Below are 286,875 nucleotides of genomic sequence, written 5' to 3'. Positions count from 1 at the left end.
TGAGGTGACTGGCTCTGTGGATGTAGGGAAGGCGGTGGATGTGATATACCTTGACTTTAGCAAAGCTTTTGATACTGTCTCTCACAGTATTCTTATCAGCAAGTTACAGAAGTATGGGTTGGATGAATGGACTATAAAATGGATAGAGAACTGGCTAGAGCATAGGGCTCAACAAGTAGTGATCAATGGCTCCATGTCTAGCTGGCAACCAGTCACAAGCGGAGTGCCCCAGGGGTCAGTCCTGGGGCCGGTTTTGTTCAACATCTTTATTAATGATCTGGAGGATGGGGTAGATTGCACCCTCAGCAAGTTTGCGGACGACACAAAGCTGGGGGGAGTGGTAGATACCATGCAAGGTAGGGATAGGATATAGAGTGACCTAAACAAACTGGAGGATTGGGCCAAAAGAAATCTAATGAGGTTCAACAAAGAAAAGTGCAGAGTCCTCCACTTAGGAAGGAAGAATCCCATGCACAGCTATAGACTGGGGACCGATGAGCTGGGCAGCAGCTCTGCAGAAAAGGACCTGGGGGTAACAGTGGATAAAAAGCTGGATATGAGTCAGCAGTGTGCCCTGGTTGTCAAGAAGGCTAATAGCATATTGGGCTGCATTAGGAGGGGCATTGCCAGCAGGTCACGGGAAGTGATTATTCCCCTCTATTCGGCGTTGGTGAGGCCGCATTTAGAATATTGTGTCCAGTTTTGGGCCCCCCACTACAAAAAGGATGTGGAGAAGTTGGAGAGAGTCCAGCGGAGGGCAACAAAAATGATTAGGGGGCTGGAGCACAGGACTTATGAGGAGAGGCTGAGGGAACTGGGCTTGTTTAGTCTGCAAAAGAGAAGAATGAGGGGGGATTTGATAGCAGCCTTTAACTACCTGAAAGGGGGTTCCAGGGAGGATGGGGCTAGGCTGTTCTCAGTGGTGGCAGATGACAGAACAAGGAGCAACGGTCTCAAGTTGCGGGGGGAGGTCTAGGTTGGACATTAGGAAAAAGTTTTTCACTAGGAGGGTGGTGAAACACTGGAATGGGTTACCTAGGGAGGTGGTGGAATCTCCATCCTTAGAGGTTTTTAAGCTGAGGCTTGACAAAGCCCTGGCTGGGATGATATAGCTGAGGTTAGTCCTGCTTTGAACAGGGGGTTGGACTAGATGACCTCCTGAGGTCCCTTCCAACTCTAATATTCTATGATTCTATGAATTCCACAGAAAAATGTCCAAGTGACAGCCACTCCAAACTCCTGATGGTATTATCCATTTGGGATCTAATAAGATACTTCTACATGATCTAATTATGGTTTCTGTTAAAGTTAAATATAATTTGTCTAAGTTTATGTACCATTACAAAATGTATGTTTCGACCACCCTAATTCTTTACAATGGCTACAAGAACAGTTAAAGTTACTAGTGCACCAATATAATGTCCGCACCCACGTAGTAAAAAGACAAAAGCGAGGCATCCTAGGTGACATTGGAGGAATATTTGGAAGCTCAAATTCCATGATAAACTCGCTTAATGCCAATGTGGATAGATCTTACAATGCCTGGGTTAAAAGCCAGACTACCCAGGCCTTAAAATATACCAATGCTGGCTTATTATACTCTTTCACAGCTATTGATGCAGCCATGGATGGATTCTATACAGGAATTGAGAAATCCTCCAATATCATAATCAATATGACTATATCCCAATCTAAGGAACGTGCTTGTGATATGCTAGCTCGTGATTTGTTCAATATGTTAAGGGAAGATATGTTAGATATATGCCTTAGTTTCCCCCACTCCCATACCCTCTCCTCCTCTGCCCTTGCAAACTTGACAGATATATTTGCTCAGTTAATTGTTGCCTGCCCCCTGAGGCCTCTTCCACCCCCTTTTGATTTTCTTCTTACATACCCTTTTGTTATCTCCACCCATATTTTTCCTTCCTCTTTTTTCTAACACTGTCTATCAAATAGAACTTTCTGGCTTTATGTCTCCCTCCCTCAGTGGCGGCATGCAAATAACTTTGGACTGTTGTACAGAAACTGCTGACTATTGTTACTATCCTTCCTCTCCCGGATGCTGAGACTGCTGTTCAAGTGTCTGCCATGCAGTGGTGTTTTATCACCACTGCATCAACTACGGTCCACTACAGTGTCCAACCAACTCCTTCATGTATCTACAGATTACAGACTCCTTCACTCTGGGTGACATTCATTTGCCCGGTGTTAAACCAAGAAGGGGGAAATTTTACTTTGGCTCTGAAAACCCCTTCTCTGGTGGTGTGAGTTTGGAACCCCACCCGTTTCTGTCACTGGGGTGGAATAAAGGGGTTGATCCCAAATGATTTGTTTGTTAAATCATCAAAGGGATTTATTGAAAATCCTCTAAAGTCAAACAAAAATAAATCTACAACAGGATCCACAGGGGACATAAACCCAAATTAACTAATAGTAATGTTATGATTTATCTTCATCTTCTAAGACGCTGGACCCCGTCAGGAATGAAGGCACCCCAGGCGTGTTGTCCTCCACAAGTTCAATGATCTTGGCCTCTCAGGAACACTGGACAGCTTTCCCTTCCTCTTCTTAGGTCCCTCGTTGTCTCCGGAACAATAAATTTAACACATGCGCATACGACTGTCACTCAGATGGACAGCAACAGCCCTTGGGGTTGCTTTTTCTTATATACTCTCTTTCCAGTTAGATCCAACCAACCAGATAACAGGGATTTTCCCACTCTAGATGCCTTTGCACACGACCCCAAGCTGTGCACTCGTCACTACCTCTGCAGGTTTCCCGCCTTTCTAGCTATTACTAGGCAGAATAAAGCTCTTGGCATCCTGCCAGGCATCCTGAGATGTCCGCCCTGGGCATTAACACATTAGTCCATACAGCTTTTAAAATGCAATAAGTAATTAACCCAAACATTCAATTTTTAAAACTTTTAGCCTACACTGGCCGCATCTTCACTGGAATGACACCACTTCCTTAGTGGTATAGCGATCTATATCTGGACAATACCCCTGTCCAAGTAGCAAAGGATCTGCTAGCTAAAGTGGTCCTTGTGCTGCCTCTGTGTCTGCCACTGTTCATAAGAACACTGCTAAAGGCCGCATGAAGGTCCAACTCTCCACTCAAATTGTAACCTTCTTGGAAGATTCAACTTCCGGCCCATCCTATATCTTCATCACCTGGTGGACCATCCTGTAAATAGCTGACGCTGCTACTTCTATTCTTGTCATTTTCAACTTTACTTTTGCCCCCACTCCCTGTTTTCCTCCCCCCTCCATAACACCTTCCCCATATAATCCCAAAATAGATATCTAAATAATTGATCATATCTCATTTATGGGTTCGATTTGTCAAACAGGAGGGAACTGTAAGGCTTGAGGTTGTTTTCAGCTAACAAGTTGTAAATCAAATCTCATGTAAATGGCTAATGAGCATACCTGATCCTCAAGGACAATGGCTAGTGTAAACATCCGATGGCTCAGAAAACCAGATGTCCTCTTAGTGATTCTAATTCCAATGAGAACAGCACATTTGCTTTTAGAATTTCTGTCTCATCTGCCACCTACGTTTAAGGACCCGCCCCTTCTTCCTCCACCCTAACCCTCACCCCAAATGTAGCCCTAGCATCCTTGATTTAAATAGAGTGATTAAAGTGTCTCTGCATGTATATAATGACCATTATCACTGTTGTTCTCTCCAGATGGGACAATATCTGTATTTGTAAGTGAACAGATAAGGAATTTAAAATGTACTATGTGATCAATAAGAAAGGGTATATAATTGACCACTGTAACATCATGAAATTGAAGCTGATTTATCAGACTTCCTGGTATTGTGAATAAACCTCTTCAGTATTGTCTGTGCTGCCTGATTATTGGAGAAAGAATCCTTAATGCTTTACAACAGTTTATTACAGCTTTCACTGCCACTTCTTTTAAATATTCTGTGTGGGCATTTCCCGATGTTTCCATTGTTTCTGAAAGATATGCAACCCCATCTTCTGTTGTCACACAGGCACATATTACTGGATCATTGTGTACATTGCTCTACCCATCAAGGTTTAAACTGGCAAATTTCCCATCAGTATTTCTTGCACACTGTTCAAGTTCCTTCTCATACACTGTATCTAGCAACCCTCCACCAATGTCTGCTCTACCAGGTGGAGTGTAGCCTGGTTGTAAGGACTCAGCCATGTCAATGAAATTGTTTATTGTTTATTGTTAACAATGCGGAAAGGAGAATTTGTGGCACAAATGAACCAACCAATCTTTTCATCTATGATGTCTTATTGGTATTTGCTGGTCCTTACTACAAACCCATCCATGCTGGTGGTTTTACTGGATGATTGAAATCTTTTGCTTGCTACTGATACTTTATTGTCTGGAATACATTTAGTTGCAGCCCTGCTGCTAAAAGTACCAAGAGATGATTCTGAAGTTGCAGATACAGTCACAGTCAAAGTCTCTTATGCTTAAATGGAATCCTGAAACAAAATTCAAAAATGATTTGGAATAGTCATTCTTCTCAGTTCTTCTCACTCCATTATTCAATTAATCATTTACCTTTTTTCAGCAAAGATGCAGATCCGATTCCAAATTACCAAAAAATCTAAAAGACTGACTGCACTTAGAGTGCACTTAATTTTGGAGTAAGCCCCATAGAACTCACTGGCACTTCTGTTTTTTGAGAAAACAAGTATAGGATGGGGTTCCCTTGGGAAAGCTGAGTTATGCTGAAGTAAAATAGGGAATAGACTTATGGCATCACCATTATGGTCTGTGGCCATGATGTTCCAAAATAAGGGGCATGTATTATGTAATATAAAATAAGAAAATGACACCCAGTGGCAACTGGCAACTCTTGATTTCTTTTACTGCAGCTTCCTGTACTGTATACTTGGGTGATAAATTCTAAACCTAGATAACTAATTAAACAAGCCATAAGGATTAGCTAAGCTAAACTTTTTTTCTAGCAACATGCAACATAGCAAACAGCTTGTGTGGTTTAACAACTAAATTCCCTTACACTAAAAGGCACAGAGAGTCTTGAAGAATGATGCATTGCAAAGTGAATTATTTAAGTTACTAACCAGTTGATCCACATTGTTCTTCAGACGTATCCACATCTTCCTCCACATCATTTTCTCCCAATAAGTAGTTTTCATTATGATTTTTCAATCTTGCAACTAGGCCCTGCATCTCCTTCTTGCACTGCTTACACTTGACATGTTTTTCTTTTTAACCAGGGAAGGAATTTCTTCAAAATATTCCCATATAGGGTCTCTCTTATTCCCAGAAGCCATGACAGTTTTTCTGTGGCAAAAGTGTGGGGGAATATAGGAAACTGTGTGTGTACTGAATAATAGCTTCCCTTTTTCTTTCCAGTCCACTCCACTGTTCTTTTCTACTCTGCCTCCATCCTTTGTCTCTCTGTCTTTAAGACAGTGTCTTAACTAACTCCTCTGCCTTGCTGGGCCCAGCTCCACCACCACATAAGCACAGAACAACAACAATCCTATCCAGCCTGTGTTTTTCTTTGTACATGTGACTTTAGTCTGCTGAGAAACAGAAACTGAAAGCCCAGAACTTTCAAGAAGTAAGAGCTGGTAGTTAGGCTGGACAGACTAGAGCCATTAATTCATTTTTATGAGACTAAGTGTCAGTTTAGCATGTTTATGATGAGATTTAATTGTAACTTATTTTTAAACGAGAGAGAAATTTAGTATTTTATTGATTTAAAAAAAATCTGATTTAAAAAAAAAAATTCAATTTAAATAAAAAGTCCAAATATTTTTATTTAAAAAAAAATTGATTATCCACCCTGCACCTGACACTTTCATTCAGCAGTTTCCATGGAGAGCTGTTTTGTTCTATTCCTCAGTGTGGTTTTGTGCACACCCCTTTGATATGTCTACCAGGGAAAGCTGATCTTCTTAGGCACTACTGAAGTGAGTATATGTCCCTGCTTTCCTAGGGCAATCCAGGTTTTCCATCTGACGTCCCAGTGTCCTTGGAGCTTCTTTTGAAAACCTGACCTTCCGCATCCCAAATGGGAAATGCTGGTGGCCGAGTTCATTTGAAAACCTGGTCCTTTGCCTCCTTTCTCTACATGAGCCATTTCTTTGCCCCCATTGCTGCTGCTGTTAACTATTATTGGTCATTTGTGAGCCTTAGTGATCCAGCACTGCTATTGCCTGAGCCCTGTATGAGAACCACTGTATAGATGGCTGTAAAATATCCCTTGCCCCATTCTCCCTGCCTTTGATTCATGGTGTTGAACTATTATGGCTCCCTTTGACAAGCATCATCCGACTGGTGTTTTCCTGTAATCCATTATGTAATTCATAATTCCCCAGACTTTAGCAAGATGAATGCTCTCCCTTCAACAAATGAAACTTATTGTGACCCTCTGCTCCTGCAACGCCAGCATGTGTTACTAAAGGCCCACCTAAAATGAGTCATCAACCAGAGTAGATTGTGTAGATCTTCATAATATACTTGTCCTCCTTTCCCGTATGCTTTGACTGGCAGGGAAATAGTTAACAACATTGGCACTTAAAGTATCATCATTGGCCTCTGAGGTAGCACCTATTGAAAAGAATGGAGCAATTCCCACCTTGAAGCTATTGTTTCAGACTCTCTGCAAACTCAGGCAGCTATTACTGCATTGGTTACACTCAGATCATGTTTTCAAGATTTGCTTCACAACCCTAACAGCTGGAGACATAGGCCCACATCCTCAAAGCTATTTAGACCCCTAACTGCCATGGATTGCAATTGAGTTAGGCACCTGAATACCTTTGAGGATCTGGGCCTTACTTTCTTAAAGTGGCAGTTTAGATTCTGGAGAACTATTGAAAGGTCTGCCCACTCCCTCTCCCCCAGGCACCCATACTCTCCCTCTGTTCCTGAGGGGTGTGGACAACACCCACTTTGGACTACATTAATATCTTCTATTCAAAGAGAATGGCACTATTTGAAATTTTTAAAATTTGGCCTCTCTCGTTACTATTTAAACGGCCTCTATTGATTTCTTCTTGGGGACTTGCTCTATTCAAGCAATTGTCTGTGAGATGTAATTGACATCAGTCACTATTCATGAGTGTACAGTGCTTTATTTCTTCTTCAGGGCCTGAGGCAGGTTTTTGCTCCACTAGGTAATAGCTGTTTTTGTCTCCCAGGGAGGATGCTTCTGTATTGAAATATTAGCCAGAGCCATGCTGTCCAAAAAATAGGAGCCTAACTTAGTGTTGCCAACTCTTGTGATATTATTGCAAGTCTCATGATATTTACTTGGCAGTTTTCTCTCAAAGCCCTTCCTGCTGGAGTCACGTGAATAGGTGAGAATCTCAGCTTTTATTAAAAACAGGAAGTTTCTGGTCCTCCCACAGTGGAGCAAAGCTTCAAACATGTCCAGGCTGTACTGCAAAGGCTCAAAAACCTCACATAAAGAGAGCCCATCTCTCTTGTTTTTAAATTCTTCATGATGTTTAAGCCAATCGCATGATTGAAAGGGGGCCTGGCCCATGGTGTGTAAGCATGTGGGGTTAGTGCTACTGCTAGGCATACAAGGCTGTATGTTACCCTGTGGGTCAGTGTTTACAGGATCAAGGCTTAGTTTAAAAGATGCAACCACCCCCAAAGTTCAGGTAAGCATGAGTGAGGCTGTAGGATCAGGCCCAAGGGGGTCTCACTTTTACCACTATTTAGTGAAAATCTTGTCCCCCAACTCTATATTTGAAGTGATTTTTATGTGCTCACTAGGGACCTGATCCAAGCCCAGTGAAAACACCCAGGAACTTCACTGAACTTTGCCTCAGACCCTCTCTCTTTAATAAAATGATACATTAGAAACTTTATTTATTAAGGTTGGGATTTTCAGAGCTGTACAAGCTTTCTGTAGTGATCACAGCATGTGGCTGTGTAGGGTTGGGGGCCTGGGCATCCATGCTGGTGACCCCATTTTCTTCCTCATTGTCTGTGCATTATTTGCTGGAGTTTGTTTCTGCTAGACATCTCCTGAGCAAGCTACTGATTAAAAAAAAAGGGGGGGGGGGAATCAAAACTTGTCAAAAAACAACCCAGGATACAGGAGTGTCACCCGTGGCTGATAAAAGGGCTGAGATACAGGTTCTTCTAGGAATGGCCAGTAGCAGTTTCTCTCACTTCTGTGCCAGACCGCCGCAACTTCCCATTCAGCTTTGCAAAGAACGGAAACCCCCTGAGCTGCTGCCTGACCAAAGACTACAAGAGCGATAGCCCTGGGCAGGAGGATTGGAAAGGATTAATTGCACAAGTAGATGGGCTGCTGGTTTCATTTTCATTCTGTGCTGTGCCACTCTTCTCAATGAATCATCAGACTCCAAATGAGTTCACAGAAAACTCCACCCCTAAGTATCTTCCTGCAGAAATTGCAGCTGGATTTCTGCTCTCACCTTGCCTCGGAAAGCACAAGCTGCAATTGTCAGGGCCGGGGCACGGAGCCCACCATCCGAGCAGGCTGTTAATTGACAGGTGAGTGCAGCATCCCCCAGTGCGTGCAGAGTGGGTACCACCCTCCCGTGCCTGGGTAGCGGGGCCAGACCTACCACTAGGGTCCAAGGAGGAGATGCAATCTCCCTCTTTGTTCTAGGCTCAGCAAACCCTGTCTTCCCCTGTCCCCTTCTAACCCTTCCTTCCTGGCTGAAAGCTGAAGGGATTTAAAGCCGATGTTGTGCTGTACTGACACTGGTGAGAAGGTTTAGAATAAAACAGCCCGAGCATTAAAAGAGTGAGTCAGAGTTGTTTCTGGGGCATCAGAGGCTGGGGAAACACTGTTGCTCCATTCCTGGGTCCTTAAAGAGACTTTGGGGAGAAAAACTGGCTGCTGGAGTGAGTTTCACCATCATGGCTATCATTGCCACTGTCTCCTGGGCCTTCTTCATCCTGATTTTTTTTTTTTTTTTTAATATAAAAAAAAAAAACACCCCCCCCCCCCCCCACACACACACACACACACACACACACACACAGGACCAGAGAAGGGAGCCAAATGCTATCACCATCTCTACTGGCTCTGGCTGAATCCTGAACACCCCAGGAGATGTGTGACTGTCTTTTCCTTCCCCACCTTGTCTTTTCTCTTGCCTAGCTCTCACCTTCTGTCTAATAAGAGTCTGGCTTAGCTGGCCAAGACTATATTTTGCAACACTGCATTTAACTGCTTTTTTGACTCCCAGGCTTACAGTAATGCCCTAAAGAACTAATGAAACTATGCCGTGCCTGTATTCTTTCAGCAGCGTGGTTGAGAAAGTCAAACACTGGAGACAGACATTTTTGATCTTTTCTGTTCCCTTTGTGTGTCTTTGTTTTGTCTTTTAGAAAACAGGATTAGATTTTAACAATGACTGCTCTAGCCCTTCAGCTAACTTTTTCCTCTCTTCCTCCCAGCCCCAAAAGTTACTATTTTTAACAACATCTAAAAGACAGTCAAACAAGGGGATTTTTCCTCCTTTAAAAAAAAAACAAAAAACTTCAGTAAAACAAAAAGCCCCCCAAACTGTAGTTAAAATGAAGTCTTATTTGATACTTCACATTTCAAATGCTTTCACTGTTGTTCCTTTTCTGTATTTCTAATAAAAGGTTAAAGGAATTTTTTTTAGTGGTGTATTTGCAACAATACTAAGCAAGCTAAAGCAGCAGTAAAATTATGGTTTGGGGCATTATTTTTGTATTTCTGAGCTATTTGTAACACCTAAAGGCAGGCAAAATTTGCAGACATTTAGTCTAGCAGATTTTGCTTGCCTGTTTTATTACCGGCAGTTGTAAGAATAATAGGACTATACACTTGGGTAAAAATACCATCAGGGTTTTCTCCAAATAAGCAAATCTAACAATTAGTGCATGAGTTTTTCCATGAGTTGTATAAAACATGCAGCTTTAAATGGATAAGCAGCAGCAAAAAAAGTTTCCTCCTCTTTACCCTTTCTAAGGGCACAGACAAAACAATAACGAACACTGGTTTTGTTTTTAGACATCTTACAAACATAACAGCAGCAGCTTGGGCTTTGTTTTAGCTACAACTGAAGTAAGTTTAAGTATAAGGAGGGTCTGAATGAGCAGGAACAGATTGTTTGCATAGTCATACCTACTCTGCCGAGGTATGTAGCACAATGGAGCTGCTTTGCCCAAATGATCACTTTTGGCTGGTGTTGGGTTACAAATCACTTCCAAATTGAGAACACGGTAATGAAATGTTGTCCTTATTGTATGAGCAAAGCAGCAGCAGCAGCAAATAGTGCACTGCAGTGGTGCACTGTAACCAGAGATAGTTGCTTGATGCCCTTCCCGGGGTGAAAGATGAACCCTGTGAACACACCTCTGAACTCTGACTCTTCACTAACCAAGGCCAGCCAACCATGAGGGCAGTGCAATAGAGACCAAGGGAAGTGATGTGTTAAGGGATATTCGTTCATGGGACTTCCTCACCACAAGGTGGGAAACTGAGGCAAAGGACACTACCCAACCTGTTGTGAAATTGGGTTTGCTTATGTAAATACTAAAATTGGTGAACTTGAGTGCCTTGTATCAAATGAGGACATTGATATAATAGGCATCACAGAAACTTGGTGGAATGAGGATAATGAATGGGACACTAATACCAGTGTACAAAAATATATCGAAAGGACAGAAGGGTTACATAAGATTTTAGCTTTATTAACATCTAAAAAGTTTAACTGTATTTTTATAACATCTAATCAAATAAAATATGTAAATCCCAATTTTAGAATAAAAAAATTTGCAAACCTCAAAATACAACCAAATTTTAGTTTTAAACCTATTGAAAAATTAACTAATTTGTTTATAATGGTGGTTTTGAGAACAAACAAATGTCCGATCCTAGTGGGACCTGGTTAATAAAAAGGGGGATTACACTGTAATTGGGCCTACAAATTTAACTTATTGTGAGCTCAACTGTAAATTCATAAAAAAAAAATCACAATAACCTATAATAAATGTAAATGGGAGAAGTTGCACAAGGAACTCAAAAAAAAACTAAACCAGTCCAAACCAAAAGGCTACCTTAGCTTTAGGTCTTTATCATCCTAAGCCTAAAAGAGTCCTAACCAGACTGGACAAAAAAACCCAAGCCAAGTGACATTGCCCCTCTACTGCATCTGGATGACTCCTGACCACCACTTGGGATGTGACACTTTTTCCCTGCTCCTCCCCTCCAATGTCTCCTTTTCCCTTCCCCACCTTTCCTTCAGTTTAAGGAGAGTCTGGCTTAGATAGCCAAATTTGTATATTTTGCAACATTGCTGTAAGCCTCTGAGCAAGAAAAGGCAGCTAAATGCAATGTCCTACATAGCCCAATGCTGGTACAAGTTCGCCAGGTCCCAAAGTAGCTAATAAAACTGCCTGTGTTTCTCCAGCAGTAAAATTGCAAGTAAAAACCAACCCCAGAGACGCAGAAGCTGCATTTTAAATTTTTGCTTTTCTTTTCTGTCCCCTTCATGTGTCTTTGTCTTATCTCCTACAAAATGGGAGTGGACTTCAACAGCAACCGCAACAGTTACTGCCCATTTCAACTAACTTCTTCTTTCACACACTCCAAAATCAGTTATAACATACCATCTAAAAGACTGTCAAACAGGAATTTTTCCTTCTAAAAATATCTCTCCAGCTAACACTCACACACTTAAAATAAGTACGCCTTAAAGCATTTGAAATGTAAAGCATTAATTGTCAACCCTGAATAAGCTGGGCTGCTTCCTTTTGTACTGAAGCAGGAGCTGGAGCATGTCCAGTACAGTCAAAGGGGTTTCTGAAGCAGTTGACTTTACATGTGTTATGCTAGTTTAAAAAAGAATTAATAAATTTAAAACAATTAACCTCTTTTGTAAAAGCAAAAGCATTAATGGTTTACTTTGCTTGCTTATTTTAAATTTTAATAAATGCTTTGTTTTGGGTTTTTTCCCCTTTATTTTAGGGTTTGTAGTTTTTATAAACGACTTTAATATAAAAGAATTTTTTTAAATGAAAAGTTGGAAAAAATAGTGTTTTAAATCCCTAAAGCAATTGTCTCGGGAGTGGGTAGGTCCACCCTGTCACAAACACCAAATTTTTTTGTAATTTTTGTTTTAAAAAAAAAAGAAAATCAATCCCAGAGACAGAAGCTGCATTTTCAACCTTCGCTGTTCTTTTCTGTCCCCTTTGTGTCTTTGTCTTGTTTTCTCTTCTAGGAAATGGGACTGGACAGCAACAATGAGACTCTAGCCCATCTCAGCTAACTTCTTCTCTTCCTTCTAAAATCTCTCTCCAGCTAAAGAGAAAAGAAAACAGTTGCTGAAATAAGTTTTACTTACTACTATATATTTAAAATGCTTTACCTGTTTTTAATTCTTTTCTGTATTTTTAATAAAAGGTTAGCAGGATTTGGAATGATGTTTGCCACGATACTAAGCAAGCGAATGTCTCTGCATACCAAACCTTGCTTAACACTGTTTAATGTTAAACAGTGACGGAGTGATATTAACCCCTTTGGCCCACATAGTTCATCTAAATTAATCAACAGGTCTCATCAAATGCTTTGGCATTTGGTCTTTTCAGAGACCCCCTAACTCAGAGGGGATCAATCGAGGCTGCTACTTCTCCCATGGTATCCTGAGAGTTGGTTCATGCAGATTGAAAAGGAATCCAAAGTTCAAGATCCTGGTCTGACCCCTTCAGTGCTGCCTGCCTGGGAACAGTATTGAGTGCAACGCTGCAGTGTTTTGTGGCAGCTGTTTACTGCCTGCTGATGTTTAAGGCTGACGATAGAGGTTCTCATTAATTTGTTTCTCAGTAAATCTCTCTATGTGTACAGGGAATCTCAGACTGGCACAAAGCTAACTTGGTATCTTCAGGCCACCTCTACTGCCAGCCTTGGGTGCATGTCTGGGGCAATAGGTGTCCCTCTGTCCTGGGATTCCCCAGCTGTGAGAATGGTCCCTGGGTAACATTGGCAGCCAGCACAACTTAGAGCAGCCCTGGGACTGCTCTAAATTATGCCTTGGGACTAGACCAGTCTTAGCAGCTGCAGGATCAGGGAACTGCAAAGATGGCTTAAAGGCACCTTTGTGCCAACCCCTCTTCCCCAAATGACACCAAGCACCAAAAGGCTAGTCCTGAGGATCTAGCCCAGAGTCTCATGAAAGGGCCAGCCAGTTGTGAATTCTCTAAAGCCATAACAAGCTCCCTATGGTAACAGGGTCACTTGGCCTTAAAGAGCTCCTGGAACAGGAAAGAGAGGCCCCCTCAGAAAGCTTTGAGGTTAGATTTTCAAAGGTTGCTGCTTGCATTTTAAGGGCCATTTTTGAGTCCTTGTGGAGAAGATGACTAGCCACCCCACCAAATCAATGCACGTAGGCCAAATTCCAGCCCTTTGTGGGAAGCCTGCGTGACAGAGCTTTGCACGGGGAACCAACAAGTAGTGTGGGTAGGACACCGTTGGGATGGAGGGCACCTGCCTATCCAGGCCAGGCTGGATGAGCAGTCACCTCTTGCTGCAGCTACCCTCTCCCCCGCCCTCCCGGATTTGGGGCCATTGGATCTGCTCTGTGTGCAGCCTGATTACCCATGCCCCTGTTGCTTCACCAGCTTGCTTACATGCCCCCATGCTCAGTCCCTTGGAAAGAGCCATTGCAGAGTAGTGCCCTACAGCATGCAGGGCTAAACCACCCCAGAGGTGGCTGCATTTCAGTGGTCAATGAATACATTGTGTAGGTTTTTGAAGTGCTTTGGGATTCTTCATGATGCTCTAGAAATGCAGATCTTTATTGTGCAGGTCACTTTGCCTTATCCCCAGGTGCTTTTTAACAATGTCTGTGACTGTTCTCTGTGCTGCTGTTTTTATTAGTGTTTAAAATGTTTGGGTGTGTCTGTTTGCGGCAGATGTCTCATGAAATGGAAAGACCCAACATCCAAACACACCCGATCATCCCCAAACCTCGGGAGAAAAGGGCTCACTATATGACCTGCATCTTCATAGCTATCTGCATCTTTGTCCTGTATCTCCTGGAGCAGTCCTGGCACCATGCTGCAGAGTACATCACCGTCCATTTCATGGCCCTGCAGATTGGAGCACTGCTCAGAGGGGTTTGCAACTTCATGGAAGAGATCTGGCACGTGGAATCCAGGTGACTGAGTTTACAGCCCTCTGTTCTTGAAAGCAATGTTCAGGTTGACACTTCTAAATGTTCCATAAAAGAAAAAAAGAGAACTAATCCCTGTGACGAAGGTGGGTGAATGCAGGTGCATGGTTCCTACTAGCTATACAGGAGCTGTAGAGGAATCCAAAGATGCACAGGCTTTGCAATCTGGTCTCTGTGGTGGTTTCCCATCCACCCCATGCTCCTGTCTGTCGATGTCCCTCAGGTTTCCCTACTCAGTCCCTACCTCTTCTCTCTCCCTCTCTCTAGTCTCTTGTCCCTTTACTATTGGGAGCAACTCTGCAGATTGCCCATTACCCACAATGTCCAAGCAGGAAGATGCATGAATATTAAGTCACAACTGAGGATTGTGTCGCACCCCCACACACCCATTAAAGCCCACGGGGTCTATGCGGGAGGACGTTCTCTGAGAGGGTTCTCTCACATTGTCCTGGGTAAGGTATGGGTTTGCTTCCTCCCCAACACAGGTTCACATCCAAACGCACCAGATCTCAAATGTCCCTGGGTTGCCATGTCACCCCAGTGGAGCCAGGCTGCTTGGGTTGAGGTAAACCCCAGAGACCCCCCTTAAAGGGAAGGGTCCCCCCAGTGCAAAGCCACACTGGGGCTGTGTTGCCTTCCCACTAAATTCTACAGGGCTGGTGGGGGAGACGATGTGCATCCCCCTGGTGGTTATTTCCCCAGTGTGGGCCCACTTGCTCCCTGCTGGCTGAGTCCCACCCGTGTGGACAGCACTTTATAGGGGCCCCTGGGTGGGAGTCTCCCCCTTTGCAGGGCAGGGGTGCGCTGGGCCTAGACACCCCTCTGCACGCAGATCTGCAGGGTGGGGACTGACAGCACTGCTCTGCCTTCGTATCTCTCTTTTCCTTAGATACCGCAGCAGCCGCTGGAGGGTGGTGAAAGCCTGCCTGAGCCCGAGCCTGTACCGACAACCCCTCTTGCTGGTGGTCTGTGTCTGTAGCTACATGGCACTGTTCCGTGAGACCTGGCTGCCGCGCTTCCTCAACCTGACCCTCATCTGCCTTTGCCAGCTCCTCAACTTTGCCTTTGGGCTTCAGGTAAGGGCAGGACACCCCAATCCCCCACATCCTGGCACTGCGCCCCTCTGCTCCCCAGAGACTCTCCAGGGATCCTGGCAGGCGTAGGCCAGGTTGTGGGGCATTCTACCCCCGCTAGAGGATAGGCCACTTGCAGCACTTTATGAGTCCTCTAGCTCTGGGGTGTCTCAACCCAGGGATTGGGACCCAAAATTGGGTGGCCAGAATGTTTCAAAGGGTGGGGTGGCAGCTCCTGTCTCATGGGCCTGGCTGGTCTCACCTCTTGGCTCCAGGCACTGTCACCTCTGGGGTCCCAGCGCCGCACAGGTTTGACCCAGCCGACAGGAGACCGGGTGGGCCAAATTTGAGCAAGTGGCACTGCAAGCCCAGGAGTCAGGTCACAACTGCACTCGCACCGATTTGATCTAGTCAGGGGAGTGGGGGGGGCAAACCTGAGCGGCGCTGCAACCCCAGAGGTTGCAACGCGTAAAGCGGAGAGCTGAGCCCCGCCAACCCCACAGTACAGGAGCTGCAGGAGCTGCCACTGTGGGGTAAGTGCCAAGCAGGACTCAACCCCCCCCGACCGAAACCACAGCATAGCCTCCACCCCCAGACTGTTTACTGGGTTGTGACAGGCCACAAACATTTCCAAATGGGTCCTGAGCCAGAAAAGGTTGAGAACCACTGCTCTAACGACACCCTTTGAACTATGCAGCCTGGCTTCTTTACTTCACATCATGGACTCATGCGTGAAGGTCCCGAAATCCACACAAGTGGTGACCCATCCCGAGGTGTTTCATTGCATCTGCACACGGGAATTGTACCAACTGAATCTAATCAGTTTCTCAGTCAGTTTTGTGAAATCATGGGGAGCTCTTGGGGGGTCACTCTGAAGTGGCTTTCAGCGCGGCTTATCTCAATCTAGCTTCATTCACTGGTCTAGGTTTACTTGGTCCTGCCTCAGCGCAGGGGGCTGGATTTCATGATCTCTCAAGTCCCTTCCAGCCCAACATTTCTATGATTCTAAGACTGAACTTCGCCATGTTCGCTGTGGCTGATGCACACTGTCTTGTCTGCACATGCTGCTCTTTTTCCAACTGAACCGTTTTAGAAGCAACGATGCAGCAAAACTCCTTTCGTTAGTGCAACCCATTAATATTTGATATCGTCATCCTGATACTGCCATCCACCTTGGCAGGGAAGCTAGCTAGCTACCTGCATTCTGACTGGCTCTTAATGAGCATTACCACCCCAGGGTTCCCGTGCCATCCCCGGCAACGGCAAAACTCCCACTGGCATTTGAGCGCTAGCATTTTTACACCTGTTACTCAAACGAATTCTTGGGAGGAGGTGTATATTTAGCTCCTGTTTCCAAAGGGTTAATTAATGGGCATATTGTAGGCTTACAAAGATGCCCTCTGTTCTCGATACCACCAGTGTAAATCCAGACTATTTCCAATGGCTTCCTTAGGGTTACTCTGAATTGACACTCCAGATTCAAGGATTAGAAAACACGCCTTATAGTGATAAACTCCAGAAAGCTCAATCTATTTATCTTAGCAAAGAAAAGGTTGACTGGTGACTAGATTATACACTATAAATATTTAATAAATACAAATATCTTCAATCTAGCAGAGAAAGCTATAACACGATCACTAGCTGGGGGCAGAGACGGCCCATGTCTGTCAATAGTGAGGGGCAGAGTGAGGGCAGCTGGCTTCAGCAGTGTTACTGAGCATGTTCAGTCTGTGTGAGCATGCTCAGTACAAGCCAAGTAGCAAATCTGGGGGAGCACTTGACCCCACATCCCCCCACGCGTTGCCTCTAGCTGGAAGTTGAAGGTAGACAAATTCAGACTTGAAATAAGGCATCAGTTTATAATGGTGAGAGTAATTAACCACTGGAACAATTTACCCAGGGTTGTGATGGATTCTCCATCACTGACAAATTTAAATCAAGATTTGATGTTTTCCCAAAAGATCTGCTCTAGGAATTATTTGGGGGCAGTGCTTTGGCCCGTGTTAGACAGAAAGTCAGATTAAATTATCACAATGGTCCCTTCTGGCTGTGGAATCTACAACACCACTAGAACTCAGAGCAGAGTTTGGCCCTTGGTGAGAAATAGAGACCTTTACATAAATTTTGGAACTGAAAAGGTATTTTTGTGTGGAAGAAGGAGCAAGGGTGCCTAAGGGATTTGAACACCTAATCTTTATAATACGATTCTCAAATTGTCACCTGCCTGTGTATCACTCTGAAGCTTAGAATGTCTGTTGAGTCAGTGTGAAGCAATGGAAACAGCTACACACATGGTTGAGAGCTCTTGTTTAAAGTATCACCAGGTTCAATCATCACTGGGATTCACCATTGATTACCATCCAAGTTTTAGGTTCTCAGCCATTTTGACTTTTCAGATTTCACCCCTGCACCAGCAAGGCATGTATCTATGCTGTGCCAAGAGTCCAAGACCATTGTGATATCAGAGGTAACTCAGCCAATCAACACCCTTATTCTATAGCTAATTTGCATGCAACAGTTTCATTGGTTGTGGAGGCAGACAGTACAGATGATGGCTCATGTGGCCCAGCTGCCACAACCATGTGACAGCCTGGGCTTCCAGCCACTGGACCACATTGAAATTATCAGGCCCTTGGGTGGCTTCGAGCATCTCAAGCAGGCCACTTGCAGTCTGGACTTCTGGACTGTGCCACTGAAGCCTTAGGCCTCTTAGGGTGTATAACAGTCATGGAAGTTACACATGTGTGTGATCAGAATTGGGCCTGCACTTTGATCTGGGATAAGACACTTAACCCAGCTAGGCCTTAGTTTCCTCATCTGTTAAGGCAAGATGATGATGATTGGCCTGCCTGGTAGGGTTGCTGCAGGAGTTGACTAGGGTTGGGTTTGTAAAACTCTCTGAGACTCTCTAGTCCACTTGCAGATGCTATAGAACTGCAGTGGATGGCTCATGCAGGGGAAATCACGTATTCAGAGAGACAGTGGGAGACATGGACAGTCGCCAGTGGGCTGGGAGGAAATCCTCTTAGCAGCGGGATGGTTTAGTTATGGCACGTCTTCTTTCAATCCACAGAGTCCCTCCGCAGTGGAAATGTCTGAAATCTGTGAAAAGAACAACCGCAACGTAGCACATGGACTAGCCTGGTCTTACTATGTTGGGTATTTAAAGTTAGTTTTGCCGTGTAAGTTGTCATTTCCCTGTTTATCCAGGAAAAAAAAATACTTTGTAATAAAAATCCTCCTTTGAACACGTTAAGGAGGAACCAAATAGCAAATCTGCTACCATCATTTCATTCACTGCTCTATGTCCTGTTCCTCTAAGGCCTTAAAGACTCGATCAGGGACTTCAACAGAGCCAATAACAATTTGCTGAAGTGCAAGGAGACCTGGAAATTGCACATCCTGATCCCACTGAGCTGTGAGATACACGATGACCTGAAGAAGGCTGACAGCAACATCCAGTACTGGAAGGATCTCCCGGCACTGCAGCTGGACCGGGCTGGCACTAAACGGAGAATCTACAAACACAGCGTCTATGAAATTTTGGGTGAAGATAAAAAGGTACATATATCATCATGCTTCTCTAGCTGATGAGCCACAGGAGAAAGTATGTGAGCAGAGATGGGCCTAGGGTGACCAGATGTCCTGATTTTATAGGGACAGTCCCGATATTCAGGGCTTTTGTATATGGGCACCTATTACCCCTCACCCACTGTCCTGCTTTTTCACACTTGCTATCTGGTCCCCTAGATGGGCTTCGGACATGCAGTTTGGATCCAAACTCCGCCAAGGGCTGGGAAAATCAGGTCCAGGATTTTGGCATGGGCCCATCTCTAGCAATGAGAAGTTGATAGCTTATAGGTGGCCGCGGTCCCAAATACTACTGGAGAGCCTTCAAAGGGTCAGTTCAGAACAGCAGCCAGCAGTTTGGATGAAGAGAAGCACATGCATTTGCACAGCCGTGGGATTCAAGCAAGGCCTCTCCTTGCAGCCACAAACCTCTGCAGGAAAATCCCACTTTACTCAGCTAGATGTAAACCCTCTATGCAGCAATATTTCTGTCTGGTCATGTCGGCACTAAATCCAACTACACCCAGGAGCAGCATAGCCCCTATTATATTGGCAGCAGTGACAGCCTTGGGCATATATCCCCATGCAGCAGGATAAGGCCTCCCTGTTCCAGCCTCCCCCCACCCTCCAAATACACACACTGCCAGCTTGATCCCCGCCCCTGATCCCCTCTCCCTGTTCCCATCTGTCTCTGGCATTGTCAGGCTGTGGCAGACACTGAAGTGCCTGATCCCCTTGCTTGCTGGGAAAGCAGAGTGCTGGCTGCACCAGTCCAGCTGGCCGGCATAGAGGCAGACCCACCCCATGCTCGTGAGCAGAAAGAGAAAGCAGCTGGGGAGAGTCTCTTGGTTGCGCAGAGGCAGCAGGGTCAGGGTTCAGTGGGGAGGGAGCTGAGGTGGTCTTTGCATGGGCAAATTTGGCCCCCAAAAGCCTAGGTCTGACCCTGCTTGGCAGAGCTCTGGCAGTTGCTTTCCTGTGCATAGGATGGAGACCCACAGGACTCTGCCAGCAGTGCTGGGATTCTCGGGGACACCTGCATGGGGACCAGCTCTCTCCAAGGAAGGATCCCTTAGCCATGGTCCCAGGACTGCTGGGGCAATGCCTGTGTTTCTCTCTCTCCCATCCCTCTAGCTGAATTACTGTATTGTGGAGTATGCCACCCCGCTGCAGTCCCTCTACGCAATGTCCCAGGATGAAAGCGCCGCCTTCAGCCGGGACGATCGTGTGGAGCAAGCCCAGCTTTTCTGCAGGACCCTGGGGGAGATCTTACAGAGCTCCAAGGAGTGCGCAGGCTGCTACCGGCTCATTGTGTACGAGGGTGAGACATGGGGGGGACTCACAAAGGGAGGAGAAGCACTGGGGTCCCCTCCATCTGCTGATTCTCACACCCAGCAGCTCACTGCAGCCTCTGGCGCACGCCTGGCACTGCATCAGCACTATACCATCCTCTCACGGGTGCTCTCTGATGCTCACTGGTCTGGGTAAGAGGAGCTCATGAGTCCCTGGGTCACTGATGCACCCCGGCCTGTTGGGCACGTCAGCCCTTTAATGCACATGGGCTCCTGCAGCACGGGTGGCTGGCTCCTCTCACGCCACAGCCTGTTGGGCCACGGGACGTTTCTGTAGGGCACTTGGGGACCTTTCATGGGCAAGGCCCCCTGATTAACAGGGTCTCTGATGCCCCTCCAGGACCTCTAAGTCAGGGGGATCTCCAGACACAGCCACTGTCCCTCAGAGGTGACTGATGCTGTGGGGTAGAAAAACCCCTATTTAGCCAGTTTTATTTAGCCTGTTTTGCCCTCTGCCTGTTTCTCCTGCATTTGCATTTTACTGGCGCTGGATGACAAAACGCCAGCAGGATTTCATAAAACTCCGCTGCGAGGGGAACATTTTTCATCTGGCTCAAAATTTTTAAGTGAAATATTTTGGGCTTTTTAGTTTTACTTGGGGGGGGGGGGGAGGGGGAACACAACCACTCTCTCTCACTCTTTTACCTTTTTCCACTGGAGAAAGGGAGGGAAAAGTTTTAAAAGTGTGTGAGTGGGTTCTCCCCCCTACTTTCTCTCACTTTTAAAAAATATTTCCCCCCCCACATTTTCCATTGGGGGAAAAGTTTAAAATTGGGGTGGGATAGAAGTGGTTCCCACCAAAATGAAAATGTAGCGCTGAACACACACATACACCCACCTCTGCTAGCTGACGTTGTAGCATCTAGCTGAGGCCCAGCCGCCACTAGAGGAGCAAGAGGGCCCCAGTGCGTGGGTGTGGGATGGATGGGGAACAACAGACTCCTCTTGCTGACGGCAGGGTTGCCAGTTTTGGATGGACGGATTCCTGGAGGTTTCATCACATGACATAATCTTTAATTAAAGATTAATCTTTGATTATTGGACAATCGGCAGCCTTAGCTGAAGGTTTAGAGACTTCGCTTGTTAGAGGCTCAGCTCTCCTTGGATTCCAGCCCACTGAAGCAGGCAGGGTTTGTTTTTCTGTTATATTTTCCAGAATCGGGAGACAGTGACAGCCATTTCCTGTCAAAGGAGATCCTAGGGCACATCAGACAGCAGCACCTGGAGGAATACACCGTGTGTGAGGGGAATCAGCAATCCACTACCTTCCTCTCGACGGAGCCTGACATCCTGATCAGTGACTCGGAACTACCCAGGAGTCTGCAGAGTAACGGCTTCTGAAATGTGAGGGTGGGATTGTCAGGTTCCTCCCTGCTCAAGCACAAAAAGAGAGAGAGCCAAGACAGTGCAACATTCAGGCTTCATTCCTTCCTCCCCAAGTACTGTTCTCTCTCATCATTCACATCCTGAAAGTTGAGTTGTCTACGTTCCTAGACTTAATTATGCTAGAGCACCGCCTACTGGGAAGCTATTGATAGTAACATCCCATTGGTCACATTTATTTGAGCTAGCAAAATTAAACATGATCCCCATAAGCTGCTACTTGTTTAACATTCTATCATCTCCCCATAACATATGTATTCTCACAGATTAACTTCAACTTGTTCTTTGTTTTTACATTAACTAACTCTTAACTTGCTTGACAGCTACTGGATTTGGGAGAGTTGTTCTTTCATGCCTTAGTATTGTCGTGCGTATACCTTGGAAGTGGATTGATGTTGGCGCATGTGCTGGTTGTGTTGTGTTTTGAGAGTCTGTTCTGATATCTATCAGTCGCTCATCATTCTATGTTCCTTCCACGTCCCGCTGATCAAGTCTCAGGACAGTGCATATTTCCCCATCCTTCACATCCACTGTCTTGTCTTGGGTACCTAGTGGGAAACTATTTGATGTTTTGGTGAACAGCTGCTCATCCACTGCTTCGTTATTTAATTGTTCAGTGTGTGTAGCTTGCTTCCAAGTGCAGGATTTGTCCTGAGGAAGTAGTTTGATCTCAGCAGGGTCTTCTGGTTGTACTTTTGGGAGGTCTTTAGCTTGTTGATCACAGCAGGCTTTGGCTTTTTCACATCTCTCTTCCTTTTGGTCTGTCACTCCCTCCATCTCTGCTGGTGTAATGGGTACGAAAGTATGTGTTCATCTTGACATCAGATGTTGTACCAGGCTGCTATTAAGGCCCGTCTGTGGGCATGTTTCTCCATTGAGGAACAGTTTGCCATATATTTTCTCTGATTTTTTTCAGCTTTCCTTAATAGAATCAAAGCAATTTTAACTGCCAAATTCTGCATTGCCTTTGACTGGTTGTGGTATGGTGGTGATATGATGTGACAGAATTCCCATTCCCAGGTAAACTGCTCAGCCTGGATACATTTCCTTGGTGCTCTGGTTGTAATTTACATGGTGTCTGTGGTATTATGATCATGTCATCATATAATTTTAATTTGACTTTTATAGATGTGAGTTTGTTCACTAGCTTTGCACATCTGTAGCTCGCAGTAGAGTTAGTGGGACTCTGAGCTTTCTTATCCAAGATGCTGCGTCTTTCACCCCTATGTGACATTCCCCAGGGTACAATCTGGACCGATGAACAGCTATGTCTCCTCAGTTCTCCAACCTGCGGTGCCTTTTACACTGCTGCACTATGAGAGCTACCACTCCTGGTTTGCCTGCACACCGCCTCCAGCATGTAAATACCCCCAGCTATCCTGTATGAGTGTTCTAAACAGCCAGCACCCAGGAATTACATTACAGAGCAACACCAGCAAATTATCCCCAGAAATGTGCGTCTTGTACTGCCCAATATCTTCCTGGACAATATAAGCTCAGAGAAAGTCCGTCATTTCATTAGTAGAGAATGATATGTACAAGTCTTGTTATCCCAAATGGAGTTCCCAAACACTTCAATCCAAACACACTGATCTAGATAAAACAAGTTTATTAGCCACAGAAATAAAGATTTTAAGTGAGTACAAGTAATGAGGCATAAAAGTCAGAATTGGTTACAAAGAAATACAAGATAAAACACAACCTAATACCTAACTTAACAAGCTATGTGAATTCAAAGCAAAAGTCTTTCTCACCACGTATTCTAGCTGTTTTACTGGCTGAATCTTCAAGCCAGGATCTCCCCTGAGTCCAATGATGCTTCCTTTGTCTTTCAAGTGTTGTCGATGCCGTGAGATGAAGGGAGAGATTATTTGTGTCCTCTATTCCCACTTCTTATAGTTATTTTTTTCTTTGAAAATCATCTCTAGCTGAGGTTCAGGAGGCAGAAAGTCTGAACAAGAGCCACCAGCTTTTCCATTGCCAAGATGTAAATTTCTCACTCATACCCTTCTTACTGCCAAAAAATGGCTGCTTAACCAGGTGATAGTCCATTTAATTATGTTGTCACCAGGCTGAAGTATTGTCTAGCCTTTTGTCTCTGGGGAACTGGTTTGAAGCTGTTTCCCCAGACTTGGAAAATGTCTTATACAGTAGAATTTTATAACTTTACATACAACATATATTTTATCAGGACAATAATGATCAGCAAATTATGTGTTTTCAAATGATGCCTCAAATACTTTGTACGAAATTTATCACAGTCTTGCAAAAAGGGTGAACATATGGGTATACACCGTCACACCCTATTACTAATCTATCACAAATTAGTTACCCTTTTAAGATTTGATCCTCGTGTGAATCAGCTATTTTGCACAGTTCAGCAATATACTGATTTATTGTTTCACCAGATTCTCGAGGACACTTGTTAACAAGATAGTTTTTGTGTCTGACACTTTTTATGGGTTGAAAATGCTCTTGGAGCCTTTTTAGCATTTTACTTGGGTGCTCCCAGTCTGCTGCCAGGGTCCTTGTTGGAGTTGATCTCTGGTAAGCTTATTAGCATGCATGTACATTCTTATGGTTTTGAATAGTTTTTCTCTTTCATGCTTTTACCTTTAGAACAAATGTACTTGCTTACAAAAGAGTTGGTTGGCAACTTAACTGCGGCAATTACGCCGTTTTCGGCCTCTGATGAGAAGCAAAGCCGGCCTGCTGAGGCATCTGCCTTCTGGGGGGCTCACAGTGTAGGCAGGGAATTGTGCAGCCTGGAAATAGCCTGGTCAAGAGGGACAGAGACCTGTGGATCTCTGCCCAGGAGAGTGACAGCTGGGAAGCCAACAGTGGATGATGCCCTTGCAGGACCATCGAAGGGGAACACTGGTGCAGTTGCCCTGACCTGTGACAGGAATCAAATGGAGAGTGAATGCAGGAGTGCCGCTACTCCTCCTCCCTGCCAAGAGTTGATCATCCTGCTTCCACAGACACCTAACCCCTGCAGGCTCAAGGAGCAGGGGATGGGTCCAGGGCACTGGCCTGGCAACTTGAATAGCCATTAAGTGGCTCCATATTCTTGCTCACAACTGGTCATCTCAGCTCCCTGCCCCAGCCTGAACCCTAGCTATTCCAGAGGCTGCTGGGTCCACACCTCTGTACCTGCCCTGCTGGCTGCCTTTCTCAGTATTCTCAGGGCACTTGGTGACAGATGGCTCCCTACAAACTGGGTGAAGGTCAGGAGGGCTCCTCCTGCAGGCATAGGGGGAACTGAGGCAGGGGCAGCAGCAGGGCTGGCCCTGAGCTGGCTCCCAACAGCTCAGCAAGCCAGATCTCCATGGCATGGCAGTAAAAGAGAAGTGGCTACCCTCACCTCACCTCCATGTCCCCCTCAGTTCACCCTCGACTGCACCCCTTCTCGCACTTGTTTGCTCAGCTTTCCATTGATCAGAAACCAGCCTCCAGACCCGCAGGGGGAGAAGACGCAAAGCCCTGAAAGAGGCCCCAGTGGGGCTGCTCCCATGATGTCTGCATGAGTCTGAAGGCAGCCTGGCAGGCTGGCTCGGAAATGGGGAAAGGCCCGTTCATCACAATTCTGTAGCCTAGGGAGGGCGATTTCCACAGCCACATCGTTAATGATTTCACTGCTGAGCACGGGTGTCAGAAAGGAGCGGGATGGGGCTGGACCAGAGAGTGGCACCCTCTGCTGGGAGCAGCAGTTTGATCTGGTGTGGCAGGTGGGCCGGTGGGGGGGAGGGGTCACTGCTTTGTTCTTTTCCCCCTTTGGACCCAGGAGCCAACCAGCCAGAAGGGAGGAGCACAGCCAAGGGGGCACCTGAGCCCCACTAAGGGGGAGCCCATCCTGCAGCACGCCACAGGGCATTGAGGTGAAGCAAAACCCAAAGAGTCTAGCAAGCAGCTGGAGACACCGGGCAAGAGGTGAAGGAGCAGCCAGCTGCAAGGGCCTTGCCAGCAGTGAGGGAAAGAAGCTGGGGAGGCCTAGGGCTCTCCCCTTGATCCCTTTCCCCCATTCTCATCTGCCCTGGCTGCATTTGTTGGCCCAGCAGATCAGCCAAGGACCGAGGAGGCCTTGGAGCCTACCCTCCATTGCTGCTGGCCAGGTTATGTAGCTGGAAAGACTCTCTGGGCTGTCAGTCCAGCCCCTTTCAGCAGCTCTGGGGAAGAGCCAAACACAAAGGCACTTTTGTGGGGCTGGGTCACATTAAGAGCACAGAGCCACAGAGCTGAGGGACGGTGGGAAGGTCCTGGGTGCAGAGGAAGAAGCAGTTTGTGATCTGGGGCCTTTGACCTGGTGGGTGAGTTCCAGCAGGCGTCCTGCACCTGGTGATTGTAACCAAGGCTGGGCTGGGGCCATCCAACCCCCTGTGTATGAAATGGATGAGGACAGCACCTCCTGGCATGGCTTTCGCTGCTGTCTCCCCTACGGGGAACAAACCCACTCCAGAAATCCAGCCCCTGCAGCCAGGATGACAGTGTCCCAGCAGAGATGGAGAGGATCTGTCAAGGCCTTGTCTCACCAGGCTCCCAGCCTTGCCTTTGGGAGGCTCCCATGGTCCAGCAGAGCTCACCATGTTGTGAGACAGCAGCAAAGAAACACAAAGTCACCTTCCAACATGACCAAGGAGCTTTATTGGGAAAAGGCCAACTGTATTACTCCTACAGCTATTCTCTGGGCCTGCTTCACTGCTGAGCTTTTGCCTCCAACCATCCTTGGTTCCCCATTTGTCTGGCTTCCTGCTACACCCATCCATCATGGCATCCTCCATCACCAGGCCTAGAACCCTAGCCCTACAGGTCTAGAAGCACAGACCTCTGCTACTTGAGCCAAGGGTGATCTTGTCAAGTGATCACCCTCCGCCCCCCCCTTTGTTCAATGCCCATCTTGAGTGGCCCAGCTGGGCGCACAGAAGGGAGTGAAGGGCTAAGAATCCACATGCACCTAAGGCTCCAGAGCAGTCCTGTGGAGGTGAGTCTAGCCCTGTGGGGCAGCTCACTAGTGACTGGCCCCTTTAAGTGAAGTGGGTCCAGCACCCCTGCACCAGCCCAGGTGTGCCTCAGGTTGATCTGACTGAGGGGGTGGGTGGCGTGAGAGGAACCCAGCTCTGATTGGAGGGGAGGCCGGGGGGAGGGTGGGGGTCAGTGCTGGGAAGCTGACGCGGGCTCAGAGACCAGCGGAGGGGTTAGCCTGCTGATCTTCCCAAGGCAGAGGTGGAGAGGCCCAGGAAAGCCTCCTGTTTCGAGGATGGTGAGGCAGAAGATGCCAGAGGTGAGGGCTGAGGTATGTTCCTGGACTGTGTCTGGACTGTGTCTGGGGTCTGTGTCTGGGGTCTGGTCCAAGGGCACTGCACAGCGGAGGAATGGACAATGGTGGGGACTCTCCAGGCCTCCTTGCACTATGTGCGTGGCCTTGGGGAGCGGGTAATAGCAGAGCCAAGGGCACTCAGGATGGAGTCTTTAAGAAGCCTGAGGGGGGGAAACTGAAGTGGCAACCCCGGGGTTATTGTGCTCAGCCACAAGATGGTACTGAGAGGTGAGGTGACAGAGCAGGATCTGCCCGAAGAGCACACTTCTGTGCACAACTGTCCCCCACTGTCCCTCTTGTGCAAAAGGGGGGGGGGCAACAGGCCCCACTGATTTCGGTGAGAATTAATCCCAGTGAAGAGATGACGACCGGGGCCTTCTCCCTCGTCTCTTGCTCACTCTGCACTTCTGTTTTAGAGACAGGTCTTTGTGTTTGCACCTCCGCACCCCTGACGTTCCGGGTGGCTGACTCGGGAGGGGATTCGGATGCATCTCCCAGCTGCATGCGTCCCTTCCTCCATGCTGCTTTAGGGCTAACCATGCCCAACCTCTGCCCTTGTTACGTTCAGCACTTCCATCTCAATGCCAGTGTTCCCCTTTCCACTGCCGAGGAAATAGCCTCAGCGCGAGGGCTTACCCTGACGCTCCTAAAGAGCCATGGCTCCTTTCCTGTTTTGCTGCCAACAAGAAAGCTCTCAGATCAGGTGGTCATTTCTGGCCCAGCTGCTCCGCGAATCAGAGTGGCAAAAGGCCCATCCTGAATATCTCCAGCTGCTGTCTGGCTTTGCGGCAGCCATAGCCAGGGTTTCACATCAGAGCCATGCAAGCTAGGAGCGGGAGGGGAGGGGGCACAGCGAAATGTTGCCTGTTATCCCATTGCTGGGGCAGATAATGGATTCTCCAAAGGCCTCTTTCTTCACAGAAAAGACAGGCTGGGTGGGGGCAATGCAAGCAACCTGTTCTGGTGCCTTAACCGTTCCCTGTGGGGAGCCCATCTCCGGGCAGGTGTCCATGGCCCATTCATTCGTTGGCCCCTCTGCTGTGACACTAACCAGGGGAGTGGGTCAAGCAGCGAGGGGCATTTTAGTGATGGAGACCTGCCTGCCGGGAACTGGGCTGAGATCCACTGACTCATGTCACCCAATGGCCCAGGAGATGACAATGGCATGTCACCCCTAGAGGGAGGGGAAGGAGAGGGGAGAAACCTGGAAGCCCCTGGAGGATCCTGGCATCCCTGAAGCAAATGCTGTGTGAGCAAAACAATGAACACTCAGTGTAAGTGGAAACTTCCTTAATATGGAAAGTGATGCCGGCTTGCACAATTTACCTTTCAGCTCATGCCAAGGGGCCGCTCAAGTGCCTGGTGCAGGCCTGACCTGAAACCAGGGAGGCTCAGAGACTACTTCCCCATGGGTCACTCCTGGACCGCCCTGAGGTAAACATCGGCCAGGCAAGGAATTAAGGAAATACCAAGGCAGTCCAGCACGGGCTTAGCTGCCAGTAGAGCCTGTACACAGGATCCAGCCTTTGCCGAGAACGTTTAGTGGCTGTGTGAGGGATGGCGGGTGAGGAAGGGACTGGATTCAACAATTCAACTAGATTGCCAAGGGCAGCAAAATCTCCATGGCAGCAGTGCTGGGTGGTGCTCAATGGTGTCTGGAGCAGGAAGCCTGTGTTCTTCTCCTGACTGCCACAGTGGGATTTTGGGTGAGTGTCTGCACAACTCTATGCCTCAGTTTCCCCAAGTTAGCGAGAGGCTAGTACAGGGCACTAATGCGGCAGGTCAGCAACTGCCCTTAAGGGTGGAGCGATGCTAAACTGCAGGGGCTGGGCTGGGCTGGGCTGGGAGGAGCAGGGATAAGTTCGCAGGGGGTCACAAACATTTTCTTGGAGCTCTCTTTGTGTTTCTGCTGCGTTTCGCGCTGACCACGTGGCAGATCCACATGGTTTTGGCCCCGCGATGGCAGTTCCAGTGCAGTTCAAGATTTCAGATCAGGCCCTTCCACCGGGCCCAGCTTTACTCCCAGTCGGCTTCATTATAAATGGGTTGCTCTGCTCAGCTTAGTGCCATTGTTCCAGTCAGTTCTAGTCTGCTGCTGCCCACATGAGCGCTGGCCTATGAAACGGGCAGTCACGTACTCGACAGTGCTGCTGTAAAGTGCTTCGTGTGTGCTAAGCATCAGTAACGTGTATCATGCAGGCAGATGCAGTGATCAGCTACCTGCCTGGCTCTGCCCTTCTCATGTCCAATGCAGCTCTTGGGAACAGGCGTTGCGTGGTCCCTCCAGGGTGCACATCTGAAAGAACTGAAGGGTGTTTCAAATGCACATTGCGACAGCCACAGAAATCTATTTATTTTAAGGTGCTTTTAGCCTCAAGAGAATGCCCCCTTCCCGGGATATACATCACACTACTGGTGCTTCTGAGCCGCTGGTGATCATGAGGCAATAACACCACAGTGTTCGAATACTGGTGAGTCTTTGGCAAATCCTAAACTCCAAACATCGCTAGTCTTCGACAGAATCTCTGGCAACTGTCTGAACAGAGCTGGCCTCTGGTCCCGCCATGTGCCATTTCACAGGTAGGTGATCTCTATGACATTAGGCTCTGCATTCCCGCAGGGCAGTTGGTGCTTACAGGAGCACTGGGTGCTCGGCGCAGTGGCAGCATTGCTGCATAGTTCTCCCTGGTAGTTCTGAGTAGGCTGCATGCTGCTTTTCCTTTTGGAGCCTAGTTTCTTCCAATCTGTTAGGTGCACCCCACTCTCCAGATCCTGTGGCATGGGCTCGTGCTGTAGCGTGATCTGCAGGATGCGCAGCTGCGGCCCATAGCGCACCAGCACGATGATGAGAACAGCCAAGAGGACAAAAAAGACCACGATGACCGTGATCACGGGAAGGGCGTCAGCCTTCTTTGTCACCCCCCGGACGACAGAGCCCGGAATGAATCCAGCTAAGTCCTGAGGCTCGTGTTGCCTCAGCTGGCTGCTTGGGGTGGAGATGTTCATTGCTGAGCCACAGGAAGGAAAGACGCTCACCTGCGGAGAAGTAAAGCAGATTGGACATAATGAGTCATGGGAACGGTTCTAATCTGTTCCTGCCCAGATATCATTTGGCCAAGCAAAGTGAGAACCGATCTGCAACTCAGTGGCATTTCTCTGTTTGGATGTAACCCGGTAACTTTTGAATGGTACAGCTAATCAATTCCAAAATTTCAGGGGATGTTCTAGGGGTCACTAAGCAGAACCCTGTTGATTTGGATGAACACTGAAAAAGTCTGATTGCCCCTAACATCACCATTTAGTCACTCTGGATACAAGGGTGAGGCAGTGCCCTCCAGGGCCCTCAGTTCTGGTCCTGAACTGTTGTGTGACACCCAACTCTTGTCCTCCTGATCCCTTGCACTTGTGGATCCCTGGCCCCACAGAGACCTCTCCATGGTATCCAGAACAGAGGGACCATGTTGGAGGGCGCAGGATGAGTAAACCGATAATCCTGAATTACCTGCAGCTATCTGCACAGTAAATGGCCATGCAGCACCTGAGCGATGCCGAAATGGTGCACTCTGAAACATGCTGCATCCTGGTTCCTCTGTGATACGGGTAGGAATCGTCATGGATTATCAAGAGCCCTCGAGCCCTCACTGTGGGAAGAACAGAGGTGCTCTATGACCCATGCAGTTTGCTCTCTCATACCCTGCAGAAACTATATTGATAAACCTCACTGACAGCAAAACTAGAGCAGTGCAGCAGATGTGCCATTATTATCTGCAGACACCAATTGCCAGCAGATTATCCAAAGACACTGATGATTTAAATGCCTGGTACAAGGCTGCCGGCTCACCATTCGGTGAGGGGAGAGGGAGCTGGTTGTTGTGTGTGGAGTTGAAACATACAAGGATGCTCAAGCTAGCAAATAATTTTTTCATTTCATTTGCCCTGATTCTGTCTGTGGGGTAGAGCCGGCTCGCTGGTAACCTGCAGCTGTCTGCCTGCACAGGGGAGATGCAGGTAGCTTCCTGCAGGGTCTAAACAACATAGTCACCACCTCTCCTAACCGCTTCGGAGCAGTGTGCACTGCCCTCCGGGCCTGCTGCACAGCTGGGACCAGAGCCATGGCCAGGCCCCAGTCCAAGTGACTATGAGCCCTGAGAATAGCCAGCACCATCCAGTGTGCTGGCCAGCCCAAGGACTAGCACCGCTTGAAGTGCTGGGTCTAGATCCCAGGGGTGAGTGATTAGCAGCTCAGGGAAAACCAGAAGCTAGCCCAGTATCTGGTCACTAATTTCAGAGATTCCTAGACAAGGAGGAACCCTTGTGATTATCTAGTCCAGCCTCCTGTGTAGCACAGGCCAGGGAATTTGCCCAAAATAATTCCTAGAGCAGAGCTTTTAGAAAAACATCTTGATTTTTAAAATCGTCAGCACTGGAGAATCTACCACAACCCTTGGTAAGTTGTTCCAATAGCTAATTACCTGCCCTGTGAAAAACATACACCTTATTTCCAGTCTGAATTTGTCTAGCTTCAACTTCCACTCATTGAATCATGTTAGACCGTTCTCTGCTAGCCCAAGAGCTCATTACCAAATATTTGTTCCCCGTGTAAATGGAGTAAACACAACACCCAGCAGTGAACCCTGAGGGAGTTTGGGGAAGGAGTCAGTAGGGGAAAGGGAAGTTAAAGGATGGGCTCTGACTCAGCAACACGCTTTAAGCACCAGTTTAATGTCAAGCACATGTAGTCCAACTGAAGTTAGTGTGAAGTGAACGGGGCTGCTCTTGTGCTTAAAGTTAAGCATGCGCTTACATGCGTTGCAGAGTAGGGATGGGGCGGAGCTTGTGTGAGTTGCTGTAAAGAATCCATTGAAGCCCCCCCACTGCCACTTGTATATCTCACGCAAAGCGCAAGTCACCAAAGCACACGATCAGGGGAACCGAGCTGTGAAGCCAGGCTGCAGCAGGCAACCTGTCTTTATCAAGTGGTTCTTCTGAGCCACCTGGCTCTGTCTCCCACGCTACCACATCCCACCTCTGCGTTAATTTCAGGCGATGTAAATTTACATTTGAGCAAATAACTTACTCTGCAAGTAGAGTACCAACCGCAAAATTCTCAGCTTCCTTCCTCTAAACCCCATCCCTGTTCTATCAAATTCCCAGTCGGGGGAATCTCGTGGGCAGTCCAGTCTCTTCCCAATGCACCAGGATTTGTGTGCAATTTGTGCCCAGCACACAGAAAATCACAGAGAAAATGTGCCATATAAATGAATGTGAGCAGGGAGGTTGTGAGCTGAGGGGGGAGGAAGTGACTCAGTGACAGGGAAGGAGGGGGGGTTTGAAGAGAAAAGGAAGCAAAAATAAAAGAGTACCCTGCTGCTCCAGAGAGGCACAGGTAATACCTTAGCTTCCCAGTCTCCATGGGAGTCCAATTCATCTCCGGGGAGAAGCCCTGAGCAGGACAGAACTTGGTAGAAATGTCTCCCGGTAGGTCAGACAGGGACTGAAAGTGCTTTATTGGAACTGGGCTCACCCAAGAAACTGCCACATCATTACACATACACACACCCATTCACAGGGGAAAGAGGAAATGCCTCCTCACACATGCGTCTGCTGGACTTGTGCCATGCCACATCACACTTATGTACACACAGGAAGTAGAGAGAAGCACTCCATCACCCAGGGAAATGCCACATTATTACGCTCTGTCACACATACACACACACACACAAAGTATTTCTCTCACCATGCTACTCTCACTCACATGCCAGAGTTTTATCCCTTCACCCAGGAAAACACCACCTCCTTACAGCTACACATGTGCACACACACACACACACACACAGACACTTGTCTCCTTCACCCAAGCTCCACTCTCCCCTGGAAAAAGTCCTCCCTCTCCCTAATTTTTATACTTTTCCTTAAAAGTTACTGGGTTTTTAAAGAAACCAAGTACAAAGATAACCCAGACTTCTGTGCACCATGATCCTTGCCAGTCTGTCCAAGCAAACTCATCAGAGTCACCCGAGACATTGTAAAAAGAGCCCCTCTAGGTGAGCTTATGGTGAGCTGGAGGGGGCGCGTCGGTGATCTCATCCCGAGTGGGTACTTCCTTGTGTGGGTATTCCCTCTCAGTACATTGCTGTGGGAAGCCATTTAGGAGCGTGTGAAGCATGGTGTCCTTTCCCTGCTTGTTTCCAGCAGTGCCCACAAGGGGCATGGCTCTAGACAAACAAAAAAGGAGGCGCCATCCCTGCCACAAAGTGTTTACATTCCAGATTAACACTATTCCCTTGCAGTAAATGTTTTATCAGTGAAAAACACCTGTCTGTATGTGTAAGTGGGGGAATGGTCCTGCTATTGTGGGGAACTTTCATACACTGCCTCGGTGGAGTTGGCTAGCAAAAGATCTGAGTCCTTTCCCCTACTCCTTTTACCCAGAGGCCTGCCTGACCTCGAGGGCTCCCCTCCCACTCTCCTGTGTGGCAGGGTCTCTGTAACCCCAGCAAAGTTGGGCCCAGGATTCCTGGGAGGCTCGACCCCCAAGCTTGTCGTGGTCACTTAGGGCAGGGGCTGGGGTGTTCCCACTCTGGGGGGCTCTCTCCCCACTGGACGCTTCCCTGGCCCACTGATCACTGCACACAGTTCAAAGCAGATACAATTTATTAAACAACAATCAATTAAAAAATAAAGAGAAGAGGAGAAATGTTAAAGGACAACACCTAAGGCCGTCCCTGGCCCAGGGCACCACACCCAGTGTCTGGGATGTAAGGAATGTTCACAGTCTGTGTCACACACATCGCAGGCCTCCTGCCTGGCTGCACAGCAGGGATGGAAAGAGTCAGGCACATGCTCTGGCAGTGGCACATGCCCCCAGGCTCTAGGGAACAGGGCCCTTCTCCCCAGTGTCTGCCCCCCCGGTGTCTGGGTCATGATCCCCTCTGAGGCCTCTTGGCAGGTGGCGTCTCCCTGCAGCTGGGCCCTGCCTAGGGTCCCCCTCGCTCTTCCCAGCTGCTCACCTCACCCGGCTCCAGACAGATCCAGCCCCAGCTCCAGCCCCACTCTGCATCAGTGCAGCGTGGCTTGGCTCTGCTCAGCTCTTTGGGACGCTCCTCGGGCCCCTCTGGTTCTGCTGCTGAGGGTCAGCTCAGCTCAGCTTGGCTCTCTGAGCTTCTTCTCTGGCCTCCACACCAGCTCCAAACAGCTCCATCTCCATCCCCAGCCCCAGCCTCAGCCCCAGCTCCGCTCCGCTCAGCTCCCTGGCCTGGGCTTCTTCTCTTATCTCCCAGCCACTGGCTGCTTTGTCCTTAGCTTGGTCCCACTCTCTGCCCAAGCAGGCAGCTCAGCTCACATGGAGGACAGGACCCCCTGCTCTCCTGGCTGCCTCATTGCCTGCCCGCCCTGTCAATCAGGCTGACCTGAGTTGGCATCTCCCCACTGGCCCTGGGGGCTGTCTGTTTCAGGGTCCTGCTTCTTCAAGAGATGCCAACCAAAAAACCCACTCAGTTTCAGTAAGGGGTTAATAGACCCCTAACATATGTAAAGAGATCAACAGTGGCCTTGATAGTCTAGCAAGAGTATGTACTGTTATAACAGTGATGACGTGGATTTAGTCCATTCAGGGCTTATTTTGAACCCGCATGTGATTTCTGTAGGGGAGAAAGACTTGGGGCTGTGGTAATTTCTGATATACCCCTCTATGAAATGACACCCTCTCCTATAAGAGCTCAGAAGAGTTTTATGATAGAGACAATTGCATTTGCTGTAGGCACATGATCTGTGCTGCACCATCCCTTCTCTTCTTTCCCCACTCGTCTGCACATGCCCATGAATCTAATCTCCACTCTCTGAATGGTCACTGGACCCCACCTCGCTCCCACTGAAATTGATGGAAGCTTGGCAGGACGCAGCCAGTGTGATGGCAGAAGTAACTACGGCAGGTGTCGTGCAGTGCAGATTATTTTAACAATTCACTAGCATCCTGCAGGTCTCTTGGCATTACTCTGCATTATAACTGGCTCTACAACCCAATCCTGGCCTGGACTGTTTGTACTAAAATCTAACGTTTTATTCCACACAACATGATGGCTGCACTTCTCTGTCTTAGGTACTTATCTGGCCCCACTATTGCAGTATCTGAGTGCCTCAAAACCACTCTGTGAGGTGGGCCAGGGCGATTATCCCCATTGCACAGATGGGGAAGTGAAGCACAGAGCGGCTAAGTGACTGGCCAAAGGTCACACAGAAGCCTGGTGGAGCAGGGAATGGAACCCAGAGCTTCCAAGTCCCACATTAGTGCCCCAACTGCTGGCCCAGTTTTCTCTCTTCACACAGACCAGCAAGTGTGATTCCACTGACACCTGCCTCTTCCAGAGGGGGTCGTAAGTACAGGAGTTTGCTGCATGACCTCCAACTGGGTACTTAACAACCAGTCAGTAACAGCCCCTCCAGGGAAGGCGTGCCCTCTGACTCCAGTTCCACTGGGGTTTTCCCTTCCATGGAAAGTGATGTGCTAACTAGGCCAATAATCGTCTGCTCCCCTGTCTTACCGCAATGATCAGAGTAAAACTGTTCTTACCTTGAGGGTTGCTTTCAATGGAGTGAGCTCAGGTGAATGTTGGCTCCGTACCTCATCTGCATGGAGAGGACAGGGCTGGAAATGTCTCTCTCCCTTTCCAGCCCAAGAGGCTGAATGCAGAGATTTAGCTGGGCTGCAGGCTGCTGTGACCAGGAATTTGTACTCATTTCAGAACGCAGTAAAGCCTTAATCTAGAGATTAATCTCCCAGTGTCACATCTGTGCAGAAAGCGCTGTAATGGATCATTTGCAAAGGCTATTCTGGGGATCTAGCTTCTCTCTCTGCTTCCCTGCTGGGGGGTGGGAGGTGCTTGTTTGTTTGGACAGCTTTAAAGTGGGCCATTGAAAATGTAATGAACCAGAACTCACAGGACAGCTACACCGAAAGCACCATGTAGCCCCTGTGTGGTAGAGCCACGTTCCCACTGAAACCTTCTTAATGGCACAGAAACCAGGCACCTGGCACGTGCCAACAGACTCAGGGCGTTACTGCAGTTCTTACAGCAATGGCAGAGAACACCACACAGGGAGCCGGGGGTATCCCAGGTGTGGAGACTTCCCAACACTTTAGCAAACGCAGCTGGAAACCAAGGGACAGATAATAAAAGCAATGGGCCAGATTGGACCCTGGAGTCAGTGGGAGCGACTCCATTGACTTCGCTCAGAGCTTTGCCTGTTTTCACCAGGGTTCAGGTTGACCTGTCACACCTATAAAGATCAAAGAAGGAAAATGTGGCTCCCGAGCCAGAGAGCAGAGTCCCAACATCCGGGGTGCTGGGATTCAGGGGTTGGCATGGACGTGGTCCAGGTGTGTGCAGCAGATCTGGATTCAGCTGCCGGCCTCTGTCCCAACCCCACTGCAAGGCACAGGGAGTCTATCCAGGGAGTTGGCTAGCGCCTCCCCCTAAAATGAACCCCAGGAGCTGCTGGAGGGAAAGAAACCCACCTCCCCCAAACAAGCCATCTCCTAGGAAATGACTGGCCTTCACAGAGGTGTGTGTAGAGGTGGGGAAGACCCTGCCCACAGTGCCCACCGTCCCCTGCATAGAACGCTGAGTTAGCTAGCCAGACACACCCATCTCCCTGCTGCGGTGGGGCAGAGGGCAGCAGAGCTGCCTGGCAAGACATGACTGGAACTCTGCCAACTTCAACAAAGCCTTCCTGGCTTCAGCTCTGCTCACACTCCCCAGGTGCTGCCACAAGCCCGCCTCAGGCTCTGGAACGTGGAGGCCTGCTGCCACCCAGCACAACTGCGGCAGAGACCCCAAGGGGTACAGGTGTGTTCCCCACCCTGGGACTGGGGCAGACACCTCTCTGTGCTGCTCCTGAGCAATGCCAAAACACAGACTGTGCCTCCAGGCAGGGACGAGAGCCTGGGAGGTCTGTGATGCTGGTGGGTGAGGGTGGACAGTGCCACAGGGGCACCAGAGAGTGATGGGCAGAGCCCTGCAGGAGAAGGCACCTGCTCAGATGAGCCCTAAGTCTTGCTGGGGCAAGGCTTCTGCTCAGGCAGAGTGCAGGGAGCCGGAGCTGGCAAGGGAGGCACCTTCCCTGGCAGCAGAGCTACCTAGGGGCTCAGGAGTGGAGCTGGGCCAGGTGGCCTACAACGCAGTGGAGAGCGGCGGAGAGTAGCACCCCTGCATGCTGCAGTCCTGGAGTTTGTGTGAGCTTCATGGAGCTGAAGCTGCAAGCACCAGCCCAGACCCTAAATGTGCACTGTCCAGGAGCTCCGTATTGGGCATGCCTCAGTCCTGCAGGGATCCTCAGCTTAGGCTCTCGAATAAGAGGCCTCAGGCCACAGCCAGGCTGAGAAATGCCAGCGAGCGCTGCATTTCCCAGGGTCTGCTGGCAGGAAGTGCAGGGATACGGGACCATTACAGACAAAAGGCCCCAGGCCTGGCATCGCCTGACTGCAGGATCAGGACCAAAGAACAAACCAACCAAAACAAACCCCTTTTTCCCCACACCTCGAAAATGCCCAGTCTGGGCTAGTTCTTTCTGAATCCAAACCAGTTCAGCCACCTGTAAGTTCCATGGGGTCTTCTGATCTGAGTCGGATTCATAGCGGTCAGAGCTCTTTGCACGCACTGGACAGGACCCAGTGCTCCCCAGTTCTGCAGCTGAACCTTCCACCCCTCGTCACAGAGCTCGGCTCCAGAATTTATTATTTCATTTTTAAAAAATTATGTTTCTAGCCCTTCTGGCAATGAAGTAACTCTTCCAAATGTGGCCTGGGTGTCACGTGCTGCCGCATGAGCTGCCTGGGCATGCAGACAGCCTGCAACAATAGCTCTGAGCAGCGCAGACGCCTCCCATTCAACTCAAGATGTTAACCCTGGAACATAAGGATGGCGTTAAAATGTTAACATTGGTAATGATTGCACTGTACATTATGACAGCAGGAACGTCCAGCTGATGTTCTTAGCCAGTAAACAGCCTCCCAAACCTTCCTGGGTGCCAAAATCTCCAACTGTTCCTTACCCAGCTGCTAAAGCCTTCTGTTTCCCCACTGACAACTTCTAGCATAAGGTTGAATGTTATCAGTACAAACATCTACCGCATGTTGAAAATACCCTGAACAAATGACATCAGAATCTCTGCACTGAGTGCGCTATTCCCATTCCCATTTAACTCTGCAGGAGCCCTCTAGTTTGGTGTTGCACACAGCCGGGGACCTTGCTGCAGGGTTCAGGCTCAGCTGGCTGCAGGGCTCTCACTGGCCTGGCCCAGCACTAAAGAGTGAAATGGCTGCTAGGTGCCAACTCCTCCTTTCCATAGTAGGTGCTGGCGGGGTGCAGGGGGAGCTTGGGGGAAGAAGTGGGGTGTGGGCGGGGCCACAATCAGGGCTGGGCCTGATCTCCAGCCAGTGCCATCCCGCGCTGATCAATTTATGGATGGTGAAGTGCCAGCCTGCTCTCTACCGATCAGCTGATGGGAGGGGTGTGGGCACCGACATCAGCTGATGGGCAGTGAAACGCCACCTCGAGGGGGGGGGGGGGGAAGAGGCAGGGTGTGGGCAGGGCCACAGTTAGGGCTGGCCCTGAACTCTGACCAGCCAGAGGGAATCCAGCCCAGTTAGCACACTCCACTGGACCAACCCTGACAAAGGATGGGAGTAGGAGCACAGGCTGCCAAGGCGGTGGGCAGCCTGGGCCCTCTGCAGGGATACAGAGAAATCTGGATCGCTTGGTAAACTAGGCACAAGCAAACAGTATGTGTTTTAATATGGCTCAATGTCAGTGAATGCATCAAGGACCAAAGAATGCAGGCCGTGCTTACAGGACGGGGGCCTCTAGCCTGGGAAGCAGTGACTCTGAAAAGCATTTGGACACCTTGGCGGATAATTAGCCAAACACAAGCTCCCAGTGGGACACGGTGGCCGAAAGGGCTGATGTGATCCTGGGATATATAAACGGGATTCTCCAGTGGGAGCAGAGGTTATTTTACTTCGGCATTTGGCACTGGTGCCATTGCTGCTGGAATCCTGGGTCCAGTTCTGGTACCCACAGTTCAAGAAGAATGTTGATATATTGGCGAGAGTTCAGAGAAGAACCACAAGAACAATGAATAGATTAGAAAACCTGCCTGCTAAGGATAGACTCAAGGAGCTCAATCTACTCATTTTAACAAAGAGAAGGTGAAGGGATATCTTGATTACAGTTTATAAGTATCTATGTGGAGAACAAATATTGAATGGTGGGCTCTTCAATAAAGCAGTGAAAGTTATAACACCATCCCAGGGTGTGCAGTTGAAACTAGACAAATTCAGACCAGGAGTGAGGCACAAATTTTTAACAGTGGCAGTAATTGGAATGATACACCAAGGGGAGTGGTGGATCTCCATCAGTGACTATTTTTAAATCAAGATTGGATGTTTGTCTGAAAGAGGCATCCAAGGAATTATTTTGGGAATGTTCTCTGGCCTGTGTCATACAGTCCTTTCTGGCCTTGGAATATCCCTGCGTCCAGCAGCTCCAATAAGGGGAACCCCACTTGCAAACCCCCTGCTAGACAATTTGATGGCATCCTTCAGGTGGGGGGATTTTCTCCTCCAAACCTCTCCCAGAACAGCCTTTACCCAGGAGGGGGGCTCTCACCCATGATGGACACTTTTCCATAGAGTTATCCTTTGAGAGAGGCAGGAGAAGTAACTTGCTCAAGGTAACCATAAGAGGCAGGATTAGAACACAGGCACTCCCGGTTCTCTTAGCCAGGTGCACAGCCCACTAGGTCACACCTCCGAAGTGCTGGGGTTGCCAGATGACAAATAAATACCATAAAGAAGGTATTGCTGCCCAAAGCAAGCCAGACCCATTGTATACATTTTATTGCTGTTCACCTCCAGTCTGAGAAGAGAGTTCCCTGACAAAAATGCTGCCAAGTTTTTCTCTGCATTCGGTAAACCATGTCTCATATCCTTTTAAACCATAATGGGCAAAAACACAGTTCCATGGCGTGAGCTCTCCTGTGAATTCAGTCTATTTCCTTCTATTATTTAACAGGAAGTTCCAAAAGAATCAACCCAAGCCAGATTTCTCCTCACCTCACTTTCATTCACAGTATGGCCAGAGCAGGCTGGGCAGGCACAAGACACCGAGAAGATGCTGGCCCTGAACATCCATCTGCTCTTGGGAGTATTTAGCAGCATTCATTTTATAGGTAAGGTGATTAAATCACACTGCAAACGGGAGGAGAGGCAGATTTTAGAAAGAAGCTGACTCCCATTTAGTGTCCAGATTTTCAAATGTTCCCTGCCCTCAAGAGGTCTAATTGAAAATCTGAGAATTGTTTTCGGTGCCTATATTGGAAGATCAGCTCTTTAGAAAATCTGACCTCATTAGCACGTCTAACATTTATTTCAGATGGATCATACTGGCATAAAAGAACATGTATCATGTGAGAACAAAGGGGCTATTCATGTTACACTAAGGTGTTTTTTAGAAATTGATACACACTTTGGTATAGAAACAGGGTTGCTAGAAGTACTGCATTTTTAAATGTGCAAGATATGATTGTCCTGTAAAGTATTTTGCCACTTGATTGATTTATTATTCATTTCTTGTAGATGTAAATATAAATAATGTAAGGCAGTGGACAAGACACTGAAATAAGAACATGAATCACCATCCTTATCCAATTAAAGTTCTGTCAGCAGATCGAGATATTTAATATTTCTGCTTTTAACTGTTCTTTAATACATGATGTTTGATGTGGGGCAGGGCAAGTGTTAATTCCATAATCAGCGATTAATGTTTTGAAGTATGGCCTACTGCTTTTTCCTTTGTTGTAGTCAAGCAGGGCGTGCATTGTATCGACAGAGTGTGGAGTAGCTGTGTTTCTGCGTTTAAATGCAGGCAGCGGAAGGGACTGCAAAGTTACTTACTGCTGTTTCTATAATGAAGGCTGCTAAAAAATAACTCTTCCTGCATTTTTGGGATGAAAGGTTTTATTTTATAACGAAACCATATGAAAAGTTGTCCATGCGGTAGAGCCATTGTGATGGTAACAATAGGATTTACAGAATGCAGATCAGACAGTAAAGAATAAATCTATGCATATCATGCACAGTAATGCTATTGACTCTTTCGTTACTAACTGCTCATTTATCATGTAATTCTCTGGAGCAAGAGCATATGTATTTGAAATTGTATCCAAATAATTACTGGATCAAATTCATCCCTGATGTAACACCACTGGCTTCAGTGGAGAAAGGAATTTTGCCCAGTATTGAGATGAGTGATTTAGTGGAATTAGATGGGTTCCTTAGTGTGCTATTAAGCTTTTTAGCAGTTTTGGACAATTGGCCTCTCAGCCCCAATGCTAGCTTTTCCACAAAAACATCTCCTGTGGCTTGACAGACCTGCTATGTCACCCAGCTCTCCAGCTACCTTTTGGACTACTTGGCTGGTATTTAAACTCAAATCCAGCCACTTGTTCACTTCTCTCCAGAAGGCCTGTATGCTTGGGCTAGCCCCATTGACTTAGCCACCATTTGAACGTCTCTCATTGTGAGTCAGTCTGGCCTAGTGGGTAGGGCACTAGATGAAGTTAGGACACCTAGATTCTATGTCTATGAGTTTACGTAAATCTCTGTGTCTGTTTCCCTTTCCATCCTCTGTCTGTTTACATTGTAAACTCATTTTAAGTTTGTAGGGTTTATTGTTGGATTCAATTAAGGCCTCTTGTCAGCAGCTGACCATTTAATATGTTGGCATATTTTGTCTCACCTTATTATTCTTCCATTGACACAACAGCTCAGAACCTAGCTCTTCTAGCTTGTCAGTTTTAATTTCAGAGCAAATTCACACAGATGTGTCCGTTGCGTTTTATTTCAGTTCCTTGGAGCTGGTGAAAGGCTTTCTATAAGACAGTTGTATGAGGCTTAGTGAAAAACGCAGAGGACTGATAGCAGTGCTGCTTGTAATCAGATGTGCATCAGCTTGAAGGAGCAGCTCAGATCTGCTTTTGAAACGAAGATGATGCAGAATGGCTGTATGTACAAGTACAAGAAGGAGGGAAATACCATGGAAAGAGAGGATGTGCTTAGCATGTCACAAGAGTATATAATTAAAAGTCCTGGGAAGACATGGAAGAAGATCAGGAAAAAATTCCTAGCAGTGAAATGTATTAAGAGAAATCGTGACCCCATTGCTTGGGTCATTGCAAACTAGGCTGGACAATCTGTGGGACATCCTGAGCTGGCCATAGGCGTAGTGTGTGTGTGGGGGAGAGTAGGGGCGGAGAGTAGGGGAGTTATAGCTAGTAGTAGGCTACATCTACACTGTGAGCTAGGGGTCTGGTTCTCCTACTCTTGTACACAGACATACTTGTGCTAGCTTGACGAGTATAAAGTATAATGAGTGCTTGAGTAATGAGCATGGGTACATATAGTAGTGTAGCCACAGTAGCAAGTGCCCCGCCCGCGCGTGTGTGTGAGAGAGGGTTTGAGTCACATGAGAGTGAGGAGACGTGTGATGTTATCAGTCTTATCTGTATGCGTGACCTCTAGATACTGTAAGTGGCCGTTGAAGGGATGGGGGTTGCATTGCCTTGTGGTGGGTCCATGGGGGGCTTGCCTTGGGATAGGGGCTGCCAGTTTTTTTGCATTTCCAAGGTGGTAACTCTAGCAGCTACATGCTATTTATACCCACGCTGGCGTGATGAGAGCTCGTGCGAGTATGTCTGTGTACACACCAGGGGAATCACAGCCCAGCTCATAATGTGAACGTAGCTGTCGTCTCCCAGTGGCAGGTGCCTTAGCTCACTGCACTGCCAAGTTCAGATTCCAGCTCTTGCTCTACAAAGCTGCTGCAGAGGCCTTCTCTGCCTCCCCAGGTGGTAGCTCCCTGGGTTATTCCCTGGCCACTGTCATGTCCCACAAGCCTCGAAACTGGGTCCACCGGAGCAGCCATGCTGCAACCCTCCCCTTGGCAGCCTGCTGACAACTGCTGATCCAGGAGGACCCATGAAACCCAGTTTGAGGCTTTGCCCCTGACGCCCCATTGGGAGAGTCCCAGGGCAGCCAATTGGCCCACTGGCCCTATTTAAGTCAGCAACGGGAACAGGAAGCTGTGTGAACAACTGGCATCCACCCTGCTCTGGGCTGCTGTGTGCCTCCTGCTCCTGCAGCTCCCCTGGCCTGATTTCCTGGCATCCTGACCTGGCTTGGCTCTGGACCTCTGACTTGTGGGTCTGATCTATGGTTTGTCTCCTGCCTCTGACTCCCTGATATCCTGACCTGGCCTGACTCTAGTTACCGACTTGTAGTTCTGCTCTCCAGTCTGTCTCCAGCTTCTGACCTCCCAGGATTCTGACCCAGCTGACTTCTGACTGTGGACTCTGGCTCTGACCACTATGTCTGGCTGCCCATGACCCAACCCTGACAGCCACCCACTTTAATCATCCCAGCAAGATCCTCCTCCTATACGCCTTGACCAAAAAAGCCAGGCTGGTCTAAAAGGGGCTTGTGTTGGAGGAAGGCAGAGGGTGCAAAACAGGAGGGTGCCAGTAGACCCACATTCCAAAAAGGTTTGCTCACTAAGCAGATCTTCCTGAACTATTCTAGCTTGTGCCCACGCATCGTTACATTACATGCATCAAGTGACTTTCCAGGGAGCTGCAACGACCTGCAGGGTGTGCATCCAGGAATCCTGTCACGTCACAGTAGCTGAGTCAGCAGCAGGACTCCTGAGGGGAAATAGTGCCAGTAACCAAACACTCAGCGTGTCTCTGCTTTGAAAGTGGATCTTTGCTATAACCCCAGGCCCAGGGCTGGGAGAGGGCAAGGGCTGGGAGATAAGCAAGAGGCATCAATGCTGAGGCTTAGCCTCAGGACCAGGTGGTCCAACAACTAAGATTTGCTGGCTGTAAACCATGCAAGAGACTGGCTGGGACAAGCTGAGCTCGGCTGCTGCTCTCTTGGTGAGAGGAACTCCCCTTTTTGGCTCGCTTGGTAGAGCTGCTACGTATGGATGAGGAAGCTCTTGGCTAGAGGCTTGCCTGCAGTAACATGCAGGGTATGCCCTAAGGGCAGTTCTGGACACAGCACGGAGGACTTGACGAAGGGGTTAAACCCAGTTTAGTGTCTGAGCACCACATGCCTGTGGTGGTGTTCATGGTCCAGGAAGACATGGGGACATTCAGGGACAGGATCCGAGAACTCAAGAGCAGCAGAGATCTCTTAGATCTCATCTAAACCAACCAACTCCCCTCCAGTGCAGGGTTGTTTCTTCTAACATTATGGTGCTTAGACCAAGGGAGAGCACACGGCCTTTCTAGGTCCATCTGCATCTCTGTCTAGCTTCTCTAGCCTAAAAAGTCTGCAGGTGTTTGGAACACCAGACTGCGTTTTGGGGCAGCTGTGAGATGACCACACTTTTCAAGCACTTGGGGCCCCTGGCCTCTAGCCTTATAGCTGTGGCTATTTCCCAGCCACATGGCTAGTTGGAGGATTTTCTGCACTGCTGAGCTCCTGCATGTAGGAGTATGCTCCCATCATTCCACTGACGAGGTGGTAAATGGTTTATTTTGGAATTAAACCCAGCCATGTGGGGCAGTCAAGTGACTGGGATGCCCTGTGCCAGTAGCCGTGAAGGAACAGGCATGTTTCAGTGTCACAGCACAAATTCTCACCCGAGCTTCCCCAGCGTCTGGAGGCATGCAGGAGGGGTGGCTGACCCAGGCCTATCTTGACAAGAAACAAGTGTGGCCTGCAAAGCCCTGTGATTCTATCAGTGCACGTGCGCTACAGGTATGGACTGGGGCACCCAGCGGGTTGCTACAGGCATGGCGTCCATAGGCACAAAGGTCTTCAAGCGACAAGAGACATCTTAGATCACCATCTTTGGATTGTGTGACCATAAAGCTATGACAGACCCGGGAACTGAAATGGTTTCCCACAGTACCTGTCAGGGGGTGTATGGACCCATCCTACCACAGGCACTAAAGGGTTAACAGGCAGGTTAGCTGGCTAACTGCTGGGTCAGCAACAGCTGGGGGATAAGAGGCTGCAGCTCAGCGGAGAAGGGAGGCTGCTGGAGCCCCAGGTGTACAGAGAGGTGCTTCCCTCAGCAGCAGCCTGGCAGGAGGTCAGACCCCTTCCCCCACCCCCAGGGAGACATAGAGTCTGCAAAGGGCAGCAAGGGATTGTGGGGAACTGGTCCCAGCTACTTAATATAGTGCCCTGGGGCTGGAACCCAGAGGGGGACTGTGCTCCCTTGTCAGCCCCCAGCAAAGGGGACAGTAAAACCCAGAGGAGCAAAGGGGTCAGGACTCTGCAGAGGCTTGAGATTACTGACCTTTCATTAGCATCATTGGGCTCCTAGTGTTTCAGACTCCTAATTGCTCTGGAACCAGAGACTATAAATGACCCGGCTGCAGTCATAAAAATAATCTCCTCTGGCACAGAACCAAATGACTGTTGGTGGGGGTGGGGGAAACTGAGGCAGGGTCATTGTGATGATGTGCACTGTGGTGAGAGGGTGCTGGCTAGCAGAGGTGCCTTCAAGCAGTACATGAAAGGCTTGGCTTGAATCTTGGGGCTAAAGAGGTGGGTCAGACTTTATCTGAGTCACCTGTGCACTGCCACTGGGTTTCCCACGGCCAGCTCATTCACAGCACTCACCAGGCAGTCAAAGAAGCAGGAAGCAAGGCGGCATGGCAGCTGTGCCTGACCAGCCAGCATGAACAGCAGAGGCAGTGTGTGCCCCACTCCAGCAGCAGCTGCACCATGAGCCTGGGAAAGGTGATGGTCAATCCTTTGTGTCCATGCTGTGGAACAGGAAGCTAATAACCTGGCTGACTGAACTGCTGCTGTTGCCTGCCACCCCCCCACACACATTTGCTGTGGTCCCTCGCATAGGGATTAAGCACAAGTACTTTCCTTACTGCAGGTATGAAACCCAAAAGGGGTGGGAAGGAAGGGAAGACCAGACCCCCACACCTGTTGTAGACTGCACTGCACCTTCCTAAGGGGTGGCCCAGTGGCTGTGCTCTCCAGGAGCAGCCAGCTGGGGCATTTTGCCTGCTGGGGGCATGACTGCCTAGCCTCCAGTGTGGGCCCGAACTGGCTCCCCAGCCATATGCCCGCTGGGGGAAGGGAATACCAGTGCTTCGGAAGAGACGAATCCAAACTCCGATCTGAAGGGACTGATCACAGCCCCATGGCTTGCCCCTTTCTCTGTAATGGACTGAACCCAAGCCTGGATCTGTGCCCCTGACCTCAGGGAATCTGGGATCTTGATCCAAACTTTGCACCTCGGGCATGATCTGGATGATGAAACCATATGAGCTGTGCTGGGTTTGAGCAAGCTCTGCTTGGACAGGCTGGGACTGTGAGACCCTGAGAGGCTGCTCTCAGTTGGAAGCTGGTGAAGGTGTTTACACAAACCCCCAGGGAGTGAAATGGAGGAGTTCAGACAGGCCTGCTTCATCAGGTACTTTCCCTTCCTCCTACAGCTTTGGGCCAGAAAGGACAGGGTGCTCAAGAAACGAAAGGGAAAGTTGGAGTTACAAAAATTCACCCCCTCACCACCTCCCTGCCCACGCCCAACCACTAAAGCATGGAGTAGAAGTTAATGCAGAGCCAGGCAGAATAAAATAAGAGAGAACCAAAGTCAAGTCTCCAGGAGAGAGCACAAAATAGCTGGCCCTGTTGCCAGCAGACTCCTTTGAAATTTAAAAGTGCAGTACAAAGAGAAAGATTTGTACAAAATAATGAGTAGCTGGAAGCCTGTACTGTTGCACAGGTGTAGCATCTGGGCCAAGTCTCTTTCATACAACCAATGAAACTGTGGCATGCAATTTAGCTGTAGAGTAGAGGTGGCAATTGGTTGAGTTACCTCTGATATCACAATGGACTAGGACTGTTGGCACAGCAGAGATACATGCTTTACTGTCTCCGTACCCCGCATGGGTGTAATTCATAAAGTCAAAATGGCTGAGAACTTAAAAACTGGACAGTACTTGACTATGAAATCCCAGTGATGATTGAACATGGGATGAGGCTATTCTGAACATAGAGCTCTCAGCCATGTGTGTAGCTGGTTCCATTGCTTCACGCTGACTCAACAGACAGTCCAGGCTGCAGAGCAACACACAGACGGGGGACAATCCTGGAATCTTATTAGATAGAAGCACACCATTTTCAGAGTGAACAGTGTCAGAGCCCTGCAAAATAGCCCTGTTAATGGACAATGGTTGGGTTAGACAATAGTCATCAGCTAGCTGGGCTGTGAGCCTACTGTGTGTTTCTGGTCCCAGCCTGAACAGAAGGCTTTTCTCAGCCTATTTTGTGCAAGCATGGCAAGCTCCTTCCAGGCCATGCCCAGACAGATAGACCCAAGCAGCTAGACAGCGGAAGAGGCCAGACTGAGAGCACCGCTGCCATGGGAACCCAGAGCAAACACACTGCTTTCCAAACAGACCTACTGCTTAGGACACTGGAACCACTAGCAGGGCGAAGGGGATCAACAGTCTGTTTTGCTTGGACAGCTGACAACGTTGAGGAATGTTGGCATTGGCCAGACAAATGCAGGAGCGGGTATCCTAGGCCCAGACTTGAGGAGGGCGCGGGAGGGAAGCATATGCCCCTCCTTCATTTCCAGCTGTTTGACTCAATGGAACTTAAAACCTCCGGTGATGGAGATTCCACTTTCCCTAGGTAAGATGTGCCAATGCTTAACTATCCTGACAATTAGAAGATTTTCCTAATGTCTAACCAAAATCTCCCTTGCTGCAATTTAAGCCCATCACTTGTCCTGTCCTGCATGGATAAGGAGAACAACTTATTATCCCCTTCTTTATGACAACTGTTACATAGTTGAAGACTGTTATGTCCCCCCATCAGTCTTCTCTTCTCCAGACTGAACAACCCAATTTTTTCAACCTTCCCTTATAGGTCATGTTTTCTAGACCTTTAATCATTTGTGTTGCTCTCCTATGGACTTTCTCCAATTTGTCCGCATCTTTCCCAGAATGTAGTGCCCAAAATGGACACAGTATTCCACGTGAGGCCTTATCAGTGCTGAGTAAAGGGAAGAATTACTTCTCGTGTCTTGCCTACAACACTCCTGCTAATACATCCAGAATGATGTTCACTTTTTTTTGCAACACTATTACATTGTTGATTCCTATTTAGTTTGTGATCTGCTGTAATCCCCAGATCCTCTTCTGCAGTACTCCTTCCTAAGCAGTCATTTCCCATATTGTATTTGTGCAATTGATTATTCCTTCCTAAGTGGAGTACTTTGCAGAATTACATCCTATTTTTTCAGATCATTTCTCCAGTTTGTCAAGATCATTTTAAATTCTAACCCTGTCCTCCAAAATGTTTGTAGCCCCTCCCAGCTTAGTATCAGCCACAAATGTTATAAGTGCACTCTCTGTGCTATTATCCAAATCACTGATGAAGATATTGACTAGAATCAGATCTAGGACTTATCTCTGCAGGATCCCATCATATGAAATATGCCATTCCAGCTTGAACATAAACCATTGATAACTACTCTCTGAGTACAGTTGTTCAACCAGCTGTGCACCCATTTTACGGACACCTCCTAGCTAGCAAAATTGGGCCCAGATCTTCACTAGTTTTTATATTACTAGTGTAATATAAATAATCAAGGATAATAAACACAAAAGCTACGGGCATGATGCTGAAGGATAGACATATCTACATACATTAAGTAGAGATGAATAAATAGTGTCACACATTCAGGGTTAACTGCACCTTTGACACCCCCAACCCCACCAATCTTCCTCGAGGTCACTGACAAAGTTTTTAGGCTTTCTAGTTGTCACTCTCCCTCCAGACTTGAGGTTTAGGCTTGCAGCCCCTCTGCACATCATTGTGATTTTCCCCGCAGGTCTGACGGGGATTCAGCACCTGGGGTTAATCTTTCTCCAGGGGCTACAACAGGGGCTACCAGTTACCAGCCAGCCTTCACAAAGCTAAATATGTTGATTCTTAGGATGAAGGCATTACAGAGAACACCTATAAAAAAACAACCAAGGTTCCTATACGCATGCTTAAATCTTACCAGCGGTCACCCAGCCATCAGTCTTTTCTGCAAGGATTGGGTTGCCCCTTGGCCAGAAGGTCCTGGTCCATTTGCTGGGTCAGAAAGAAGTCCCTGAATCAATTTAAATTCAGGCTATTTATAGAAAAAGCTCTTTCATTGTCTGCTGGTCTCTGAAACCCCAGTATGAACAAGTCTGTGCAAGCTCCCCCATCTAGCTGTACCTCTCTGGAGCTGTTTACAGCCTGAATGATTCCCCTTAATCAGTCCCTACTGTGTTTAGTGCCTAGAGGAGGTGTGGTAACTTTTCTCCCTTCCCCCAGAGTTGTATACAATCGTTGGCACACAATGCTATATAAATCATTCATAAACTTAAAACAATATGGTCCCCAAAGATACTGCATATGACTGCACTATCTGTCACAGCTAGTAACTACAAAAATTATATACAGGATTCTGTCCATCACATTAAATTTTACCTATCAGAATATCCACCTGCAGCTTCAATGAGCTATAGGATTTTCCATCATTCCCATCATACACTGTTCTTTACTGTTGCTGTGCGCTGTTTAACAGCTGCTGTGTTTCACTGAAGGAATGGCTGCATATCAGCCTTGGGTGCTGAGCACTTCTGAAAATTGGGTCACTTATTAAGTGGCTAAATATGAATTTAGGAGCCTAAATTTAAGCTTGTAGTTAGGAAAACCTTGGCTAAAGTGCTTTGAAAGACTGAGATGAAAGGTCAAAGTATTTGATGATGATAATTAACAATCCAATCTCTCTCTGGAAGCGTGTATTCTGTACATCATAAAAACAAAGGGGGCCTGGATCTTGGGGCACAGGGCAGATATAAGGTTACATAGCCCTGTACTTACTATTTACAGAACAGAGCAGGGATGGAATGTGGGAGTTCTCTGCACATCTGGAAAGGAAGGATTTCACCCCACCCCCAAACAGGCAAGAGTCGGGCGAGGAGAGAGGCTACTTATGTGATTCCAGTGGCATAACACCCGGCATGTGTGCTGCTAGGACACAAGGTGTTATGCAGCCCTATTCTCCACCCCTCCCGAGTCAGTGGGATGGATTTCTGTCTCAAACCCCATATACTTCACCCTCATAAAGCCCAGTTCCTGAGTCTTTGTATGAGTGATGTGAATTTCCCCCCATGAGGAATCCAGCAACCTGTTAGCACATGTCACTGAGCAAGGTCCTTCTAGGGCCTGAGTCAAAGCCCAGTGAAGTGAACGGAAAGATCAGGCCCCTGGTGCAGAAGAAGAATCTGAACCGCAGCTGTTGATTAAGTTCCTGTCCCAGACTGCAACCCTTAAAGATGTCACGTGCCTCTCTTTTTGCTGTAGCAATAGAAAATAGGTCTGAGAGCAAAAGTTCTTGAAATGTCTGAAATTTGAAAAATAAAAAGCAACTGGGAATTTCTTAAAACCCACCAAATTATTGTTTGAAATGTCTCTCTCTCTCTCTCTCTAAAATAAGGTTAAAGAAGAAATACCACAAAAGGATCCAGAATTTTTCCTGCCCAGCCACCCTCTGGGGGAAAAATCACATAGTTGTCTTTGAGTAAGGGAGGTGAAATGTACCTATAGTCCTATAGAGAGCCTGGATCCGCTTTATCAAGACTTTCCCATTACAGCCAGGCCATAAAGCAGTATTTACCATCATGAATCACTCAGCAGCCTCCCAGCCCCCACCTGAAACTGCACAATCTAACCGTAAGTCACTCCAGGCTCAAGAAAAGGTTATTTGGCAGCATTTAATTTGGCAAGTCATTTGAATTGCTCTGATGTTTATTGTAATTGCAGCCGGATTGCAGGTGTCCTGCCTATTACTATTACTTATTTGTACTTCAGTAGCACCTACGAGTTGTTTTTGGGGGTTGGGACAGCGGTGTGATTCATAGGCGTTCTGCAGACACATACAATCAATTCTTTTACAAGCGGAGCTGCTCTGCCCCGCCCACCCCCAACATACACCACTGACATTGTTTGTCAGCATCATTCCCTTCCCCTCCCCATCACCCCCCCCCACACCCACACACACACACACAAGGATTCCCCGCTTGGCAAGTCTGAAAGCAGTGGCATTTCCTTTATACACACCCTTTGTGTCTCCACTCCTGCTCCAACGTTTTGGCTGGCTTTCATTTCTTCCCCTACTGTGTGGTTAGTTCTCTCTCTTAAGGTACAGTTTACTCAAGATGGAAATTAAACCTTCCAGACTGGAGTAGACATAGCCAGAGTTGTGACTTGATTACAGTGTATAAGCACCTTCCCCGGGAGAGACCACTGGGTACTAAAGGGCTCTTTAACGTATGGGAGAAAGGCAGAACAAGCAGTGTTGGGAAGTTAAAGCCAAATTCAAATTAGAAATGAAGCACATGTTTTTAACATGAGGGTGATTAACCGTTGGAACAAACTACCAAGAAAAGTGGCGGATCCTCCATCTTGAAAACTTCTCATCAAGACTGGCTGCCTTGCTGGAAGAGATGCTTGACTCAGATGTAAGCTATTAGGCTCAATGCAGGAGTACCTGGGTGAAAGTCTCTGGTCTGTGATATACAGGAGGTCCAACTAGACGATCTAATGGTCCCTTCTGGCCTTAAACTCTATTAATATCTGCCTTCCCCTGGCAGACCACTCCCTCGTCATGACTGCCCGTCTAAGTGTATGGTACTTCCATCAGGTAATAGGGCTGATCACACAGGTCAGCTGACAGCTCAGTCTCATTGATGACTGCAGAATACCAGATTCCCCAAGGTCTTGGGTAAGGCTCAAGTCTTCATTAAACCGAGTATTCAGATAACAGGCCAGGCAACTCAAAGTTTCAGTCCAAGGAGCCCCTGAGCTTTGTAGGATTCGAGATCTGTGAAGCGAAGATGCAGAATAGGCTGGCGGCTTCAGGGAGCTTAGGAACTCCATGCAAGCAGAGCTTCAGCCAACGTAACTCCCATGGACTTAGCTGACCTTTCTTTAACCGGAGCTAGTACGTCGGCGCTGCACTGTACTAAAGCACTAGCAGCAATGCAACATTACCCTCACTAGGATCCAGTGATTGGGGTGGCCAAAGCAATCACCATCACCTTCCCCTTCCCTTTATTCACCAGGAAGCATCTTCCTCCTCTTCCCTTCCCCCACCTCCTCGTTCCCTCATGTCCTGTTTCCGGGGTTAACTGTTTTAAGGCTTCTATTCAGTTGGGCTGATAACTGACTACATCAATTGCCAACTCTGAAGCCAATTCTTTAAACGTACATTAAGCAGTAGCTAAGCTGTTTGGAAGTTACTGAGCATAAACAATAGCTATTGTAGACATTTCAGGTGCTTGGAGTGACACGCAGGCTCTAAAAAATATGGCTTCATCTAAAAAAGCAAATGCAATGTTATATGCAGTTAGTCCTCTAGGCAGGGTGACAGGATGATGCCCTCTATGTTTGGAAAAGTGATAGGTTGGGGAAAGGAGAGCTATTTGTTTTTGGGAAACTTCTATGGAACATTTGCAGTGGAGTATTGTTCAGGATATTTACAAACCCTGATGGTTAGGGCATTAATACCGCATCGCTGCTTGTGAAGAAGAGCGAAAGGGGTTGGAGTACAGCAGCTGTTGTCAATGCAGACTAACTTCCATAGAGATTGATGCAAATTGTTTCGGTTGCTTTGTAGCCACAGAGTGGAAAAGCAGTGGAGCATTTTCCAGGGCAGGGTATTTATTGGGACAAAGGTTAGCTGGAAAGAAACCTATGGCTTAATATTTATTCATTGAATTGTATGCGCCGTTAAGCTCCTCATCTGACTGGGATACTTTTAAAATGACTTTGGAAAAAACCCCTGGCTGAGAGACTTCCATCTGAAAAATATGCACTGAGCATAAGCTCCCGGGGGGCACAAGCACGATCCAATGGCCAGAAGTTGAAGCTAGACAAATTCAGACTGGAGACACGGTGGTAAATTTCGAACAGCGAGGGTAATTAACGACTGGAACAACTTACCAAGGGTCATGGTAGTTTCTCCATCACTGACAACTTTTGAATCAAGAGTGTATGTTTTTCTCAAAGATCTGCTCTGGTTCAACTAGGAATCAGTTCAGGCAAGTTCTCTGGCCTGTGCTCTACAGATCAGACTAGATGGTCCCTTCTGGCCTTGGAATCTACGAAAGCCCCAGAAGCATGGGTTCAAGATCAGGGTGTGATTTCCTGTCCACACCCACACAAGGGAGTACCAGTGTGCAAGGCTTCCATTGCTCCCTTGATTGGGCTACTCATGGGAGATCAGGCTCTGCTGGGCCCTGCCCCCTTCCCATGCAGGTGGGCAAGGGGAAAGCTGGTGGGGAAGGTGTGTGGCCAGAGCTTTGATTCCACCTCCACCCCTAGTCCCAGCGGCTGGCCAGAGAGTTGTGCTGCTTCCTCTTCCTCCATTCATTATACAAACCTCTGCATGAGCATCGAGTTTTCCAGACAAATACGTGCATCCCAACCCCTCTAACTGTATGATCTAAGTATAGGCAGAACCTGGCATGTGATAACAAGTGCATGTGGGTATGTAAGTGTGCATTTAAGGACAGGGGAAGAGAAGGCAATGAAAAGAACAATAAGATCAGGACACTCCTTTATTTTGCATGAATATTAATGGGGATTGTTTGGGTTTTGTTGTTACAGACTAAAACAGCTATCTATGATTAACTTTTCCAACACACTCAAAGATCATGTCCGCACAGACACGCACATAAATTGAGCATCACTACAAATGTTGCAATAATCCAAAGGAATTAATGACAATTGAAGTTAATAATTTGCCACTTAAAACAGTTTATACCTTGTTTTATTTATAAATTGCATGGTAAATGTCCATTGCAACATACCCAAAACACAGTAACACTTAGCTCTGACAGCATTTTCTATTCATACATTCCAATGCATTTTACAAAAGCAAGTCAGCATCATTATCCCTATTTTGCAGCTGGGCAAACTGAGGCACAGGTAAGTGAAGTGAGCAGTCTAAAGTCACCCAGAAAGTCAGTGGCAGGAAAGAACCTGGTTTTCCTGATTCTCCATCTGAGGCCCTGTGCCTCAGCCAGGCTGAAACACATTTTGACTTGCCTCATTAGGCAGACAATATATCACCAAGTGGGAGAAGTGGAATAGATCTTCTGGGACATCTGATCTCCCCTGTGTCCAGCATTATAGCAGGTTCATCCCTTATATGAAGACCAGAGTTTTCTTTAATGCATAAACCTAATAAGAAAAATGGCCCTTTGTGTAACTCCCCACGTGTCAGAGGCCCAGGACATGGGCTCTGCTTCATCTTTTTAAGCTTTTTATTTAAGCAAAATCAAAGATGTTATATAGGAAAGTGTTGTAAGGTCGACCCTTGTCCTACCCAGATGTTTCACTTTCATCCTGTGTTAATCTGCACCTGTTTTCTAGGAACCCAATGGGCTTTCAGACTCATAGCTCAACTTATTCCCAAGTACGGTTTCCTCTCTTTTAATCGGAGTTTCCCTTTACTCCTGTGTAATCGTAATACCTGGCTGGCTTGTGAATGAATGAGCAGCAGAGTGAAAGAACTGTGGGCTTGATTCTGTTCTGAGTTACACACACCAGTGTGGAACAGGTGCTGCACTGATATTGGTGGCGTTATCGCTGAGCAAAACCTGTGTCAATTAGAGAAGAATCAGGGCAGGTATGATTAACACTGCAATTCAGGCAAAATCTATGGGCCTGATTCTGTTCTCTCTCACACCAGTTTTAAGCCAGTGTAACACACGGACTCCTGATTCCCACCAGTGTCAGTGGGCTCAGAATCCTACACAGAAAGCTTTGTAAACACGGAAGGCAGATTATCAAAGTGACACTTTTGCCAACAGAACAGGACAGAAACAGAAACGGTGAAGTCCACACTGCAAATACACACACACTTCCACAATACACAGGACAACACACACATTCTTCATCCAGCTCTCCTGCCAAGACACAGGCCTAGCCATGGCAACACATATTATACATGCAGCCACACATTATAGCATGGAGAGAAATGTTACATTCATGCACACGTGACAAGATTCCAGCATTTCAATCGCTGGATCTGAGGGTGATTGGTAATGGAACATGGGCTCTTTCCTCTTCAGCTCACAGTTTCAGTCTCTCTTCCCAAGGCATTAGCAATCAAAAGTCATGGTCATCCGCAAGCCATTCACTGGCCTGTCTGAAAGGGATTGGGTGGTCTTAATTATTAAGTGGTGACAATGGGTCCAATTTTCAGAAGCACCAAATCCAATTTTTAAATAGAATTTAGGCAATTAGGGCCAGATTTTACAGGTATTTAGGTCTGGTCCTAAGTGCCTAAATCTAATTGATTTAGGCTCCTAAATCTTTTAGATACTTTTGAAAATTTTACCCAATGCGCCCAGCACTGTAAAAAGCTCAAAAATGAAGTTGGCCCCAGTATCACCAACTTAAACTTTCAAAAATCACAAGCCAGACCCTTCCAAAATCATGAGATTCGTTTCAAAATCATGAGATTGTAAAATAAATGTATTTGGGGTTCTTTTATTTGCCTTCTGAGCCTTTAGGGTACATTCAGGTCTTACTTTCAAGCATCATCCTCAACCATGAGGGCTAGAAACTTTTTTTTCCAAACGAAAGCTGAGATTCTCATGTAATCACAGGTTGCCAGGAGCCAGAGCTTGAATAAAACAGCAAACACCTAATGGACAGATACGAAGAGGCCAGGCACACTGGGAAATCCAGGGAAGGGAATCATGTTAAAATTGTTTAGTTAATTATTATTATTAGTTTTGAACTCGCATCTTGTGGGCATTGTGGACGGTTCGTTCTTAGTGACCAGACATCCGCATCACTAAATCCTGCATTCAGTCCATGTTCTCAGAGCTCTTACAATTCACCCGGCTCTAACCAGCTAGAACAATGTCAGTAATGTGGTCAGCAGAGAGACACAAGAACAATGTGTCAGCTGCTCATTTGTCGGGCTGCTCTCTGGCTTTCAGCCACATGAGCTGTGTGGGAGGAGAGGCCCAACATTTTCATTCTATAACCATGTTTTAGATTCCCCAAGGTGCTTACCCTTTGTAGGTGGCAGGGGAATTATGCACATTAGCTGGAAGCCTGAAAAATGCTACTGTTGTAAAGGATCATTATCATGCCTTCTGTATCTTTCCTTCTCTTTTACATGTGCGTGCGTGCATGCGTGTGTGCATGTACACGAGTGCTTGATAACACTGGCATACGCTCTTATACGCATGATAACAGCAACACTAGGATACATTCTGGGCTTGCATAGATATAAGCAAGGACAGAACCTGTGTCATGATATGGCTGATTCAACCTCTGTGCTCTCTCCTAATGTTGCAAAGCAGTTTTCACCGCAGTATTGAAGCTCTGACCTGGTACAATGGGTGCAAATTCTCTGTGGCCTGGGCCAGTTTTCGGTTATATTACATGCAATGATATTGCTGTGCATGGAATTGATTGGAGCTGGAGGATCCTAAGGATGGCTTCCCCTACAGCTTTTAGAGAGATATGTGACTACTCCCTCCTTCTTCTACTTCTCTGGCGGGAGGTGAGGTTGTGCATAGAGAAAAGGGAAGGGGAGGTAGGACTCCTGGGTTCCAGTCCTACCTCTGCCACTGATCTAATGGGTATTTTAATGGTGAGCAAGACATTCCAGCTGTAGATCGTTCCCTGCGGGGATGAGGCTCTGGTGGTGCAAAGCAGCTGTAACCTCAGTTCCATCCAGAGGGACAGTGCTTGTGAAGAAGAGGGCATGGCTTGGGTGAGTAGGGGATGTGATGCTCTGCTGCCTCCCATCAATGAGCCCCAGCTGCAGAAACCCCTAGGGAGCTTCCCTGGGAACTAGACTGGCTCCCCCAGCAGAAACCCAGAGGGTGGGGATGAGAATAAGGGGTGAAGTCCTCCATCAAATATTCCTGGCTGCAGCAGCTTCTCTAAACCTGGTCCACAGAAGGCCCTGCAGGCTCCTAGGTTGCTCTTTGCTTATAGACGCGGGGCTTTCCCACCTACACAGAGCCAGGCACCTGGGGGTGGATTTGTATAGACCTGCTGCAAATGGAGCCAGAATGGCCTGATGGGCTCTACAAAAAGAACCCCCCTCCTTGCCAGGCTCAAGGAAAACACCAGCCTTTTGTTCTCTTGATAAGCTGCCTTTCTCTATTTCAGATGCTGAGAGCATAACTGCACCTTCTATGGCAGGACACACAGCAGGTAAAAAACAAATCGTCCTAGGATCTCAGCCCCTCTGTATATGTGTCTCTTAGAACTGACATGTTTAGGGAACAGCTGGGATTATGCCTTAGGGTAAAATTTACCTCTGCTGTAGGGGCAATGTAAGGTCCCCCATGTAGTGAACTGTGATGATTCTGCTGTCCAAGGGGCAGGCACGTGGGGATGGATTGCATTCCCCCATGCCTGTGGTGCAGCTGGGATCTGCGTCAACTCCACCACACCCAGCATGTAGGGCGTTTCGGGAGGGATGAAGGCATAGATATTGTGATCCTGACTGGAGATGTGGAGCATCTGTGAAAGAGCTACATTGCTTGAGCTGCTCCCAGACCCAGGTTGGGATGGGATCCATCCCCAGTCCCTTACATACCGCCTACTTATGCTGCCTTTGTGCTGGGCCATGGGAGGCATTGCAGTGAAGAATCTGGCCCTCAGTTTGCAGAGCAGGGGCCTCTCTTTCAGGAGAGGGCAGCACCCAGCAGCTCCCATTGTGATAGCCAACATGCGAGCGCTTCAGAAACCCTGGCCCTGGCTGTAGGTAATAGGCTCACCTGAAAATCAGGCACTAAAGACCCAGATCCTCAGCAGTGTTTAGGTACCTGACTTCCATGGAAACCAATGGGAGTTAGGCACCTAAATACTTCTAAAACCCCAGCTCTTAGGCCTAGATCCTCAGAAGTATTTAGACGCCTAGAGGTGCAGATAGGCACCTAGCAGAACAAAGTTGGTTGTTTTTCCCCATTAAAATGGACACTTTTGAAAGTGCGGACCTTTAAAAACCTCCATGCACAAAAACCCTGACCTTTTAGCCAGTTAATCGGCAAGGACAAGGAACAGGAAGCTGGAGTTCTAAGGAGCTGCAAGGCAGGTTTGAAATGAGCTTTGTGCAGTAATGTAGGAGGAATTGGGGATGCAGCAATGTGGGTGTTGGCTGTGCTGTGCATAAGGAAGTTTGCAAGGCCATTGGCTCTCTCAGCAGAGGTGCAATCAGCTTTCCCACTACATCTCTCCAAATTCCCCTCCCCTCCCTAGATGTTATCTCCCTGTTTATGATCAGAGATGTTGTATCTGGAAACCAGTGTTTTGGGAAACTTTACAGAGCCCTGAAGCTGCCTGGCTCTGGACTAATTCCTGTTGTTCCTTGTTTTGAGCATTCTGTACATTTGAAAGCTGCTGTCACTTATCCAAACCTCATTGAGTTAGGAGCAGTGGCTGCAAACTTGGACTCAGTATTGCCAACCCCATGCATTCAGAAATCATGGGTTAGGCCCCCAAAATCATGAGTGGCTTAAAAATCATGAGATTTGGAACAAAAATTATAATAATAATAATAACAGTAAAATTCTGAAATGTTTTTTATCTGACCTTGGATTTCTGAGCTTTTAGGGTGTACTCAGATTTTCTCTGTAACCATGAGGACTATAAACTTACTTTTTTTTAAAACGGAAGCTGAGACCCTGCCCTAATCCCCGGATTTCAGGAGCTGAGGGTTGAAGGCAAACACCAAATAGCACAAGACTTGTGGTAAGATCGTGAGAGTTGGCAGTACTGGTTAGGTGTTGGAAATGGTGCTTCTCACACTTCCAGGATGGTGCTATCAAATGGGAAGGACAAGATGGTCAAGGAAAAGGAATTGGAATGATCAGAATCCACTGTCTCCAGCTCCCTGCCCACCCCCAGGCCTTAAAACACAGTGTGAGGGTTAAAGTTGAGCCAGGCAGAACCGGTTCTGGTAGGTGAGGGGCTCACTGGGGCAAAGATGCTGCCACTCCAGATAATCTTGGGGGAGTAGAGCCCTCTCTGATACTCCCTACCCCGACACTCCATCCACCACAGCAAGTTTTTGAGGGTGCACTGCAATTAGACATGCATGGCTGGCTCGGACTTGGGCTAAGGGGCTGTTTAACTGTGGTGTGGATGTTCCAGCTCGGGCTGGAGCCTGGGTTCTAGGACCCCATGAGGGGAGAGGATCCCGAGCTAGGGCTGCAGCCTGAGCCCAGAAGTCTAGACCACAATTAAACAGCCCCGCAGCCTGAGCCCCAGTCAGCTTGCCCAGGCCAGACAAGGGTCTGTAATTACAGCGGAGACACACCCTTAGTCTTCCCCTACAGTTCACTCTGCAGGAGCTAACCCAGCCCCAAGGTTGCAGTGGGCTTCCCAGAGCTGAGCCAGGGGCCAGGAACCACAGAGAGCTGTTCAGGGGGTGGGGAGCTCTTTGGGAGCCAGGTGCTAATGCAGCCCTCAGAGCACAGCGCTCCCACCATAAATCCTTGGCACACCAGCGGGGACAATGTTCAAAGAGCTTTGCAGCAGTGGACACAAGCAGCAGTGTGAAAGGTGCAGCTGTGCTGGGCACCCTTTCCTCCCCTCTCCCCCACCACATCCCCAGGCCCTGAGACAGGTGCTTGTCTTCCAGGGAGCAGCCTCTATGTGCTGTTTAAGGCGGGTTTTCTTCTCTTCCTTCATATTCTCTGCAGGAATATGGACACTTGTTCTCTTGCAGAGATGGGCCTGACCTGGATCTGTGCACTCCCAGTCTCTGGAGTGGGAGTTGCTCTTGGGATTCCCATTCAGGCCAAGTTCTGTTCTTCATGGCTCCCGGGAGAACAGATTTGCATGAAAGGTTTCTGCACTCGCAGAGTAGAATCCCATTCTCTGCTCTGCATGGCAGATCTCAGCTCCTCTGTCCTTGCTTGCATGGAACTCCTCAGGCTCCCTGATTATGATCCTGTGACCCGCATGCCAGTTCCTGGTTTATCATTTGTTTGTCCCCTCTAATTCATTTGAGCCCTGGATTTAGTGGCTCCTCCCCTTAGGCTAGGGGAAGGGCCTTGAGATGCGGGTGGGCTTGTGCCCACCCACTTTCCTGGAACTCAATAGGAGGAACTCTGGGAGGGTGGATCTGACAACAAAATGTTGGCCTTTCTGTTTGTTCTGGCCAGTCTAATCAGGGGACGGGATGCTTCCTGGCTGGCCGCTGGGGAAAAAGAGCTTAACCGGAGCTTAGCTTCTCCCTGCCTTTGGAACACTGCTTAGGAAAAGCTCTAAAACTTGGGGAAGGAGGGATTGCCAATGGGAAGGTAGGTTCCTCCCCCAAAGGCAGAGGGCTGGGTTTGATCATAGTCAGGGGGAATTTGATATTACTCACTTTTGCTTGTGTTAGCTACTTTTCAATTCCCCTTAAGAACACTCTCTCAGGAGGACAAGCTCTTGCTTGACTGTCTCCATGTTTTCTTTCTAATTAGTCACTTCACCATCATACAGGTGGGCAATGTGATTGCTACAGCCCCCCCAAAAAAAGGCTTGGGAATTAGATTTCAGTAGTGTTAAGGGCACCCATCACTGTCAGAACTGGTCAAGGACACACAAATAGTGGAAATACTTTCCTTCCCCTGCCTTCACAGGGCTCTACTAGGAAGTGGTGCTGTTTTTCATATGCTTATTCCTGTTCCATGAGGTTTATATTTTAATGTATTACTGAAAAGAAAGGTCCTGAGAAGTTGCCATTGGAAAACAATTGCCATTTTGTGCAACTAGGGATCAAGGTAATGCTGGTATCTGTTCTGCAGTCCAGTCTGGAGAAGAAAACTTTGGAAGGAGACAGGGACAGATTTGTAAAGTGCCATGTGGGATGCCTAGATGCTTTTGAAAACTCCATTAAGCACCAGTCTGCATCTTTAGGTTCCTAAATATCTTTAAGTATCTGACCCATAGTGCTCAATAGCATTAAGGCCTCAGTTTAACAAAGCACTTTACATGTGCTTTAACTATCGCCTCTCCTCTACACAATAGTTCATGGCCTTTCTCCACCAACACTGAGCACTGTGCAGTAGATTATTATTGCCCGATGACGACCATTTACAACGCATGAAGGAGAAGCACAATGAGAGACTCACAGAAAACAATTACCATAAAATGAAGCATTGTTTTACCCTCTTCTTGTGGCCCCCACAATTAGGAACCTGACTGATTATATTGATGTGTTTATATGTACTTGTGGGCTTTGTTCTTTGAGGATGAAATTCACTCTAGGGCAGAGCCTGGCACAAGACCTAGGCACCACTTATGTGCCCAGGTCTTGTGCCAGACCTCTGCCCTAGGGCGAATATCAGCCTGAATGAATACACATCAGCAATTTTAGACTAAATACAATTAATAAAGAATAAAAATAATATACATTCCAAGGCCAGCAGGGACCATTTTGACCATCTAGTCTGATCTCCTGTCTGACGCAGGCCAGAGAACTGCCCCTAAATAATTCCCAGAGCAGATCCTTTAGAAAAACTTATAATCTTGATTTAAACATTGTCCATGATGGAGAATCCACCACGACCCCAGGTAAATTGTTCCAATGGTTATTTACTCTTGCTGTTACATTTTTACGCCTTATTACATATATATATATAGAGAGAGAGAGAGCGCCTTAAATAATACAGTCAACAAGTTTCCCACTCAAAACAAGCAACTCGTTACCTCTCATTATCTGCTGCTTTTGGGAAGTGGTAGTAAGTGTCTTCTGAAGCCTGACCTGACAGAGGATGGGAGGCAGGAAGGGAGACCCAATCCAAATGATTAGCAAGGAAATCCTGAGAAGTAGGGTAGCTTTACTCTCTAGTCCTGACTCTGCACAAACTGTCGTTTCAGAGACTCCAGCCATGCCACGAATCACAGCCAGAGTCACAGCAGGTACAGTCAGTGCTTCGATCCAGTTACAACATCTATTGCTATCTGGTGCTGGATTGAGACTAAATGGGGCCCAACAGATACAGAGTAACCTGAGGGTCCCCTGCCTCCTGAAGTGTCTCTGTCCTTCCGATGGGACTCTGCATTTCCTATCTCATTCTGACTGCTGTGCATCACAGCCCTGCCTCCCTCAGGTCTCCGAGATCAGAGAAAAGAGCAGACCCCCTAAGGGGGACATGAAGCATGACCCCAATTTGGCTTCTCCTCTCCTGGTCTGTCTGCCCAGGAGCAATAAGCGGGAAGCTTGGCTTGGTGGCCTGCAGAGGGGAAGACCACAGCCCTTGGCTTCAGAGCTAGTTTCTGCTAGCTGGGAGCAGAGTCAGCCAGGAGAAGCTATGAAGCAGGGAGGAGGCCTACAAGTGGCTGTATGGTAGCCCTCCTGGCTCCCTGCCTTGCCAATGCTCCCCATTCCCCTCAGTCCCTGGGGCAGACATCTGTGCTCTCTGGCAGTGGGCCCTCTCCCAGTCCAGGGTCTTCACCTGCCCCTAGCCATGTCAGCCTGTCTCAGGTCTGGTGATGGATGAAGTCCTCTTCGTTGCTGCTTTCTCCTCACCACATCAATCTCTCAACCCAATGCTGCGGGGAGGCCACCTTCCCATCCGCCCGTCTCAGCCTCTCTGGGGCCCAGCAGGATGACACCTGCTGCTGGGGTGTGAGAGATCTAACCCCACCACTTTTCTCCTGTTTCAGGTATCATTTCAACACCATCACCAGTCCCTGCAGGCCAGAACCACAGCGCAGGTAAAGTCAGGCAAAGGGGAAGAGCCTGAGGGACACTATGGACTGGTAGCCCATGTGGCACTGGATGCCAGCAGAGCCCGCAGAGCAGTGGTGAAGGGAGCATCCTGGCTGGCTTGTCTGGTAACTGGCCTGTGTTAGGCAATTGCGTAGCCTGTTGTGCAGCTTTTGCTGGGCAGCCAAGCAAAAACAGAAGCCATTTAGCAGGCATGGTTTCTCAGGTGGATCTTCATTAGGGAGGCAGTAAGGGAGGCTGTGTGCTGTGGCCTGGGTTTCCAATTGAGCGCCTAGCTTTGGTGCAGGTCTTGCTTTCATTGCTTACCTTCTCCTCCCCCAGGATGTAGTCATTTTCTCCACCTGTGGTTTCATTGTATGTATTGACTGTGAGTTCTTCGGGGCAGGGACTGCGTGCGTGCCAGAGGGACACAGTGCCCAAAGGTGCCTGTCCCTGATATCTGGCCTGGACCTCTATGTGATACTGCAATAGAAATAACGATAGCAATGACCTCCTTCATTAGAAGAGGCTTCCTTGCACCACGCTGACTTTAAAAAAATGAAGGTCTAGATACACACACGTCACATTTTCATTCAAACAAGTGATTAACATATTGTGGTGCTTGACACTCACTAGCCAATCTTCACAACACCCTTGGGCTGTCATCTCCATTTTACTGTGAGGAACAATGGAGCAGTGACTTAGTGTGAGAGCTGGGACTAAACCCAGCTCTCCCATCTCCCAGTCCCAGGTTTAATCCATTAGCCCTTGCAGATACTGCTGGTGGAGAGTTCCTGTGTCTATTTCCAGGGAAGCAGCTATCAAATCACAGAAGCAGAATGATGGAAAGGACTGAAACAATGGATTTTAAAACAAAAAGTGCTCCCTTACCTTATTTTTCTTCTCTGCCTGTTGGTTCCACTGAAACTGGCTCAAGGAGCCTGCTGGAGGTGGCTAGAAGCAAAGAGACAGGAGACAGACTGTCAACAGAAAACTACAAGTTTGTTCGCAAATATACTAAACCAATATAGTGAGCGAGTCTGAATTCTTCCTATTTTGGGTCCACATGTTTCCTGTCAGGGTAGATTCCTCTGGAAATGTACAGCACATTTTGTTTGAAAAAATCTTTTAAAAACATAATTTCCCTCAAAACAAGTGAACACAACATGATCCTGAATCAATCCCCTAGCTCTGAACATCCCTGATATCTGAGACAGCTTGAATCTGAAACCAGATCTTAACTTCACAACTGGCTCCTATTTCTACAATGGGCCAGACTATAATAATATAGCCCTTATACAACACTGCATCTTTAGCTCTCAAAGTGCTTTACAGAGAAGGTCAGTATCATTATTGCCATTTTACAGATGGGGAAACTGAGGAACAGAGAAGGAAGTGACTTGTCCAAGATCACACAGAAGGCCATTGACCAAGATGGGAATGGAACTCAGGTCTCCTGACCTCTACTTCAGTGTCTTATCCACTAGGTCACATTACCTAAAAACTCTCAAACTCTGAGAAAGTTTTACTTCAGATTTTAGAGCTAGTGGGCTTTTCAAAAGCACCACATGACTTAGGAGCACTGAAAATCAAAATGTGTGTTCCTAAGTTACTAAGACCTGGTCTATGCTCAAAAGCTGCACCAACAAAATTCTACTTTGTTCGGTAGACACAGGTGTGTATCTGCTCAACTGTGCGTTTACTCTCCTGTCTGTCTCCTACCAAAATAACCCTTCATTCTTGTGAAATAGCCATTTCCCTTTTCAGTGGTCAGTATCCTAACCTATCTGGTCTACAGTATCCTAACCAGTGTAGACCAGGCCCCAATCTGCTATGCTGTATTTTGAACCCATTGCCCCTTGTCCTGCCCTCTGTGGCAAGAGAGAACAACTTTTCTCCCTCTTTTTTTATGGTAGCCTTTCAAGTATTTGAAGACTGCTATCATGTATCCCTTAATCTCCTCTTTTCCAGACTAAATATACCCTGTTCCTTCAGCCTTTGCTCCTATGGCTTGCATTCCATCCGTTTGATCATCTTTGTCACTTGCTTCTGGACCCTTTCCAGTTTCGCTACATCCTTCCTGTACATTAGTGACCAAAAATGGACACAGTACTTCAGCTGAGGCCTAACCAGCACAGAGGAGAGTGCTGAGTCTTTAGTTTAACGTCTCAAACAGGGTCTCAGGCAAGCTAATGCGTGCCACAGATGGCTTATTGGCAAGCAATCTGGTTTTTGGCGTGGGGATGAGGAAGAGACAGTGCTTAATTTGTAATGAAAGCTGTGCTGGGGCTCAAGCAATTAGGTGCTGGAGCTCAAACAATTTTTTTTACTTTCATAATTGAAACAGCAAGCCCAGATGTGCCGGGGCTATGAACTGCCAAGCCTAGAGGTGCGGGGGCTCAACCTTGGCACAAATTAAGCACTGGGAAGAGAGTTTGTGGTTACATTTGGGTTGGGGGAAAAAATCATTTGAGAGAATGCAGTAACAACTGCAGGGTTTTTTCCAGCTTGCAATGTTATCTTGTGAGCTAAATCTTGCGGGAAGGTTTTAGTGAAAGTGGCAATTTCCACAAGGAGATTTAAAAAACAAATTGCAGCCTCCCTATAGATGATTCGTCTGCGCTGACATTCATTGTCTGGTGCATCTTCAGAGCATGTTCTCCCACACTGGAGCTTTCAGGGTCTGCTAATTTCTTCACAACCTTGGCATTTAGCATGGTGGGGTGGGGGCTGTGGCACTGCAAATAGTCAAGAAACGCTTTGGTGTGGAGGGTTGTGGCTGCTGGGCTGCTGAAGGGGTGGAATTTTCAAAAGCACCTCAATTGACTTATGATCACGGGGCCCCTGGAAGGTCAACGGGACTTGTGCTCTTAGTCACATACACTTATGAAAATCCCCCAAGGCGTTTTATTTGTAAGCTGTCACACAGCCAGCATTAAATTTGAGCCTTCTGATCAGTCAGTAGCGCAAACATCCTTGGCAAACAGCCTAGGTGAGTTTCTGATCAGTCACATGGGAATATTTAATTCCCTGCCTCCCCGTGGTTTCTGTCGAACTTTGAAGCATGAAACCGGGGGTAGGTATGGGTACAACCACAGTAGGGGGTTTTGTTTGGTGGGGAAGGTGCTAAGCCCAAAAACAAAGCCCTTTTTCACTGGTGCCATTGTAGTTAGGGAAAACCAACATTTCCCTCCATGTTGTTCTATATATTGACAAGTCTCATGTCCTGTTTTCTTTGTCCAGATCCAGGGTCCAGGAAAGTTGGGAGCCCCACACTTTCACCAGTTCCAGGTGCTGTGTCCACTTACATAACAACTTTTAATTTAAACAAGAATTCATTGAAATTGAACTATTTTGTTTACACAGTTCAGCTGCTCTAAATGTAGTCCTAACTTGAAATTCTTCTATCTGCAACAGCTGGAATAAATTGGGGTGTCATCCCAGCAGTCAACAGACCTGGTAACAAAATCCAACCAATACACCCTGACTGGACTATGTCTGAATGTGAAAAGAATGACCTAACTTTGAGAGTAAAATGCCCCCTGTAATGTCTTGGAAATATCCTTCCTATGCTTCTGACATAGGGCCTAATCCTGCAGTCTCTTCTGAGCAAGACTCCTGTAGACTTCAATGAGAGTTTCTCCTGAGTAAAGGCTCAACCCAGTTCCCACGGAAGTCAGTAGAAAGATTCCAATTAACTTCAGTGGGAGTTGGACTGAGCCATAAATCCTGACTGCAGGATTTGGACTCAAGACAATGGGAACAACCAAAATTCCCATTATGGGTTACGGCTGTAAATTAGTTCTATTGATGTAGATGTCTGTGCTCAGTAAAGCTAATTGTTCTTTAGGTTATCACAGAGTTCAGCATTAATTTGAATCCTACTTTATGTAAAAGCTCAATGCAACTTCAACTATGGAGTCACATAGTTTCCATAATTCTGGGCTTTTGGTGTTGTGGGCTCTAGCATGTCCCAAATACTAAGTACCCAAGCCAGGCTCAGCAGGCAGAGTAGCAAAGAAAGTCCTATAAGTCAGTTGTCTAGTTGTCAGTTCGTACAGGCAACCCGGCCGGCTCCGGATGTCCCCGTGGTATAAATTGTGCCGCCGAAATTTGTGCAACGGCGGGCAAGATTCGGCAGAGAGCACTGCTCCCCCTTTTTTTTTCTCGAGCACCACTTGGGTCTGGACTAGCGATACTTGACGTGATCCGACTGGTACTGGGGAAAAAAGGGTTGAGAGCCGCTGAACTAGAAGATGCAGTATTTCTGCACAAGGCAAACAACTTGATGTCTAACAGAACCATTGCACAACAACATCTACCATCTGTATAATCCCACTACCTCCAGCATGGTTCTATTCTGGGAGGCAGCTATTGAAGGCTGGTTGAAAACTTCTGTCGAAAGGAGGTTTGGGGCGGCGGGGGGGTGCTGTTGGAAAACAGGTTTTGTTTACTTTGAAATTTTCCATAGGTCAGTTGGCATAAAATTTTTTGCTTTTCCATAGTGACCTAAATATTTCCATTCAAACTGACATTTTATTTCAACTGAAAATGTCAACATTTTTCATTTCAGCACTTCCAAATGGAAGTTTTTCAGAATTTTTCATTTCGTGAAAATGTTTGATACTTCGCTTTTTTGTCCCAACTTGGACAAAAACAAATGTTGAAATATTAGAATGTTCCACAGGACAAAAATTCCATTTTCTGACCAGCTCCATTGGTTTCCACTTGGAAAATTTGTTTGAGCTCCAGTTTAGAAGCCCAAAGACGGTCCTAGAACTCTTTGTGCTACATATCCTGGATTTTACATTGCTGTGTCTCAAAGCCATTGCCATAAGCAGAGGCAGAGAGCTGTGCCAGGAGCTAAACAGCATGTCTGATAGAATTATTGATAATTCCCATATACGCTCTGAAAAGCCTGAAAACACAACAGAAGTTTCACTTCCTTGGGATGAACTGTTCAGGCATGAAGGGAGGTTGACTGAGCTAGGCAGGAAAGCTGGTCCTCTGAGACACATGCTAGTTTTGTGACTAAAGCACACAAATGGGAATCAGGAAGTGGTTCTTGCCGCAGATATCATACCATAAATACCTCAGCCTCTCTTTGTCAACTGTAAAATGGGGCTAATGCTTCCAGGGAGGTTGTGAGCATTCAATCATTCATATAGATCTTTTGATGAAAGGAAGCACAGAAGTGCAAAATATGGTCCTGTTCTCACTGAGGCTAACGGGAATTTTGCCATTGATTTCGCTGGGAGCAGCTCAGTCTCTCTTGTTCTCTTTAGTAAGGCTAAACACTCTTTGGGGGAATGGAGGCACCTTGTTAATGTGGCCTTGGAATTGCATTCTGCCCAGATTCTGAGTGAAAGTCTTTAGATAAAACTACCTTTTCCACAGGCACTTCAAAACCAGTGACCTCTACAAAAGCCTTCTCTAACCAGAGCACAGGACCTGCACCTTCCCTCCCAGACCCTGCCCTGAATGAGGAGAAATCAGCCCTGACGATGGCAGCGTTTGGTAAGAGTGTGTCTTTTGATGATGTGGAGACTGAGCTCGGTGATGCAGTTGGTTTCCACAGAGCTGCCACCTTTGGAGACCTAGGTCCAAAGCCTGTGTCACCTGGAGGAGCAGATCAGCTGGCTCAGTAGCTTTCCTTCTCAGTGTGTGTGATCCAGGAGATTTAGAGTGCAAGAAAAACAACCAAAATGGCTTTACATAACCAGGAAACAACCTGGGTAAAACCCCAGCCCTGTGGTGTTCTACCTGCCTCAGGCTGCTTCCTTCTTCTTTGCATAGCAAGGGGCTGCATTTAGAGCAGCCTCTCTTCTCTCTGAGAGCCTGATTGGATCAGTCCTAGACTTGTTAATTTACCCTGTACACACGTGATTTAACTCCCTGTTTGCTGGAAACGAGGTAGGTCCTCTGTGCTTGTCACAGCCTGCCTTATGCCACATGCAGAGATGGGGCAAAGAGGCGCTGAAGCTCACCCCCAAAAAATAGTGTTAATGATCATGATCCACTTTAAGACACTTTTCATCAGGCCTCCCTCTGATCCCCAAATAAAAGTGTCCAGTGACAAGTGAAAATGAATTTGGTGGCCTCCACTGACCCATACCAGGGGAAGAGCAAAAATCATCTGTTCCTTTATAGTGAATTGTAGGAAATCCTGGCTCATGAGTGGCTGAAAAGTCATGTGATGATTCAGTACATTTCTATTGTTTATGTCCACAGAGGTGAGAAATATGTCTGGAGCACTATTAACCAATCAGGTCTTGTATGCAAATGAACACATTGTGATTTGCCACATACAATTGTTGTTTATCTCTCAGTCAGCTAGATGTCATATTCAAATGTATGTTTGGTGATTGGCTTATCGGAGGTGAAGGACTGATTATTCAGGGTCTCTAAATTTTGTCTCCCCTTTACAATATCCATTTAGAAGATACCTACTAAAGAGACTTCCAAATAGTCTCAACCAGAACTATTGGGCCACATTCATTGACTTCAACCCTGGTAGAATTATACCAGGAATAAACTCGGCTTTTTGAGTTAGTTAAATTTTCACTGGAAGTCAAGATGTTTTGTCCTTTGAGGAAAATACCAGCTAAGACAAAAGAGTGAGAGGTTTCTTATTCTAGTCAATATTACCTCTCTAGTCAATACATTTTGATGCTCATTACAACAGAAATAAAAATCTGCTTAATATTTTCCCTTAAGAACACAATCCAAGTCCCATAGACATCAACAGAGCTAACTGATTGACTTCAGTCGGATTTAGACTGGTCCCCAAAGATAAAGCCATTACATATCATTGACTAATGACTCTTTTCTCCATTGCTCAGGTGTCATCAGCTTCATAGTCATTCTGGTAGTTGTTGTTATCTTCCTGGTCTGCGTGGTCAGTTTGAGATTCAAGTGTAACCGTTCCAAAGATGCAGAAGGTATTTGTACATGCTTGTTTGGTTACAGTCATTCCAGCAGTGCTATAGCGGGATTGTGTCTAAAGCAAAATGGCATTTCTGGTCTACATCCCTATTTTCAGTCACAGATGACTTCAGAACTGGGCCCATGTAATTTTGGTATAAAAATTCTTTGCAGGCTTAAACTTTCTATGTTTGATCTCATCCTGGGATTATTCCTTTCCCTATCTCCCCTCACCCCCCACAAATTAGCAAACTGAGTAGAGGGGGAGATGAATGATTTTAAGATGCTTTTATTAAAAATGTTATTGTCTTTTAAAACCAAATGTAGTGCAGTGGAGAGTAGTCATTTTTGCCTATGTAAATAAAATAATCCAGTGTGATCATATACTGAAAGACCAAGGGCAGAGATAATTTTGCTGGAGCTGCCTCTATTCAATTTGCAGATTTTCCTAAATTTAAACCCCTCGCTCCACATTGCATTTTAACACAGATTTTTGCACTGAATGTGTGGTGAGATTTCCTGGTGAAGCCTATTTCCAGCTCAAGTACTTTCCACTAGAGGGCAAACCAGCTCTATAAACTGACATGACACTTGAAGTTTGCCAAAAGGCTTAAAAGAAACAAGCAATGTAAACCTCAGCACCGTATTCAGCTCACTCAGCTTTGTACAGCCAGGTTGGAGACATTTTCTCTAATCAGGACTACAATACCCAGCAGAGGCTTTAAATTCCATTGATTGCCATTTACGATACTACCAGGAACATTCTAAATAAATCTCGCTTTGCTCATTGATGGAATTTTTTTTTTTCACGCAGCACCAACTTTTTGTTTTTTAAACAGATAAACAGAAACCAGAATCCATGGTATCTGAAAGGTAAGGCTGCTGGGCAATCACGGCTTTCTTCATGGACCATTACGAAGGAGCAGGATTATTATCATTTATTCATATTGCTGTAGTACCTTCAAGCCCCAGGCATGGACTAGGACTGATCTCCTCCTTTTCAAAACTCATTCTGGCAAGGAGAGGGAAATGTTTAGTGTACCTGGGGTGCAGGGGAATGTCATGAGATTTCTTTGGGATAGGTAAAAGTGACACTGAGCTTGATCTTGCCACCAATGGAGTTAATGGGAAAAACTGGATCTCTAGCCATGTATCTGGGTACCTAATTTCAGAGGTGCATTGAAGTCAGTGGTGGCACAGCACCTTCAGAAAATCAGCCTACTTAGACTTAGGTACCTAACTATGTACTTAGATGCCTAAATTTAGGCCCCCAAATTTGAAACTGTCTTCAGTGAGACAGGAGAGAGACAGTTTATGACGCACACTCCATTACCACAGCATTTGAGCACCTCTCACTCTTTAGTGTATTTATTTCCACTTTATAGATAAGAGACTGAAGGGCTAAAGGTCTTGCCCAAGGTCACACAGAGTAGAGCAGGGAATTAGGTCTCCTCAGTCATAGGCTAGTGCACTAACCATGGGATCACCCTTCTCTAAACTGTCTGACAATCAAATATGAATCAACAGAGTAAAGGTAAAGGACACCTCTGCCTGACTCACTTTTTTCACACTCCTCCATAACAGACTATAGTAATACCTCCAAAGGCTGCTGCTACGTTAAAACAATATGTTCCAGGGGCTTCTTTGTACAACAGAACCATTACATGGTGATTGTCAAAGCCCTGGAGGCTGAACTCTGTGCAGCCCCAGAATGGACACAGCATGAGCAACAGTCAGTGCAAGACTCCCCATGCCTAGCAATGTGTTTCAACCATGATCTGAAGGACCATATAGTGAACTGGTAATTCAGGATCTCTACCCATTGTGTCCTTGGCCTCTTCACAGAGTCTGCCAAAAAACGGTGCTGATTGTGTTGACAGTTTTGTTACATGAACATTTATCTACTTAGGAATTGGTCTGAAACCACAACTCCTTTCCTAGAAACACCAGATGAGAAGAACTTTCATTTATACCAGTAGAGATGGGTCCAAACCAGAACAATAATTCCAAGTTCAGATCCAAATTCCATAGCACAGTCCTCTCACTAATCCAATTTGGATCAATTAATCCAGAAGCCAACTACCCATAACCATGGGGAGTGCCGGATCCAGATTTGAATTCTATAGCTTGGGCTTCTCTCTCTTAATGGATTGGAAATGAACCAGCAACCAAGTGAGGGAAAGCTCCACAATCTAGTCCTGGTCTACTGAGCCATACTTCTCCCTAGCCTTGTGTGATTGTGATGAGAATCCTCTCCTCTTATGACAGCTGCTCTAATTTTCCAAAGACAGTAATTGGCCTGCACCTTCTCTTGTTTGGCAGTTGCTCTGCTGCTACAGCCAAGAAGAACAGCATCACTTTGATCTCCATGAAGAACTTAAGCACGAACAACAGTATGAGTTACCCCGCTTCAGAAAAGGTTTTTCTTTCTAGCCTCGCATTTTATAGAATTGCTTAGGGTTTCTTTTCTCTCCTTGGGGAGAAAATCCCCTTGCGATATTCCCCTTGCTTTCTGAGTCTGCTGGAAAGGTGGTAATAAACAGGTTCAGGCAAACTTCCGAAGGTCTGAATTGGTTCAGATTTGGGATGGGAGAATTGTGGTGCTTATCCAAAGCTTACCTGAATTATCTGATCTTTGAAAACCCTTTGGAATGTACTGTCCGTCTTTGTGTGTACGAGTGAGGGAGACATTGCCATCTAGAGACCAGCTGACAACAGGCTGGATAGGGACTACCACTATGGGCTAAAGAAACTCTTCTTTAGCTCAAGTGGTAAAGACCTGTGATTAAGAGATCAGGGACCAATGTTCTCTTCCTCCCAGCTCCTGCTGTATGTATGATGCATTGTAATTGGTACTGGTGTTTGAACTACATGGTTTCATTAACATTATCTCCCTCCCCAATAGCTGGTCCATCACCTTCCTAGGGGTTACTATTTTACACCTCATCAAGCATTTTGATTTGGGATTGTTGGAGGGATGAGAGTTCAAATGGCTCTCTCACGGTTAGTTCCTGGGGACACTTTGCTTGATTTCTTTTGCGTGCCAAGCAAGCTGGCTGATGCATCATTTTGGTTCTTTTGTAGGTGTTATGAAGACTGTGATATGACAGAAGCCATGAAGAAACACTACTAGCTAATCAGCACTGACTTTCTATTGTGCCCAGAGGAGGCATTTCCTTTATAAATTATGACATCCTTTCCAATCAATACATATACTCTAAAATCAAGCACAGTAACCCCAGCTGGGTTATAAGAGTTTTCTCCAGCTGAAGCCAGCCTCTCACAATGTTTGGTGTTCTAACTATATTTTTGATAAGCACACACATTTTCAGTGTGTTCTGGCAGCTCCTAGAGGGAGGAGAGCCAAACAACCTACAACTTCACCAATGACACAAATCGTTTCCTTAATGACCCTTTGGAGTCCATGCCAAACAATCATTGGCTTGTCCCATTGCTGATCACAAAAGAGTTCAGCTTTGCCCTGAAAGGCAAGATCCAAAACCCCCTGAAACAAACAGACTCCCATTAACTTCAGCAGGCATGAATCAGGCCTGAAGTCAGTGGGACTTCAGCAAATGCTTAAGTGCTTTGCTGAATCGAGATATAATTGCTGAACATCCCTCTCTGTGCCTCAGTTTTCCCATCTGAAGCAGGCATGATATTTACCTACCTCCCAAGAGTGTTGGGAGGCTACATTAATTAATGCGTGGAAAGCAGTTGGAGATCCATGAATAAAAGCTGCTGGAGAAGTGCAAAGTATTTTTATTATCATTACTACTAACTAAACTTCAGCCAGGCAGATCAGCATGTTCCTTCATGTTCCTTCCTCCATCCAACAGTATGCTCCCTTCAGGGAATATCTACAACCCTTAGTTGATGGCAACTGTGATATGATGCTTCCAACAGGTCTGTGCTGTGATTCCTTCTGAATGGGGACAGCAAGTAGAAGTGCAGTGAGCTGCTTCTCTTCTATTGCAGCAATGTCTGTCAGATAAAATGGTTCAATCACTTGGAATAACAGAAGTAAAATCGTTTTAACACAATGCAGCTATTTCTTTTCTGCCAGTCTTTGGTTCCTTTAGTCAAACTAAGCTCCAATGAGCCACCATGCATAAAGCTATGTCTGCACTTAAAATGCTACAGTGTAACCCTTCAGTGTAGACATTCATGACAACAACCCCCTGTAGTTAATCCACCTCCAGGAGAGGCAATAGCTAGATCAACAGAAGAATTTTCCCATCCTAGTGCTTTCTACAGTGGGGTTAGGTCAGCTCAACCAAGTCACTCAGGGGTGTGGATTTTTCACACCCTCGAGCAACATAGCTTGGTCAACCTAACTTTTCAGTGTAGACCAGCACTAAGGCAGAGACACCCTGGCACATAAGCACTGTACACTGGTGGCCCTGGGACAAAATCAGCCACACCCAGGTCCATTTTAGCCCTTTCTTCGGGACTCTGTTTATTCTTCAGTACACAAAAGAAAATGTGGAACAATGACACAAGCAACAGTCCTGTTCCTGACTGAGACTGGCCTCCAGTAGCTAAAGGGTCTAATCTCCCCCAACTTTGGAGGTCTGCTCGCCCCTCAGGGCCTTCTGCTGCAGCCACCAGAAAGTGTACACTCAACTTGCTCCTTCACAGAATTGGGGACCTCATTTATATCCTGCAGCTGGGAATCAGACCCAGACATCAGCTGCTGTCTAGCTGGGTCAGCTGATCCCCAGCTCCTGCCTGCCAGGCTTCCCTCCAGAACAGGACAAGGTGTTCCCTGGCCCAAAAAAGAACAAACTGCCCTGTTACAGCCCCTATACAACACTTAACAGGAAACTTCAATAGAAATTCTCTGCCTAGGCAGAGAAGGTTGTGCTCATCACCATGATGTCTGAGTACTGTAACCTCAAGCTTAACCCGTTTGCCAACCTGTCTGTGGCCAGACCACCTCCAGGGTTCTGAACTTTCAAAGAGCTGACCCTTCCACACTGCAGCCACTCGGTACCAGCACTAGGTCATCAGAAAGGTGTCCTGGATCAGTACAGGCCCTCCTTTGTTACGGCATTCCAGTCTCACTGCCTCTGGGCCGAGCCCTCTACATATCACCTTCTTTCCACTCCTCCCTCTCCCCCCCCCCAGAGAGAGCTGCTCTCGTCAGCGCAAGAGATTTGTGCCAGTTTCCCAAACCCAGGTGTGGTGGTGCTTTCACCCTGGGCTAGTTAGCTTGGCCAGGCTAAAGACTAAAGTGTAGTGAGGCTTTCACTTGGGCTGACCACCACCCAACTTTGCAAGGGGGATGCAGGCTAAACCACTCAAGTGCTGATAGTTCTCCCATTCATTCCCACAATTCTCCCCAGGTGCCCAGAAGGACAGACAAGTTCTCCCACAATCTACTGGAAAAGAATCATAGAGCAGCTCATTTTCCTGCAGCACAAAGAACCATGTGCTGTGCCCCCAGCAAGTCTTACTACACATGTAGTAAACTGCAGACGAGTGAGGATGCAATAGCTTAAGTATGGCTTGGCAGTGTGGTTGTTCACACCCAGGCTAGGCTAACCCAGGTGGCCAGATCCGGATGCCAACCACTCAAGTTAAATCTGCAGTGAAGACACACCTAGCTAGCTGAGATTCCCAAGGCCACCTAGAGAACCCATCTGGACCCTCAGTTTCCATTTGATTGTAATGGAAATTCCAAATCCTTAGGTAGCTTTGAAAATCTCAGTCACTATATTTTGCAATGTAACATCCTAAATCATTAATTCCAAGATTTATAACTGTACATTCCTCTCTGCTCAGCCCACTCATGACTCGCTCTAACTTGCTCCATAGCCTGAAGGAACAGACTTTTAAAAATGCCTTATTTAACATGCTGCACAACATGCAGATATTGACTTCCCTTGAGGTGAACATCAAGATGTATTGACCTTTAAGATAAACACTGATGGTGGTGAAAGAAAAATAAATCTCACTTTCACTGACAGAGTCAATATATATATTGTTACATATACTCCATCGCACCAATCAATCAGGCACAATCATTTAATTTCATAGGGTGATTTAAGGATGTATTCAGGGGATTGCAGGATTGAAACAGGCTCATGGCAATTACTGACCTGCAGCTAGGTTTTACAGAAGATAATAAAGTGTATGGAATAATAAATACAACATTTTCACAAGTAACTATTGATTGAGTTTCTAAATATCATTTTTATCATTTAAATGTGTGTGAAAGGTGGACTGAAAAGGATGTTTTTAAAATAATCTGCCAAAGGCTTCTGTAAAATTACAGAAGGGAAAAATGTATAGATTAGAGCTGACTGGAAAACAGAATTTCTGTCCCACTGAAAATTCCGTCTGTCTCACTCTGAACCAGTCTTCCTCTCTGAACAGACACCAGTCTGTTGTGAGTGGACCCAAGGGCTGGATTCCATGTGCTCCTAATCTAATTGGGTCTGGGCAGAGCGGGGTCATTATTCCTAGCTCTGGATCACTCCGGCACATTCTCAGGTGCAGACCCCATGTCTGCCACCCTTTGTTGGGATGCAGATTCTGCTGCCCACCTGCCTTAGATCCTATCTCTGTAGTTCACCTTAAAAATTAAATGTACAAAAATAGAGTAAAAATAGTTGCAATGTTGACTAATCTAAGGAGGGTCAAATTCTAAGACTTCTCCTTCTAGCCCGTAAACCATGTGCACCTCTGAAAAACTGTCACTTCATCCTAACTGTCCCTAGGATCCTACGGCCCCTTCTCTCTCTATCTCTAAACTCATTGGACACACAGTCTACAACTGATGAACTCACACCCTCTTCCCCAACTCTGTCTTGGATCCCTTCCAATCTGTCTCCTGACATCTCCACTTTACGGAAACTACTCTCAGTAGGGTCTCTAATAACCTCTTTATGGCCACATCTCAGGCTCTATCCTCTGTTTTCACCTTCACCAGTGCTCTGCTCTCCGCTGCTGCTTTTGACATGGTCATTTATTCCCTTCTTGGCATCCTACCCTCAATGGACTTTCAAGATGCTGTTTTCTCCTCCTACCTCTTTGACTTGTCTTTCAGCATATTTTCAGCTTCCTATATACTCCCCTAATACTATTTGGTCATGTAACTAAGCAGTACAGTTGCTCAAACAAAAGTGTGGAATGAGACAATGCAGGTTGTGAGGGAAGATGGTCCCTAGGGGAGTCTCTGTCTCAGGAAGTGGTCCACAATCGGAACAAGTTTGACAATCACAGAATTGGACTATCCAGCCTGCAGGAACTGATGGGGCCATCAGACTGCAACCGGGGCTGTTACTGCAAACTCCTCTCCGGGCTCATTAACACTCACTTAGTTCCCTTCAGGCTGTACAAAATGCAGCTGCCAAAATGATCTTCCTAATATGTCAATCTCTTTGGATCTCATCACTTTTCCACTACATCAGAATCAAGCAAATTGTTGCTTGCCCCTCTCCACTTATCGGGCCTTGTTTCTTATTGTGATGCTCCCCACCTCCTTCACTCTGCCAGTGATAACAGCTTTGTTGCCCTGTTTAGTTGAATCTCCCACAACTTTCTCTGCATTTTCTTCCACACCATCCCTACATACGGAATGTCCTTCCCAAGCTGATACACCAGGACACTATCCTTTCACAAGTTGGCCTCATATCTGGGTTTAAGCTGGCTGGTACTGTTTCTGGATGGTTTACCCCTGTCCAGGACTGATATAAAACCAGACGTGGTTTTGTCCAGTATCATGCCCAGGGGACACCATTTTGCAGAGCATGCAGCTCTGCCCCATCAGCATGCCATGTGCTAGGTCATGCAGGCTGGGGGAGGGTGTTCTCCTCCATGCAGCATGACTCCACACGCACCATGTGTGAGAGGTCGCACTGGTGGGGGTGGGATCATGCCAGTCAGGACAACCAAGGGAATATCCTTTATTCAGGGGAGACATCAGTGGCCACCCTACCCTTTCATCATTTAGATCCTTCAAGATCCACTTTTGCCATGAAGACAGTTTATGCACCTCCCTACCCCAAAAGCAAACAGCTCTACCAATATGTTCCAGCCATTGTCCTGACCACTGCGCTTGTCACCTGTAACTCCTCTGCCCGCCCTTTGTCTTTCAGGACAAGCTATTTAGACAAAGGACTGCGGCTTTCTAGGCCTTGTTTGGCAAGCACCCTGCACATTGCGGGCACATTGCACACTGCATATTGGTGCTGCCTCTGAGCCCAGCCCTACAAGACTAAACCACAGGGCCCAGTGCCTAGCGCGCCATGGGCCACTCCCGAATAACCAGCAGGAGGCCACCCTGTTGAGTTGCCCCAAAGGCCGCAGGCCCGTCTCAGTGCTCCCAACACCGTGGGCCAGCCTCTGGGCTGACGCATTCGCCCGCAGGACCCTGGGAGCCTGAGGCAGGGAAGGACAGGCGCTGTACCACAGCAGGCTAGCTGTCACCCCGCCGTCACAGACCTCTGGCAGCTCGTTTTCAACGTCTCCATGATGTCACTCTACGTTTCCGTGACGTAGATGCCTCTTGCGAGGACGTAATCGCGTGTTTCCATGACAGCACTAGCGCTCATGAGGAGAGCGGAGTAGGCACATGAGACCTTTTTCCTCAGGCAGCACCCCCACCTAACGCGGGCGCCTCATGCCCGCCCTGCCCCCAGCCGCAGGGGGGCCCTGATAATGTAGTTCAGCGGCAGGACTACAGTACCCAGGGGTCCCGCGCCACGCGTGCTGTCTCCGGGACGCAGAACGCCGCGTCCTCCTCCCTCTCCCCCGCCCGCCCTCCGAACAACATGGCGGGGCTGGGCAGCGGGGAGCGCTGGGCCGAAGGTAGCGAGCGCCGCGGCTCATGGGCGGGGATCCCGCCGGATGCGGGGCTTGGCAGTGACCGAGGGAGCTCGGGGGACGGGACTGGGCAGGGGAGGGGGCCCTGTGGGGGCTGGCCCCAGCTGGGCAGGGGGAGAGAGGCATTGTGGGGGCGGGGCTGGGGGAGGCACTGTGGAGAGGGGGAGGCGCTGGGAGTTGCGCAGGCCAGGGTGCCAGGGTTTGGGGAAGAGGTTCCTGTGGGTGGCACTGATGGTACATTACTCTGGGGGCTGGGCAGGGATTTGGGAGGGGGGCACTGTCGAGGCTGGGCAGGGGAGGGGGAAGTGGGAGTTGGGCAGGGATTGGGGAGGGAGGTTACTGTGGGGGTTGAGGAAAGGCCTATGGCTTGCATTGCATTTTTCTCTGCATACCATTTTGTGCACTTTAGCTCTGAAGCTGTAGTTTCCAGGCCATGCAGCATTTATATTCTGCATTATTAGTGATTTGCAATGTGTATTTGACTCTTGCCTTATGGATATAGCTGGTGAACTTTCTCCTTTGTTGTCTCTATTACTTTCTCTGTGTAATGTGTTTCTCGGCTATACCCCGCACACACAAAAAAGATCTCCATTAAAGATAATGGTTATCTGTGATGAAAGATGCATTTTTTTCTTACATGGATTTTTGTCTGTGAAAAGATGTTTTCATTTGAATGAATGTTAGAATTATTATTTATGCAGGCTGTTATCATGACACTGATTTAATCATAAAATACTTAAATAAATTTAAAGGCCGAATGGTAGCTATACAGTTGCTCTAAGCATGCCTAAAAAGCCTAAGTAATAAGCGATGTACTACATGCAAACAGTAAAAAAAAAAAAAATTATAAGCATTTGATCAAGATATTTACAAATGGGCTAGGACCAGGGATGCCTAGGCCCCTATTGGGCAGGGGCAATGTGTTCAGGCAGGTATTAGCAATGAACCCTTTAAAACTTTACTTTTTTAATACCCTTTAACAAACAAGTGAGATCCTTGCCAATTGCTAACTTCAGTGAAAAACCAATTTGAGACAGTTCACCCTTATTTCAAATCTTAAGCCAGATAAAGTTTCCAACCTCCTTTCTCCCTAAGGCCTTTCCTCACTGTCTCTTCCCCTCCTCCTTGATGACTACAGCTTTTCCTTTGAACCTGAGTTCATGTAGGTCCTAATTTTTGAGAATACTGATAAGTGGGGTGGGAAGGTCCATGATGGCTATTTTTAAGACAGTTTCTCTTTGTCTTATTTAAAACCATCTGCAGTTACTATTATTGGTCAGAGGCCATCTTTTTTTAAATCTTTCCTTATTTCATTAGTTATTATTTGAACCAGACATCCTCCCTCCTTCATTCCTTCTGGCCTTATGGCTTATTATTTTCAAGACCTTTCTTTTACTTGCTAGTTAGGGCCTTTCTTTACAACACATATTTCTTTAACCAAACTTATGCTAACTTTAATTCTCTAATTTTATATTTATTCAACAATGAAACATGCAGTGATGTGTCACTGCATTTTGGTAATACAGAACATTTATAACGGAGATGTGTTGCTTTGCAGCATTAATTGACGCGCTCAGAAGAAATGCATGCCCAACAGAGGAAAACAGTGAGAGTTCTGACTTCTGTGCTTGTGGAAACTGTATGAGAGTAAAGAAGGAGAAAAAGTGTGACAATGAGAGGGGTCAGGCATGCTCTGGAGAAGCTAGTATGACTTACACAGAGGAACAGTTGTATGGGGTACGAAGGTAAACAAACTATTTTCAGTAGCCTCTACATTAAATTGCATTGGCGGAGGGAAAGTCTAATGTAAGTGATCTTTTGCAGTTGACATTTGGTTACTAAAGTGCTGTAGTTCTGAGCATTTAATGTGCACTTGTGGTCTGATTGAATGGTTTTTATGGGAGGTGTGGGTGCTCTGCACCTTTTGAAAATTGGGCCATTCTACTATAGGTAACTGAGTGGTGCAAAATCTGCAATATCAACTATATTTTGAACCTTAATTTAAATTTCCTTGAGGTGTTATGAGTTTGTCACAAATAATAAACAAGTATGTCTATTATGAATATCTGTATTTAGTATCTAGTTAGTTTAAAATATGGAGCCATCGTAATCACAGGAGCGATATGCTTTATAATAGGTGATTAACAAAAGTTGCGGCACATGAACTGTTCCAGAGGGGTAGCTGTGTTAGTCTGTATACAGCAAAAACAACGAGAGTTCTGTGGCACTTTAAAGACTACATGAACAGAAGCTGATTTCCAAATGTTAATCACTTTGCCTTTCTAAATTTAACTGTGAATGTTTACAAAAAATACTGCAAGCAATTCATCCATTTTGTAATCTAATGAGTTTGCAAAAGATCATTTTAAAACAGCTGATTTTGTTTTTAAGTTACAGGAGCACAAAAATTTCCTTTTTAGATTGTTAGGTTTTAAACTTTATACGGTAAAACCAATTTTAATTATTGTTTTGTGGGGAGGAGACCTACCTCTAGCTGAGACTTGAAATTCTAAATTTCAGCCCAAGCTTACTTTTCCAGCTGAAACAGACTCCCTGAAAAGAAGGATTTGAGGAAAATAAGCGTAATTGTGTGTTTAAACTTAGGCTTTGTTCCTCTGCATGAGCAAGATCTCTGTACCTGTTGATTTTAGTGGGGCTCTGTGTGTATGCAGGTGTCCACAAGGGGCAATGCTTCACAGGAGTGAGGCTCTGCTCATGAAAATGATGAGGCATGGCTGAGGCAAGTTCATTCAGGTACTGTTCACCCTCCTGCCCCCTGCATTGTCAGTGCATCTCAGTTTTAACACTGCTATCCCTGAGCTGCTTGAGAGGATACTGAGGAAAGATGGTTCATTGGTTAGAGCACTAGTCTGAGTTGTGGGAGTTCTGGGTTCAGGTCCTGCTCTGCCACAAAAATCCTTTGTAACCCTGGGCCAAGTCACTTAGTCTTTCTGTGCCTCAGTTCCCAATCTGTAAAATGGGAATAATAGTGCTTCCCTACCTCATAGAGGTATTGTGAGCATAAGTACCTTAAAGATTGTGAGGTACTCAGATATTATAGGGATGTGGGCTGTATAAGTATCTGACATAGGTAGACAAACATTGTGGAGTGCACAAATAGAGGTGTCAATGGGGGACCCACCAAGCTCCTTTTCACTTGTTGATCAATGTCAGGATTTTAAATCTAGTCATCTCAGGTAAAAGTAACTTCTACTGCAAATGATACACATGCCTGGTATTTTGTCCTATATGAAATGAACCTGGTGGTGTCCAGTTCCTAATGGACAGGTGTTCAGGTTACGAAGTTATGTGCATGGTACAAATGGGTACACTTATGGCTTTCTCACCAGGGTAGGCAAGAGATTGATGAACATGGAGACTAAATTACACACCAGCCCGTTAGATGGGCACCTTTCAATTGAAGGTTGAGCTGAGTTGGTGGGGAAGCTTGCATTACCTCTGCCTGTGTTGTAACTGCTTCGTGGCTAAACAGAGGACTTCTGTTTCTAGGGTGCACAGCCTGGCACCTTTCATCAGCATTTATTTTTTGTAAGTGAATTTTAAGTGATACACATGACCACCACCCTGAGACAATGGTGTGCTTCCTCATGCAACATACAATCTATCTCTGCTGCTACTTTTTCCTTACTTTAAGTGCTGTCCATTTAGTATCTTGTAAAATTTTCTCTCAGCTGTATTGAAGGTAGGCATGCAGATAGGAAACAAATGACCAATTTTGTCTTTTTTCAGAATAAAGAAGTGTAGCAATTATTATGAAATTCTGGGAGTTGGGAGAGATGCCAATGAGGAGGATTTGAAGAAAGCTTACCGAAAACTAGCTCTTAAATTTCACCCTGACAAGAACTATGCTCCTGGAGCAACAGAAGCTTTTAAAGGTATCTGAGATGAAGTATGGTTTATTTTAACAAGAATCTCCCAACAGGGCTTGCTTCAGACTATGGCAGTGCTCCCTAGCTGAAGACTTTATAGAAACATATGCAGCTAGTAAGTTTCATAGGCAATGGCTGGGTGCATACAGTTCTCTTCATAAAATCCCACAGCTGCTTGACCAAGAGTTGTTTGCTAGGAGGAGTTTCAAAGTACAGACCTCTGTGAGAAGTAAGACGATAGTAAAATGAAAAGACATCCTAAATCCCTTTGAAGTTTCATAGTTGTGTTTAAGCAATATTGTTTATAATGAATTGCCCTTGTCCATTTGATCAACAGATTCCCTGGATGTCTTGTCACCCATTGTTCTGTATGCTAAATGTAACATTATGAGTTAAAAATTATGAAAACATTGAAAGTTTTTGTGTGTTGTTCTGATTCTCTGAATTGTATACTAAGGTTATATTATCTGTATCAACAGCCTTAGTATCTAAAGACTAAAATCTGTTTTACATTCTACTTATTATCTCCCAGCTATGGGCATGACTGTCTTAACACAGAACTTGGCAAAACTTTGCTTTCAATTAGCCAGTGTTAAGATAGAAAAGACATGAAGTTGCAAAGTTGTTTTTTTGGGGGGGGAAAAGGCGGGCAACTGGGGGTTGGTTTTCAGTGTAAATTTGCCTGTGAAAAATTTACTTCCAACAGCATTAGGGTGGTACAAAAATTATTAATTTTTAAAATCCAAACTTCAATGTTCTTTACCTACATTAATATTTAGACAGTCTCAATGTTAGGAAAAGCTATATGAGCACAACTTTAAAGACAAAGGTGTTACATACTTGGGTTTGTTGCTGCAGCTGTTTGACCGTAAGAGATTAATATCTGAAGATGTTAGTGTGTTCTGGGAGACATGATGGCTGAAAGGTTTGGTAATAAAACATGGGGTTTTTCATTTTTGGGGCACTCATCACCAGCTGACTAGCTGTATGTTGGCCAGCATGAAACAATTCTCATATTTCAGGTCCTGGTAGGCACCCGTGTGTATTAGTTTGTACCATTATTTTCAGTCTCAGTGAAGTGGCTACAGATTGAATAGGCATGGCCATGGACACCAAACTGCCCTATTAGTAGCTCTTTCAGGTCAGAGTTAAGTCGTGTGTAGAGAGGAAACTGCCAGTGATGTACTTATTCTATGAATAGAGGTTTTCATTCTCCAGAGCTATCTCAATGCCAAATATCATCTGGCTAATAGATTGCCTTTGGCCTTAAAAAGCAATTTGGGCAATTTTAGTAAGTGGAAGCTTTCCGTATGAGGGCAATTATTGTAAATTCCTTGATCCTTATTTGAGAATTCATTCTCCAAATGTTGTGATTGAGCCCTATTCTTGATAGAGGCTCCCAGGTGACTGGTGGAACTCCCCTAGCTCAAAACTGTGCCTTGAATGGATTTGCCAGCAAGTGGCATTTGTAAGATAATGGCCATCCCTCACCTCACCCTAAGTTCCTTTCTTTCCACTGGTGCATGAAGAGATCACTCTAACCCTGCTGCCATTCTCCCCAACCCCTCTGTGGCATTCTGTACACACAATTGCACTTGTTTAACTAAGGCCTTGTCTTCACTAGGGAATAGATGTATTTTCATATTTTCAACCCATGCTAAGATGACTTGTAACACAGGTTTAGTGAAGACAAGGCAGTTGTAACCTTTCAACTGACTGAGGTAAACCCTTGGAGGAGCCTCGTGTTTATCTTGACGAGCTGGTAGGATTGCAACACGAGTTAGCTTAACACAAGTTAAAAGTACATACCTTACAGGAAGGAAGCAGTGTAATGTAATTAACCGTATGGTGTGTGGACATGCGCTCTGTTTAAAGCCTACCATGTCACTAATTGGTTTCAGACTTGGTAAAAAGCTGTATTGCCACTCAGCCCTTTGACAGATTTCCAGAATGGTTTCTTCCCCAGTTTTCTAAGTGTTTTAACCGTTCCATATGCTATAGGAGATGTTTTAACTTCCTACATCTATCCCAGATGAGTGAGCACCATTCATCAGTGCTAATACCAGTGTTCACAAGAATAACTGAAAGGAGCACTCACTTTGCTTTAAGAGTGACACCTCCAATGGACATCCAATTCCTCTGGCTAGATGGTTGGATGTTGTTCTTTGTCCAGCAGAAAATGAGCCTCCTATCAAATTGTTGCTACTCATCTTATAAAATTCAGCTGATGAAAGGCATATTGACGTGAAAAGATGGCATGACACATGTGTAATGTTGCTCTCTCTTATCCTGCAGCAATAAGCAATGCTTTTGCCGTTCTGAGCAACCCTGAAAAACGATTACGATATGATCAATTTGGGGATGAACAAGAGACTTTCTGCACTCCTCGGGCAAAGAACTATGATTATTACAGGGAATTTGAAGCAGACATCACACCAGAAGAAATATTCAACATGTTTTTTGGTGGGCAATTCCCTACAGGTAGTGTTCTGTCTATTGTGTCTTTGAAGTGTGAAGAGTTGGAAAGTTGGCTTTATTTGATACTGCTGAAGAACCTAGCTATGTTTTTCAGGACAGTAAAACTCTATCATTAAAGTGTCAGTTGCTGTTACTCTCTTTAGATCCGGCAAAACTCCGGAGATACACAGTTTTAAATTGAGTTTGACGACTTCAGATTTTCAGATTGCAAAAAACCTATCCTAGCCTTTCTTTCTTCATGGGTGCTACTACCACAGCATTCCCACACGGTTCAGTAAGCCGTTTGTGCTACTGCTGCTCTGTTGTGGCCAGCTAGTACACTCCCAACCCCTGCCTATGGGCTCTAGGGATGAGAACATCACTAACACAGCAAGGGCTGAGACAGATTGAATTCCTTTTGGGCCTTCTTTTTAACTCCAACTTTAGCTGGCAAAAGTGTCTTTTCTCTCTCCCCATTGCCTGAAGCCAGAAATGGTTTGGAGGTGGGAAGAAAGTGCTTATCTGCAGGGATCAAGAGTGTGCTTGCCAACCGCATCAGCTAGTGCTGCTGTCACAGTCAGCTCACTGGAGTATATGCAGCTGTGCCATGACAGCTGCTGTCAGCGCTCCAGGTACAGTACAGTATTGCATAGATCCATAACCATAGATACATATGAGAGAAAAGCTCTGTACATTTGGCTTGTCTACAGCAGAAATAAAGAATGAACGTTCGTAGCTCTGCCTTCAGATTTGCTGGCATCACCACATATCTTTAACGTAATTGGGCATAGGATACATTATACTTAGAGCTTGGGGAGGGGCTAGCTACCCGAGTACATACCTAGGGTTTTGGATGTGAGCATACTTAGGGCAGCTAGTCCCTTGTGCCTCTGCAGCTTCACTTCTTTTTAGCACCCTGACTTGATTAGAGCTGACGTCGGTGTGTGTCAAGCTGGAATTTACACCTCCTGCTCAAAGTGTGGACGTACCCATAGATTCAAGACTTGCAGCAATGCTTTATGCATATCTGAATCCAAAGTTTTTTGACTTAAAATAACTAAAAATGGAGATTCCCAAATGAGTAGTGAAATACACATGCAGACTTGGGTTAAAAATAATACATTTTAAAGATGCACTGGGTAAAAAGTGTTTCTTCCTGCTGAGATTGGAGTTCAGGGATCTCTTGATGACACAGTATTTAGCACTTGCACCTTCAGTGTCATAAAACATTAACACAGTAATCAATAACACCTAAAGCGGAGAAGGGAGCTTCATTACTTACACGGATTTTAATTGATGATTTAATATAGCATAGTTGATCTAAAAGCCTCTCCAAGTACTCTACACAGATTACCAGCATATTTACAAACTCTGGGCCAAATCCAGCATGATGCAAACTGGTGTAACTCCCATTGACTTTGCTGGAAGCTTACACCAGTGACTTTATCCACTACTGAAATATAGCCACGTCTGGCACGTGACAACTATTCAAGAGCGCATAGTAGTTTAGGACAGGAAGTAGAACAGCATTTAAAACTGCAGGAGGAATTTAGGTGTTAGCGATGCCAACTATAACAGGTGAAACAGAGTACTGAACTCAGCTCTTGACAGTTAAGTAAGCGAGGGTGTTACAGCTTTTGTGCAAAAGAAAAATAAAGATGCACAGGGATTTTTATTACAACTCCCTGTTAAAACGATCTATGATTTTTAGAACATTTTTTTCTTCCTATTCCCAATACGACTAAACATCTTCTTGCAATTCTTTTACAAAGCTGAAATTTTGTACATTTTTGTCTACTTCCAAGCTTAAACGAAGCTTAAAACCATTTTGGTGTTAAAACTAAATCATAACTGCCTCCAAAAAAACTTTTGAGATGAACTTTCTATACTTTTTACAAGCTCCAAAGATTATATTTCTCTTTAATTGAGGAAAACCTATTCATCTGTTGTGGTGCACATTTACAAACCCCATGTGCACCAAAACGGTTTGAAGCTGCAGCATAGTTTCATGATGCATGACTGTCTTGCTAGGCTTTTGGGGAGTGAGAGTTGAAAACCTTTGGAGATCAGCAAAACTCATTTGCATAACCAAAGTTCTACACCTGACTTTTTCTTATGCTGGTAGGGCATTCTGTGTGAGGGCCCTGGGATTCTGGAACTACTATTTGGGGTCCAGGGCACCTGCCCATGGCTAAAAGCCCCTCCTCCAGCCTAAGGGGAGGAGCTAGTGAGTCTGGGACTCAACTGATTATGGGGGACAATGAATGAAAAAACAGGAACGGGCGTGAAGGTCAAAGGGCTAAACAAAGGGAACCTGAAGGGGAACACTGAGCAGAGATTCTGGGACTTGCTCTCTCCATTCGTTTTGAAATATTCTGAACTTGATGACCTTCTGTGCATATGCCCCCCCCCCCCCCCAAAAAAAAAAAAAAAAAAAAAGCCACTGATTTAATTGGGTTTTGGAGAAGGGGAAGGTATGGACCCAGAGGCATTAGTGGTGGAAAGGAACACTTTTGTTCCTTTCCATTTGCTGGCCAACTGAGCCCTGGTGTACAGTTAAAAATTTAGATTGATCCCTGAGTGCCATAGTGAAGCTGACCATGCTTCCAGTGTGACAGGGCGAGGTTGATTGAAGAATTCTTCTGTCAATGTAGTTGCAGCCACTCATGGAAGCAGATTAGTAGCATCAACAGACAGACCTCTTCCATTGATGTAGGAGGTGTCTGTGCTACAGTGCAAAGTGGTATGGTTTTAGCACTGCAGCTGTGCTGCTGTAGTGCTCAGAGTGTAGACCTGCCCTCAGTTAATTTATTACTGTTTGTTTAATACTGCTAGTAGGCTGAGTTTATGGTACCGATGGAGTTGTATTTCTGTGATCATAATTAGGACAAACATTTTGAATTTGTAGCCTCTTCTGCAAAAGAGTTCTGAATTTAAAAGGAAAAAGCATAGCTATTCCAGTATTCATGTGATGTAAAATCCATAGCTTAAAAATTGGAAGAGCTTTTTGAAATAACCATTTTGATCAAAATGGCTTGTGTGTCTTTCTTCCCCCATCTTAGAAGTTCTAAAATAAATCAGCTCCATACTGTGTCTTTCTTTAGCTTACAAGAAAAGAAAGTTCTGAATTGTATTCTTTATCAAGGACCTACTTCTCCTTAATCTCCTCCCTCATTATAAAATCCTTAATGAGGCAATAAAGAGTTCAAAGAAAGAGAACCGAAATGAGTACAGCAGGGAAAATTTAGTAATTAAGAGCACCATAATTTATGGACTGAATGATAAGGCACATATTTAGAGCCTCAGGTTCAATACAAAATAGTCTCTCAAGGAAATGTTAAAACGTCTGTAAAAGTAGGAGTTGCAGTATAAAAACCCTAATGGGTCTATGATTTATTTTAGAAAATTGAGATTGTTTTGCACCAAGTTCCCCCACACACACCCCTCCCCGGTTCCCTTTCTTTTGCCACACCAGTGTCCCAAGATGCTGCATACTGGCTAGCTCCCATGTGGTATTTTGGAATTTCAGTTCTGAGGTGTATTATTTGAAACTTATCATCTGACCTTTCATGACTATGTCTGGTAACTCAGGCCATTTACTATATGGTTGGATAGCCAACTAGAATTTCTGAGGAATAATAGATGCCTGCAATTGAATGAAAATGGCTAGTTCACCTCTTTGGGTTTTTTTAAACAGGAAATATTCATATGTTTTCAAATGTAACACCAGACACCCACTATTATCGGAGACGACACCGAAATGAGAGAGCCTGGACGCAGGACAAAGAGGAGGAAGAAAACAGGCCTCAGGTATCGTGGGAGGGAGCTGTTAGCTCTAAATATTTGTCATGGGTACATTGTGTGCACTTGAAGTTTATACTGGTTTCAGCAGTGTTCCTTATACTTAAAATAGGGAGTGCCCCAAGAACCAGTAATATTTCTGCAGTCAGAATGGCGTTTTTATGTGGGACCACTATACTTGTCTCTTTATTTAATTGCTACTTCCAAAATGTATTTTATTGTGGGGGAATCAGAAAAGAGCTACGGTCTTTCACCAGCTGGTCATCAGTTGAAATGGATCAGAAGTGGCTGAAAGTCATTACCATCTAATGGCAGTTGTGTAGCCTAATGGGAAATAAATTTGTGGGGTGGACAGACAAGTGTTCATATCATATACTATTGCAGTGAGCATCCTTGTTGGTAATTCTGATACAGAGACGAAGATTGAGGTGGGTGGGTAGGGCAGTATAAAAAGAAACCTATGGTGTTATTGTGCGAGCTGTTTGTTTTGGAGTAACAGAAGACTTTGTCCCTAGAGCTGTCACTGTTTCACCTGCATTAAATTCACTTAGTTTGAAAAGCATATTCAAACAAATAAAATAAAATACATATATCTAGTTCCAAAGTATAGTATGTAGTGCTTATTAACCTGTAACATTCTTAAGAGTTTCAGTCATTGGGTAGAAAATAAATCTTAAGTATTTGATGGGATTTGAGAAACAAGTATTGTAAAGTTTAGAAACTGAAGGGAACCTGTAGATGTAAACTGTATCCAGGCAGGGTGTGTTTTGACCTGCATTGCCTCCTGGCAGCACAGTATGCATATACTTTTTGAGAGGATAGTTATTTGACTTATACATGGAATTGTGCATTAAAGAAACTTTGTGAAAATGTGATTTGGAGAAAATATGTATATATTTTTAGAAACTTAAGTTTATTATTTTTCTAATAAAGGTAATTTTGAAATTTAACTAGTTTGAAATTTAAAGGTTACGTTTTTTCTCTAAACTCAAGTGTAGTCTCTGTTCTTGTTGTCTGTTTAGCATCTGATACATTGTCTACCTAGACACCACATCCCGCTTTGTATGAGCGAGTAAGTCTTATTCCCATTTCTAACTTTTATCTACTAACTGTGGTTGTCCTTTTCAGAATACTTACTCTGCATTTATTCAGTTGCTGCCGGTTTTGGTAATCATTGTTGTGTCAGTTATAACTCAGCTGATGGCCACTAATCCACCATACAGCCTGTTCTACAAATCGTAAGTTCAATTTTTAAAAAAAAATTTTTTATCTGGTCCAGATTACTTGGGATGGGGAGGTAGAGGAATGTTGGACTTAGTAGAGAATTCACTAACTTCCCTCTTGCTGTATGCAGAAAGCATTATCACTTGATAATTAAGTGATGGGGATATTTCCCTATATTTATTGTTTGATTTTCCTAGGCACTACCATAATACAAAACAATCAAAGAGCACGGCCCCATTGTGACAGGCCCTATACTGATTATGGAGCAAGATTTAAGGGGAGTTGGAATAAGTAAATGGGAAAGAAACCTAAAGTACTGAATGCTCAACCCAAGAGGGAGGTTCTTTGTTAACCGGGAATAAAATGAGTTTGAAGGTTTAGGCAATTGCCTCTTTTCAGTTTTGTAATTTATAAAGCAACTAATTCTCTGTTTGCAACAAAATTTCCCCCTCATTTTGGGGCACTGTCCCTCGTTATCTTCTCCTTCATTTGGGCCTTGCCAGTGCTGAGAGTTGTTGGTCAGGGGATGATCTGTAGCATGTGTGAGAGAAGGGGCATAGTCACAAAGCGTTCACTTCTGATGAAATCTGGTGTTTGAGGTCTGGGTTTGTCCCCTTTGGCGGCCAGGGATCCTGTTTCAGATTTCAGTGGGGGCACAATTTAGGTCCCTGGCAGCTGTTAGACTGACTTTTACCTTCAAAAAGTCTATTTCAGGAGGATTTTTTGTGGTTATTTCCTATATTGTTGTTAAACAATTTATATAGGATTACTACAACAAAATCACCAACAGAGGACAAACAGGAAAATTTTAAAGCTAAGCAATCTGCGCCTTGGACCCAGTACCAAATAAAAACTAACTTTCAAGCTTATAAAGCAGCAAAGTTTAGAACACACAGGAGACAAATACAGTAAAATATTATTGATCCCACAGCCTTGATGCATCAATCTTTTAGTCTTTACACAAATAGCAGTGCAGTCACACAGCAATTTAACACCTACGGCTGCTTGCCTGACATCTCTGAAGCGACTGATGTAGGATCACCTGTCTTTGATTTTTAAAATACAAAAGCGTGAAAGTCAGTCATAATATCATTCTTTTTAAAACCTTCTTTTCATCTCAGTACCATCTTGGCTTAGTTAGAAGTCTCCAACAAAAAATCAGTCTTCTTAAGGCCTTGATGTAAAACATGTTTTGCGTCCATTTTAAAAATGACAGAAAAACATGAACTTCAATTGCTGTTTGTTTGACAAGATAACAAAAGTGAAGGCTGAATGATAAAATAAATGGGCGTGGAGGGAAGAAAGAAACTTAAAGCTGTGCATTTGCATTGTGATACATTTCTTGGCAAGCTCAGAGTGAGGAGTCAGCAGTCTGACATTCGTCACATACGGGAACACATAACTGTGTGTATTAATTAAAGTACATTTTAGGGGCTACTGAGATAGCATCTAGCCTCCTGGAACAGAGGCGAATTCTGAGATCTAGGGGCTTCTTCAGAGAGAGATCACAAAAACATCACATGAAGGAAGAAAATAGCCCTGTGCCACAAGGCGACTGTCAGGCTTGTTGTGGGTTGTATCCATCCCCACCCCCTTAGCAGAGACAGCCCTCCCTGGCAGCTCACAGGTAACAGGCAGGATACGTTTCACCAGGGCTCCTGTTGTGAGTGGCTTGCTCCCTGTCCACCTGCATGGGGTGGAGTTTCCAGACTTTTCAGTGAAGTTCTGGGGGTTCTGCTGCCTGCCTTTCCCAGTACTCACTCCCCTGTTCTAGCACATTCTCTTCAGCAGGACAGATGCCTGGCAGCCTGGATGCTGCTCAGCATGCAGGAGGGCACACAGCCCACTGGCTGTGCCAGAAGCAGATGGCTCCTGCTCCAAGGTGCTGGCAAGCCCAGGAGCCCACGAGTATGAGCTCTAGTCCTTAGGCTTCCCACAGATGCTGCAGCAGGATGATGAGGCCCAAGGTGAAGCTTCTGTGGAAGGGCTTTGCTTTCAGCCGCTGCATGCTTCCTTTATCTGCAGCTGGAACTGAGGCACTCCATGGGGGGAGGGAGAAATTCTCTCCCTACCCCCCCAAAAAGGGTACCTCTGAGCTTGGGCTCACGTGCTGTATGTTTCCATGGGGTGGTGTTTTTCAGGCTGCCCAAAAACTCTTAGCACTGTTACCACAAGATGTCAGCATGCAGCAAGATACCCCTCAGCAAGTCTTTGGAGTTGTGCTAATCCCAGCCCCCACTGAAACACCCCCGGCGGCTCTCAGAATAGGCAGTCCCTCCTGCTGCCTCCATGCCCTTCAGCCCTGCACGTAGGCACATGTGCTCTTTCTCTTAACCTTATCTTTAGGGATTAAACTCCTAAAATCTGTTTGGTTTTTTTTATTGGAGAGAATAAAAACCCCAGGACTCATGAGAGAGGAAGAAAAGAGGGATTTTAATAAACAAAGAATGAAGTGCCAAACTGAACTATGGAAGCAGGGAGAGGCATGTCAGACGGAGTGTGACCCTCCCTTCTTGACTGCTTGCTCCTCATGCAGGGTGACAATTCTAAAGATGCAAAGAGATAAATGAAGAAAATTAGAAAGAAGAAAGTGGTTTAAGCAAGTGGATGAGGCAGAAAGGCTAGCTCCACACAGCTCCCATGACTGCATGGCCGTTTCAAAACATTAGGAGGTGGAACCAGGATCTCCCCTGCTTAGTCAGAATTCCACAGGAATCTGTAACTTGCCCTGATTTGCCTAAAGAATATTATGTGAGGCAGTGGAAATTTAAGTGGAATGGGCTATATAACTACAGTCACATTGCATCCTCAAATATTTGGCCATCTACCCTGCATACACCCTGAGGACTGCTGTCCTTTCAAGTTTGTCCAGTCATTTCTCACTGATGTTGAGAGGAGGCTGCTGGAAAGTGCAGGAAAACAAACAAACAAAGTGGTGTTTTGGCTTTTTGATATTTGTTCTAATATCTTGAAAATGACTTAATCAAGTTACCCAAAACTCCCCAGAAAAATGCAGTGTCTCATTAATGCATACTGTACTTGAGTATGGGCAGTGTCAGTTCTCAGTCTGCTCCTTTTAGATTTCATTTTAAATCTCTCTAGATATTGTGTCTTTGTGTTTTTTCTAGCCAGTCGTGTTTATTTCATCAGCTCTGTTACAAAGGTGCAAGGTTGATTATGGAACAGGGAGATGTATAATTTCTTTAGTGAATGGTTGGGGGTGCTGTAGTTCTGCAATAGCTGCTCTGAAGAAGTTACAGGTATTTCCTGCTGGGAATATTAGAATGGATGAGCACTTCTCTCTCCTAGCCTTTTTAAACATTCCTTGATATTTCTGAACTCCTCAAAAACACATTTGTCTCTTTGCTGTTGTCACAGGTCTATGGGACATACTGTTCCTAGAGAAACACAAAACCTGCAGGTGCCTTATTATGTTGATAAAAACTTTGAAAATAGTTATAAAGGAGCAGAACTTCGAGAGCTAGAGAAAACTGTTGAAAAGGATTATATAGACTATATCCAGACCAGTTGCTGGAAAGAGAAACAACAAAGTAAGTAATCCTTATTATTTGTAAGTGTGTATGTACACATCACATAAAGTCATAGCATGGCTTTGCTTAAGAAAGTACTTCCATTATAAGCCCTAGTTTACAGGGGTATATAACTTTCTAAACAAATTACCTTTGCACTAGCTTTTGTCACACCTGCTCTCAATGCACTAATGAATTTGTTGTTGAAAGCTTGACACAGTTTGCTTTGGCTAATTTTCAGAGATGAGTGTGTAATGTTTTTCACCAATAGAGACAGTTTTTTCCAGGTGTTTTGTTTTACACTTGGATAACTCAGAGTAGCAATGTTTTAAACATGAAATCCACTGCATTTATTCATCCAATCTTTGACAGATTCAGAAAAATTTTGAAAATGGCTTGCACGTACGATGTTATTCTGTACCAACTTTTAAAGACACAGAGGCAGAACGTATGTGCTTATTCGGATGTGTCACCTTTATTTGAATCTGAGGTCATGTTTTTACCACAGTCCTGTGGCACTAGCTCTTGCTCCCAGCTAACGTGGAAGAGCCATGTGAGGTGCCTTGCGGAGTGGTAGCCACCTTCCTGAAATGTCATCTGGTCCAGGTGCTTTCCCTTGTCACATCTGCTTGATGGCTGTGATGGTCTTATATAAGGTGGGGGTTAGTGCAAGTTCTTCTTTTAATGGGCATTGTGTAAGAGCATTGATTGCTTCTCAGCAGGGTGGATAAAAATCAATGATTTTTTTTTTTTAAATAAAAAAAATCCAATTTTTTAATTTAAATCGGATTTGATTTTTTTTAAATCAATAAAATACTAAATTTCTCTAGTTTAAAAAATAACAGTTACAATTAAATCTCATCATAAACATGCTAAACTGACACTTACAGTCTCATAAAAATGAATTAATGGCTCTAGTCTGTCCAGCCTAACTACCAGCTCTTACTTCTTGAAAGTTCTGGGCTTTCAGTTTCTGTTTTTCAGCAGACTAAAGTGACATGTGCAAAGAAAGACACAGGCTGGATAGGACTTGTTGTTGTTCTGTGCTTATGTGGTTGTGGAGCTGGGCCCAGCAAGGCAGATGAGTTAGTTAAGACACAGTCTTAAAGACAGAGAGACACAGGGCGGAGGCAGAGTAGAAAGGAATAGTGTAGTGGATGGAAAGACAAAGAGAAGACATTATTCAGTACACACACAGCTTCCTCTATTCCCCCACACTTTTGCCACAGAAAAACTGTCATGGCTTCTGGGAATAAGAGAGATCCTATCCGGGAATATTTTGAAGAAATTCCTTCCCTGGTTAAAAAAGGAAAACGTGTCTAGTGTAAGTGATGCAAGAAAGAGATGCAGGGCCTACTTGCAAGAATGAAACATCACAATGAAAACTGCTTATTGGGAGAAAATGATGTGGATGAAGGTGTGGATACGTCTGAAGAACAGTGTGGATCAACTGGTTAGTAACTTAAATAATTCACTTTGTAATACATCATTCTTCAAGACTCTCTCTATGCCTTTTAGTAGAAGTGTGATTTTTAACAAGTAAATTCCCAAGCTGTTTGCTATGTTGGATGTTGCTAGAAAAAAAAGTTTAGCTTAGCTAATCCTTATGGCTTGTTTAATTAGTTATCTAGGTTTAGAATCTATCACCCAAGTATACAGTACAGAAAGCTGCAGTAAAAGAAATCAAGAGTTGCCAGTTGCCACTGGGTGTCATTTTCTTATTTTATATTACATAATACATGCCCCTTATTTTGGAACATCATGGCCACAGACCATAATGGTGATGCCATAAATCTATTCCCTATTTTACTTCAGCATAACTCAGCTTTCCCAAGGGAACCCCATCCTATACTTGTTTTCTCAAAAAACAGAAGTGCCAGTGAGTTGAATGGGGCTTACTCCAAAGTCTTTTAGCTTTTTTGGTAATTTGGAATCGGATCTGCATCCTTGCTGAAAAAAGGGTAAATGATTAACTGAATAATAGAGTGAGAAGAACTGAGAAGAACGACTATTTAAAATCATTTTTGAATTTTGTTTCAGGATTCCAACTGCAACAACTTCAGAGTCATCCGTTGGTACTTTTAGCAGCAGTGCTGCAATTAAACGTATTTCAGACAACAAAATAGTATCAGTATCAGTAGTAAGCAAACAATTTCAATCATCTAATAAAACCACTACCATGGATGGGTTTGTAGTAAGGACCAGCAAATACCAACAAGACGCCATAGATGAAAAGATTGCTCTGTTCATTTATGCCACAAATTCTCATTTTTCATGTTGTTAACAACAAACACTTCATTGACATGCTTGAGTCCTTACAACCAGGCTACACTCCACCTGGTAGAGCAGACACTGGTGGAAGATTGCTAGATACTGTGTATGAGAAGGAACTTGAACAGTGTGCAAGAAATAGTGAGGGGAAATATGCCAGTTTAAGCCTTGATGGGTGGAGCAATGTACACAATGATCCAGTAATATGTGCCTGTGTGACAACAGAAGATGGGGTTGCATATCTTTCAGAAACAATAGATACATCAGCAAATGACCACACAACAGAATATTTAAAAGTGACAGTGAAAGCTGTAATAAACTGTGAACAAAAATTGGACTGTCATGCGCGCAGTCTTATCACAGACAATGCTGCAAACGTGGCAAAGATGAGAAGATACTTAGAAGAAGAAATGGAAGGATGCTCTTTAATAACATAGGGCTGCAGTGCCCATTTAATGCATCTTTTAGCCAAAGTCTGAAGTACGTCTTCTCCAGGAATAAAAGAAAATGTTGTTGAAGTCGCAAAATGCTTCCATAACAACCATTTTGCTTCAGCTTCACTGAAGAGAGCAGGCGGATCTAAACTAATTCTCCCTCAAGATGTTCAATGGAATTCTGTGGTTGACTGTTTTGAACAATTTATTAAGAACTGGCCTATTCTCATAAAATTTTGTGAAGAAAATCATGATAAAATAGATGGAAGTATCTCATCCAAAGTATCTAACATTGGATTAAAGAGGAATGTAGAGCATATGCTCAGTATACCAAAGCCTATATCCATAGCCTTAAACAAACTTCAGAGAAATTGTTGCTGCATTGCTGATGCTATCGAAATTTGGAAGGCACTTCAAGAGACATTGAAGAAATACCTCTCCAGAAAGCTAAACGGTAGGCAATAAAGAAGCGAATGGATCAAGCACTACCTCCACCTCATTTTCTTGCAAACATTCTTGACCCCAGATATAAAAGTAGATGCCTAACTTTTGAAGAAGATGATGCTGCCATGGCATGGGCATCTCAAAATCACTCCTCAGTTATGCGAGTCATAATAAATTTCAGGGCTGGAGTGGAACCATTTAAACAGTACATGTTTACTTATGATGTTTTGAACAAAGTCACTTCCCTGAATTGGTGGAAATCATTAGCCAGGCTCCTTGAAACAGAGTTCCTTCAGTTGCTAGCCCAACTTTTCACAGCAGTAGCTTCCTCTGCAGGTACAGAGAAAATATTTTCATTTTTTGGTATTAGTCACTCAAAGCTAAGAAATCAACTGGGAGTTGAAAAGCAGGAAAACTCGTATTTCTGTTTGTCTGTGAATAAAAATGACAGTGGGATTGGGGAAGATGAGAGCTAGTTGTAGAAGTTTTAAGGACAGCGTACATTTAGTATTGTCTATTTGTTAAAAATTTGAAAATTAAAAAAAAAAAAGTTTTAAGGACAGCCGTCCGCCAGCAACTGAGGAGACTGCTGCAATTGCAAATGTGAAACATTTATGTAACATTTTATATTTTATTAAACTAAATCTTAGTGCTATTGTGTTTGTGTGTGAGATTTAGTTCTTACCAGTCCTAATGTACTGCTGCTGTGTCTGCAGCTTGACACAGGTAATGAGTATTATGTACTATATCCTAAATTAATAAAAATCAAGTTATCTAAAAAATTACACAAAGTATACCCTCCTAGATGTTGTAAAATGCTGTATTGGGTTGCAAATTAACATGTTTTATTCATCAGATTTGTACCATTGTTTAAGAAATATATGAAGTATCCGTGGGAAACTTGATTAAATCAAGATTATCTCTTGATTTAAATCAATCCACCCTGCTTCTCAGAAATGTTGAAAGGGGGTGATTAAGAAGCAAACTGAAATGTTTCATCCATGTTTACACCTGGTGCCATATACAACACAAACGCCAGCAGAAAAGCTTTTGGTGTCTTTGCAGTCTGCTGCCAGTTGTAACTCTGCAGCTTCCTTTTCTCATCACTGTTTTTGTCATTTGCCGAAGTCTAGTCTGAACCATGGTTTTTGCTTAGCGATATGCAGCCTTCTTACCTGCTGAATCCTTGTCCTCTACATAGGGTCGATGGGTACATGCAGTGAGTTCAAGAGCTAACATATTTTAGGTCATTCTCAACAAACTAGTCCTGATGTTTCCTCTTAATGAAGCAGAAAACTTCAGCAGCCATATTATATGTTGTGTCCCCAGAATGTTTCCAGGCTTTCAATATTCACTGAGGTTTCCATAACTGAGGGAAATTCTTCCATGTGTTTCTGTTGGAATTCAGACTGTTTGCCAGTTTTCCAGGCTTGAAATACGAATTTTCTTCACTGGCTTGAGTTGCCATCTGTTTTACTTGAGAGCAATACAGAGGAACATTTGACTTCCCATGAGTCTGTGGGCTGACCAGCAGTTGGTACCTGTCATGACACAAGTGAGCCTGACGTGGCAGGGATCTCATCATTGTACAGTAACATATTTATGTGCCAGTGTTTTGAATAAAGATGCATCTAGATCATATACTTTTTGGCCTGTTGAAACATTGTTGGTGATGACTAGGTTGTATTCAATGTATTTGGAAAGTAGTAGCTGTTAGGCCGTCATGGAGTTGGTAATGCAAACTCTCTCATTGCCCCATGATGCACTGTTACAACCACACCTTGCATTAAAATTGCCTAAAATGATCAGCTTATTGTTACATGGGGCCAACCTGATAGCGTTAGATAGAAGTCCTCCGTAGCCTCAGCTGGATAGATCATTATCTGTGCACATGCGCTGAAGACAGAAGCATAATCACTGTAGGCAAGGCCAGTGCACAGGGGCATAAGTCTGTCACTATCACTCCGTGGCAGTGACTCAAATCTGCAGGCAATCAGAGTGGCTGATAAACCCCACACCAAAGCATCTGCATGCATCCTCAGATTTGCCAATCCATTGAAAAGTGTAATTAGCACCCACTTTGTCTACTTGCAACTCACCAGAAAGTCTGGACTCACGGAGCACAACAGTATCTGTATTGTACTGTGCCAATACTCTACCGAATAAAGTGGTCCTAAACCCGGGTCCGTTGCTCTCTTAAGGAGAGTGTGACTAGTCCAAGTTGCAGAATTTGAGTCTTCCTTATGTTTAGATTGCGGAAAAGATGGCTGATCAGTCACGTGCAACATTTTGACAGGTTTGGGTGGAGCAAGCGTTTATTAGGAATCTTTCTCCAGCCCACTGCCCTTAGCCTAGATAAGGCTTTTCTGATGTGGGAAGGATACAAATGTGGCATTTGCTCCAGCTACAACTAATGATGAAGGATAAGATTTGGTCACAGTTCCGTGACTTTCCAGGACCTCCATGACTTCTGGGGCAGAGCTGTCAGCCCCTGGGCTGCCACCAACCAGCTGAATAGCTGGGCTGCCCGCTGGAGCAGTGGGTCTGGAGCAGCTGCAAGCCCTGTATCTCTGTTTCCCCCTCACAATCCCCGCAGGTGGATATTTTTAGTAAGTCAGTCACAGGTTGTGGCTTCTGTTAATTTTTGTTTATTGCCTGTGACCTGTCCCTGACTTTCACTAAAAATACCCATGACAGAATCTTAAATTTACTGATGACCATCACTCCCGGGCACCCTGTGTGCAGGATTGTGACTAAGGACTTCCAACAGCATCCTTTGCCTGTCCCTGTTGCCATGCCCCCTTACTGCAGATCTTGGATTAAGAGATTGCAGAGTCAGTGTTGCGTTGTTGAATCACCTGTACTGTGATTGGGTTGTGGAGGAAAAGCTCCAGTCCCACTCTCTTCTCCATGCAAGCAGTGTGCCCGTTTGGTACAGAAATTGAAACAGTAAGGCAATCAGCGTGGATGCAGGTTTAGGTTTGGAGTTTTTTCTAGCAAATGTCGTTGACCCCTCATGGTTCTTCCATCTTTCCAGAGTCACTTTTGGAAGGGCAATTGCATGTCCCTATAGGTTGTAATTGGCTGTAGGCTTTTTTGATGGTGACCTACCTTTGCGTGGTCCCATATTGCCTTAAGGCATCTGTGGCATTTTATAAGGCATTGCATATTACTTCAGTTGTATACTGGAATACAGGTTTGAGTCTTTTCCTTTTTATATAAAAAGATTTGGTAAATTGACTTAGTGCTGGTGAAAGGTGCCAGATGGAGAGCCCCGTGCTGAAGACTAAAGTCTCTGTGCACAGAATGTGGTACACCAGAGGCTGTGGCAGTATTAGTGTGTCTCATCTGTCCCACTCTTGTGCTTCATGGGTAGGGGAACATATCAGTCTCCATGCACCTTTCAGTCCTTTGCTTCAGTTAAGTCTATCTTGAGTTCCCAGCTATGTCCAATCCTGTCTATCTCTGGACAGGAAATGGTAGTTTTGGTTTCCAAGCCTGAGGTGTTAGTTGAGTCTGCTTGTCTTGTGCTGATGATCCTGGTTTTATCATTTCTCATACCCTTAAGATCTATAGCTGCTGTTCCATGCACTTTCTTGATTAACCAGCACCGCAGGACCTTCAAGTTTTTAAACCAAGAAGAACAGCATCTTCCTTACATGAACATTCTTCAGCATAAAATTGTTTAATAGATGTACATCTTAAAAATTTGTGCTGCCAGATACTTTCAGATCTGTTCTTGTGAATGGCTTTCAGGACAGTTACATTAAACACGTAACTGCTGATCTCTTTCATGTAATTCTACAAAGGTCTCTTGAGCTAAGAAATGCCAAGCTGGAAAGGGATGCAAGCGCTTCGGAGGCCAGGAGTAGAATTCAAAAGCACCTTAACAAATTAGAGAATTGATCTGAAATCAACAAGATGAAATATATAGTTGCAAAGTACTAGGCTTATGAAGGAAAAATAAGAAAAAGACATCGTTACAACATGGGGAATAACTAGCGAGGTGAAAGTACTGCTGAGTAAGATCTGGGGGTTATAGTGAATTGATTATGAATCAGCAAAGGGATGCAGTTGCAAAAGAGACTAATATGCTGGGTGTATTAACACAAGTGTCATATGTAAGATGGGGGAGGTAATTGTCCCACTTTGCTTGGCACTGGTGAGACCTCAGCTGGAGTACAGTGTCCAGTTCTGGACTTCAGGAAAAATGTGGATAAATTGGAGAGAGGCCAGAGAGGCACAGAAGTGATAAAAGGTTTAGAAAACCTGACCTATGAGGAAAGGTTAAAAACACTTGGCATGTTTAGTCTTGAGAAAGGACTGTGGAGGTAAGGACCTGATAACAGCCTTCATATATGTTAAGGGTTTTTTATAAAGAGGACAGTAATCTGTTGTTCTCCATATCCACTGAAGATAGGACAAAAAGTAATGGACTTAATCTGCAAAAAGGGAGATTTATGTTAGATATTAGAAAAAACGAATACTCTAAGGATAGTTAATCTGGAATAGGATTCCAAGGAAGTTGTAGAATCCCCATCATGGGAGAGTTTTAAGAACAGACTGGACAAATGTTTGTCAGGGATGGTCTAGGTATACTTGGTCCTGCCTCAGTGCAGAGCGGGTGGACTCAATGACTTTTTGGGATCCCTTTCAGCCTTACATTTCTAAGATTCCATGCCCCAGAACATGCAGCAGGGTTTGCAAGTTTAAAAGGGTCTGAGAGTTAGAGGGAGAAGATCCAGCTCTGAACATTGGTTGCAAATAATCTTCCACTCAGTATTTTACACTTGTATGTAAGGTTTCAGTCCAAAGCACTTCATAAGGTGAGGTTGGGGAGGGGATGCCAGCCAATGTATAGTACACTGCACAACGGTGGAGAGAAGGAATGTGCCTGTTGCTGACACAGAATGTGCTGTGTAAACAAGGCTGCAGAATCCAGTAGGGCTATACATATTATGAGATGGCAACAGTTAGTTGCTCCATAGTTAAGGTTAATAGATTTTAAGGCCAGAAGGAACCGATGTAATCATCTAGTCTGACCACCTGCATGACGAAGGCCTTAGGACTTCCTTGAATTAATTTCTGTTTCAAGTTCAATATGCTCTAGTTCAACTACAGCTCTCTCTTAAAATCAAAATTAGATGTTTTTCTAACATGGCCAGTGATGGAGATGTCACCACAGCCCTTGTTAAGTTGTTCCAGTGGTTAAGTACCCCCACGGTTAAAAATGTGTGCCTTGTCTCTAGTCTGAATTTGCCCAGCTTCACCTTCTAGCCATTGGATCTTGTTATGCCTTTGCCTGCTAGATGGAAGAGCCATTTATTATAACATTTCTGTTCCCCATGACTCAGACAGTCATCAAGTCACTCCATAACCTTCTCTTTGATAACCTAAGCTTGTAATAGGAGCCAGATCCTCAGCTAGAGTAAATGGTAGAGATCTATTGACCTCAATGCAGATTTGCAGCAGTTGAGGGTCCAGCACGTTTAAAGCTGAATTTTACACCCTCTCTAAAATCCACATACATAGTTAATTTGAGAGACGTTTCCTAGGACTACTATGCCCAGCAAAGAAAAACATTACAATTTTGCCATTCTGTTAACTAAAGAGCAAAAACATACACTCCCGTAATTAGCCATGGTATACGTTAGAAACACATCTGCAAATGTATTTACAGTGTTTGAGATTAGCAGTAGCCTGAGGATACCACAGTAATTAAAAACTGTTTAAGAATGATTATCATCTGGTCTGGTAAGCCAGTAATGAATACAGCTGCGACTGTGCTAACTTTAGTACAGCCAAGATTGTAAAAATAAACGGTGTTGAATACAAAACAGTAATGGTGAAAAGTTCTCTGGAGACCTTTAATCTTTTGTAACTTTGGTCCATTAATTCCATTTTGTTCAGACGTTTAGCTTCATTTGGGCCATGCATTTTGTTAAATGAGAACTTATTGGTAGTATGTAGTTTGTTTTATGTACTGGAGTTTATTTAGTTGCTGCTGGATATAAAATTATAGGAACAATCATATTGTATTGTCTTTGAGCTGACCGTTGAAAAGTTTTATCTGCTGTCTGCCTACCTCATTACTGGAGACTACAAAGTAGTCGTTCAATAGCCTGTTAGTTCACTAAATTACATGTTCGGCCGGTTGCTATTTTGATGCCTCTTGCTTATTTTAAAAGATTTGATTGCCAGCTGCAGTTACTGTTTCTCCACTTGTGGCTTACTGTTGCACAATATGCTGCGTGTGCTGTGGCTTTTTGTCTTCCTTTAAAACATCTGATATAGGCCAATGCTGAAGGAAGGATACTACAGTACATTTGGATGGACCATTGGTCTGTTGTGGTAGGGCAATTTCCATGTAAGACAGAAGTTAACAAATATCAGAATCAAAGAACACCAAATAAAGGCAACTGAAAATAGAGGATTAAAATATGGGACATTGAAACAACATATTCTATGAATACCATATTATATTCTTTTCCTTTCTAAAGATTAACATGGATATAAACAGATATACGGACAATTCAGCATAAAGAATCAGATCAAGTATAGGAGATTTACATAATGAAATTCATACCAGCAAAGATGTAAACATCCCACAGTAAGAAGTTTTTCCCTATGAGAGAACCCTTAACAAAGAGACTTCATTCATTTCACTAAGCTAGTTGCCTGATAGTCCAGTTGTGCTGAGACCAGTCTGGTGTTGGCTGACACCTGAAAACATGTTCTTATAGAGGTGGTGCCTACACCAAAATTACATGTCTGTCAAATGCATGTTGTACTAAGTGGATGGTATTTTGGTCTTAGGGAATGGAGAAATGGGTTCCTGATTCAAAATAAAAATCCTTGATGCTTGTCTGGCTATAGAGTCATTCAGTATACAGAGAACAAAGTCCTATACTCACAACTCATTCAAAACTCCCATAGATTTCAATGGGACAGAGTAGAGACCTCAAGATTTGTCCCCTTGCAAGGTTCTTTCCATACTAATGTGTTATCTGACTGCTGTGTCAAAGTTCTTCAAACAAATTGAATGTCATCAGGTAGCTCATGCAGCTGGAAACTTCAACCTGTTTAGAAATCCATGTCTGCCATTCTCTATAGGTACATTTAACTCTGTTTTCAGTTGGTAAATTCCTTAAGGAGAAAGTTACAGTAGTGAGACCTCCTAGCTCATCAGTAAGACTAAAGATATTTTTTCAGTAAACCCAAAGGATTTTTAGCAGTGTGGTTGCTCCCTTGTTCATTTCAATAGCAATATTCAACAGACAAGTGCACTTGATGTGACTGCATTGTTAATGTATTTCTAAAGTGCCTTTCGGACAAGCATCTGGTTAAACTACTTAAACTTCCTGTAAACCAATACAAATGGTTTTAATCTATTTTTGTAATTCCAGCTTGACAAACCACCTGACAGAATGTCGAATTTTGAGAAACAAATCATTTTCCAAATAGTTTGAAAGTACTAAGTGTGAGATATTGTATATTTGAGATATGATTGAACTGGGTAAGAGGATCACGATGTACAAATATTCCCAGGCTCTGGCAATTCTCTTGGCAGCCCCATTTTGCATTATTCAGAATTGGCTGCAAGATCTGCATCAGTTAGTTTGATCATTTAGTACCCAATAGGCTAAGCAAGAACTGCAGAGGTGTCAGGGTGTCTAATAGAGAATAGAAAAGGAGGTCCTTTGCTGCACTTTTCCCATTACCTGTCACTTGAGTACCGCTGATGCAACCCCAGTATGTTCCCTTCATTTATTTGTATCACTCTTATTCACATCACTGAGCATTAACACACATTGAGATGAGATGTAATTCACATGTAAATGTTACTGTCTTCTAAGCCAGTTACTTTTTCACACAGTACAAGTTGTCTCCAAGTAACCTTTAGCTGCAGACCACCAGCTTAAATAAATGTTTTTTAAAAAACCTACCTACTGATTCCTTAGATTATAAAAACACAGGATTTTTCAAATCGTATTTCCTTTTCACTATGCTGTTTACATTTTGTATTTCTCTTTGTGAACAATGAAAATAGACAATCAGTTTCATATTTGACCTCTACTCAGTTTCATTTTCTCACAAGTATAAGGTTGCAGTGTTTGGGTTATAAACACTGCAGGAGACGTTTATTTAATATGTTTAAAATTTTAAATAACAATGGAAATATTTGTTTTTACTTTCCTAAATGCCTAGCCCAATTGGGGCGGACAGTGTCTCTAAAGATAACTGCTAAAAAGCCCGTGTTATAGGATTTTATTCACCTTATAAAATGTATCAAAAGGAAAATGAAGCGTTAAAAATAATTGTATACATCAGGATCACTAGCTTTGTTCTAATGTTATCTTTTTCTTCTTTCAGAATCTGACTTGTCAAATTTGGCTAGATTATACAGAGACGAGAGATTAAAACAGAAAGCGGAGTCACTGAAACTTGAGCACTGTGAAAAGCTCTCTAATCTTATTGGAATGCATCAAGGGGGTTGACCAGTCCAGACAAATCCTGGGTTATTTATTGCTGTTTTAACTTGTTTCTATTTTCCTTTGTATTTATTTAGGGGAAAAAAAAAAAAAAAAGAGCCTAATGTAGAGAGTCTTAATAATTGATAACTTTGTAATATGCACAGAATTGGGCAACCATGAGCCATAGAGCCAGTATTTACTCTAATATACTGTATATTCTGTTTGGTTCCAAGGACCAATGGTATTCAATGTAAATTAACTCCCTAAAATGTAGCTTAGTTTGGCATCAGTCTTCATTTTTGATATAGCTCTTCTGATACCTGAGCAACAGATAGGTACTTTTCCTTGCTTCCCAGGAAAGTATACATAATATCCCATACACTCTGTATTTTATTTGGACATAAACCACACTCCGTCATTCAATCAATGTTTTCAGTGATATGCTGGCATTCCCATACTCATCTGAAGTTGATGTCCTTGCATCCAAAATGGCTTGTGAAAAAAAATTGAGAGTACTTAGTTCAGGTACTCATCAAGGCCCTGTTTCAGCTAAGTAGCTAAGCATGTACGTAGGTCTCATTGAAGTCAATGAGATTTAAGCATTGTGCTTAAGTGCTTTGCTGAACTGAGATACAAACCTGTACTATTCTTTTATCATCAGATAAATTAAATAATGTAAGTAACCCAGATTACAAGTGGGAACTTGGAAATTGTTTATTCCTGCAATAGTGTATCTCAGTTATTAACCTTCTTTGTTGTGCAAATGGGATGCATTCCTGGAGCCTCTGCTCTTGCCCCATTATCCCATTTCTCTCTCATGGAAAACTTGAAATTATAACATTCATTGTGAAAATTACAGCTATTCTTTAGCTGAATTTGAAGGATACCAGTGGACCTAATTAAGCAAAAGTGCATCCCATTTCTTGTGCAATGAGAGGGAGAAGCTTTTCCACAGCTAACTAAGAGAACCAGCTCAAACTTGGAAAGTTATATGGTAATCAGAAACTTACAAGAGATGATCATTTGTTTTAGATTTACAGTAGGAAAAAAATCTTAGGTGGATTCTTATGTCTGCCACGCTACTGGAGAAAGAAAGTGCACTCAGATACATTTTATTCATGTATTCTATTCAGTAGCACAGTATTTTTATTTTTTAAGCTTATTGTCTAGTTTGATTTTTATCTCCAAGCCTTCTCTTTCTGCTTGCTCCAACAGAGATTCTGCATACAGTTTTTTGGTACAGTTCTTATTTAACACATTCTTGCTTTGATGTTGAATTGTCATGCATGTTTCACTCTAGAGATTGGATTTTTTTTCTTTGTAATACTAATTTATTACTCTTCTGTTTTATAATTGTCCTTTATAAAATCTGACATTTAATGGAAGGCAGTGAATGAGATATATTCATAAGCAGCAGAGAACAAAATGTTACTACAAATAATCATCATTAAGTTACTGGGTGTATTTCTCTAGTGCAGGGCTGTCCCCGTGCGCTGCACTGCCATTATAATCTAGTTCATCTGGCCTAGGAACTGTAAGATGAACCTCCAGTGGACTAGATCTGATGTAGAGGCTCTTATGCCACACAACTGCTGCCTGTGTTGCAGAGAAAAGAGGGAATGGCCCAGATGCTTCTGCAACATGTCAATCCTCAATTGCATTTTGGCCCCCTGTACTATTGCAGTCTGGTCTAAATTAGAGCCTCCTTTTAGCTGCTCTAACAGTACAAAGAGACCCACCTTCATGCAGCTGCAGGAGGATTGGGACTCTTCAGAGGTGGACTTTAAACTCCTTGTGTGCACACACTTAACAGGAGTCTGCAGCATAGCTGCACCCCAGGCTCTGGCCTGTTGTATTTAATTTTTTATTTGATTTGATTTAGCAGCCGAAGGGATAGGCACTCATCATACTTTTCTCTTCTTCAAATGTCTACAAAATTTGTTGAACAGACTGTTCTAAAGGATGAAGTCTTCTCTTTTTCCACAGGCCAGGTACATTGCAGGTAGTGAGAGTGCAGGCTTCTCCATGCTGCCCTTCTCATGCGTTCAGCCCAGATCTAGTTGCGGTAGTGATTCTTATGTGTTGACATCTCTACCCTAAGAACTAATCCTATACTCCACCCACTTTTAAACCTCACGATAAGTGGTGCAGGTAGCCACGGTTGGCATTTTTAAAAAAAATCTAGGCGATCACATACAAAACACTACCTTAGAATAACGTTAAGGTTGCAAAGTTATGGGCTCAAAAGTTAAGAAATGGCAGAATTAAGGTTGCCCAGGCAACTTTGATGCATCCTCTGTTATGATTTGATTAAGGATACGATTAATTATGGAAGTCATAGATTCCATGACATTACTAGACCTCTATGATTTCTTCGGCTTCAACTGTCAGTGCCGACTGGCAGGGCTGGAGCCTCGCCCTGTGGCTTCAGATGGGGATATGCGGCCAAGGCTGGAGCCGGGGCTGTGCATCCCTGCCTTGGGGTTTCGGCTCGGGCTATCAGTCCCCCTGTCCCTCGCATAGTGGGGCTCTAGCTGTCAATCTCTCTGCGGTCCCCACACACACACATGCAGTGGGGCTCTGACTGTCATTCCACCCTCTCCCCTCCCCAGGTTATTTTTAGTAAAAGTCACAGACAGGTCATGGCTCCCATTAATTTTTGGTTTTTGCCCACGACTTGTTCATGACTTTTACTAAAAATAACCATGACACCATCTTAACTTTAATTATGATGCAGTTTATAATTACATGATGAGATACTATTTTTTTTCCACGGGATTCCTGCCTCATTTAGTGTGCAGGATGGACATTGCCGAGGGAAAATGAATCAGGGTTGGGTAGCTAGAGACTGTTGTCTGTAGGACCATTTTTTGCAGAAATTGGAAGTTGTGTAGGGAATGAGACAGGATTACAGTAAGAGAGAGACTAGTTTGATGGTTAAGGAAGCTGAATGCTGCATTTTAAAAGTTTGGATTCTGGCCCTGCCTCTGCATAGAGTTTCTGTGTGATGCTGAGCAAGTCACTTAAACTGAACTTTTGTCACAGGTGGTCACTAGTTTGTTCATCACCTTTTGGATGCCTGATTTGAGACACCTAGAGTCTGATTTGCAGAAATGCTGATCTGAAGTCAATGGGAGCTGTGTTTTTGAACATATAAAGTGCTATAAAATGCTAAATTTTCTGAAAAATCAGACCGTAGGCACTTAAGGTCAGTGAACATTTTTGATAGGAATCTCTCTGCCTCAGCTCCCCATCTGTGAAATGGGAATAATACCCCCTTTTCTTTCAGGGTGTTGTGAAGAGAGATTAATTAATGTTTGTGATACACTCAAATACATGATGAGTTCTGTAGAAAACCCACAAGGAAATTAATTCTGTATTTGGTGCAGGGTTTGGATGATGTGCAGTAAATAAAAATGGAAGCCACAGATTGAACAATGGAGGATAAAACAAAATAGCGAATAGCTATTTATTCAGAGAGCACTATCCATCCTGTGCACTGAATGAGGCAGGGGTCCTGCAGGGAAAAAAATAGCATGCCATCATATAATTAAAGATTGTATCATATTGCACGCTCACAAGATTACTGACAACATTTCACAGGCAGCCTTAATTCTGCTATTTCCTAATCTGAGTGCTGTACTTGACTTTGTTTATAAAGTTTTTTTAATATAGCATTATGTATGTAATTTGATATATGCCACAATAGATTTTATGTGAATAGCTGGTCAGTGTTTACACCGATTTTAGTATCCTTCAGTTATTTCTAACTTACGCTCCAAGTGCTATCAAAAATGTAGTGGAATGAGTGGTAGGAAAATTAAATGATATGATATGGCTAGACATATAATATGTACTGTATATAATTTATATAATACCAACATAATATTTTGCACTTACAATATATTGCACCTTTCATCCAAAGATCTTAAAGTGTTTTATAGAGGCAGGACATGATCTACAAGAAGCACAATAATAATTTTAGGAGACGTCTCTGGGACTAAAGAAGAGACCATGATTAAGTGGAAAATGAGACTGAAAAGTAAATAGATGTTTTAAAAAGCAGTAAGATGTTCTGTATGCAGAATCATGGCCAGTGATACTGAAAATTAATCCTTCTCACAGACTACTTCAGTGCCCGAATTCTAATTTATGTGAGTAAAGACAATTAGCAACATAAAATGTCTTGTGCTAATGTTTGTCACTACTTCTTGTTTTGCTAGGAAATAGATAAAATAGATCATATCTAGTCAAATATTTCTCAGAGTATCAGTAACTCTTAAAATTAACTGCTCTTTTTAACCAGAAAGCATTTACCAAATTGTGATAGACTTCTATTTCCTGGTCTCCAATTTAGAAAATGTTCCGGAGCAGCAAGTAGAGCATGTTCATTTTGATTTAGACTACTAATGTTCCTGCCATGATATAAATAGAGTGGTGTAAGGATATTTATTACTTTTAAGAGGGTGTTTGAAGCTTTGTAAGACTCCTGTGCTGTTCCTGTGAGAATTCCAATACATTTGTGAATAGCATTATATTTTTAGAAATGAATGATTTGACAGTCTAAATTATGTACATGCTGTGGTGAAAAGAGACGTGATTGTAGAGTTTGGGGCTTTATGTGAAATTGATTATGTGTAATGATTTCTACAAAGACTTGTAATGAAAAATGAATTAATGTCCCACTGGTGGCCATAAGTTTGTTGTGAAGGTCAAACACTCTTGGCTTCTTAAGCATCTAGGATGAGGAGGGGTGGGCAGGGCAGAGTTGCCCCTTGAAAAGCATTCACTTTCCTACAATCAGAGAAAGCAAAGCAGTTTCTGAAGGCTGTCCTTAGATATTCTTAAATAGCTTACCGTTTCAGACCAAGCCGTTATGCTGTCTTCCTGTCCATGACCCACTTGGAATTGCCACCCAACCTAAGGTACAAACTCTCTCCTGGGATGTACTTGCACAAATGTCATTTAAGCCAATGGCAGTTGCATACCTGTATCCAAAGGGAGAATCTGGCCCTATGCTTTGGAAACATCGCTGTATCGTGTGATCCTCTCTGATGCACTGGATTTTGGTAGGAGCAGCCCACGAGAACCAGTTTTGCACTTTGCTCTGTTGCAAATTGCAGTCATGTTAGAACATACAGGTTTATAGTCTGGGTTAACTATTTTCTTGAATATTTGTCAAGCTAAAGAGATGCTCACTTTGTGGGTAAATATAGCTGGTAGTGTAAACTAAAGATTTGCATTTCCTGATGATATTATACATTTTTTACTTAAGCATGCATGACACATCAAAAGATATAGCATTTATTTTGTTGGTTTCCAATGTTAATGGAAAGTACAACCTTAGTATTCTTATTTATGTAACTTATTTCAGCAGGAGATGTAAAGTATTTATTTTCTGAATGTATATTCCATTTACCTTAAGTAAATCCACATTGGTCATACTGTAATAGTGTATCAGTCCATTGAACCTTGATTGTACAGTTCCAGTTTATATAAATTGTATATTTGTGTATATTCCCTCTCAGTATTGTTACATTAGATGATTAGAAAATAAGCTGTTCTGTCCTTACTATAGTAAGAATTCTGGAAAAATCTGTTCCGTCTTGATCAGTGGGTCTGAATAATAAGCTCAGTTCTTGAAAACATAGTTTTGTTTTGACTTGTGCACTCTTAACCAGGAGATAAAGCTTTTTGTATTAAATACACTGGAGCCACACTGTTCATCTTGGAATGTTGATCACAGCTATCAGTGTACTCTCTGAAGCTCTCCTTTGGATTATAAGATTTAACAAGGCTAGATCTAAAGTTAGTGCCATCAAAATTTATCAGTGGGAAATAGTAGATGAAGCTACCATGCCACCAGATTTGTGGTTATGGCTCTGCTAGAGTCAGACCCAAAAAAGAGGTGCTAAGGCCAAGCCTAAAATTGGATTTGGGTAGCAAACAGCTGAATCAGCGCTTAATGTGTTTCTGTCCTCTATCCCTGTGTCTCACAGGAGTTTGTGAGGTGCAGCAACAGACAAACCAATTGTACTGCTTAGCTGTGGCCAAGGCTTATCTGCACTTTCATAGATTCCAAGTCCGGAAGAACCATTGTGATTATCTAATCGGACCTCCTGAGTAAACCAATAATGCAAACCATAGAATTTCCCCAAAATAATTCCTAGAGCAAATCTTTAGAAAAATAACCAATCCACTCTTGAGTTAAAAATTGCCAGTGATGGAGAATCTGTGACGCTTGTAAGTTGTTCCTGTGTAATCAAAGAAGCTGGTTTCATGTCTAAATTGGATTAGAGTAGGTTTTTCAAAATGGTTGACCAACATGAAGTTAAAAGCCAAAGTCACCTTCCTATTATATTAGGATGGAAAATGCCCTCCCGAAAAACAAATCCACCATACCATGGGAAATCAGGGTGACTGGTAGCAGCCTGTGTGCTCCTTTAGAGAAGCCAACTAGCAGACTGGGAGAGAGGCCAAGTTAACAATTACTCCTCTCAAGCCATGGAAATCTTGGTGATTGTGAGGGGGTAATTTATATAATAAGTGGAGATGGCCGGAACGCAGTGTTTCCAGTTCATTGGGGATTCCAGTATTTACGACTTGTTCTAATTTAGAACAAAAGCAAATTTACCTAATGAAATATGAAAGTGACATTCTTGTCCATTTTACTTAATAGCGCTGCAGCAAGAAGCCTGCCAGTGCTGGGAGCCCCAGCTGGAGCTGGGCCTCTTGGGGCTGGTAGGCTCCCTGCTCTGGCTGGAGCTCTAGGGGGATTGGCAGGCTCTGTGACAGGCATCCTAGAGATGGCTCCCATAGAGCTGCTGCCTCCAGGTGGGGACCCACGGGCTGCCACATTCCCATCCATGATATGGGAAGCCTGCCAGGTCTCTGGAGGCTGGTGGGTGCCCTGTCCAAGCTGTGAACCCCATAAGGCTGGCAGCTTTCCAGTGAAAACCTGCATGTGTTAAGGCAGAAGTTTTTTGTGACTATTTAATAGATTCAGTGAAACATTTTGATACAACAAATCAGCATTTAGTTTGTTGGGAAATGTCTGACCCACTCTAATGGTGAGTTAACCATTTTCAGCTAGGAAAATACTCCCAGGAGAAAATCCAGCCTTTCTGTAAAGGTGGTTGAGATGTTCCTCGAAGATTTGGAAAGGGAACATTTCACAGTTAACTGTGACACAGTAAACTGTTAACATTAGCAGAATCAAGCACATCAACTGGAAACCATGGCATAGTGATCTAAGCCTCACATTAGATCCTCAACCCATGCAGCCAGATGCTTAAGTCCCAAAGGACTGACTTGTCCCTTAAGCCTTCCAATATTGACAAATTTAGTCGTATGGAGGTCACTCTATGGGGGAAGCTTTCATAACTTGCCTTTTCACTGAATTCCACCTGCTCTCTTTCCCATTACACATTGTCAGAGTAGCTGACTGCTCCAGGTTCCTTAACAAAATTGCCTACTCCCTGTCATGTGAAGTGCCCTGGCGGACTGCTGATCTGTACCCAGTACTTCATAGTATAATGCTTTGGCATCAAAGGTCATAAATGTAAACCATTTGCTTTTAATACTTGTGTTAATCAACAGCTGATACAGGTTATCCTTTGTGTACAGCCAAGCTATAAATCAAAAATATATTTATCAGTAAATCAATGCCAGTGCAACTACATTTTGCATAGAACTTGGACTCGTTCCCAGTGGGTCACTAAGGAAGAAAGGGGGAGAATGATTCTCTGCATAAACAGACACCATACAACTTCATTTTCTCAACAGAATCAGTGAGATTAATTCAGGTGGGGGGTGTGGATGGGTTTTGGGGAAAATATGGGAGAGAAACATGCTTTAAGCAGAATGACAGCTGTTTAGAAGATGAGACCTACATTCTGTAGTTGGCTCCTTATTGCTGTAGGATTGTCATTGTTTTCCAACCGCCCTTAACATATCTTTCCAGAGTTACACGAGTGTTCCCTAGCTCTTTTCCTATATTTTCTGCTCAGACCTGTACAGTAGTTAGAACATCTGTACCCCAGTCAGTGCTAGTGCTGGTCCTTCAGCAGCACTGGGAAAATTGCCGAAGCCTTTAAAGCCCCTGCATGTGATCTCATCTATTGCTATGGTTTCAGCTGTCATCTATACAGCCCCAAAGAGCTTATGATAACCTTTTATCCTCCATTCAGTTCTGCAGCTGACCTGTCTGATGTCTCCAGTCAGCTCCAGGGATCTGAGGTGCCTTTTGCTTTAGGTGTAAGGCCAGTGTAGCTGCACTGAATTTACTGACAGGTGTAAATGAGTTTTTGGCCCACCAGGCTAGGGTTGACTCTTTCTTCCCAGGTACCTCCTCAAAGTGTCAATAATCCCACAAACTGTCTGCCTACCAGGGATGCTGATTTCCCTGGCATGCAGGCCCCTGCCAGCCCCATCCTGCAGCCAACACAGTGCTGGCCTCCCTGGCTTGGCCTCCCTTGCCTATCCCCAGGGCTACATCTCACCCAGCCCATCCTGCAGCAGGCCTTTCACTGCCTTGTCCACATTACCCCCAGCTGTAAGCATGCCCTCCCCAGCAGCAAGTTCCCAGTGCTGCTCCACTGGACAGAGACTCTCCCCTGCCCGTCTTAGCCACAAGCGCCCAGGTCCCATACCAAGGCTGGGGGCACCTAGTGTCACTCAGCCTCCTCTCTAACTCTTCCTTCCCCTGTCTCCCATCTCCCCTCATCCTCTCCCCACCTTTGTTTTTCACTCTGTGGGGATGTCTACATTGCAATGAGACACCCAGGGCTAGCCTGTACCCATGACTCAGGCCGAGGGGCTGTTTGACTGCACTGGAGATTTTCAGACTCAGGCTGCAGCCCAACCTTTGGGGCACTCCCATCTCACAGAGTCCCAGAGATCTGCCCTGCAATTAAACAGCCCCTTCCGCCGAGCCCCGCGAGCCCGAGTCGGCTGGCACAGGCCAGTCACGTTCTTTCCTGCCTAATGTAGACATGCCCTCGAAGCCCCCAAGCGGCTCCTTTAAGGAGTGGGCGTGTCCCCCCGCCCGGTTGCTAGTGGGCGGTGCCTCGCTGTCTCCGTTGCTAGGGGGCCCGTGAGGGAGCTGGGTTTTGATTGGCTGGGAGGGACGCGGCAGCCATTTCCAACGGCGCGGCGCCCGGCCCGGTGGGAGCGCGGAGATGGCTGCGGAGCCGGAGTGGGGGCGGCAGGATACCGAGGCTCTGGCCTTCGGGCAGCTGCGGGACCTCGTCGCGACCCAGGAGGCGCTGATAGACCGGCTGCGGCTCCGGGTGCGGGCCCTAGCGCAGAGCCCGGGCGGGGGCGGGGGCGGGAAGCAGAGAGACGCGATGATGCGGACGGTCGGGTGCTCCGGGGAGGGGCGGGGCTTCGGATATAGATAGGCGGGGACTATGGCCTGTAGGTGGGACCATTGGGAGCTCCTCCCCCCCCTCAGTGCGTCGTGACTCCTCTTTGTCTTTCTCCCCGGGTTTGGGGTGTGAGACAAAGGGTGCGTGCACTATTGCCCCTGTCGACCCCTCCCCACCAGGCCTCTCTGGCTTTTGCACAAGAGCAGGTGGTTGTGTTGCACATATCAGGGCTGTTTGCTGGAGTACCCCCTTTTCCCAAGTTCTGTTTGTGTTCAGCCTGGTGAATTCCTCGAGACGCCCCTGTCCCCGCAGGGTCATTGTACCACACTTGGATGTCATGGCCGTGATTTTCAAAAACATGAGTGATTTGGGTGTGCCTGCCATTGGGTGCCCAAGTTGTGACACTTAAAAAGAGCCTGGTGATCAGAAAGTGCTGAGCATTTGCCCTTGGAAAGTCAGGCCTCTTTAAAAGGCGTGAAGTTGAGCATCCAGAATCACTAGTCACTCTTGGTAGTTTGCCCTACATGTGTTGCTGCTCTATCTGGTCTGTATATCCACCATGCATGTAGCTGATTTATTGAACTTCAAATTCCTTTTGTAGATAGCAATACAGGAAGAGAATTTCATACCTAAGGAGGATTATGAGGCTGTTGTGCAGAAGTTGGAGGTAAATAACTTCTTGGGGGCAGGGACTGCATTGTCATACATTTTGAACAGCGCCTGGCACCATGGGACCTTAGTCCTGGTGGAAGCCTCAATGAATAATGTAGCGATTTCCATTTCTATTGGAAACTAGGCTAAACAGATTGAAATTACCCCCACCTAATCAAAGTTAGGAGAGCTGCATTTGGACTCAAGGGTAGTCTTGAGTCAGCTTAACAGTTCTAAAAAAATTTCTCTGAGTACTGCATTAATTAGACTCCAAAGAGAATGAAACTTATGGAAAGGGGTATTAATTGCCAGTAGACTAGATTCCATAGGGCTACATGTGGCACAAACAGACTAAAAAGATTCTCTTAGTACCACTAACGTGTCTTCTCTGGGTGTGTAGTCTCTCCACTATCACCACCCCTTTTTGAGTCTTCGTGTGTAGCTATTTTGTTTCAGTGGTGCTGTTCTAGAAACTCATGCTTGAGCCATATGTGGCAAGCTATCTAAAGAACCAGGTCTGTACCCTGGAGCTTGCTTAGATGTTTGGCATATTTAGGTTAGATATGAGGAAAAACTTTCTAACTATAGGGTACTTAAGCTCTGGAACAGGCTTCCAAGGGAGGTTGTGGAATCCCCATCACTGGAGGATTTTTAAGAACAGGTTGGACAGACACCTGTCAGGGCTGGCCTAGGTTTACTTAGTCCTGTCTCAGCACATGGGGCTGGACTTGATGACCTCTCAAGATCCTTTCCAGCCCTACATTTCTATGATTCTGTGATTTATACTCTGGGTTCATCTGGGGCTGGCAGAGAACATAGGGATTCTGTGTGTATTCTAGAAAGAAAAGGAGGAGCACTCAAAGACCAAAATCCTGCTTGCCAAGGAAGCTGAGAAGCTGCAGTTTGCTCTTGGGGAGATCGAGGTTTTGTCCAAGCAGCTTGAAAGAGAGAAACAAGTATTTGAAAAAGCGTAAGTTTGGTTTGTGGTGGGGGTTAGGATTTGTGTTTAATATTTGAAAACAGGCAGCAAGTATTTTATCTCATTAGTAGCCAGGCTGGGTATGACAGCATTGTACTTAAATAGGACTCAGTTCTCAGGTGGGAGCAAACTGTGTTAACCCGAGTTTAATAGAATCAGAGATCAAAAAAAAGTTAAGCACATAATAAAATGCTTTGCTGAATCAGAGCCAAAAGCTGTTAGCAACCATCTTTTGCTCTATTTGTACAGCACCTAGCACAATGGGGCCTTGGTCAATGACTGGGGCTCTTGGCCATTACAATAATGCAAGTAATAAAATCAGCTTCATCACAGCAAACTCCCTTGTTGACTATATTTAACTATATATTTAAATTCAGTTGATTTAAATGGGACTTTAAGCATGTGTTTAATTTTAAGTTCATGCTTAAATGCTTTGCTGAATCTGGACCCAAATCCAAAAATCTGAGGAATGTAGGGCTTGGAAGATAAGGTACTTTAGGTTGCCTCTAAAAATATTGCTTTGGCTTTTTTAATCCCCACTGTGATGGGAGAAATTCAGCAGTGTTTTTTAAAGGGCATTTCCACCTAAGGCCTGTCAGATCGTTTTGAAGCAGTTGTGCCTTTGCCTGGGTTTATAGGCCTGCCCAAGTGGGTCAAATAGCAGGATCAGGCCTTAAGTATGTAGCCCCGGTCAGTGTCATTTGGATTCCTGAGTAGCTGCCATGTAAATGCACATCAGGTAATGAGATGTCCAAATGCCACCAAGGCTGAGATTATTAGAGCTGCCTAAGGGGGTTGTATGGCCAAGGGGGGGTCCAAAAGGAAGATCAGCCCTTGTAAATAGGAAGGTTCTTCATCATTTGAAATTACGCTGACACTCATGTCACTTGCCTTCATTTTTGTTGCTTCCATTATAGACTTTCCAACATTAAGAGCAAAGCACTAAAAGAATCCACCAAAAAAGACAGGCTAATAAGCAAATGCAATGGTAAGTTTGCCAGAGGCTAAAGTCTGTTATGAATTGTTCTACTGGCTTAAAAATAAAAGGCCAGTAACAAGGATTTACTTTAATTAGGAAGTTTGATGTGACTTAACGTTGTTCTCCTGCCAAAAGTCTGCTAGGCATGTAAAGGGGAGTGAGACAGCCACACACCACCCCCCACATGGTCTCTCTCGACCATAGATCCAGATGCAAGGGATGGGAAAACAGGCTCCATGCAGCCACTACTCCCAGGCACCTTTGAGTAAGAGGGCAGGGAGTTGGTGGAGCCATGGTTCCGCTTTCCTAAAAGTATATCAGCCAGTGGAGCTGAGCTGGTGCAGAAGGGAAGGAAACTGCAGCTGGGGAAGGGCTGCTGCAGTTTCCGTCCTTCCCTGGAGCAGGGGGGGAAATCGTGCTTCTCAGTCTTTGAGCAAAGTATTGGAGTGGCCCTGCTTGACTGCTAAGCAGAGCTGGCTTTCTCTGCAAGCAGATGGCATGTTTTAAATATCTCCCTGCTTCTTTTTTGTCAGGTTTTCCTCCCAAATCCGGTTATGGTGCTCCCCAGGCATTATGCTGAAATCCCAGGCCAGGCAACCAGAGTCATGCATGGCCTAGTCCAGGGCTTGAGCAGTAAAACACTGAACAGGGCAATGCTTTGTTCCACTCAGTCTCTTCCCCCCCATCTGTAAGGAAAGCAACTTCCTGTTTAGCTTCAGGAAGTATGATCTGACAGGGGGCAGTTGGACCTAGCTCTGCCACAGATATAGCATGTGATCAGGGACAAGTTACTCCAGGCCTGATCCTGTGAGGTGCGGGGCATCTCCTGGGAGATGCCCAGTGCCTTCACCTGAAGTCAGTGGAAGCAGAGAGTATTCAGGGGGTGCTCAGTATTTCACATGATTAGCCCTTTAACCTCTCTGTATCTCAGCATCTCTCCCTGTACTATATTGCTAATGACACATACCTGCCTCACGGGGGTGTTATGAAGCTTACAGACCTCTGTGCAGATCCTGAAACCTTCAGATGGAAGGTGCTAGACACAGGAACCTTTATTTTTTGTGTATTTCTGTTTAACAAGCTGCCCCTCTCACTGCAACTGCCCAGTTTCAATTTCGTTTTAGACAGTGGTGTTTATTACCAGGTGCACAATAACGTGCAAACCAATCCAGAACTGACTCCAGCTCCGAGGACCCAAATATTACAAGTGTAGTGAAGGTCACTGTTGTCAGCATTTCAGCTGCACCTGCTGAGAGCTAATCTCCATTTTGGGGTATATTTGAACAGTTTCCGCATGTTTTCTGTATCAGTGTTTGTAAGGTGATACTATAAGAAATTCTTAAAACAAAGGCCCCCCAAAAAATCCAGCTTCAGTCTGTGCTCAGTGTTGATAACAGAAAGGGAGGAGAAGGGCAACTAATCTTAGCTGCATCCCAAATGAGTTTTAAGCCGCAACTCTCCATCCGCTTTTTTCTTTGGTAGAAATAGAGAGCCATATTATGAAACAGGAAGATATTCTCAACGATAAAGAGAATGAAATTAAGGAGCTGCAGCAGTTCATCACCAAGCAGAAGCAAACACTCAAGTAGGTATTACCACCTTACATCGTTATCGGCCTCAGGCTGCAGCCTGTGGGAGTTTGACACTGACCTCCGTGGGAATATATTGTATTTGTTTCCATGTTTTAAGGATCTACCCACCTGGCTCTCTATCAGCCTTTGATGTCACTTCAAAAGTAACCCAGTTAAATTCACTTCCACTAAACAAAGCCTCTACACAGACCCTCTGCCCCTGTCAGTCCCCTTTACCCCAAGCCCATCGGTAAAGTAGTAGGCCTCGCAGCATGCCCCTAAGGTCAGTAGGGCAGTGCTGTTGAGAGCAAGTGGGGAAGGAAGCAGGAGCAAAAGCTGAGGGCTCCTCACAGACAACATCCTGCCACCAGCTTGTAAAGTGAGAAGGATCTAGCTCAAGTGCCTCTGCTGATTGCAGCCAGGGCAGCATGGCACAGGAGCCAGGACATCTCACGCAGGCGGATGCCAGGGGCTGGGGATGGCATCTGCATTATGAAACCCGTTCATCAGCCCCATCACTAGCCGTCTCAGTAGAACAGCCAGCTCCTGAGTTGTCCATGGAGACTTCCCCTCTGGACTGTCCATCCAGATCAGGGGGTAGGCACGTTGATCAGGGGGGACTTGCATGCTGTGCTCGGGCTGTACCTGCTCTGTGGATAAATGGAGGAAGAACCCTCTCCACAGCTTCCAGCCTTGCACCTTCCATCTGCATGAAATTCACTTTGGGGAAAAAATGATACATTCTTCGTAAGGTACATCTACAGTGCAGGGTCCGTGCTGGCGTCTCCCCCTTGTGTAGACGCAGCCTACATCAACAGACAGGGTTTCTGTTGTGTAGGAACACCACCTTCCCAAGTGATGTTGGCTACATCAACAGAAACCCTCTTTCATCAACACAACTGTGTCTACCCTGGGGTTTGTCAGCACAGCTGTGTTGACCAGGGGGTTGGGTTTTTCACACCCCTGACCAACTTAGCCATGCAGACATAACTTCTAAATGTGGACCAGGCCTGAGCCGCTTCTTGACCGAGCAGCGAGTCTGCCCTACACCTTTCACACCTACCAGCCTGATGCTGGTGCCAGGAGTGTTACGTTGCCAATGGCAAGATGTGAAATCAATGACAGCCTGGTTTGCTAATACATCTAGCTAGAGAGTGCTACCAGCTGGGCAGCCTTTAGCTCTGGTCCATAGAGCCTCCTTGTTAATGTGGCCACTTCTTTATTCATTATTATGAAGATCCCTGATTAACCTGCACAGGAGCCGCCAGGAGAATTGGTGATAAATTAGCAGAGTGACGCTTGCCATTGCACCTCTCTGATGATGCACCTATCTATTTTTTTGCAGGACTCAAGTGTCAGACTTAAAAATACAGAAACAACAGGAAAGTTACATAGCGCAAGTGCTGGAAAAGAAACAGAAGAAGGGGTTTAAGTGACTGCATTAGACATTACAGTACAGTCCCTGTATCCCCTCGGTACGCGGCCAATGTAAGGATTGTAGTGCTTGCGGTTACTGTGGTGGCCAACAAGGCCAAGATCATTATCCTTTCCCTTCTTCAGAAGGAATGCTGTTCATGTTAGAGCCGCCTATAGATTCAGAAACCCATCTCCCAAGACCATCTCACATACGTTCCCTAGAACAGGGGTTTTCAACCCGTGTGGCGTGATGCCTCAATGGGTCGCAGGAAGGTTCTAGGTGGGTCTCCAAATCCAGGGCCACGTTAACCCATCAGTGGGCCCTGGCTGAGACAAACATAATTCCCAGACTGGGGAAGAGGGGAGGTCCCGGGTGGGGTTAAGGAGGGGGTGGGAAAGCGAGTCCACCTTGCACTTGTCCTTCATTGGTGGCTTCTGTCCTAGCGGGCTGGGCCCAGCTCCCCATTCCAGGCATGGCAACCTGGCACGTGGGGTTGCAAGGCCACATGCTCAGAAGTGGCTTGACTGCCCCTCTGTCATGACAGAGTGACCCGGCCAAACCTGAGTTGCAGATACAGACTTAGGCCATTGAAAGATGTGGTTTAATGCAATGGTCTTTCGCCGCTGGAGCCTTGTTTTGAAGCCAGGTGCAAGTGAACTTAATTAGAGGACTTCACCTGTCCCCTGAGCATGTGCATGTCTCACAAAGTCACCCCCTCAGCTGTGTCTCTGCTCAGAGCGGGTCCTCCGTGGGATCACTGCTGCTGTGTGCTGAGGGCTTATATGAAAATGCTCCCATTATATAACCATGTGCTGCCCCTTCCTAGCCAGAGCTATTTGTGTCTCCCACAACTTCCCCTGTCTGTCCCCTCACACCCACCAAAGCAATGGAAGGGACAGTCTCACAGAGCTTTGTAAGGACTGTTGGACCCCGGAAGGGTGACGGGGCGCATGTACAGACTAAACGATTTCAAATAAATCGTTTTATACCAAATACATGAAGATCAGCTTCCCATTTACTAACCTGCTGTGGTCTGAGCTCAGTCCTCTGTTTCCCTTGCCAGCTGCTGTCTTAAACCTGGCATTTCTGCACCAAACCTTTCTCAAGGGGGTGAATGGGACTCCTCATTGGTTCAAGAACTGGAGGTAAATTTGCTTCGTGGCCCATTGAATTCAATGGGGACTCTCAGTACTGCGTTCCTGCTCCTAGACTTGTGGCAATGGGGAGGCAGGATGTGACTAGACTCTGACACACACACACACACACACACCCCCAATGGGGAGACACCCAAAGTTCCCTTCTAAGATGGACAGATGCTGAAGGGGCGGCTGTTACTTTAAAACAGCCTGTGGTGTGCTGGACTGGATTCTGCACCTATTTGGTGCAAATTGCTTGGCTAAATTGCTTGGCCAGGGGTGCATAGCGCTCTGGGTGATCCTCTCCCTGCGCTGCTCCTGAAGCACGGTTCCTGGCAGCCCCCTGACTCCGTTGCCCCATCCCAGCCTCCCAGCCGTTTCTGCATCACACTCGAGCCCAGTGATGTACAGGATGATGCACCTTCCACTCCCTAAGCTCCTGCCCCTTGCTGCACCTTTTGTCCCCTCTCCTCCTCATGCTTTCCATTTGCTGCACTGCAGCCTGGAGCTCTCTCCTTTTCCTCCTCGCTCTCCTTGAAATCCAGCTCTCCAAGTTTCCCTCCCTCTCTGTTGCCTGAGCCTTGTCTTGTGGTTACTTAAGGCTCCACAGTCCCCATGGAAGCCAGCAGAGCAGGGAGGCTGCATTAGGAGCAGCCGAGGAAAGGAGCAGCAGGCTGCACAGGATAGCAGTGTGGCCAAGTCTGAGGGGCCCCTACATGGCTTTATTTGGGGTGGCTGGGGGAGGAAAAATGGGGAGAACAGAGAGCAGCGGGGGTGGGGAGAGGGAGCAGAGGTAGTGGGGTGGGTGTGATGAGACGGGTAAAGCAGGAGAAGAGCAGCATGAGGCAAGGACAAACCACCCTGCAGGAGCCTGCTGTCCTGCCAGTCACAGCCAGGGGGTGCTGCCCAGGAGCACAGTGATGCCTGCCTGGAGTGTGCTGATGGGACGGGCAGGGGAGCATCAAACACCCAGAAAACCAAGAGGCTCCACACGTGGACAGGTGCCTCTCTTCCCCTTCCCTCTACTGCCTTAGTCATGGGCAGGGATCTCGTTTGCTTCCCTCCTCTGCTCCACTGCAGCGTTCTTGGACGATTTGGAGCTGGAGGGATGGCACGTCTGTGCCGCTGCTGACGTACCAGATGGGTCTACACTGGAATCCTGCTAGCTCAAGAAAGAAGAAACCCGGGGTCCCCCAGCGGTGATTACTGAAGAGCCCGGAGCGCTGTGCCATGTGGACATCCAGTAGTTGGCAACATGATCAATGGAGGGAAGCTGACATTTGACTTCTGTTTTTCTGTAGGGTGATAGTTCCCGAGCAGTCTCATTCCCCAGGGGAAAGCAAGTTTGGCCGTCAGCTGTAAGTGTGAATCTCCCACTGCAGAAGCAGCTTCTGGGTGCATCCCCATATAAATCTGGCATGATTGCTGTGCGCTAGGCTAACTGAGATCAGGGTCCAGCTCCACGGGCATTGCACATGTAGCCAAGGGTAACAAATCAGATTGTGGTTGCATTTCACACAAACACACTTCGCTACAGCCCCTTCTTTACACACGTGACTTCAGTGGCGTTACTCCAGATTTACCCTAAGCATTCTTGAGGGACAAAGCACTTTCTTAGGGCAGTTCCCGCTCACCCTGCCTCCTGCTCCAGCCTGATCAGTATAAGCGCATGACTAACCAGCCAGGGAGATTTGTTATTATACCATGGCCTTGCCTTGCTGATCCCATCTCAAACAGGACTATGGCACAAGGCATGGTCTATACCTAAAACTTAGAGCCCCTTAGCTGCATTACTCAGAGCTGTGAAAAAGCTTGTAGCTGGTGCAATGTAGTTAGGTGGAGCTAACCCCCACTGTTGATGCAGTAGGTTGACAGAAGAATTCTTCCATTGACCTAGCTGCCATCTCGCCGAGAGGTAGGTTAACTATACTCATGGAAAAACCCTTCTGTCCATGTAGGATTGTCTCTGCTATGGTGCGACAGCCCTGTAGTTGTGTTGCTGTAGTGTAGACGTTCCCTAAATTGCTTCGCTGCAGTTTCTGCCAGAGCTCAGACTTATAAATAAATCCTGAGACTGATCAACTTTTGGTCTGGGCCAAATTCAGCAGTTCATCACATCTGAACCCTAATAAATGGAAGCAAAATTGGCCCCAAACACTGGAAAGCAGAGTGGTCATTTGAGGGTCAGGTCCGATCCTGCGTTCCTTTGCACACGTGCAGCATGGAAATGGGAGATGCTGAGTGTTCAAGGCATGCAGGCACGATCCTGCCAGATTGTGGTTGCATTTCACACAAACACACTTCGCTACAGCCCCTTCTTTACACACGTGACTTCAGTGGCGTTACTCCAGATTTACCCTAAGAGCAGATGAATGGCACCCTCGTTCTCTGACAAGCTCTGTGTAAAGGGCCCTACTGTAAGATTTTGTTAACACTACAGCATGAGTCTAACACGCACCAGGCATGCTGCAGAGTTCACAACAAAGCTTCATGGCTACATGGGTGATTCAGTACATAGCGCGCTTCCCTCCGAGTATGTCTACACTGCAGTGGAAGCCCAGGGTTAGTGGGACTTGAGTCAGCTGTCCCACATTAGGGAACCCTGAGTGGCTACACTGTATTTGAAACCCACATTCTTTTTTAACCCATGGCCAAACCTGGGACTCTGGTGTCCAGACTGCAGAGCGCAGACCTGAGTCAAAGTAGTCATATCCCAGAGTCCCTAGCGTTCCTCCTCCCACCCCCTCTCAGAAATGTGGCCCTTCTAGCCTTAAGCCCGTGCTGCACTGTTACTACCTGCACGTTACAGGTAGTTTGAAGCAGCTCACTTTGCAAAAGGCTTGATGGCTTTGCGCTCCATTGCAAATCCTGGAGGCTCTCTGACAGTGTGCTTGCAGATCAGTGACCAAAAGAGAAAGGGTTAATGCTGACTTGAGCAGCTGTCATTCACAAATGGGGTGGGGGAGCTTATCTTTTCAATAGAGTGCATTGCAGATTGTTGGGCTAGAGAGAACTGAGGAAGTTGTCCCATGGCTTCGTGGGATACTTCCAGCCGACGCCCGGGAATCGAGTCAAGCGGGGAAGCTGCATCTACACTGCAAAGCAATAGGGCTCAGAGTCTGGGTCCTGACTTAATTTATATTGCAATGTAGACATACCCATAGTCACCAATGCACCAGCAGATGGTACAGAGCACTGTGTTGCTTTCCTTCAGAAGCAATAGAAACCCAAAAGCCTGGTCCCTTGTTCTCGTTGCAATCCTGTGTCACTCTGGCTTGGATACACAGGTCGTTGCTGTGCAACAAACCAGGGTGTGACTCTGCAGCACACCAGCTTGCCATGCAGTATCAGCTTGCGAGGACACAGCTCCAGCACGCTGAAAGTGCCAATATGTGTGTTGGCTTACACCACTTTACAAGTCACAGTAAGCCAAAGCCGCACTCCGGGCCTTTCAGTGCACTGTAGCAGTGTCTGCACGGGCTGTTACTGCATGGTGCGCTGGAGCCTCACACCCCAGCTTGCCGCACAGTAACATACTGTGTAGATCAGCCCTTTGTGGCCTGATTCAGAAAAGGATGTAGGCTCACATCCTCAAAGGTCTTTGGGCACCTAAATACCTTTGAGGCTCTTGGCCTTAAGTTTTAAGCATATGCCTATGTGCTGTCCTGAAGTGGGGTCTGTGTGAACAGTGTCCTGAACAAATTTCCACTCAATTAATTCCGTCTGCTACCTGAATTTTTGCACTTTCAGTTGGAGACAGTAGGTCAAATCTGAAACTATGCCGAGGCACGAATGTCAAGGGAGCAATGCAATGGCCAAGGTTCCGGCCCAACTCCTTACATTGCTTTGAGATGTTGTGGGTGCTGTTACATAGTTGCTGCATCGCACTCTAGAGGGGGACTTCACATCAGTGGCATGTGTGGCCCTGCCCTACTGCTTAGGAGTCTTTGCTGAAACGCCCAAGCAAAAGGAACATTGATGACTATTTAATGCATCAGCCAGCGCTCACAGATGGTCAGCTGTGCTGAACTTGCACATATAATTAGGGAAGAAGAACCCGACCCAGTTATAGCCAGTCTAACACAGAGGGGATGAGGCTTCAGCTGGCAACAGAGATCTTCACCGGCAAGTATTTTGTGTTCCTCTGGCATCAGAGCAGAACAAAAGTGGCTTGTGATGAGAAGGGGCAGATTCTAAAATGCTCTGGCATTGAGTTCAGAAATCAAATGCTGGGCTCAAGGGTTTAGCGCTGAGCCAGCTGGAGATTTTTGGTTTAACAGGCTGTACGTCCCAAGCCCAAATCTGTCCCACTCCTACTTTCATTCTTCCCCTGCCCTGGCTACGTGATGTTATTCATCCTGGAGAGGCAAACAGGAACTGACCCAAGCAATCATTTTGCCTTGAAAGCTTGCAAGAGCTGTGCTGCCTCAGCCTTTAACTCCTTTAGGGCTATTTATAAAAGGTCACATTCAGCAGCACTTCTGGCTTTTGTGTTCCTTGTTCTCCCAACCCTGATGATGGTGACATGAAATCACCCTTTGGACCAAACGAGACTACTTCACAATGGCACTGTCTGGTGAGCTCAAGGTAACACAGATTCACAAGTGCTCGGTCACTCCAAAGGCCATAGCACAGGGCTGCTGGGCAATAATATGATTCAGCTTACATTTAAATAGCCCATGTGGGCACCAAGCATCTCAAAGTATTTTGCTGACTACCTTCTAGGAGCGAGGACTAGCTGCACCCACCACTGAAATGCAGCCACTCTGGGGAAAATCTCAGCAGCTGACCCTACAAAGCGATGTGTGCAGCTGAACTTCCCACACACAGGCAGAGCCCCAGAAGCCATGCAACCCTCAGCAGGATCAGGCCCACTTCTTTAGATACTTGTTTAGCTTATCTCATATGTGTCCCGCTCAGCACCCAGCTGCCCGGGCACCGGTTTTAACACAACACTTATTTGGCAAGATGTCAAGTCCTGAGAGCTCCCTGGAACACAACAGTGACTCAGCACACTCCAGACCCCCTCGGCCCAGCGTGAGGACACAGATGCAGCATCGAGCTTGCTCTGGGGTTGGGGTTTTCCTGATGCTGGCTTGGCCTCCTTCTCAGAGCTCTTGTGCAGCTTATTACTAGATGTTTGCAAAGGCTGTGAGATCCTAGGATGAGAGGCACTAGAACACCCTGTTACTCGACTCTGGCAGAAACCTAAGAAAACAGCTGTGCAGTGCACTCAGTCAGGGCTGCCATTGTAAGTAAGGTGTTTTCTTTACTAGGATGCAGCAGAGATAAATAGGATTTAGGCCTGTGGTTTTCCCTCCAAGCTTGTCTCTTATTTCGACTCCAAGGGCAACATGGCTCTGTTTATGCTTAGCTGGCTGCCCCAGGCTGCCTCCTGAACAGATGATCTTTAAAGGGCCGAGCTGCATGGACAGATGCTGTGATCAACTCATTTAATCGTATGTGTGTCCTTGTGTAGCACAGCCCCTGCTGGTTTATGGCCTTTCATAGCCTCTCTCTTCGGCTTAGTTGCTCCCTCTGTTTCCCTGGTCACACTTGGTATATCTGCTCCTTCCCCCCCACTCAAGAAATGAGCCAGGGATTTGTGAGTTTGTTCCATTCTGTGTGTCTGTTGGCTGGAGCCTGGGTTTAAAGATCTCGCTCTGTCTCTCTCATGTTTAGAGCCTCTGCAGCTTTTGGATAAAGTCGGGTGGTGATATGGGCTCACACACCCTTATAGCCTTGTGCCCTCCAAAGCCAGAAGGCGTCCAGCAGATCTTCCGCTGGGCTATTTTGTGAGTGGAGACTGAAGGCCAATCAGCGTATGTGTTTATTGTTTCTGTCAGGTTTACTGTGGGCTAGATTGTGCCTTCAGGCTGAGACCTGAGCAAAGGAGATTCATAAATTAGATCCTGCCCCCTCCCCCGCAACAGCCTAGGGAGGCCCTGTGCTGCAGAGACACTCTTCTGCGGCACAATTCCCTTCCCAGTTCCTCTCATGCCCTGGACAGGCTGCAGCTTACTTCCTCCATTATGTCTGCCCAGCCACGCAGGGCAATGGTTGGGAGCATCTCCTCACCCACTTCCTCACCAGGAAGGATTGCAGAGAATAAGGGCTACATACCACACACCAGGATCAACTGAGCTGTCTGGCATGTGCTTACATGGCTATTGTCACCATAGTCTCAGAACCCTGGAACCAATATCCAGATAGGCTGAGCAGACAGGAGGTGCTGTACTCCTCTGCTAGGCTGAATAAGACAAGAACACAATGCTGCGCTGTAATTTAGCTTTATTAACCTACTTTCATTATACATCATGGGCCCAACCCAGTGCAGGCCTTCAGTGCATTGATCGGGCCCACTCTTTATCTAGTCTAAAAAAATTGATGCAAATATTTGGATGTAAAAAAAACAATGGGATGAAAAATACCCAAAGAACAGTGTCCATAACAATCTTGTCGTTTTAGCTTATTGTCCTTTCTTGTAGAGTTTCATAGAGGAAAATCACCGTTCTATAGGGATTGTCATATCGTGCTATGGAATTTAATAGGGAATTCTAGCCCTGCTACATAATTCTTCAGGCTGGTTAAAAAAAAAAAACTATAGAAAGGACCTTATCCTCTATTAAGCTCTGGAGGTTCTAGAGTCCTTTCTATAGAAATGTCTCATTTTCTGCCTATTAAAATCCATCAGACATTCCCATGAGGAGCAGTTGCCCCAAATGTATGCCTGTATGGGTATCCAAATCACTCAGGTGTCTGAAAATCCTTTTCTACAACCATATATAACAGTTCACTGCAGCTAGCATGTCTGTCGGGCTCCAGAAATGTCTATGGCAAAGGAATTGCCTGCAGGAGGCAACTCCTCCAATAAGAGTTTGCTGAGTATTTAGCTCTGGTTCTGAAGATCCTGCTGCAAATTGATGAGCTCCATCAACTCCTATTGACTTCAGCACCCTGGAGGGTCAGGCCCCGAAGGCTGCACCTAAAATAACCCAGTGGCTAAGCAAAGCAAATGCACTGCAGTTTGTTTGGACACAGAAGAGTTAATCACCCTGAGAGTTATTTCCAGTCATGTCTTTTTTTAATTGCTAAGATTTATATTTAGCCCCTTGTGTGAATCCAGCTGACCCAGAATATCAAGTTGCTTCTGGATCTGGCACATCTTTGATGCATCAGCACCTGCCGCTGTTATTTTGCTGATCTATATTTAAAAACAAACAAACAAACCAGACCATAATCTCCAATAAGACCAATCTAGTGCATCTGATTTTATTAGCTATGAAGTGTGACACTTCTACATAGTCTCATTTATGTTCAGATGCAGAGTCATGTGCTTTGAACCCAATAAAGAAACTCCTGCTTCACTCAACTTTTTCTAAACATGGATGAGCTCGGCGCTGTCAGTTCCAAAGGCTACTTTGGTTTCAAGCTCTGAAGAGGAAGAATTCATTCTTGGCATTGACACAAGTTTGGCACCACTCTGGGAATGGTGTGGCTGGATCCCTCCGCTGTGAAATGACTGTCTAAGTCAGTGTCAGATGTACTCTTAACAGTCTCAGCTTTATTCCACTATGGAGACGATGTTCAGGGAACTGGATAACTCCTCTGGCATTTGGACACTGTGAAATGCTCATAAGAACACAACATGTTACTTGCCACAGAACCCTGAGTACTTCCAAAGGTAATTTTAACCTTCTTAATTTAGCAGTCACTTGTGAATAGGTTTTTGTCCTGGGACGATGGGGGAAAGGAATCGCTGATATGAGGGCTGCAGAAAAGCCACATTCAGTAAATGATCCTGGCGCAACTTATTTTAAATGTGGATTACCTTCTGTCAGTGCTCAGGCAAAATAAGCCGGAGCCCGATAAGTTTAAAAAAGAGAAGGGTCCCAGCAGGGAGTTTTCTGCAAGGGCCCTCAACTTTAGAACTTGCTCCAAAAGTGTCCACATCTGTTGCCCCTTGCATGCTGCAAAACACATCTATTTGCCTGGCTTTTGGGGAGAGGCGAGGGTCGGGAGCAGTGGTGGTCTCAGAGCCTGCTTTTTGTCAGGTCATTGCTGTGTGGGAGCAAGATGAAACTAAAAGAGCTGTAGACAGTGATAAGACTTGTATTTGTAAATATTGTCAACTTGGGCACCCAGAGCTACAAAAGGGCAGTTGCTCTGTTATCCTTCAGCTCTGAGAGAAAGAGAAATAAATACAACTCAAAGTGACTCTCCTGTTTAGAGAGGGGTCTGAACCACAGCATTTAGCACTGGATCCAGATCCAAATGGCCTCAAGGTCCAGCATTGTTCGGATCTTGGCTTTGAGTCCAGCTTTTATCTTGTTTTCAGCAATCTAAGGGCCAAATCCTGTGCTTCTTTCCTAGTGCCTGATCCTCTTCCCATTGCAAACAATGGGCGTTTTTCCTGACTACAGAACTAGTGGCCTTAATCCTGCTGCCCTTGAAATCAATGGCAAACCATACCCTGGCCTGCAGTGGGAGCATCACAGATTGATGGAGGATTTGATTATTAATCCACAGAGAGGAACGGGCACTGCCCTCTTTGGAACTGCTGAATATTGTTTCACAGAAACATTTATTCATTTAAAAAAATTATTTTGCCCCAAATTTGCCAGTTTTTCACTGAGAAACCCAGAAATTGAAAAAAAATTTTCTGGGCTTTGGTAGAGATGTTTTCATTTTTGTTTTAGAAAACTGAACATGTTTTCCTGAAAACTGTGTATCAACAAACGACACATTTGGGGAAGCGAGGATTCTGGTTTTGGTTGAAAAACCAACAAAACTTTCACTGGTTTAAAAAAAAAATTTGTTTGGAATGAAAAATTTTCAAAATTCCCCATGAAACATAATTGTTATTTTTGTTAGGCTCTGAATGAGAGGTGTTTTATCTCAAATATACAGAATGCCCCGGCACAGAGCCAGCATACCCATTGCTACACAGTATAGTGGGGGATGGGAGACAGAGCCCTGGCCCCGCCTCCTCTCCAGTTGTCCCCGCCCCTTGGGGCTCTGGCCTGCATGCTCAGGGACTGTAATTTTGCCTGGCCCTCACTTGGAATCTCCTTGGAACCCGCCTTCCATGCAGATGCTGTAAGACCCAGGAAGGGTCTGGGCCTGAGCAGTCAGGGGAGGTCATGGGTATGAACTAATCCAGAGATATTGAGTAAATATCGCCTTTCCAAAAGAAACATTCCCTCTCTGTACAATCGAGAGATAGCTGCATTTTGTGGGCTGATGCTCTAGTCACTGAGCCAGTGGTCCTGGTAGGCCAGATCGCCAAGAATCTGTCATTAAAAAACTTTATCAAGGCCCTCCCCAAGGAGCTGGTTCTGAAATGTGTTTGTAAAGGGATCTGTCGCATTCCCCGCACTGGGCCTGTTCCTGCTTATCTCTGTAAATCCTGCTTCTGGGTTTGATCCTAAAAAGCCCTCCTCAGACGAGTAAGCCTTACACACGCAGCTCCAGTCACTCCAAAGGGCCTGCCTGCATGAGAAACCGCTACTCACCCAAGTAAGGTTTGGCAGAATGAGGCCAGATCTCTGCATCACTGAGCTGTATAAATACATCCTTATTAATCCATAATAATCATTCACAGTGAAATTGCTTTCTTCACTGTCTATGCAGTTTTGGGTGCAATCCCACAATGATAGTAGCAAAATAAATATGAACTTGGGAACCCCGGGGCTATAGGTCAGCGTTAGGACATGCCTATGAAGGCGCTGACTCTCAGAAAAATTAGCTTGCCTGGATGAAGATGAAAAAGCTTGGCTAATGGCACTGCTTGCATTTGAGAATGTCCTTTCCCCTACTGGGTATATTTTTGAAAGGCATACCCCAAAGAAATCAGCCTGTTGATCAGTGAAAGTGCTTCTCTGTGATTAACCATCGTTAGGGTTAGAATTATAGTCACTTTTTTTCCAAAGCAGCTTGTGCATTTAGAGGCCTAAATCTCATTAAAAGTCAATAGAACTTTGGCTCTTAACGCCCAGATCCTCAATGGTTTTAGGCACCTAAACCCCTTTAAAAATCTGGGCCTAGGTTCCGAAATCCTCTGGAAAGGGGGGTGGTAGATTTTCCATCACTGGAAAGCTTTAGATCAAGACCGGATGTTTTTCTAAAAGCTGTGTGGTACGTTCATGGCATGCACACTGACAAGTTAGATAAAAAAATATAAGTTCTCTTGCTGGAAGCTGGTGACATAACAAAACTTTATTTCTTAGAATTCAGAATGAGTGCACTCAAGAACCCAAAAACCGAGAGAGAGAAAGCAGGCTGCTCTGTAAGGCGGACAAAGGCACAGCTCACCCCACCTTTCTTTGAGCTGAAATGTTCTGTATTGATGCTGATTGTACACTGTGATGCGTCCTTACTGAGCCTCCTAATCTGCAAGCAGGACTAGGAAGCCCTACACAGTCTTAAAGTGATAGCTTGCAATTCCAGCACAGACCTCAATACATCGAAATGTGCTGTATAGTAGCCACTGGATTTGAAGCAGGAATTAATTCAGGGAAGTCCTATGGCCTGTGTTATGCAGGAGGTCAGACTAGATGCTCACAATGGTCCCTTCTGGCTTTAAAATCTAGGTATGAATCTAAATCACCTCAGTGCTTTGGAAAATTTCACCCTACAGTGATAATCCATGGCAAAGTGCTGCCCCAAAGGGCTGAGTTTTTATTTTTTGTCTAAAAAAGTTTTAATAATTTATTTGAAAAAATACAACTGGAAATGATCCTGCTTTAAGGGGCTTGTGTTGTTACAGAATGAATTTTGAGGCTAAGTTTTTCAGAATTGTCTAGGAGGCTGAGAGATGCCTGATTCCTGTTAATTTTAATGGGAATCCGACATCCAAAGCCTGTAGGCCTGAGTATCAAATACGCATAATAAAGGGGACCTTTTTATGAACACTTGTTAGTAACATAAAAAACCTGGTCATGTTGAGTCTTGAGAAAAGAAGACTGAGGGGGAACCTGGTAACAGTCTTCAAGTATGCTAACGGCTGTTATAAAGAGGGCTGCAATCTATTGTTCTCCATGTCCACTGAAGGTAGGACAAGAAGTAATGAGCTTATTCTGCAGCAAGGGAGCGTTAAGTTAGATATTAGGAAGAGGGTAGTTATGCTCTGGAACAGGTGTCCAGTGGAGGTTGTGAAATCCCCCTCATTGGAGGTTTTTAGGAACAGGTTGGACAAACATCTGTCAGGGATGGCCTAGGTTTACTTGGTCCTGCCTCAGCACAGGGAGCTGGACGACATGACCTCTCAAGATCCCATCCAGCCCTACATTTCGCCGATACTATTATCTTTATCTCTGTATTATTCATGGCTGTGTAGTATTGTTCTCAGCGTACTGGCTGCTTTGACCAGGGACGCCCCTGAAGCACCCCACATTAAAGGGCCCATCTAGGCAGAGACCTATTTGATTGTGGAGAAGGTGCCATGTCCTCCCGCAGCACTTCCGAGCTCAGCAGTCAGTGCATAAGAACAATGCTGGTATTTTGCTGAGTCTCACAGCTACTTCTCAGAGCAGAGTTGATAGCTGATTGCATTTCAAAACTGCTTCCTGAATACATACTGTTGAGCAGAGCTTTTCATGCAGTTGCATTGCTTAACAACAAAAATAAATCCTGACATCTTGGCTCGGCAAGTTATTGTCGGTTGTGCTGCTAGGATGTGATATCTGTTTGTTTCTCTTTTCCTAGGCTGGCGACCTATAACATGCACGTGATCAGGGTTTTGCTCTTTATTGTGACTGGATTAAATGGTAGGGATGGAAATTGAGCCCCTGAGAAGATCAGGTTCTTGAGTCCCAGGGGAAATCGCACCAGCTCCAACAAATATAAAGAGGATCCTGAGTTGTGTTGTTTCAAATGGACCCCTCTGAACCTAGCATGTGCTTCAGGGAATAAAAAATGATCCCCTTAGTGAAAAGAAATTCCGTCCAGTTTCGTAGGCCAGGGCAGCCCCCTGAGCCTGGTGGATTAAGTGGGGAGGAAATCTTCTGTGACTCTGAAAGCAAACAAGCTGCTTCAGAAAAGAACAGCCATGCACCCAGCCATTTCAAAGGGGACCTCCTAAAGGACACATCAGACTCCTCTGGTTCTTCTTACCACACTGCTTTGTGCTCAGAGGCGGATGAGAGTTTTAAGGACTGCCTGGAGTCTTTTGAAAATGAAGGAGCTGTTCTGTTCACCCAGCTGCCTGACAGTGACCCAGCTTATGAAACCGATCTGCATCACAAGAACAAACCAGCACCGGGGAGCCTTTCTGAACGGAGCCCGGCTGGCATGAAAGGTTTCTGGAGTAGCGCTTCCGAGGACACAGCAGAACAGCTACATGGGATGCCAAGGGGTTTTGACAATGCCACATGTGAGCTGCCTGATCAAAACAGCAAAGACAATGGTGAGACTTGTGCTGCCGCCTCTCTGGCCATAATTCAGTCAGCTTCAAATGGAAGCCAGGCTTCAAGGGGGGATTTAACAGCCACAGCTGAGAGGCCGTTTAGCCAGCAGGCAGGCTGGGAGTGTGCCACAAGCAATCAAGTCTGCAGATACGGAGGCTACCTCAGTGCCAAGGAGAAGCAACAGGTTCAGATGTCAATCACAGCTAAGAATAGCTCTGCTCCAGGGTACAGCAGCAGGATGGGGCTAGCCACAAGAGAGGTGCAGCCTGGAGACGGTGGGTCTAAATATTTGGATCATCCTTTACGATTCAATGCACCAAAGCCCAGGGAGATGTTCCTCAAAGCACGCAAGACGAAGGGCAGCAGAGCTCCTGTAATTAGCCAGGCAGCCTGCCCCCAGTATTGCGCGGAGAACTCCAATGTTGGGAGTGACTCAGAAGAGGCTGATAATGAAGTTCGGAAGCTCACTGCTCTGTCGTTCCGGAGCCTCTCGTGTCCTCATGGTGGCTCCCTAGATATGTACAGTTCCAGCAACGGGACATTGTCTAGCTCGTCCAATTCCTTGTCAGAGGACAGTAATGGAACGAACAGGTGGCCAACACGTAATGATCTGAGAAAAGCAGAGGTGGTCAGCCAGGCAAAGAGCAGCATACAATTCCCAGCTGACCGCCAAGTCCCAGGAAAAGATCCGCCCAGTCACTCATTCGGGCAGGAGCAGTTCGAGTGTGTTGATGTTGTGCTGGAGAGCGATGGCAAAAAGGGCCAGTCCAAAAAGAGGACTGTGCCCAAGCGTCAGATCCAGCTCAAGCAGAGGGACAGGAAGGAGATGAGTTTCTTTGCAGAAGGGGATTGTGCTGCCCATCAGCCCTTTGCAGCAGCCAGGAACAACCCTGGCCCAAAGGGCAGGACCATCAACAATGAATTCAGAATAAACTACAAGCAGTTTATGAGAACAGCATCATTAGACGACCCACGCAGCAAAACCAGGATGGCCTCCTGCCTGGTGAAAAATGTGCTAGCCAAGAAAATGCAGTATGAGCAAAGGATCAAAATGGAGCAAAAAGCAATGCAGGGCAGCTCAACCTCGTCTGCACCATCCTCCGTACATACAGACCCTCTGGGGGATTTTATGGAAGGGAAGTCGAGTTCTCTGTCCAAGTCCGACTGCAGCTGTTCAGCAGACGATCCGCAGAGTCACTCAGCGAGTGGAAGGTCTGAGTCTGTAGCAATGAGCCAAGAGAGTACCGATGCCATGCGGCCTGCCAAGGGAGTAGTGCTGAACGAGCAGCAAAGGGAAAATGTCTGCAAGCTGAAAAAGACATTCAACGAGCTGAATGAAAGAATGAAGCATCAAGAAGCCACCCAGTCCAAGCCACTCCCCATCTTGGCAGATGGTGTGAACGGGGATTCAAGCGACAGCAGGAAGCAGGTTGCCAGAGAGAGGAAAGAATACCAGAGCGCTCATGCCCTGTTTGAATCCAAGCAGGCGGACGTGAAAGGCTTTGGTGTTGCCCCAACATTTTCCAAAGCACAAAAGCCGTGGCCCAGTTTGAAGCAGCGAGCAATCAGGCAGAACGAGCACACACTGTGGAAAGAGGAAAAGGTCCCCTTCAAGCCAAAAAGCCTGGTGGGGCCCAGGGATTCATCCAGGAACATCTTCACGTCCACAACACGGGAGATGAAACTGATTCCACAGAGCAAACACGAGCAGCAGAAGAAGATGTTGAGTGTCTCTAGGCACCTGACTCCGGCTGGAGGCTGTGAGGAGAAGAGGCCGGCAGCAGTGCAGCATTCATCTCTCATTTTGCCCACTTCTTGCAGATCACAGAGTGATGGGAAAACCAGCCTCCCTGAAGCATCGCATCCTCAGGGGGCCAAGAAGACAGAGAGTAATGGGAAGGGGAGAATGCATCATCCCAGAGATGTCAGAAAATTAGTTAAGAACACCTACAGCTTGTGCTTTAAATCTTCAGACCGTTTCAATATAGACCAAGAAACCAACACAGCGGATAGTTTAAGCCTATCAACAAAGGAGTCCCCTGCAACTTCCCCTCTGTTTATACACTGCACCTCCTTGTGTCGCAAAGATGATGGACAAATGATGACCCATTCGCATGGAAAAAATCAGGAGCAGCAGCTGAACTTAGATGTGTCAGCACTTTCCAGCCCAGGCCAGAGAGCAAGTGATCCACAATACAGTGTCATTTTAAACCCCATCACTAACTCCCCTGTGGAAGGACCTGTAAGTCTTACCAAAAGCAAATGCACTGAAGTGGGTGAGTCTCCAATGCACATCACTCAAATTCAATCCAAGAAGAAGGTTGTGGTTGAGAATGCAGAACCCCAGCTAAAACCTGAAAATAAACTGATGCAGTATGAGAGAAGTGAGTTAAATGTAACACCATCTTCCAACGCCTCAAGGAAAGTACCTCAGATAGAATCCCAGCTTAACATCAAAGTCAACAGTTCTTTTTCCAAGCACCCTCACAAAACACAAACTGACTACTGCCCTGCTCCAGCTTATTCAGCTTTGGATAGAAGGGCTACGAAAGACTCATCAACACAAGCTAAGTGCAACTCACTAGACAAGAATAACGCTGTTCTGTTTCCCTCTTCAGCATCTCCTAAGGACATCAAGAAACACAACGACATCAATCGCATCACAGCCATTCCAGGTCACTTTCTGGAGGCTTACACAAACAAGGAGCCTGACTGGCCATTTCTGGAGCATTTATCCACTGAGATCATCTCGTTGACACCCCGTGACGGTAATGATGTTTCAGTCAGTCCAAAAGACGAAAACAAGGTCTCTGAACCTGGACCAGCCAAGGAAGCCTATGGACATCTACAGCTCATAAGGCCAACTGTGACAAGTACCCAAAAATCCCATACAAACGCACCAGCAAACACATATTTTGTTAACAGTTCATCTCAGCAGAAGGCCACAAATAAAATGTTTGATGCTCCCCAGCCATCGGAAAGCCAGGTGCTTGTGCCAGCAAACTGCATGTCTCCCAAGGGTGCCAATCACAATGGCCCCTTGGGGGCAAAGGAATACACTGAAGGACCCAGATTAGCGGGAGCTCCTTCTGCTGCACCATCACCCCTGTCCGGAAAGCTCCAAGAGCAGAGGGAGAATTGGGATCACTGGACCAAACAGCAGGTGGCAAACGAGCAATATTTCACAGCCACCCATGCTGAGAATGCAAACTATTTAACCATTCCTGGGAAAGCCCAGAAATCCGAAGCAGCGCCTAAGCCCTTGGTGCCGTCTCACCTTGACCACGCTTCGGTCGGTTCCTGTGCGTTCTTCCAGCCAGGCGGGGAAGCACCCGGGAGCGCAATGAGCAGTGAGCTTCCTCCATCACAAACCACTGACCATGCTGTGCACGACCACCCGAGCCACAGACAGCGCCATCGCAGAGTCGACGACTCGCCCAGTTTTCGAAGGAGGAGCAACGGAGTTTCGCCATGCAGTAGAAGTGCCTCTAGCCCCACCAGGTCTTTTGCTCCCCATCTCCAGGCTCACAGGAAAATGCTCGTTGACCCAGACAGTGGGAAATGCTACTACATGGAACCTCCCAGGCAGCCTCAGCTGAAGACGCTCTATGACCCAGAGACAGGCCAGTACATTGAAGTGCTGATACCACCAGTCCCCATGGCATCACATAGTGGGCTTTACCCATCGCCTTTCAACCCATTGCTCACAAATCCAGGGGTTTATGGACCATCCTACATGCCCTATCCAGGATTTCCAGGGTTTCCTCCTCTTCCAGTGGCCATGCCATCAGTCCACCCCGATCTGCTAAATCAACAGCTTAATCAAGAAAATAAAAATGTTAATGAAACCTTCAGCCATGGTCCAAAAAGTGAAGCTCCACCAGCTACCCAAGTCACTGACAGCAACTACCTGGAGAGTTTATATTATATTCCTACTGGGATGAATTCAAGTCCTAGCCCTAATCAGTCTTTATTCTCTCCAGCGACAAGTGCCAGTCCTTCCGTGCCAGAGAAAGGGTCTTTGTTCCGGATGTGAACGTGCAGCACAACGAGGGGTAAATGATGGGTTTCCTGAATGAATGTATATTGAATATTTATTTCTGATCATTTGTACATGAAAACAAGTCAAGCCTACACCAGTCCCCAAGAGGTGGTATAAAAGGAGAGATCCACTGCCTGCCCCCTCTGGTTACACTTTGCTCCCCTTAGCCAGATGTTTGGGCTTCCGAAGCAAATAAGAGGTAACGGTGCACCAAGACGGCACAGTGCACGTCACTTTCTGTTCATCTCACTGGTTTCTAATGAGAATGAAGAATGCTATTTTCGGACTCATTAAATGTAACCAGCCCTGACAATCCTGGGGCTCATGAAGTCAGTGGGAGTTTTGCTATTGATTTCAGAGGGACCAAGATTCATTCATAACTGCTGATCTGTTTCTTGATGCACAGAGTAAACTTCTATAGTGCTGGGCCTGATCCTAGGGGATGCTGTTCACCAGCAAGCAGAGTTATGTGTTAGCACTAAGTGGATCAGGATCGGGCCCTCTGTCAGGTAATAGTAATTTTATTTTTGTTTTTGCTTAGTCTGTGTTGGTAGGACACTGTCAAGGAGCAAACCCCCTCTCTCACTTTGAAAGACAAAATTTCCACTATTCAGCATTACAGAAATTGCCCGCAGAACCTAAGTTTTATTTGTAAAGCTCGCTGTTCCACGGGCTACATGGATTAAGGCTGGAATGTATACCGCCTCCCCGCTTATTTTGTGTGAAGGGAAGGGCGTCCTGCATTACAGTCTACAGTCACTGGATGTGGAAGTTGGCTGTGGAATTATTTCAGGGAAGCTCTCTACCCTGCATCATGCCAGAGGGCAGACAGGCGGGTCACAGTGGCCCATCCAGCCTTGGAATCTATGAAAGCTGTTATGGAAGGTGTCAAAATATTTTCAGTATTAGCAACAAGGGTCAATAAGCATTTTTAAAAATAAGTTCTCAGAACCATGGGAAATCTTAGCTATTTCCATCTGCTTTGGGGGGCTGGCTGAGTGAAATGGACACACTGCAGAGGGACGGTACCAGACCTAAGCACCACATAATTCCTGCTTAAGCTCTTAAGGCTCTTACCTGGACACTGCAGATGTTTGCCATGTGGGCTTGGCTTTGTCTTTTCTTGCAATGAATTGTGCTTGTTTTGATGTTGTATTTTTTCCAGCATCATTTTTTCCTTTGGGTTCTTTGGCCTACGCACTCTCGGGGTCTGACTATACTGCGATAAGAGGGAGTAGTTGCAGCTCAAGTAGACAGATCTGAGCTAGCTACCTCTGCTGCTAGAGCAGTGAAGCCACGGAAGTACGGGCTAACCCTGCAAGTAATTACTCCGGGTTCTGGGCTACATTAAATGATCACAACTCAAGCTGCACTCATACCCCATGACTGCAGTGTAGACGTACCACCAGACATTGGCTCAGAGCCTCAGCTGGCGTAAATCAGTCTGGCACCCCTGAAATCATATGGGGCTATGCCTCTTTACCTGAGCAGAGATTCTGGCCCAAAAAACCGAGTGAGAAATAATTAAGGAATCTGGAGATTTTTGTCCTTTGCCGTCTAGTAAAAAAATGACAGCATGTCCTCCAAAGCACTTTTGTTAATAATGATTAGTATAATGTATTTATTTATTTGCATTGTGGTAGCATTGAGGAGCGCCAGTCATGGCCCAGAGCCCCATTGCATTAGGCACTGTACAAACCCGGAACAAAAAGACAGACTCTGCTCCAAAGAGCTTCCAATCTGAACATCAAACAAAAGACAACAGGTGGAGACAGACAGATAGGGGAGCACAAGGAAGTAATAAGATGATATTGAGGAGCGTGGTAGGCAGCAGTTTTTGCACCTTAGCGCTCAGCAAATGCTCAGTGTTGGAAAGCAAGCCCCAGGTGTGGAAAGGAAGTGAGCAATAGAAAAAGTGAGAAGTGAGAATTCTTCCAGTGTAACGATCAGAGCTGCTCCAGGTAAGCTGGGTATGGAAACTGTATTTGCATGTGTTCTAAACCTGACTTAGTGACAAGGGGAGTTACACACCTTCCCACTCTTAAGATCCAGGCAGTTCGCTGGGGAATAAAGCACATAACATGCTCCAGCTTGGTGCTAGACTGCTAGACCCAGCCCACAGGGTCTGATCCTGCAGCCTTCATCTGCATGAGCGGCCTTTCCTCCTACCAGCATCCCGCTGATGTCAGTGGCATTGCTTGGATGCAGAACTACGTGTCTGAGCACGCCTCCCAGGATCAGGCCCCAGGGGTGTTTGGGTTCCATAGTCCAGGGCGGTAGTGTAGAGTTCTTGCTGTTTTGCAAACAGCTCCCAGGTCATGGGCTGGTTCGCTGGTTCCCAGCTGTTCCTGCTAGGAAGCATCTAGAAGAGGCTGGAAACAAGGAAGAACCAGCCCAGCTGCCTCTCCTAGGAGACACTGCCCTGCAAGAGGAGAAGAAACAGGCGTTGCCTTCTAAGGGACCAGATTAATCACCCAGGGGAGAGGACGATCTGGGGGTGCAAGAAGTGAGGCAGACCAGCAGTGTGTGGTGGGGAGACCCACATGGCTGGGTGGCATGTTCAGGGGAGAGGGGAGCAGAAGCAATGGGTGGGGGGAGGTGGAATGAAAGCAAAGGGCGACTGAGTTAAATTGGAGATTTGCCTCTCTGAGGCCGGAGTGTGGGATAGGCCCCGTGTGGGGTTTAATGAAATCTCTGTCTAACAGCTCAACATTGCTGGGCTAATTAGAGCTTCTAGCACTAGTGCACCAGAGTAGCTTGGGCATCCTGGATGGGCAGGAGCCAGAGCGTGTAGCTCCAGCCATACTAGATTCCTTGGAATTGGTGTCTGGTCAGGTTGAATAGTGAGTGAAAAATGCAAAGGGGTCATTGATAGTGGGTGCTTAAAGGTGAACTGCAAATCAAGCATGAAACCTGAGCTAAGCAGCAAATTCTATTCCTTACGCCCCTGTCCTCAGGGAAAGCAGCAGAGTCATGTAAACAGAGCAACAGAGTCCTGGTGTCCTCTCTCTGCTACTGATTTGCTAAGTGATCTTGGGCAAGTCACTCAGACTTGGCATGCCTCAGTTTCCCCTCTGAGGCTAATGATTCGGACTCATCTTTGTAATGTGCTTTGAGATTTGCTGATTAAATGTATTTTGTAAGCATGATGATTATTTATCACTCTGCTGTGGGAGGCATTCTGCAGAGAAATAGCACCCACCACAGTGCGGCCCTGCTGGCTAGATGCTACTGCAGGACAAATTCATAATAAGAGCTAACCCATTATCAATGCTTTCTTGCCCTCTTGGAAATCCTCTCGATACTTCCTGCTTCTCTGATGCTATTCCAGGATGCGTCTTTTGGCGACATCACAAATACCATGGATTGCCCAGGTTGCAATGTGACTTCTGGTATTTGTGATGTCACATCCTGGAATCTCGTCAGAACTAATGGAATTTCATGCCAGTGGGGGGGAGAGAATCATATAAAAGATAACTTACACTGTATTTCTCTGCTGAATGCCCGTCGTGGCCTGGCGAGACGTGGGAATGAGTATCTCTATGGAAATCTATAGTAGGAAAGCGATATATATGAGACCTTTGTAGGTATCACATATAGCACATTTCTGTGCCAACTGCAGAGCTTTTAGGAAAGTTCACTACAGATGAGCCCAGCTCAACAACCCTCTCCAGTCTTATAAACCACTGAAACTTTTCATCCCTTTTCTGTTTATCATGGATAGCAGCCAAGGAAAAGTTTAATCAGCCTTCTCAATTGCGTCCATCCTGGAACGCCTGAGCTGCTGGCTCCATGGCAAGCTGACCTGTTCAGAGCAAAGGTCAACATATCGAGCAAGCTGTAATCCCTCCTCTCTAAACCATACCATGCTAGAGCAAGCCATAGGTCCAAGAGTGCCCGAAATCCAATAAAGGAAGCACCTCTTCCCTCCCATAATGTCCTTTGTTCAGTGCCGGATAGGGAGAGAAATGTCCTTCCTGACCACATCAGTGATCAGCAGCAGCCCTGAAGTATGAGATTTTACTACTTAAGATGCTTTCAAATATTTTCTTTTTTCTCTTAAACCAGGGAAATTAAAATACAACAATTATGTTAAATACAACGGCAAAATCTGGGATCTGAAATCCACGCAAGCTTGGAGAGACGCCCACAGGCATCATTCCACCATCCTCATGTGCTGCAGGAGGGTCTGTGACCACATAACAATCAGGCAGGCTCTTCATTAGATATATAGGGTGGGATTTTCAAATGCACTCAGCTTTGATTGGCCTAACTCTGCTCTCCACTCAAGCCAGTGGCAAAACTCCCATTGATTTCAAAGGGAGCAGGGTTAGGCCAATGTGGAGAGCTTTTGAAAATTTCTCCCCCGCCTCCCCCCCCCTTACTTGACAAATGTAGGTGAAATATCTGGAGTTATAGAAATGGGCCAGACACTGAGGGCCACAACTTGCTCTCAGTTACGGTATGTTAGCCTGGAGTGGAGCCACTGCAGGATCCAAATTGCAGGACATTATCAGCTTATAACAAAGAAAATGTGTAACAGATTCATCACCTGGAAAGAAAAAAACTCCAAAGGCCTTTCTTCAAAGGCAAACATGAGTTCATATGCTGAAGCCCACCGGCTGGAGGCCCTGCTTGTGCAGTCAGATCTGCTAGCATTGCAGGAGAGAGGGACGTAAATTAGGGTTACATGAGCCCAAACATCAAGACTCTGAACAGGTGCACTGGCCTGTGCTGCTGAGTCTGATTGCAGGATCAGGCTCTTGCTGTGCACATGGCGTGGTCTATCTGTGGACTCTTAATAAATGCAAGAGCCGATCATTTGTCTTCTGTTGCTAATCTGGTGTTGTTTTTTAAACGTGATCAAGTGCAGCGCTGCACAAAAGCATCGCAAATGACATTTGACTGTATAGAAATGATCTGTTTTTTTCAGCTATGAAATGCCAGACCCTCTTCTCTCCAGAGAATATGCTGGAAATATAGACTCAGATGAATCATGGACCTGCTAAAAAATACCTTATTGTCTCCCTTTGATTTGTCTTTGTCAATCACATGTTCTGGGAAAATCCTCTATACACTTGAGAAGATGAAGACGCTGAACAAAATAGCTAGTTTGAATACTCGCACTTTGTTTGATTTGCTTTGTAGCTCAAAGGTTGTACAATGAGACAGCACTGAACTGCACCATCACACTGGACACTGACGTACTGGCTAAAGGAAACTTTCTATAACATGGATAAATCAAATACATTTTTAAAGGGCAATAAAAGTGGTGATAAAATATGAAACAATGCTATTAATAACGTGTGTGAAATTGCAGCCTTATAGGGGTGAGGGATGTTGGTGCAGATTCCTGATAGGTTCGACTTCAATTCGATTCTTCTACCCAGTTCAGTCCCGTTCACTGCAGCACGGATCCAAAGCACAGGGACATCAATGGAAAGCTTCCTGTGGATTTCAACAGGCCCTGGGCACTTTGATAGTCAACCTGCTACCCCAGTTCAGCCTCTGTCCGGGCCCTGTAAGGGGCTGGTCCTGGCAGCTATCTATTGGAGGAACCCCAGTTAAAGTTAAGGCACCTCCATTTGCAGGACTGGACCATGACAGAAAACATCATTAAGAGATGCTTTGGGTAGGCAAAATATACAGGCTCAGGCTCTTCTTGTGATGAGAGCTTTGCTCCTTCTTCTTTTATTGTTCCTTTGCCTTTCTGTAGGGCTGCACAAACAGAAATGACATAAGGCCCACAACAACCCTGGGAGGTAATTAAGTGGCATATTTTTCTCATTTTGCGGATGTGGAAACTGAGGCACAGAGCTATGCAGGCCCTGATTCTGCACTGAGAGCTGTGCGGGAGGTAACCCAGGTTTAAGCAAAAATATAATCCAGCCACGAGCAAACAGCAGCAACTGCCAGCAATGGTGCTAGCTGTGACAGTGCTTTGCTTGGCCAGTATATTCTATGCTATATAGGTTCTAATACCATGTTCAGCAGGAGATCTATGTACTGAGACCTACCAACTCATTTCACATAGGCCACTGACCTGTCACCTTCTATTCACCAGCAGCCTGCTCCATTCGTGCACCTTTGAGCCAGGCTGAGCTTTCCTTTGTATATCTGAGCCAGCTGTAGAGCCAAGCCCTGTAGCCATCCTAAGTGGGTGCCACTGGGGGCCGCAGGGAGAGAAAGTGGAGGGAATGCAGGGAAGAACAATAAAGTAATGGGGGCAGATTGACCAAGAGAGATTAAAGCATCTCAGTGTGGACAGCTTGGGTAAGTGGCAGCTAAGAGCTGGAGCCTGAGAACTTTTTGCAAGCCCTTGAAGTGTATAAACATCAAGGGGGGCTGTGGAATTATTTAGGGGGTGCCAGAGGGCAGACCTCGGGGTCAGGGGATGGAGTTAAGCTGAAAACATTTCTAGGGACTAGTGAATGAGAAAGAGGAATAAACTCCCCCAGGGAAGGGGTGGAAACCTGAGGGCTTGGGACATGTAAAGCTAGATTGGACAGGAGGCTAGCTAATGCGCTCAATCCTGCGCCCCTAGGACTTCCAGCTGTTACACCTCCATGCATCTGTGTGTTTATATTGAGCAGAACCGTGGACATGAGCGACCCCAAAACACCATGAATGCCGCAAGACTGGGAAAGGGTAAAACAGCGGAAAGCGGAGGCACCAAAGTGCTGCAGGGGTTTGCACCAGGGACTTTACCAGCAGGGTTTTCCTTTGGGTAAAAAAACAACCACAAAGCTGGTCGTGCAGAGGGTTACGCTGCCTTGGTGAAGAGTCGGTGACTTCTCATTGGCCCAAAGGATTTGCTTATTGCTGACCAGCTGCTTCCTTTCAGCACATTCTTTCTCTCTGCCTTCTTAGTACCTTTCTGAGAGGGGCTCTCCAGCCAGGGGAAATGAAGTCACTGCTGGCTGCGTTCTTGGTGCTAACTCTTTTTGACCTAGGAGAAGCAGACGATGGAAAGCATTCTTCCTGCAGCAGCCCCCTTGGGGACCCAGGCCGTGTCTCGGAGACAGCCTTCTCTGCCTCGTCCCCCCGCTTCAGCGCTGAAGAAGCCTATTCTGCCCACATGCCCGAGCACCTTCGCTGCGATGCCTGCAGAGCGATAGCCTTCCAGGTGAGTTCCCGCATCTCAAGCATTAGGGCACCAGGCCTCAGAGGCCTAGGACAAAGGCCCAGGCAGAGCAGCATTGAAATCTGAAGCAAATCAGTGGATCACAGAAACGAGGTTATGCTTGAGGATCCAGTGAGTGCAGTTACACTGTAATTTCTCATACAGTGGCTGAAGCTGCACTGGAGCAATGATTCTGCAGTTATAGTGTGGTTATGCTTTCAATACATGTAGATACCATTAACAGGCAGTTTAACTCCATGACTGAATGACCTGTGGTTACCCTTTAGGGTCACTCTTAACATATGACACTACAACAACTGCGAAACGGTACTTTTGGGTACAGCTACCTCACCTGAAACCCTTTATCCAGAAGGTGAAGTATCTGGGTTACCCTCTGTCATGACACTGTAACAGCTGGGTAATTACGGTTGGTGTCTTATAATGTATAAGCAACAGGAGAGATGGACGTGACCCACACAAGTCTCTATTTTATTATTATTATTATGGTGGTGATTGTTGTTATGACATAGCAGCCCCAGTCATGGACCAGGACCCCAAAGAGGACACAAAGACAGTCCCTTCCCTTGCAGGATCCTCATGCAGGGATTTCCCATGTTGCCCAGCTGGTTTTGCTGCTGGTATTTCCACCTGGCCGACAGGGAAATTTGTGGCACAGACGGACTGCCTATGCCTCCCACCTTCCTGCCAGCCAGAGGAGCACGGGCTTCTTGGGTGTCCTGTGGAGGGACTCCCTAAGGCTCAAGTATGGGTTAGATAAGGCACCCACATACCCAGATTCCCCTGGTTTCTGCTCCCTTCCACCAAAGTAAGCGCAGAGTAACCCAGAAATCAAGGACTCAATCCTGCAATTGGATCCTCTAGCACTGGCCCCGCTGGGTTTTTCCCCATTCCTCTAGTATAAATTCCACATCTGATGCAAGTGACTTTTAATATGTGACCCAGATTTAATGGCGTTTTATTTATTTTTTATGGTTGATGTTGTGGACTGGGTACAAATTGCCGTGTGTGGCTGTAAACCACTTATGCATCCCAAACCGCTTTGCTGTAATAATCTTCTGGGTCAGCAGGGCACTTTGAGGCCAGATTTTGAGAGCCGGGCCACCAACACAATTTTGCACCCACTGTTATTTGTAGGCACAGTTTATGTTGTAGACCTCTTAATTATCTCAGCACCTTCAGGGACTTTCCCATCCAAATGACATACCCTGTGCTCAGAAAAATTCACTGCAAATCAGCTCCTTAAAGTGCAGCTCTGTTCTGCAAAGTAACTGCAAAAACGCATTCCATGGTGAAAGGTTCCAGAGGGGTAGCCGTGTTAGTCTGTATACAGCAAAAACAACGAGAGTCCTGTAGCATTTTAAAGCCTAACAAATTCCTGCGGGCATAAGCTTTCGTGGGCTGCAACCTACTTCATCAGATGCAAAAACGCAGCTTCTTATTCAGCAGATCTGTTCCTCCTGGGTGTCAGCGCTGAGTTTTTACCATCACGTCACCTGGACTTGCTGTGAGCAGGGTTAGGCAATGCAGCAGTTAAAACGCCAGCACCTTGTCTACACTAGGGCTGCAGTGGAGTTAGCGATGGGGGGAAGAAATACTAGGGGGGAAAGGCTAGAGTAGACAAGCAGAGTCCTGCTGCATTCTTGGGCATGTTGGGCTGCTCCAAAGTCCACTGACATCCAGGGGAGTCTTTCCACTAACTTCAATTCCCTTTGGATGAGGTAGGATTGGATGTGTCAGTCCTAACAATGACACAGCCCCTTCCATCCAAAGCTCTCCACGTGCTTTCGAAGGGTGACTGAATTAAGCTGAAAGCTAGATGGCAGAGCTCCCACTGACCCGTCCTGAGTGTAAGCATAGGGTCTTCCCTGGCTCCTGGCAGTCCTGCTGTCCTCCGACGGCTGATCTTCTTAGCAAAGCAGCATCTCCATGTTAAACTCTGAGGCAGGAGCAACTGCTGGGGGCTTTGCAACCCTGTATTTCAGGCAGCCATGCTGTGTTGCAGGAGAGCCCAGAACTAAACGCAGGAGAACACAGCTCCCAAGGGGATGCCAAGGCAAGGGGTTCCTAGCTTGTTGATCCAGCATAGTCAGGTGCGGAAGTTAAATCTACATTAGAGGATGTCCCTTGTGTATTAGAGATGGAGAGAGGGGGGCAGGAGGCTGCCGTTAACAGCTGGCTCGCAGCCGTCCCAAAGTGGCATCTGTTTTCCCGCCAAAGGGTAAAAATGGATTTATGCAAATCACCCCAACCAGAAGCCTGCAGGTGCAGAGCGTCCCGGGAGAAAATCCCCTTAAAAACAACCGAACAGCTGCTTTCGATAGCCTTCGCTGGGCTCAGTCCGCAGGGCTCCACATCACCACCTACCCTGTGCATGTCTGCCTACGGTCCCTTCTGGCTGAGATCTCACAGCTCTTTCCTCCCAAGGAATTCAGTCTTGTAACCCCCTCAGGCAGTGTTTCTCAATCTTGATAGCAGGGACCGTCGTGCTGCCTTCCTAAACTGTGTCAGGGAGCACTCAAGGACCGATACCAGTCCATGACCAGTCGTTGAGAAACACTGCCCTTTGGTATTGCTGCCCCATTTCACAGATGGGGACACTGGAGGGTTAGGTGACTTGGCCAAGTTCAGGCAGCAAGTCAGTGGCAGAGTTGGACAGAGACCCCCCCAGGAGTCCCATCACTGATCAGCTGCTCTGTCTCTGCCCAGCACTCACGCTCATTCCTTTCTGCTACTGAGCTAATGAATGTGTTTCTTTTACTGCAACCAGGACACAACACAACACACTGCCTGGATGCAATGCTTAGACCATCTCTAGAGACAATTGCGTTGGGAACACTGTAGTGATCTAGCTCAGGTCCTCAGAGGTATTCAGGCACTTAACACCCTTTGAAGTTCATGGGAATTAGGCGCCTAATTAGCTTTGAGGATCTGAGCCCTAGTGCCTATGCCTGGCCCCCAGTGTGTGCATTGTGTGCTGGACTGACAGTCCTCTAGATAAAGCACCGCTAACAGCAGCGCAGGCTTCCTTGAATGCCCTGCCTCCCCAAATGTGCTTCAGTCCTGGCCTGGAGGAACCCGCCCTAAGGGTGAGCAGGGGGTGCAGGCTCCTTGTTCTAGAGGAGACAGCCAACAAGGAAGCCAGTCATGGCTGTAAGTGCCATGAGTTACAGGGCTGGTTACCGAGAGCTAGCCTGAGACCACCGAACTCATTACATATCTGCACCAAACAGTTGCAGATGGTCATTAAAGACCTGGGGGCTTCGTGGGGGCTGCACATGGGCACTGAAACAGGTCTTCTCCATGCTCATTGGCAGCAACCTCCGCCCCCCACCCCCTCAACTAGCTATTTTTTGGCTCTTGTGCCAGGCTTTATGGCTTCGCTATGTTTCCATCCGACGCTCCCATCACTTCCCAGGGCCGCAGACTCTATATTGATTCTACCCCACTGGCCTGGAGTGCAGCAGGCTGGGCCGAGGTTTCCAATGGCAGCTTCTGCGGGGTCTTTTTAAGCACCCTTCCGGACTTTCTCTGTCTCTGCCAATCCCAGAAAGCAGGTTGCGTGAGGAGTGGGTTTGTTTGAGTCGTGAGTTTCTTTCTGCACCCTTTGGCCCAGATTCTCCAAAAAGCTCAGCGTGTTGGCTCTTGAAAATCAGTCCCTAGTTCAGGTGCTGAGCTTTGGAGAACCTCGCTTCGACCGTGAGTGCTGAGCTCTTCAATACCTACCCCTTCGACTTGGCTGGATAACACGGGGCTCATAAAAATTAGAGCTGGAGGTGCCTTAGTAGATCACCGAATGCAGGTTCTTGTTTTCCTATCTCTTCTCAGCTCTCTCTCCTCTATTATTTTCTTCTCCATCAGCCCCCGCCCACAACCCTCCCTCCTAGTCTCTTTCAGCTGCAATCCTGCAGGGCCAGCACCTGTTTCATTCTCTGTTGGCCTCAGATGTTGCTCCAAACGTTTGCTAACAGGTGGCCTGCCTGCCCCTGCCTGCCCACTGCGGTTGAGCCTTACTGGTATGTGAAGGGAGGGTGCAAACTTATTTTAGCTTCTGGTCTAAAAGAAAGGAAACTCCTGGCAGTGTTCGAGGACCACGCTGCAGACAGACTCCTAGCCCCCCTCATGTGCAAAGTGGGCTGGAGGCGTCGCCCCACAGCAGTCTCTCAGCCTGTGCAACCATCTCTCACATGCCTGCTGCGCCCCGTGTGGGTCTGGACCGAGGGGAGGCATGGTGTGCCCCATTTTTGGGCAGATTATTTAATGAGCTGATTTGCATATTTGAAAAAACTGCCCATCTAACTGTCAGTGTGTGGGCAACATGCCCTGGTCCCAGCAGCAGTAGGGGGCCATGCACGGAGATGCTCAAACCTTGGCAGTAGAGGAGTGTGTTCTAGAGAGCGCCTGGGGCGCGAGGGAGATAGGTGGATGCTGGCGGGTGCCTGAGGGGGAACCAGGAGCAGTGCTGTGCCCCGCTCCCCTTTGGTCCCTATCCCCCGACCCACCCCCAGCAACTGCTTCCCCATTTGGATCCAGCAGGGGATGCAGCATGAGGTGAGAGAAAGAGGCCTTCTGGCAGCCTGTGATGGCACCCCTGGTGGACACCATCTGCAATTGCAGGTCAGGACTGCATGATGGTTGGCAGCTTTGCTAGTGGGTGTGCTCTGCTCCAATGTGCTCTGCTCCCTGCCAGTCCAGTGGGGCTCCTGCCTTCCCCACGCCCTAATCCCCCCAGCCAGCAGGCAGGCAGTCCAGGGCAGAGCCAGAGCTGCCTGGATAGGAGTCCTAGCTGCAGTCTCCTGCCTACCCAGCTGGGGACAGATGAGACCAGCTGGCTGAGCCCAGCAGCTGTTAGGCAGCCAGCACAGGGAAGAAGGAGCCAGACAAAATGACCCCTCATGTAGGGGCAGGCTGGGTGGGGCTTTCTAGCTAGCATCGGTATGGCTGCATCAGAGCAGGTCTGAGTGCCTCCCGGGTACCAGGGACTCATCCTGTGTGCATGGAAGGGGAAGGGACAGAGCATTCCACGGCCTGGAGAGTCAGTGACTTGCTCTAGCAGAGCCAAGCCTGAACCACGAACCCCACACCAAGGGCTGGAAAGGGGGCAGGCATAGAGGCATGACACAGGAACCGGAGGTCATTTATCACCAGTTTACACTAGCAGAATAATTTAAAGGAGCCACATCAGTACGGAGAATTGGGCCCTATGTGTGTGATTTAAGTGTGAGGCACACTGGCTAGCCACCATAAAAGCCCGCTGGCTCATTTGTGTGTGCACTGTCACAGCTGCAAAGATGTAGAGCTCGGCGTTTCCCTTCCCCAAAAATCGAGGGGCTAGATGTGTGTTCGGACAGGCGGTTGTGGGCGTCCCCTAGCTGTGCCCTGTTAACCTCACCACCACGCTTCCTGGAACAGTGCTCCCTTCTGAATGTTACTTCAACCTCAGCTTCCACATACACCATGGCGATTGCTCTCTGTCTTGTATTAAAGATGCAGGAATACCTGGCAAAAGCCGAATCCAAACGGTCGTCCGCTAAAGCGCCGGCTGCTCTCCTGAGTGAGTCTGAATACGTGGATACGCTGGAGAACAGCTGCTCACAGAGCTGGGAAAAGTGAGTCAGCGCAAGCTTTGGTCCAAGCCCCTTGTACGCGCATGGTGTCCGGTATCTCTGCCCAGTGCAGCATGTCCTGCCCTCCTCATCAGCCCCCAGAAAGGAAATGAGCAGCAAAACTAAACTCAGAGATGCCTGTGGTCATTTCCAGAAAGACGGCTGCTCTGATGCATCACAGGGGATTGGAAAGGGTAATGGGCTCCCTACAGGGACTCAGTCTTCAGCAGTCCAAGGGAGAGCTCAGAATAACTCGGGGGAGGTCACATGCAGACAGCACAGATGACCAAGGCAGGACTCGGATTAGAGGGATTTCTTTAGATTGGGATTCTTGTGCTCCGAGCCCAAAGTGAAGGGTGATGGGGGGGAACAGCCTTTGGGGACAGCCACTGGCTCTGGGGCCACTCTTTGTACAGTACCATGATCCTGCAAGGTGCTTAGCACCTTCAGCGCCTGATGCACTCTGAGATCAGGCCTGATGCACTCTGAGCTGCATCGTTCAGCCTCAGGTCTCTCTGTGCAGGGAGCGGCTCCCTCCACGTTCACTCCACGGTCCCGGCCTTTCTTAGTGGAACAGGTGGCAGTTACCAGGCGGCTGAACTGGGTCCCAGCACTGAGCACCCAGACCAGGCAGCGGAGGCTGTCGGTGCCATTTGGTCAGACTGGATTGCAGCGGGTTGGGAGCGGGGCTCTGCTGGCCCCTCAGCCTGGACAGCTGACTAGTGACCAAAACAACTGTGCAGGCCTGTGGTTGCTTCTCAGCGTCTTAGCCCAGCCCATCAGACCGGTGAGCCAGGCTGCCAGCCTCCCGTCCAGCCCCTCCCCAACTGAGACCCCTGCGTGAGCCGGTTCCTTTGGGGGTGCTGCCGCCCCAGAGACAGACCAGGGAACTGACACTGGCTTTCTTGAGTCCTAGGCAGTGTCCTGACCACTGGGCCTTCCTTCCTCTCCAAGGGGGTGTGTCTGGGCTCTGCTGTCACGTAGACCAGGTCCAAATACGAGCCGTCAGGAAGCCAGGCATTGCACAGCCTGTGGAGGAGGGGGAGGGGGGGGCGATTTCTTCTGCCCGTTATGACGCAGCTAGCCCTGCTCCTGGGAACTGGGCCGGGGCCCTTGAATGACCACAGAGCTTGTGACCTCATTTGATCACCTCCAGCCACAGGATGAGCAGCTCCATTGACTCAATCTATTCAAGGGGCTGGGCATCCGTGGCTGCACACAAGAGTCATTTGCCTCCTTCTCAACTTCGTCCGTCTCCCCAGCAGGGGCCAGGCCATGGGGCAGGGTAGGCCCCGTGTGCTGTTTGAGAGCTGCAGGTCTTGCAGCGTGAGCAGGATCTGGTTATAATCCTCTAAATCCCTCCCCTGTTACTGCAGCTCTTGCCTGGGCCAAAAGGCGGTGGGGGGAGCCTTGGCGAAAGGCTAGTCTCCTGTCTGCCATCTGGCAGGCCAGGTCTCAGACAAGGACCCAGGAGTCGGGGAGCCCATAGCACGCCAGCCCCTGAGCGGCACCGTCTGAAAGCTAGCTCCACAGCAGCTGGGCCTAGGGCCCTCCGTCCTGTTCTGCCCGCTCCCTGCACAGCGGCGCGAGGAGGAGACAGTGTCAGGAGCTCTCCTTCCCTGCACCCCTGAGCAATGCAGGCCCGGCTGCTGCCTCTCTCCCCTGCCAGTGCAAGATGTCCAGCAGGAGGTGGGGGGGGGGGGGGCTGCACCCCCCGGGCATGGACTGAGGAGCATGCTGCACTGCAGTGCCCCCAAGGTGTGTCTCCAGTATGCACTCCCCATCCTGGTTGACGGCCCCAGCTCTACCTGGGGCCTCCAACTACGCTCCCTCTGGCTCACTTGCGGGTGCTGGGTCCGAGCTCTGCCCTCCGAGAGGGGCCCGTTGTGTGACAGTCAGCCCTGCAGCATGCTGATGCTCAAAGCACTGGGATCCAGGGCTGTGATTCAGGCCCACATGGGCTATAGAGCTGCCCGTCTCCACAGCTCCCAAGTTCTCAGATCTGGGCTGTGGGCGCCAGTCCAGCCTGGCACTTAGCCAAGGTTCAGAAGCAAGCCAGACTCCTGGAGGGTGTTTTATTTAGCTGCAGGCGAATCCCCAAGGCTCAGTGGCATGTGACAACAGGGACATAAAAAAGGGGGTTAATAGGTTCCTGCTCACTAGGTTTCCCAGGTAACCAGAGGAAAGGCCTGGGCTGCCCTGCCCTCGCCAGCCCCAACCACCCACTGCTTGGCCTCCCGCTTCCCTTCCCCAGAGGGCTTGGAAGAGCAGCTGCTTCCTTGCAGCTTTTGAAAGGCACAGCCCCACCGCCCCCAGACTCGTGTGTCATGTCGCCATCGCCGGCCCGTCACTATCGTGCTCTCTCTTCTCTCGCCAGCTATGGAGTGAAAGAAGTGGGGGGAGTGAAAAGCTTCACAGGGCCTGGCCTGAAGAGCCAAGAGACCATGACTGTGATGATGACGGGCGGACCATGGCCAGCGAGGTAAGCCCAGCCACAGAGCCAGGCAAAGCAGAGTGGGGGGCTGGGGAGAATGTTAATGGAGGAGCTGGCTTGGGGGGTCGCAGCAAACACCGAGGGCAGATCCCGCCGTCTGGAAGCCAACTAGCTGTTTTTCTGGGTGCTAAATGTCTTGCCAGTGACAAACTAGGCTCTGTTAACGGCGCCCTCCACAGGAAATAGAAATGGGGCTTGCACAGGCCCTTGGGGCTCTCACTCCCAGGCAGGGACCAGCCTGAGCCCTCATTGCCTGCCGAGCAGTAAAGGGGAGAGGGCAGCTGCTCAGCGCGCTCCCCATGCCTGGCTCCCTGGCTCCCAGCTTGCGCTGCCCAGTGGCACTGCGACGTGAGTAATGTTTGCAGAGGTACCCAAAGACCAGATTTGAAAAAGATTTTGGCACCTAACTCCCAGTGGCAGTTAGGTGCCTAACTACAATTTAACAATCTGGACTGGAGTCCCATTTTCCACAGCATAACATTGTCAGCCCTCTGCTGAGCAGTAGATTTTGGAGCCGTGCGTGATGGAGGAGAAATCCGTGACACTGGATATTTTTGTAGTGTTACTTGTTCATTACAAGCTATATGCCAGTCCAGGAATAGAGGTGCTAACACACAGCACCCAGGCAATCCCCTCTTTCAGAAATCTCAGCCACAATGCCCCTGGAGCAATGCTAGCTAGAGAGATTAAGGCAGAGAGCAAACCTACTAGCTGTTTGCAACAGCTCCCCGCAAAGAAACTAGATCACAGACTAAAAATACAGCATAGCTTCCAACTCCATGCATGGCTCACACACTGAGACAAACAACTTGTTGGACTGTGTGTGACAGCGCCATCTGGTGGCACCTGCCGTAACAATAACCTGAATTCCTGTTTCCATTTCTCTTGTCTTTGTAGGTTGTATAAATTGTGCCAGAGCTACTTGGGCGAATTTGGGGAAGAGCAGATCTATGAGGCGTATCGACGCCAGCCGGCTGCCTTGGCAGCATTTCTGTGCTCTGGAGAGCAGAGAGCCTGTACAAGACTTAGCGACACCAAGGGCAGAAGCCTAAACAAAATGAAGGCTCTGCAAAGTGAGCTGTAGCTCTGCTCCTGTTCAGCCAAGAATTGCCACGAAGGTCTAAGCTGACAGGGGTGTGTGCCGTCAGCCAAGCTATTGCCTAGAGGACCTCTGCCAAGGCAGATTGGCCATCAAAGGTGACCAATGTGATGTTTCTGGGCTTTCCCCCAAAAACAAATGCTTCCAGGTTCTTTTACTTCATTGTTATTGCTTAAAATAGATCAATCCCCGTAGTCCAGCAGGGCTGACAGGCAACCCAGTAATAACAAACCAACATGTACATCCAGGCAACCCAATAATAACAAACCAACATGTACATCCGGGCAACCCAGTAATAACAAACCAACATGTACATTCGGGCAACCCAGTAATAACAAACCCACATTTACATCTGGGCAACTCTATCATAACAAACTAATATTTACATCCAGGCAGCCCAGTAATAACAAACCAACATGTAAATCCGTGCAACCTCATCATAACAAAATGATATGTACAGTCAGGCAGCTTTTTAGAATAAAATGATGTTCTTGGTCCAGCAATTATGAGCAACCCTAAAATAAACCAACACGCCATACAACCAACAAGACATAACCACACACACCACATACTAATCCAATGCCAAATGTACATAGCGGTAGATCCTCAATGTAAATTATCATAGCTTCAGTGAAGTCTGTTGGAGCTGGGCTGAAATCAATGTCACTCTGACAATTTTTCCCTATTGAGGATCTGCCCACTAGATCTAATATAAGCTCAGTATATTGAAATAGTTACATCCATCCTGATTTTTAGAAGCCGCGACTACTTAAGGCTCCAATTGACTTCCTTTCCCACATTGAGTCATGGGAAATCTATAGGTTTGCCGTTGGATTCCTCAGGCTCCTATCTGTACGTTCTATAATTAATACATTTTACTAAATAGATGGGTATAAATCAATGGCCCATAGTTTTCCACTGTATCTCACATATTTAACTCATTCTCAGATAATTTCAGTGATCATCAGCCCTATGGCACCCATGATGCAAATATATTTTTCAGGTGGTTTGAAAAACCTCTTTCTAGTCTGTTCCCTCGTGTGGGCTAATGCCCATTGCCTGGCAGTGCTAAGGTGTTTCCTACTCCAGCCTACCTCAGCACAAGGGCAGTGATGGCTTAAGTCAGTGTTGAAACTGTCTGTCTTTGTTTAGGTGGAGGGGTTTTCAGTGCATTTGGGGGCCTTTTACTCACTGTATGATCAATTATTTTCCCCTGGCTATTCTTCCCCTCTTATGTCTATCTAATTTCAAACTGCCTGTCTTTTGCTCAACACCTGTAGGCTCAACAGGTGATCCTGATGACCTATCTTCCTAGTACGTAGGGGCATCTTGACCCTTTTCCATCTAACATGGTTCACTTATTCCTGCACAGGGGGATTTTTCTGACAGCGAGAGTCATTCCTTTGTGAATGTTTCCGATTATTATCTGCTTCCTATTGTGTATCACAGTTCTGCAGTCTGATGAGCAATCTGTGCATTTAATAAATTGTTCCAATCCTGTTCTAGGTTTCTGATTTCCACTGTTAATTTCCAGCTGGCCCAGTGTCCGGGCTGAATGTTGCTGTTATTTCAGGGGATGATTTGTTTTATAAAACATTATGGCCTGAAGTTTCAGAGGGGCTCAGGTCTAGAGCTGGTCAGAAAACTGGCTTATTTTGCCACAGAAAAATTCAACGAAAATTAAAGACCTAAACAAGCCTAGTTCCCTCAGCCTCTCCTCATAAGTCTTGTGCTCCAGCCCCCTAATCATTTTTGTTGCCCTCCGCTGGACTCTCTCCAACTTCTCCACATCCTTTTTGTAGTGGGGTGCCCAAAACTGGACACAATACTCCAAATGCGGCCTCACCAATGCCGAATAGAGGGGAATAATCACTTCCCGCAATCTGCTGGCAATGCTCCTGTTAATGCAGCCCAATATGCTATTAGCCGTCTTGGCAACCAGGGCACACTGCTGACTCATATCCAGCTTCCTATCCACTGTTACCCCCAGGTCCTTTTCTGCAGAACTGCTGCCTAGCTCATCGGTCCCCAGTCTGTAACTGTGCATGGGATTCTTCCGTCCTAAGTGCAGGATTCTACACTTGTCCTTGTTGAACCTCATCAGATTTCTTTTGGCCCAATCCTCCAGTTTGTTTAGGTCCTTCTGTATCCTATCCCTACCTTCCAGGGTATCTACCACTCCCCCCAGCTTAGTGTCATCTGCAAACTTGCTGAGGGTGCAATCTACCCCATCCTCCAGATCATTAATGAAGATGTTGAACAAAACCGGCCCCAGGACCGCCCCTCAGGGCATTCCGCTTGTGACTGGCTGCCAGCTAGACATGGAGCCATTGATCACTACTCATTGAGCCCTATGCTCTAGCCAGTTCTCTATCCATTTTATAGTCCATTCATCCAACCCATACTTCTTTAACTTGCTGATAAGAATACTGTGAGGGACAGTATCAAAAACTTTGAAAATTTGAAAATGTTGACTTTACATTGAAAAACCAAAACATTTTGGCTGAAAAGCAAAAGTGTTTGTTTTTCCGGTTTTCAGTGAAAACTCAAAATATCCCATGGAAAACAGACAATTTTGGGGAAATATTTTATTTAGCTGAAAACTCAATTTTCTGTCAAAAACCTTCTGAGATTGAAAAATTTTGATCAGCCCTACTCAGCACTCACAAATGGGCCGGGCTTGGTTAAGAGCTCGGAATGGTGGGAGCTGAGCCCTCTGGGAGATCTGGCTGAACTTGTGGAGGGCCGAGCATGCTCTGCAACAGTGCCCCTCAGCTCTGATTGCTGTCAGTGGGGGCTGAAGACACTCAGCACCTGGCTGGATCCATCCCTGCTAGTGAGTATTCAGGCATTTGTGGAAATGCTCACAAGTGCTGAAAGGTTTCCAGGCTGAGCACAAGCACGTGCTCACCTGGAAATTCACACTGTAAAGCGCATTCATTGTTTGTTGTTCTTTCATGTAACAACTTTTAATGACTCCACAATTTACAGCTGATTAAAATGGTTCACTCTTCCAATCAGGAAATAGGAACGTCATGTGACTTTAAGTGACTAACTATGTACCCAAACAATGAGAATGTTTCACAATCGATTTACAGTCTGAAAATTATTCATCTGAACACAGTCACTGGAAGAAAATCTCAATTGATTCATATGCCAGTCTCTAACCAAGAAAGGGTCTGATGTTGTGACACATACTATACGTAATGAATGGTGCAACCAGTTCATGAAATGAGGTGGTTTGCAGATCCTTTCTCAGGATCATCATCCCCTGACGTTTTTTTTTTACATTACATTTTTTACATTTAAGACCCATTATCAAAACCAAAAGAAAAAGTGCAACATTTTCCAAAGTACCTATGTCACTTCGGAGTCTGAGACCAAATAAAGTCAAAGGGAATTAGGCACTGTTTCAAATGGGATTTAGGTTCCTAAGTCACCTAGTCACTTTTGAAAATTTGACCCAAGTTCTTTGGTGAATGACAGCTGACATCAAATTGAAAATGGGAGCCCGAGCCTGATCTCCCTTATATTAGTGTAACTACTTTACAATGGAGTTGCTCCTATTTTGCACCAGTATAAATGAGAGGAAAATAAGGTCTTAGGACTTTGTCTACATGGGAAGGTTTTGAAGTATAACCTAAGGTGTGATGTTAAACCATTTTAATTCTACCAGGACAACTTTCTATGTGGACACTCATACCAGAACACAGAGGGTTGGCTATACTGGTATAACTATAACAGTGTATCTGGTACAACTTGCCCATGTAGCCAAGGCGTTAGTTATCAAGTCAAGTTCACAGCTACTCCATTCAAGTACAATCTTACTGTGTCGCGTAGGGCTGAATACTCAAGGAGATAGGTCTCTAACCACCTCTGAAGGTCTAGGGTTGACTCGTCTTCCCAGCACACAGCCCAAGCAGTGCTGGGCAAGGCAGGTGGGGAAGCATTGCCTGGTGTAGGGTCACCTTGCATTGGGTCACGCTACCACTGAGGGTGGCCTCAGGGGCAAGGTCCAGCAGCGATCATATGGCAGCACAGCACAAAGGCTGTGAAAGCAGAGCAGGGAGCAAGCCAAAAGCACTGGGCCTCCACAGGAATGGCATTGGCCTCTGATACTTTCCAAAGGACTGTGAAGGATTTAGGGCCGTTTACAGGATTAGGGGGCCAAAACCACAGCTGGAGCCTTGTTCTTCCCAGCCCCTTAGGGAATGATTCGGAGCAACTTTGATAGTTTTGTGGCCCCTCACTGGATTCTCCCCCATGTAGGAGATAATATGGTCACTGAAATTTAGAGCTAGAGAAGATATCTTGGGTCACCAAGTCTATCCCTGCCAGGACAGGATTGTGCTTCAGAGCATGGCTACACACAGCCTTTGTAGCACTACAACTTGATGCCTCTTGTGTGGTTGTAGTTACACTGCTGCTTATAGTTACAGCAGTACAAAATCTGGTGTAGACTAGCCTTTATGGGGTCATTCACAAGTGCTTTGCCCAGGCCACTTCCCAACCACTTCCTTGCAGTGCTTCCCATGGGGATTCTCTCATTCCAGCTGGGATTCCCATCTGAGGAGCCCAGCCCATTTTTGTCCTGACTCCCACATTTGCCATCCTTCTGGATGCACCAACAGAGAGGTTTCCACTTTGTGCTGCCTATTAACGGTTACTAATTCCACTCCTTGTGTGATGGTTGTCCACTCCACACCAGGCAGAGCAGGTTAAATTAGGCTAATTAACCTGATAGCCTGCACCTTGAGGAGAGCCAGAGAGTGAAAGGCTGATTGATAATGGAGCCCAGCTGAGAAGGAACAGGTGGGGCTGGTATAAAGCCAGGAAGCTGAGAGCAGAAAGGGGCTGCAAGAGAAGTAGTCTGCAATCACCCCCTGGGAGAAGGGAATTTGGGCTGGTAAACCCAGAGGTAGCCATAAGATGTAGGAAGGAGTCCAGAGCAATATCAACAAGATGAGGGAGAAAGCAGACCACAATTGCTAGACATAGGGTTCCTGGATTGGAACCTGGAGTAGAGGGTGGGCCTGGGTCAGCCAGACCAGCCATTGGGGAAGTGGCGCAGACTGGGCAGTGGAGCAGAAGACTACCTGGGACAGTCATCCAATAGGACTTTTTTATTCCAGAAGGGGAACTATAGTGACCTGACTGGAGAGCTAAGCCATGTAGAGAAAGCACCCTGAGTCACAGAGAGAGAGAGAGAGAGAGAGGTGGCAGGATGTGTGAATGAGTGGCAGAAGGGGGTGTTGGACCTGAAAGGAGCTGATCCCCAGAGCAGCCAGAAGGAGGTGCCACAGTAATGAGTGGCACCTGTGATATCTTGTACTTTCCTATAGTCCTGGCTCCTATCATTTGCTGGGATTTGAAAAACATTAGCTCTCCCATTCATCAGCAACATTCTTTAGGATCTAATGTTGCAGTTAATGCTTAATTTCATAGCAACCTTTGTAACTAATGGGCTACTAGGGAGAATCTGTGTGAATCATGGACATGGTTAGAGAGATTCCAACAACAGCACAAGCACTGGGGCTGCTGACGCCTTCCTTCCCACCTCCCGCCATCCCTGATCTTTAGATGGCAAAAGACACTGGATGGACAGCCCTGGCAACCAACGACACTGGTTCTTCACAGCACAAGGGCAGCATGGGCTTCCTCCATGTTCCCAGCCATTGTGTTTCACCTCTGGCCTGGAGACACCCCTCAAGTGTGAAAGGGGAATTTGGTCTGCATGGCCCATTCAGTCCTTGGCCTGTAGTGGTGGTAGATGGTTAGCTATTGGGACCTGGATCAGCGCCACCAAGCAGCAGGAGGAGGAGGCTGACTTTCTGCTGCAGAGGTCCAGGAACAGATCAGAACCAGCCTTACCAGGCCATGCCTTTAAGGGTGTGTCGCTCTGGGAGGGGTGTGTGAGCCTGGCACCCAGGGAAATGGGCTGGCCCCCTTTTCTCTGGGCCCAAGCTGGTGAGGTGAGAGCTTCATGTGGAACATAAACTGGGTGAATCTCAGCTAATGTTTCCCATCCATCCCCAAGTTTTGTTGGGATCGTTATGTAAAGCGAGGCCGAGAGGGAGAGGCTGTCCTGGGAAGGAAGAGGCTGCAGTGTTGGAAGATACAGGCCAGTTTTACACTAGAAATGTTTGCCCAAACAGTGTTGGCAGTTGGGAGGTGATGGTAATTTTTACAGCAAAAACAACAAGAGTTCTGTAGCACTTTAAAGACTAACACATTTAATTTCAGCAGGCATAAGCTTTCGTGGGCTTCAGCTCACTTCCTCAGATGCAGTTGGTAGAAATAATACAGCAAATATTGGCAACTTATATATATGTATATGTTGCTTCCTATATACGTTGCCAATATTTGCTGTATTATTTCTACCAACTGCATCTGAGGAAGTGAGCTGAAGCCCACGAAAGCTTATGCCTGCTGAAATTAAATGTGTTAGTCTTTAAAGTGCTACAGAACTCCCGTTGTTTTGCTGTATACAGACTAACACGGCTACCCCTCTGGTAATTTTTATGACATTTCTGCATGGTCCAAGCCAAGACATTTGGATTGGAACCCAGATCCAGATCTGACTTGTCCCCAAAGTTTGGTGCTGTTCTCTGTCCAGTGGAGAATCTGTTTGTAAAACAGCCAGGGTGGCTCAGACCTGATATGCCCATGACAGGCCTGTCTATGTAACATCTAGCCCTGAAACAAGCATGATACTGAATGAGGTGTGCATTTGGGACTACTCATGGCTGTAGCTTTGCCTGTGCAAGAGGTCTTCCTTAATGAGAAAGGGGTAGGAGAATCTGAGCCCTCTGTGCCTCAGTTTCTCTGTCTATAAAATGAGGGTGTAAGTGTCTCAGTTCATTGATGTCTGTAGCGTGCTGTGTGCCCTGTGAGGGAAACACAAAGTTCTGTTATTTAAGGAGCATAAACATCTTTCCTCCTTACTAAGGAGGAATCAGACTGCTGGTCTCATGTCTCTCACCCTGCAAATATCCCACTGTCCAGAGTAGATCAGACACAAGGCCTCTAAACATTCACAACAATGGCACAGCTCTGATCTCATCAGCACAGACCTCCTGTGGGTTATCAGCAGGGATAGATAAAAGTAATCAGTGTTGCTCTGTGACCTCAGCCAGTCCTCAAGGGGAAAGGTAGCTGGAGCAGTAGACTGGGAACAGGTCTGTGTAAGGCCATTCACGCCTGCATTGTTCTCATGGCATGGCACTCTCCTCTCCCACACCAATATCCTGCAGTGGCAGCTCCCACCCTGCACAGGGGGATCTTTGGCCACTGCTGCTGCTTGGTTCTGAGAAGCAACAATACATGTCAGCTTTGCCTCCCATTCTAAAGACATCCCCCACCTCTCCGCACTGGCTGTAAAGGCATCACAGTGTCTGTATAGGGCACCAAGATCCAGATTTGAACCCAGTCACCTGCTAGGTTCTAAAATGTCGAGGTACCTTTTATTATTTTTCTTTCAACCTGTCCAGGATCCAGCCTCCATAACAGGATGTGTCATGGAACAGCCTCTTAGCAAGAGATGTCCAGTCCATTCAGCACACGGCATATGTTTAGGGGAGTTCAGACAGAATTTGGAAAAACCTGATAGGTCTGAAACAAACCCCAGATCCAAACACCCACTGCATTTTGGAATGGCACATCTGGACATCTACTTCCAAACCAAAACAATCTGCCTAATGTACATATGAATGTACACCACACTTAGAACCATGGTATCTGAGACCCCATCAGAGAGTCCAAGAGCTGCTGTAGAAACATTGGCTCAGCTGGGTGGCACTTCCTATCAGACTTGATTAGCTGATTAGTGCAGTCTATAATTCACTCCGTTTATGAACTAGTCAGTTACACTATAACTCAGCTCTCCAATGGCTTCACAAAAGAGCTGAGAAAAACTGCTATGTGTTAGGAAAGGCTGATCTTTCCCCATGCGATGCCACGCATAATTAATGGAGTTAATATATTATCTTTAAAAACACAGCTCTCATTTCTTTCACAATCAGCGGCCAATAACTGTGGTTATAGATTGACTCCATGAACAATGTCTGGTGTATTGACTAAAGTCCTCTCCACGACCATAAAAAGGCGTCACTCTACAAAGTCCTCTTGTCCCTTGGAGATCCCAGTGCCACTCTGCAGGAGAATGGGGAACAGTTCGGAAGATTTGTCTCAAACCAAGGTGAACATGTTGTTTGCTATTACCGTATTTTTCACTCCCTCCCCTTCCCTCTCCCCAAATGCATCAATTTCCTTGCTTACGTGTTTGATGTAACTATCTGAGAAGTGGGGGCAGGCTATCTGTGTTGGTTGTTACAAGGGGAGGGGAGAATAGCAGCAATTACAGGTTCTTTCCAGACGTTAAAGGCAACTTATTTGCTCATTCTTGGAAACCAGATTTCACAAAGTGCTTCACTTTGGATTGCCTGATTAAACAGGAGTCCTCCCATGACTGCATCTGGCTTAGAAGCAAAGTGGAAGCAATTCGGCCCACAGTGGGGGGGGGAGGGGTGTGACTCCACCGTGCCACTCAGGAATGAAACACATGACATCAAATAGTGACTTAATAGAACGAATGCGGTTCAAGTGATGCCCTTTTGTCGCTGTTGTTTCCCCTCCTTGGTTATCTCCTGCCTCACCATGGGCAGCTCTGCCCTTTAACATGGCACAGGAAACCCTGGCCGCTCCACTAGGTGTTTGTGCAGCTTCTGTGACTCAGCAAAAGGCTTGGGACTCAGATCAGGCAGATTCTTCAGTCAGGTCCCAGCAGAGAAGAGTGTCCAAGATCTGGGCCCCAGAGGGTAAGAATCACAGATGGAGAAATGGGATCTGAGAAACTGAGGGCTTGTGGGTTTTTTCTCAAGTAAATTTGCAAGGAACTTGGCTTTCTCTTGTGAGGGCTGCTGTAACATAGGGACATGCTCTTTACGGCTGAGCACGTGCAGCTGCCACTGAAGAGATTGGGTTTGAAGTGCAGTAAGCACACCACAGCAGGCTCAGCCCCTTGCAGGATTGGACCCATACTGCAGGAGATTTAGTGTGACTCTTTTACAATGCGATGTAGCATTTAGTCAAGAGCCACCTTCCACCATAGGTGCTGAAGTGGTTTCCATCATATTCAGGGCTTACAGTTTGGTTCAATGGCTCTCAGCATCGCCACTATACCCTTTGTTCCAGTGCCCTGCGTGGGGGCGAGCAGTGTGAAAACACTAGTGTATTCTATAGCTATGATCCCAAACCTGTTCGTGTTACCAGTGAGGGGAGAGTGGTCTGAGCACCAAGAACTCCTGGCTGCTAATCTCAGCTCTGACACCAACGTAGCTGGTGATTTTGAGCAAGTCAGTTACCCACTCTCTGCCTCAGATTTCCTAGCTGTAAAGGAGGGGTGATGGTCACTGCTGTCTCAGCGGGTGTGCTGAGGTTTAATTAGCTAGTGTTGTCTCTGAATGTGCTATGCAAGTGGTGATGATGATGTTGAATCCATTCATTTATTTATATAGCTCTGTAAGTGCCATTTGATTGCTCTGTACTGTACCTTTGTGTCTCTATGGCCTGACCTACACACAGACTGGTACAGCTATTACAGTTAGGGAGTGTGACTTTTCACTGATATAGTTAGCCCGGTACCACCCCTAGCGTGGATGCACTTATAACAGTATAAAGGTGCCTCATACCAGTATTGCTCATTCCCCTTCCTGTAAGGGGACTGGTATAAGCACATGTATATTGGTTTAATTGCATCCACACTGGGCTATTGTACCCCTTTAACTACACCATTATAATACCATGTTAGACCCATATAGTTCAAGCGGTACAACTTTGATAAAACCTGATCGACTCAGCTTCAAGGTTAGCAGCCGTTGTGTGAGCAGAGCTGCTGCAGCATATCACGGAGGAGACACACACACTGTGCTCTCATTGAGATGTTCCGTTTGTTCTGTCTCTCATTGCTGCTCCCTGTAATGTCAATCAAAGCCACTCAGACTGGAAGGTGGTGGTCGCTCTTTGCGTGGGGAACACAGACCGATTCTTCGCTCTTCTCCAGTGCTGTGGTGTGCCTTTCTGGGTTTCCAAAACAAACAAGCTGCTTTCAGCTACAGCCACCAGCAGGGTGGAGAGTGGCATTTTTTCAGTCAGTGCGGGTTGTTCTACACTATGATCTTTTATTTTTCGGGTGATGGTGCTCCAGCCACCATGTTCCCATGGAGCAGTTTCTCAAAGCAGTGACTTACTTTGTCTTCCATGTCCCTCGGGGAAATGCAGAATGGAAATGCAGCTTCTGCCTGGCACGAGGGGGCCCCCGAAATCATCACCGAGAATTCATACAGAATGGAGCCAGCGAGTGAGGACAAGGTGAGACCAGCGCTCTCCTTGGATGCCAGACAGCGGAGACTGCTATAGCTGAGGGGTGGGTTCACTGTTCCATGAGGGACTCAGCTGAGCCCTGAGTGAGGGGCAGCGTGACTCGTGTCTGCACTGCCCAAAGACCAGGCTGGGATTCAGGGAATCACAAACTGGCTCCTTTGGCTCCATGGAAGAGGTGACCTGTTCCAGCCCTTTACTTGTCGCACATTACTGCTAGCTCAGCTGTGCTAGCTGGCATGCTGTGGGGATGCCGAGGCTCCACCCACCCCTTCCTCACCCAGCTGGGTGCAAGGGAGGGCAGGGGCCCCACAATCGCTGCCAACCGCGGTGCAGGCAGCCATCACAGGGGAGGAAGGGGGCACTGCAGGCGTATTGAGCACGTCACAGTCTGCCTCTAAAAAAGTGACGCTTCTTGTTTTTAAAGCTCATTGTCGGTTTGTTCCACCCCATCTCCCTGTCTCTCTGTGTTCCCCCCATACCCCCGGCTCATGTAGCAGCTGGCCTGTCTCAGCACCCCACCACTGTTAGGGCCAGATCCAAAACCCCTTGCAGCAATGGAAAAACTCTCCTGGAGTGCACCAAGCTTGGTGTGAGAGCCTTCTCCTCTGCAGCCACTGTTCTCTGCAGCAGCCCTCCTGCATCCTGCTGACTCGCAGGGTATTTCTGATCTCCCTGGAGAGCCTGTCCCTTTCCCCTGCCTCCCCTCTCTGAAATACAAACACTAAGGACATTGCAAAAAGTGGCAGATTTACCACAGTTCTTTTTTTTTTTTTGCTGTTGTTCTGTGACTTTCCCAAAGTTAGGGAAGTTTTGCAAAGGATGGAGTTAAAAAGGGCAGGAAGGGATGGGGGCAAAATAACCCCACATGTTGTCATTCTACTTCACTCAATGGCAAAATGGGGGGAAGGAATAACAATGTGACCTTTTCACAGGTAAAGAAACTTCACTTTTTGAAAAACTGAATCGACACACAAAGATGTTGCTTAATTTCACTGTGAAATTTTCCTGTGAAAGATGGTAAAAAAAATGATCAAAAGAGTTCAAATGGAATTTTTCACCTAGGGATGGGGAGGGAGGTGAGGATAGATATTTTGACCAGCTCCAATTGTGAGAGGATAAAATCACTGGAACTGGCAACACTAGAGAAATGTCCTGGGCCTCCAGGAGCACTGGATCTGGGCTGTGATGCCAGAGGTTTTGAAATAGCAAAGGAGCTTTTCTCTGGATCTTGGCAACTGTTCCTGGGCCTTCCGGGGATTAGAGTCTAAGGCCAAAAGGGACCATTCTGCTCTCCTGTACGGCAAAGCTTCCAGAGAACCCAGGCAGTGAGTCTTGCATCTAGCCCACCATTTCTGGTTGAGCTGTAGCATCTCATTTAGAACCAAGTCCAGCCTAGATTGACAGACTTCAAGTGCTCAGCACCATGTCCCTAGCTCAAGTGAGCCAATGGTTGATTACCCTGACTTAAACATCAGCCCCTTATTGCTAGTTTGTACTTGTCCAGTGTCAGCTTCCAACCATTGGATCTGTTATGCCTTGTTCTGCCCTCTGCTGTCAGAAATCTCTTCCGCACGTAGGTACTTGTAGACCATGATCAACTCACCCCTTAATTGTCTCTTGGCTAAATGCAATAGACTGAGCTTCTTTAGCCTTTCATTATAAGGCAGGCTTTGCAGACACCACATCATTCTTGTGGCCCTTTTCTGAACCCTTTCCAATTTCTCCACATCCTTTTTGACATTTGAACAGCTGAACTGGACCCTGTATCCAGATACAGGTTCCCTAATGCCATGTACAAAGGTAACAGCACCTCCTTATTCCTGCTTGATACTGCCCTGCTCACACATCCTAGCATCATGTTCACCCGTTTAGCTACAGAATTGCACTGAGTGCTCTGGTTCAGTTGCTCCTAAAGTCCTCTTCAGCATCACTGCTTTCCAGGGTACCAGTCCTCTTTCTAAGTGTGACCCGCCTTCTTTGTCCTTGGCATTTGACTGCATCAAAAGGCTTGTTGTTCCAATGAGCCCAGCTTACCAAGCGATCCAGGGCGGGTCTGGATAACTGACCTGTCCATCTCTCCACCCGTTTGCATGTCATCAGCCCATCTTACCAGCCCCAACTTTATCCATCCTTCCGGAGCACTGAGAAAGATGTTGAATAACGTTGGGCTGAGACCAGATCCACAAGGGACCCCACTAGAAACAGAATGTTGCAGGGGGTTTAGGGATCGCTGGCCTCTCCCTTCTATGGCAAAAACCCTTAAGCAGAAAGGCCCTGATCAATAATCAGGAGAGCAGTTCTTCCCTCTGGATTGCACCAAACCCTTGTGCACAGCGTTCCTCGGGAGAGGAGACACCCAGCCGCTAGCCTCCCCAAGACACCCCCAGCGAGGCCTTTGCCCCTGGCATGTGACAGTCAGACAACGAGCATGTGCTTTGCCCAGTGGTACCCTAGAGCCTTAGGAAATGGTTGGCAAAGGGCCAGCAGCTGTAGAAACTCCCAGATAGCGCAGGGGGTAACACTGGGTCAGAGCCAGGCCCAGATGACAGATTCTGGGTCCTGATCACTATGGAAATTGAGGGGCCCCGACCATCTTCCTTCAACTACAATTCCGCTCCAACTGCCTGCCCCAAATTCCCCTCCCACCCCACATATACCCCAGCGAATCTTCCACCGACCCCCACACATCCCAGCAGCCTTGACCTACATCCTGCTCACTGCAGGCCCCAACATCCGCACACTCGCCCCAGCCCCTCACCCACCGCCCCGGGGACTTTCTTGGCCACCGGCATCCCCCCAGTGGCTCAGCACCCCGCTCCCATCCCAAGCTAAGGCAACTCCCTCCTTGCCCGGCTCCCCTCGCACGCCTTACCCTCGCACAGCCCTGCACTCTCCGGTTTGGCCCGGCCACCCCACCTCCTCTCACCCTGACGGAGGGGCGCCCGAGCCAGACTGGAGAGTGTGGTGCTGTGACCTGGGGTTTGGTCTGGGGGTGTTTCCGGTGGGTGGGGCCTGCTTGGGCCAGTGCATGCTGGGTAATCTGGGCCTGTGCTGAGCACTGGCCCTGGGAAGGTGTGGCTAGTGGGAATGGCAGCACAGTGGAGCCTGAGGCTTCAGGGAGCTGGAGAGCCCGGTTCTGGGTCTGAGAGGTGACACCCAGGACCGCGGGAAGCTGTTCAGTCGGCCCCGGGGTGGGTTTACACGAGTGGGGAGCGAACAGGTTACTTTGTCCCTCCATCCTCCCCCATGCTGGAGCCAGGCAGAATTGAACTGGAGAACGCAGCCCCTTCGCCTGCTAGCGCCCCTCACCGTCTGGAAGGGGCAGGAGGGGGGGGCAGTGTGGGAGTGCCCCTCTCTCCCCCCGGCTGGGGGCATGGAGTGGGGTGAACGCTGCACTGGTGGCAGAGCTGTTGCTCCGGTATGGGCTCCCAACCAGGCCCGTGTGAGCCAGCCAGGTTCCCGGTTGGGGCTCCAACTCCTTCCAGCAGCCCGAGTTGGGGCTCTCAGGACAGATTGGACGCGTATGTTACTCCAAGGCAGCCAGGGTATGTGTCTCAAATGTCCCTGCCCCAAGCAATCGCTTCAGAGACCAAGTTCTGAGGGAGCCAGGAAATGCGGTCGCATTTTATCTCTGTCAAGCTTCTCAGCCCAGCCTCCAACCTCTGCTCTGACCCTGCCGGTGCTGAAATCAGCCTTTCTCCATTCTAGTGCCAAGCCACAGGCACAGGGAGGGAGCAGAAAGAATTTGACATGATCTATAAGATTGAAGACGTGCCCCCATGGTACCTCTGCATTCTGCTCGGCTTTCAGGTAAGGAAGGAGGAGAGATCAGCAGGCACCGCCCTGCTCCCAGCACCCCTGTTATGTTCATGACACAGACACAGAGAAGTTAAGGTATTCTATGGTTTTTAATCTGTCTGGAGGGTAGCAGTGTAACACCACTTTATGTCTTATAATCCGGACCCTTACCAACACAAAGAACCAAAACCAGAGAGAGAAAAAACAGGCTGCTCCCTAAAACAGGCACAAGTCACCATCTGGTGCAAACTGACTGAGGCGTACATGCTTCCCTACAGCACCCTCTAGCCTGCAAGCAGGACCAGGCCACTACTGAACACTTAAAATGATTGCTGTACAATTTTAATACAGCTTTCCCTGTGTCACATGCCCTTGCATGTGACTCTGCATTTCGGTCTCATTAGCTACAGCAAGAGCAAATCACCAACACTCAGAGGTCCAGCACAAGGCAGTGGCACCACTGAACTCCCAATAAAGTGGGACTTAAGCGGGGCATTGGGATTTAAGCAGTGCCACTACCTTGTGCAGAGGCGAACTTAACTCTCCCTGGGAATGGAGGTGAGACTCTGCCCTGTTCTCAGATCCACCTGATGACCCTAACCAAGGACTCCTTCCCCTTCCCTGCTCCAGCACTATCTGACCTGTTTCAGCGGGACGATCGCTGTCCCATTCCTCCTGGCAGAGTCCCTGTGTGTGGGAAAGGACCAATACACGGTCAGCCAGCTCATCGGCACCATCTTCACCTGCGTTGGGGTCACCACACTGATCCAGACCACGCTGGGGATCAGGTAGGTTGCACCCTCCGGCAGTTGTTCCCCAAGCTTCCTTTTCTTGCCTGCTCCCTGTTGAGATGTTGTACAAGAAACTCTGTGCACGTGGTAGAGAAATGGGCGATTGCAAGTGAGGCTTTTTCTTCTTGCTCATCCAGACTCCCTCTGTTTCAAGCAAGCGCGCTTGCCTTTCTGGTTCCTGCTAAATCCATCCTCGCCCTAGAGAAATGGAAATGTCCCCCAGAAGGTAACTGAAGCGTTGTTACTCCCAGGTCAGTGGCTTCTCCAAGTGCAGCCCTTGTAAATAAGGGCACAATGGGGTCATAGAGTTTAAGGCCAGAAAGGGGCCACCAGATCATCCAACCTGACCTCCTGCATATCAGGCCAACTTCCCCCCTCCCCCACAGCCCTGCACACTAATCCCAATGACCAACATGAGACCAAGACATTACAGCCCACAGGAGATGAAACTAGCATGGACCATGCACACAAAACAGGAGGGACCAAGGAGCACCAGTACCTGTGGCCCCTGCAGTGGAACCGATTCAGGGAGAAATACCCAGAGGATCCTGGTCAGTGACCTGTCCCCCACACTGCAAAGGAAGGTGAAAACTCCCCATGGTCATGGCCAATCTGACCTGAGGGGAAATCCCATCCCGACCCCAGCGATCAGTTAGACCCTGAGCCTGTGAGCAAGAACCACCAGCCAAGCGCCTGAGCGAGACTGCTCAGTGCCACCACCGAGCTCTGCCCCACCCGGTCTGCCCACTAGTCCACAGTCCTCTCCTCAATGGCTGACACGCAGTTCTCAAGAGGCAGCATGGTCTAGTGGGTAGGACACCAGCCCAGGAGACCTCAGCTCTGTTCCCTGCTGTGTGACCTTGAGCCAGTCCCTTCCTCTCGCTTTGCCTCTGTTTCCACTCCCCCACTTGTCTATTTAGAGCATATCTACACAACGAATGAAAGTGTGATTCCGGCTGGAGTGGGCAATGGGGGCACAGGCTGCAGTGCGGGCTAGCCACCCCAGTACAAACCCACCAGGGATCCTGGGTATGCACCTGGGTTGCTGCTCCGTGCCACTGCGTCTCCATGGCTATTGTTGCTAGTGCTGGGTAGCTGCAAGCTCGCCCAGATACGCCTACCTGTGCTCTAATCCCCCCTTCACCTGCAGGGTAGACATATCCTTTGCCCGACAGCGCTTTGGGCCAGGGATTGACCGTGGGTACATAGTGCCTAGCACAACGGGGTCTCTAGGCGCTACAGTCATCCAGCTAACGAATGCTCTGCTGCAGCCTTTCCAAGGGGCCACCTGGAGCCTGGTTTTCAGCAAGGAGTGCCTGGGGCCTGGCCCGACTCAGCACCCTTCATCTTCCAGACAGTTTCCAAACCTAGGTCTCATTCCCCCCTGCATAACCCGCTGGATTTCAAGGGAGCTACACCAATGTAAACAGGACTAGTGGATCAGGCCCGTTAGCTAACGAGCCTGCCCTGAGCCCCTAGGGGCAGGGCATGGAGTGCTGTCATCCCAGCCTGTCTAACATCCTCGTTTTGTGTCTTAGAGGAGATCTACGGCAATTGGACGTTACCACTGAACACGTCTCACGTATGGCACCCAAGGATGAGAGAAGTAAGCTGTCATCTGTGCGCTGCCAGGGGAATATGCGATTCAGGGGCAAGGCCAGCCCTGGGGACATGTCTCACCAGGGAATAGGAGAGAAGAATCCACCCAGATAAACACCCAGCTTGCTTACATCTCAGCCACATTAGGGCCATGCAGCTTCATGCTTACGGCCTCATCAGTGGGGTAGTGTTAGCACTGCAGCCTCCTCTCCTGGGTGAGATTCAGCCCTCTGCAGGGGGCCTGTGCAAAGTATAGGCACCACTTCCATCCCATGCATTTCCTCCTGCTTCTGCACGCATGTCCAGCCAAGGCGCACAAGCCGAGTGCCCTCCAGGTGACTCTAGCCACAGTTGGGTGCATTTGACTGGCCACTGGGAAATACCTTCCAACATATGCCAGGCCAGTGCTCAGAAATGCCCATAGCACCATAGTTGTGAATGGTGCTGGTGCTGTTTCAGTGCAGAGCAATGGACAGGAAACAGTGCTTATTACTTAGGACACTGGCCTAGGATGTGGGAGACCAGTGCTGAATTCCCTGCTCCACTGTGTGCTGCCTGTGTGACGCTGGACAAGTCACTCAGTCTGTCTGCCTCAGTTCCCAGCTGTGCAATGAGGCTAGTGTTGCCCTAGCCCACGGGACTGTGGTGAGAATAAATACATTGAAGGTTTGGGAACCGCTTTGAGAACTACTGATGGAAAAGGCTATGTCAGAACAAGGTATTATTATTAACAAAGGTTGATCTGATAGATGAAGAGATTCATAAGTGACACCATCCTCCCTCAGCCTGGGCAGCTTCCATGTGCAAAAGAAACCAGTGTTGGATGGGCTATAACCCCCCTGGTTCCAGGGCATAAGCCAGCCTCGAACTATGGAGAGCAAGGAGGAATTTGCCCTTGGGGTAGGTTTCCCAAAACAGCCCACTATAGGACTCCCTGGGAGCAGCTGATGCTGGCCCCAGCTGGAGACAGGATCCTGGATTAGATAGACACCTGGTCTGATCCCATGTAGCAATGCCTGCGTTTGTTGGAAGGCAGACATCAGACAGCGCTGCCTGCTGGGAAGTAGGTTAAAACCCTGAAAATGTAGCTCACCGCTGGGCTGCCTGGCCAGGGCGGAGAGTTTCAGAGTTGCTGGGTTTTATAACGTGTAAAATGTGGTTGTTCTCTGGTGCTTTAACCTTCTAACAGAACAAGATAACTGATTTTACAGCAGCTATGAGAGTTCTGGTTCTCCCCCTGCACTCAAACAGGAGAGGCATTGTCAGTGGCCTCCCAACCATCATCAGCCTGGAACAGCTGGGGGCTCCTGGGATTATTCAGTAGTTGGCTTTATTTTACCCCAGACACGTTTTATGTATTTTTAGTCGTTTCCTCTGCTTATAAACAGGATGCAGCCATTTGGAATTGCTCATGCATGATATTGAGTGTTCCCTTAAGCTGCTCAACCCAACCGTCTCTGACTTGTGAAGAGCAAGAGATGGACAGATGGATGGATGGATATATAATGATTGGATGGATGGATGGATATATATATATAATGACTAGTTGGATGGACAGATGGATGGATAGCTGAATATATATATATATATATATATATATATAGTTGGATGGACGGATAGACAGATGGACATATAATGACTGGATGGATATATATATATAACGTCTAGTTGGATGGATGGATATATAATGACTAGATGGATGGATGGATGGATATTCCCCTTTCCCACCCCCACACAAGGATCTTCCATGGTTTATTTCTTCCCCTCCCTCAGTGATGGATATTTCCCCACCAGAACATCACTCCCTGTGGACAAGGGCTCCACCCTTCTCTCTCTAGACCCTATAGATGATGGCCAAGGTGCTCCCTGCCCATGTGCAGTAGAATGTGCTGCCTCCACAGCCCCAGGGATGAGGCCCGGGCTCAGAAGCCAAGGTCAGAGTAATGCCAATGCTATTAGGCCTCCAGACTCACCCTCATCTGTGGCACCTGCATGGGCAGAGGAGCCTGGTGGCACATGACAACTCTGTGCGGACCATGTTTGACATCTCTACACCTCATGTGCTTTTCCCCCCTTTTGCGCCATAGATCCAAGGGGCGATCATCGTGTCCAGCCTGGTGGAAGTGGTGATCGGGCTTGTGGGGCTGCCAGGAGCACTGCTCAGCTACATTGGACCTCTCACCGTCACTCCCACCGTCTCCTTGATAGGACTTTCAGTCTTCCAAGCTGCGGGGGACCGCGCAGGATCGCACTGGGGCATTGCAGCACTGTATGCTCCCAGCTTATCATACAGCAGAAGGCATAGAGACCAGCCACTAACAGAGTGACATGCAGCTAGCACTTAGTGTCACTCTCATGGGGACACCTGCTGCAGGGGTGCATATGTGGAGGCAAAATCTGGCCCTTAAGCTCGAAAGTTACCCCCAGCTCAAGGTTAAATGCCATCCCCAGACGTATTTTCTGATTGCAGTGTGCTTTGTCCTATAGACCCGAGCCTGCTCTAACTGAAGCCAATGGGAGTTTTGCCTACGTTTGCACCTTTGATATGGCAAACGGATAGTGCCACCCCTTGTAACTTACAGAAGTTGGTTTTTCGTAATCAAGATCACTTGATAATGAGTATTCAGGACAAAAGTGAGGTAAAGGTTGAGGGGGAAGAATAGGTGGCTTTTGTCACTGCTTTGCTGAGATTTTAATAGGATGAAAGGTTCACGATCTGTCTGATAACTAATCTGTCTATGTGTCTGTCTCTCTTAGAAGCATATAGGGTTCCAGTCACCACAGTATTCAAGTACCAGAGCTGATTGAAAATACCATGGGAAATTCCAATATTTTAACCTGCGTTTTTGTCCCAAATTAAGATAAAAAATTTAAATATCAAAAATTTTGGCAGAGCAAAATGTTTTGAAAAATAGAATTTTCTTTGTGGAGTGAAAAGTTCCAAAAATTTTTTATTTGGAAATGTCAGAATGTTTTGGATCAGTTCAACATGAATCTGTGTGTTCCTGAGCTGCAGCAGTGCCTCATGGGAGTTGTAGTTCAGGTGCCTCATTCCCCCATTTGCCTCTATGCGCCAGGGTCCCTGGCCAGACTTCATCTCCTATGATGCATCATGGTCATGGGACTCCCAAGATGCACGAGGCAGTTCAGGATGAAGGGAAACCTATGATGCATTATGGGGGATGTAGTCCAGCTAGGAAATCAGGCCAGTAGAAGAAAACGAGGGGCACGAGGCACCCAAATTACAATTCCCATGAGGCCTTGCAGCAGCTCAGGCAAACACATATTGAACTGATGTGAAACATAACACTTTCATTCAGCTCAACAAACCAAAATGGTTTGATTCAGCTGGACTTGATCTAAAACAAAATGTTTTGATTTGATTTTCCAAGTGGAAAATGCAAAAAATGCAGTAAAATTGAAGTTTTCCCATGGAAAATCTTGATTGTACAGTGACTGCATTTTCCTTGGAAAAACCATTTTGACAGAAAATTCCTGACTAGCTCTATTCAGCCCCCAATACATTGGGCTGTTCTAGCCCATCTGCTGAATAGTGGCTTACTCCAGACAATCACATGTAGGTGAGGCAAACACATCACCGGGATTATCCCTCACCATTAATTTATGACACATCTTCTCAGAAAACAAAAGCAACTGTTAACTCAGCAGACACAAAAGGATGAGTGAAGAAATTGGCCACTGGTAACCGCAGGCATGTATGCCACACCGGCATGGACTGTATGTTCTCATTCTCATACACCAGGTCGGTTCTTCTGATTTCTGCATAGCCTAAAGGAGACTGGTTTGCATGGACTGGCCCATAACTGGTTAAAACCATTTGGGTTCAAATACATTATAATTATTTATGGTAGTTCCCAGGAGCTCCAATCATGGACCAAGCTCCTGCTGCGCTAGGTGCTGTACAAATGCAGAAAACAAAAGGTGGCCCTCAAGAAGTTCCCCTTCTGCATTTCCTAGGGATGTCCTAATGGCTCTTTTTCTCTTTTCAATAGATCAATTTTTCTGATTGTTTTATTTGCCCAGTATCTACGGAATGTAACCTTTCGACTGCCTGGGTACAAATGGGGGCAAGGATGTACTGTGTTTAGGCTACAGATCTTCAAAATGTTCCCGGTACGGACAATCTCTCACACAGCTCAGATGTCTGGGACAGCTAAATATCCAAGGGTTTCAGACCTGTGAAAGACACTTCTATGAACTACCTAGTCCTGTTAGCACTTGCAGCTGGGCTGGAAATACAGACAGCATGGCCGTGACTCTGCCATTTTAGCACTAAGTGCTGGCCAGAACCTAGAAAGCAGAAATACTTGGAAATGTGAAATAAATGGGGAAAAGAGAGGAGTTAATTGAACTTTTCCAGATTTCAAAATACTGTCGTGGCTGGGTGAGTGTGCGGGTGTCACCACTGCCCTCTAGGGTATGGACTGGGTACTATTCCACTGTGTGGCATGGTCCTGCTACAGCTAGGGGCTGAAAGAGATCCTTCTTCAGGGCCTGACTTGTGGGGTTGGATACACTAAGTTCTCTCCCTGCTGCTGCCCTGCCATTCTCAGTGGTCCCACAGCACAGGGGTCGCTGTGCCCCCCAGGTGGGCACTGAGTTCTTAGCGTAGATTGTGGGCGGGGAGGGAGGGGGGCGGTTGGATTCTGTGGTGGGCAGTTCTTGCTGTACTTGGAGCAGTTCTCCCATCTGGTTTCCTGGGGGGGGGTTGCTGCTCTGTGTGCCTCGGAAGCAGTAATGTTACGTGTGCCTCTGATTTTCATCCCCAGATCATCCTGGCCATCATGGTGGTGTGGATGCTGTGCTATATTTTAACTCTGACAGATGTTTTCCCACGCGACGCTGAGGCGTATGGCTACAAGGCCAGGACTGATGCCAGGGGGGAAATCATGTCAATTGCACCCTGGTTCCGCCTACCATATCCTTGTGAGTAAACGGCAGAGTCTTTCGTGACTGTCTGTCCAATCACGAGGGAGCAGGAAGGGTCTGTGCATCAGTGTACACGTTTCTGTGCGATGCACAAGTCGGGTTTGCGTCCCGTCAGTGCACTTGCCAGCCCAGTTTGCAGGACACTTTTGCATGCCTCCGCAGGCCAGGCAAGGAACTAGGGCTTCTTGCTCCTGCTCAGTATAGTAAACTGAGCTGCAGGATTCATCCCGCTTGCTCTGCTACCCATACTGGAGCTTAAACTGAGTATCTATCTATTTATTGGTATGTATGTTGGGGGAGGGATCTAGGGTCTTGCAGCTTTCCCCACTGTCCCACACTTGTGTCTGAACTACCCAGGTCACCAGGGCCAAGGCCATGTCCGTGGTGGGCTTTGTGAGAAGCGTTGTGGGATGAGCAGCCTGTGCCTGGCACTTTGAGCTGGGCAGGGTGTGTGCCGGAGCCCATACGAGTACAGCTCCGCAATTGGCCGGGCTTGGGATGCCCAGGGCAGCACACAGACATGCTGGCTCATCCCTCGTTCGGCTTTGCCCCATGCAGGTCAGTGGGGATTGCCCAGTGTGACGCCGGCGGCCGTGCTAGGAATGTTCAGCGCCACCCTGGCTGGCATTATCGAGTCCATCGGGGATTACTACGCCTGTGCCCGGCTGGCAGGGGCACCAGCACCACCCATCCACGCCATTAATAGGTACGGTTTTGAGCAGCTCACCCATCCCTCTGCATCCTGGACATGTTGGGCCAGGAGCCCCAGGGTTTGCTCCACGGAGGACAATGCCTGCTGGGCAGCAGTGGGTGGGAGTCGGTATACCTGGTTCTAGTCTTGTGTGCTGGCCAAGCTTGCAAATGCCCCACGTTTGGCCCCTCAATCACTCTGGCCTGACTTCCTAGGGGCTGAGCACCCAAAGCACTCACGCGTTCAGCTAGAGCAGCAGGTTCAGCACCTTGGCACTGGAGATGCCTGACCACAGCTGCGAGTGCTACCTTTTGGCACCCAAATTTGACAGTGTCAGCCGTCACCAGGCTTAACTCAGCCTCCCCAGGGGGGTAACTGGGACAACGTTCCTCCTCTCCCATGTTTGTTGAGCTATATACACTATGTGGATGCCCTGTGCACGAGCAGGAGAAACTCCCCAGGCTTTGTGCCAGGCCGGTTACAATACGGCTAGGCCTGCCGTGGCTAGCACTGGCCATGGCCCTCTCCACCACAGCATGGCAATCGCTAGCCAGCTGTGGAGGGCAGTGTGTGCCACACCACCTCCCTCACAAGGGAGCAGGAGCAGCTGGCTGGAAATTCTCCCCCCACAGCCCTGCCCCATCTGCACCCCCTCCAGTGCAGGCTGTGTCTGCCACACACAAAGTGCCCCTGAGCGCCCTCACGCATCTCTGCCATCTCCCAACGCTGCACTGAGAGCTGTCGCTGCCACAGGAAATCTCTTGGGTTGGCTTGTCTGTTTCCAGAGGTATTTTTACAGAGGGGATCTCCTGTATCATAGCCGGCTTGCTGGGAACAGGCAATGGCTCCACATCCTCAAGCCCCAACATCGGCGTTTTGGGCATCACAAAGGTACCATCCAGTGATCTTCTTTTGGACATCTCCCCGCTGTGCTGAGTCAGGTGGGATCGCTGCAAAACTCTCGGTACCTGGACAGATCAGCTGGAGCCCAGACAGATACCTGCCTCTTGCCTGGGCTGCAGAGAATAACATTATCTTCCACTGGCTTTCCGGTTATTTTGTGGGTGCAACAGGGGGTGCAGGGTTCAGTCTTCATGGTCTGGGTCTCTGGTTCCATAGACACCATGGCCCAGGTTTTCCCTGATGATGTAGCCCCTCTCTGATGCTGTTCTTCTCTAAACCATGCAATACTTTGCCCTTGGGGTTTCTACAGCCAACACAGAGCTAGCATAAAAGGTCTCTCCAAGGTGATGGACTGGGGAAGCAAGGGATCAGGAGGAGAGATAACAGCGCATAGAAGCTGACACAATTTAGGGCAACTTCAACTTCAGGGCTGCTCTAAATTGTACCCAGGGCGTCCCTGAATTAGGGAGGTGCTGTGGAGGCTTCAGGCCATTTTGTGTGCCCAGTGTAGAAAAGACAGAGCAGGGAATCTGGCCTACTCTTTCTCTCAAAATGCACCAGCCGAGCAGCTCGGATCAGCTGTGAGTTGGTAGCCCTTGATCTGCTGGGTCGGGAGGCAACTGGTGAAGCGTTCTCAGCAGCCAAACCACCGTTCTGGAATTCACGCCCCATCTGGGCCCAACAGAGCCTGAGACCCAGGTTATTGCAGGGTCTATCTGGTCACTTATGCCAGCTCTGGGGCCCTTCCTGTAGACTGTGTTTAAATAAGGTGTGTCCTTTCTGTGTCTGTAATAGCCCCTCTGTGACACTGCTCTGGCAAAGAGAGGGCAGCCTCTTCTGCCCCTGAGACCTGGGGCCCTCCTGGTTCCACTTGCCTCACAGGTAGCGTTGCCTTCTGTCCTTGGGCCCCTGCCAGTAATGCTAGCTATCTATGGTGCTTCTCTGCCCCCGCCTGTATCTGAGCTCCTCCCACTCACCCCCACAACTCCCCTCAGAGGTGAGGGGGTCCCAGAGCATGGGCTGCAGCCCCTGCCCGGAAATCAGCACTGCAGTTAAACAGCCCCACAGCCTGAGCCCCACGAGCCCAAGGCTAGCCGTGAGTTTTTAACTGTAGACACACCCTTGCTTGCCCTGGCTAATTGCCGTTGGATCGAGGTCAGGGCGTCCGGAACACACGAGAATTTTTGTGTCGATTTTACAAAAAACAGAGGCCGTGAAATCAAAAATCTGAGAGAGAACCATGACCAGGGCTGGCTGCCCCCTATGGAAAACATCCTTAGGCCTGCCTTCAGGGTCCAAGGCAGCGATTTAGAGAGCTGCCATCCTCCCGCATGAAGATGAAAAGAGCTAGCAAACCGAGGCTGCTATAATTCATGAGGAGAAAGAGGACACTGGCTAAAAGGGAAGGGAGGTGGTTTGCAGTCAGGGCACAGCCTGGGATTTATCGGGCCCAAGTTCCCTTTCTTGCTCTGTGACAGGCTTTCTGTTACCTTGCACCAGCCCCCTCAGGTCCCCGGCACGGAAATGGGGATAAAACATCCCAGGAACTTGGCAAGGCTAAGACTGGTAAAGTCCTTTGAGGAAAGATGCTGTAGAAGGGCTTGGGCTTGCTGGTGTTACACAGCCATTGAGAGTGCGCCATTAAAACTATAACTAATAGTGCCACGCCCTTAGCGAAAGCTCTGACTCACCAGTCGCCCCCTGTGAAACCAACCATCTCACCTCTTTCATTTCTGACACAGCTTGCCCCACTGAGCAGGGAGTGAGGCGATCTGGGTTCGCAGCCATTGACCTGCTGGCCGACCTTGCGCACAAATCACTTCATTTCACTGTATCTCAGTTTCCCCAACCCCTCTATTGAGTGCTAGCTGTCAGGGACTTGCTGGTTGGCTTCCTGTTGGAGGAGAAATCAGTGCCAGAGTCTGGGTAGATTGTCAGTGCCACGTGCTTGTTTAGATATAACGCTCAGTCCTTGAACGGAGCTCACAGACAGCACCCAGAAAAACCACGTTCAGGAATCTCACCCCAAACTGCAATATCTGGTTCCCAGGGCATAACGCTGCCTCGAGTATTCCCTCTATGTCAGAGAGAGTAAGGCAAACAGCAGCTCTCTTCCTGCTTGCAACAGCTCCCCCAACAGAAACTGCATTGCAAACCTACCACCACCACAGCAGTTCTTCACAGCCTGGGCCCTTGTTTGCATGCTAAGAAAAGGAACTGGTAAAGCTATGGAGATGTCTGCACAGCAGAAAAACCCTGCAGCAGCGAGTCTCAGAGCCTGGGTCTCCAAACTCAGCCTTGCAGGGCTCCCACTACAGTGCTAAAATAGCCTTGTGGCCCTTCCCACTCAGACTGGAGCGCAGGCTCTGAAACACATCCCCACCCTCCCTAGGCTTCATAGTCTGAGCTCCAGGCCTTGTGGGAATGGCTTTGTAGACCGAGTGCTGTAGACCCAGGCTCTGAGACACTGCTGCAGGGTTGACTTTTTTGCTATGTGTCACAAAGGCATCTGGTATCTCCCACCAAAACAATCCTTACCTCCTTTGGAAAGTGTTTGGAGGGCTATGGATGAAGAGTGCTGTATAACAGCTAGGACTTATCAAGCATGGAACGACACTGGCCAATGTGCCTCACCTTGCTGCTGGTTTTTCTCTCCAGGTGGGCAGCAGAAGAGTGGTGCAGTATGGAGCAGGGATCATGCTTGTTTTGGGAACCATCGGCAAATTCACGGCTCTGTTCGCCTCCCTCCCAGACCCTATCCTCGGAGGGATGTTCTGTACATTATTCGGTAGCGTATCTATAAATACAGGGTTATACATTTAATCAGCAGGGTATCAGGCCAAACCTGACATCAACGTGCAATGCTCTTAGCAATCGTTTTCCTCCTATAGTAATGTCAGTTTGATTGGACTAAGAAAGCGACTTGCAGAGTGTCACGCTAGCTGGAGTGGCTCACGACGTGACTGCCGATCTCAGGGCAGACTGTCAGAAAACAGGGCAGCTGCTGGTGGTGTGTGCTAGAATTAGATGTCAACCAACCAGTGACAACTCTGGACTCCTGGATCATTAGACCAGTCTTACCATGGAGTCATAGACTGTTCCCTTAGCCTCTCCAGTTTATTTTGCCACCCAGACAAACTGGACTTTGTGATAAAATGATTGCTTACACCAAAAATCACATCACATTTGGGTTGCTCCCAGTCCCAAGAGATCAGTCAATTACGCCAGATCAACTGTTACTCTAGATCTTACACCAAAGACAATGCTGGTAGCCAATCCTATAGTAAACTAACTAAAGGTTTATTAGCTAAGAAAAGGGAGTGAGAGTTGTCGAGAAGTTGAAGCAGGTAAAATATATGCCCAGGTGAGTCACAATTTGTAATTCCAAATGGTGGCAGTGATGTAATAAATTGCCAGTTTCCCGAAAGTCTTTTTAAGGTACCCAGATTGTCTGTGGGCATCTCTGCTTTGCATCTGGTATGCTTTCCTGTAAGAATCCAAACAGTCCAGAGATCCAGGATCTTTCCTTGAATCCATTCTTATAGCTTCTTCTCACAGAAAACCGACTGACAAGTATCACTACACACATGGGCTTTTCCTTTGATGATGGAGAGTGAAGAATGCATTCGGGGTCTTTGACCTCCGATCATCACACACAATGACCACTTGCTTTGAAATTAGCACTTTTTTTCTGTTAAATTCTCCATTTGCATTCCACACGGCTTCTTTCTCATTTGATGGGTTATTTAGTTACAGGTGTATACACAATGTACATGTTTGCTATTACATTATAACAGGCTACAGATAAGTGAGAACAATGCAAGTAAAATCCCATTAGTTTTCATTAAGTTGAAACACCAACTACACTCTTCTACATTTAACAATCACTTTGATCTACATTAATACACAAGTGAATTGGCCTTGGGCTCTGGCATGAGCTGGCATCTGATCTGACAGAACTTGCTCAAGGCTGAGATTTGCAATGCTGCCTAAAAGATTGGTATGCCCAGTGCCCATCAAAATTGGCTGTGAAAATCTCAGTTTAAACTGCTTGCTTTCCTTTCAAAATCAGTTACAGGGAACAATCTCAAAGATTCAAAATATTTGCAGCTCCATAGCATCACTGGGATAGGAAAGTTACAGATGCACAGATACTGCATTCCAGGATTCAAGTTTTCCTCTAAACATAAGAAACGCTATTATTAGTGAGAGCTATACTTTTATCTGTTGACCCTAAGTGATGGGGCTACCAATGTATTATAACACACTTAGGCCTTGTCCATATTCAAAGTCAAATCAATGTCACTTTAAATCGGTTTCAGAAGTGAATTAGTTAAACCAGTGCATAAAACAGTTAATTCAATTTCAGGCTGGTTTATACTGATTTGGCTTAACTTGGTACAGAATCAACTTAAGCTAACCTGATATTAAACCAGATTTAAATCGAATTAAGAGCTTCCAGACAGGGGTTTGCACTGGTCTGACTTAGCTTCAGATCACACTTTGAAGCGTGAGCTACACTTAAAAGTTAAGTCAACACAGCTTAGTGGGCCAGGGGGTAAAGGAAAAAAATCACACCCCCGACAGACACAGCTGTGCTAATCTAACCCCCAGTGTAAATGCAGTGATGTTGATGGAAGCATTCTTCCATTGCCATAGCTACCATCGTTCAGGCAGGTGGTGTTTCTGCACCAATGAAAAAACCCCTTCTTGTCAATGTAGGTTGTGTCTACACTATGGGTTTATGCCAGCATAGCTACGGGGATGTAACTATGTCGGTATAGTTTCTATAGCGTAGACACACCCTTAGTTAAACCAGTGCAATTTTCAGTACAGACATCGCCTTAGTTAGTGGTACCTCATTTTTTGCCTCTCAATCCCAATGAATCAGTAGGTGGCCACATCAGCCTTGCCCAGAATGCACAGTTCCTGTGTGTCTGTAACAAGACTGAGCTTTCATTTGCAGGCATGATCACGGCTGTTGGCCTGTCCAACCTGCAGTTTGTTGACATGAACTCCTCCCGCAATCTTTTCATTCTGGGATTTGCAATGTTCTTCGGGCTGACATTGCCAAACTACTTGGATTCACGCCCCAACACCATTAACACAGGTATGTCTCGCTGGATGAAAGCCTCCAAACAGGCTTTATGTCCCTTACTAGCACTGCAGTAAATAAATTCCACTGAATTCTTGGCACCTACTAAGATAGGACTGTGGATCTCTTGGCCACTTTGCTAAAGTTTGGCAAAAGAGATGATCAATATTGCAATTCTTAATTATGGTGGGATGACATTGGGAATTGTATGTAGCATCCACAGGAATGTGGGGACATTTGGGGCTTTTGCCATGCTTCAAATTAGATCTAAACCCTAGTTAGATCACTTTTGTTCACAGCTGTTGGCCTCTTCTCCCTCTTGATATGTGCCTATAACTATGCTCAGCATTTCAATGCAGAGGGTGCTGTAAACTTGATTTTCTAGTAAAACAAAATGGGCACTGGGGTCCGAGATAATATATACATTGAGTAACTGGGCCTGAGATGCTCAGATAAGCAGAGTAAAGAGGGAAGGCAGGAAGGTAGATAGATGTCTTTGAATATCAATTGAATTTAATCTGGGCCCACAAACGCCTTAGTCATGATGTGTTGCCTCATGGCATCATTGGGGTTGTTAGGAAACATCCAGTGCTCCTTAAATACACACACTAGTCTTTACAGGTTTTTTCAGACAGACGATAGTAGCACCTAACCTAGTGCTCCGTGTTAAAAGGTGTAACATTCTGCATGTTTTGTAGGTGTTCCTGAAGTGGACCAAATATTAACAGTGCTGTTAACAACAGAAATGTTTGTTGGGGGTGGCATTGCCTTCATATTGGACAACACTATTCCAGGTACAGTCTTTGCAAGCTTTCATGACAAGGCCTTACATGCACTGGTACTGTCAGCGGCATGAGTCACTTGGTACATGGACGGTTGTGTATTGTATGATTTCAGTCCTGGCTGGAGTTATGCGAATTGCTGTTGGTGAACTAGTTTCTGGAAGAATCAAAGATTCAGTGTTGGGGTGTTTTAACTGTAGTTGGAGGTCGAGCAGGGTTTTTATGCATTAAGAAACTCTTTAGGGCAGGGGCTGTCTCTCTTTGAATAGAGTCTAACACAGTGATATTCAGATCTCAGTGATTCAGGAGCCAAATTAGCGATCAACATTACTCAAAAGAGTAGTGTGAATTCATTGTTTCATTTACTCTCTCTCTCTCTCTCTCTCTCTCTCTATATATATATTTATATATTATTCTCACAGCAAAATCATTGATCAAGTATTCTACAATTGGTTAATAACATATTAAAAGCATCCTGATTGATTATTAACAGACTGGCTAATAATTAAATCAGTGTTTTACTATTATGTGCTGCAAAGAGTCACGTAGACACATTAAAGAGCCATGTGCGGCTCGTGAGCTCCAGTCTGAGTATCACAGGCCTAACACAATAGGCCTAGTCTTGTTTGGGGTCTCTGAGTGCTACTGCAGTATAAACATCAAATAATAAGAGAAGCTTTTGGAGAGGAATCTATTGAGTAATTAATTCATTTGATGGGTATAATTGATCAGCCCTTTCTGTCTATCCCATCTCATACAATGACAACGAAGAGTGACTCAGTGAAATTAGAATACCATGTTTATACATAGGAGGAAATACTTATGTAGCACACACTCAACCTGTGGAACTCAGAACTGCAGAAAAACATTGGATCAAACACAATGGGCAGAGTTTTGGGTTGTTTTTTTTTAAAGGGTGGGATAATTTTACAAACACTAGTGACATTGGTAGCACTACAAGCTTGATCCTGCCATATTGCTGCATGCAGATTTCCCCCTAGAACTCATGATAATTTTAAGTGCAGCTCCCTTCCATTGATAGTAAAGTAATCCAATTTCATACTTCAGGTATAAAAGATAGGAGTGGTTTTTTCCCCTCCCTTTGTACAGCATTGAACAACTGTGGTGCATTTTTCTGTCTTCTTGGAAGCAGCAGGCACTGGCCCTTTCAGAGGGCAGGATACTAGCCTATATTAGTCAGTGCTCTGCTCTGCTACGGCATGGTCCTTTCTCCAGACAAGTGTTTGTGTGGAACTTGAGCCACATCCAGTGGCTTATTACTTTGAATGAGTAAGTTATTCAGTTATTTTGCTGTGCTAATGCTCAGGCTCTCTCGCTCTCCCCAGGGACGCAGGAGGAGCGTGGGCTGGTTCAGTGGAAGGCTGGAGCACATGCAGACAGAACCACAGCGGCAAATTTGAAAAGCTATGATTTTCCATTTGGCATGAGCATGGTAAAAAGGATCCAGTGGCTGAAGTACGTGCCAGTTTGCCCTGTTTTCAAGGGATTTAATTCAAGAATGAAACGGAATTGTGACACAATGGAAAACATACAAGATAACACAGGCAATCTGTTCGTATGTACAAAGGTCTAAAAAAGACTCCTGTAATGTGATAGACAAGTCATTCACTGCCAGTTAGGTACGATGTACTGCAGTTCTAGTCCATAGGTTATTGAAGGAAGGCTAGGGCAGGAGAGGTGCGTCAAACTGAAGAGTGGAGAACATGGGGGGCAGAATCAATTGATAGGGGTTCCCCCATAGTTTTGATTCGTGTCCTAATGGAATCTACAAAGGACAATATACCCTAGTTTGAGTCAACCATCTGTGCTGTATATTAGGTCTAAGCTTAGATGCTTACCTTGAGATAGCACCAGCCTCCAGTATTGCACATCAGGCTAGTGTGTGTCATTCTAACAAACTCAAAACTTCAAAGCAGCTGAACCAAAACAGCAGAGTTGGGGCTGGACTGACTTCAAACCACAAACTTCTGCAGTGTCCAGCTCAAACCAATTTAGGGTTAAAGATTTGTTCAAATTTTGCTCAGATTCACTGGAATGCTCATGAAACTAGCCCAAGCTTTATCCAGGTGAACTAGTCATGCTGAGTAATGAACTGCTATCCAGATACACTGAGCTAAAATCATTTCTGGTGTAACTCCATACATTTCAGCAGAATTATACCAGAAATTATTCTAGATCAGCACAGCCAACCTGCCCCATTTAATATGGTCACTATGGCATTTTTGTTGGGATAATGTATTTCACCATTTGATACATTAAAAGATATTCTAAATCACTCATTTTGAGTGTTTTTGTTGGCAGTGGAGAGAACTGCCCCTTATATTTGACTCAATTGTTCTGCAGCATAACTCTGGAAAAGTTGATGTTGGATAGGTCTGCTACATAGATCCATCCTTCCTATTGCCTGCTACATGAGTGTAAACTACCTTGGCCTTTGCCACTTTGCCATTTAATGGACTGTGTTAGGAAATGCAAACAATTAATAGTTAAGATTTGAGAGGTGCTAGTTAAAATTCTTGATCTGTCATGGATGGAGGCCTGTTAACAGCTCTCTGAATCTCTGATCCAATGGGTTGAGGTTCAGCAGAACTTTTCAGTTAGCGCACGGTCTGATGGATAGTGTTAATGTAGTGATGGGCTCCATACTCAGCAGTTCATGAGTCAAGCAGCATTTTTCCATCTTGTGAAGAAAGTTCTGCTAGACAAATGACGCACCATTAACAGCTGAGCACTTCCTAGTTTTCAATAGCTTGCACAAGTATAATTAGATCTTAAATAATGAATTATGCACAAATATGAATAAATAAGCTCATTTTCTGAGATGCATTGGCTCTAGCAGGCTAACAAGTAAACATTTGTGTTTGTGATATGAGAAATTGACTCTGAACACAGAATCAGATCAGTTGAATATTGCCTTCTTACCAAGTCACTTTCCAGAATTGCCTAATGGGAAATTTCTGCCAGCAACCATTACTAAGTCATACCTGTGAACACATCTCCCTATAAAACAGAACACACAAGCACTGCAGTTTGACTGGACTGAATATGGGTATGTTTAATGCAAGAGTGATCCCTCTCTGGATCTTGATGAAGACGTTAACACCAAAATGCAACTTGTGACTGGACATGCAAGTGTGCCAGAGCTCTTTTACTGAGGAATGATAGGATGTTAAAGGGGAGGGTCTCTATCTGACTGACTAGAAACACACCCAGGAAACACCCACCACCCCATCGAACAAAATTGAGTCATTAAGAAGCCTCTCATAGTACATACTTAGTTAGCTTTTTTCTGTTGCCCAAGTCATTTTAAAGATTCTTGGTTGAATCATTACTATGTGACTAGTAGGCTCCTACATATAGTGTATGCAAGTGATAGCATTTTGCCGTCATATGCCTCCATCGTATCACATCTCAGAATGTAATCAAGTCTGGGCTCACTGTGGGTTTGGAGACCCTTCCAAAGATAACTAAGGCTGGAAGAGGTACAGTCAATACAGGAGCACTATTCTGGAGTGAAATCCCCTCCCCCCCTAGCCTGAGAGAGAAAAAACCCTAGTGGTATAGCATTTCATTTTTTGTACTTCTCACTCAACATATTTCATGTTCACCTAACATTTGACCCTGGAAACATTAAGCTCTAATTTTAATCTGTAAAGGAAAAGAAAGAAGGAAAGTGATGAGAACATGAGGGTTTTTGTTGTGTACCTTAAGAAATCAGCTACAGGCCAGACTGGAAGTGTATTAGAAAGGGGAATGGATATTCCTTGGTAATTTAGGAAGGGACATGCCTAGTGGATGGAACCAGCTGTCATTAGCTGTTGGAGAGGGCAGTGGGTGGAGTTTGAGGTTAGCAGGGCCTGCTTTGCTAGAATCTAAACATCTTGAAAATGGGCATGGCCTCTAGTAGTATGGATTTATGCTTGACTATCAAGCTCACCTCTTTTCCCCATAACCTCCAGAGCTGAATCTTCTAGGTGGTGGTTTCTCATTCCAAAAGTAGTAAATATTAAAGCTGCTGATCAACACTGCAAATGGGTGCTTATTCATTACCAAATACCAGTGTATGAATAAATTATTCAACATGCCTAAAATCAGAACAGGAAGCAATTTAATAGATTTGAATGGAAACAATGCTTCTAAAATAAAATATTGACATTGTCAAGAGCACATATAAAGTAGAAGGATAGAAAGGATCTGGATTCATCACAAAAAGTCAGCTTCGCTGGATACTTTAGCATTAAGTGCACCATTAAACAAAGCTACTTGAGTTAGGATCCACTGCTATTCTGCCAATAGATTGACCTTATCCACTGTAGCCATAATGATGATTTAAGTCCCTTTCCAGTGTCTTCCAATAGCTTTTCATTATCAGAAGCAGTCAGGTGCAACTGGTCTTTGACACCCAAAAAATTGCAAGACTCAGATTGTGCCATAAAAGCTTCTGGAAGGCTCAGTTTTAGGAACAGTGCTTCAAATGGTGCCATGAGTTAGGCCCTGTCTACACTATGATTTACAATACTGCAAGCACTGATGGAGTTGAACTGCTGTTAGTAGTAGTGAGAAATGTACCTACAGGAAGATAGTCAAGGAAATGCTAGTAGGAAGAAAGGAGAAGTAAATCGGATACCACTGTCAAGTCATCATTTTGGACTAGCTTGTTACAAAGAATACCACTCATTAAAACCTTAAGCACTATCCTTGCTCGGGTAATTATCACATTTTCTCACATAGACACTCACATTTGGCAGAGTAGGGTGCATATTCAAGAGACAATCACCAAATCAATTCTACTATTATTTATTTTTTTAAATATTTTTGAAAAAATATAATTTTTTTACAATATTTTCAACTTAAACACTATTCACACTGAACACGTATGGCAGCTTAACCTACCCAAATATGAAGTTTAAGAAGCCAAAACTGTTCTAGCTTTATTAAAAGAAAAAAGTTGTTGTGCTGTAGACTATTGTGTAGTGATGATTAAACAAAGCAAGGGAAAAGCACCACTCAAATCACTAACGCTAAAATTTTCTTGGTTAAATCCAGCTATATTAAGGTTGTATGCTAGAAGTTACATAGACAGTGTGCTATGTATCCAAGTTCTTGGAAGAAATTGTGATGAAACTCACATCTCCTTAAATGCAATTAGGAAGTGAAATAAACATTTCTAACATGATGATATACTGTAAATACAGAAAATTTCTTCCAACTGCTTGTTAGTTCAGTAGCTGAGATCTAGGACTCTGTACAGGTCTGTAAAAGTCTGGTATGATAGTTCATTTACACTTCTCAAAAAGAAGGGCATGAAGTAAAGTTTGTCTTGATAAGGGAAAAAATTAACATTAGTAACAATACTGAAATTGAAATGGAAAGTTAGCTAATTTGCATAATGATCAGATAACCTTGCTTTTATTTTTAAGTTAAGGCATTATCAGGTGCAAATTAACACCATTTGACATGTTTTAGTAACAGACCATCCCTAGTCAAATCCCAAATCCTGTTAAAAAGACAGAGTCTGCAAGAGGTTTTCATAAATTTGGTACTTTGTCTCAACTTGACTGGTGCTTCTTACCTCACTGTCTCCTTCACAGAAAGCCAGAGTCCAATTATGTTTTTATTAAACTTTTGACAGCTTTTTACTTAATAACAGTCTCAGCACTTTTATTAAGCATGCAAGACTAACAAAACTTTGGCAATGCATAAGTGTAACACAGTGACGAGAAGAGAGCTTTTACAATTAAATCTTCTAATACTGGCTTCACAGTGTGGAAATTGTGCTACATCCACCAAGAGAGGGCCCAGTCTACTCAGATATTTAGTACTTCACCCCAGGAACAAACTCCTTTGCGTTTGGATTCAGATTACTCTTGACCTGGAGAGAAAGAGATTTCTAGTTTACCAAATCATGATATTTATTACTTTTATCTCACTTTTCCTGACCAAAAAAGGTATTGTTCATAGCCATAGTTTACAAGTTTAAGGTAACAGACAATTTAACGTAAGTTCTTGAACACACTAGATCCAATACAAAGAGGTTTAGAACACTTCACTTGCTCATCACTGCAGGGCTATTAATCCACTATTAATGTCTCTTTCTTTACAACAGCAGCACCTAGAGGCCTCAATCAAATCAGGGCCCATTCTGTTAGGCACTATACAAGTAAGGAGAAAGTCCCTTCCCTAAAAAGCTGTAAATTAAAGCCTGTAAACACCCAAAGCACCAACAGAGCTTTAATTTAGTCAAATCAACCCTGGACAAATGTCATATGGTTTTAAGCCTCGTACATTTGTTTGTAGACACATTCAGTTATGCAAACAAAGACTTGGCTTTAGAAGTTACATTTAAATAGGTAAGCCATTGACTCTGGTTTTTCCTTCAAAGAAGAGTTATGTCTAAATATAATGTTAGCGTGTCAAACTTTGACCCATACTTGGAGTATATATGCCTGCTTATTTCGTAAGTAGCTACCCTGTAACATTTCCATAGATCAAAACTCAGGAGATAACTTCCACATGAGCAATAAGCAGCACCAAAAGAAACTTCATTTTAAAATAAACAATTTTCATCTATTTCCTAACAATAAAGGAAGAGAACAGAAATGGGGATAGCTAAAAGCATGAATTTTATTTAAACTCTTAATTGATTTAAACATTAAATTAGTTATGGCACCAGCATCTTTGTTACCACTTTATATTTTTAGACCAGTTGTATGTTTTGCTATTTTGAGGCACTGGACTGAAAGATATATTAGCCTAGAAATGACATACAATTAACTTTATTTTTTTCCCCAAGGCTTATTGTGAAGTATCAGAATCTTTAACAAGAAATTTCAAGTGCACAAGAACATTTCAACAATATAGTTTAGTGTGTAGTTGATCACTAGCATTGGTGTCAGGCTAGAATCAAGTATATCTATGTCAGATTTTGAGTGAAATCCAACATTATTGAACGTACCCTGTGTTCTTCTATCATGGGTCAATACTATTGCATCCAGGGCAGCTGCTAGAGGGTGTATACTGGATATCAGGGACATTAGGCAACTGTAATAAGTGTCAACTGGTATGTCTCAGCACTGCCATGTACTCCCCTTGCTTCTGCAAATGTCAGTTATAACAACATTTGATATTAGTTGCTTTTGCGAAATTAATTGTTTTGGGTTAACAGGCTCTGGCTGAAACGTGTTTGGGTACTTTTAGTTCCCTTCAACATTGTACATTTAAGAACAGTTCCTATTCTAGGAAGCTAGACATTAAAATACTTCCAAGTACTTGTAAAGGAGTTAGCAAGATTTATACTAGATTTTTGCAAAAGGTTTAGGTTTCCTGGCAGAGATAATCATTCAGATCATCACCGATTTTAAAGTTTTGGGCTGACAAATCAATAACTAATGAAACTAGCTACAGTCGAAGTTTAGAACATTTTGCAAGAAATTACCCATAAATATATCTCAAGCTAGCTGAGCTGTATTATTTCAGTCCTAAAGCTCTACTTCCAACATGCCAGATTCTGTGATAATGTATCAGACTGTGTGTGAAGAGCTGCTGAATTAAGCCACTGTGGTCACTGCTGCTGGTTTGCACACCACAGCAAAAATCTTTGACCTTTTGCCTTTCATTTAGTGCAGAGTGATTTCTGCCAAGTAGCGTTCACACCCTCACACCACTTGTATTTGTGGCATGGATTATGCAAAACACCCATACAATTCTATGGACAATCCCACAGAACTTAAGCCATTATCACATTTCATACCATTTTTGGTGTGATAACAGTATTGTATCCAATAGTTTAATATTTTCTCCCACATTTACATGCAACCCCCTGCTTGCTCAGAGCAGTGCTCTGTCCCCCTCTAGTGGTGGCTAAGCCCTCCAGAGATGGATGACTGCTACAGCCTTGGCTAAGAGACTGTCTTTTAGTTCGTGCAGTAGAAGCTAATTTAGCTCCAGATGTCCCAGGTTTGACCCCCGCTGCTGATGCCCCTATGTGGGTCAGTGTTACAAATGGAGGCTGGTCCAGGATATAAACTGGGAAGTGTCTGAAGCTCAGGGCATGTTTCCTCAGCTAGAAGAAATATGTAACCCATGCTATCTTGGTGTGGTGCTGTCCCCCTCTAGTGACACCTGGCCCAGCTAGAGATTGATGAGTCTGCAAAAGCCTTGGTTAAGAACCACAGCTCTGAGCTCATACAGTAGAGGCTCGTACACTAAGCTTCAGGGCCCCCAGGTTCAATCCTGCCCACCGATGAGCATGGTTTGTCGGTGTTATGATATTCCAAAGTCAACCCAAATCAATCACAGACTTACTGTTTTTCAGGGGCCCTGCCATAGGCAGAGAAGACCCAATCCACACAGGGGCATCAGCAGTGGGGATCAAACCTGGGACCTCTGGAGCTAAATGCATGAGCTTCTACTGCATGAGCTAAAACAGTGTTTCTCAATCTTTTTGATACCAGGGACTATCTTGCTGTTTTCTGTTATCTTCCTAAATTGGGTCAGGGGGATCTCAGGGACCCATACTTGTCCACGGACTGGTCGTTGAGAAACACTAGGCTAAGAGACACATCTCTTAGCCAAGGCTGTAGCAGGTTCCTCAATCTCTATGGTCTAGCTACTAGAGGGAGACAGAGCACCACTGGAAGCAAGCAGGGGGCTACCTACATATCAGGCTAAAGAGACTTCTGGGTTATGTATGGGATCTTAGCCGGAGAGTCTTTACATTACTGATAATTGACTGTTGCTGGTGGTTGTTTTTATTAGCCATTTTAATGACCTGTTAAGGCATGTAGAGTCTTTTGGAAGATGAGGTTTTTTGTTTTTATTTCAAATACAAAGTTAAATAAAAACAAGCTGAGAGGAAACATACCACCAGATCCTCCAGTGATGAGCTGTCACTGATAACGAGGTCATTAAACTGGTCCTGGATTTGATCCATTGTTTGTGGGAGGTCTCGAGCTGGAATAAACCACTCATGTTCTTCCTCCTCTTCCAGCATTTCCTGGAAACAACGCTCAATAAATTCTTCTTCCCACAACTCCTCTTCAATCTAAAGTTAGAAAGGTGAAAAAAGTGTTCTGATGGGTACAGTGTCTCTACAGCAGATCTTCACTGCAGAGTTAACTCCGCACTCAGGCGTGTGAGCAGCCACACTGCAAAGCCCTGCCTGAGTTACTGTGCCCTCAATGGTTCTGCACTCCCCCATGTGTGTAAGAAAGATTTCCGGAAACATATCGTAAGAACATAAAAACAGCCATACTGAGTCAGACCAATGGTCCATCTAGCCCAGTATCCTGTCTTCCAATAGTAGTCAATGCCAAGTGCTTCAGAGGGAATGAGCAGAACAGAATCAGCAAGTGATCCATCCCGTCATCCACTGACATATTCTGGCAGTCAGAGGCTAGGGACCCCCAGGGCATGGTGTTGCATCCCTGACCATCTTGGTTAACAGCCACTAATTCTTCTTTAAACCACATTATAGTTTTGGCATTCACAACATCCCCTGGCAACGAGTTCCACACATTGATTGTGCGGTGTGAAAAAGTTCTTCCTTTTGTTTTAATCCTGCTGCCTGTTAATTTCACTGGGTGGTCCCTGGTTTATATGAAGGAGTTAACACTTCCTTATTCACTTTCTCCCCACCTTTATCCATCAGATCCCTGCTTGTCTTTTCCAAGCTGAAGAGCCCCAGACTTTTGAATCTCTCCTCATATTAAAGCTGCTCCACATCCTTAGTCATTTTTTTGCCCTTGTCTGTACCTTTTTCAATTCTAATACATCTTTTTTGAGATGGGGTGACCAGAACTGCATGCAATATTCAAGATGTGGGCATACTATGGATTTATATACTGGCATTATGCTATTTACAGTTTTATCATCTATTCCTTTCCTAATGGTTCATAACACTTAGCTCTTTTTTTTTTACTACTGCTGCATATTGAGGGATGTTTTCAGAGAAGTATCCACAATGACTCCAAGGTCTTTCTTGAGAGATAACAGTTAATTTATGCGCCATCATTTTGTATGTATAGTTGGGATTAGGTTTTCCAATGTGCATTACTCTGTACTTATCAATATTGAATTTAACCTGCCCTTTTGTTGCCCAGTCACCCAGTTTTGTGAGATCCCTTTGTAACTCCTCACAGTCTGCTTTGACCTTATCGAATAATTTTGTTATTTGCAAATTTTGCATCACACTGTTCACCCCCCTTTTTCAGATCATTTATGAACATGTTGGACTGTACTAGTCCCAGCACAGATCCCTGGAGGATACCACTATTTACATCTCCTCATTCTGAAAACTGGCCATTTATTCCTACCCGTGGTTTCCTGTCTTTTAACCATTCACTGATCTACGAGAGGACCTTCCCTCTTATCCCATGACTGCTTAAAATATATGCTGATAGCTCACAATTCCTCTTGCATACCCAGAAGGACAGACAAGTTCTCCCACAACTCACTGGAAAAGAATCAGAGCACTCAGCTTACTGCAGCAAGGCACAGGAAGGCTATCAGCACTTGCATAGTTTAGCTTGTGTCCTCACTACAAGATGGGCAGGTTACCAGCCAGAATGAAAGCAGAATCTGAGCTCTAACCCACAACCCCAGCCACACCAGCTAGCATGGGTTGAAAGCACCACTGAATTCAGATGAGAAGTTAGTGAGTGAATGTAAAGGGGCTGGGGAAACACCTGAATAAGAATCTGAACTAATACTGCAATGAAGACACACCCTTCCAAGTTTCTCTCAGTAGGATGATTACATATTGATTAAAAAAAGCAGATAGCAAAACTGACCAACGAGATTACTGAAGCTCTTGCCAGAAACTGTTATAGTGTACTGTCTCAGTGCAGTTGCTCCCTTCGCTGTGGATTAAGTTTCCATCCAGTGTAAATCCAGCAAAAAAACCTCACATGACTCTTATCCTAGGCATGTTTGCCACGCAGCAAAGACATGATCTTCTGAAGCACAGTTATCTATGCAATGGGGAATTGAGAGAAAAGGAGCATTTTGCATAGCTGTCCAATAATCCTGAACAAAAGTATTGCTGACAAGCTCTCTAGCGAGTTCTAGCTGATAGCAGCATAACTGTGAAGCGGGATCCAGTGAGAATGAAAAGCAGTGAAATGAAGACTGGCACCCCATGTCTGCCATGCGTACACAGGGAACAAAAGTGATCCAGAGAACAGATTAATATTAGAAAATGTTCAAGCTTCCTCTGAACAAAAGTCTTCCTACCAATCCTCCACTTACAGTTTATTCCAATAGACACTGCTATGATGCAAGTGTGTCAACAGCAAGGAATGCTGGAATGGAAATTGAATTACATACCAAAAAAAGCTACACTAAACCGGTGTTATTTAGATAGCAAAATCAAGCCCCCAAAAGTTAGGAAATGCCAGAATTAAGGTTGCCCATGCCACCTTAATTCAGCCTCCTTGTTCATATTCATTATGATACAGAGTTCTGTCACATGAACACATTGTTACATAGGCCCCCTGCCTCATTCAGTACACAGAATACACAGTGCTAAGGGAAGGAGGCAGTTGCTTATTAAGAACATAACGGCCATACTGGGTCAGACTAATGGTCCATCTAGCCCAGTATCCTGTCTTCTGACCGTGGCCAATGCAAGGTGTTTCTGAGGGAATGAACAGAACAGGCAATCATCAAGTGATCCATCCCATCAGCCATTCCTAGATTCCAGCAAACAGCAATCACTGCCCATCTTGGCTAATAGCCACTGATGGACCTATCCTCTATGAACTTATCTAGTTCGTTTTTGAACCCCATTATAGTTTTGGCCTTCACAACATCCTCTGGCAATGCCCTGTACCAATACCACACTCGGTACTGAAGCAGAGAGGGTTTGTTCGGAGGCCGGTCGGAGTGCCGCCTCCATTAGTAAGGCTTCCAAACAGATCTCTGTCCTTTTGAGTCTGAGGCCTGAAAGCCTTACAAATCTTACACTTGTCCTTGCGGTGAGCTTCCCCCAGGCACTTTAGGCAACTATCATAGGGGTCGCTCAACGGAAAGGCCTTCCTGCAGAAGGCACATGGCTTGAAGTCCAGTGACCTCCCGGTTCCTGGCAAAATCCCAGCCAGGACTATCCTAAATTGACTAACTACACTATTAAAAACACTTAAAGCCTAATCTACCTAACTAAGTTAAACAAAACAAACAATTAGGGTCAGAACAAAAGGGAATGAGCACTTGCAATTGCAAGTCAAGGCTGTTCCAGCAACCATCACAGGCGGAAAGAAGGAACTGAGGAGGCGTAGGGCCGGCAGCACCTCATATACCATGGCATGTACGCAGCGTTCCAGGGGGCACTGGAGCCAGCCCAACAGGTTCTGCTAAAGGGAAAAAAGTTCCGATAACCGTACACGAGGGTGCACACACACCTACAATGGAATGGACATGAGCAAGCACTCGAAGAAGAGTAAATAACACTTCCTTATTTACTTTCTCCATACCAGTCATGATTTTATACACCTCTTAGTCATCTCTTTGCCAAGCTGAAAATTCCCAATCTTATTAATTTCTCCTAATATGGAAGCTGTTCCATAACCCTAATCATTTTTGCTGCTCTTTTCTGTACCTTCTCCAATTCCAATGTATCTTTTTTGAGATGAGGCGATCACATGCATGCAGTATTCAAGATGAAGACGTACCATGGATTAATAAAGAGGCAATATGATATTTTTTGTCTTATCTATCCCCTTTCCTAATGATTCCCAACATTATTTCTTTTTATCCTCATCATCCACTGTGTGGACCTCCCTTATTTACAGCTCACATTTTAGACCCTGCAGCGAACAATGAAATATTCATTTCGTCAGTTGTTTCTAGGATGCTGATCAGCAGGGCTGATCTACACTGAAAAGTCAGGTTGACCCAGCTACATTGCTCAGGGGTGTGAAAAATCCCTGGTGTAGAGAGCACTGGAAGAATTCTTCTGTTGACCCATCGACCTAGCTACTGCCTCTTGGGGATGTGGATTAACACCACAGCCACAGGAGAACCCCTCCTGTTGCTGTAATGAGTGTCTACACTGAAGCGCTGCAGCTGTGCCGCTGTAGCATTTGAAGTGTAGACAATACCTTCATCCCTCCCACATAATGAGTTTATCTCCACATCTTCCTGTGAGGTAACAGTTCTATTTTACAGGGAGGGAAGCTCAGAAAAAAGGTTTGCCTGAGTCAGTGGCAAGCCAGGATTAGAACACAAGACCTCTGTAATCCACCTGCACTCATTGTCCAGACCACACTGCAGTACCACAAGAAGTGCTTGGTGTACACAGCTTCCACTGATATCATTTGCAAATATTCAGTACTTCAAGAGTAAGGCTCCAGGTATCTCAAGGTGGGCACCTCAACACACACAATTAATGGCCACTTGATGAAATTTTGGTTTAAGCAAGTCACTCAGCATCACACTGAAAGTCTGTAGCAAAGCCAAGAAGAGAACAGAATTCTGTGGCATTCACTTGCCTCAACTGCACGACCATACTCCCCTCCTCTCGTCCTCTGCCTGGTTTTCTCAACATTTTTCAACTTCTAGAGAAAAGGAGGCAGGGATCCCACAAATGGCTGCATTCACTATACAACTTTGATTCATTCTCTGAGCATCATCCATCCTGTGCATTGAATAAGACAAAGGGGCCACCTCCAAGAAAAAAGTTGTCTAATTACATGATCACATGCTATCATAATGTATATGCACAAAGGGCAGAATTTAGACTGCACAGGCAACCTAAATGCTGGTGTTTCCTAACTTTTGAGTGCAACTTTGCAACCTAAATAACATTCTTTTGATAGTTTTTTTATGGCATTTCCTAGGTTTCTCCAAAAGGAAAAAGGCATAATCAATTTCTATTATATGCAATTATAACAACTGCACCATCAGTAGGGTTTAAATCCTGTACCCTCAGCACTGCAACACAGATTGCTACCACTTGAACTACAGGACTAGCTACACCCCCACAGGCAGCAAGGGAAGAGTGGGGGGTGGTTATGGACTGAGAAAGGAAAGAAGTGATGTGGTGGAAGGGTTGTTCCAGGGGATCCGGGCACAGCTGCCATCCCCCCACCACCTGTCCCCACGCAGCAGCTCCAGATTCCCAATGCTGGTCTTGAGTCAGGATGCTCGTATTTAATTATTTTGACAGCCAAATATTGTTTACAGTGCAAGTGAGAAGAAAATGGTGATTGTTGTAAATTTATAACACAACTAAGTGTGAATGACATTTTATGGTGCAGAGTAAAAGGCACTATTCTAAATCCAGGAATTTACTCCAAAGTACTAGAATGGTGCACTTTTGGCATTTTTTTCACCTGGTTATATCTTAAAAACACAGTAACCTGGCCTAATGAGATTAACACCTCCACAAGGGATCTCAGGGGAAGGTCTTCCCTCCCACAGTTCTTCCCTGTAAACGACACTGTGCAAGAGAGCTTTATACGTAGCATACTTCCATGTAATTCTATGCTACGAAATAAAACTATTTCTACAGTGTTTTTCATCCAATCATTGAAAGATCGGCAATTACTTATTTTACTGGTTGGGAAAACTGAATCACTGACTGTGACGTAGTAACATCAGCAACCCAGTGGCAGAATCAAGACTAGAACCCAGGTCTGCAGACTCCTAGTCTGTACTCCAGTCACTAGACCATGCTGTCTGCTCTGTGAGCTAGAAAAACATATGGAGCACACCCCAAGTTTTGAAAACTGTAAAGCAACTTACCTGCCTGTTAAACTCCTCTTCATTTTCCATCCACATATACTCAGCGAATGGATTGTCGTCTTCGTGCGAGTGACCATTAATAATCACATCTTCGTTGCTGATGCTTGGGCTAGTACTGCTGCGACTTGGATCTTTCATGGTTGAGCCTTTGATTTTAAGTCTGAAAATTAATTGCAATAATCAAAGACTTAAATTTGGCATCTGTATAAATCCCATTCAGTAACCATTAGTAAATACTGGACCTGTATTTATAGACTCCATAGTTACCAAGAGAAAAATCACATGTGGCTGTGTAGCTTGTAAATGACTACTATCCCACGGACATCTTCTGCTAGCTAAGCAAAACCACCATTATGGCAAAATGTGGAAGAGCCCTAACAGAAGCTCAATTTACATTGTAAACTCAGCTCTGTGTACATTCAAGAACAGTTCTCCTTGTAATTCCCTCACTAAGCCCCACCAAAACACTGAGAGACCTGGTCTATACCTAAAACTTAGGTCAACCTCACTACATCACTCAGGGGTGTGAAAAGTTCAGATAAGTGAATTCAGGTCAGTTAAGCCAACCTAAGCTCCAGTATAGACACTGCTAGGTCAATGGAAGAATTATTCCTTTGATCTAGCTATTGCCTCTCAAGGGAATGGGTTTTCTACAGTGACGGAAACCCCCCCCCCCCCCCCCCCGTCACTGTTGTATGCATCTACACTACAGCAGAGTAGATACAGCACCTGCCAACATACACACACACGATTTTGAAAGCAAGGGTTTTTTTTGGTCGATATGAACACAATTGGGAAAGTTTTCAAAAGTGAGTTTTCAACATTCCTTTAAAACCCCTTTTCTGAATTAAGCTCGACAGAACGACTCTCTATACTAGTGCAGATGAGGTAAGTAACATTTCAGGAGATTGGTTTCTTTTGAGGAGATTGGGGCAGTGTGGCGGTGGTCTAAAAAGTGAGACTTGTAACACGAAATCATTGCAACCTCAACTACAGCACACCACATGTACATGGACGCACTCAGATTGTTATTTCATTGCTTAGATACCCTGGGAAAGTTCAGAGAGACTGCAGTCACTGTGTTTTATTTTGGTTCTCTCATTGCAGTCAGTTAGAGCTGGTCTACACTTGAAATGCTATAGCGGTGCAACTGCACCAGTGTAGACACTATCTACGCCAATGGGAGGCATTCTACCATCAGCATAGGTAATCTATCTCCCCGAGGTGGTAGGTAGGTTGACGGAAAAATTCTTCCATTGACTTATCGCTGTCTACGCTATACTAATCAGGGGTGTGTGGATTTTTCACACCCGAGTGAGGTAGTTAAGCCATCTTAATTTTCCTAATGTAAACCAAGCCTTTGATGTGCAATTCTGTAATTGTCCCATTAACAAAAAACCTACTGACTAAGCAATTTCATGTAAGAGAACATATTTAGGTTAACTGAAAGACAATACAAGCTTGTCTTGGATCCCAAATCACTATCAGTATGCTTAGCTTTAATATATTTGTATAAATTCTAGAGTCAATTTTTCTTTTGGAGATTTGAGGTCAGGATTCTTCATTAGCCCTGCAGTGCATTAGGCAATCATGATAACATGCACAGTTCTTGAGTTCAGGACTCTGTTAAGTAGTTAGTGAAAAAATCCAAATATTTTGTTATAAAAGGGCATTTGTAATTTAAACCTAGATTTATGACAAATCCCACATAATTTTAGTCTTTACCCATTTAACAACATGTAGGTAGGTTCAAGAGTAGCCAATATCATGACCCTTTTACAAGACTGGCAGGCCACAAAGAACAAACAGATATACACAGTTCTGAATCTATTCCAAGTTGCAAACAGAATGGTTATTCGGACCTATTCAGTCTATTTTGTTTAAGATTTCTCTGGAATTTATCAGTTTATTACAAAAATTAAAATGGGTGAAAATGGCACCAAAAGCAACAATGAAAAGTAAGAGACCTGAAAATAAAAGTGGCTTAATGCTTACGTTTATTTCTGAACTGTACATTAACAATGCATACATATACACATGTGCATGCATACCTTCCACTACATTGCCTTGCTCTGACAGCCTCACATTTACACTTAGTCTAACTTATTAACACACATCTACCTAATGTGATGTATTGGATTTTCTTAACATATAATTATAATTGGTACTTTAACCTAAAATCTGGGTGAAAAAAAATCAGTAAAAACTGAATAACTTTTGTAAAACAGGAATTTTTAAGTATAAAAAAGGGTCAGTAAAAACTGAAAACAAAGAACTTTATAGCCCCCAACTGAAAGACCAATATTTTGGTCTATGCTGCATTTAAACCTACTACTAGTCTTGGGAATCTTGACTCTTGACTCCAAAACACCATGTTTACTTTGGAATCTAATCACCTCCAGCATTTTATGGTGTTCCTCTTGCCATTTGCTATAATCAAAGGGAGTTGTGTTCATATACAGAATTCCTTCTTGACAGCCCAATTTCTCCTCCTACTGGATGTTGTAGTGAGGTCATTGATACTACAACATCACAATCATTTGTGTGTGATATTAGTTCAAAACAAGACTGTGACTTTGCAGATCTCTTTACTGAGACTATGTAAAAGTGGATCAGACAGAAAGTGAACAAAACAACCGTTATCAAACCTGATGGGGATACAGAGATACTGTCAAAGTAATTTTGAATAAATAATTTGCTGTATCCCAGGATGAGAGATTTAAAAGCCACCAATGTACAACTTGATACTGTAGCCATAGTAACTATTTGGTCTCAGAAACACGAATCTATCCTCAGATAGATATATCTGACAGACTGCTGGATAAAATTGGTACTTGGATTATAAGAGCTCTACGTCAAAGTTTCACTTTGTCTAAATATCAAAACGAGACATTGAATAAAACTCTTCTATATGCCTTTTTTAAATCAACCTCGTATTGTATAGTGATGAGGAGAAAGGTTACTAACCTATCACTCCAGTTTGTTCCATTTTAGATTTTATAATCCAAGAAAAACAGATTCAGTTTAACTCAACAGAAAACACAACAAAATGAGATCAGAAATTAGATTACTGCCTGGTTAACAATTAGCAGTATAAAGAAGTTAGTGGATTATTTTTGTGGAGTCCTATTGGAAACTTCTGTAGTCATATTAGACAACACTTTAAGAAGCTGAAGAGCATTAAAACCAACATGACAATTCATATGCTAGTTTCTATTTGTACTTTTTAAGAGAGACTTTTACTGTATTTTGCTCTTCACTGTTTACAGTTTACCTTTAGTTTACAAAATTAAGTCTTTCTACAAATTATATCAACCTTCTCCCTCTAGGGCAAGTTCTTTTCCCCCCTTGTGTTTGGAATGAACTTTGATATTTACATTCCATTTGATTTTTTGCACGCCAGCATAATTACTTAGTTTTCCAGGAATTAGTATATAGATATAATTTATCTTGTGTTATTTAAACCCATACAGAGAAAGTATGAAGGAAGATATATCTAGTCATTTATAGTCCCCCCATATAGCTAAGCACCTCCCAAATATTTAGGGGTTTATCCTCCACAGCCTTATGTGGAAGAGAAGAGCTTTTACAGGTAAGAACTGAGGCACAAAGTAATCTGCCCAAGGTCACACTGACCAACTGAATTCAGATTTCTTGAATCCATGTTACAATGCCTAACCTAGAAAGATAATTTTGTGTTTCAATTTTCTGCAACTCTTATGGAATAAAAAAAGCACACCAAATTAAATGCAACATGCAGTGTATCTCCACTTCTCTAAAGCATGATCAGTTAATCTTCATAACTGATCACACTAATGGGGCGGACAAATTAAGATAGTTTTGATTGTATTTCTAGTGCTGCAGAAACTATGTGATTGCACATGTTCTTTGACTGTCTTGGTAAAGCAGTGGATAAAGGAGGGCTGGTTGACACAATCTAGGCTCTCAAAAAGCCTTTGGAAAAAAATCCCTCATTACAGGCTAGTAGAGGAATCAAGCAGAAGTGAAAGGCACAAACACTATCATGGATCAAAAAGAGTTGACACAGTAAACAGTAGCAATAATAGTCAATTTTCATCCTCAATGTTCCATATTAGATTTAGTGTTTAATATACTGATGCCTATGGAACAGGCCAGAAACTACAGAAAAGTTATGCCATAATGATAAAGCTTCATCTGGAATATTGCAGGTGGTACTGGTCACTCAATCTCAGAACAGATATTGCATAATTAGAGATGGTTCAGAGACAAGCAATAAGAATGATTATGGGCATGGAAGAACACTCATGAAGAGATTAAAAAGATTGAGACTATTTACTTTAGAAAACAGACAAAGGGGATATGATTAGCACATATAAAATAATAAATGGTATATAGATGAGGACTCAGGAGCATCTGTTCTCTCTCTCATAAATCAGAGCAAAGGACCATTCACTGAAATTAAAAGGTTGCATATTTAAGACTGATTAAAAGAAAATATATTTTCACACAATGCATAGTTAGACTGTAGATAAGGACAAGAATTTAGCAAGATTCATAAATAAGAATATTCAGAGCTATAGTATATAATGCTAATTAAAAGTTTTGGAACAGATAAAGGCTCACGTTTCAGGTCTTAAAAAAGATCTTTAAGAGATTAAGAGGAGATCATTCATGGGGTAGATTAACCTATATCTACTTACTGAGGGAATTCTTGAACCTGCCTCCAAAGCATCTGCGGCTGACCACTGGACTAAACAGCCCACAGGTGTAATTCAGTACAGTAATTCCCATGTTCCTCTACAAAAATTGATACAGAGTTCCTTTCAAATTTCTGAAGTATTAAACAGTACTATAGAGACTGACCAACAGCATCCTTTTAACACTTATTGGTAGCAGTTGATTAAACATTAAGTTACTATGCCAAAAGAATAAAAAAATCACCGCAGTGTTACATTTGTTTATACTACAGCAATTTTATTTCTCTGGCTCAATAACAAGCATTGATTAAGTTCTTGGTCACATTATCTAAACAGGTTTAAAAGAGCCAATTACTGAGCAAACAAGATTAAGAAACCAATTAATAATATAGGGAACCTATATGATAAAATCCATGCAGGATGCAAACATATCAACATGTACAAAAGAATATTTTTAAAATACTTCAGTTTTCCTAAGTGGAAGTACTAATGAATAAACTGAGAAAGGAAGCTTTGTAAGTGTGATGATGACAAATAGCATAGAAATCACTATTAATGCTAAACTGAAATCAAGACTAAGAACCAGTAAAACTGTTATACAGTCTTGAAAGCCAAGAGTGTTCTGTTTGTTCCAAATCAGGAATCAGAACTGGTTATCCAAGTCAGTTTCGTTCTGGTAAAGAATGCCTTATTTTAACAGCCTTTTAAAACGCCTAAAGACTTTTGTATCCAACTGTACAAAGATCTGCCCACTTACAAATTTAAAATAGAGTAAAAAAAAGCTCACGCTATGTGATTTAGGGCAAGCCTAATGTAGTGGCTCATACTGGTCTGTAAAATGGATATAGTATCTTCCTCAGAGGGGTGAAGACAATTTTAATTAATGTTTATGAAAAGGCTTTAAAGTGCTCAGATGGAAGGCGCCACATATTTAATTAAATTCTTTTAAACCATTTTGAAGACATAAAAAACCCTACAGAAGTGCCAACTATTTGTGCTGGATTCTGTTTCAGTTAGCTCAATTAGAAGTTTCAGCTCTTTCCATGGCCTCACTCAACTGGACAGATGGCAGCTGGACTGGAACTATTTATTATTTGAGCTGAGCTCCTCGAGATCTATCTGCCAGCACGTTGAAGATTCAGTTTCACAGTATGATACTCCCTTTGCCGAGCCACACAGTTCCTTCCAGTACTGCCCCTACCCAGGCCCTCCACCAGAACCCGTGCAACGCTCGGGCCTGCGACAGGCCGAGGGTGAAGCTGCTGTTACAGAACACGCCGCACACGCCCGCGGCGCCTTTCAGCAGCGATAACGGGCCCAGATACCGAAGTGCACGTGGCCGAGTCTCTGGCAGCTGAGCTCTCCATGCAGAGGGGCGCAGTACCACTGCCCTTCCCCCACCCCAGGACCTGGACCGGAGCCGACCTGCTCCCCTCCCACCATAGTTTGCCAAGCACAGGCCCCTGATTGCCTCCGTCTACCCCACTGCTGAGAATCGCCACATCCTGAGCACAGCGCCGCAAGGGGCCCACGTAAGGCCCAGGCCTGCTCAGTGCCAGCTGGGGGCCGCGCTCCCATGTGGAGGCCGCCCAGGGGTGCACTGCGAGAACGGGAGGGACGCGCTGCCAAGGGCGCGCAGGGCCCAGGACGCCGCCAGCAGCCACGCCAAGGCCCGGCCCGGCACCCGCTGCCGGGAAGGAGGCAGGGAGCCGCCCGCTGAACCCCCTCCCCAGGCGCGAGCCCGCCCTGTATGCCCCCCACGCAACGCGCGCGCCCGACGCCCCGCCTACTCCCCACCGCGCGCGCTTTGTTCGCCAACAATGAGGCCACCTAGCCGATCGGGGGGAGGGGGGGGTTACTATCCCATCATGCCTCACGCTCCACCAGAGACACCACACACCTCCCTTCCCTCCCCCCCCCCAGTACCCGGATGAAAAGACCCTGAAACAATAGAGACAGGCGCCAGTAGATGGCCTAGGCCTCGGCTCCGGGCCCTGAGGAGCCCCCCTCACCCACAGACCACGGAACGGTCCCCGTCGCCTCCCTCCGGTCGGGCTGGCTCGAACCGCCCAGGGGCCCACCTGCTGCTGGGAACAGGATGACAGAGGGTGCGCACTGGGGCTCCGAGCTGGTCTCTTCCGCCACCGCCGCCTCGTGCCCCCCCCACTCTTTATTCGGGTTCTTCTCCCTCCACCCCTCTCCCTTCCAAACACAACAGCCAGGGCGGACGTGAAATCACTTCCGCTATCTACTATGTGATCTCACAAGCCACACCTCCTCCGCTCCGGAACCAGAGGTGAGACTACACATCCCGACACGCCACGCGCTGTCTTGGGGCGGGGCATCTAGGGAGCTCGGCGAGAGGTGGCGCGCTGCATGCCGGGATTCGTAGTCTTTTCCACGGCGGCGGCATCCGTTTGAAGTTCAGGGGCAGAGCTGGGATGCTGACAGGCTCGAGCGTGGCGCGCTGCATGCTGGGCCTTGTAGTCTAGGTCGGGGGATTTATATCTCCATTTTGAAGATCAAGGGTGGAGTTATCGAAAGGGCGCGTTGCATGGTGGGATCTGTAGTCGGAGGGAACTGGTAGGGAGGGGAACGAGCCACCCAGCCAGGCCTCCATCTTGTAGGTCTGTTGGGGAGGCCAGGCTGGAGGGAAGCATGGAGTGGACTCTCTGCATGCTGGTGTTCAGTAGGCAAAGTACATTCACCTACCAACGCACAACACCCTTTCCAGTGTTGTTGGGCTATCAAATAGGCAGAGTGCCACGCAATAAAATCACTAAAAACAGCATAGGTGTTGGAATGCTTCTCACACTGGAATATGGTGACACCTGTTAAATAAGAGAGTTGAGGACTATATTCCTGTTAATGTTTCTTGAAAGGGAAGCTCACTGTTGTAATGAACGGTTTGTTGCTGACATTTAGATGGCCAGGATTTGTAAACTTCTGGAAAACCTCCAAAATAAATAGTTTTAAAAAAAATCAGCCCTTCTAACAATCCTGCACACAGGACAAAATGCTACTGCTACACTAAAGGCACCATGATTCAGTGCTGCCCGCTGCTGGGAGGCCATGTGGGAGACACAGGACTATGGAGCATTCAAGCAACAAGCATGGGAGAATACTAGGTCGACTTATGTGTGAACTTGCTGTGGCCAGGGGTATCTGAGTAATGTTACATGTCAAACTTCCACAAGCTTACTTTCCAAGTGCCACCAGCAGCATAACTGACACACGGTCAAGGTGCCTTTGCTCCTACACCATAGGGGCTCAGCCTGTCCTGTGGAATTCACGCTTGGCTGGCAAGAGTCCTGCAGCAGAGGATGCCCTGGGCAATGTCTCTATTCCCCTCGCTCCACCAGCCAGCACAAAATTTATTTGGCACTCAGCCTCCTGTCTCATTGGGTGCGATAGCACTGGACTATTACCACACTCTTGTCTTGCTTCACTGTAACTCATGTGACTGCCTGAAAGATGTTACTGAGAGAAAGAAAAACCCCTAATGCTCTAGAACAGGGGCTCATTACTATGGTGGGGATCACAAGCTCTCAGGCCTCATGCATGATAGTAAAGATAGGATGGGGGAGGTCATCACTTTTATTGGGGGTCATCACAGCCTGAAATATTTTCAAAGGAGGTCCCAGCAAAAAAAGTTTGGGGCCCCTGCTTTAGAAACACATAGAAAATGTGCCAGGTAATCAGTCATATTGAGGAAAAAATAGCACATGAATGCTCTCTCAGGCCAAATATAGCGTGTGACCTAGTGGCAGTAGTAGCAGTGCATGTGCTGCTGCACAAAGGAGGCAGGACAGAATGGCAGCAGCATCTGCAGCGGGCACAAACACATGTGCTGTGGACCAAAACCCGGCCAGGCTTCTGCACCTGTCCACACGAGGGTGTGAAGGAGCAACACGAGTGGATTTCTGCCAAGAGTCATCTACCAGCTATTAAGGAGATGGTGCAAGGCTTCAGGGGTGATGACAGCCCTGAGGCTGAATTAGGAGACAATAGCAGCCACCTTCAACCTTTTTAGGGATCCCCACAATACAGTTCACTTACTTCACCTGTGTATGGGGAACAGGAGTGAATTTAGTTCTGATGATTAGGCTATATATCAATCAACAGCCCTGGAGAATGAAGTTTCACAGCACAGCTTCCTCCACACTACCGCAGACTTGAGACTGGGCAGTCCCAACAGCGTCTTCAATTCCTTGACCTCATGGCTGATCCAGCCAATTAAAGGAACAACTATGGATAAGGACAGCTGTCGATTTAGAACTAAACAAAGCTCATCAACTCATTTTTAAGAAAATGGACCATCTCCCTCATTACCAGTAGACTGGTTTGAACAGGTAACCTAGACAGAAAGGGCTCCCTATCTCATTCTCTGTCTCTGGAATCACCCATTCCCTTAAAAAGAAACATAAAACTGTATCTGATTAGAAAGGAAGCCAGGTGCAGGTTGTTCTATGGGAGATGAGTAATCTTTGAGAGGCCTGCGAGAAAAAAAAATCTGACATGTAAACAAAAAAACAGGATTTTCAGGTTTTGGTTGGTGATTCCAGATGCATCTGGTTTTGCTGTTGGCCTAGGGCAGGAACACACCATTACATCACACAAAGTATCAGAGAATTATAGTATCAAGGACAGTTAAGTAAAAAATAGGCTATAAACCTTCTAAAGGTTTAAACAGGGGAGAGTTAGATGGACCAAAGAAGCTGAATACATTACACATCAAAGTAGATAAATCAAAGGCAATACAATTAATGATCCTGAGATTAGGGTATGTTACAATACCTACTGCAATTCCGAGATTAGGGCATGATACCATATCATACTGCAAACACTAGGAATGTTCCTTTGACTTCAACAGACATTGGATCAGGCATCAACCTATCATTCCCGATTAGAACATTGGATCTAGACAGGTAATTTAAATGAAAAATTTTCTACATAAGAGGTTTTCAAGGCAGAAATCTTTCTCCATCATCCTTGTGACTAAGACCCTGGTCTAGGACTCAGAGATCTGGTTTCAATCAGACTTCCCCCATGAGCTTCAGCAAGTTACTCAACTTCTTTAAACCTCAGCTCCCCATCTGTAACGTGGGAAGAATAATCATTCATGTTTACCAGCCTTTGTCATCTGTTTAGATTGCGAACTCTTGGGGTGGGAATTGTTCATTACTAGGCATTTGTATTTCCTAAACAGGACAGGGGCTGTGATCTACATTGGGGCAGCTACTGTACTACAAATAACATTTGAACAAGAGTGAACAGGCCAGAAGGAAAAACAACTTGGCTACACATTTGCCTTACAATTTCAACAATGTGCACTGGCTAGTCTAAAGGAATGTGGCCACAGCAGGTTACGGAACAATTTTTTGGCTATTTTGTGAGCATTGGACAAAAATGGGAGAGACACTTGTCCAGTAATCTGAACAGAGGACTCTTGGGTTCTGTTATTGGTTGCCACTAGTTAGTTACTGAGAACCTTGAGAAAGTCACCATTTGTCTGTTCCTAAGTTTCTCCACCTGTGAAAGGGAACTAATATCTGCCCAGCTAATGGGTGTTATGAAGCTTATATAGTAAATGTTTGGTCAGCGCTTTGAAGTCCTCAGATGGGTGCAAAGTATTATCTCCCTCCTTACCACCATACAAATTCCAATCAAAGTGTTCCTCCTCTAAGGTCACATTGCTGGAGGAGGCGGCAGTTCTTACTGCACACAAAGAGAAGTGGCACCTCCTGGCCAACCAAGTGACATGATCTGTCTGAAGTGATCTCACAGATGGGATAAGCAGCAGCTGGAGTTCAAATATATGAAACATCCACTGCAGCATGAAAAAGATCATCCTTCCTCTCCATATGGACAATGTCAGACCTGTATGGGAATGAGACAGAGTGCAAATTGATAGCCATGGATTGAGTATGTCAAGCAGATCAATTTAACATATTCCAGTAAATAGCTCTCAGGAAAAAAATTTCTTTGCTGCCAATATGGGATAGATTTGAAACAGAAACTTGAGAGATAAACCCATTGCCCCAAGCCTTTCAAGTCCCATTCAGAGATATTTGATTTTTTCACCTTCAAATGTCTGGCCTTCAACAGCGGTGTTATAGACAAATCAGCCAGGCACTTTGAGACAGAAAGGGACATACTCCCTGCTCAGACTGTGAGCTGGGCATTATCCAAGACACACAGACATGGTCCTTCATAACTGAGTCAGGAACTGTATGTCACCTAGGAGAACAGTCCCTGCCCCAACACTGAGCTGCATGCTATAGGCCAATGGTGAAATGGACACTATACGAAACAGGACACTCCTTTTCCCAGTGGTGAGTGAGGCAGCATATGAGGGGGCAAAGTTCTGTCCCCAACAGCAAGCCAGGAACTATATATGACATAAAAGACATTTCTCCTGTCCCAGGGAGCTTATCAAGAGTTGACACAAATCACAAAATGCTCTGAGTGAGCCAGAGGGTAGTTATGGATTAGTCTGCAGCTACCAGAAAGAGGGAATTGAAAAGCATTAAGTTTTCAATAAGTAACTAAGTACAAAATGTTTTTTATCCTCATCTTTTCAGGGACCAGGGAACAACTGTCTCCTGCCGCATTTGTTTTGTTTGCTAGTGATGCCAATACCTGTACATTAGACTTGGTTCTCTGCAATAGCTAATGTTGCTACTGTTTGAGTGGCTGGACTTCCATGGTGCTCATGCCTTTTGTAGGGAAGGGGAAGTTGCTTTACGTGGAAGCAGAGGATGCCATTCCACTTTGCCCCCTTGTTTCACCTTTTTACACTTTTGAAGGTTAAGGCCATAGTGGGTAACCAATTCCAATTATATCTCGATTGCTCCAGTTTCCCAGAGCCATTTAGTTTTATAATTAGGTGTGTCCTAGAGGCTTTTTTGGTGGAGGTAGATATGAATCTCTTCTGGCAACGGACAGATTAAGGATTCATACTATTTTATTAACACCATATTTACTAGCATGAGCTGTTCATGCCTCCTCTGCAGTGTCTGGCAAGGGTGAGCCAGTCATCTTACTAGTAGAGAAGGCTGCTAATGCTGTGATGAACAATAGCTCATTCCTGACTAAAAGCTCTTTGCACTGTTGCCACAGGATTCCATCCATCATCCTTGTTTAAGGTGTACATACAACTGCCAGGTGAGACATTTGGAGCTGTAGTACAGCCTATACAACTACAGTACTCAGCTCTATGCCTTATCCTGAAACCCAATTCTACTTTACCCTCACCCTCCCAAGGCCTACCTGGATTTTAATGAATCCATCACTATGACTGGCATCCTGATAGACAGAGGTGATCTGAAAAAATGCCTTTCAGCCTGGCTAGCTTAGCATTTCCTGTCTTCTCTAGCAGATCTCAGGTTTAGCTATGCCTTTGTCACCTCTAGTCTAAATTTATGCAATGTGCTCTATTTAGAGTTACTCTTGAAACCTATTCAGAATCTGCAGATGGTATGTAAAGTGGGCACCTGACTTACGCATCATAGTCTCATCTGAAAATCATACCCACAATGCTCTATGGGCTCCCAATCTGCTTTTGGGAGCAAATCAAGGTGGTCGTTATGTACAAAGCCTCAAGAGGCCTAGTATATGTCTGTGCACTGCAGTATACAGGAATGCTCTCGGTATGTGTCGGATTGGATTCTTTAGAGAGTCTAGGGTTTATCAAGATGGACAATTTGCTTCCTTTTGTATATTGCCATAATAATTATTAGAAAACAGTACAATACATGCATCCCCTCCAACTTAGTGTAGGTAGAAGGTGCTGCTCTTATCAATGGCTGGGATAAGTTTGAGTTATCAATTGGTAGTTACATTTATTTAAAAACACACACACACACACACACACACACACACTCCAAGGGATTACTGGGTGCATAAGAAGGTAAGATAGCACATAAAGGTCAGAGCGGAATTTTCAAGTATATTTAGGCACCTAAAAATCCCTCTTGGGATTTTCAAAAGCACATACAGGTTAGGTGCTTCTCTGAATCCTTAGGTGCCTAAATACTCTTGAAATCTAGGCCAGTGTACAGCATTCCTAGAGTAGCTGATTTATGGACTTTACTATGTCACTGTTAGACAACTCTGTTGGCCTTAAATCTCTAAAGATCCCTTTACGCTCAACACCTGTAAACCATTCGATATATTACTTGTTTAATCCCTACTGTAATACCTTAAAAAAATTACCACTTCATTAAGAAGTGAGAAATTTACCACTCCAGTGAGAAAACAATGGCTATAAAAATCATTAAACTCTCTAGTATTTAGGGGGACTATAAGAAGCCTAAATGGCTAAATTAAGGTTGTTTTTTTTAAAAAACAGCTTTGGGGGATATTTAAATATATTAGTCAACTATATATGCTGTTAGGAACCAGGTATCTTCCTCCTCAAAAGCCAACTTTCTCCACCATCCCCCATCAAAATCAATTAAGATACAGAATGACTGCTAAAAATAAGTTTAGTGTGGGAAAACTCAAACCCACTACATACTCTGACTTGGAGATTAATGCACTCCTGGCAACACATGAACGAGAGGTGGTTCCTTTTGCACTAGTGGCAGGATAGCTTCTATATGAACTGTAAATCAATGCAATTATAGGACTTCTACTGCAAGTCATTTACTCAGAGACTTACTCTTTTTTTCCCTCTAAGGGATACAGTTTAGTGGCAGAATTGGTGTTCAAAGTGTATTGTATATAGTTATATTTTATTGTATGTTCATCCATTTACCAAAACAGCAAGTAACTATTTAATTAAAAAAAAACTGATCGCAAAGCAAAGATATCACATAACAGCTTGCTTCCTAAAAGAAAATATGGAAAAATGAATTATTGCAAATTAAATTAAATTTTGTTTTGACAACCTTTTAGGCTGTGCTATTTAATGAGGATGTGTGCACCCAATGCCAAGCAGAATTTCACCCTCAATCTTGTTGATGTTCACAGGTGAAATTTCAAAACTGCACATAGAGACAATTCAAATTCTCACTGAACCCAAACGTAATAATTCTCACAGAAAACAAGTTGTAACCTGTGACAAAGGGATGTAAGGCAAAAGTGTTACTCTTTACATTTCAGCCATTCTTAATGATCTTCCTTCATGAAAATTAAAGGCGTTCGAATCTTAGCACTAATGCAAACGTATTACCTGCAAGAGGAAAAAATAAGTTCACCTGCAGAAGCATCTAAAACCATTTTACTAACTGGCATTGTAATTCATTGTGCTGCAGTGTGCATGCATTAGGAAGGGGAGTTGCATAATGAGCTACTAAATCACACAAACTGTTAAACAAGCAGAATTAAAAACATTCGCTAAAGCTTCTGAGAGTTAATCAGATACCTTGAACACACTAGTCACAACTGCAATAAACATGTTGGTTAACATGCCAAACAAATAAACAAATTACTGTTGCCTAAGTTTGTTTATTGGTAAATCACTTTAGTAACCTGAATCCACAAATAAACAGTATATAAGCAGACTACAGATAAACATAGATTATACATGCAAATTCCTGATCACATGTCATATGTGCAGGTACATTAATAGCACAGTTCTAGGATTTTGACCAAACCAGTTTTAAAATGCAGGTATGAAAAATTACATGTGAGGAATATAAAGATACTTTTTTTGTTTGTTTTTGTTTTTTACATTTCAGGACTCAAATGCTGCTTTTGCTTATATCAGAGATGTACAACAGCTACAGGATTCAAGTAACAAGCAGTAAGAGCTCAAGAAAATAATACTGGTCAGAGAATAATAGGACTTTACATTTCACTAAAAGTACGCTGAATAATAGAACAGGAAAAAAATCTATCAAGAACTTAGAAAAGAATCACAAAATTTTAAAGCCGACTACTTACTAATGTTCTTATTATCTAGATTACAGCAAGGACATTAAAAAAAACTGCATCCAACATTTAAAAAAATGCAACCTTTACATTTAAAGACTTTCCAAAGTGAAATGCAACGACAGTCTCACATTCCAAATTAAATATATGCTAGGCTCAGACTGAAATATGGAATGTTCTAGATGAAAGTAATAAAAATACAATATCACGGGGTTTTTTATTGAATGGAATCAAAATTGAAGGATAACTTTTTGAAGCCTGAAAACAGTAAATTTATATAAAGATTTTTTGTACATGAGCTTTCATAATGGTTTCTACAGTAGCTTGAAGTATCAATTTAAAGGAGGGGGGAAAAAAAAAAAAAAAAAAAAAAAACCACTTTCCTCTGTTGCCATTCCCATATTTTCCATGAACAAAAACTTTCTGTTAGCTTCCTTTTTGTTATAACATTTAACACAAGAACGGAGCTATATGCCTACTGTATTTCACTAAAACAAAAGAGTATAGTATTTTCCATCTACTATTTGTACTGCATTTAAAAAAGGTTAACATTAAAAACAAAACCACTTTCCTGGAATCAAGTTTTTTTTGCACTTAAGCCTCTTTCTTTTGCCTGTGATCTTCTGCCATTTTATCCAGAATTTTCTGTAACAACAACAAAGAAAGAATCACAATACAGCCAACTTGGTTAGAGATGGATTAGATGAAGTCAATAAATCCGTATTTCTAAGCATTAAATCATTTTAAAAGTTGTTAGATTAGTGAACTTAAATGTACAAAATAGTAATACGTCATACAATTAACTAACTACTTGACTGTCAAATAAGCCTGGCATTGGAAAAAACATGCCTGGTGCTTTTCTACCATACCAGGTACATTACTGTGATCCACTGAAAATTGCTAGAGCTCCTTTAAAAGCACTGGATTTTCCAGCAGCCTGCAGGATTGAATAAGTCAATGAGTAAATTTACTTTCAATTTATGTCACACATCAAAATCACAAGTTTTCATGAACATTTGCCCAGTATACACACTAATATCTACTAGAGAGGCAGTCTAATCTGGTGTTACAGCAAGGAATTGGAATCAGAAAAAATGGTTTCTATTTCCAGTTCTGCCACCAATTCATGTGTGGCCTTGGGAGAGTCACTTATCCTCAGTTTCAATTTACCCATCTGTAAAATGGGGAGAATACCCATTTGCCTGCCTCACAGGGTTGCTGTGGAGATTAGTACATTGTGGAGCACTTTCAACAGGCAAAGCACTATATCAGGGATGGCCAACCAGTCAGAGACAGAGTCAAAAAATAGATGTAGATATCACAAAATGCCACATGTCTCTTATCTCTTACCCTTACCCTCTGAGGAAAATTCATGCTGATGTGTCAATTTCGGTGGCAGCTGGTCAATTTCACTTCTCTTACCCTCCACAGAAAATTCACCCTGATGCCTCAATTTCGCTTACAGTCTCAAAGAGCCGCATTTATATAAGCAAAGAGCCAAGAGCCGCAGGTTGGCCACCCCTGCACTATATCATTGTCGAGTTTTATCTTTGCCCACCTTCGCCTTTGTGAAAATAAAGAAACTAGATGTATGGTCCAAGGTAGAGAAGGGGCATTACACTTATGCAGGTGTTGCTTTTTCCCCCCCAATACTTTAACATTAAGAAATAATCAAGGTCAAATGGAGCTAAAGGTGACAAAAAGTGTGTGGCAGAGAAAGCAAATTAAATGGTAAATTTACCTATAAAATTAGAGATGAGATTCTGACAGACTACCAAATCACTGGATTTGTTTTTCTTATACAAGTACTTAAATGCACAAATCTATGGATGAGGTAGTTTTCTATCATAAGACTCTGTGGCATGCAAGTTGGATTCTCTCATCTACTGCCTCCTTGCTGATGCTGTAGCTATTCTTCATTTGCAGAGGCTTCACGATACAGGCCAGGTCTACACTACATCTACACTACACTACTATATCGGTATACCCTACGTCACTCAGGGGTGTGAAAAATCCACACTCCAAGCAACATAATTATATCAACCTAACCCTCCCGCCGACACAGCTATTGCCTCACAGGGAGGTGGATTAACTATGCTGATAAGAGAAGCTTTCCTGTCAGTGTACAAGCATCTTCAAGTACAGCACTACAACTGCGCCACTGTAGTGCTGTACACAAAGACAAGCCCACAATCAAGTTGTCCCTCTGTTCCATCTGCCACTTGCCCCCTTTCCCAGTTCTTGGACCAGTCTGAGGCATTTCCACTCCCACAAATGCATCCCCCTGCAGTGGTAACTTTCCAACATGTGCCTGCTTTCTTCCTATGGAACAGAGGGACCTTACATCCAGCTTGGCAATGAACTGAAGTGTAATCAACTACAAACAGAATCATGGAATAATTAATTGAAGACTTACTGTGTTTTAATAATGGTGGTAATTACTATTTTTTGTTGTTAGAATCTCCCCTCAAAAGTGTACAATATCAAAGAGTAGCTCATAGTACACAAAGCAGTACGGATGACAGAATAAACATATGTTGTGCTATTGCACAATATTTAGCTCAATCAGTAACTCTAATACATGCCCATAAAATCAAAGTTGCATGTTTTGAAATTGTGTAAGTATGTCATTTAGGGTTCTGGTGACTACTTCAAAAAGCACTCTAGCTTTTCTCTTGCAGTTTTTGAAGCCATAAATCACCCACATAGGAACTGTAGTGACAAGATTCAGTCACCTTTTATTCCTTCTTTAAAACTATTCTAAAACTAACCTCTACTGTAACCAAAAGGTCCTATATATTCCAGTTCATAGAGAATCATAGGGCCCCACACATGAATTGCGAATTATACATTCAAATTCCAAGAGAGGCCACCTTGGAGAGGATTAACATGAAACAACTCAAATTATTGTGATATGAAGCAACAGCTCTTAAGCATGTTGGGATAATCCAGTGTTCCACTGTCTGAATTTGTTTTTTCCTTTCAATGAAGCCTCAACAAGTCTACTCCCCACAACTTCCCAACAAATAATCCCTTCACTTAAAATGAACAGCTGTACCTTACCTTCAACTTTTGATAGTGTGGAAGGCTGCTGCAATGGGTCTTTTTTGCAACATCTTCATTTGTATAAAACAAGGAACACAGTTTGCAATAAAATCCTGTCTTGGGTACCACATAATTCACACCTAGAGAAGTAAAGACCACAAGTAACTAACAATGAATTACATTTTTTTTAAGAAAAACTCTCAAATATATCAATCACTAAGCTGAATCTTAAAGTCATAACTCAATTTGCATTGCACAGCAGCTTTTACTTATAAAAGCAAGAATATTTAGTGTTCAAGCCAGAACATGCAATTATGTGCACATTTGCCTTTAGCATGTTTTTGGATTAAAACATGGCCATTTTATTGATTCCCTTTTCAGAAAGGTATGCAATGGTTTTGGTTATAATACATAGTGTTAATTTCAATATTAGTAATGAGGACCTCTACAAGATATCATTACCCATATCATTAGTACAATTACAAGCTTTTGGAGGTTTCATGCATCAATCCAAACTAACACATTCTTACTGATAAAGACATTTTGTGCTGTTATAATATGCTTCTTTCATCATAATTCCAGGCTGGAGCAAAGCCATTGTCTAAGACTCTTTGGGAAGAGTAAAAGTGACCAGAGAATATCACAGAAAGAGTGGGAAGTCTTAAAGTGAAATGGGAAGCTTTGACCTTACTTCAGTGTCTAAAGGCCAGTCTACACCTAAAAATGCTGCATTGGCACAGCTGCACCAACGCAGCTGTAGTACTTTAATGAAGACACTATGCCAATGGGACCTCTCCTGTTGGCATAGTTAATCCACCTTCCCCACCGGTGGTAGATATGTCGGCGGAAGAAGCTCTCTTGCCAACGTAGCTTTGTCTACACCTAAGGGTATAACTGTGTCACTCAAGGGTGTAGATTTTTCATACCCCTGAGCTGTGTAGTTACACAGATATAGGTCTAGTGTAATCCAGATTTAAGAGACAGTGCACTACAAAAAACAAAAACAATGAAATGAAAATGTTACTGTAATGCAAAAAGAAAGAACATTCTTACCAACAGGAACATTTGGCTGATATGGTCCAATTCTATATTCGTCTGGAACAACAGATTTCTCCTGGACGCTTTTTGTTTCCTGTTCATCCTGTGCATCTGTATTTTCATTTGTACTTTTCTCCGTATCCTGAGCTGATGTATTGTCAGAAGCTTCAACAGTTTCTGTCTTAATATTCTCCTCAGTTTTCGTTCCATTTTCCAATGTCTCATTTTCCTGCTCTGGTTCCTCAATCTTGTCTACCTTAATTTCAGCCAAACTATCCTCATTTTTTCCAGCAGATTTAATTGCCATCCCCGATTTACGCAGTTTTTGATGATCTGAGTCTTCTTCATCACCAACCTCATCTAGAGTGACAAAACCTTCCATGCTCTGAGGGAAGCCACCCACATATCGCTGTTGAGAGACAAAGTTTTTCATGTCCATAACTGTTATTTTACATGTGTAATATATAATTTTTTAATTTATGAAAGACTGAAACAGGACTTAACTGCATTCTTCAGAAGAACCTGGTATTTCCTCCCTCTCAAGCTACCTATATACTTCCAAAACACTGTTCAAATCACATGAATGGGTGTATCAAATTGCTTATTTTTTGCCTGACATTTAGAATACTCAAGCTTCAAAATAAAAATTTTAGTCTTCATTTAGAAAATATTTTATTTTTCCATGTTTCCACCTGGCCTTTAGATTGCAGCTTTCTGCACCTGCTTCAGTGGATTATGTTGATTCTTACACTGCAGTAATTTATAAACTATTCAGATTCCAAATAAGGTTAAAACAATTGACATTTTAGAATGGCAATTCTTAAACATTTCTTTTATTTCGCTGCAACAAAACAGTTTAAAGCTATTTAAAATCAGGAAGACATTCCCACTGGATCCTAAATTTCGAGATTACCTGAAGGTATAAATTTAAAAACCTGGAACGGTCTGAGGGGAGAAATGAATAAAGTACTGATTAGAAATGCAAGGCTTACCTTACTATAACTAATCTAAGATGTACCTACTTAGCTTTTTACTGAAGCTACAAAGCTACCTAGGTTATACATACTATTTCTTTTGTTTATATTGGACACTTCTTAATAAACCTTTTTTTTAGCATGATCACTGAGGTCTATGGTGGAAGGGCAGACAGTCTTCTGACCTCATGAGGCAGCTGGGGAGAAAATGGTTCCTGTGCTGGAGCAATCAGTTGAGGCACTCTCTTAAGATGTGCCACAAAGATACTGACTGCAGTCAATAGGGGCACAGAGAAAGCGCTTACACAAATGAGGTAGGGGAAACCAAGAGCTACAGTATGTTCCTATTACAGGATAAACTGTGTTCTTTAAATCAGGTTGGATGGATTTAAAGCAAAGTGATTTTAATAATGATTTAGACTGGCATGCAAGAAATCTTCATATAAATAATCAATTTTAGTCTTGTTTCGTATTTGAATTTGTTATTTTCCTAAAGAAAGGTTGGATTCTCATTGTTTGGTATAATTTGGTAATGTCTGCTAACCAGAAGGATACACTGTATTTATACACATTTACTTAAACGATTATATAGCTTAACACACATTTATTTAGACTCAATTTTTTTGTTCTTAGAAAATGGTGACTGATGCATTTCCTATTTACTAGCTGATTAATTGTACTTGGGATTTTTTCAAGCTACAGTTCAATTAAAATTGCATAAAAACAGCAATTTAATTGTTATTAGTTAAATAAAAGTGCCTTAAATGGACTGGAAACATAAGAAAAAACAGTTTATCAAAACAAGTCTTGCATTTAAAACTAACTGATCATACAAAAGTAGTATTATTTAAAACTAGTGAGATCAACTGATTGCTTCTGGTCACCATGTCCTCCTGCAAGCTTTTAGGACTGGTAGATCTCATCCTTTGACATCTTTTTCTCCATAGATTGAAAGCGGGAGGAAAAAAAAAACAAAAACAAAAAAACAAACAAAAAACTTTCCTGCTTTTACAACTCTCAGTCTTGTTTCTTAACTTTGAATGAACAAGTCATTGAACTAACTAGTTGAATAAACAATGAACAAACTAGTTCCAGGCACTTAGCCAGTGATTTCCACCACATCAGTGGTTTGACTTCAAAAGTTTGGCAGCAAAAATGTACCGCTTGGAATTAATTATTTTAATAGATTATATTTAAGGCTATGATTTTGGCAAGGAATTTTTTAGCAAATTTCACGGTATAGGTGTGGAAAAGCAGATAAGTCACAGAAAGGCCAAGGGGTGCTGAAAGGTGAGGCCTGGAGAAGTGGGTGGGTTTGGAGAGCGAGCCTGCGTTGCACTCACTTTGCAGTGGCCATTCCTGTTCCACTGGGCTGGGCCCACCTCCCCACTCTGGGCTGCTACAACCTGGCACCTGCAGCACCACTCAGATGTGGCCTGTTCACCCTTTTGTAAATGGAGATGGAGAGGTGGATGGGCCAAACCTGAGTGGCACTGCTACTCTGTGCATCAAGTGGCAATGCCACTTGGTTTCACAGACCTTATTGAAATTCATGATTTCTGTGACCGCCTGCCCCCCGCCGATAAAATCGTAGCCCTCATTATACTACATTTACAACTTAATATAGGTTCTTTCAAATTTAATTTTAAGTGGGTTTATTTAAAAGAAAAATGTACTGAAATAAGAATTTTTAAAAGTTTATTTCTATCCACCCTACTTTGAATACCTGATGTCAAATTAAGCATTACATTCTATAGGGTACTGTATTTTCTTCACGGAAAAGTGGAACACATTTGTTTCTTTCCAGAAAAGTAGGAATGTTTGTTTTAAAGTCCTGCACAAAAGAATTGTAACTATGTGGAAGAGCACAAATTATACAAATAAGATTGCTCCCTATCATTACATCTTGCCATCTGGTTACCTTTTTAAGTTTCTTCTTTGCTGCTGGGGTAACTCCAACATTTCCTTCAGTTTTTGTGGTAGTGTCATCAGCTGCATCCTTTTTTTCTTCAGCAGCCACATCACCTAAATTAGCAACATCAGTGTCATCTCCCGCTGAGCTGCCACTTTCTAGCAATGCTGCTGCTTCTTCCTCATCTACAAGCAGCTCATCTTCAGATTCAATGAGTAAACTAGGTTCATCTTGGTCAGCCTGTTCACTAGCCTTTGCTGTTGATTTGTCAGCATCATCATCCTGTTTCTCCTCTTTATCTTTATCTTCAGCACTACCACTTTCATTTTTCTGAGTTCCATCTGTCTTAGATTTTTTATCACTCGGAGAGTCTTTACTATCAGGAGAATACGTCCTCTTTCTGTAGGTGGAAAAAATAAAATTTATCTTTATTATGTTTTGGTTTTAACTATTTCAATTCAGGGTTTTTAATAAGTTATATTTTTAAAAAGACATTACCTAGCTTTATCTTTTTTCAGTAGTTCAACTCCTTTGTTGGGAATCTAAAAAATAAAAAAAGCTTTCATAAGTTATGGAGGGTACATATGTATTAACATACACAGTTGTTACAGGATTCATTCAGAGCATGAAAAGCACCTTGGCTGCTCAATTCCATTGGCCATGTCCCATGTTTTCACCTTTCTTCAAAACATCATAGAGAAAACTCTAGTGGTGGCTCTTCCTTAGCACCAGAGATATCTGGCTGTTAGATTAATTAAGCAGTCCTATTAGTTGCCAGACAGATGGCTTAAAGGCTTAAGAAATTCAATGTCACTTTCCTCTTGGTAGCAACAGCCCCTTACCCCTCATCACACCCTTGGGTCTATTTTCTTCCTCATTCTTAAAGGGCACATCTACACCGCAAAATAAATAAATAAATAAATAAATAAAATAAAAAATCCCCACAGCAGTGAGTTTCAGAGCCTGGGTCAGCTGACTTGGGCTTGTACCTGTGCTATGGGGCTAAAAATAGCAATGTAGACATTCCTGCTTCAGCTCTGAAACTTGGTGAAGTGGTGGGTCTTAGAGCCCAAGCAGGAATATCTACACTGCCAGGTATAGCCTGCCACGTATATGTATGTATATCTACACTGCTATGTACATGTAGCATAAACCTGAATTAGTTAACCTGGGCTTGAGACTCGCTGTCAAGGCTGGATGTTTTTTTCTGTTTTTGCAGTGTAGACGTACCAAAAGTTAACTTTTCAAACCGCCTTTCTGTAAAGTCAAGTCTTTCCTTCTAAATGGCAAGTGGAAAGTCCAGAATCAGAACTACCAGTTGAATGTGGTATTAACACTGGAAATCTGTTGTTGTATTGGTTAACGATATGAACTTGGCACAACCTATTATATCAGCTTGATCCTTGCCAGCCAGTGCCGCAAAATTCTGCTATACTATGACAGTAGCTGTTTATATTGCTCCCTCCGCTCACAAAACAAACATATGCAGTATAGGGGAAAGAAAGATCTGGCCTTTCATCATACACTGTATCTGCAAAACAAAGATGTAAATAAAGAGGCGGGATGTGATCAGAGCAATTAAGGGAAAGCCTTGTCAAGCAGATTTTTACATTCTAAACAAGGTGTTCAGGTCAATGAGTTCCGGTTAGTCCTATCCTCTATTCCTAGCAGACTTTAAGACTCTTTAGTAATTAATCTGAGTTTCTTTTAAAATTACACATTGCAGCCTTAAGATACATTTACTGGAAAGAGCTCAGTGCATACGAGCGTGTTCTTGAAAAGGTGTACTTCCAGGACAAAATTTAAACAAATATGCATTAGTCATGTAAATAATCAGAAATCTGTCAGTGATTCTTGTATAAGAGTTTTGAAAAAAATAAGTCAAGTCCAAAATTAACAAAAAATTGTTACTGAACACTTTATCCAAAGATCAGACTGAATTGATTATAAAGATGAAGTCTGAAGCCCTACAATTATTTTGTCCTCTAATATTTGGCCAGGACCTATTAATGTTATATGGGACTCATTTTTTGGTATTGGTGGGACAACTTCACAATTCAAATTTCTTAGATGAATTTGTTGCTGTGTTTTACAGAATCCTGTGTATTAAAGCTTCTAGTTATAGATAATGCTTGAAAAGTTGAGTTTAACCAAACCTATTCACCACCCTTTCTTCTGCAAGTCTAGACATATCCTCCCAGGCCCACTATCAATACTGATACTACCCACTGTAGAATTTTGCATTTGTTAGTTTCTGCTGTGTCAGCCACCCACTCTTTTATTCAAATCTTGCACTCTTTGGAGTTTCCTTGGATCAGGTGTGCCCAGGACCCATGCAGGAGGCTCTCTCAATAGATTGCCAAGTTCACTGAGTTTGTACTACAGAATTAGCAAGATGTCAGAGAGAAAAAGGAAGCCTGCTAAGGGTCTGAAAGGTAGTTATTACAATCAACCCAAGATTTAAAGTTCAGATCAAGATTTGTGCCAGTTCTTATATTCCTACAATAAGGGTTATAATCTGATGGAGAAAGTCTTGGAATTCAAATATGCATGTGTGTGGTGTGTGTGTGTATTATATCTATATCTATATATTTAAAAAAAAAAATCTAAGCACTCCATTGCCAGGACAAGTCACTATTTTGTAAGCCCATTAGAATCCCTCTCTTTTTGGGAATAATATAAGAATTGCTGCTGCAAATTTGGTTTATATCACTTTAGAATCTATACAAATATATCCTTTTTATGAACAAAACTCATGAGAAAGTAAGCTTCCTTCAGTTAATGCTAATCCCCTTAGTCTTGCATCGAACATACCACAAAATGTAAGTTTCAATATTCTCTACTAAAAATATTTTAGCAAAAAAAAGCCCCAAATAAAATCTTCTCTATCCTACAGAGATATTTAGAGTGCAACATAAGGATTACATGACTACCAATTATGGAAGTCAACGAAAAGAAATCAAGAATGAAGAAGCGGAAGGAACAGGTGGAAGAGTAGGTAGATGTAGAGTCAGAAGTTGGTGGACCATTTTGAGGAAAAAATAATTAAAGGACATTCTGAATAGGATTCTGACATGAACAGGAGTAACAAGAGACCATATTCAATTAATTCAAATTCACTCTCTGCTACTTTTTTTTTTTTTTTTTTAAACACAAGAACATTTATAAAGCACAATCCCTTATTTTTCTACAGCAATCAGGTACTAGGCCTCTTCACACAATGCACAGTCTACCTGTGAACACATTGTCCAGGGATGTCATGAAGGCCAAAAATATAACTGGGCTCAAAAAAGAATTAGGTAAGTTCATGGAAGATATCCATCTTGGCCAATAGTCATTGATGGACCTAAGCCTCTGACTGTCAGATGCTGGGACTGGATGACAGGGGATGGATTGTTCAATAATTCCCCAGTTTTGTTCATTCCCTCTGAGGTATCTGACATTTGCCACTGTTGGCAAACAGGACACGGGGCTAGATTACCACTGGTCTGACCTAGTATGGCCATTTTTGTACAGCAACAATTCACTAGGGAAACAAAGTTTCTTGCTTTTGCCAGTGATGCAAGCATACCATTTTCACGATATGCTACATCAGAACACTGAATATTGACAGCTACTACACTTAGGGGGAAAGGATAAACTGGAAATATTCAGTTTACAAATGACTACATTCTTATAGAAACAAACTTGATAGCTGCCTGTTATTACTGCTACTTACTCTCCCCCCCCACAAAATAAAACATCTCAACTTAGATTTTTCATTTTAAAGTATAGTACCTACCCTTAATACCAGCTTCTTGTATTTTTCAGACAAGTCCACCTTCACACATCTGCCCTGGAACCAAAGTGCTTTGTTTGAACAGTGCTCAACCATAGCCAAAGCATCTTCTCTGGTCTCCATCTCTATGAAAGCCTAAAAAGATAAGGATACATATAAAAGCCAAAGGAAATGTATGTAACATGCTATTACACAAACTTATTTAAACTAGAACACGACTAAGTCTCTCAACTTTGATTTCACTACTTCATGTTTCAAAATGAGTATCTCCAGTTCCTGCATACTACCAATTATACTGGTAACACTAACCAATTGCACTGATCAGTACTAGATATGCTTAGTTGTTGTATTAAGCCAAATTTTCACCGCAAAGATGTTCTGAAATTACATGGCAGGAGACTACTGCAGATCAGCTAGTCATCTTAAGACAGTGTCAATATATCCGTTTGAAATTTAATTAGATGATGCTTCCTGTTCACAAACTATGCTCAAATCAATAATTGTATCCTGTGCTAAAGATCAAGGACCTGCTCAGACTAGTTTCACTCAAAATTTCTGAAGAGATCCCAGAATGGAGTGGTGGACAGTTGCTCATCCACAAGTGCTATGATGTGGGGATTCTGCACGGATCTATTCTGTTTAACATGGATGAATTTGCCGGGCAAGATAGTGAGGTAATTTTGGCTCAAGTGTCATCAGTACACAAAAGATACAGCTTTTGCATCAAACTCAAACTGGGTAGGATATCAGTTGTGTGCTGGAAATGCAGAGATGACAGTGAACTGGTTATGGCTCAATCCATATTCTGGCTAGCTGTGGAAAGCAACTACAGAATGAAGTAGATTTGGTACCTGCTCCTGCTTCCATTACTAAGGGATAGCCACTTTGCCCAAAACGTTCGCAAAATTCAAAGATTCAGAAGTATCTGATTGCTTCTGGATCCCTAGGAGAGCATTGAGTGACCAGTGGGGTTTTTGCCTTCTCTTGGATGTGGACCTCCTTCCGGCAGGCATCTATGGTTCTTTCACTTCCTCAATGGATGAATATCACTGCTACTCTGGAAGTCCACTCAAATTTAATTCCATTCACTTAGCAGTATCAGCAAAAGGAACACAAATGTTCCAACAGAGAGCTCTAGCTTTTCCACCCACTCCGGGTGCAATTCAAGGTGATATTCGAAATAAAATGTTCTCTTTAAGGGAAATAATGTCCTCTATGATTTACATACTCATTATCTGAGAAAGCCATCTCTCACCCCTCAATCAGCTGAGACAGTCAACATAACAGCTGTTCAATTTAGAAGTCTGGAGGGACTCCTGAGAAGGTACTTTCAAGGGAAGGCTCTCAACTTTAGAATTTGATTTACTCTTTACTCAAGAGGAAGTGGGGTGACCGTAGTCCAAGGCTGATAGGCTCCCAGAATCTTACTTCCATCAAAAAGCATCTTTTTATTTTATTGTTGAGTTAGTCCTTTTTTTGTGGATGGTGTTACTTCAAAATTTTGAAGTATTTTTTGTTTTTGTACTTGTGTCTTGAGATGGAACAGACTTTTATAAATTAAAAAACTAAACCTTAATATAATAAGCTACATACTTAGCCAGAAAAACAGACAGGAAAAAGTATATTTGTAACAAGCAGCTAACATTGCTGTTGGATCTTTAGAGTCTTTTTATTTTAACTGTACAAATTTAATGAGTCAATGTATTCTGGCATCTAACTGCCTTATTAAAAAAAACACAAAAACTCCAGAGCTATTTAGATCGTGAAGACAACAAACTTTACCAGAGTTCATTGTTACCTTGAGGCAACTGCTCTCAATTAGCTGTGCACGCACGCACACATGCACGTACATTTAGGCTTGCACCCATTTAACTGAGAAAATGTTCTACTTAAGTGGTTCTCAATCTGTGGTCCGCAGACCTCTGGGGGGTCTGTAGACTTTGCCTAAAGGGGTCCATGAAAGGTTGCCATTACCATAGAACAGCGGTTTTCAACCTGTGGTGTCTAAGATTTCCAAAGGGGTCCAATATCTCCATTTGAAAAGGGGTCCACAGTTGGAAAAGGCTGAGAACTACCGGATTCTACTGCACATGCTCAGTATACAATTTACAAATAGATTTGTGAAATCAAACCCCAGCGAGTCATAATGGTAATTGCTGTATCTTTGGAAGGGGTGAGGAATATAGGGTAAAGTGGGGGATTTTTTATTGTTGCTATGTAATTATTTGTTAAAGTTTTTATAGGGAGTCTATGATTGGCTTTTGATAACTGTTTTTAATCAACCCACAGATTTTTATATATATTCAGCTAATTCAATATTGTTTCCAATATTAGTTTCATAGATCTATGATGCTTATGAGTTCCTCTACTTTTACTGGACTTGTCCCTCAAGAATATGGGTCAACAGTTTATAGTGAGGCACATGGGGCATAATGTGAAAACAACCTCTATATTTTATCATTTTCTCCAGTAGTTTCCACATCTTTACTGAAACAGGAAAAAAAGATAGCAAAACAGAGGGATCAATCTTCAAATTCAAATGTAAACTTCCTACTCTGCCTTGAACATTTCTCCCTACTTATAAAACAATTCAACAGTTTTTCAGATATTCAGACTGCATTCACTTTGGAGCTCTTACAATCCATTTAATGACATTCCCAAGCTAACATCCTGAAAGAATCTCCGGTTACTTGCAGACAGATCTATTCAACTTTCCCTTAATTGTGCATAAATCAACTAAATTATGAAAGCGTCTAGGATGAATTACCTGGCTTTTCATTCTCATCAGTATGTAATTCTTTATTTTTCCATATGGCTCAGCTAGTTTGATTACGGCATTGTCAGAATATCCTGAATGAGGTAAGTTACTGAGGTGAATCACGCGACCAGGTTCTGGCTTTGGCGGCTCAGTTTTTTGGTCAGGCTTCCCTTCTGGTTTCTAAAATTAAGAGTTAGTGAAACCTTAAAAATAAATACTACATAAAATTTACTTAAAGTTTACATACGTCAAATGACATTTATATTGAAGATTAAGTCCTTGATTTACTAGATATGTTACAATTGAAATGTACACAAAAACAAATGAAAAACTAAAACATTAAGATGACATTGTAACATTGAATATATTATACTGATTAAAAATAAGATTTTAAAATACAAAATTCAATTTACCTTTATTCTTTTATATTTATGGGATAAATGCACTCTCACTGGTTTACCAAATACCAGAGCTGGTGTTGTCATATAATATTCCACTGCAGCCTGGGCATCTTCAGTGGTGGACATTTCAATAAATGCCTGAAATTGTACAAGATTAACTTATTTCTGCATTTACTTCAGTATTACTCTGAGGAGTGAAGACTGTGTCTATGAGCTTGTGCTACTGTGTGCCTCTCTGGCAGAATAAAATGTGCTTTTTTTAAAAAGTGTAGTCGGGAAATGCAAGAGTAAAACTTTTTACAGTAGCATTAACTGGCCCTGCAGAGTTAGGTAATAATTGCTTATAGTGTATTATTTAGGTGTACACCACAAAGAATTAGTATATACTCAAGACAAATTACTGTTACTATAACTTTACACAATTAAAGTTATGAATTTAAAACCAAGTTAAATGTAATGCTGCACTGAGATAGTATTCTGCATTTAATTTCCCGAGGAGGAAAAAGAAAAGCTATTAACCCTCCTTCATCTGAGCATCCCTAGTATGACGACAACCAGTATATTCCAAGGAACATGGAGAATAATTAATTTTGTCTGGTACTCATTAATACCAGTAAAGTGTTACCAAGTGTCAATTATTTCACCAAAAGTTTTTTTTTTTTTAATAAAACAACCAAGCTTACCTCATTAATTTTGTTTAGAATCAGATGATTAGTAATTATTCCAAATGGCTCAACAAGCTGCAGCAATTGGTACCTCAGGTTTTTCCCTCTCTGAAAATCCATAATGTGAACAACTCTGCTTGTTTCCTAATAAAAGCAGAAAGAAGAAACTAGCAAATTTTATCAGTAGCATGAAATGAAATGGCGTGCAAACTAACTTACAGAGACATCATCAAAAGATTTCAGCCCCCAAGTATGACCTACAATTACTTTGGTAAAATGGTTCTTATTTTCCTATGTCCTCTCTCCAGAAGTAACTAATGCTGAATTCATCAGGGCAAGGGCAAATTTACTGTGACCCCAGCTGATGACTGTGACAGTCTAGGGATACGTCTACTTATGAATTTCTTTCTGATTTATAAACTGACTTTCCTTTTACAAAATGGCAGTTTCAATCCACTCTGAAAGACTGTCTGAGAAGATGAAACAGGCATCAAAAATCTAATGGTACAATAGAGGTGCTGCTGACAAACATTCACTTTTAAAGAGACTCTCTGCCCTAGCAATCTCATCAGGGGCCAACACAAGGAAAATCCCCACTAGAAGAACAGAAAGAGAAGGTGTCACAGATTGTTTTAAAGGTGAAATGCTCTCTATGCAAGGGAGCCATTTCATCCTCAGAAATGGAAGACAGTTGGAGGACTGGGGGCAGGAGGAATTTTGCCCTCAGAAACAGCAAGGATTCAGAAGGGGATTGTGTTCAGGTGTTTTTTGTTTTGCCTAGATCTATAAGCTCTACTGCACCATCAAAGAGTAAAGTGTGTGTATGTATAAGAAGTTCCCTGAAAAGCCTGTATTCCTTGCTTTAACTATCACGTATTCCCTAGGGAGCTGAACTGCAAACCAGAGAGACCACAGCAGGGTTGGACTCTGGGAGAACAGCTGGAGAGGGCTTGGGAGGTCTCAGCACTAGCTTCAGGGCCAAGGGCAGTTGGACTGTGGAGTCCCTTATCCCAAGGAAAGAGACCAGATGGAGAGCCTGCATCCTGGGAGTGAAATTTGGGGGCCAAATCTAGAAAGTGTCCCACATGGGATCCAAAGGTTGGGTCTAATTAACTGTGTGGTGCCCATCCACTTGGTAGATTGTGACAATACTCACAATTTGGTGCCCATTCAGAGAATTGTGACCATAATAGGTAGTGAAACAAAGATAGACTTTGTAATATTAATCCAAAAAAGTATACATTAAATATATTCTTGCCTTTTTAAAAAAAGATTTGTATAGTGGACTAAGTTGTTTGCTTCAACATCCTACATAGCAGCTTAGACCATAAAAATAAATCTACTGAAGAGCAATTTTAAAGATAGGGCTGGCAATTTTGCACCCTCTCCACCAAAAAATATGTTTGACATTCCTTGAAGCAAGTGCAAGACAATATCCCCTGTGCAAATGACATTTTAAATTAAAATGAGCTTTTATGAGCATTACAATAACCGTCGCTGAAAACAGATGGACACCACCAGCTGCACAGAAACAAATTTAAGTCTCCTACATCAATTAGCAATCTGTTTTAATGGTGATTTAACAAATAGGAAAATTAATGCATTTGTTTAAGCATTACATGGTGTACAAACAGTAATACCAAAAAGCTCAAACAATGAAAAATAATGTTCTAACGTGTAGATGATCATGTCCCTTGCTGCATCCCAACCTAAAACTAACTATATACTAGACCACTCAAATGCAATGCTCGAAGTTTCAAGGAATTTGGAAAAAAGGGTTATGAATGTTTTGGTCAGGCTTGTCTTATTTCTTCCCTCTTGTATTTCTCAGGTGCCTCTCACCAAGGTATGTACAGCAGAACCTCAGAGTTACGAACACTTGGGGAATGGAGGTTGTTCATAACTCTGAAATGTTCATAACTCTGAACAAAACGTTATGGCTGTTCTTTCAAAAGTTTACACCTGAACATTGAATTAATACAGCTTCGAAACTTTGCTATGCAAAAGAAAAATGCTGCTTTCCCTTTATTTTTTTTTTTAGTAGTTTATGTTTAAACACAGTACTGTACTGTATTTGCTTTTTCTTTTTTTTTGGTCTCTGCTGCTGCCTGACTGCATACTTCTGGTTCCAAATGAGGTGCATGGTTGACTGATCAGTTTGTAACTCTGGTGTTTGTAACTCTGAGGTTCTACTGTAACTACCAAAAGGGCCTGAGAAGAGATGGTCAATTGAACTCTCAAGTCTGAGTTGAGAGACAGCAGAACAGCACAGAAAACCTCTCGTAGAAAGGTGTTATAAACCTGTTTTTTCAAGGTTTTATGATTAGCCACCCATCAGGCATAGTATGGCTCAGGGAAATGCAAGCCATACCTCAATTCCAACCTTGAAAGACTACCTCAAAAGCAGTGTTTGTCTCCAGGTTTCTTCAACTCTACTTGTTTGCTAAAACTACTAACAAGATTTCTACCAACAGCCACGAGGCCTGTATGACTGAGTACCAATACATTTTACAAAGCCAACAAATCACAATCATAAGACTGTCACTACCAGTTTACACTGTATTCAAGTGAGCTAGATATGAAAGATTCTATAAAGACAATTTGGTCCAGTGGCCAAATTGGACTGGGAGTCAGACCTAGTGTCTATTCCTGGCTGTGCTACTGAAGTGCTGCATGATTTGGTATAGGTAAGTCACTTTTGTGGGCCTCTATTTTCTCTACCATGTGTTTGGTCAATTTAGACTGAAAGCTCTTCAGCGTGGGGTACGGTACAATGGGTATGTGTTCGTTCAGCACCCAGCACAATGGGACCCCAATCCCCAATGAGGCCTCCAAATGCTACCATAATACAAATAAAAAAATAATTCCACACTCCCCCAAAGACATGTAATTTCCCCCTTTAGAATATCTTATTAAAATGGGCAAGCTTCATATTAGTATACCTGTATATTACAGTTTTGTAAAGCAGCTTGTTAGAATAATAATAAATACTAACCATTCTGTCTTTTTGCATGTGTCGTGGTCCTTGCATGTTTCCATTTCCAGCCCCTTTACATTAGAAATTAAAAATATATAAGCAATACTTAAATGAGGTATCGTTACTGTTGACATTTCACCTTTCAAAAATGTAGTAAAAGTTAAGGATCATTTATAATGCCATAACATGAAGTTATTTTTCAAATGTTTAATTCGATCACTTTTTGAATTACTGTAACTTAAATGTGTGGATTTGATTTCTCAAATATTTTACAGTAAACCTTGAGGCACAAAAATCCATGGGTTGGGACTCAAAACTGGGGTTGTCAGAATGTGTCAAGGCCTATAGAGCTAGGTTCATCTCCCCACTTCAGGTGTTGCAACCTGGTGCACAGGGGGAACAGTACTACTCAGGTTTGGCCCAGCTGCCTCTCCATCATGACCAGGGACTAGGTGAGGCTAAATTTGAGCAAGTGGCAATGTGACCTCGTGCATGGGCTTGCAATGTGACCTGGGCCAAACCTGAGTGGCGTTGTCACCCTAAAAGTCACAATGCCCAGAGCAAGGAGCTGAGTTCAGCCCGCCACACAGGACAGGAGTGGGAAGAAAGCAGTTGATTTCACATTCTCCGTTAAATACCAGCCCCACAATGTACCTCATGATCAGCAGCAAGGACAGGCACACTCCATCTTCCATACCCCATGTCCTACCTCACCTCCCAGGTGACCCACTGTACCCCTCTCAAACAGCCAGGTGATCCCCTTTTGTCATAACATCCATCCTGGTCCCCAGATCTTTCCCAGTGTACCCCCAAATTCCTTCCCCAAGCCTCCCCACTTTAATCCCAGGCCCCCAAATACTCCCCAATTGCTGGTGAGGGAGTTCCCAGGTTTTCAATATCTGCCTGGAATATTTGGAAGCTAAACTCCAAGCTCCCAATACCCATAGCAGGGGAGGAGGCCTACTCTGGGTATGGGGGCATCTGAAGGAGTCTCAACACACCATCAAGGTTTACAAAGGAGTGCTGATCCCAAAAAGACTGAATACGGCTTTTAAATATCGATCCTGAGCATACTGTTGCAACTCTGACGTCACTTAAGGTATGCATTTACCCCAATATCCTAAGTGGAATTTAACAGTTCTGCTATAGTGAAAGATGTTTCCTATTTATTTATACATAAATGAGCTGAAACTTTTTTAAAGGGCAAAAAAAGTTATGTTATGGTCGAGATTTTAGATGCAAACCTCAGAATTTATGATCCTACAGCAACATTGATTCTACCATACTGCTTATATTGAGGAATAACTTAAAGCAAGCCTGTTAAGTAGTTAAGGCTCAAAATATAGGCTTCATTAAAAAGTATTTTACAAATAGAAATTTTCATGAAATTTCAAAGTATGAATGAAAACATTTTTCCACAGTATCTGCAAGACAGATGTACACTAGCATGATACTAGACTCTAGAGAATGACACCAAGAAACCTAGATTGTCTCATTTACTTTAATGATTCATATTACCGGAAGTGGAAAAGTAAATAGCATAATAAAAAGGGGGAGGGGTTGTTTTCACAATCTATGGTTTTAGTAACATAAGGAGTTTAAACTATTTTTAAAGTTCCTAAATTTTTTTCATCTGACAGTCCCAACTTCAAATAGAAACCCAAAATAAAACTTTTGGCAAAGTTAATGTTGCTGGGAGATTCTCCAGTTTCCTGAGCTAAGTTTTGACTATCATGCTGCAGAGTTACATGTGCCATTTAGTAAAATCTGACATTGTAGATAACCAGGAATTTGAAAAGAGTGCATTGAAAAAGATTGGTTTATTCATGTTACCTCTTGGCCCAATTGGTGGTCCAAGATGAAATGGCGGTGGTGGGGGCCCCAAAATTCCTGGTGCAGGATTTGTAGATTGCTGCAACATAGACCGATCACCCCTAGAAATGTAGATTCAACAAAGCATATCAACCTTTAAAATAAAGCTTTTCTAGGAGCTAGGTGAAAAGTTTATGTCCACATCACAAATACATTCGATACCAGACCCTTGAAGGAAAAGGAAATTTACAACTAGTTCTATAAACCTCCAAAACTGATAACAAGCTTTTCTACACAGTTTGAGCCGTTTACCCAATTTCTAGTAGCCAGAGAAATTATCCTGCAGCCAGAGGTAGGCCCAAAAGATGAAGGTGACCAACTGCTAATGAGGTCCAGGGACAACAGTGAAAAACTTCTGAGAAGGTGGAAGTTGGTGGGATTTCTATCGTTCCTGGACCCTGCCTTGGAACTTCACCTGTATCATCAGCCTCTGGTTATTAAGTGTCTGATGAACTCGGGGAAAAAACGCTGTTTACATTTTTCTATATATAGTGCTGCAACAGTAAAGTTAGGACCTACCAGGGACAGAAAGCAAATGTTGCATCACACTAGAAAACGAGCACTCTACTTCTTCCAATGGTACATACTGGGCATTTATTGCTCTGATAGATCATGAGATATGTAGTGGTATAAAAGTTTTACTAGCAATTATATGGGATGAGCTGTATAAATCACTCATGGCTACAGTATTAATATTATTACAGTTAAATATAAAAATATTACCACAGTAGTAGTAGTAATTAAAATGTACTTCTGCATCTTTATTGTATCAAGTTGTATACAGTTTAAAGAGGAATTACTTGTACTAGTAGTTTAACTAAAAGAAGCGGAAATTTGTAAGAGTTATGCTATTTTAACAGCTAATAACTATAGTATTAATTATTTAAAGATTACAAATACAATAATATATTCACCAATGAAATGCAAGCACTATCAATGATATTTTTATGTCTAGGGAAAAAGTTTACCTGAAAATGAAAAGTCTTAACACTGCCTGATCAAAACAGCAAAACTGAAAAATCTTCTCATACAGCAGTTTTTAAGTGCCTGGAATTTGCACTAGAAGTCTGACCATAACAAAGATTCAGGAAGTCAGCCTACTCCTTAGAAATATGTAGTTTGTCTCTTATTAATCACATTTTCCCCCACATTCCACAACTCTGATCATTTGCTAAATGATTTGAAATTGCTTTTCAGATCATCTACATTCTTTGATGTATGCATTCCTAGATATCTTAAAGAATGTATTAACCATTGTTACTCCACAGGTTTCATGGCAGGATTATGTCTCCAAATCTGGCAATTTTATAGCTAACATTTCAGATATTGTGTAATTTACTTTAAAGACAGATACTTTCCTAAATGATGGATTTCTTTAGTTATTTTAGGCAAAAGTTTGGGTTAGATAAATAAATATTACATGATCACCATATAAAAGCTACTTCATGATGAATTCCTTCAAGTTTTCATTCTGCAATTTATTATTCCTAATTCTCTGCACAAACTCCTCCACGGAGTACATGAAAAGTGAAGGAAACCGGGGAAATCAAGGCAGATAAAAATCAAGAGTTTTTGTAAATAAAATACTAATTTAAAAATCAAATTTTAATTTTTTTATTTACATGCTGCTAGTTTATGAGTTTGACTGTAAAATAGGAAGAAAGTAAAGTGAACGTTTTGTATTTATTTCTAACTTCAAGTCATCAAAAAAATATGTAAAATCTGAAATTCTACTAAAAAGGTTCACTGTAAATGCTCTTATTTGCTGAAAAATATAAGTCCAGGGCCTCATTAATATCCTCACTGTAAATACCACAAACTCAAAACTGATCAGCAAAAAGCCCATGCTCTATTTGCAATCAGCATCACATTTCTATACTCTGAACTTCCACAAGCCAATGGCCTGATCCTGGTTCCACTGAAGTCAATGACATGAAAATGGTGCAGGATCTAGTCCCTCAGTTCTCCTAAATCACTTAGACTCCCTAGGGTGAGATTTAATACAAAACCCAAAAGCAATCTTTAGGCTCCTATATTTGAAAATCCTGGCCCATGAATATAAAAGTTAACTTCCTTAATCTATCGGAAGTCTAAAGAGCAGCACCCATTTAAGGTAACATGGACAAGTGTCCAAATAGAACAAAACAAAAACAAAAGAAACCCACTTCGCTCTATCCTGTATCACATAATAAACTGGCCCCCTTTTGTTCTGACACTCTGAATGATTTAAGTACCCTATGAGTATTTCCAATATTTGACAAAGTTGAAAAATGCCAAATTTTCATTAGTCATTTTGTTGCATTATGTACTTCCAATATAAAAATAACTTCTATTTTGTATTGTTCATGTTTTACTTACATTCCATGTCCAGAATCACTATCAGGATTCCACTCTGGATATCTTTAAATAAAACAAAGGCCATTTATAAATAAAATACAAAACTGGGATTGCAAAAGACAGTATCTACAAAATTACTGCAAATTCACATTTTTCACAGGAAGAAGGAAAACATGAACACGTTATACAAGAAGATTTGGATAGCAGGATTGGCAGCCATAAAACCAATGACATTTGTAACACCCATAAGCACTTTAATGTTTAGAAAAAAATGATTAATTTTTTTTTCAGACTAAAGTGTATTGTACTCAAATATAACATATTAGCAATAATCTCTAATATTACAAAAAGAGGCTTGCGTCTAGACTATGTAAAACAGACTGGCTGAAAGGAGAACCTCTTGGAAGTTTGCACTACAAGCATAACTATGGAGCACTACAAGCTACAGACATTAGTGCCAAGTTGCAGACATTCAAACAGTTGTAAGGGTTTAGTAGAGTGTAAATTGTCTCTCTCTGGCAAATTTAATTACTTTTTGGCCAGGAAATGCTTATGAGGAATGGCTAAACCAAATTTAATGTATTGATCTTTACAGTGCACACCAGGCAAATTCTTTAAACCTGCTCTGTTAAATATAGTTAACAATTGTCTAGTTCTACATGCCCTCATGCAACACGAATGCTTAAGGTATTTCAAACTCATACATTTCAAGAAGCAGCTGACAACGTCGACTGTGGGTTGCTCCATTGATATGGTGGTTCCACTCCTGCAGCAAAGTAAACAGTTACAATTAATATGTGGTCAAAAAAAATATGTATATATATATATTTTTTTTTAAACAAACCATTCCCTCTGAACAGCTGTGCACCTACTCTTCTATGCAAAAGTATTTAACAAATATGTGGGTGTAGATTTTGAAGTAAGTCTGTAGTGCTTTAAAGATGAATTTTCACCTACCTTAAAACTTTTATAACCCGACAAGTTTCCAAGGGAAAACGTCCTCTGGAATCTAAGCGCTTGATCCTGGTCTCAGATAAGCAAAGCTCATCATGAGAAAATTGCTAGAATATGTCCATATATGAGCTTTTTTAAAGACTGGGAGCCCAAGGTTTTCCTTTCATAGCCTTGAGGTTTTTGCCTATCCCCACTGCTTTATACCTCAGACCTTCAAAGACCAACATGCTTACAAATACTGCATTCAGTTGTGGGCAGTTCAAATACAGGAAGATGAAAAATTGTAAAGGAAGTCAGAAAAGAGCAACAAAAATCATTAAGGGGTTAGAGGAACTGACATATAAGGAAAGATTAAAAGAAGTGAAAGTGCTTAGCTAAGCCAGGTAAGTATGTTAGGGAAAGAGAAGTGTACAAGTATTTGAAGGGTACAGACACCAGAAAGAGGAGGGATTTGTTTAGGATACCAAGAGGTATAACTAGGAGTAATGGAATTAAATTAAGCAAAATATTTAGGTTAAATACCAGAAAGAGTTTCCTAATGAAAAGAGCCCCTAGAATGTGGAAAAGACTCCAAAGTCAAGTGGTGGAATTTTCATGTGCTTGGGTCATTAAAACTAGACTTAGATGATAAAGTAAAAAACCATATTTTCCAAAGATTTACAGATCTACCAGACACTACTAGCCAAAGTCAGATACAAAAGATGAATGTTGAGGAAGGGCAGAAGGGTCTCAATCATCAGGTGCAAAGGCAACAGCCTGATAATGAACCCAGTACTTCAGTTGATGAGAAGAGGATGTTGCTGAGACTTCTAGGAGGATACCATCCCTAGATCATAACTGAGGTTCAACTTTCCATATCAGCCTCTGGCTAGAAAGCATCTGATAAATTTGAAATTATTTTGACTATGGATACTGAAAGGAAGGCGCTCTCTTCCCCTTCTTCCCTGTAGTCTTCTGACCATTAAGGGGAACTTCTGCTACTCTGCTCTGCTCTTCCCCCAACTGGTAGTTTTGGTTCTCTTCCTCCCTCATGAAGATGTCCAGTGTTCTTCTGTTGCTCACAGTTTTCATAAGCAACTATAGCATGAAACCGATATGATTTCTGAGTTCCAGGCTTGATCATGGGGTTCTAAACAAGAAGCAATGAAACTGACCAGAGCCTTATTAATTCCCCTCTGCTGCTGTCAAAGAACCCATGATCTGCAGCAGAAATATTGCAGCTACTAGTTTTGTGCAATTATATTTTCTTGAGACTATGTCAATTAGAAAATTTTCTTTTGCAACCATAAGGATTAAATATGTTTTTTAAAATATCAGCTTAAACTCTGCACAAATTGTGACCTCTCTTTTCTCCAGAAAAATCCTACTCAGTATGGACTAGTGGACTTCTCAAACCCTAAGCTTTTCCATTTTTAAGATGTTATATATAACCATGCTCCTGGGTAAAGCAATGAAGTACTTGCGGCTAACTGTACGGCCTGCAAGAACTCAGAACTCTTACAGCAAAAGAATAGAATGGTAATTCAAGTCTCCCATATAACATTGTCACTAAGATACACAAAACAGAGAGCGCAGGATGAAATTTGATCACTCACTGTTGAGGTTTTGTTTTTTGTTTTGTTTTTTTTTTTTTTAAAAAGGACACTGCTTTGTGAAGGATTCACAAGGTGTGAGCTCCCACTGTCGGCTCTGCAATTGCAAACTAATACATACATCAATGATTCTAATGCACAAACATGTAAACAAGAGCCAGTTAATTCCACTATATAACAAACATTATTTAAAAGTGGAAAGAGGCCAAATTTAGCAAAGGAAGACAGTTCCTAAGCTGTTAAGAGGTGGTGCAAACAGATTTAAATTATTTAATACAAACAACTACTCCCTCAAAACAGAAAAATGTAAACAGATTTACAATGCACTTTGAATCTGCAAAGCTTTCAAGGTTGGCTCAGCTAGAAGTAAGCGTGTAGAGCCCTGCAAATTCGTGGATATCCACTTTACATCTGCATCCATGGACCATTTTTGTGGATCATGAATGGATGCGGATCCAAATTTTCCATCTAAAGTCCTGCAAATCTGCAGATAGCCACAAATGGACCACAGATCAGATGCAGATACAAATTTTGTATCCAGGCAGGGCTCTATAAATGTGTATTTGACGTTTCCTTACAAGTTTATTCTTAAAAGGTGACAAAGTGAATTAGATATCCTCTGCGTAGTCTGACTGGGATTTTCACATAAGGGAGTTGGCCACACAACTCCCCAATGAATTTCAAATTTCTTCATGTTTTTGAAAATCCCCAATAATAAATATATTTCCAATTTAATTCTTCAAGTGAAGACTTTTTTATTAAGGTGAAGTTAGCTTGTCTAGTTAGTATTTGTGTTTTTTAATCGTTTCACTGCATTCTATTAAATTGGTTCCATTAATCTAGACTCATTAAAATATAACTCCGGCTGCTTCAAAATTAGAGGTTTCCCAATTCTGAATTTTCAGGGTATATTTACACACAGACATTTGCCTACGTGGGTGCCTGAAGTTAAGCTCTTAAATAAGTTTGGCTCTATTTTCTGAAGTTCTAAGTTCCCTGCGCTCCCACTGAAGTCAATGGCAGCTGAAGGTGCCCATAATTTTAGAAAATATAAATCAAGTCAAACTTATTTAAGAGCCTAACTTTAGACATTCATTTATTAGAGACTCTTGGCTATTACTTTTTAGAGACCCATGGTTCTAGAATGTTTTACTTTCAATTTCTTACTTGTGCTGCTCCCTCTACCACTATGGGTCTGTTTTGTTTTACCGGAGGGGGAAAGAAATCCTGTTCTGCAATGCAGGTGGTTAAAATTGATAAAGTATCTAATCAGACAATTTGGGCAGCATTTCTTTTCATAAGTAGATGTTAGAACAAGCTGTCAGTCATCAGTAAAGATTTTATACATAAAGTTAAAAGAACAACTAGTAACATATGTAGAAAAGGAGAGCAACTTCTTATATTTGTGAATCAAGTTAAGTTTATCAAAGTCTGCCAAAGGGAAAAAAATAGTATCTTCTCTACCCTCAATATACTGTTTTATTTTAGAGGAAAGAAGATCTTGATACTGTAGTAATAAACTAGAGTTGTCCCAGCTCAGGGAGAAATATTCCAACTTGCTTCCCTTAGAATTTGATCCAGATCATCTTACATTAGAGCCTATTCACAACTCAGATTTAGTGTTTATCTGTAACTCAGAATGAGAAACACAATAATGTAAGGAATCTCTAATAAACTGGAGAAAATATGGTTCCTATATCATTGCAGGAAAATACTTTCTTCTTGCAGAGGTGTTATTTCTGGATAAGAAAACAGAGCCATGAATTTGGGTTCTGGCAAAATAAAGGAACCAATTTCTAAACATGTTAAGTTATGGTGTATTGGAAGTTTAAATTAACATATGTATTATGTTACTAACAACCTCAAATAGCTTTAAGTGAGCTGAAGAATGTTTGTAAATGTAAAGTGTGGTTTTAAAGATACAGAGGGACAAATGACTTCGGGTCAATCAGTTTTCAATACACTGTCAAAATGGATAAATAATATTTTTCATGTTCTAAAAAAAGCTACATTTCACAATTGGCTTCTTTTATATGCCAGATTTCATTCCAAAACAAGCAGACTAGAGTGTAAGTGAAAATACTAAAAAGAACCTTGATAACAGGATAATTAGCTGATACCATTAACATTTAATGTCTGTAACCAAATAAGATATTGTTATAGAACTATGGTTGGTTATTTATTTTATTTGTATTAATTACAAAAATAAATAGAGGAGAAAAAATTTAATATATTATTGGAGTTATCTGAAGTAATACGATTCATAAACCTGTATTTGCCTTGTCAGGTTAGTAAATACAACATAGCAGCTAAATGCTCAAGTTATTTAGACACTTGGGTTTCTTAATTTTAGTTGCTTTACACAAAACATTGCTTTATATTATGATGTTTTCAAGAGTAGGTAATACTTCCACATCTTACTGTAAAGAAAAAGTTAGTAACAATGATATCACATTATATCAATTTTAAGGTAAATATCTATTCTTAACTTGAATAATTTTCCCCAAAGCCTTCAAATGAAAAATATAATGTAATTAATTGTGACCAGAGGGGCACAAAAAGCCAATTTCAAAATTCAATTGCCTAGTATATTGAAAATCAGCAAGAATGAATAAAACCAAAAAGCTGAAAGTAAGAGGACTCTGAAATAAATGTCTGAGCAAATAAGCCACTTTGAGTAAATTGTCACCTTGTCAGAGACTTGTACTATAAATTATGAATAAATTAAGAGGGAAGTCTGATCAAAAATAAATATACCAGAAGATCCACTCTATTTGCAAGTCAAGTAAAGAATGCTACTAGGAACACAGAGCAGGATACTGCAGCAGCAGACTGATTTTTTTCTGAGCTTCTAAAGGGACAGATGCAACATGTGACAATAAAAAGTGAGTCTGAAGTGTGCCTAAGAAAGTTGTGAAAAAAGGAGAAAAAATGACGACAAATTTCAGCCATAGTATGAGATAGAGTGTTAAAGTGAAATTAAAAGGCAAGAATGAGCTAATCTAAAATGTGAATTATACTGTTGCAAATAAGTTCCAGGGCTCTACATTAACTCTTTCCCTTTGGCCATGGACAAGGAAAAAAGCAGTATTGTGCAAGAATGTATCTTAACTACATATAAATCAGCAATCAAGACAGATGTGGAGGAGAGCTGAATCTAGCTTCCTGAATAACACAGTAGATACACTGCAAAAAACAAAATCAAAACATCAAAAAAACTGCTTAAATACCAGATGTTTGTGGTTAAGAGAATATGTAGATGTAAAATATAAATAAGATATCCCAGCAGATGATAGCTGTTTGGTCTGAAGTTAAGCAATCTGGGCAAACAGAATATATTAATGTAAAGCCCTGGTTTAAAGTTTTCATTAACAATTACTTTGTAAATAAATCAAGTGCCTTTTTCACTCAAATTTTCAGATAAATTTAAAAGTAATTAGGCTATAGAAATAGTCAAAGAAATAGGTAAAATACAGAATAGATACTACAATGTAAAGGAAAAATAGAAGCATCTGATGCATAACTCACCTTATTAGAATGAACTGGCATATCACATATAGAGCACAGATGGGGATAACCCTTCGGTAAGAATCCATGGAAGTCTTCAATATTGCTATTTGGAGGAGCACCTCTTTTTTTCTCAAAGAGAGATCTCTCAGGACCAGGACCACGACCCATTCTGTCATACTCACTTTCAAATTTATGATAGTTATGCGAAGTCTCACCATAAAAAGAGTCATCCCTACACCTTTCTCCATCTCTTAATCTGTCATCTTCATAATCCATTCTGTCATAATAACCAGATTCTTGAGAACGACTTCCATGGTCATAGTCAACCACTGGGTTAAGACTAGGACCACGATCATCAAAACTATCTCTTCTAAAGTGCCTTTTTTCTTCCCAATCATCCCTAGGTACTCTGTATGGTGGCTCCCGTGTAGATGATCTGCCATCTCTACCATAACTCAATGAAGGACCTTCTTCAGCTCTCCTCCTTTTAAGTTGTAGAAGGATTTGAGGCAAGTTTTCAGGAGTAATCTTGTCCTCGGGATAGCGACTCAGTTCATCTAAGTCTCTAGCAGACAGACCAAAGCTGGCCAAAATATTAGTGGCCTGGTCTGCATCTCCACGGTGTTGAGAAGACAAAGGGAGTGGACCTCTACTTCCAATGTTAAAAATAGATTGTAAATTATGGGAAGAGGTACTAGCAGAAGACAGTGCACTATGAGATCCTTGTTGGTTCAATGAAGAACTCATTCCAAGATTCATTAAGCTAGCAAGGCGTGCAGTACCCTGGTTCATCCTTCCAAGAGATGCTGGCATACTTAAAGACTGGGTAGCAGCAGCAAGAAGGCCTATTCCTGCAGACAGGTCACGCCCATGACCCTGTGAATCCCTACTTAGAGATGACTGCTGGAATGACTTGGACATTGTAGAACTATAGCTTGTCTACTTTATGGATCAAAATTTTAAAGATGGCTGAAAAGAAAGCTCACACTAGAAAGCTAGGTAAACTTCACTTCAAAATGGTAACGCCAAGAAAAAAGGATCAATAATGACTGTAGATCTTCTTCAAGCTGAGAAACACCAGACAATTCTGTAGAAAAACAAGCAGTTTTAGTCATAAATCCCTTTAAACAGATGCAGTTTTAAACTTATGCATCATGTTGATCTAAAAAACATTTAAGATCTCAATCTTACAAGGCTTTCATTACATAGCTTAAACAGATTTGAGATGTACTCAGAACCTACATATATTATTTCAGATAAAAAATACAATAGTTTCTCCTATACAAACTAATCTTCTCCTACAAAGTGACTCATACTGAAGATAAGTGAATTTCAGAAGCTTTGGATGTTAGAAAGCATCTCAACTTTACTAGTACACAAGCCTTGATCTTTAATGGCTTTGTGTACACCCTACATTACTATACTAAGTTCCAGAAGACCACAAAAACCACAAAGCCATGGAAACCAAGATGAATTTGGTATATATACATTTGGAAATGAAAACTATACCACTATAGAAAAGGACGAAAGGGAGTTATAAGTAACTGAAGTTTGGGAACAAGTGTCTACCATAAGAACTAGTAAATAAGACCAAACATAATATTCAACCTTTATGCAGTCAAATCAAATTACTGAAGTGAAGACAGATGTGAACAAGAAAAATAAGTTTTAATTTGGCAGAAAGTAAATAAGACCTCTTGCTCAAATTGCAGCTATATGGTTAATACCACATATGAAACGAAGCTATTCTTCTATTTACTATACCACAGCCATAACATATCAGCCTGTGCTATTAGATCTCAAGCTAAGTAAGGCCAGGTTTGGTCAGTACTTGGATGGGAGTTGTCCACGAAAAACCCTATTGCTGCAGGAAGAGGCAATAATAAGTCAATAGATAGCGCTAATCTCTCTCTCCCCCCACCTCCAATCAGTTCTGAACCAACACACTTGTTAGGAAACACTGATACTGCTGTCTTTCAGATGTGACTTAAATAGAGGCCTGACCACTGTGGTTATTAAAGGTCCGTTGGCATTTTTCACAAGAGATGAATGTTAGCTGGAATTTACCTGGGATACTAGAACTGAATAATATATTCTCTATCTAATTACATTTCTGCTGCAGTTTCAATTGGATATGGTATTCTTCACTTCCTACATTGTTTTGTAGAGTTTGAGCTCTTTTTGACAGCTGTTTTTTTTTTTCAACCCAGAGAGGCTGTACTTCAAAAAGGCTCTATGTTCATTTTTGTGGAAAGGGGAGGTAGTGTATTCCCCCCCCCCCCCCCGCTACAGACTGTTGGCATGCACAATCTAGCAGTCCAATTCCCCATATGAATGCCCTTTTCTAGTAGCAGAGGAGGATTGCTTTTGGGTCCTAGAAAGAATACGCCCTTTGAATTCCTGCAGGGCCATTCAGCTCTCTTGCATGACCACTCACCCATAAAAGCATAATGGCCTTGCAATAGAGAAAAGAGTAAGTTGTACAGCCCCAAATCATGCACCCTTCTGTCAGGGAAGGACATTTTGGGGATGAGACAAAGGAATAAAAGCAGGGGTCTTCCCCTGAAGAGATGAGTAGTGAAAAAGCTCTATGCTACTCACCAGGCCCTTGGCCTTGCAGAATTTCCTCTGTTCTCCCAACAGGAGATTTCAAAAGTACAAGGAGGGGGTTTACAAGTGTGTGATCCTCACAACTGCATACTAAATTTAAATCCATTTTTCAGTGGTGACTACAGCAGAATTTTATTTACCAATATTTTTAAGTATAAAGCACTTTGGTATCCTCTAGGATGAAAGATGCCATATATTTCATACAAATGTATCAATGCTTTACCAAATATTTATGATTTATATCAGATGTAGAGGATTCTATAATAGGTGTGTATAATACACAAATCCAACAAAAAGGACCATCTTCAGTGCATTCAAAGTTATCAGTATAATTTTGCTTAACCTGTGGTTAAAAAATCTACAGCCTTTTGTAGTCAATTGACTGAAATTTCATTGTATAAATTTCAGGTAAGGTCTACAAGATTAAGCATAATGGGAAAGAAACATATTTGAAAAGAGTAAATGATGTGGAGAGGTAGAAGGGTATTCCAGACATCAGTAGTTGCAGAATAAATTACTCAATGGCAAGAATGTAGGGAGGGACAGAGAAGGCAGGTGGCTAGGTGAGATGGAGAGATACAAGACCCAAGACACAGGCTGAACATGTTCAAGGAGTCTCTTTAAAAAAAGGGTATTTTGAACTGTATTGTAAAATGAAGAGCCAATTAAATGTTCAAACATCAGAGAAAAATGTTCAGACTTGCTCATATTCAATTTCAAGATAAAGGTGGTAGCAGCATTCTGTAATAGTGTGAACTATCTTCAAAGTACTCTACAAACTATTTTACAAAGTATAATTTATTTCATTTTAGATACATCTACATTAACTGAAATCTTTAAAGTACAGATCATTTATACATTTGTAGCATGGGACAGAATTTGGTTTTTAATAGTGCCTTTCTTAAGGTATACCAACGAGCTTTACAAAACAGCAAGTTAGAAATTGGTAACAATGGTTGAGCATACAGCCATATGCCCAGCAGTAGCTTGCTACACATAGCTTTGGACATCAGAACCAGTTTAAACTGAAGTTGAATAGTACACCAAAGTTATCTACTCTTCAAAAAACAGTATTTTCCTCAAAAGCAGATCCACCACTAATAACTCCACCCACACTTCTTAATTGTTAGTTCACTATCCACAGCTTTGGACAGAATATCATGAAACAAAACCAGGAGCATCTGAGTAGTAGCACCTCACACAGAGATCTGCTGCAGAGAGAAGTTGAGTTTCACTCTATAGCCTGGTTCCACATATAAATTGCTTCTGCAGAGTTACTGCAAGGATGCTGCAGATCTGAAAAGAGGAAAAGAAAGCCAGAAAAACAGAAATGAGGACTACAAACACAGAAAAGACATAGCAGGGAGAAAAAAAAAAAAACTCAGGAGAGGATGAATGAAGACAATTATGTGGGAAACTATTTCAGTAGTTTGTGTATTATACTATAAATCTTTTTATCCTTGTTAACTTTCAAGAAATAGGATATAGAGGGAAATTAAGTTTCTGGATGAATGTCTCCAAGTATTTCCTTATATATTTGGCACCTGATGATTGTCATCAGTCTTTTGTTTGTACTTTAAGATCAAAAGTGGGAAGGGGACAGAAAGGAAGAAGAGAGGAGAGCTACTAATCCCATAACCAAAGGACGTTTAATTCCCACATGGTCAAGTTTAACATTTCAATCTAAAGACAGCATTTCTAAAAATTGCAGGTCCCTTGAAGGGCTGCAGTACAGTGTCCATACCAGATGGTAACAAGTCCTGATGAACATGTACCCCAAGATCTTCTGACTTCAAAGCAAGTGTGCCATCAACTGAGCCACACTAACAAGATGACCATGACTGATCAAAGCAGTGAAAGGAATTCAGGTTTGATTTAGCTCAGTTCAAAGTGCAGTGCTATGGAAGTGTTGTTACAATTTTAACTATACTGGGATGTGTTCCAAAACGGTTATGTTTTGGAATCTAAATTTTAATTAAAGATTTAGAGTCAGAAAATTGATAATATTAAGCATTGAGAATTTATAGTAAAAGCTATTTCAACTTTATATCATTTTTAAAGTCAAAATGCTACTAACTACAGATAAACATGAACAATGTCAAACAATTTTTAGAAACAAATTTTCCAAAATAAATCTAATTAAAGGTTGACAAAATGCAAAAACAAATTGGAAACATACTGACTGTGTAGCTGCCTTATACACAGGCAGATTAATGCTGATTTTCAAACAGTACTGGGTTTTTGTTCTATTTTAATATAGAAACAGTGTTCATATTCTGTTTCCAAACATTAAGACCTCTGACAGCCATATTGTGCCATCCATTTTCAGTGGAAACTCCCACTGAAAATCAATGAGAGTACTACTGTCGTAAATGGATAGCACTACATAAGTCTAAGTTCTAAGGATACATCAATCTTCTTCAGTCATATGAACCTTAACATCAGCATCTTTAAAGGTACAATAATGCTGAAAATATTTTAAAAAATTAATTTCCTTACCTGTGTAAATGCCTTAAGGTTATTAAAATAAAGCTTTAAAAGTCTAAATGACATTTCATAGTTCATACTGTTTTACTATTGTTATTTCTCAGTTTGGACAATGAAAGAAAATCAAACAATTACACTTTTGTTTCTATTCAGTTTCACTTTCTAATTCTCCTGCACCAGTAAGTGCTACAAACACTTGTAGAGAAGGGGTTAAATACAAATATTATTATTAAAATAAAAATAATGAGAACATGTTTAATATTGGGGGAGGGAAGGAACAAGTTTTCCAGCTAAATTATATGTGTAAATTTTCTCCTTAAAAATTAGATTTGCGAAAAACACACACACATACAACTTCCATTAAGGAATATTACAATCCTAAATCTTTAAGGACTGATAGGCATGTTATGGCACAAATGTTTATGTAATTTATTAAGTCGCCAAAAACCAATTAATAATGTGTACAAAGCCTCTGAAGCTCGGTTGCACACTCTTGAAAACAGTTTCTAAATAAGTTTAATAAAAACTCTGGTCTCTAGTTGAGACTGTGTGCCAAATTTCGGCAGCAACGCAACACAAACATGTGCATATTAAAAAAGTGCATATAAAAAAATCCAAGTGTTGACTAATTTGACTAACAGCATTAATATGTAACATCAAAATAAACTGACAATTTTCTGTACACAATATTTTGAAAAATCAGACAAAAGCCCCAATGTCTATCTTATCTTCCACATCCATGTTGCCTCACCTTTTGAAGCAAGTGGAAAAGTGTACACAGGTTTATTTAAGCTGTTCACTAATAATTTATTCTAGCCACAACAATTTACTTTGTTCATATTGAAAATGGAACAAAGTAATAATTGTCTATTTTCAATGCAACTTTTGTACTTCCACTATGTTTTGTTCATATTCGGTTTTACTACAATACTCCATGTACTGAAGACGTATCCATTCTCTTCGTTCTACACTTGTTTCCAGCTACAGAATACCACTGTTAAAAAGTTGTTCTGTGTAAAGGGAACTGGCTCTTCCTATACTGAAATAGACTGAAAGAACAGGGTGTGGACTTAATAGGACTATTCACTCCTCCAGCTTAATTGTGTCTTCCCCCCCCCCCCTTTTTTAAAAACCTTTTAGTAACAGTCAACACCTACAATTTCTGTAACAAGGATTAAAGGAAACAGACAAAAATGTGATAATAAAGCCACAAAAATGAGCAGGAGAATCAGGAGCATGCAGTACAAAAAACTGGTTTACATGTTAAAAAGCTTTGCAAGTCCTATTCTCAAATGCTAATTTTAGCACATATTTACATACCAAGTATAATTAACAGAAACTATTGTTATATAAAGTCAGATTCTGTACTCCTTTAAAAAGTTATGTACCTATAATGGAGGTAATAATTCCTCTTAATTGGAAGCAGGTTGAACTTCTGCAGGGCATCAAAAATTTGCCTTGAGTGTTTAGGATTTTAAACAGGTGCAATAGATTGAAGTTTGTTAAGTTTGGAAGTTACCCGTTCTAATTTATGAATGATCAATATATTTCTTAATACATTTGCCACAATCTCTGTATTTTTCTTTAATTTAAGCAGAAGTCCATTATAATTTTGTAACTGTTGTCCAACCTTTAATTCTCAAGAGCACGGCTTGAAAAATTAGCCCTGTACCTACTATCCAGAGGATTCAATTTCCCAGCTTTAAACTGCTTTTGTTTAAAATCAATCCAATCACTGATTTTAATCTTGTTTTGCATTTATAATTTTTAATTTTCTAAGGAAAGGTTGAGTCTCATTCGTTGGTGAGCATTAAAACACAATGATTTGCAACTAAAGAAGTGCAACTTAAGCCTTTACACTAAATTTGGTACTTTTTGCTAACAAGGAGAGATCACTATATCAAGACATTAATTTAAGCAATGATATAGCTTAACATGCATTTGTTTAGATTCTTGATTTTTTAATTTTTATTACATTAGGAAATGGTGAAAGATGCATTTCTTATTTACTAGATGATTACTTTACTTGAGATTGTGTCAAGCTGCATTTGGATGAAATCTAGAAATTAAAAGTGAACAAAACAGTATTTTAAAAGTTGTTTATTAGTTTAATAAATCTACTTCAATTGTGCTGGACACAAGAAGAAAGTTTTAAATGCAATACATATTTTGATAAACTAACTGATTTACTAAAAAAAAAAAAACCAGAAGTATCTATGTAGTTAGTGAATTGAACTGATCGTTTTTGGTCACCAAACCCTTCCATTTTAGAACTAGCAGATCTCAGCCTCTCATCTTATTTTTACTCATAAATTGGAAGAGGAAACTAAGTTTCCCTGCTTTTTCAACTCACATCCAATTTCTTAACTCTCAATTAACTAATAATTGAACTGAACAGTTGAATAAATCAAAACAAAGAAAATATTCCATATCTACAGAAGCAGCTACTGCTGTCAAAAACACAGTATAAACATTTCAACAAATTCTGGTTCTACAGTAATTCTTTAACCAGTGACTTCAACCAGTTCAGTAGTTTGACTTTCTTTAAAACTTCAGCACCAGATATATACTGCTTCCTTTTATTTAACATATATGATTTTAATAAATTACAGTAAATTTAGACCTTAACACAGGTCATCAATTTCAAATAATTTAAAATTTATTTTAATAAAAAATAGTTTAAATAGAAAATTGATTTCTTAATTATAATCATCCATTTTTATCCATTCTACCATGCATAGGGGTCCACACACACAACATATTGCAGAATTAGGGCCATAGTTTGAGACCTGGAAATGCAGATAACGGCATCAGACTCCACTGTTGTAAAAGAAGTTCTACTGTTTACCAAAAAAAGTAAGTTATTTATGTCAAATCAATACTGAAAAATAAGCCTTAGCATAAAATTAAGTTTCAATATCAACACAGATGTGGAAATAGACCAGCTCTTTGTCAAAAAATAAGACACCTGCTTTGTATCTCATTCATGTAACATTTAATTTTTTTTTTTTTAAATAGTCACTTTTGTTGTACTGAAGTATGCAGACAAACAAGGGGATACTGTTTCTAGTTATTTATCCTCTTTTTGTAAACAAGGACTTAATTAAAAACAAACAGGGATCCTAGAAATACAAATTTAAAAAAATTAAGACTGAGTTAAAGAAAAAGAAATAGGCACAATATTCTAAAAGTTGAAAATAGGGAACTATAGAGTATCAGAAATATTTTTAAAAATGTAACTGACAAGAACATAAGAATGGCCATATTGGGTCAGATCAATGGTCCATCTAGCCCAATATCCTGTCTGCTGACTGGCCAATGCCAGGTGCTTCAGAGGGAATGAACAGAACAGGTAATCAGCAAGTGAACCATCCTCTCACCCATTCCCAGCTTCTAGCAAACAGAGGATAGGGACCCTTCAGAGCAGGGTTTGCATCCCTGCGCATCGTGGCTAACAGCGTTTGATGGACTTAGTCTCCATAAACTTATCTAGTTCTTTTTTGAACCATTATAGTCTTGGTCTTCAAAACATCCTCCGGCAAATAGTTCCACAGGTTGACTGTGTGTTGTGTATAAAAATACTTCCTTTTGTTCGTTTTAAACCTGCTGCCTATTCATTTCATTTGGTGACTCCTAGTTCTTGTTATTTACACCTCCTAACACACTTCCTTATTTATTTTCTCCACCCCCATCATGATTTTACAGAACTCTATCATATCCCCCTAAGCCATCTCTTTTCCAAGCTGAAAAGTCCCAGTCTTATTAATCTCTCCTCATATGGAAGCTTTTTTCCATGCTCTAATGCCCTTTTCTGTACCTTTTCCAATTCTGATATCTCTCTTTTGAGATGGGGTGACCTGATTATCTAGGCCACATTTCCCTAGTTTGCTTATGAGACTGTCATGCAGGACTGTTTCAAAAGTCTTACTAAAAATAAAGATATATCACATCTATTGCTTCCCTCTTACCCATTAGGCCAGTGACCCTGTCTAAAGAGGAAATTAGGTTGGTTTGACATTATTTGTTCTTGACAAATCCATGCTGGCTGTTTCTGTATTTTTTTTTTTTTTTAAATCTTCTAGATGCTTACAAACGTACTTTGGGGTGAACATCATCAGGTCCTGCAAACTTGAATATATCAAGTTATCTAAATATTTCTTTAACCTGTTTTTTCCCCTTTTCTGGGATGTGTTCTCCCCCCCTTATTGTTAATATTAATTTATAGATTGTCTTAAACTAAAGCCCTGACCCTGCAATGAGATACAGGCAAACAAATTCCTACAATCATGGGGAGCCGAAGTCCATGAGGCTCCACTCAGGAACAAGAGTCAGTTTGTGCATGTGCCAATGCAGGACTAAGGCTTTCAGTTGTAAGCGAAAAATTGTTGTAAGAGACAATGCATTACTGTATGCTTATACAGTACTTTACCACAATGGGGTCCTAATCTTGATTGGGGTCTCTATGCACTACAGTAATACAAAGAATTTATAACAGAATTTTGAAGATGAGATGTCTTATATGATCTGGAAGATTTAAACAAGTACAGAACAGCTGCAATTATTTAAAAATAATACCTAGACCCTACAATGTATTATCAGAAACAGTGTCACCCAAAGCTGGAGCAAGTTGCAAGTAGCAGTATAATACAGACATCCCAACCTTAGGTCTCTTGACACACCATGATATAGAAGCTAAGAAAAAAACTGCATGCCTACAGACATATCTGTAATTGGAACCAAGATATTTTCTTTCCTAATGAGATTAGAATGCTATTTGTGAACTTGTTGGCATGTATGTTACTTGCAAAGAACACAACTTGATGGATTGTTCAACTGTTTTACTGCTGAAACCAAAAGCACCCTTGTTTAAATTAAGATGACAGAATAATGTCTCATGTGTGAAAACTGAGAAAGCACAGAAATAATATGAGGCATTTATACTTATTTCTAAAAATTGTTTATTTGTTGCCCTTTGCTGATCAGAGGACTAACCAAGAAGTCAACTGGCATAGACACACGCAGCACAGTAATAGTTACATAAAGAATACATGGATATCAATTCTTGCGTATTTGGTTGTAGCAATCTCTCTTCCTACATCTGTGGCAGAATTAACCAAAACTCTATCAGATTGGATATTACTCAGTTCCCATCTTTCTCCGTTACATCATCTCAATGGCACTCTTAATTTATATGGAAACAGCAAGGGAGAAAATCTATTAGTTTCTAATTTTCTTCTGTTAATGAGTATTTGAATTTTTAGAAGTAAGTCTAGCATGATTCCATAATTCTTTTGGGTGTATTTGAAAATTCTTCCTGTCTACAACTTTTTCTATCCCCTAGTTTTATCAGGAATATCTGCATCATAAAAACAGGGTCTGTTTAGGAAGTACTTACCCTATCGGTTATTCTTCCATCATTTAGTCTTGGAATGCCTGTAGCATTCCAGTTACTTCCACATCACAACTAACTGTAAAATCTTCAAGTAAGGAATGCAATGGAGATGAACTCTTCAAAAAACAAAGACCCTGTTATAACCAGAGTCCCTAGTTACAAAAAAAAAGTTTCTGAATTTGTTGTTTATATCATCCCTCCTGAAATATCATATTATCAGTTCATATAAAATGTAGATATGTAATCATGACTGAACAGCGGAGCTCAAAAGGTTCAACTCCCATTAACCTATGTTGCAGTTATTAATTCAACATTTAGGTACATGAAATATTATTCTAAAACTAAAGCAGACTAACAAATTATAAAGAAAAAGTAAACAAAGATTAAGACAAGTATGTGTATTGCAATTTTCACACAGTGCAGTGTTTCAACATTTGGGAGACAGACTAGTATTTCTTCCGATGCTTTTATAAATAGAGATAAGGTATTCATCCACCAGTGATAGGTAACCCTATACAAAACCTGAACAGATTAAGGGGGGGCCTAATCTACACTGGCTGCATATTTCGGTGGCAGTCGATAGGAGATACGCAAGCTATGTATAATAACTTGTGTATCCCCCGTTGACTTTCTAATGTCTACTTACTACGGCGTCTCCGCTGCGCCGCCCCAACAGGAAATGCCCTCTTGTCGACGGAGCTACACTTCTTGCTGGGGTGGATTTAAGAGTCGACTTCCGTATTCGATTGATGGAGTCTTCGCTGCCGGTCAATCGAACCCACAAAATCAATGCTGCACCACCAGCAGTGTAAACATAGCCTTAAGACTTCTAGGTGTGAGCTGCTTGTCTCGCTTTAGAACAAGACCCCTTATGTTACCTGAGCTTCATGAAATTCAAAAATTCTTTAAACCAGAGAAACTTTTTTTTTTAAATTTAAATAGAGCTAAAGACTATTAAACAATAAGCTTTTACTTCTCTCTGTATTGAGGGCACTATCCGATAGTTCTAGCCCAAACTGCATGCTTTGTGACGCAAAGAAACATTTAAATAGGGCATTCAACTTTTTTTTTTAAATTGTATTTCTGTCTGAGGATTTTTTACCTAAAATTAAAAGCAATACTTGGATAGAGAAATATTAAAAAGCTTTGAGTTTTAGTTTTTTTTTTTTTTCCTGTTTATTTTATGCTTTTATCAGCACTCTCTGTATGTGGTCACTTAGGCCCTGTACATTAATTTAAAACATCTCTCCTAAATTGGGTTTCCCATTTGCCTAGCTATTTCTAGTGGCAACAGAAGAATTTGTTCTTCTAAAAAAGAAAATGAAACTGCAGAACTACAAAAAGGGGTGGGGAAGAACTTGATGTGTAGCACTTAAGTTAGTTTCAGCTTGCTTTTTGAAGTTCATTACATTTCAAGTTAATGGTACCCCTTTAATAGAGTATTCATAATTTACAAAATGTAAATGAAAAGTTTTTTTCTGAGCACAGGAGCCAAAGATTTAAACATGCCTATACAGTACTTGCAGCACATATATGGCTCAAGTTCCATGAAAGTGAAACTGAGTAGAAAGATATGGGGTTCACTGGGGTTTTCAAAGTTGGTATTTGCTCTCTGCCTTTGGCCAGGATAGATATCACCACCACTGGAAGTTCTCAAGAGAAATAGCCTTCAGAGATGCTATTAACAGAAAGCACATGTATTATTGTGCTGTTTAGCCTCAGAATGTGTGTTTATAAAGCAAGGTACTGACCCCCACGTGGTCGGTCTAGCTGAAGGAAGAATAAAACTTCACCTGGGGCACGTGCACATCCACCTGGGGACAGTTTACAAGCTTAAATACCAATGATCCAATCCCGAGACTTTTATCCATCCCCGGGGATCTGAACTCAGGTCTGATGTCTACAGTAACCAGAGGCAAGTTCACCACAAAACTTGATGGGAGTATCTCAGACCCACAGCGAAGAGCAATGGGGGGGAGGGCAGGCAGCTCCGGCAAGGGGCAGAGGCCAGAAGCGAGACACGCACTCATATGGGGTGATCAGTCTCAGAGAATGAACACAGCATAGCAGGGTCTGTGCCTAGGGACGGGCGTAGGGGAAGTTCACAGTGCAATCCGATCGGGACCAAATAGGGCGCGCAAAGAAATGTGGTATGTTCCAGGCCCAGGAATGCGCAGCGCGGTAAAGCGAAGAAAGCATCTGTGACCAGCCCGGGAACGTACGCACCAATACCACAGGCAGCATAGGCGAAAGGGAAGATAGAGCCCACACGGCTCGCTACAGGGGGAAGGGCCAGGCACAGTAATGCAAGCGGGCGAGAGGGGGCGCGCGCCGCAATGCACGGCATAAAAGGAAGCCAGGCCGCAACACGAGCAAGGGCCGCGCGGCGCGAGGAAGGCCTAATGGGCTGCGGGGAGCACATGGTGTGTTACTGCACCCCCGCCCAAGTCTTCACTTGGCTCTTCCACGCGCACTATTGTCGGGATTCGGGAGAGGCCGGCTGAGAAGAGGCCCCATTTGTGTCGACGTCTCGCCCCCCCAGCACCTGGGAGACGCACCTTTCCTCCCTCCCTCATAAGCTCCAGCGACGCAACGGAGTGGAGGTTGGCCGTCGCCGCCTCCCGCAGGGCCCGGCCTACCCGTTCTGGTTACCAACGGTCGAGGCCGTCACCTCCAGCCCCGTCACTCGCTGGCAGTTGCCCTCACGCTGAAGGGGAGGAGGAACAATAAGCATCAACTTCTAATATGATGGCGGAACTGGATCCCTTCCCAGCCCCGCGCCGCGCCTACCTCCTCAGGCTCGGGATAGCGTCACCGTCCGCTGTCGCACCCACCAACAACGGCTCCGCGTCCGCGGGGGGAGATGGCTGCAGCCAGTGCGCGAGCCTCACATTCACGCGCCTCTCGCGATACCTCCACAAACAAACACTTCTCACTGCGCTCTCGCGAGATCAACAACCGTTACCCCTGCGCGCGCGCGCGGCCGCGCGCACAAACATTCGTTCGCCTCTCCGAGACTTGGCGAATTCCCACTGTGTTTCTGCCTCTACGATCTCGCGAGATTTACCTGCCTGCGCCCGCAATCTGGCGCCACCTCACTACCGAGATCTCGCGGGAACCCTTACTCTCCCGTACATGCGGCCGCCACCGCTAAGCCTCAGGTCTTGTTCGCTAAGAGAACTCTCGCGATAGTTAGTCCGGCTGCCTCTGCTCTGCCTCTCGAGTGTTTTCTCGAGGTCGGTAGGCGGTTAGGTAACGGTCGGATGGCGAAGCGTGGGGGAGGGGCGAATAATATTGAGTGGTGGCTCGCTGCGGCGGCACTGTGCCTCCGACTGTCTGTCACCAGCAGCTCGGGCCTGCGCTCAGCCCGCTGCCCTCACAGGCCCACGGCTGTTACCAGCACGGCCCAGACAGCCCCCCCCCCCCCACCCTCAAAGGCCCCCGACTCAGCAACACCTGCGCCCAGCCTGCCCCGCACACCTCAGCCTGCTCCCCGCGGCAGACCCTGCCCCACGCAGCCAGGAACGAGGCCTGTGTCAGAAAGCTCAGGGCACTGATCGATCGTATGGGTGGTTTGTTGACACAGACTTTGGACAAGGGGGTAATGGGGAGATCAATAATGTTATGACTTGCCTAGATTCATCGTGCCCCTGCCCTAGCATGTCCCAGCCATGGCCATTGTAGCACCCAGTGCTGTGCCCCAGTGACAGCCTTGAAGCTGAGGTTGTGTGAAATTGCACAGCTTGAGATGACAGGTCCGCTAGCTCCCTGGACAGATGCTTGCTACCTGGCCTTAGGTTAGATTATGCAAAAACCACAAGGGCAGATGCCCATCAGGCTCTTGTAAAGCCATCCTTAGTAGTGCAGCAGTGTCCTCTCCCGGTGCTGAGCTCCACTCCTTTAGGCCTACCTTTGATGGGTTCTCCAATCCATGAATGAGGCACTCAGAACTGATACTGGATTAGAAAGTTGTAGCCTGATTTTATGGTTATTAATTTATTGAATAGGGTAAGAGGTTTGCCAATTGCTCTAATTAAAGGATTATGAGGTTCCTATCCTTAATCAGGCTTCAGGTGAGTTTTATAAGGACCCTGGCTACAACACAGGAAAAATTCCAGTGATAACCAATATTTGTATAATTTTATAAATTTATTAAGATAACATAAAATAACAAACAAATGACTGATATAGAGAAAATAAAATGAATAACCAAATGGATAATGGATTAATACAATCTTAAATGTAAAGACTTATTTGATATATATATCTATGATATGCTTTAAACTAGTATACTTACACCCTTCCTGGACTTGGAGTTGAGTGGAATAAGCACTGCTTCAAAGCTAAGAGCTATAAGCTAAGACTAACATTACAACATGACAACTTTAAGAATATAAAATAAAAGAATGAATCAACGCTAAATAAAACTTCAAGCAGGGGTAGCTGAGAGTCGACTACCCCGATGAGCTGGATTTGATCTTTCTTATACCCCCAAGAATATGGATTCTCTTTCCAGGCCCATACTTGGCCTTTCCACCTCCAAACTTTTGGGGGTACATACAATCTATTGGCTACTAGGTTCGTACGTATTATTGACGTATCCACATCCTTTTCCAGGTGGTCTTTTATCTGACCTTTGTTATTTCTAGCTTATTGTGGGTTCTGTGGTGTTCTTGTAAAGTTTCTTGGGCGTAACTGGGGACAGCCCCTTCCCCTTTTAATGTCCCTTGACTTGTCTAGGGTAAAGGTTATGACCATATATGCCTTTTCCTGTTCTACACTGATACTTATCTAATCCAAAGGTTGAATATATATATATATACACTAACGGTAGCTGTCATCTAGGATGTGGCCTGGAAGGTACTTTGCATTACAGCTGAATAAAATATCTAATTTTATTATTTAATCACACAATCATATCAAAATATATATGAAAAATATCTCTAATAATAATAATGCAAGCAAGCAGGCTAGTTCTGTAGGCTACAAAGTGGAAGCCATTCAGCACTTAGCAATGCTATGCAACAGCACAGGACAGAAAATGAAAAAGAATACTGGCTCCAACTGAAATTATCCAGGCATTTTAATTACCCAAGCTAGAATTTGATCACTACAGTGATGCTAACACACTTCCAGTTTCTGTCCAATTAAAACCTAGAGTTTGCATAGCTCCTTATCTCAAGCTTTTTGTCACTGTTGTCTGTGCAATCATTCTCTCCCTGAATCTAAACTGACTGCTTTATCCAATGGAGGCAAGAACGTTTGAGGCAACAGGCACTTGTTGCATACTAGATTGATTACAAGCCTTTGGTGTAAATTAGGAGATCCTAGCAAAAGATAAGACTGCTAACTTATGCATGTGATCCTTGCCACTTTTGTCTAAAGTTGTGATGACACCTTGCAGTCACATGAAGACAGAATGGTGTTGTACTTCCATTTCTGTGTGTGAAGCTGAGGGCTCGGTGACTAAAATAATACTTGTAGAAATTGCACTGCCACTTTCAGCTTGTGGAAATTAGTTCATAATCAATACTTTTTTCTCCAGTTAAATTTTCTAACTGAGCAATTTCTGCAAAGTTTGCAAGTCTGATTTGCTTTGCAAAGGGGAGGGCTTAATTCACTCTTCAGTATGGGATAGTCCAATTATATCTGAATTATGAATTGTTGTGTGGAAAACAGCCTCCTGTTTGAAGTCAGCACAGTCAAGAAAAAGCTTTTTTCTTATCCATTTGAGGCCACAGCACACAACAAGATAATTTAATTGCCTCAAACAATCTGAAAAGGGAGAATTAGCACAAAATCCATGCTGACATAATATCAAAGAACTGGGAGAGTAATTATAGGAAATGCAGAATTTATAAAGTTCCAGCATTAAATTCTTAGAACACATACACAAAAATCTAACCTTGGAATATATTTAATCCAGTTAACTGTGTTATGTGCTACAGTATTGTAGAGTAGCGAGGATAAGACAAAGTTTTTTAAATGAGATGTAGGACAGCCTGACCACGTTTGCCCATTAAAGGTCAAATTTACATTGTAATATCTTTGTGATAGAAAACACGTCTTTTTGTTTGTAAAACATCAAAAGCAAACTTACGGTGCTAAATAAATACTGAATGATAATAAATCCCATACTTTTTCCAAGCACAAAATCAAAGGATATTAACTCCACTGTGCTGGCTTTATTCCAGATTGGATATTTTCTTCACATTAGACTGCCTCTGTTATATCCCATTTTATGGTGTGGTAATATCTGGGCAGTTTCTTGCCGTCTCTCTGAAGTGGAGCAACCACATAAGAACAGCCATACTGGGTCAGATCAATGGTCCATCTAGTCCAGTATCCTGTCTTCTGAGAGTGGCCAATGCCAGGTGCTTCAGAGGGAATGAATAGAACTGGTAATCATCAAGTGATCCATCCCATCAGCCATTTCCAGCCTTTGGCAAACAGTAATCACTTCCTATCCTGGCTAATAGCCATTCCTTTTTTACTTTCACCACACCAGTCATGATTTTATAGACCTCTATCACGTCCCCCCTTAGTTGTCTCTTTTCTAAGCTGAAAAGTCCCAGTCTTAATCTCTCCTTATAGGGGTGTTTTTCCATACTCCTAATCATTTTAGTTGCCCTTTTCTGTCCCTTTTCCAATTCGAAATTATCTTTTTTGAGATTGGGCAACCAGCTCTGCACACAGTATTCAAGAGGTGGGTGTACCATGGATTTATAGAGGCAATACTATATTTTCTGTCTTATCTATTTCTCAATGATTTCCAACATTGTGTTAGTTTTTTTGACTGCGCTGCACATTGAGTGGATGTTTTCAGAGAACTATCTACAATGACTCCAAGATCTCTTTCTTTAGTGGTAACAGCTAATTTAGGCCACATCAGTTTATATGTAAAGCTGGGATTATATTTTCCAATGTGCATTACTTTGCATTTATCAACATTGAATTTCAACTGCCATTTTATTGCCCAGTTACCCAGTTTTGTGAGATCCCTTTGTAACTCTTTGCAGGCTGCTTTGGACTTAACTATTTTGAGTAGTTTTGTATCTGCAAATTTTGACATCTCATTGTTTACCCCTTTTTCCACATAATTTATGAATATGTTGAACAGGACTGGTCCCAGTACAGACCCCTGGGGGACACTACCATTTTACCTCTCTCATTTCTGAAAACTGACCCTTTATTCCAACTGTTTGTTTTGTCTTTTAACCAGTTACTGATCCAGGACAGGACCTTCCCTCTTATCCCATGACAGCTTACGTTGCAAAAGAGCCTTTGGTGTGGGACCTTATCAAAGCCTGTCTGAAAGTACAAGTACACTATCCACTGGATCACCATTGTCCACATGCTTGTTGACCCCCTCAAACAGTTCTAGTAAATTGAGGCATGATTTCCCTTTACAAAAACCATGTTGACTCTTCCCCTAGCAAATTGTGCTCATCTATGTATTTGCTAATTGTGTTCTTTACTATAATTTCAACCACTTTGCCTGGTACTGAAGTTAGGCTTACCAGTCTGTTTAATTGCCAGGATTGCCTCTAGAGTCTTTTTTTAAAAAATTGATATCACATTAGCTATCCTTCAGTCCTCTCCAGTCATGTGGATTTAAATGATAGGTTACATACCACAGTTAGTAATTCTGCAATTTCACACTTGAGTTCCTTCAGAACTCTTGGGTGGATACCAGGGTCTTGGTGACTTATTACTGTTTAATTTATCGATTTGTTCCAAAATTTCCTAGGACACCTCAATCAGGGAGTTCCTCTGATCTGTCACCTAAAAAAATGGTTCAGGTTTGGGAATCTCCCACACATCCTTAGCCATGAAGACCGATGCGAAAATTTTATTTAGTTTCTCCACAATAACTTTATCTTCCTTGAGTGCTCCTTTAGCATTTCACTCATCCAGTAGCCCCACTGATTGTTTAACAGGCCTATTTAGTTGGTCCTGTGCGTGCTGTGTTCAGCTCTAACAGGAATATTTTAAAATTGTATCTCAGATTCTCTCAACCACCTACTGTGGTATATTAATTGTCCATATACTACATGCTCTTTTGTGAAATTGTGTCTTTTAAGGAACAGTACAGCTATTCTTTATTTTTCATATGACCTGTTAAACTGTATTAATCTAATTGGAAAGGCACAGATGCAGCCTTCTGCTCAAAGGATTTACACTCAGGCAGTGCTCTTTGAAAACAGAGTAACCGCTCTTTTAACATAATATATTACCTAATACAATGACTCTAATGCATCAAATTCTTTTTTTAAAGTCATACATCAAAAGGTAAAACATTTCCTTGGCACATATACACATTAAAGTACTTAATACTGCAGTATTTATACAATATGAAATAGCTTCAGGTGGTTACATTCTGCATGTAATGGCCAGTCACATGCAAGACGCGGACAGCAAAATCTTATTTTATACATTAACAGTATACAAAACATATACAAACATCCAGCTTTATTATCCCAGGCATATACACTCATACATTCTATTTATTTCTTTATATAGAAGTCAGCATGCTTACTTTTCCTGTAGTCTCCACTTCTCTCTTTCTTCCTTCATTTCAGTTTTCTGATGCTTCTCTTGATGTCCACTCACTCTGGTGCCTGCCACCCACACTGACCTGACTCAGGCCTATCAGCTGACTGTGCCTTATATACAGGTTTTAGCCTATTTGAATTCATTCCTTTCTCCTTGTCACTAACATGCCCATCCACAAAGTTCCCTCCTGATTGGTTCATGAGTGGACCAGTCACAGCCACTAAACTCACCTGTCAATCAAGTCGGACCTGTTTGAGAACTTGTCCTAAGCTTGACTGACTCCCTCCCTTCAGGTTTTGGAGTGAACTTTATCTCACCTCAGCCTGCCTGTTTGCTATTGGCCAAATTACTCCAAGTCCTCCATTTTAGTTTTTGTCTGTGATTGCTTGCGGCCATCATCTTGTTTTTCCTGGCCTAACCACTTAAGACTTTCTCTGTTAATTATTAAAACATTTAAAACTATAAATAATTACATTTATTTGCACCTTAACATTATGATTCACTATCACTTTAATTTTGCTAATTTGAATAAGTTTAATTTCGATCTTTGTCTTGCTTCAGCTAGTAGGGCGGAGCAAATGCTCTTAATGCTGTCTTCCTTGCACAGGATAGAGCAGCTGAAAAATCATTTGTATCACCAGGATCTCTCTCCTGGCTACACCAGAAGCAGAGGCAATGGGAAAGCAGTAGAAAATTCATTACCAGATACCCAGCATACTCCTTCACCCCAATGAAACAGGAAGTCCTGGCCCTTCATCATCCCAGGGGCAGACTTTAAGGAGTCCCTGTCACCTGGGAGGAACTGGAACTGACCTTCAGACATTCCTGGGACACAGCAACCTCAGAAAATCACCCTCCCCTTCTATATAGAGAACTGTGCTCACCACTAATCCCAGGCAGGCAGGAGTGGTTAATGGGTTATGGTGCATTTCAACAGGATGAGCAGGCAGAGTTAAACATAAGCAACTGGAATAAACAAAAAAAGGACAAACCTAATATTTATTTTTAAATAAAACTAAGAAAAAGGGTAAGAGGAAACCAACAATCCATCTCAGGTATGTCACGTCACCCTAGTTATGTCTCATCCTTTGCCCTACTTCTCATGTTTTATCTTACTAGGCTCTCACCCTGCAAACACTTCTGCACACAAGTAGTCCCATTCAAGTCACAGGACTATTCACTTGCTCCCTCCCAGCTCTCTAAATATCTTGGCAGTCGGTCTTTAAAGCAACAAAAACAATTCCTCCCTTCTCTTCAGGCAACTACTGCTTTCCCCATTGGCCTCACTCCTGTGATGATCAGTCCAACTGAGAAGGCTGTAATCAGAAAAGAAAAGAAAAAAAAAAAAAAAAAAGTCAGCCAGGGAGCCCTAAAGATCCATATTTTATAGGAAAAAAACTGGGGTGGAGCGTGTGCGCATTTTTATATAAAAAACACCATGATTGGCCAATTAACTATCCTGTGCCTCATTTTCAGAAGGGTGAGTCAGGGAAAAAATAAAGCAAGCATTTGCAGCCACATTTTATATTACAGTACAGCAGGGAAATGATTGTGTTTGCATCCAGTCTAGGTCAAACTCTACAGAGAAAGAGTTATTCCACTCTCAAGGATGCAAAGTGCTACCAAAACCTGGCACTAACAGGCACTAGAACAGTACCAGCAGTACCAGGTAACTCTGATGGCACATTTCTCTCCCAGCAGTGTAACACTAGCACAGGCACAGAACTGCACTGGGCAGCTGACAACTGCTGGATTAAACAAACCTTCCATGCTATGGAAAGCATGTAAGAAAATACCCCCAAATGGACAGTCCTTCTGAGTTGTTCATATCTCAAGTCCCATCAGCTTGGTCTTGCCTCACTGAAAAGCACTTCCTCTAGCAATCTGCTATAAAATCTGGTTAGCCCACTACTGACTGTGGCTAGTAGAGGGATTTGCCCTAGGAAATTTCAAAGGTTCTTCCCCTAAATGCATTAAATATTGTTTCACATCTACAGAGGTTGGCCGAAAGGAGACATTTCCTAAGAGAATTAGTGAGATGATAAAAACAGCTTTCTTAAGACAGAACTGCATGTGCTTCACTAGCTTCTCCCACATTTTGTAAGACTCACTAGATCTCTTCAATGCCTAATAAGAAAGAGTTACGTGTCATGTCTTCATTTTGCAGAAAGCTTTATCCCCTGAGATTCTTGGTTTACCTTGGTTCCCCCTTATGGATGAATGTTCTGCAAACCAGCTATAATATCCTAAACAGAGCAGGAGACACAGCGCAGCACATCTTGAGTGTTGGGTATCTTTTAAACAAATAAATATTGAACAGCTGGGTTTGAATTGTGGAAGAAATAAGGATGATCCCTGAAGTGAACATTACAAGGAATTCCTTTTAAACAGGGATTGTTGACCAAATATTCTTTGATCCCTTTGCCTCACTGTAATTATTAAATGGAGTTTTCCTACCTAAGCAGTTGCTGCATGGAACCATTTACAGAAATGCACACAGTCTTGTGTATTTCATCCATTGATCTGAAAGCCAGCTGCAGATTGAACAGTTACACATCTAATGAATGAGAATTTCAACACAATTTCACTTTTGATTTGACTAAAATTTTTCCATTCCTTAAAGATGAGAATTATGTACATCTCCTTTTAGAGAGAAAACACCAGAGCTTTAGAAAGGACAAACCAAACCTGTTGGGCTAACAGTCTAGCTATAACATGCACTCCTGATCTAGAAATCAAAATTCAGCTCACAAACCCAATTTGCAGAGCTTAGTTCGCTGGCTCTATAGAATTGCTGTGGGGGCTTTGAAATAAAACAGAGGAACAGAATGATTCCAGACACTCCTACCTGCTAAAAAGGCTAAACTGGGTCTACAGTTTGTAAAGTCATAATCTTATCCTCTTTCAAATCCTTTTTTAAAGCCAACCTCCATCATGTCTGCAAGTACCAGCATATGGTGCTGGCTGGGCAAATGATGTTGAGATTGCTGTTTCTTCTTCATCCACCTACCATCCACTAAAGTAGAGTTCATGTTACTTACCTGTTGCATCCTGATACCTAGACTGTAAGCTATCTGGGGCAGGGACTGTTTTCTTTATCACTTGTCTGAACAGTGCCTAGCACAATGGGGCTTTGATGCTTGACTGAGATTCTTTGGCCCTACTATTGTACAAACAAATAAGTTACAGTTCTAAGTTATGCATCCAGCAGGTCATTTGTATATCCAAACAGGCAAGTGAAGCTCACAATCATGGTATTTGCACACATAAGTAAGCCATGCCTAAATGTTTTTGGTTGTTTATTTTTTAAATCAGGCTCAAGAAAATGGGGAGTAAAGTATGTGTGGGCAAATGTTAATTCAAATGAGTTAGCATCCAGACGACTACTACTACTGAATTAGTATCAGTCAGTTAAGGAATACTACATGCCACAAAAACCTATCATTAGTCAAAATTAATACAACTTCCCTGACACAGGTTTTATGAGGCAAATGCTCTCCCAGCAGTGTAACACCATCACAGGTATAAAGTGACCCTGAATCACCACTGAGTAAAGGCAAGTGCTTGAGACTCTTGTAGCAGTGCCTAAGAAACATACTAATGGCCACAAGAAGTGCTAGAAAAATTAAGGGCGCATAAAAAACCACATAATTAAAACTCAGGGTAAGGACTGTTCTGTTCAGCATATTTTACTCATTGTCAAGCACCATGTAACCAACAATATTCTTCATATAGCTACATTCTATTAGCAACGTTTTTGCTAACACCAACCTCTCAGAGGGAGAACCGGGTATATGCCTCTTCTTGCTTTTGCATGCTTGCTTTTCTTGTACTTTTCAGTTTTTCACCATCTTCCCTGAAAGAAAAGACATCAGCATAATTACCCCCAAATCTTTTCATTTCAGCAGCACTGATTTAAACCCAAAAAGATACTTTTAAAATAAACAAACTTGTCCCTTGTCACCCACTATGTGCATGCCCATAAATTTCAGAGTGTAGATGTGGATCTAACCAAGCTTAGATATTTGCAATGAATCAACTCAAACCCAATCCTCACGCCAGCAGCTGTGGCCTGTGAAGGGTTTTGCACTGTCTGGTAAGGCTCCATGAAGATCAACTGAGCAGCAGCAGCTGCATTTGGCACTGAGTGCACTTTAATAGCTAGGCGGCTGAATTTGGGACTCACTCAGAAGACTGGGTTTTAGTACTGGGCTCTGCAGCTGGCAGTAGCTAGATGACGTTGAGCAGGTCACTTCTGCACCGGTTTCTCTGCCTGTAAAATGCGGTAACGATCCCTCCTTTATAAAGTGCCCTGAGCGCCACCGATGAAAAGTGCTCAAGAGGAGCTCAGTATTGTTATTGCTGGGTCCAATCCAGCAAGCCCCAGGAGGCTAACTGCGAACAAAGGAGTCAGGGCCCCACACGGGCAGGAAGGCTGCCGGTTCTCAGTGGTACGTGGGTGCCGGTACCCCCTCAATGAGCAAGGCCAGGAGGGGACCTGTAGGGAACCAACCCAGCCTTGACCCGCAGGAGCCAGGCACGTGGCCGCTTACCGGCCCCTTGCCCGCTCTTGGCCCTGCCGCTGGAAGGCTCTGCACCCCGCTCCATGGACGGGGGTCACGTACACGGCTTCTCCCCCATACGTGGTGGCAGGCGCCGCATACGGGGCAGCCGAGAGACCCGTACGCAGCACGGCGACACGCTCATCCCTGCTGCTGCCCGGCTGCAGTCGAGAGAGGAAAAGGAAGAACTTACTCAAGGAAGGCACAAGGCAGGCGCGCTGCGCGGCCCCGCCCCGGAAACCAGGTCAGGCGGGTGCGCTCACGCTGCGCACTGGCCAGTCTGGCAGCCGGCAGACCCCGCCCAGCAGAGCTGTCTGTCTGCAGTCTCCCTCTGAGTCCGAGCGGGGAGGGACTCGGAGCTCCTGCGCTGGCTCTGGAGACGTCTGTGAATGGGCGACGGGGCTGGGGGGGCAGCACTGGACGTTGCGGGGCGGGGTGATGTGGGACGCTGGGGATCTGGGTGATGGGACATAGGTGCTCAGGGTGTGGTGGCTCTGGGGAGGGTGTGGCGCTGTGGCTTGGTTGGGGTGACAGGGTTTGTGGCTGTATTGAGATGTGGCTTTAGGTGCTGGAGGATAGCTGTGAATTTGTACTGTGGACATGTCGGCTCAAGAATGGGGTCACATAGCGCCCTCCCATCTTGTGCCAAACGGGGCCAACTGCCTCTCATGCAGCATCTCCCCCAGTCCTAGGGGGAGAGGAAATGTACATCATCCTCCACAGGCTCTGCGGAGATCTATAGGTAACATCCCCAGGCTGAATCATCTCTCCAACAGACCCTCTTCCCGGTGGGCATCCTGTAAGTAACCAGGAGAGCTCATGGCATTGTATGTGTGTGAGGATTGGGACCGGAAGGGTGACAGAGCCAGTCTCCACCCAGAGGGCCTTGATTCTCCCTGCTCTGCCAGAATCCACAGAGTTTGTGGCTGGCCCGTGGAAGGGGAAGCAAATTCCATGTTCTCAGGAACAATTAGGGAGAAATCTTTATGAGCATCTCAAGGGGATGATTTGTCTTCCTTTTTAGCTGCCTTTCATGGGTTCTCCCAGAGGAACAGGCAGCTGGGCCCTGTGATTTTATATTTTGAACATCTGCGTGGATGTGCCAGTAAGTGGATTTTGTAAACTGAAAAATAAATACTTGTAGAATTTTCTCAAATAAGGCCTAGCGCCGATCCTCAGGCACATGCATTAATCAGTGCTCAAGTGGGAAACATCTTGTTAGAAATAATCAAACAGGTTGTCCCAAGGGTGGATTGGGGAGAAGGAACCCTTTATTGCCTGCTCGTTCCACCTCCACGCAGCGAGTGAGCAATGAAGGGGTTACTTTACAATTCGTTTATTCATAACAGTATGTAAATGTATACATTTTCAGCAACTCCTCATAGACCCTTATTTGGTTACATTGACACCTATAAAATGAATATTAACAACTACATAATTAATATAATTATACCCGCCCCTGTTTGTTGTTTACAGGATTACCATACAGAGGTCAGGCACATCACCTTAAAACCTATAAATTGTACACTAACATTCTTTAAAGTAAAGGCATGCCAGGGGGAGAAGAAAGATAATGCTTTCTTCCCACCAAAAGGCTTTGCACAGGAATGGCGATAAACTCATCCCCTGTGCAGATGGCCAGGAAGGGAGAAGAAGAGAGAGAACAGACTCTAACTAAAATTCACACCAATTAACAGAAACAAGGTTTGCCCTTACCTTGACCCCGTTCTCTGTAATTTAGGCCTGACCACATGTCCAGCTTTTAACTCTTTACTCTCCTACACATCTAATGTGTCCTCTCCTGGGGGCTGGCTTTATCATTTGTGGAGGCAGAAGAGGCCATCACTTAGAGCAGCAAAGTGTCCAGTGACTGTTTTAGTGTGAGAGACCCACATTTTCCACTTTACTTAGGGCATCAGAATATCCAGAGCTGTCCGTCTCCCGACATACAGAGAGTCCACTAATTCATTGCACATAGCAAGGGCATTCTGGTTTGCCCTGGTGTTAATGGACTATTCAAGATGATCTCGAACCGCAGCCATTACTGATGTTCTGAGTGCCCCATGGTATGCACTCTCTCTCTCAGGCCATGTGGTCAGGGCTGTGGAGACCATTCAGCATATTAGTCATTTGGGGCTTCATTTCTGATGTGCTGAGCAGCCACAGCTTCCACTGACTTCAGTTAGAGTCGTGGCTGCTCCACACTTCCAAAAATCAGGCCCTTCATACTGACTTTCTTTTTCTAGAAATCTGTGAAATCCTCATTCGCTGAGGATCTCTGATATCCCAGAGATAGGCATCTTTATAATGCCCAAGGTAACAGACTGCTCTCTTGGAATCAGTTTGATAAATCAAAGAATTGAAATCTGTGTGATTTCACTCCCTTTCCTCTTTGGCCCCACATCTGTCCATCTTTTGCTGATGTCCAAAAGTGGCTCTTGCCTGCCAATATAGCAGCTGGGTTTAGCCTCTTTTATTTCCCTGATGACACTCTGGGGGGAAGAGGGGGGGGGAGGGTTATTGACTATCTAGAAGTCTAAACCAGTACTACATTAGTAGCATATGTGCTGAGTTCCCCAAATAAACAGGGTAAGAGGGACATTTAGCAATTTAGTAGCTGAAAGCTCTCAAGAAACAAAAAGTAAGACTTAAATCACAGATGAAGAGAGACTATAGTCTAGTGGTTAGAGCTACAGGGAATCAGGTGTCCTAGTTCCTTTCCCAGCTTTGTAACTAAATTGCAGCATGATCTGGAGCAAGTCACTTGATCATTGTTTTACCCATCTGTAAAATGAGTACAGTAATATTTACCTACATCACAGCCAATCTTGAGGGGTTTCATTTAAATTTTTATTTGTTGGGGCTTTTAAAAGATTTTTGAGAAAAAATCAAAGTTAGAGATGAAAAAGACCTAATTAGATCATCCAGTCCATCTCCCCTGAGCCAATACAAGATTGGTTCCTGTTGTACATGTATAAGTGTTTTGTTTAGCCTAATTTTAAGTCCCATGTGATGCGGTTTCTACCATTTCTCTTGGGAGACTCCGCTACCTAATACATCTCACTGATATTCAGCCTATGTTGTCCCTTTCTTAGTTTCAACCCTTATATCTACTTATCCCCTTATGTATTCCATGTAATGCTTTCTCTCCCTCTTTGCTGTTTACACATCTCAGAGGCTTATAAACCAAGATTCTCCTTACTAAAGCACTAGGAAAATGTTACTACTCATGTGTTAAATGTCCTTCTTACCCTGTTTGTTTTAGGGAATTCTGCTCTTTTTTGTTCACGTTTCAGTTCAGCAGCAATACACACATACACACCTCATCCCAGAAAGATCTTCCTCCTTTTGCAATTTTATTCCCCTTCTTGCCTGGATAGTTTTGTGCTTGTAAATGTAAAAGAGAAACCTCCCATTTGGTGTCCCCTTAGGAACTCCTAGCATGTAGTGGAGGTTTATCAGTTCTCTAATACTGTTGGAGCTCTTCATTTTAAAATGTAAAACTGTTTTTTTTAACAATAAAGAATTTCTGATGCCATCTAGTGGGGGATGGAGATTCACATCTTTCAATAAATCTGCAGAATGTCCAAAAGGCTGAATTCTGGTTCTCTCATGGGAACCTGTTACGTTTCACTGTTTTTTTTCTGAAATATCTATTAACAAGGTCCATGAAAAGAATTTTTTTTAAAAGTGACATTGTGATGCTTTGGGAATTTACCCAGAGCGGTCAGGGGTTCTGTCACCCTGTGCTTTGGAACCCTGGGTGCATCTGTGCTGTGCAGCTTTGGTTCAGAGCCCTGAAACCAGCTGCCTGCGCACACCACAGTGGTTTCTCTTTGGCTTCTGGCAGCCCAGTGACACCACCAGCCCTTCCAGCCCTGAGTCTTCTCAAAACCATCTCCCCTGCAGTGCTCAGCCCTTCTCACCACAGCGCACACAATCCAGTTCGCTGCTCCTTCAAACAGACAAACCACAGCACCAGCCTTTTAGTAGGCTGAGGATTTTACTCTTTCTTTGTGAAACGCTACACTGAGATGGTTGTGTAATAAAACAAGATTACTTTTTTAAACGAAGAACAGAGATTTAAGTGATACCAAGCGGAAGGAATTGAGCTAGAAATGGTTACAAATAAACCAAAGTAAAAATGTGCATTTAAGACTAAAACTTAATTTAACAATCTAGAGTCTTGGCTTCCCACCTATACAGTTTCCAGAAACTTTCAACCCCCTTGGCTGAAAGATTCCATTTTTCTGTGATGTACAAGAGCTCTGGCCTATTGTATGTGCCCCGCAATGGATATCAAAATGGCTCTTGTCCTTGCTTTTGGCTTCCAAAGCTCAATGACTTTGGCTTTGTCTACGCTGGCACGTATGCCAGCAAAACTTTTGTTGCTCAGAGGTGTGAAAAAACACACCCCGAGTGACTTAAGTTTTGCTGGCATAAGTGCTTCTGCCACCACTCATTTAGGTGGTTTTATTACGTCGGCTGGTAAACGGGTACACTAGCTCTTACGCTGGCAAAACTTATGTCGTTCATGGAGTGTGTTTTTTCACACCCCTGAGTGACAAAAGTTTTGCCAGCATAAGTGCTAGTGTAAACAAGGCCTTTGCTTCATGAGGCAGGAAGGTTTCCTGGAGCTGCAGCTTCCATCCCCCCTTGAGAGTGTTGTGTCCATGCCCCACATGGGTTTGCCTGGTGGCTTTGTCTACCTTGCACATAAATGTAATTTAATTGTTTCTCCTTGCTCAGTTTGCATTGGAGAAACATGCAAGCAGGCGGAACCATGTTCCTTTGTCTAGGGCAGGGTTACTTAAGCACTAATGGCCAAAAATATTGATGACCAGTGTGCAGGGGTGTTTACAGGAATAAAAAACTGACTGCTTTTGGAGGGGCACTTACATCACACCTTTTAGAGTTAGACTGACAATCATGAGTTGGGGTACGCTGAGAGGGTCAGGTCAGCTGAGGATCATTGCTACATACTGGGGAGCCCCTTGCTCTCTGGCATGGGGTGCTCTTAGGGTCACAGACATCTACCTAAAGTCTGGCAATGCTACATAGTCAATATAGTCTCTCTCTATATATATTGTCTATATCGGGGGTGTCAAACATATAGCCGAGGGCCGCATCTGGCCCGCGAACCTTTTTAATCTGGCCTGCGTTCGGGCACTTTAAGTAAGCAGTGCTGCCGCCAAAAGTTTCTCTGTATTGCCACTCTAAGTGATTTCTGGGTTGTGGGCATTGCCACTTTAAGAGAGTCTTAAAGCGGCAATACCTTCCTCCAGAGAACCCTGATGCCGAAAAGTGGAAGATGCCCTTACTTTTTCGGTGGCGGGTATTGCTCCTAGAAACCCCTTAAAGCGGCAACGCCGAAAAGGGTTGATGCTGCACCGCGGAAAAGGGGAAGATGGGCTGAATTTCGGCGGAGGGCATTGCATGGCCCCTTTGAAGTACAGGTTCTGTGAATTTGGCCTGTCACCATCAGCGAGTTTGACACCCCTGGTCTATATAGTCAATATAGAGCATGTGGTATATTGCCCAAGCCAAAAAGAATCACTAAGAAGAGCTAAGGTTGGAAGTGTGTTTCAATGGCCAAAAAGCAATTTTACACTCGTACTCAGTGTTATTCTCAACTGGATGTATAGTCATTGCAAAAGGTAACACTTATCAAAGGAATGTAGAACCAAATATATAGTAGAACCTCAATTTTATGAACATCAGTATTGTGAATGACCAGTTATACAAACTGATTTTCCCAACTGGGGGAAAACAAAAAAAATCACATAACTGATGTGAGGTCGATGAAGAACAAGTAGAAATCCCTTCATGTCCTGCTGCCTTCCGTGCATTGGAAATCACTTTGCAATGGTTTGAAGGGTAAGAAGAAAATGATGCAGGGCACCATACTGCACAGTACTGACTGTCATTTGGAGGTGTTTGATTTTATTAATTCTTCAACCCCCATAATATTGTTTTTATGTTGTTTGCAAATGTTTCACTAATTTATTGACCCTGTGCTTTATTCTCACAATATTGGACATATACTGGATATATCTGGGTTTTAATAAAGCTTTTCACACGGTCCCCCATGACATTCTCATAAGCACACTAGGAAAATGTGGTCTAGATTAAATTACTGTAAAGTGTGTGTATCCCAGGTTAAAAGACCATACTCATAGAGTAGTTATCAATGGTTCACTGTCAAACTGGGAGGACATACCTAGTGGTATCCCACAGGGGTCTGTCCTTGCTCTGGTACTGTTCAACATTTTAATTAAGGACTTGGGTAATGGAGTAGAGAGCATGTTTATAAAATTTGCAGATGACACCAAGCTGGATGGGGTTGCAAGCACTTTTTGAGGACAGGATTGGAATTCAAAAGGACCTTGACAAATTGGAGAATTGGTCTGAATTCAACAAGATGACATTCAATAAAGATAAGTGCAAAGTACTACAATTAGGAAGGAAAAATCAAATGCCCAAATCCAAAATGGGAAATAACTGGCTGGGCAGCAGTGCTGCTGAAAAGAATCAGGGGGTTTTCCTGGGTCACAAGTTGAATATGAGTCAACAATGTGATGGTGCAGTTGTGAAAAGGGCTAATATCATTCTGGTGTATATTAACAGGAATGTCATATGTAAGACATGGGCGATAATTGTCCCACTCTACTCAACACTGGTAAGGCCTCAGCTGGCATAGTGTGTGCTACATTTAGGGTTTAGGGCGCCACAACTTCAAGGAAGATGTGGACAAATTGGAGGCAGTCCAGAGGAGAGTAACAAAAATGATGTAATGTTTAGAAAACCTGACCTAGGAGAAAAGGTTAAAAAGCTGGGCATGTTTAGTTTTGAGAAAAGAAGATTGAGAGGGCCCTGATAACAGTTTTCAAATATATTAAGGGTTGTTTAAAGAGGATTGTGATCAATTGTACTACCTGTCTACTGAAGGTAGGACAAGAAGTGATCAGCTTAATTTGCAGCAAGAGAGATTTAGGTTAGATATTAGGAAAAACTTTCTAAGTATAAGGATACTTTAGTGGAATAGGCTTCCAAGGGAGGTTGTGGAATCCCTGTCATTGGAGGTTTTTATGAACAGATTAGACACACACTTGTCAGGAGGGATGGTCTACTTGGTCTTGCCTCAGTGTGGGGGTATAGATTAAGTTGACCTCTCAGGATCCCTCCAGCCCTACATTTCTATGATACTATGATTTCTATAGCTCCTGCCATCCAAGGAACCCATTGGGCTGTACAAACATTAATTAATTAAGCTTCACAACATGGGCTAGATAAGGATCACTTTATTCAGCCTGAAATACATCAGCTGGATAACAGCTTGCTGCAGTTTAGGACCAGAAATGAATACCGTATCTAATTGTAACACCTGGGGGAATTCGGGAAGAGAAAACATACTTACCAGAGATTGAATCTGGCAAAGAAAACACAGTTGAACCCTCTACTCTTGTGAAAAGTGTTAGAAGAGCTTTAATGATCACAGGTGCTCAGCAGCTTATTATTACTTGGACCTTCCAACAGCACAACTCCCTCCTCCTGCTATACTGAGGTACTGTTTCAACAATGATTTCTAGGGAAGAGTGCCTCCTACTGGATCATAAGCAACAGTTCCAGCAGAACATAGGTGTTCCTTAGAGGTCTCGTTCTAAGGTTATGTCTGCTTTGAGGTTTAGGTAGCAGTGTAGCTACATAATGGTGCAAGTCCCTAGTGCACATGCACTGTGACAGTATAAAATGATGCTTGCGCTGGTTCAAGTCACCCTGATTACTTACAAGTGTGAGCGCTGTTTTGCACTCGTCTAGTGTATATGCAGTAGATATTTGCTCTGGTATAACTGCATCTATGCACCTACAGCAGTGCAAGAATCCTACTGTAGACTAGGCCTTCAGGTGAGACCTGTACTAGTCTTTCATCTGTGTAGTTACATCCATGTGCTAAACAACCACTCATTCTGATCTGGCATGACTTGATTTAGCTTGTGAGGTCTAACGGAGCCACAGCCCAAGCTGCTTTGACTGCAGGATCTGCATGTTATATTGTTTGCATTGCTATGTAACATATGACATTTCTGAGATTGTGGGGCCCTCATACTAATTCAGAAAGTAAAAGAAGGGAAGAGTCCCTCTATGATAGTCTCAAGTATCCTAGCAGATTACTCACAACTCCTAGTTGTACTTGCTCAGCAAAGGTCAGATGAAACATGCACAGTTTAATGGTGACAAAGTCGCCTCTTCATAGGCAGTGGAAGGATCTCTCAAGACCCCACTGCACAGAAAGTGACATATAAGTTGGCTGAGAGGTTCTCGGTCTTCCCGATTGCAGTCTACTTTCTAAAACAGAGATCCTGTGGTGGACTCCTCTCCTCCCAATGCAGATCTCAGACCTTCCCTGTGTGTAAAATGAAAAAAAAATCTTGAGAGTGTAAAAGAGGGAATATAAATAAATTTACTTTCATGGACAGTGCTTGATAATATCCCCCTATTTATCTCCTTTTCCTAGAGAACTTTGAGGGGCGGCTAACAGAAGGAGAAGGAGGGAGTTTGCCTGGGAGCTGACTCAGGTGAGTGCTAAGTGAGTGCAGCTGTGTGGGGAGTACCTGGGAGACCAGGTGTGTGACTGGTGCAAGTACAGCTGACTGTGGGTGGGTGCTTGTGACTGGTGCAGTTACAGGCACCATTTTGGCAGTTGGGGGTTTGTCTGTTTGAGTGATTGATTGGATCCAGGTGGGGCTAATTGCGGGGGCGGGGCTTTGAGGGGTAAGAGCAGGGGGGGGCAACTGCCCCAGCCTTATAAAAGGCAGCCAGCTGCGAAGCAGCGAACAGAGGGGCGGCTAACAGAAGGAGAAGGAGGGAGTTTGCCTGGGAGTTCGCCTGTGTGGGGAGTACGGAGAGAGCCCACTGCAGGTGTTTTTTGCCTTTCAGGCATTGCTGAGGAGGCTCTCAGAGCAGAGATATGGAGATGGAGCGATCTGTTGTTGTCACCTGCACTGGGTGTGCTATGTTTGTCTTCCTCCCCCAGGATAGAGATGACTTCATCTGTACCAAGTGCAGGCTGGTTTCCTTATTGGAAGAGAAGGTTAAAGGACTAGAGGCCCAAATGTCAACCCTGCGGTGCATTACAGAAAACAATGTCTTTCTCCATCAGGCACAGGCAGAGTGTAAGCAAGATTCAGAGAAGGCCGGGCAGGCGAAAATGAAGAACGGGGAAGGAAATTGGCAGCATGTGACCTCCCGAAGAAAGAGAACCCATGTGCCCACCATGCAGATAGAAGTAAGGAATCGTTTTCATCCTCTCTGCACAAGTACTACGGCAGAGAATGATTTGGAGGACCCTTCAGAGGGAATGGATCAGAAGGAGACCCATTTGATCAGAAGGCAAGGGATGATTTCTCCTAGGGATGGGGGTTCCACGACCACCATTCCCAAGAGGAAGAGAAGGGTGATGGTGGTCGGGGACTCCCTCCTAAGGGGGACGGAGTCATCCATCTGCCGTCCGGACCGGGAAACTAGAGAAGTGTGCTGCTTGCCTGGAGCTAGGATTCAGGATGTGACGGAGAGACTGCCAAAACTTATCAAGTCCTCAGACCGCTACCCCTTCCTGCTTCTCCACGTGGGCACCAATGACACTGCCAAGAATGATCTTGAGCGGATCACTGCAGACTATGTGGCTCTGGGAAAAGAGATAAAGGAGTTTGAAGCGCAAGTGGTGTTCTCATCCATCCTCCCTGTTCAGGGAAAAGGCCCAGGTAGGGACCGTCGCATTGTGGAAGTAAATGCGTGGTTACGCAGGTGGTGTCGAAGAGAGGGCTTTGGATTCTTCGATCATGGGATGTTGTTTCAGGAAGAAGGACTACTAGGAAGAGACGGGATTCATCTAACGAAGACAGGGAAGAGTATCTTCGCAGACAGGCTGGCTAACTTAGTGAGGAGGGCTTTAAACTAGTTTCGACGGGGGACGGGGACCTAAGCCCGAAGGTTAGTGGGGAAGAGGGACACCGCAAGGAAGCAGAAGGAGGAGGGGGCAGCAGGGGAGGCCTCCCGATTCATACTGTGAAAGTAGGCCAGTCGGCTACTTATCTCAAGTGCCTGTACACAAATGCAAGAAGCCTGGGAAACAAGCAAGAGGAACTGGAAGTCCTGGCACAGTCAAGAAACTACGACATGATTGGAATAACTGAGACTTGGTGGAATAACTCTCACGATTGGAGCGCTGTCATGGATGGGTATAAACTGTTCAGGAAGGACAGGCAGGGGCGAAAGGGGGAGGAGTTGCACTGTATGTAAGAGAGCACTATGACTGCTCTGAGCTCCAGTATGAAACTGGAGATAAGTCAGTTGAGTGTCTCTGGGTTAAGCTTAGAAGCAAGAACAATAAGCGTGATGTCGTGGTGGGTGTCTGTTACAGACCACCAGACCAGGAGGATGAGGTAGATGAGGCTTTCTTTACTCAACTGGGGAAAGTTTCCAGTTCACAGGGCCTGATTCTCATGGGAGACTTCAATCACCCTGATATCTGCTGGAAGAGCAATACAGCAGAGCACAAACAATCCAGGAAGTTTTTGGAGAGTGTCGCTGACAATTTCCTGGTGCAAGTGCTGGAGCAACCAACTAGGGGCCGTGCTTCTCTTGACCTGCTGCTCACAAACAGGGAAGATTTGGTAGGGGAAGTAGAAGTGGGTGGCAACCTAGGCAGCAGTGACCATGAGATGGTCGAGTTCAGGATCCTGATGAAAGGAAGAAAGGGGAACAGCAGGATACGGACCATGGACTTCAGAAAAGCGGACTTTGATTCCCTCAGGGAACTGATGGGCAGGATTCCCTGGGAGGCTAATATGAGGGGGAAAGGAACCCAAGAGAGCTGGCTGTATTTTAAGGAGACCTTATTGAGGGCACAAGAGCAAACCATCCCGATGTGCAGAAAGAATAGCAAATATGGTAGGCGTCCAGCTTGGCTTAACAAAGAAGTCTTTGGCGAACTTAAACGCAAAAAAGAAGCTTACAAGAAGTGGAAGCTTGGTCAGATGACTAGGGAGGATTATATAAACACTGCTCGAACGTGCAGGAATGAAATGAGGAAGGCCAAAGCACAATTGGAGTTGCAGCTAGCAAGGGACGTGAAGGGGAACAAAAAGGGTTTCTACAGGCATGTTGCCAACAAGAGGAAGATTCGGGAAAGTGTAGGCCCCTTAAAGAAAGAGGGAGGCGACCTAGTGACGGAGGATGTGGAGAAAGCTGAGGTACTCAATGCCTTTTTTGCCTCTGTCTTCACAGACAAGATCAGCTCCCAGACTGCTGTACTGGGTGGCACAGAATGGGAAGGAGGCGAACATCCCGCAGTGCTGAAGGAACAGGTTCAAGACTATTTAGAAGGATTGGACATTCACAAGTCCATGGGGCCGGATGCAATGCACCCGAGGGTGCTGAGGGAGTTGGCTGAGGTGATTTCAGAGCCATTGGCTATTATCTTTGAAAGCTCATGGCAACAGGGGGAGGTCCCTGAGGACTGGAAAAAAGCAAATATAGTGCCCATCTTCAAAAAAGGGAGGAAAGAGGATCCGGGGAACTACAGACCGGTCAGCCTCACCTCAATCCCTGGAAAGATCATGGAGCAGGTCCTTAAGGAATCCATTTTAAGGCACTTGGAAGAGAGGAAGGTGATCAGGAACAGTCAACACGGATTCACCAAGGGAAAGTCATGCCTGACCAACCTGATTGCTTTCTATGATGAGGTGACTGGCTCTGTGGATGTAGGGAAGGCGGTGGATGTGATATACCTTGACTTTAGCAAAGCTTTTGATACGGTTTCTCACAGTATTCTTATCAGCAAGTTAAAGAAGTATGGGTTGGATGAAAGGACTATAAAATGGATAGTGAACTGGCTAGAGCATAGGGCTCAATGAGTAGTGATCAATGGCTCCATGTCTAGCTGGCAACCGGTCACAAGCGGAGTTCCCCAGGGGTCGGTCCTGGGGCCGGTTTTGTTCAACATCTTTATTAATGATCTGGAGGATGGGGTAGATTGCACCCTCAGCAAGTTTGCGGACAACACTAAGCTGGGGGGAGTGGTAGATACCCTGCAAGGTAGGGATAGGATACAGAGTGACCTAAACAAACTGGAGGATTGGGCCAAAAGAAATCTAATGAGGTTCAACAAAGAAAAGTGCAGAGTCCTCCACTTAGGAAGAAAGAATCCCATGCACAGCTATAGACTGGGGACCGACGAGCTGGGCAGCAGCTCTGCAGAAAAGGACCTGGGGGTAACAGTGGATAAAAAGCTGGATATGAGTCAGCAGTGTGCCCTGGTTGGCAAGAAGGCCAATGGCATATTGGGCTGCATTAGGAGGGGCATTGCTAGCAGGTCACAGGAAGTGATTATTCCCCTCTATTCGGCATTGGTGAGGCCGCATTTAGAATATTGTGTCCAGTTTTGGGCCCCCCAATACAAAAAGGATGTGGACAAGTTGGAGAGAGTCCAGCGGAGGGCAACAAAAATGATTAGGGGGCTGGAGCACAGGACTTATGAGGAGAGGCTGAGGGAACTGGGCTTGTTTAGTCTGCAAAAGAGAAGAGTGAGGGGGGATTTGATAGCGGCCTTTAACTACCTGAAAGGGGGTTCTAGGGAGGATGGGGCTAGGCTGTTCTCGGTGGTGGCAGATGACAGAACAAGGAGCAACGGTCTCAAGTTGCAGGGAGGGAGGTCTAGGTTGGACATTAGGAAAAGGTTTTTTACTGGAGGGTGGTGAAGCACTGGAATGGGTTACCTAGGGAGGTGGTGGAATCTCCATCCTTAGAGGTTTTTAAGCTGCGGCTTGACAAAGCCCTGGTTGGGATGATATAGCAGAGGTTAGTCCTGCTTTGAGCAGGGGGTTGGACTAGATGACCTCCTGAGGTCCCTTCCAACTCTAATATTCTATGATTCTATGATTCTATGTTATTACTTGTTGACTCTCCACTCGCTGCCTACAGCCCCTTTTACTCTGATTTCTCCAACTCGCTCAGTAATTTGATTTTGTCCCTTTCTGCATTTGCTTCCCCTTCAATTTTAGTGTTGCTTCTGAATGTGATTATGGTCGGGTTTATGCCAAAGAAAATCCAACATAAAATAGCTGTGCAGGGGGCAGAGAGGGGCTTGGTTTGGGGAGAATCTTTAGTTGATCAGAAACTCAGAAAGCCCCTGGGAACTCCATCATCCAAATCATTAATGCAAATATTATAGTATCAGGCCTAGATGGACTCTTGTGGGACCCCAGTAGATATAGCCTCTCAGTTTGATAGCAAACTATTTATAACTACGTTTTGAGTATGGTCTGTCAACCAGTTGTACACCCACCTTCTAGTCATTTCATTGATAACTCTTGGTCCAAAATACCCTAAATTTTGGGAGGTTCCAGACATGCTGCAGATCATATCTGTTTGATAGAGTCTCTATAGAAGCTGAAGGTATGTTTCCTACATTATGAAGAAGGTATGTGGCTGGCTGGCCAGGTTCCTGTAGAACTGATGATTTCCATGCTGCTGAGATTGTATTTACTGGATGATTAAGTATGTTAGGGCACCTAGAGCCTTGGATAGAGGTCCTTATTTTAAATCTAAATGAATAAAATAAGAGACAAGGTGGGTGAGGTAATATGAAAACCTGAAGAAGAGCTCTATGGAGCCTGAAAAATAGTCTCTTTCACCAGCGGAATTTGGTCCAATAAAAGATAGCCCAGGTGGGTGAGGTAATATATTTTATTGGACTAACTTCTGTTTGTGAGAGAGACAAGCTTTCAAGCCACACAGAGTTCTTCTTTAGGTTTGGGTATTAGTGGGTTACATATCATTGTAAAAAAACATAAATCTAGTGTCATTACCACAGTCTGTAACCCACCTTTTTGCCCTATGCTGCAGAGGTATTAATGGGCTACTCTACCTTGAATGGTCCCTCATAACATGTGCTAACTACTTATACTAAACTAACTGTTCCATCTTGTATTTTGCTATGACGCTGGGAGGACCTTTCTCAGACCTGAAAGAGAGCTGTGTGTGGCTGGAAAGCTTGCCTCTCTCACCAGCAGAAGTTAGTCCAATAAAAGAAATTACCTCACCCACCTTGTCTCTTTAATATCTTGGGACCAAACAGCTACAACTGCACTGCATAAAATAAATATAACATTTGACATCTGCTAAGTGCTTTACAAGCAGTAACTAATTAATCTTCCCAACACCATAGGACAGTAGGGAAGTTTTATTTCCTTTTATCAAATGACACAATAAAACCTAATACTGAAATTATTCCCATCTATGGATTTCTCAGTGCATATCTCTGGAGGTCTTAATCCTGCAATCAGATATGCATAGAGAGGCAGATGCACGTGGCTCTGACTACAGGACTTGGGCCTTAGATTGTAAGCAGGGATGGTCTCTATTTTTGTGCACTGTACAGACCTAGCATGTTGTCTGTGTTAAATAATTCATCCTGATAAACTGAGGGAGAGAGGTTATGCGATTCATAGTCACAGAGGAACTCAGTATCAGAGCTGGGATTGAACTCAGGAATCCCCATCCTGTTCTTAGAGCACTAGACTAACCAAATAGTATTCAGCTGAGTATCTATCACACTATTTTTTAAACATGCAGTTCCCTTTTAAAGAACTGCTTGAAATGAAGCTTCTTTGACACTACGCCCCAAATATTTGTCTTCTAGAAGACAATGCAAAGGTACCTAGCTTTTCACCTGAAAGGGGAGAGGGTGGCCTCCTGACTAATTGTGTGTTTCATTAGGGAGCACTGTTGTGATGTTTGTTGACACAGGCAACAACCAGAGAAGTGTGCTGGTAAATGGAGGGCATGGAAGGCAGAGAGAGACCCAATGATCCAAGAAAGCTAAAATCAAGTCATCATAAAACACAAATCCTTAAAACGTGAACCTCTGGTTGGATTCTGGAAGAGGGCTTGTTTGAAGGTTTGAGATGACAAGCCTCTGAGCACTGTCAGGATGCTGCTGGGTGTATCTTGCGATACACTGTGTATGGAACAAGAATGGAGGAATGCTAGTGCAGCTTAGTGATGCACACAGTGGGTTTTGTTGCCAAGTTAGGCACTTGCTTCCAGAGGTTTAGCTGAAAGAGACAGCTCTGTGCAGAAAGGGAATTGCAGCATCTGGGGTGCTTGCATAGGCGTGCGTACGAGGTGTGCTGGATGTGCCCAGGCACACCCTAATGCAGGGGTGTCAAACATATGGCCCGCGGTAGAGGGTAAAGCTGCCGCCGAAAGAGTGGAAGGCGCGCGATTTCTCAGCAGACGGCAAGACACAGCGAGCTGCCGCCGAAAAAGAAGGAGCTGCGAGATTTCGCGGAGGATGGGAAGATGCCACGATCTGCTGCCAAAATACCGTTCCTTGCGACATTTCGCGGCGGAGACTAGGACGTGGTGAGAATTCCGCCGACGGGTAATTCAAATGTGGTCCGCCGGTGGAATTGAGTTTGACACCCCTGATAAAGATCATGGGTGCACACCCTAATGAAATGTGCTGCACACGCCTATGGGTGCTTGACTGCACTGCCGCTGAGTGATCTAAAATTAAGGGAATGTCAGATTCAATCCTTTTCAAAGGCATTTCCTAAACAACGTAAAGGAATATAGTGGACATAGGTGTAGTGTCAGAGAGCACATAGACAGTGACATGGGCAAAGCAGTGGGCTTTGCTATTCAAATGGCAGAGATGCTGGATGTCTCCCTGTATCACACTCTTCACTCTTATAGCACCTTTCGCCCAATGGTCCCAAATTCCTTATAAACAACTGATTGCACCTCACCTCACCCCTGTGAGGTCAGGAAATGTTCCCGCCCCCATTTTGCAGGTGGGGGAACTGACCGAGGCCCAGAGGCGTTAATGCTGGAATCTCTGTGTTGTTGTGTGGGCGCAAGTGGCCTATTGCCCTGGGAAGGGTTCAACGTATGTTTGTGCCCTCAGAAGATTTTCAGGGCTGCTCCCTTGCCCCCTGAGTGATGATTGGCCTAAGGGGTAGTTCTGTGGGTGACTGAAAAACCAAATGCTCGTGAACTCCATGCTGTCAGTCAGGTGCAATGACAACTAAACCAGTTAAAGCCCCTAGGCACTAATCACTAATTGACTGCTCTTGACACAGCACATCCATGGACTCTGCTCCTAAGCGAGTAAAAACCCAGACACATGGGAGAGCATGGCTGGGAGAGACAGACAGAGCAATCCAGAGAAACCTGCTGGGACTGGCGATGGGGAGAAGCAGGAAGGGGTGGCAGGGAAATTGCAGGTATGAAGGAAGAGATGCTGCCCTGCTCCCACATCACTCATGTCCTGAGGCAAGTGAGGAAGGAGGACCAGGCTAGCCCTGGTTCAGAGATGGAGGAAGAGATCCCTGAGATACACCCCACGGAGTCTATGAGCCTCGGTGGACCTTGCTTTGCCTTCCAGAGGCTCAGGTGATCTGGCAGTACAGGATCATCCCAGAAATCACCCCCACTCTTTGGGAACGGACTGAGGGCTGACCTGGAGAACAGGAGCTACGCCCTTGGTGCCCATCAGAGTCAGAGCCCCTGGGCACGGTACCCATTGGATGTCTGTATGGGGACCACAGTTATCCGATGACCTACCATCTTTCCCCACCTACAGGAGTTCCTGCATGTTAGGTGGACAGGAGGATGCCCTCTCATTGTGCGGGGGATCTCTGCTGCAGCATGCTTTAGCACAGCTGGGAATTGTGAATAGGACTCAGCCCCTCCCATGGTCTATCACAGTCGGAAGTGCTCCTGAGCCCTGGACATGCTATACGTGTGTGAGGGGAGGCTGCAGGTCATAGTGAGCTGCCGGGCACTCCCTCACTCATTTCTGCCTGCACTGTTTCATCTTGGTCAATATCAACATCTGGTGCCTGGCACATCCCAAAGCCTCACTCAGTAACACTCAGACTCACCACACCAGTGGCTGACAAACATCTGCTAATTACTTGAACAGTGTCTCATCTTAGGAGACAGAGAGCGACCCTTGAAAACCTGGCTGCTCACTCCACCATGCACTCTTACAGCTACAGTGGGGCCCTCACATCCACCAGCTGAGACGGCATGGGACCTTGCCTTTTCAGAACGAGATTCAGGTGCTTGCATTAGCCTGGTGTTCCCGAAAAAAGAAACAGGATCTTCCCAGTGTGTCATGCCTGCACAATGTAGCCATCAAGTGGGAAACACAGACAGGATATAGTTCATGGCCCCAGATGATGGGGAAGGCCTGATACAGCTGAGGTTCAGGTAGTCCCAAGGCATTAGCCCTAGGAACAAGGGCAGCAGCTTATTGGCCATCTGAGGTGGGCTCATTGCCACCGATTTTGCAGGTAAGAAGCTAATACAACACAAGGACAGCTATCAACAACCATAAGCCCACGAGGAAGTCCACGATTCTGCTCATTTATTGGCATTAACGTTCTACCGTTGCAGCTTGCACTGCCAATACAACTCTGCTGGCATGGCAGGACATGGGAGGGATGCCATGCAGAGAGCTTTGTGAGGGTGCTAGTTTCATGTATTTGTGGAGAGCCGCCAAGAGCCTTCCAACTCCCAGCTACTCTTCTGCTTTTCCAGACACCATATGTCCAGGCAGTCGGGTGACCAGCCATGGAGCAGGGGCAAGCCCAGGCTGGAGCAGGGGCAGTGTCAGAACTACCAGGCAGCTGGGCGTATCCCCAAAAAGGTAGCAACGTTGAGCAGACTGGAGTGGCTGCATTCATAAGGAGCCTGCATATTTGCCTTGGTGTCACCTGGTTAGACCCTCACATGTGGATTGGCTGGGCCCTTAGGATTTGAATGGAATTACCTGTGATGCCCATTGGGTTCAGAACACCCTCCTATTTAATTTGAAACCAGTTGTATTTAGGCTAATCCAAAACACCAAACTAGAATGTGAATGTCAATGGGAGAGCACCTCCTATGTCATTGTACTGAACTGTCACAGGGTCTGCTGCTCACCATTGTGGCACCTCCTTGTGGCTGCATCTGGGGATTAGCTCACAACCAGTCTGATGCCCTCTCCTTCGGTTTCTTGCCCCGTGGTCTTCTTCTCTCTCTTGTGAATCAGAGTACTCCCTCTCTATTACTCAGGGAGCTCCCTCTTTGTGGCTTGGCCCTCCAGCCAGGTCACTATAGTCCTTCCCTTCTGGGGTACCCCCATCTCTCTGGATTGATTGCCCGGTTGCCTTTACAGGCCATCCTCTAATTCATGGCTATGCTATTCTCCTCAGTGGCGGGACGGGTAACCCAGGCCCACCCACTACTCCAGCTTCCAGCACAGGGACCCTCAGTTCAGCAACTACAGCCCTCTTATTCCCACACCCCATTATTTCCCTGTGCAACTTCCAACTTTCTCCTCTAGCTCTGCCCTCCCTCCCCCACTCAGTTACCAGTGCAGTCCCCTCTGCTCCCTGGGGCTATTTCTTGCCTTTCCATTTCTTGCCAGAGTCTATATTCCAAATACAGCTCCCTCCTCCCAGGGAGTGACTACAGACTATTTCCCCGGCAGCCCCCTTCCACTCTCACGTTGCAGGTTTTGTACAGGCCTGACCTACAGCTGCTCAGCTGAGCTTCATCTTCTACTACAGCTTGCCTGCCCAGCCCAGTTCTCCTTCAGGTGCAACCTATTAGGTTAACTAGCTCCTTTCTAGCTGCCTTAACCCTATCATTTAAGCCGTGAACAACCCCGCACATCAACTGAGCACAAAATGGCTGCCTCTCTCTAGGCAGTAGCAGCAGAGTCCTTAGATATTTTACTGAGCAGCAGACAGAAATCAAAGGCACAACAGTTTCAGAGCTAAATATGCCACAGTTTGAATCCAGCACAGGTCATGAGCGACTGAGAGCTGTCAATGCCTCAAAGGCGTTTGGTGGCCCCCCGTGGAATTGATTAGGGAGCCTCAGTCCATTGCTCTGAGGACAAGTGTCTACAGCACAATCGCCATTTTTAGCAGAGAGGCCAAGGTACAAATTCAGGTAGGAGACGCAACTCTCTTCTGGCCCTCACCATGATTGCAGGAAGTGTGGGAAGCTCCTGAGCCATCTTGCTGCGGACAGGCAGAGGCCATCAGTTTCTAGAGCTGTTAATCTGGCACTTCCTCCCATCATGGGTTCTCCCAAGAGTGGCGTAAAACAGAAAAGAAATGCTGTGTGTTGCTTGGTTGGCTGGGAGACAGAGGTTGCGACGTGAATAGTCTCTTAACAGTACGTAGGCGGGTGTCCTCAGCGTTGGTCACAGCCTGGCATGGGTCCTTGTCTCTGGTGCCCCCTTGGATCTCCCTTGGATCTGCCATGGCCTGTCCCAGCCTGCAACTTCTCCCAAAGAAGGGCATTCTGGGTCTTGTCCCTCTGGCCAAGTCACATAGACGTCTAAACCCCTTCCGGAGTAGCACAAAGACATCCAAACAAATCTTCAAATGAACAGCCCTTCTGCCCCTCTCAGGCTTCACTGTGGTTCCCTTGATGGCTTTACCTGAGGGCTTCCCCTGCAGGAGCATAACCTGCTTCTGGAATGTTCTTCCTCCACTGTTTCCCACCTGTTAAACTCTCCCCCAGGGCTTTCTCCACCAGAGAGACCTGTCTCCTCAGCAGCCTCCCCCAGCTGAGCTCTCTCAGTCTATCTGTAAGGCCTAGCTCTGTTTCCTTTGGCTAGGAGGCAATTAATTCATCACTCTCCACCCCAGGTACGGCGCATGGCTAATTGGGCTTTTTTCCTGGCCTTGCACACCACACAGTAGCAATTATGATTGTTGAATTGCAACGAGACCAGGCTTTGGACTACCTCTTCCAATTTTCTACCAACAAGCTCATTTGAAATAGAAACTTTAACCAAACTTCTTCCCTCTACTCCACCGACGACGCCCATCTCATGGTCTGGAGCTGCCACTGGGTCAATGTATGCTCTTGACAATTTATCGCCATGTGTGCTACCATGGTGCCTCCTTGAGCAAAGTGAGGCAAGCTTTCCTTTCATACAAGAACCTTCCAAATAATGGCTTTAATCTGCAGGTCCTGCTCTGCCGTCCAGGCTGAAGAGCTGGTTGCCTAGGGCAGCATGAGTCCAAGACCCATTTGAAAAAGGAGGTGATCAGAGCAGATGATTGCTTAGGGCAGCAGAGCCACTAGAGCCAACCCTGGACAGCAGAAGATGGCAGTGATCGCTGCAGCGCTCACATTCCATCTCAGAGCTGTGACGGCTGTGTGGGGGAGATCCCTGACGGTTCAGAGGGAACTTTTAAACACCTTGAAACATACAGTACATTGCAAAACGCTGCATCCCCAAAGAGACTTACAAAACTCCCTTAAGATGGATCCCAAGCAAAGGAGCCTCCATCCCAAGGAATGCCTCAGCAGGGCTGTGTGGTGGGCCTACTAACTTTAGGGCACAATCTTTGAAATTTAGCCCTTGACTTCAATAGGAGCAGGACTAGGTCTCTAGTCATTTCTAAAGTGCCTGTCGCTGCCTGATGCATCTCATTCCACAAGGCTGTGGTGAAACAATTAAACAGAAAGCAAACTAAACTGCAAACTGCCTTCCAAGAGCTTATATGGCCCATACTTACGTTGTCCAGTTTAAGGCTGAATGTGTTATAAGCCCTGTGTTTCCTGTGCCCATTCTTCCAACCCTTCAACATAATTTCAACATGGATTTTGTGCTAATTCTCCCCTTTCTCAAATTGATCTAAGCAATGAAATTGATTTCACTGGGCTCTCCGGTGTTAAACAGGGAAGAAACATAGCTTTTCCGGATGACTGTGGGGATTTCAAACAACAGGCTCTTTTCACCCTGTCTCTCACAATTCAGATGTAATTGGACTCTGCCATATTGGAGAGTCAGTTCAGTCCTCCCCTTCTCAATGCTGCCAAAGCAAATCAGATTCCTAAACTTTGCAGAAATTGATTCCTCAGCCAGAAAATTAAATTGGAGAGAGAGAGATTGATTATGAAAAGAATAATTTCCACATCCTGAATGTGACAAGGGGGCAAAGCTCCTTCAAATAACAACCATTCTCTTGGCCCCTAACGTGTTATATTGATTGAGTTGCTCTTGGTAACTTTATGCTTCCACTTCCCACCGATTTGAATGAGCACTGTGCATTTCAAGCTTGGTGTAACTCTTTGAAGAGACGACCTAACCCAGCTAGCTTTAGCTAAGCAATGCTGACATTTCCACTTTCTGGATCTGATCACAAGATGGCATTACAGCCTCAAAAGCCAAGCTAGCTGCAATTACCGAATAAATCTTTCCCAAACCCCTTGGTGGCCTACTCAAGAAGGCTTTTAAAGAAGCTGTGGATTTAACTCCTCCCGCTGAGCTCTTCCATTTAATCAATAGATTCAAGGATGTGGTTTGTTTTAATCAGACCATGTTAATATTAAGGCTGTGGCTTGAGCATCCAGAAATTCCACCTGTGGAATGGATACCTGCAGTGATTGCACCTGTAATTTTGTAAGCCATGTGATTGCATTGGCTTGAGCTAGTTACAGTGTGGATAGCTAATGCCACCCACTTAATACTGATCTTTCACAGCCTTGCTCTTCCAGCGCTGTGCTTGCCCCAGGCAGACACGGTCAGTCAGACCAAATGGTGGAGTAGTTTATGATGTGGTTAGGTGAAGATGAAGGCGAATCACTAGTAGTGCATATGTGGATCCATGTATTTTAAAAGCACATTTAGAACAGTTCTTTGTACATCTTGGAACTGATTTGGGACAGTAATAACCTATCTCTTAATAATGTATAGATAAAAAAACAAGCGAGCCAATTCCTCTTTTGGGACATTTGGCTCATTGTAAAAACTGAAGCTAATTTTGAGTTATGGGCACTAAACACCCTATCGTATCATTGTAGTATGTCATTTGCAGTGAACCAACTCTTGCGTGCCTATGTGCAATGTTACCCTCTACTGGACTGCATTCAAATTGTTCAATTGAATGGCACAGGCCCTGTCCTACTCATGGAAACTGTCCTTCGGCTCAGGTGGCAGAGGTGGCATGTTGTTACAGAAAAACACTGTTTAAAATGGGAACTCTAGCACACTAATACCGACACCATATTAGACACAAAGAGCATTAGGGAGCGTTTTCAGGCATGTGATGTTGAGACTCTTCTGCCCTTTACTGTGGTTTAAATAAATAATGCCACAATGCTATTAAGGCTATGTAATTATGTTTGCCTGCTGGCCAGCATCTCATAGACTCAGATTCATAGACTTTAAGGTCTGATCTCCTGCACATCTGTTTCTTGACAATTATACTCACTATAACTCAGCACATTGTTTTGTTGTAGGCTAATAAGTGCTAAAGTTCAGCTGATTGCTGTGCTGATTCCACTAACCCATTATCCTGGCCTGCTTGTAGGGCCCAGAATGAAGAAACTGTCCTGCCATGGCATTCAGCCACGCAATCATTCGGAGACAAACTGGGATGAGTTAATGTTAGCCTAGCTTTGAATTGTACTTTCAAGCAAATAGCTATAGGCTTACATTGCATAATCTATTTCTGTGACGGAACACCAGAGCAAGGAGCAGTGCAAGCCCCCTGCATATTTGCCAAGGATGTGGATGGTTATAGACAAATTAGTTTCTCTACTCTTTCTCTGAATGTCTTTAATATATTTATTTTTAAAGGATGGTGATGTTGCTGGTTAGCTCTCTCCTGAAAGTGACAAGGAGGGTGCAATGGGAGCTAATGCTGCATTGAAGGGAGATACTTCTCCTGCACTGACTCAGAGGGATGCAGGAGAGGCAAAGAAATATCCATAAGTGGCTATATTATTAGTGGGAGGGGCTCCGTGTGTGTCAGCCCAGGAAAAATTCTGTACGGACTGCAACTTCTCATATCATCAGAGTATTTCCGTCGTTTAAAAGACTTCCTGGCTAGTCAAGAGGCCTTTTAAGGCCAGAAGAAAACAGCAATCAAAAAGATTATTCAGTACAAACAGCTTCTACTGCACACACATGTGCCACTGAAGTCAAGACAGTGTTGGAGCAGTGCACTGTATATTGTCTTAAAGAAATATACTCTGCCTTTATGAAGAATCCCTCCCTCCCCTGCCCCTCCACTCACTCCTCCCCAAAGCTCCTCAGCCTCACAGGGGTGTCATTCAGGGACATGATATCTGAAGAATTCAGGGAGGGGAGCCAAAGTTGTGTCATCAGCACATAGGACATTATATGTAACTGTATTATATTCTGCAAAGTCAGGATGTGTGTGCAAAAAGTGGAGCATATACACCTATGAAAAACTGGGGTGGGGGA

At 44.5% G+C, this 286,875-nt stretch overlaps 10 protein-coding genes, 2 long non-coding RNA genes and 1 other non-coding gene across 19 annotated transcripts; 8 read left to right on the top strand and 5 right to left on the bottom strand.

Moving 5' to 3' along the window:
• The first annotated feature begins 13,880 nt into the window (after positions 1-13,880).
• Positions 13,881-21,781, top strand: STING1 (stimulator of interferon response cGAMP interactor 1). Its single transcript, XM_067566593.1, has 6 exons — positions 13,881-14,152; positions 15,057-15,243; positions 18,314-18,422; positions 18,563-18,801; positions 19,942-20,128; positions 21,316-21,781. The coding sequence occupies exons 1-6, from the start codon at positions 13,881-13,883 to the stop codon at positions 21,498-21,500; spliced, it is 1,179 nt and encodes a 392-aa protein (XP_067422694.1). The 3' UTR covers positions 21,501-21,781.
• Positions 21,782-29,430: 7,649 nt separating this feature from the next.
• On the bottom strand, positions 29,431-29,862 carry SMIM33 (small integral membrane protein 33). Its single transcript, XM_067566929.1, has one exon. The coding sequence runs from the start codon at positions 29,860-29,862 to the stop codon at positions 29,431-29,433; it is 432 nt and encodes a 143-aa protein (XP_067423030.1).
• Positions 29,863-39,993: 10,131 nt separating this feature from the next.
• ECSCR (endothelial cell surface expressed chemotaxis and apoptosis regulator) lies at positions 39,994-73,262 on the top strand. Of its 2 annotated transcripts, none has more exons than XM_067566812.1 (10): positions 39,994-40,083; positions 57,143-57,187; positions 61,850-61,891; positions 62,639-62,689; positions 65,925-65,972; positions 68,079-68,198; positions 69,524-69,622; positions 70,445-70,478; positions 71,928-72,024; positions 72,690-73,262. In XM_067566812.1, the coding sequence occupies exons 1-10, from the start codon at positions 40,026-40,028 to the stop codon at positions 72,696-72,698; spliced, it is 603 nt and encodes a 200-aa protein (XP_067422913.1). In that variant the 5' UTR covers positions 39,994-40,025; the 3' UTR covers positions 72,699-73,262. The 2 variants fall into 2 exon arrangements, with proteins under 2 accessions (XP_067422913.1, XP_067422914.1); XM_067566813.1 differs by lacking the exon at positions 39,994-40,083 and adding an exon at positions 56,710-56,738.
• LOC137165298 (uncharacterized) lies at positions 43,273-46,426 on the top strand. Its single transcript, XR_010923322.1, has 2 exons — positions 43,273-45,815; positions 46,381-46,426. It is a non-coding gene; the product is annotated as an uncharacterized lncRNA (long non-coding RNA).
• A 5,045-nt stretch (positions 73,263-78,307) lies between the features above and the next one.
• DNAJC18 (DnaJ heat shock protein family (Hsp40) member C18) lies at positions 78,308-110,689 on the top strand. 2 transcript variants are annotated; one of them, XR_010923396.1, is made up of 9 exons: positions 78,308-78,422; positions 79,996-80,182; positions 82,188-82,333; positions 84,623-84,808; positions 88,482-88,594; positions 89,714-89,823; positions 93,188-93,360; positions 94,569-94,792; positions 95,380-98,042. XR_010923396.1 is itself a non-coding variant. In XM_067566811.1 (8 exons), exons 1-8 carry the CDS (start codon positions 78,386-78,388, stop codon positions 104,984-104,986), a joined length of 1,077 nt encoding a protein of 358 aa, XP_067422912.1. In that variant the 5' UTR covers positions 78,308-78,385; the 3' UTR covers positions 104,987-110,689. The 2 variants fall into 2 exon arrangements, 1 of the variants encoding a protein (XP_067422912.1); XM_067566811.1 differs by lacking the exons at positions 94,569-94,792; positions 95,380-98,042 and adding an exon at positions 104,862-110,689.
• Positions 110,690-114,119: 3,430 nt separating this feature from the next.
• SPATA24 (spermatogenesis associated 24) lies at positions 114,120-121,619 on the top strand. The gene is made up of 6 exons (XM_067566395.1): positions 114,120-114,252; positions 114,932-114,997; positions 115,821-115,951; positions 116,878-116,948; positions 118,422-118,524; positions 119,856-121,619. The coding sequence occupies exons 1-6, from the start codon at positions 114,142-114,144 to the stop codon at positions 119,944-119,946; spliced, it is 573 nt and encodes a 190-aa protein (XP_067422496.1). The 5' UTR covers positions 114,120-114,141; the 3' UTR covers positions 119,947-121,619.
• An 11,288-nt stretch (positions 121,620-132,907) lies between these two features.
• PROB1 (proline rich basic protein 1) lies at positions 132,908-142,511 on the top strand. The gene has a single exon (XM_067566810.1). The coding sequence runs from the start codon at positions 132,980-132,982 to the stop codon at positions 137,504-137,506; it is 4,527 nt and encodes a 1,508-aa protein (XP_067422911.1). The 5' UTR covers positions 132,908-132,979; the 3' UTR covers positions 137,507-142,511.
• Positions 142,512-144,416: 1,905 nt separating this feature from the next.
• On the top strand, positions 144,417-155,348 carry MZB1 (marginal zone B and B1 cell specific protein). Its single transcript, XM_067566511.1, has 4 exons — positions 144,417-144,638; positions 150,141-150,262; positions 152,637-152,741; positions 153,651-155,348. The coding sequence occupies exons 1-4, from the start codon at positions 144,417-144,419 to the stop codon at positions 153,835-153,837; spliced, it is 636 nt and encodes a 211-aa protein (XP_067422612.1). The 3' UTR covers positions 153,838-155,348.
• A 6,626-nt stretch (positions 155,349-161,974) lies between these two features.
• On the top strand, positions 161,975-187,497 carry SLC23A1 (solute carrier family 23 member 1). Of its 3 annotated transcripts, XM_067566806.1 has the most exons (16): positions 161,975-162,049; positions 164,131-164,220; positions 167,941-168,042; positions 168,661-168,818; positions 168,959-169,047; positions 169,208-169,372; positions 170,360-170,427; positions 172,508-172,689; positions 174,434-174,554; positions 175,211-175,367; positions 175,929-176,076; positions 176,847-176,952; positions 179,623-179,752; positions 181,931-182,074; positions 182,758-182,853; positions 184,188-187,497. In XM_067566806.1, exons 1-16 carry the CDS (start codon positions 162,014-162,016, stop codon positions 184,433-184,435), a joined length of 2,040 nt encoding a protein of 679 aa, XP_067422907.1. In that variant the 5' UTR covers positions 161,975-162,013; the 3' UTR covers positions 184,436-187,497. The 3 variants fall into 3 exon arrangements, 2 of the variants coding, with proteins under 2 accessions (XP_067422907.1, XP_067422908.1); XR_010923394.1 differs by lacking the exon at positions 184,188-187,497 and having other exon boundaries at positions 176,882-176,952; XM_067566807.1 differs by lacking the exon at positions 169,208-169,372.
• A 146-nt stretch (positions 187,498-187,643) lies between these two features.
• On the bottom strand, positions 187,644-204,517 carry PAIP2 (poly(A) binding protein interacting protein 2). Its single transcript, XM_067566809.1, has 4 exons — positions 204,365-204,517; positions 197,605-197,764; positions 191,726-191,905; positions 187,644-188,734 (listed from the first exon to the last, which is right to left on the bottom strand). Exons 2-4 carry the CDS (start codon positions 197,740-197,742, stop codon positions 188,678-188,680), a joined length of 375 nt encoding a protein of 124 aa, XP_067422910.1. The 5' UTR covers positions 197,743-197,764; positions 204,365-204,517; the 3' UTR covers positions 187,644-188,677.
• Positions 204,518-211,716: 7,199 nt separating this feature from the next.
• Positions 211,717-253,435, bottom strand: MATR3 (matrin 3). 3 transcript variants are annotated; one of them, XM_067566802.1, is made up of 15 exons: positions 253,255-253,435; positions 239,994-241,062; positions 234,624-234,685; positions 233,941-233,982; positions 231,544-231,644; positions 229,729-229,781; positions 226,752-226,877; positions 226,081-226,206; positions 225,677-225,847; positions 222,913-223,044; positions 219,630-219,673; positions 219,141-219,531; positions 216,261-216,654; positions 215,226-215,347; positions 211,717-212,807 (listed from the first exon to the last, which is right to left on the bottom strand). In XM_067566802.1, exons 2-15 carry the CDS (start codon positions 240,894-240,896, stop codon positions 212,757-212,759), a joined length of 2,718 nt encoding a protein of 905 aa, XP_067422903.1. In that variant the 5' UTR covers positions 240,897-241,062; positions 253,255-253,435; the 3' UTR covers positions 211,717-212,756. The 3 variants fall into 3 exon arrangements, with proteins under 3 accessions (XP_067422903.1, XP_067422905.1, XP_067422904.1); XM_067566804.1 differs by lacking the exon at positions 253,255-253,435 and adding an exon at positions 253,023-253,186; XM_067566803.1 differs by lacking the exon at positions 253,255-253,435 and adding an exon at positions 243,781-244,678.
• A 5,284-nt stretch (positions 253,436-258,719) lies between these two features.
• Positions 258,720-263,740, bottom strand: LOC137165508 (uncharacterized). Its single transcript, XR_010923392.1, has 3 exons — positions 263,574-263,740; positions 262,792-262,876; positions 258,720-260,336 (listed from the first exon to the last, which is right to left on the bottom strand). It is a non-coding gene; the product is annotated as an uncharacterized lncRNA (long non-coding RNA).
• On the bottom strand, positions 260,571-260,773 carry LOC137166007 (small nucleolar RNA SNORA74). Its single transcript, XR_010923531.1, has one exon. It is a non-coding gene; the product is annotated as a small nucleolar RNA SNORA74 (small nucleolar RNA).
• Positions 263,741-286,875: the final 23,135 nt, after the last annotated feature.

Source organism: Emydura macquarii, unplaced genomic scaffold (genome assembly GCF_026122565.2).
Source record: "Emydura macquarii macquarii isolate MOO-44397 ecotype Brisbane River unplaced genomic scaffold, CSIRO-AGI_Emac_v2 contig_2768, whole genome shotgun sequence".
NCBI lineage: Eukaryota > Metazoa > Chordata > Testudines > Chelidae > Emydura > Emydura macquarii.
The sequence above is the reverse complement of the archived record's forward strand: the minus strand, read 5'-3'. Positions and strand labels throughout refer to the sequence as shown.

Bases quoted from the DNA above. Each gene is read 5' to 3' on its own strand.
- STING1 (XM_067566593.1), top strand. From the start codon at position 13,881: ATGTTTGGGTGTGTCTGTTTGCGGCAGATGTCTCATGAAATGGAAAGA. The intron at 18,423-18,562 runs GTAAGTTGTCAT...TGTTCCTCTAAG, and splicing joins TTTAAAGTTAGTTTTGCCGT to GCCTTAAAGACTCGATCAGG. The intron at 18,802-19,941 runs GTACATATATCA...CCATCCCTCTAG, and splicing joins TTTTGGGTGAAGATAAAAAG to CTGAATTACTGTATTGTGGA.
- SMIM33 (XM_067566929.1), bottom strand. From the start codon at position 29,862: ATGAACATCTCCACCCCAAGCAGCCAGCTGAGGCAACACGAGCCTCAG.
- ECSCR (XM_067566812.1), top strand. From the start codon at position 40,026: ATGCTGGCCCTGAACATCCATCTGCTCTTGGGAGTATTTAGCAGCATT. The intron at 65,973-68,078 runs GTGCTGTGTCCA...CCTTTTCCACAG, and splicing joins CACACTTTCACCAGTTCCAG to GCACTTCAAAACCAGTGACC. The intron at 68,199-69,523 runs GTAAGAGTGTGT...TCCATTGCTCAG, and splicing joins CCTGACGATGGCAGCGTTTG to GTGTCATCAGCTTCATAGTC.
- DNAJC18 (XM_067566811.1), top strand. From the start codon at position 78,386: ATGGCGGGGCTGGGCAGCGGGGAGCGCTGGGCCGAAG. The intron at 82,334-84,622 runs GTATCTGAGATG...CTTATCCTGCAG, and splicing joins AGCAACAGAAGCTTTTAAAG to CAATAAGCAATGCTTTTGCC. The intron at 89,824-93,187 runs GTAAGTTCAATT...CTGTTGTCACAG, and splicing joins TACAGCCTGTTCTACAAATC to GTCTATGGGACATACTGTTC.
- SPATA24 (XM_067566395.1), top strand. From the start codon at position 114,142: ATGGCTGCGGAGCCGGAGTGGGGGCGGCAGGATACCGAGGCTCTGGCC. The intron at 114,253-114,931 runs GTGCGGGCCCTA...TTCCTTTTGTAG, and splicing joins TAGACCGGCTGCGGCTCCGG to ATAGCAATACAGGAAGAGAA. The intron at 115,952-116,877 runs GTAAGTTTGGTT...CTTCCATTATAG, and splicing joins AAACAAGTATTTGAAAAAGC to ACTTTCCAACATTAAGAGCA.
- PROB1 (XM_067566810.1), top strand. From the start codon at position 132,980: ATGATCCCCTTAGTGAAAAGAAATTCCGTCCAGTTTCGTAGGCCAGGG.
- MZB1 (XM_067566511.1), top strand. From the start codon at position 144,417: ATGAAGTCACTGCTGGCTGCGTTCTTGGTGCTAACTCTTTTTGACCTA. The intron at 150,263-152,636 runs GTGAGTCAGCGC...TTCTCTCGCCAG, and splicing joins TGCTCACAGAGCTGGGAAAA to CTATGGAGTGAAAGAAGTGG. The intron at 152,742-153,650 runs GTAAGCCCAGCC...TTGTCTTTGTAG, and splicing joins GGCGGACCATGGCCAGCGAG to GTTGTATAAATTGTGCCAGA.
- SLC23A1 (XM_067566806.1), top strand. From the start codon at position 162,014: ATGGGGAACAGTTCGGAAGATTTGTCTCAAACCAAG. The intron at 169,373-170,359 runs GTCAGTGACCTG...TTTGTGTCTTAG, and splicing joins GAAATACCCAGAGGATCCTG to AGGAGATCTACGGCAATTGG. The intron at 172,690-174,433 runs GTATGCTCCCAG...TCTTTTCAATAG, and splicing joins CACTGGGGCATTGCAGCACT to ATCAATTTTTCTGATTGTTT.
- PAIP2 (XM_067566809.1), bottom strand. From the start codon at position 197,742: ATGAAAGATCCAAGTCGCAGCAGTACTAGCCCAAGCATCAGCAACGAA. The intron at 191,906-197,604 runs GTAAGTTGCTTT...TTCTAACTTTAG, and splicing joins AAGAGGAGTTTAACAGGCAG to ATTGAAGAGGAGTTGTGGGA. The intron at 188,735-191,725 runs GTATGTTTCCTC...CTTTCTCTCCAG, and splicing joins CATCACTGGAGGATCTGGTG to GTCAAGAGTAATCTGAATCC.
- MATR3 (XM_067566802.1), bottom strand. From the start codon at position 240,896: ATGTCCAAGTCATTCCAGCAGTCATCTCTAAGTAGGGATTCACAGGGT. The intron at 234,686-239,993 runs GTGAGTTATGCA...ACTTTGCTGCAG, and splicing joins TGCCAGTTCATTCTAATAAG to GAGTGGAACCACCATATCAA. The intron at 219,674-222,912 runs GTAGGTACTATA...TTTATTTTTTAG, and splicing joins ACAAGAAGCTGGTATTAAGG to ATTCCCAACAAAGGAGTTGA.